General features: G+C 43.2%; 3 protein-coding genes across 5 annotated transcripts; all 3 read right to left on the bottom strand.

The window, feature by feature from the left end:
* Positions 1 to 11,304: 11,304 nt before the first annotated feature.
* MFSD12 (major facilitator superfamily domain containing 12) lies at positions 11,305 to 49,873 on the bottom strand. 2 transcript variants are annotated; one of them, XM_032216044.1, is made up of 11 exons: positions 49,333 to 49,873; positions 27,489 to 27,699; positions 24,650 to 24,782; positions 23,732 to 23,929; positions 20,957 to 21,049; positions 18,942 to 19,034; positions 18,277 to 18,447; positions 16,396 to 16,490; positions 14,491 to 14,621; positions 12,866 to 12,907; positions 11,305 to 11,722 (listed from the first exon to the last, which is right to left on the bottom strand). In XM_032216044.1, exons 1-11 carry the CDS (start codon positions 49,514 to 49,516, stop codon positions 11,634 to 11,636), a joined length of 1,440 nt encoding a protein of 479 aa, XP_032071935.1. In that variant the 5' UTR covers positions 49,517 to 49,873; the 3' UTR covers positions 11,305 to 11,633. The 2 variants fall into 2 exon arrangements, with proteins under 2 accessions (XP_032071935.1, XP_032072722.1); XM_032216831.1 differs by lacking the exon at positions 12,866 to 12,907.
* Positions 49,874 to 75,826: 25,953 nt separating this feature from the next.
* DOHH (deoxyhypusine hydroxylase) lies at positions 75,827 to 86,374 on the bottom strand. Of its 2 annotated transcripts, none has more exons than XM_032217996.1 (5): positions 86,007 to 86,374; positions 82,948 to 83,280; positions 82,127 to 82,203; positions 81,227 to 81,464; positions 75,827 to 77,899 (listed from the first exon to the last, which is right to left on the bottom strand). In XM_032217996.1, the coding sequence occupies exons 2-5, from the start codon at positions 83,219 to 83,221 to the stop codon at positions 77,583 to 77,585; spliced, it is 906 nt and encodes a 301-aa protein (XP_032073887.1). In that variant the 5' UTR covers positions 83,222 to 83,280; positions 86,007 to 86,374; the 3' UTR covers positions 75,827 to 77,582. The 2 variants fall into 2 exon arrangements, with proteins under 2 accessions (XP_032073887.1, XP_032074703.1); XM_032218812.1 differs by lacking the exon at positions 86,007 to 86,374 and adding an exon at positions 85,407 to 85,444.
* An 8,042-nt stretch (positions 86,375 to 94,416) lies between these two features.
* On the bottom strand, positions 94,417 to 221,856 carry UNC13A (unc-13 homolog A). The gene is made up of 44 exons (XM_032214197.1): positions 221,823 to 221,856; positions 221,529 to 221,558; positions 218,282 to 218,381; positions 214,417 to 214,534; positions 211,726 to 211,849; positions 204,541 to 204,632; positions 202,299 to 202,335; positions 198,590 to 198,625; positions 193,903 to 194,113; positions 184,422 to 185,180; positions 181,179 to 181,272; positions 176,713 to 176,756; positions 174,184 to 174,262; positions 168,762 to 168,767; positions 168,381 to 168,452; positions 166,438 to 166,657; positions 163,898 to 164,125; positions 161,847 to 161,988; positions 159,603 to 159,772; positions 158,853 to 158,968; positions 157,014 to 157,177; positions 154,884 to 155,034; positions 142,001 to 142,069; positions 139,764 to 139,853; positions 138,607 to 138,741; positions 135,789 to 135,922; positions 135,556 to 135,641; positions 134,568 to 134,694; positions 132,014 to 132,110; positions 131,394 to 131,537; positions 129,943 to 130,026; positions 127,263 to 127,340; positions 126,019 to 126,107; positions 124,720 to 124,872; positions 123,506 to 123,629; positions 117,698 to 117,703; positions 114,234 to 114,272; positions 111,974 to 112,003; positions 106,945 to 107,001; positions 105,966 to 106,046; positions 103,732 to 103,879; positions 98,677 to 98,769; positions 97,570 to 97,729; positions 94,417 to 95,222 (listed from the first exon to the last, which is right to left on the bottom strand). The coding sequence occupies exons 1-44, from the start codon at positions 221,854 to 221,856 to the stop codon at positions 94,931 to 94,933; spliced, it is 5,343 nt and encodes a 1,780-aa protein (XP_032070088.1). The 3' UTR covers positions 94,417 to 94,930.
* Positions 221,857 to 288,358: the final 66,502 nt, after the last annotated feature.

Here is a 288,358-nt window from a genome sequence, read left to right on the forward strand (position 1 = left end):
TCTCCTTGATTAGTTTCCACCCATTGCTTCTTGTCCTACACTCAGGTGCTTTGGAGAATAGTTTGACTTCCTCTTCTTTGTGGCAACCTCTGAGATATTGGAACTCTGCTATCATGTCTCCCCTAGTCCTCCTTTTCATTAAACTAGACATACCCAGTTCCTGCAACCATTCTTCATGTTTTAGCCTCCAGTCCCCTAATCATTTTTGTTGCTCTTCTCTGCACTCTTTCTAGAGTCCCCACATCTTCTTTACATGGTGGCGACGAAAACTGAATGCAGTATTCCAAGTGTGGCCTTACAAGGCATTATAAAGTGGGATCCTAGCTGTGCAAGCAGTTACTACAAGTAGTCCTCAACTTGCAACTGAGACTGGAATCATGATTGCATATCATGCCGGTCTTTAAGCAGATCATGGGATGACTTCCCCTCACCCAATTTTACAACTGCCATTTTTGTGGCAGTTGTTAAGTGAACCCATTGTCTTCAATGGATGTCATTTTGCCGGGAACTGGAAGTAAATGGTTTCCAGGATAAAAAAAAAAATAATTGAAAATTGTAGTCATGTGATTGTGGGACGCTGCAAAGGATTTTAAATGTGGGTCTGTTGCTGAACATCAAAAATGTGATCACATAACTGTGGAACTTGGAATTGGTATCGTAAAATGCTTTTTTTTGAGGTCCATTGTGATTTTGAATTACGTGTAGTCCTCACCTTACAACAGTTCATTTAGTTACAACATTACTCAAAAAAGTGACTCAAAAAACAGTGTTTTTCACACTTAGAACCATTGCAACATCCCCAGGGTCACGTGATCAAAATCCAGATGCTTGGCAACTGACTCACATTGATGACGGTTGCAGAATCCCCTTTTGTGACCTGCTGAAAAGCCAAGTCAATGGGGAAGCCAGTTTCACTTAACAACCGTGTGACTAACTGAACAACTGCAGCAGCTCACTTAAACAACCATGACAAGAAATGTCGTAAAATGAGGCAAAAATCACTTAACAAATATCTCAGCATCAGAAATATTGGGCTCAATTATGGTCGTAAATCGAGGATTACCTGTAATTGTAATATGATACATTTCTTCCCCAATGCCGGTTCCAGATGAGTTTCAGGTCAAGCAAATTAGCCTTTCTACTTTCTCAAAATTAGGAATCTTTCCTGATTAGCTCTGTGCCCTCTGGTAGGCTAGACTAGGCTGAACATGTTGTGGTTTGCTTGGCTCAGCGTTATATAAAAAAGCAGATAGCTTATATAAAAAAGCAGATAGCAACTTAGCATGTTGTGGAACTGTAGAAAGCCACAATTCACAATGGACTATTCATTTGAGTGTACGGTAGTAAATTTTGCAAACAGAGTAGTGTTTGTTAACCAGATTTCAGATTAAGCTGTTGTTTGATTCCATTTTCTACTTCTTCAGTTATCAATGAAACTGAAATTCACCTATCAATTTAACTTGGGTAGCTTCTGTAGAATGGCACTATACAGAATCGGAAGGGAGGAAGGGAAGGAGGAAGGAAGGGTTACAAATAATCCCTGCCATTTTGTTCAAATACAGGTCATCCCCGGGTTACGAGCAGCCCCTTAGTGAATGTTCAAAGTTACGTGATGAGTATCCCCTAGTGTTTGCAAACAAGTCCCTAAACTACGAATTTTGGCAGTGGTTTGCCCTTACAAATAACCATAGAGGCTCTGTAGTATTTGTCACGAATGTTGCTGGCCCAAGTGGAGCTTCCTAGGGCCAGATCTGCCCCTCTGATGCTCTGTTCGGGCCCCTGGGGACCTCCCCTGGACTGTTGCAGGCTGAAATGGAGCTGGGGTGGATCCAGCCCTCCAATGCACTGTTCAGACCTCTGCGGGCCTCACCTGGCTCTCGGAAACTCCATTTCAGCCTGCAATGGTCCGTGGGAGGCCCATGAAGGACCAAACTGAGCGTTGGAGGGCTGGATCCTCCCCCCTGGAAACTCCAACTCCTGTTCCATCACTAACCGCCCTCCCCATGGCCTGCCCCACCCTGAAATGCCTAGTGTGCATTTAACAAGCCTCACATTTGATTAGCAAATGCGTGGGCGAAAGGAGGGAGTGATCCTGTTCAAGGAATGAGATTCACTCCCACAAATCCTCGGGTTACAAATGGAATGGGCAGGCTCCATTACATTCGTAACTTGAGAAGTACTTATATAACTACAGTATTAAAGGGGTCTAACATCAAAGTATCTAGCATCAATATGTCTCAGATCAGAATATGCTTGATTAAAAAAGTAAATGGTCCGCCTTTTATGCATTAAGGGGCGAAAGAAAGCAGAAGCCTTGCATTTCTGATTCCTGCTCTGCTTTAATTCTTGACTCTTTTTGGATTTAATTGGTTCAAATCAGTTCGAATGGTTTTAACGTTGAACTGGGAAATCACAAGCGTTACAAGTGGCCCAAACTCAGCATCTTTCTAAAGAACGCAACAGCTCCTGATTTCCACACATATACCACCACCTTTATGCCTCTGCGTGCATGCGTTTGAGAATACCACAAATGCACAAATGGATTAGGGGCTATTCTGTGGTTTGGTTTATATTGCAATAGCACTTACACTTATACGCCGCTTCACAGTGCTTCTACAGCCCTCTCTAAGCGGTTTACAGAGTCAGCCTATTGTCCCCAACAATCTGGGTCCTCATTTTACCGACTTCAGAAGGATGGAAGGCTGAGTCAACCTTGAGCCCGTCAGGATCAAACACCAGGCTGAGGGCAGAGTTAGCCTGCAGTACATTCTAACCACTGCGCCAGCTATATACAGTTCACTCAGTTATTGAATTTATCAAATGCCTGGGTTTGTACAATGCATGAACTTACACATTGCTGCATCTCCTCCCACTTATGACTGTATGACTGCAGCTTTGTTGCTTGTATCCTTACAATTTATATTGTTTCCTAGGATGATTTGATTGTTTACTTGTACCCTATGATTATCACTAAGTGTTGTACCTTGTGATTTGTAACAAATGTATCTTTTCTTTTATGTACAGTAAGAGCATAGGCACCAAAGACAAATTCCTTGTGTGTCCAATCACACTTGGGCAATTTCTATTCTATTCTATTCTATTCTATTCTATTCTATTCTATTCCTCTGCTTTGCGCCAGGCTAACAACAAATGGATGTCAAGCAGCTTCACAATGCAGTGGCTTGATGATAGTGCATCTTGGTCTCCCTATATACCACTGGTAGAATTCCCCTAGTTTCCAGGTGGAATCCACAAGGCTGGTGGTCATTTATAAAGATCTTCAAGTCTCCTGATCTGAATATCCCAAATTCTCCTAATCCCATTAACAACTATCTTGTCCCATAAACTCTGGTACTCTTTGTCTCTTTTTTTTGCTAGGCACTGGTATCTTCAAAGATCACAAAAACAGCTCTCAGTCACTGCCCCCTCTAATACTGTCAGCCTTGTGAGGTAATCCAGACTAGAAGTACCAGCCTAAAGCTCTAACTTTATTGTATTACGGATGAAAGTGAATATATGTGTCCCAGGATAATGTTGTAATCTGGGTCGGTCACCGGGACCAGAGGTTTAATCTTCTGGGCTTTCAGATTCATGCTAGAGCCCATCCTCAGGAAGCTTCTCTCTAGCAGAGCGTGTGCTTTGGGCTATTCTGTATGTGGTATTTACATGGTGCCTGTTGTGTGTGGCCTTTTAGATGTTGGTTGAGATTTTGATGGCTGGCTATTAAATCATTGGCTGTTGTTTCTTTGTGTTGCCACCTCGTAAGTACTTGAAACACTGGTGGTAAGTCAATGAATTCCTATGAACTTACCAGGGGCCCATTTTTCCTAGGCTTCAATCATTCCCCTGGCTGTTTTTGTGCCTGCTCGTCCAACAATCTTAGTAGCTGCAAAATTGAGGGTATGTCCTGATTCATTGCAGTGTGATGCTGCCAATAATTTGAGTCTCCTCGTCTGGCTGCTTACTTGTATTTTTGCAATTTATTGTATTACTTTAACAGAATCTTACATGCCTCAAAGTACATCTTCCCCCCCCTTTTCTCTGGGAAACTAGGGAGGGTCTCTTCTGATATTTTTTGCCTTACCTCCATTGTTTCTGAGGGTTGAGCAATGTTATCTAACATTGCTTAGTCTGAGGTTCTTCTGTTTCCCAAAGTCATGGCACAGATGACTGAACCGCCCTCCCCAAACCCTTACAGCTCCTTCCTTCCTTTTTAAGGAAGGCTGTTAAAATAAATTATTCCTCCACGCCTTGGGGGTTGAGAAACTGCAATAGTTCTTCTGTGGATTTTTTTTTCTTTAGCTAGTGATGATTGTTCTTGATTTTAGATGGTTTATTAGATTCTTATTGTATTTAGATTTTCATCCCTTAATTACTCTGTAAGTAACTCAAGGCAGTGAAGGTTTCTAATACTCCTTTCTCCTCCTATTTTCCCAACAACAACCCTGTGAGGTAGGTTGGGCTGAGAGAGAGTGACTGGCTGAACATCATCCAGCTGGCGTTCATGCCTAAGGCAGAACTAGAATTCAATCTCCTGGTTTCTAGCCTCGCGTCTTAGCCATTAGACCAGTGATAGCTAACCTTTCCCAGACTGAGTGCCCAAAGCACCCATGAATCCCCAAAATGCAATGTGTGTGTGCCCCCCCTGGCATGTGCCCCCCCTGCATGTGTGTGCGGCAGGGGTGGGTTGCTGCCAGTGTTACTGCCAGTTCGCAACTCAAGCACAATGTGTGACTACGTGAAAGATGTGCGTTGCGTAGGTGTGCTCTCTTTAATGTCAATTGTTCTGCGCGCATGCACAGGACAATCTACAGTGAACCGCGCATGTGCAGTCACTAAAATCCAAAATGGCGGTGGCCAAGTGGCAGCGAGGGAACCGGTTCAGGGGCATGGCAGTCCTGAGTTGCTGCCAATTCCGCGACCCAGGTCTAAATTCCACTACCGGTTGAGCTGAACTGGGCCAAACTGGCAGCAACTCACCTCTGGCACGTGGCCCCCATGCTCACCCCCCCCCATGGATGTTCATGCGCCCCCACGCGCCTCATCCCCACGCATGTGCAGCAGAGACCCAAAGACCAGCTGGCCAGCAGGAGGCGCACACGCATGCGCGGTAGAGATGAACTGGGGCGACAGCTCGCGTGTCCGCAGAGAGGGCGCTGCATGCCACTCCTGGCCTGCGTGCCATACGTTCACCACCATGGCATTAGACCAAACTGGCACTGACGCATTAGATCCACAGAAAGCAACCGTAATACTGGAGCAAAATCCCAGGGCATCCTGAGCAGTGTTTTTCAACCTCAGTAACTTTAAGAAGGATGGACTTCAATTCCCAGAATTCCTCAGTCAACATGAAGTCCACCCATCTTAAAATGGCTGAGGTGGGCCATAGGTTGGAGACACACCATGCCTGGTGGTCTGTGTCTGAAGTCCAAAGCTCTGAAAGGGGTTTGATTGCTTTGCCTTGGTCTTCACGTTGCTAATCTGCTATTACAAAGGGCATCTCTGTTTCTATAGTTGCTGGTTGTCCTCTTTGGTTTACTTTCATTTGTTATGGAATGTTGTTAAGGGCAATACAATCCTGCTCCGTTTTGAGAGAGGAGGTGACATCAACGTATGTACTACAAAACCTCTTGTATCTATAACCTTTAACTGGGGAAACAGTGCATCAAAAGCAACATTTTTGAACCAAGATACCTCAGATAGGCTGTCTTGCAGAATGCATCCAAAATCCAGGGCCCACAGATATTTTTTTTTCATTTTCATAACCTATAATCGCTTGTATACTATTACATAACCAACATCATATTGTATTATTAAATGTTTACATCAATTCATCTTACCAACAACTCCCAAAAACCAATTATTGACTCTTCTGCTCTCCATACACCATATTTGTACTTAACAGTACAATACAATAGCAGAGTTGGAAGGGACCTTGGAGGTCTTCTAGTCCAACCCCCTGCCTAGGCAGGAAACCCTATACTGTTTCAGCAAATGGCTATCCAACAAAGACTTCCAGTGTTGGGGCATTCACAACTTCTGGAGGCAACTTTATCCATCACTTTCTTCTCCCTCTCTCCTCCCCCTCCCTGCCTTCTTTCTTTCCTCTGTCATCCTTCCCTTCTAAACTTACCCTTCCTCTCTCCCCTTCCTCTCTCCTTCTCCTTCTCTGATTTTGTGCTGTGGCCATGTGATCTGTATTTTCAGCTGTTCTGGGACAGTTTACAAGCCAGTCTTGCAATCCCTTGTTCCGCCCCCCCACACCCCATCCAGCAATGGCCACTTATCTGCCTGTTGGGAAACAAAGAGAAATTGTGGGGAGGAATAGGGAATAACAGGGAGGAAGGAGACCCTGCATACCCTTTCTGGTTGACATTGCTCCTCAGTAATCTCTCAGACCTATGCCGCCCCCCACACTCCATTACACACACACACACACACACACCTGTCACATACTCCCAAGCAGGCCTTTCCCAACTCCCATGACATCTTTTGCCCGCACCCTTCCTGTCCACCATGGCATGGAGCCATGGTGGCACCGTGGTTAGACTGCAGTACTGCAGGCTACTTCTCACTGACTGCAGTTCGGCAGTTCGATTCTCAATGGCTCAAGGTTGACTCAGCCTTCCATCCTTCCAAGGTCGGTAAACTGAGGACCCCGATTGCTGGGGGCAATTGTGCTGACTCTGTAAACCGCTTAGAGAGGGCTGTAAAAGCACTGTGAAGCGGTATATAAGTTTAAGTGCTATTAGTATCTATCGTAGCCCATTTGACCCCCCCACATACCCTTTCTGATTGTGACAACCAGCTGCCCACAACCCTACCCTACCTGCACTTCACCTGTCATGCACTCCTCTTGATCCACAGCACCTCTCACTCTCCCTGGCATATCCTTCCCAACCTGAAACTGCCATACCTCCGGTCACTTCATCCCCGACCTGGCAGAGGGAGGGTAGGAAATAATGACAGAATGACAGGGTGGGAGTGTATTAGACAACTGAAGGCAGCATACATAATGTTTTCTATTCCTGTTTTCCTCACTACAATCCTGTGAGGTGGGTTGGGCTGAGAGGGAGCAACTGGCCTCAAATCACCATGCTAGCTTTGATGTCTAAGGGAGAACTTGCAATAGCTATAGCACCTAGACTTACTGTATTTTTCGGAGTACAAGACGCACCGAAGTGTAAGACACACCAAGATTTTGAAGAGGCAAATTTTTAAAAACCTTTTTTGCACTCTGCAAAAACTCCCCAAACGGGCAAAAAAAGGGCATGTAATACAATACAATACAATAGCAGAGTTGGAAGGGACCTTGAAGGCCTTCCTGTCCAACCCCCTGCCTAGGCAGGAAACCCTATACCATTTCAGACAAATGGCTATCCAACATCTTCTAAAAGACTTCCAGTATTGGGGCATTCACAACTTCTGGAGGCAAGCTGTTCCACTGATTAATTGTTCTGTCAGGAAATTTCTTCTCAGTTCTAAGTTGCTTCTCTCCTTGTTTAGTTTCCACCCATTGCTTCTTATCCTACCCTCAGGTGCCTTGGAGAATAGTTTGACTTCCTCTTCTTTGTAGCAACCCCTGAGATATTGGAAGACTGCTATCATGTCTCCCCTGGTCCTTCTTTTCATTAAACTAGACATACCCAGTTCCTGCAACTGTTCTTCAAATGTTTTAGTCTCCAATCCCCTAATCATCTTTGTTGCTCTTCTCTGCACTCTTTCTAGAGTCTCCACATATTTTCTACATCATGGCGACCAAAACTGAATGCAGTATTCCGGGGCAAAAATGAGCAAAAAATGGCCTAGTTTTTGCTCATTTTTGCCCTCCCCCGGCCCCCAGGAGCACTCTGGAAGCCTCCTAAAGGCTATGCACAGCCATTTTTGCAAAGGGGGTGGGGTTTCAGGAGGCCAAAAATGCTGTATTCAGTGTATAAGATGCACCCAGATTTTCACCCTCTTTTTTGAGGGGAAAAGGTGCGTCTTATACTCCGAAAAATATGATATATACTGCTTCATAGTGCTTTACAGCCCTTTCTAAGCAGTTTTACAGGGTCAGCCTGTTGCCCCCAACAATCTGGGTCCTCATTTTACCTCAGAAGGATGGAAGGCTGAGTCAGAGAGTGAGATTTGAACTGCCAAATTGTAGGCAGCCGGCAGTCGGAAGTAGCCTGCAGTACTGCACTCTAACCACTGCGCGACGGTGGCTCATATAAAGAGCAACTGCATTATGGTTTTGGCCGGAGACTGGGGGTGGGGTGGGGTTTGCACACATTGGTTGCACATTAGGAGCCCTAGTGGTACAGGGGTTAAAATACACTATTGCAGACAAACTCTATCCACAGTCTGGAGCTCAATCCTGATGGGACTACCAAGAGTTGCCTGAGCAATTCTGCATATATAGCAATAGCATTTAGGCTTATATACTGCTTTACAGTGCTTTACAGCCCTCTCTAAACTGTTTGCAGAATCAGCCTGTTGCCCCCAACAATCTGGGTTCTCATTTTACCTCAGAAGGATGGGAGGCTGAGTCAACCTTAAGCCTGGTGAAATTCAAACTGCCAAATTATAGGCAGCCGGCAGCCAGCAGCAGCCCGCAGTACTGCATTCTAACCACTGTGCCACTGTGGCTTCTTCAGGCCTCTAAGCCAGCCGTGACCCGACAAATGCGCGAACGACAAAAGCGCGCCGTCAAAACTGTGGCGCTAAAACCGCGGCGTCAAAAGTGTGCCGATAACAGCACGCCGACAACAGCGCACCGACAGAAGCGCGATTTAAGTTAAGGTAAGGTTTAGGGTTAGGGTTAGGTTTAGGGTTAGGTTTAGGGTTAGGGTTACAGCGCGCTTCTGTCGGCGCGCTGTTGTCGGCGCGCTTCAGCGCTCATTCGTCGGCGCGGTTTTGTCGGCGCGGTTTTGTCACCGCGGTTTAGTCGGGCGCGCTTTTGTTGTTCACGCATTTGTGGTGGAACCTAAGCCAGCACCTCAAACTGGCTCTCCCTTCATTACTTATTAACATTTTTTCCCCCTTTTGTACAGTTGTTAGTTGCGCAAAGTAATCCAACCAACATCCCAAACTATTTCCTTTTGTTTTTTGTCAACTGTCATTTCCTTGATCTTAGCTGTTCTGATGAGGAAGTGACATCTTGTGGAGGCATCCTGCGACTCGCCCACATTTCCGTTCGTGTCTCCTGATTTCTTGGAAAAAAGCACCACACCCGCCAGTAAGTTAACCAGTGGCGCCAAAGTTTAGTTAAACCAACCTTATGTTCCTTCCTTCCCTTTTTAATAATCTTCATCTTCAATCCTTTCAAATAATCATTTAGGTGAGATGAGCAGTGTAGAAATTTGATAATCAATGTCTTAAAACCTGATTTCAGTTTTTACTTTGTCCCTGCTCACAAAATTCTTAGAAGGTTTAACAAGTCTCTTTTGTAAATCCAATATAGGAAAGTTGTCCAGCTGCCTCTTTTGCTGTTATTTGTACATCCTTTTAATTATTAAGAAATCAGTCATTTTCAGTTGTATATCAGGTGTAGCGTCTTTTTTCATATCATTCTTGTAGCCTTTGGTTTTAAAATCCATTTTCAGTTCTGTGTTGCTTTGTAAAACTTGTTCTCTCTTCCATAACATCTTGCAAACACTGTGTATCATGGCAGACACTTTTTAAAATTAATTTGGGTCCATTGTTCAAAAATATCCCTCAATATTTTCAATATTAAGGTGTTTTGCTTCATTTTATATTAATAAGTAAAAATTGAGTGCTTTTCTCCTTTAATTGCACTTTAATCTCTACTTCCTCTGGTTCCCTCTAGTGTCCAGTTTTCAAAGTTCTATCTTTTTCCCCCCTAAGAATTCAAAACAGAAGCATTTTCCCATAGGAAGAATTCTTATAATTAATCCCCAAATCTTATTTTAAATCCATTAGTTAGTCCATTTGTAACTTTTGAAAATCAAAGTTCTGATCACCCTTTTTCTGTTTATTCCAAAATAATGTTTTTTAAAAAAAATCCTTACACTTGTATTTAAAAAATTCGCCTGGTGCTCTAAAACTTGTTGGTCCACTGTTACTAATAGCTGAGAAGCAGTTAACAAACTCTTTCAAAAGCGATTAGAAAAGGAAGTGTGCAAACCCAGCATCCTTAGAAAAGATGTCAACTGTGGTTTGAGTGAAGATGGCTAAGTTCAGGGGTGGGATTTTGCTAATTTTACATTTGGTTTGCCAAACCGGTAGTTGCAAGGACCAGCAGGCCCCACCTGTCTGCAAGGAGTATAAACCCTTCCATTCCCCCACATTCAGTCAGAGCGGAAGAAGCTTCTTGTATGAGAAGCGAAACGTCTTCAAAGAAAAACCAGAAAGTCCAGTTGCCTTTTAAAAAGCACCTTTGGGACAACCATGACCTGGATGACTGAGGCTCTCCATTATAAATAACCAAGGACTTTTGGCTTGTGCCTATAAACCATTGATATGAGCAAAGCACCCTCTCAGTAAGGGAATTATAGCATTGGAAGACGCTCAAAGATCATCTTGATCAGGCCTTTGCAATTTGAAGGAAAACTAGTTAAACTCCTCTTAAGAAGTGGCTGTCTAGCTCTTACGATCAGGACAACTTTCCTTCAGAAGTTCAGCATAACATCTGGCTGCAGTGCAACAGATCAGTCCCCAAACTGGACAATATTCATCTGTGTCCGGTTTGGGGACAAGAAGAGAAGGAAAGGGGCGAGGTATGCCGGTGTTAGTGATTCAAGCACCGACAAATAAACCACAATATGTTTGTTATGGGTGAAGATGGCAGTAATGATCAAGATACAGAATTCAGGGTTTTACCTTTCCACCCAGACAAACCAGCCTTTTTGAGAGTAATCTTCCTCTAAATCAGGGACGCGGTGGCTCAGTGGCTAAGATGCTGAGCTTGTTGATCAGAAAGGTCGATAGTTCGGCGAGTCAAATCCCTAGTGCCGCGTAACAGAGTGAGCTCCCGTTACTTGTCCCAGCTTCTGCCAATCTAGCAGTTCGAAAACACGTAAAAATGCAAGTAAAAAAATAGGAACCACCTTTGGTGGGAAGGTAACAGCTTAGTCATGCTGGCCACATGACCACAGAGACATCTTTGGATAGCGCTGGCTCTCTTGAAAACGGAGATGAGCACTGCTCCCTAGAATTGGGAACGACTAGCACATATGTGTGACATATGTAGCACATGTTTACCTCTAAATCAGTATCTATCCCCTCCCCCTGTATTTTACAGATCAATATTTAGCAAAGTAAAAACATAACTAGAACTTTTTTTTACTTAAGATAGTTTAATTATTTCTTAAATAAAAAACCCCACATTTATTTATTTTTACTTTTTAAATACAAATAGGTAGAAAAAGGGAATGGATTAGGTGGTGGAAGATCTTGCTTTATTGCTAGTACTCCACTAGCTGCACAAGGGACCAACTGGGGGAATGAAGTGGTCAAAGGAAAGAATCTTCCCATAAAGGGTCAAGGAAGATTTGTGCAAAATATGCTGGGATTGTCCATGTTGGGTCCAGAGAGCAAATAAGGGGCAAATCCAAGCTGGATGAAACAGTTCTTTGGATTTCCATTCTGTTGCAACTCCATCCTGTCCAAGCTTTCCTCCTTCAGATGCCTCAATTCACCACAGCCAGTGATTCTCCTTCCTCCAAATACTGGGAGTTGCTTGGCTTCACCCCTGTTAATCCTGAAATCGCAACATTATCTGTAGGAGAAATGCAATTCATTAGCCAGAATTTTTCCACATGCCCTCCCCCGCTTTAAAAAAAAAGTACAGTCAGTCCTCGACCTACGACCACAATTGAACCTAAAATTTCTGTGGCCAAGTGAGAGAGTTAAGTCAATTTTGCCCCGTTTTACCACCTTTCTTGCCACAGTTGTTAAGTGAATCAGTGCAGTTGTTAAGTTAGTCACACAGTTGTTAAGTGAATCTGGCTTTCCCATTGACTTGGCTTCTTGGAAAGTGATCACATGACCCCGAGATACTGTAACCATCATAAATCTGAGTCAGTCGACAAGGGTGTGAACGTTGGCATGGCCATGGTGGCGCCGTGGTTAGAATGCAGTACTGCAGGCTTCTTCTGCTGAACTGCCGGCTGCCAGCAGTTTGGTTTGACTCAGCCTTTTGAGGTCAGTAAAATGAGGACCCAGATTGTTGGGGGCAAGGTGTTGACATTGTAAACCGCTTAGAGAGGTCTGTTAAGCACTGTGAAGAGGTATATAGCACTTGCGAGTGAAGCGAGCAAGCACAAAGTGTGTGCTGAGCAAACCAGTAGGATCCCACCCCTGACCAGTGACGTGCGGTGAGGTTTATGGCTGGTGAGGCACTGACACGGGTTTCAAATTTGTTTAGACTTGTGGACTTCAACTCCCAGAATTCCACAGCCAGGCATGCTCAGTTCCGATTTAAAGCGACAGCATTTGTTTTTCTCCTTTGCGAAAAAGTTTTACTTCATTCTTTTTCTTCTCCCTCCCCCTCCTTCCTCCCTCTCTCCCCCCTCTCTCAAACAGACACACGCACACAGAAAAGTTGGATCCCTCTCTCTCTCACTCACTTTCAAACAAACACAACACAGAAGTTGGATTGGATATATTTTCCAATGGCTTGAAAGCAGCTCCTCTGCCATATCCCCCCCCCCGCCAAAAAAAATTCCTCTGCTCCTTCCAATCCAAGCCTTTGATTGCAGGTGGAGCCACGTTGCCTTTTCAAACTTGTAATAAGTGAAGTTGGGCTTATATACTTTTATCCAGCTGTGTGTGTGTGTGTGTGTGTGTTTGAAAAGGCAATGTGGCTCTGCATGCAATCAAACTTTTTGAATTCCTCCCCCTCCCTCCGACCCACACGTACCTTTTCCAGCTGTTTCAGAGAGGATTTCAACTCTGCTCTTGCCTGCCATCATGAAAAGAAAAAAAAATGTAAAAGGAAAAATCCATGAACTGAGGTCAGGCTGAGCTAGTTGCTGCCAGAGCCTCTAAAAAAACGCCCTCTACAGGAGGCAGGAGAACGACGTGTCTCATCTACGTCAGGAATTTTTCAGCTTTTAACACTTGCTTAGCTCTGCTTGAGTGATCATAAAGTCAGACCAGATGATCACTCTGCTTGAGTGATCATAAAGTCAGACCGTTCTCCTGCATTTAACCACTGAGCCAAGGTGGCGCAGTGGTTAAATGCAGCACTGCAGGCTACTTCAGCTGACTGCAGTTCAGCAGTTCGGCTGTTCAAATCCCACCAGGCTCAAGGTTGACTCAGCCTTCCATCCTTCCAAGGTGGGTAAAATGAGGACCCGGATTGTTGTTGGGGGCAATATGCTGACTCTGTAAACCGCTTAGAGAGGGCTGAAAGCCCTATGAAGCGGTATATAAGTCTAACTATTGCTATTGCTATTGCTCCTGCTGCCTCCTGTAGAGGGCACTTTTTTAGAGGCTTTTTTAAACAGTTAAGCACTAAGCAGAGTCATCCATGGTGATTCTGGCAGCAACTAGCTCAGCCTTTTTCCTTTCACATTTTTTTTCTTTTCATGATGACAGTGGTGAGGCTCTGCCTCTCCTGACTGCACATCCCTGCCCGTGATAGATGACGTTGTAGACCTCCCTCTCTGTTCAATTTTGACATAGATGGCCTCTTTGACCCCGATTTCAAACCAGCAGTCCTTTCTGTCCAAAACATGGACTTTGTCTTCAAAAAAGTGGCATGTGTCTTTTAAATGCAGGTGGACTGCTGAATCTAGTCCTAATGGGTTTATTCTCCTATATTGTGCCATGCACTTATGGAGTGGTTGTTTTGTTTCTCCACCATCCAGTCAGAACTGAAGAAGCTTCTTGGATGAGAAGCGAAACGTCTTCAAAGAAAAACCAGAAAGTCCAGTTGCCTCTTGAAAAAAGCACCTTTGGGGCAACCATGACCTGGAATTCTCCCCAGATAATTGGGGTTCTAAGTCATGGTTCCACCACAAAACCGCGGAGTACAAAATCGCGCTCGACGAAAGCGCGCATTTGACGTCATCACAGCGCGACGAAAACATCGCGCTGTGATCGAAAAATGTAAAAATAAAGCGAAAACCTTACCCTAACCCCCCCAAACCTAACCCTAAACTTAACCCTAAACCTAACCCTTAACCTAACCCTAAATCTAACCCTAAACCTAACCATTAACGTAACACTAAACCTAACGCTAACCCTTAACCTAACACTAAACGTAACCCTAACGCTTTAAACCTAACCCTAACCCTTAACCTAACCCTAACCCTTACCTCTATGTGAATCGGCTTGCTTTAATTTTAATTTTATTTCAATTTTTAATTTTTTTCATCGCGCTGTGATGACGTCACATGCGCGCTTTCATCGAGCGCGCTTTTGTCCTCCGCGGTTTTGACGGGTCACGCTAAGTCATAGGGCTATCTGTAGTTACAGCTGCACTTCTCTGCTTCCCTCTCCCACCACCCTAATTTGCCCATCGCAGCAAATCCTACTTACGGAAGCGGATGCTGATTGGCCAGATCATGATGGTGGCTAGGAACAGGGCAGCCACGATTGCCATGCCTCCAGTAACCGAGACCATTACCCAGTGGTAGAAAGTCACACAGCCGTTGCAACAGAGCTGAGTCCTGGATTTTGTGAAGGGTGGGGATGGAGACGAGAACAGAGAAAAAGAAACGCAACATGAAGATAAGTATTAGCTTGTGTAGACTGCTCTTACACATGGAAGCTCTCTCTTCAGAACCCATGGCTTAAGCAAAGCTGGCAATCCCACCGGAGATCATAAAAACAGTGTAGGATCAAAACAAACAAACAAAAATTGGATGGAGCAATGTTTCTCATTAGTGCCATTTCAAGAGTCTTGCGGAGCCTACTACCAATGCCGTTCCTCAATCACTGTACACTTTATGGTAGACTGCTTTGGTACATGGAGGATTCCCCTCAGCTATGATCTCTCTAACGCTCCCTCTTGAAATTCCCATTTCCAAAAGATCTCAGTCCAGATATTTTAAAGTTAGGAGGTTCCACAAGATATGCCTGTATTTTTCAGAGTATAAGACGCACCAAGATTTCGAAGAGGCAAATTAAAAAAAAACGTTTTCCACTCTGCAGACCTCCCAAAAATGGACCCATTTTTTTTGTCAAAAAAGGGGCATGAATAACCTTTAAGAGGCTTATAGAGTGCTCCTGCGGGATGGGGGGGGGGGGCTAAAAACAAGCAAAAAATGGCCCGTTTTTCACTCATTTTTGCTCTCCTGAGGCCCCAGGAGCACTCTGGAAGCCTCCTAAAGGCAATGCACAGCCATTTTTGAAAGGGGGCGGGGTTTCAAGAGGCCAAAAATACTGTATTCAGTGTATAAGATGCACCCAGATTTTCACCCTCTTTTTTGAGGGAAAAAGATGCGTCTTAAACTCCGAAAAATACAGCAATATGGTTTGTGAGCATAACGTAGGCAGTAATGTAATATGAAAACTGAACTACGGTTTGAGCAATCATAGTTTCCACTTGTAATATACCTGTACAGGGTCCATATACCAGTATTTAAGGTTTGTCTTAATGCATAAAACTTAAATCATAATGGTTTGCAACTGAACTGGACAGCCTAGTGGATACTATAGTACAGCCAATTATGGTTTATTAAATAAATTGTGGTTAAGTAAATCCTGGTTTAACGCTAGTATGTAATGGATAATACATGATGAGTCCAGCATCATTCAAATGGGCGTTTAAAAAGCCCAACCACCCCACTTGGCGTGTTCTGACAAGCAGAAACTGTTATGTATTGAATGTATATACTGTATTTTTCAGAGTATAAGACTCACCTTTTTCCCTCAAAAAAGAGAGTGAAAATCTGGTGCATCATACACTGAATACAGCATTTTTGGCTTCCCGAAACCCTGCTCCCTTTGCAAAAATGGCTGTGCATAGCCTTTAGGAGGCTTCCAGAGTGCTGCTGAGGGCAAAAATGAGTGAAAAATGGGCCGATCTTTGCTCATTTTTGCCCCCCCCTTGCCCCCAGGAGTTCTCTAAAATACTCCTGAAGGCTATGCATGTCGTTTCTTTGACAAAAAAAACGTTCACCGTCTCTTCGGAATGGTTTAGGTCCGATTGGACCACCCAGCGGCAAAAGTGTTGGCTGCGGTCTCGGAGCATCGAGACCCCACGTCCATATTGTTGCGACGTTGGCTCCTCCCTCAGTTCTATCTTGAGTCAATAAATGCCGTTGTATCTATGGCGGTCTGCTTCTTGCCTGCTAAATCCCACTACACAATAGAAACATTTCTCCCAAAAGTACCCTCCATTTTCTCTGCTCTTTGAGTCACTGATGTACCAAAGAGGCCTGCTCACCAACCTTCTTTTCACCCCCATGGCTGTCTCACTGTGGCCCACCCTTCACTTACGGGCATGGATGCAGGTCCTGGATAATCATCACCGACAATCCATTGGCGACTTTATCAGTGAAGCTCATGGCCCCGTAGACGAATGCGCCGCTGTGCTATCGGAGAAAATGAGCCACAGATGTATCAGGACCACTGTTGAGTGGCTGCCAGGTCTCACCCTGGACAGAAAGCAAAACTTTGAAACAAAAAGAAGAGGCAAACCACAAGATAGCTCTACAGGATAGTACAGGAGTGTCAAACTCAATTTCATTGAGGGCTGCATCAGGGTTGTGTTTGATCTCGGGGGTGGGTGGGTGGTGGTCATGGCCAGCATGATGTCACCCATGTCAGGGGCGCCTGTGGTAGCCCAAGCGCTCTGTCAGCAAAAATGAGGCCTGGGACGGCTGTGCGTGGCCCTCCTGAGCTCTGTTTTTGGTGGGAGAGGGCTGTAGCAGGCCGTCGCAGCTGAAAATGGGGCCTGGAATGGCTGCGTGTTGCCCTCCCAAGCTCTGTTTTTGCTAGCAGAAGCACAGTGGGACGGTCCTTTACTGTTTCTAGGGCGGCCCTGCGGGCCGGATCTAAGCACCCCGCGGGCCAGATTCAGCCCATGGGCCTTGAGTTCGACAGCTCTGGTATAGTACCATTCTGAGGCTTGCATTCTTTTTTTTTCTCTTTTCTCTTTCTTCCCCCCCCCCCCCCCCCCACAACACTTGTGGTAGATCTTTGCTTACAGTAATGTTTCTCATTCTCGGCAGCTTTAAGGCGTGTGGACTTCAACTCCCAGAATTCCTCAGCCAGCATTCCTCAGGGAATTCTGGGAGTTGAAGTCCACACGCCTTAAAGCTCCTGAGGATGAGAAACACAGGTGTACAACATGGCAATAAACCATTTATTTCTAAGCCTCTCTGAAAGCACCTTCTGTCCTTCATATTCCCCATAAAAACAAATAAACGAGTGGCCTTACGTGCTTCTAAAAATGAACAGTTATATTATGACACCCTAAGACTCCTTTTAGTCCCTGTAACATTAGTCAAGACGTGGGAATTGTGCAAAAATGCTGCAAATGATATACAGCCCACGAGCCCCACCTAATTCAAGATGGTGACCACCATGGTGGGAATTCAAGTCCTGCCTCCTTGTCAGGCGCATAAAAAGGGGCGTGGCTTTGATCATGTCATTATGGCTGCCATCTTGAATCGCTCGCCTCTCAGGATAGCCTTGGCCACATCTTTGGCGTTGTTCCCTGGAAGATACCATATTTTTCAGAGTATAAGACGCACCAAGGTTTTGAAGAGGCAAATTGGGGGGGAAAAAAAGTTTTTGCACTCTACAAACCTCCCAAAAACGGCCCGTTTGTCGTGAAAACGGGGCCGTTATTTTTTTCTTCAAAAAAGGGCATGAATAGCCTTTAGGAGGCTTGTAGAGTGCTCCTGGGGGGTGGGGCAAAAATGAGCAAAAACTGGCCCGTTTTTGGTCCAAAAAAGGGCATTGATAGTCTTTAGGAGGCTTATTATCCTGGGGGCTGGGGGGAAATTGAGCAAAATTTGCTCATTTCTGCCCTCCCCAGCCACCAGGAGCTCTCTGAAAGTCTTCTAAAAGCTATGCACGGCCATTTTAATGAAGGGGGCGGGATTTCGGGAGGCAAAAAATGCTGTATTCAGTGTATAAGATGCACCCAGATTTTCAGCCTCTTTTTTGAGAGAAAAAGATGCATCTTATACTCCAAAAATATGGTATCTTTGGAGCTCCCAAGGAATCACACTCTTTTTTATGATTCAGAAATCCCACATTGCTTCTTTAAGAAATGTTTTCCCCCCTGCTTTTTATTAAGGGTTAGCACTGAATTTGTACCCAGTTCCTAAAGCAGGACTGACTCCATCTTTTACACAAAGTGCTTCATACCGTGTGGGGCCCGATGAGATCAGCTGTCATGGAGAGGGAAGTTACCAGGATGGTGGCTGATCCGGTCCCAAGCAGGACAGCAGCCCCGTAAACCTCTATGCCGAGTTTCTCAGCTATGGCCACCCAAGAGGCGAAGGCCAAGATAATCAGCAGTCCCAGGAAGTAGGTGAGCTAACATGAGAAAAGAAATTATTTTCACTTCCAAAAAATGGATACATTAATCACTGCTACACAAAATATTCATTCAACACCTATGGAAGTTCTCAGTCATCCAGCTTATGGTTGTCCCATAAGGTAAAGGTTCCCCTCACACATATGTGCTAGTTGTTCCCGACTCTAGGGGGCGGTGCTCATCTCCATTTCAAAGCCAAAGAGCCAGCACTATCCGAAGACGTCTCCGTGGTCATGTGGCCGGCATGACTAAATGCCAAAGGCGCATGGAACGCTGTTACCTTCCCACCAAAGGTGGTTCCTATTTTTCTACTTGCATTTTTAATGTGCTTTCGAACTGCTGGGTTGGCAGAAGCTGGGACAAGTAAGGGGAGCTCACTCCGTTACGCGTGCACGGGAGTCAGTGAAGCAGTAGTTGCAAGGATAACTGGCAGGAAAGCCAAATTTTCCTTTAGGGCTGCAAACACTGAAAAAGAAAGGCTGGGAGTACTCACATTTCTGCCAATCCGTTTGTTCACAGTTTTCATCAAGAAGGAGGAGAGGAAGCCACTAATATACATCACCAGGGGGATTGTGGCAATGTATCTCTGTAAAAAGGTTGAGAGAGAAGGGAATAAAACCATTTAGGCCCATGATGGCGAACCCATGGCATGCATGCCACAGGTGGCACGTACAGCCCTCTCTGTGGGCACGCGAGCCGTCACCCCAGCTCAACTCCACCGCACATGTGCATGCGTTTCCCGCCAGCCAGCTGATTTTTGAGTCTGCCATTCAAGCGGGAGACGGATACATATGCGGGGGGGGGGGTGCAGGGGAGTGCGGAGGAGATGCAGTGTGCCCCCCCCCCTGCACCTCATTTGTGGTCCAGGTGGTTTCAGGGAGGTTGCTAGGCTCAAAATGGGGTGCAGGGAGATGTCGCGTGCATGCGCAGGGGGTGTCGTGCATGCGTTACATTATGGGTGTGGGCACGCACGCTTTCAAGGACAAAAAGGTTAGCCACCACTGCTTTAGGCTCTTCCTTCGGGGAAGAAGACAAGAAAACAAATGCAGCCTATTGTTAATTAAATCCTCCCCCAACAGTGGTGGGTTTTGCAGAGGACAAGGGCAGGAATAGATTTCAGGTAGTCCTTGACTTATGACCATAACTGAGCTCAGAATTAGGGTGGTAAGTGAGAGCCATTATTAAACAGGTCACATTGTGACGGTGCCCAATTTAGTAACCTTTAGTGTGGTGGCCATTAAGCAAAGCACTGTGATCATTAAGCAAATGCAGCAGTTTTTAAATGTTAGCCAATGCCGGGTTTTTACCAGAAATTGGAAGTAAACGTCAGTTTCTGACCAAAGAAAATGCCATAAATCGTGGTCACATGGCCACAGGACACTGCAAACAGTCCTAAATGTTGGCCAGTTGCCAAGCAGCCAAAATGTGATCACATGACCATGGGGTGTGTGTTCGTTGGACCTTTGAAAACTGGTCGTTAAGCAGCTCCAGGGAGATTTGTTGGAATGTGAAGCAGTAGCTAAGCAACCAGTCGTAAGGGGAGGACTACTTATAATTACAAAGCTCAGATAGAATTGAGACACTACAGGCTCAAATTTCTAATCAGCCCCAAAGTTTTAGAGCAATGTTGCTCAACCTCGGCAACTTTAAGTGTGGACTTCCTGGGGAATTCTGGGAACTGAAGTCCACACATCTTAAAGTTGCCTACATTGAGAGCACTACTTTAGAAGATCATTTCTAGCCAATTAAAACAACCCTGTGAATTAGGATAAGCCTCAAGAGAAGTTCAAAAAGAGACATTAAGGTTACATCTATGTAAAGCTGCAGCGATCTGTTGCCCTTCTAAATATTACTAATACTTTCTGTTTAAGTCAAATCACACACGGCTTAAAAGTGTGTAAGAATGCTGAAATCTCAGCTTTCGTATGGAAACATTCAAAATCTCAAAGGCAGGCTAGGAAAATCTCACCAAATTAAGTACTATTTGGGGAAGAGAATTCCAGACTACCGCATGAAGCTGAATAAATGATAGCAATAGCATAACCGCTTCGTAGTGCTTTTACAGCCCTCTCTAAGCGGTTTACAGAGTTAACCTACTGCCCTGCCCCCAACAATCTGGGTCCTCATTTTACCCACCTTGGGAGGATGGACGGCTGAGTCAACCTTGAGCCGGTGAGATTTGAACTGCTGAACTGCAGCTAGCAGTCAGCTGAAGTAGCCTGCAGTACTGCACTCTAACCACTGCGCCACCTTGGCTCTGATGTCCAATACCTTCTCAAAATAGACCCTTGTATACAGTAATTTCTTAATAATACTATACTACAGTTCTAATGCTGCAAAATAATTGGAGACCCAAGCTGCCTCCCCCAAGAAGCACCTGAAGACTACAGACTACTTCACTTCTCCATCTCTGAAGCACAGCAGATGACAAAAAGTTAATCTAAATCTTACTAACTAGAATCTAGACAATATAAACCAAACTTCCCCCTTCCCAAAGATCATACTTACCTTTGGAAGCAACAGCGAGTTGGTGAGGTACATTGCAATGTATGTCTGAGATAGGTTGACAATGAGACGGGTGAACATGTACAGCATCGCCACCTGGAGGCAAGAAAATGGTATTACATAGGCACATTAGTTTATTGTCATTGCACAACGTACAACGAAATTAATGTATACATCTTCAGTGTACATTATAACTATAAAAATAAAAGCACAAACACACACCCTTCACAGGCTATATAATTGGAATTGGAAACCTCTGATATTGCATTAATATTGCACTATACCATAGAATTCCACACAGTTACTGCTCTGGGATAGAAGATGTTTTTCAGCCTATTTGTACTCGTTTTTATTATCCTGTACCGTTTGCCAGATGGTAATAGTTCAAAAAAAAAAGGTGTCCAGGATGAGATGGATCTATTTTGAATTTTCTTAACACATTGGGAGCTATAAAGCTCTTCCAAGGAGGGGAGAGGGCAACCAATGATCCTCTGGGCAATAACATTAACCCTCTGGAGTGCCATGCCATCTGCCACTGTGCAATTGGCAAACCATACACAGGTGCAGTAAGTTAAAATATTCTCTATGGTGTAGCGGTAGAAGGTCACTAGCAGTTTTTCATTCAGTTGTTGTTTCCTGAGAAGTCTCAGGTAGACATACCGAAGTGCACTGACAATGCTACCTAATTTGGGTAATGGCATGTCTGCAAAAAATCAACCAACCTCAGAGAGCTCCAAGGACCTCTGACTTAGTATCATAGAATCACAGTCAAGTTTGAGAAACACTGCTGGCTGGGGAATTCTGGGAGTTGAAGTCCACACATCTCAAAGTTGCCAAGGCTGTTCTAGAATATGTGTAGTTCAGAGGCCATGTTCTGCCTCGGACGTTGTAGGCTTGCCTGGGGCATGTAGTTAACTCCATGCTTAGGAATCTCTTTCAGATCAAGTTTATTATCAGGCATTCTTAATAGCAAAACTTACAGTTCAGTGTTAAGATACTTCTGACTTTCCATAATCTATCCCAACATGTGGTGTAAAAAGATGATGATTTTACTCCCATGCTGAGTGGAGATACACACTACTATTCCGGTTCACAAAGGCATTCAAACTGACCGGCTATAAACTTTGTACGTGGGCAAATGTCCCAGTAGCCAATCAGAAACATAGATGTGATCACATGTTATAGAACTACATTTCCTATAAGGCAGTCTCTGCCTACATTTCCCATGAGGTAGTTTCTTAAAGGAGACAGTTCTTAATTCCTACACTAGCTATATACTGCTGGGGCAGCACAGGCCATGATAAAGAATTGCTTTTAAAAGGTGATGGGCTGCTTCTGAGAATGATGGAGAACTTTTACTCATTTGCTTGGCTTTAATCGACTTGGAAAAGAAAAGGGATAATGGTAGAAATTTGGACTAGCCGAGACAGAGAGATAAAGACAACACAACGATTTCTCTGCTCGCATGGTTTCCTTTTGGGGTTTAAAATTACATCTAATGTATAATTACATTATAATTACATCTAATGTATAAAGCCAACCAATTAAGGAAGATGACATTCTAGGGGAAGTAGAGTAGAGGGGGATGATGGAAGGAAGATAGAAAGTTGGAGGGTGGTAGAAGAAAGAGGCGTATGGAGAGCAGAAGAGCTATAATGGGTTCCTATTTTGGGGGGCATTGTTGACAAGAGGAACTGATGTAATTATTATTTAATACTATATGATATGGGCTATGTATAGTATACATGTGAGTGTGTGTTATGAAAAGAAAATAAAATATTTTAAAAGATTAAAGGAAGATGACATTCTGAGGGATTCCAGATTCCAGAAATGCTGATCTTTGACTTGGCATTTATTTACATTTTGTCAAAAACACCAAGCCCATCTTCTCCAATGTATGCCTGCCATCATCCCTCTACAGGAGGGGTCTCCACACTTGGCAACTTTAAGACTTGTGGAGTTCAACTCCCAGAATTCCTCAGCAAGCCATGCTGGCTAGGGAATTCTGGGAGCTAAAGTCCACAAGTCTTAAAATTGTCAGATTTGGAGCATGGGCCAATAGCTGTTCTAGCCACAAATGATAAAGTGCATAGGGTAGCATTTTTCAATCTTAGCAACTTTAAGATAGGTGGGCTTCAACTCCCAGAAATATCCTACTATTCTGGGAGTTGAAGTCCACCCATCTTAAAGTAGCTAAGGTTGAAAAACACCAGTACAATGAATTTATCAAATGTTGTTGGAGGGGACCACAAGGAAAGAATGCTTTGGGCCTTTTAGATATTTGCAGGACAAGCCTTCGCAAATTCCTTGATCCTGGAAAAAGAATCTATATATGTAAAAATGGCTCTGTGTGTGTGTGTGTGTGTGTGTGTGTGTGTGTGTGTGTTCCAGCATAACTCTGGAACACCTTGAGCAATTTCAACCCAGCTTGGTACATAGATGACTTACTCTCTGGAGAAAAATACTGTGGGGGTGAGACACCCCTAACACCCCTTGGTGTGTGTGTTCTGTTAAAATGCAGCCTGTTGTGCCTTTATATGGCCTGTACTGTACTACTGTAAAATTGCTTCTACTGTACAGTGCAGTAAAGTTGCCATGTAACGGCCTCACAGTACTCCATAAGGGGGCTCCTTCTGGTACGGGGGGAAATCCAACATTAGAAATTACGTTTGGCCCACACATTTTCCCCCTATAAATAAATACCTGGGCAATGTCAGGCTATCAGCTAGTGAACTATAATGGTGAGAGAAGGTGTGGTCTTCTTCCTTCCAGACTCACCTGGTAAAAAGCAGGTTCCAGAAACCAGTGTTTCCAAAGCACGATGGAACGAATGGGCTGTTTTTGCTCCAGAGGTAATAGGGGACTATGCTCATCTGGATCAGGCAATCTGGAAACTGTCCGCGTCTTTTCTTTAGTCCCAAGATGGAAGAGGAGCGAAAAAATGGAACCACATCCTACCACAACCAGGGACAGGTTCTAGAGTGGGGAACAGAGGCAAAATAAAAGAGAAAGGTTAGGACTGCAAGACTAAATCTTGGAAGTAGATCAGGAGTGGTATTCACTTACCTTCTGAACCAGTTCGCAAATGTGAGCGCCCGTGCCTCCTCCGCACATGCACTCAGCCTTCCGCGCATGCACTTTTGGCAAAAAAGGGGCCTAAGTGGCAGTGGTAAAATCTAAAATTTTTTTGCTACTGGTTCTGTGAGCGTGGCTTAGTGGTGGGGTGATATGACTGTCAAAAGACAGAAACTCACTTTAACAATATCCTGCTGGAGCAGGGTTGGACTAGATGACCTCCAGCTCCCTTCCAGCCCTGGATTATCCTCTGAAGCTGCATCTAGTGCCAGGTTTGTAGTCCTTCCTTCCTTCCTTCCTTCCTTCCTTCTTTCTTTCTCCCTTCTTTTTTTAGCATGCTGCAAATGCGAACCGGCCCGAACTGATAGCATTTCACCCCTGCTAAAATGGGATGCCATAGAACCCGGGCGAGTGAGCAGGGCCACCTGTGATTTCCGTTACCGGTTTGGGTGAATTGTTGCAAACCGCTAGAATGCCACTTCTGAAGTGGATCTTTTGTGAAGAGGAACGGAAAAAGGAACTCGCCCACGATTTTCAATGACTCAAGCAGCAAACCACTGACAGAACAAGGAACAGAGGTCCAGTCTTGCACCTCCTCTCTGCCACTTGCCAAATACCCACCCGAAAGACAGGAATGTCGTGGCGCCCGAGGTGCTGGGTGAGTTTCTTTGTCTCTGTGGGATCGACCTGGAAGTGCAGGAGGAACCATGCAACTCCATACACCGTGATATTGGCCATGACAGTGAAGGCATACCTGAAAACAGGAAGAAGACCAGGCGGAGTTTATTAAGCATAGAGTACAACTGGAAAAAGAGGATTGCTTCATATCAGTGCCCATCTAGTACCAGGCCCCACCCTGGAAATTCAAGTTTCCCACCATCTGGGCATAGAAGCTCTGGGGATGATCCTCCAAGGAAAAAACTGCCAGTTGCGCAATTTGGCTTGCAAAAAATGTCATTTGCTGGGTTCCTGCTTTTACCCAGCCAGCAGATTCACTCCATTGAGCCGTGGTGGTGCAGTGGTTAGAGTGCAGTACTGCAGGCTACTTCTGCTGGTCACCGGCTGCCTGCAGTTTGGCAGTTCGAATCTCACCAGGCTCAAGTTTGATTCAGCTTTCCATCCTTCCAAGGTGGGTAAAATGAGGACCCAGATTGTTGGGGGAAATAGGCTGACTCTATAAACCGCTTAGAGACGGCTGTAAAGCACTGTGAAGCGGTATATAAGTCTAAGGGCTATTGCTATTTTGACTTTCTTTTTTTTCAATTAAGGAACTCAAAAGAAAGACTCATTTAGGACATTTCACAATCACTCCTACAGTCCTCAAGTAATGACTACTTGTTTAATAACTATCTGAAATTATGATGGTACTGAAAAATGTGATTAATGACCAGCTCTTAAAACCACTGCAGCATCTGAGTGGTCACGTCATTGGGGCCCCAGGTGTTTGGCAAGTGGCTCGCACTTATGACACTTGTAGCGTCCTCCAACAGAAGGCAACGGAGGTTGCAAGTCACAGTATTCAATGTTAATTTTAATTTATTAAAAATTAATTACTGTATTTTTCAGAATATAAGACGCACTGGAGTATAAGATGCACCAAAATTTTGAAGAAGCAGATTTTTAGAAAAAGTTTCTGCCCTCCCCGGCCCCCAGGAACAATCTGCAGGCCTCCCTCTGCACACCCCATTTTCTGTGAAGCCTGCAAAGTGCTTCTGGGGGCCAGGGAGGGCAAAAACATGACGCGTGGGGGCTCAGTCTTCCTAAAGGGTAAGGCTTTTATCGATCTCAAATCCGCTTTTCTCTACCCCCTCCCAGGGTAGGGCAGGACTAAACATCTCTCTCTGTGCTTTATTTTTTTCCCCCTTTTCCTCAGACTGGCGGAAACGCGGAGCTGCTTGGCCCAAGGAGCGGCAGTCGGCTTGCTTCTTCTCTTCAGTGAGGAGGGGAAGACATGCGGGGCTGCTGAACGGCCTCTGCTGCGCTCGACCGGGACCGGCCCATTGGGCAAGGAGGGGTGGGGATCCCTTTCATTTGGATTAAAGGTTCCTCGCGGTGGTTCCTGAGCGGCGAAAGGGAAGCCCAAAGAAAATGATCCGGCAAGACTGCCTCCTTGAACAAGCCCTCTTCGCAACCTCGCTTCTTTAGTCTCGGGGCAAAAGCAGGTGCCAGGCTCCAGGGAGACTCCTGACCCGGCCCTCCCGCATTCCGAAGTTTTCTTTCCATCCCGTGCTTCTTCCACTAGCCAAGATCCCGACGATGCCAATAACTTTTTCCGGAGAGAAAGTGCAGTGCAGATCTAGCGTCCTGAGAAAAGTCTTCGTGGAGAGGAGATTGGTCCTCTTCCCTTCCTCCACCCCGCCCTCAATCCACCCGAATCTCTCATGCAGTGCTTTTTGCTATTGCTGCTTTTGCGCCCAGCTACCGTATCTCTTTGCTGCATAACAGATCCAAGCGGATTGGGGGGGGGGGGTGGAGGAAGGGAAGAGTACCAATCTCCTCTCTACAAAGCCTTTTTTGGGGACGCTAGATTAGGAAGTTAAAAACACGGAATGAGGTACAATCAAGCTTGATTTAAAGCCTTTGGCTCCTAAGATCGCCGCGCTGCCACCCAAAATGATTTCTGCTGCCTGGAACCACCCGAGAAGGGGCAGGTGAAGCGGGCGCTGGCCGGTGAAGAAAAGCTGGCTGAGGAATTCTGGGAGTTGAAGTCCACAAGTCTTAAAGTTGCCAAGGTTGGAGACCCCGGGTCCAGGATGACTTCATGTTTAAGGCAGAACTAGAACTAGAACTCACAGTGCCTTGGTTTCTAGCCCGGTGCCTTAACCACTAGACCAAACTGTTGTTCACACATCGGCAACGCTCTTGGGCATTCTGCACTGTGCTCACTACTCGACAGGGAATTTCTTGGTGTGGATGTCAGTGAGATGGGCCACAGCAAGCCAGACATGTTGGCCAAATGGGTTCCACCACAAAACCGTGGTTGACTAAAGTGCGCTCGACGAAACCGTGTACCTGACGTCATCACAGTGCGACGAAAAAAGCACGCTGTGAGCGGTAAAGCTAAAATTAACGCGTAAACCTAAACCTAACCCCCCCAAACCTAACCCTTAACCTAACCCTAAACCTAACCCTTAACCTAACCCTAAACCTAACGCTAAATCTAACGCTAACCCTTAACCTAACCCTAAACCTAACCCTAACGCTTAACGTAACCCTAAACCTAACCCTAACCCTTAACCTAACCCTAACCCTAACCCTTACCTTTACGTGAATCAGCTTGCTTTAAAAGCGCTTTTTAAAGCGCCCTTTTTTCTCCGCGGTCGTTGTTGTCGCGCTGCTGATGACGTCAGCGACGCGCTTTAATCAGGTGCGCTTTAGTGGACCGCGGTTTTGTCGTGCCACGGGCCAAATGGTGCCCACAAGGCTTGAGAGGATGATCCGCTTTCCTGTCAGATCTTACCTGAAAGCTGTGAGCTCTACCTTCTCATGGTCGGTAGTGACCAACTCTGGTATGAGCGAGAGGTGAGAGATTTGGGTGGCTGCCCAGCCAAACTGGAAGATGATAATAAATGGGATGAAGTAGATGAGCGCAGCCCACTCGGGTGTGTTCTCCGTGCAGCCGATGCATGGGCTGAAGATGAAGGGGAAGGAGAGCAGAACACAGATGGTCCCTGTGTAGAGAGAGGTCAAAGCACAAATTTGAGTCTATGGCGATTTCTCAATCATTCAGGCCATGGTTTTGTCCCAAAGGTGCTTTTTCCCAAAAAGCAACTGGACTTTCTCGGGTTTTTTTCCCCCTTTGAAAACATTTCACTTCTCATCTAAGGAGCTTCTTCAGTTCTCTTAGAACTGCTTTTCAGTTAGAACTGAAGAAGCTTCTTGGGTGAGAAGTGAAATGTTTTCAAAGGGAAAAAAAACCCAAGGAAGTCCAATTGTCTTGGAAAAAGCACCTTTGGGGCAAGCTTGGAAGAGGCAATCGGGGATTGTAATAGTTGAGAGAAACAACAAAGTTTTTGCTTCATCAAATCACAACATGAGGCCTGCTGGACTGGAATAATAATGTTGTTGTTGCCGTCCTCAACCAGATTTTTAGAGTAAGAAAAATATAAGACTGGTGGGAAGCATGGAAGATTACAGAAGGCAGGAAGCAGCATCACCTGTACCTCACATATAACATTTCATTAGTGAGGCTATTTAAAAGAAAGATTAAGTGCTTTAAGGAGTCTCTTGTCCAAATGTTCCTGATTTATTGTTATCTGATTCTTGGGAGTTCTCTGCGTGAAGCATTGGGAAATAGGACCAGGAAGACTGAGGTTCAAATCCACCCATGGAAACTCACTGGGTGATTTAGGGCCAATCATACCTCAGAGAATTTTTATGAGAATCTAAGCCAAGGAGGAATTATTATATACGCCACTTTGGGTTCCTTGAGGAAAAGTATCCTCTAAAACAGGGGTGTCAAACTCAATTTCATTGAGGGCCACACCAGGGTTGTGCTTGACCTCGCGGGTGAGGGATGGCCAGGGTGGGCGTGGCCAGCTCGATGTCACTCGTGTTGGGGGCGCCTGTGGCACAGACCAAGCACTCTGCCAGCAAAAACAAGCTCCTGAGCTCCATTTTCGGCTGCCACAGCCTCTTGCAACCCTCTACCAGCGAAAATGGAGCTTGGGAGGGCAGCACATGGTCCTCCCAAACTCCATTTTCACTGGCAGAAGTACTGCAGGCCACTGTTTCGCTATTTCCAGATCTAAGTACCCTGAGGGCTGGATCCAGTCCCCAAATCTTGAGTTTGACATCCCTGCTCTAAAACAAACTCATAAAATATGCTTTTCCATGACTTGTCTGGGACATCTATACAATACAATACAATACAATAGCAGAGTTGGAAGGGACCTTGGAGGTCTTCTAGTCCAACCCCCTGCCTAGGCAGGAAACCCTATACCATTTCAGACAAATGGCTATCCAACATCTTCTTAAAGACTTCCAGAGTTGGGGCATTCATAACCTCTGGAGGCAAGCGGTTCCACTGATTAAATGTTCTAACTGCCAGGAAATTTCTCCTCAGTTCTAAGTTGCTTCTCTCCTTGATTAGTTTTCACCCATTGCTTCTTGTTCTGCCCTCAGGTGCTTTGGAGAATAGTTTGACTCTCTCTTCATTGTGGCAACCCCTGAGATATTGGAACTCTGCTATCATGTTTCCCCTAGTCCTTCTTTTCATCAGACTAGACATACCCAGTTCCTGCAACCGTTCTTCATATGTTTTAGCCTCCAGTCCCCTAATCATCTTTGTTGATTTCTCTGCACTCTTTCTAGAGTCTCCACATCTTTTCTACATCGTGGCAACCAAAACTGAATGCAGTATTCCAAGTGTGGCCTTACCAAGGGGTATTAACACTTCACGTGATCTTGATCTGTTTTATCCCTCAAAAAGTTCGACAATTCCATTATTCTTCCTGTTATAACCTCACATAAATTTATGGCCTTTGCTAACTACAACTGTGCTCCTGCCCAGCTGAACTTAAGCAAAGACACGCAAAACCATTAAACTTTTATTACGATTACAAACATCTCCGATTAAGCACAGTGGCATGAAATTAAGGGGACCATAGTTCTGAAAAAATTACATCGTGGATGGACCTAAAATATTAATTGTTCCATTAATTTCTACACCTAACAATGGTTTGTACGGGACAAAGGAAGTAAGAGAGCTACCGGAGAGCAAGTCTTCCAGAAAAAGCATAATAATCACACATGGAATCAGATTGAAGATGTAAAAAGGAGCATTTGAATGGAATCTTTGAATTTTAGAATAGTGTTTTTTCCAATTTTGGCAACTTGACAATGTGTAGAGGCCACCAGGCGTGTGATTTCAACTTTTTCGATCAGTATAGGAAATAACTTTTGAGACAGATGACTATCCGATCTATGCTTAAATACATCCAATAAGGGGACCGATCACATAAATTATCTGTTTTTATTTTTAAGGTGGGTATCTTCCCCTAATGTTTAATGGAATCCTCCTCCTTACAACTATCCATCATATGCCGCTCAAAGATCTTTTCTTTAAACCAGCATTTCTCAACCTCACCAACTTTAAGATGTATGGATTTCAACTCTCAGGATTCCAGAATTCTCCAGTCCTCTAACTCCGTAGTTTGAAGTCCATATATCTTTAAGTTGCTGAGGTTGAGAAACACTGCTCTAAACTTAAAAGGATCACATGTTTTTACTTCTTTGAACATTCATTCATTCCTCAGTAAAGTCCGCAAACCACCCACTGTCTTTTTGCAGCTACAATGGAGCCAGTTTGGTATAGCGGTTAAGGTGCTGACCTAGAAACCAGAAAACTGTGAGTTCTGGTCTCATCCTAGCATGAGTGATTTGGTGCCAATCATGTAGTCTCGCCTTAGGCATTAAAGCAAGCCGAGTGAGCTTGGGACAGGTCAATTCAGTTCACGGGATTGTGGTGGGGAAAATAGGGGAAGGAAGCAGAATTAGGCATGTTCGCTCCCTTGAATTACTTATAAAATAATAAGCGGGGATAAAAACTGAATACATACACATTCACACTACCCACTTGTCTCTAAAATCACCCAACTATTCCTTATGTTTTTACTTATACACTCATTAAGCAACCAAGTGGATATTCTGTCCAATAAGAGTTGGAAGGGACCTTGGAAGTCTTCTAGTCCAACCCCCTGCTTAGGCAGGAAACCTTACATCACTTCAGACAAATGGTTATGCAATAATTTCTTTAAAACTTCCAGTGTTGGAGCATTCACAACTTCTGGAGGCAAGTTGTTCCACTGATTAATTGTTCTGTCAGGAAATTTCTCCTCAGTTCTAAGTTGCTTCTCTCCTTGATTAGTTTCCACCCATTGCTTCTTGTTCTACCCTCAGGTGCCTTGGAGAATAGTTTGACTCCCTCTTCTTTGTGGCAACCCCTGAGATATTGGAAGACTGCTATCATGTCTCCCCTAGTCCTTCTTTCTATTAAACTAGACATACCCAGTTCCTGCAACCGTTCTTCATATGTTTTAGCCTCCAGTCCCCTAATCATCTTTGTTGCTCTTCTCTGCACTCTTTTTAGAGTCTCCGCATCTTCTTTACATCGTGGCAACCAAAACTGAATGCAGTATTCCAAGTGTGGCCTTACCAAGGCATTGTAAAGTGGTCTTAACACTTCACATGATCTTGATTCTATCCCTCTGTTTATGCAGCCTAGAACTATGTTGGCTTTTTTGGCAGCTGCTGCACACGGCTGGCTCCTATTTAAATGGTTGTCCACTAGGATTCCAAGATCCCTCTCACAGTTACTACCATTGAACTCTCTTCTTGCTCAGTTCTGACCTATTTGCTGAGTAGTCTGTTTATTCTCCTGCAAGGTTTGTTTCCTTTTCTATAGTTTCAAGCAGGATTCTGCCCATATAATCTCAGGCATGCTTAACAAACTAATTCCCTGAAGATTTTTTGCACCCTTTCTTGCTAGATTTGCACAGGAGAACGATCAGAGATTTTTTCTAATTGGCCATGCTCAGATAAGGTTTTTATAGGAACCTTCAAGTTGCACCACCACTCCATAAGCAAACCATCCTTATTCCACACTGTTTCTCCTGTTACATCTGGGAAATATGGGAGGGGTGTACCTCTACAACCTTACTGTGGGGTTCAATGTTCTCATAGTACTTATGAATTACTTCCCATTAGTTTTTCATTTTGACACTTATATACTGTTAGCATGTGGAACATCATTCCACCTGAGATTAGACTAGCTATGATCCTGCTGGCCCTTTTTAAGGCCCTGAAAACTTGGTTTGCGGCCTTGGCTGTGTGATGAAACCTGCCTCTTGTTGATGTTTTTTTTTATGATGGTCAACTGATATGCATATTTTTAATCTATTTTATTGGAAGTCACATATGTGAGATGAGTAGCCTTTTAAATCTAAAAAATCCATTTCAATTCCAATTTTTTTTCCTTTGCCAATTTGATAATCATTCCTTCCATTCCTTCACCAAAATCTCTAATTGAAATATTAAAAGAGTAGAGGAACCACACCAGATCTTCTGACCCTTTGCTACATACCTCATTCCAATCTCACCTGGGCCAAATCAGTTGGTGGCATTTATTTATTTATTCATCTAGCTATATATACTGCTAAAAGTCTCATGTCTGTAACCTTCACTAGGGTGAAATGGTATATTTCAGGGTAACAATTTTTCAACCAATCTACCTCAAATGCATTAACTTGCAAAACGTGTCCAAAATCTGGGACCCATCACTTCTGTAGGATTGAAAGTTGGCAAAATTGTAGCTGTTTCAATGTCACCACACCATCTGACTACACTTCCCAGAAATCTGTAGGTTGTGTAGCATAAAGTAATATGGGAGGGGTGTATCTCTGCCCTTTTTCTTGCTTTCCCCTGGTCCCTGTGCCCAATCAACTGGCAGGCGAGTGGCGACTGGATGCTTTGGAACTAACACTGAAATCTGAAATCTCTAAAGATTGGTAGGCAGTGAGAAAATGATCAGGGAGCAGCTCAACTACCAGCTGGCCAGGTAGGGCTGCCTCAGGGGTGGGAGTTGATGGTCAATGAATGAACCCATGGATCATACCAGGATTTGAGCAGGGAGGCAATGTTTCCCCAGTTTGCAGCTTTCTTTGTTCCCCTCACCTTCCAGTTGAGTGGCAAGCAGTTCCACAGGTCAGGCAAGGAGGAGAATGAATGATTTCCAGTGCTACTAGCCAACCTCTCAAAAGCAACATCAATGGGGAAGCTGAGAGTAAATCTTAAGTTTTTTCCTCTCCTACTGCTTTTTTTTTTTTGGCCTGCCTGTGGTCATTTCATTTCTGTTTAGGTAAGGAAATATTTAGGAAAGGATGACTCAATAGGTCACGGGTTGCCTAGTACAATATATTACTAAATCTCTTGTTTTTGTCTGCTTGTAGCCTTAAAATTGGGTGAAATGTTGCATCACAAGGCTTTCCTCTTTGAGGGAGAAGGGCAGTTTAGAAATAGGAAAACTAAATAAATAAAAAAATAGTAATTCTTGAACCAAGGTGCCCCAAATGGGCCCACTTACAAAATGCACCTCAAATCTGGGATCCGTAACTCCTCTGGGATTGAAATTTAGCAAAGTTGTGATTCTTCAATGCTGCCACAGTCCGATTTGATCACGTGATCATCATTTCCAACACTCCCAAACATGCTGGACTTTGCTTTTTCCTTGAAAACGTTTCGCTTCTTATCCAAGAAGTTTCTTCAGTTCTTGGATGAGAAGGTAACGTCTTCAAGGGAAAAAACAAAATCCAGTTCCCTTTTGAAAAAACACCTTTGGGACAACCAACCATGACCTGGATGACTGAGAATCTCCACAGACCTTTCCAGCACTCCCTTCGGCTTCCCACAAGGAAAGTCATTGGGGAAGCCAGTGGAAGTTGCAAGTTTTAGGGGTTTTTTTTAGTTTACTTTATTTTCATCGCACCTCGTACAACAAAATTAAATGCCATCTTCAGTGTGCATTATAACTATAAAAATAAAACAAAAACACACATCCTATACAATTGAAATTGAAAACCTCTGATATTGCATTAATACTGCACTATACAGTAGAATTCCATATAGTTACTGCTCTGGGATAGAAGCTGTTTTTCAGCCTATTTGTCCTTGTTTTATCATCCTGTACCGTCTGCCAGATGGTAATAGTTCAAAAAAAGGGTGCCCAGGATGAGATGGATCATTAAGAATGTTTTGAACTTTCTTAAGGCAGCAGGAGCTATAAAGCTCTTCCAAAGAGGGCAGAGGGCAACCAATGATCCTCTGGGCTATGACGTTAACCCTTTGGAGTGCTGTCCTATCTGCCACTGTGCAATTGGCAAACCATACACTGGTGCAGTAAGTTAAAATACTATCTGTGGTGTAGCAGTAGAAGATCAACAGCAGTTTTTCATTCAGCTGTTGTTTCCTGAGAAGTCTCAGGTAGTATAATCTCCGCTGGGCCCTTTCCAGGCCAGCAGGCAGGTCAAAGGCTGCTGCCAGGTGGGGGAAGGACTTGGAGAGGAAAGCAATTACCTGAGCAACTTGCAACCTTCCCTGCCAGCTTGTTCACTGGATTTCCAGGAAAGCGGGCAGGGAAACTGCAGATGGTGACCGAGTCTGCAACTGGTTGTATGTGTGTATCGGTCACCAAGTAGTCAGATTGTAATTACTGACACAGTCGGTGATGCTGACACAGCCGAAACGCTTGAGGACAGGTTGTAACCGTGACAAAAATTCTGGTCACTGCACCGCTGCAGTCATGTGATTGTGTAAGCTACCCACAAGCAAAGCCAATGCGGAAGCTGGCAGGAAGTTGGAACTCATTGTTCTTGCTTTTTGGCTGCAAGGGTGACCATTCTCTTGATCTCTTTAGGTAAATAAACAATGAGCCAATGGGTCAAGGAATGTCTACTTAAATATATATTAGCTATTAGCAACCCGGAACATTCTTCCAATAGAATACCAACATACTTGATTTAAACTAGCCTAATCTGTTCCCTTAGGGGTGCGGTGGCTCAGTGGCTAAGACACTGAGCTTATCGATCAGAGGTTCAGTGATTCGAATCCCTAGCACCGCGTAACAGAGTGAGCTCCCATTACTTGTCCCAGCTTCTGCCAACCTAGCAGTTCGAAAACACGTAAAAAATGCAAGTAGAAAAATAGGGATCACTTTGGTGGGAGGGTAACAGTGCTCCCTGAGCCTTTGACATTTAGTCATGCTGACCACATGACCACGGAGAAGTCTTTGGACAGTGTTGGCTTTTTGGCTTAGAAACGGAGATGAGCACGCCCTCCTAGAGTCGAGAACGACTAGCACATATGTGCGAGGGGAATCTTTACCTTTTAATCTGTTCCCATTTCAATGCATTACATATACTGTATTAAGCAGTGTCCTGATGCTTCCTGTTTAATCTTAATACACAAAAAGCAGTTTCTTCTAACCTGGCTCTCTCCAGCATCTTGGGACTCCAAGAAGGGCCTTGGAGCTGGATACTGGAAACCGCGACACTACTGTATGTTTGAAGGGCACCAAACAAAGCCAATGCATGCTGATATGGCACAGTGGTTTGACGAAATGGACTAGGATCTGGGATGCCCAGTTCAAATCCCCACTCAGTCACACCTTCTCATAGTGACTTGTGACAGTCACTTTCTAAGGGCCAACCTACCTCACAAGGTTGTTGTTGGGGACGTACAGATAGTCCTTGGCTTATGACCATAATTGAGCCCAAATTTTTTGTTGCTCAGCAACAGTTGTTGAGTTTTGCCCCACTTTACGACCTTTCTTGCCACAGTTGTTAATTGCATCACTGCAGTTGTTAAGTTAGTAACAATGATCTGTTAAGTGAATCTGACTTTGGCTTGTCAGAAGGTCACAAAAGGTTATAAAATGACCCTGGGGACACTACAACCATCATAAATATAATGCCAGTTGCCAAGCGTCTGAATTTTGATCATGTGACCATGCTGCAAAGGGTCGTAAGTTTGAAAAACGGTCATAAGTCATTTTCTGCAGTGCTGTTGTAATTGCAAACAATCACTAAACAATCTGTTGTAATGGAGGACTAAGGGTAGTCGCCTTGCCTATCTGGCAGAAAAACAGAATATACCGTATTTTTCAGAGTATAAGACGCACCAAGATTTTGAAGAGGTAAATTTTAAAAAAGCTTTTGCACTCTGCAGGCCTCCCAAACCATCTGCATGCCTCATTTTTTGTGAAAAACAGGGCCTGCAAAGAGTGTGAGAGGCCTGCAAAGTGCTCCTGGTGCTGGGGGGCAAAAAACGAACAAAAATGGCCAAAAACAGGGCATGCATAGCTTTTAGGAGGCTTGTAGAGTGCTCCTGGGGGCTGGGGGCAAAAACAAGGGGGAAACGGCCCATTTATCGCTTGTTTTTGCCCTCCCCAGCCCCCAGGAGCACTCTACAGGCCTCCCAAAGACTCTGCATGGCTATTTGTTGAAGGGGGCAGGGTTTCTGGAGGCAAAAAATGCTGTATTCAATGTATAAGACACACCCAGACTTTCAGGTGCGTCTTATACTCTGAAAAATATGGCAAATTGCAATGGAGAGCCAATAATAGAAAATGGCTGTCCAGCACAATTAGATCCCATGCAAAATTAGCATCCCTAATCACATTTATTCAACTCTCATAATCCGAATTAAGTTCACAACTCACAAATAGATCCTTTTAATTTGCAAGATCCCAGAGGGGGTGGAGCCTAAGCAGGGCCATTGGGCCCCACCGTTTCTGCAATTGCCTTGGCAGTCGAACTCAGGCTACCTGATGTAACCAGCCACAGCCAAAAAAATGGCTCCACCCCCGGCCCCCGAGACAGATGGCAAGTTCAACTTCCTCAAAAGTCAGCAGGGCCTGCAGTTTCAGCCCTGTCATCTGATCAGGAGGACTAAAAAAAGCTCAAACATCTGTTTGGCCATCTTCTTCTCCTGAAGACGACTTTATAATGCCTTGCTAAGGCCACACGTGGAATACGGCATTCGGTTTTTGGTCGCCACAATGTAAAAAAAGATGTGGAGACTCTAGAAAGAGTGCAGAGAAGAGCAACAAAGATGATTAGGGGACTGGAGGCTAAAACATATGAAGAACGGTTGCAGGAACTGGGTATGTCTAGTTTAATGAAAGAAGGACTAGGAGTGACATGATAGCAGTCTTCCAATATCTCAGGGGCTGCCACAAAGAAGAGGGAGTCAAACTATTCTCCAAGGCACCTGAGGACAGAACAAGAAGCAATGGGTGGAAACTAATCAAGGAGAGAAGCAACTTAGAACTGAGGAGAAATTTCCTGACAGTGAGAACAATTAATAAATGGAACAGCTTGCCTCCAGAAGTTGTGAATGCTCCAACACTGGAAGTTTTAAAGATGTTGGATAACCATTTGTCCGAAATGGTGTAGTGTTTCCTGCCTAAGCAGGGGGGTGGACTTGAAGTGCTGCACACTGCTGGCTCATATTTAAATGGTTGTCCACTAGGACTCCAAGATCCCTCTCACAGTTACTACTATTAGGCAAGGTACCACCTATACTGTACCTGTGCATTTTGCTTTTCTTGCCTAAATGTAGAACTTTTAATTTTTTCACCATTGAATTTCATGTTGTTAGAGCTGGTGGGTTGAGCTGGTGCTGGCACAAGGAATTGCTGGAAAATACAATTCAAGCTTGGAAGCCTTAATAGAAACTCCTCACACCTGTGGTGTGTCTGTCTGTGTGTGTGTGTGTGTCTGTGTGCCTGAATGGGACAGGCAGACACAATCACAGGTTTTTGTGAGACCAAACTAGCCCAGGTGTAGTGGCTAGAAGAAGTCAAGTCAGGCCAAAGCTTTTGGTCTTGAAAAAATCAAACTTTGCCCTGTTTACAAATGCTGGCAATAGTGTAATTTCAGATGGCATGCAAACAAACACTCTAAAACTCAGTAGAGCAGGATGGAGGAGCTACACACTGTGTGACTGGCACAGTAACACCATGCCTCCCCTCCCCTCTGGTGGCCCCTAACTTAGTGTGCTTCAAGGACAAAGGCTGGTTTTTTAGCATCTGCTTAAAGGTATCACAGGGCTACAGAGAATTGTCAAAATTATGAAACCAGGTTCTTTGGTGTCCTCTGAGCTTGTTGTTTTCTTGAAGAGGTTTCATTGCCCAAACTAGGTAACATCAACAATGCACTTCAACCACTTCAACCCTGAGCTACAAATATTCTCCTTTGTTTGGTACTTATGAGACTATCTTCGGCCATGCTGGTTGAAGCCCCCGTTTCCAGAGCTAATAAACATAATGCAACCAATAAATTACAGTCAGTCTCACTGGAATCAGCATAAACATGTCCTCCGTTTTCTGGAGTTAATTGAATTGAATTGAATTTATTGCACTTATATGCCGCCCTTTTCCCCGAAGGGGACTCAGAGCGGCTCACAATCCAAGTCAAGGAAGGGATACAGATAAGGGATAAAAGACAAACAAAACAATACACAATTTAAAGCACACAACAACCATAACATTCGAGGAGGGGGGCAAAGCTCTTTAGCCCCAGGCCTGTCAGAACAGCCAGGTTTTAAGGGCTTTGCGGAAGGCCTGGAGGGTGGTGAGGGTTCGAATCTCCACGGGGAGCTCGTTCCAGAGTGTCGGAGCAGCCACAGAGAAGGCTCTCCTCCGGGTAGTAGCCAGCCGGCATTGGCAATTCGGAATTCGGAGGAGGCCTAATTGTGGGATCTAATTGGTCTATTGGAGGTAATTGGCAGCTCATTTAAGCTCATTTTCCTCCACTCTCCCACTAGTACCCTGATGGCGAACCACAGGTGACATGCAGAGCCCTATCTGCGAGCACACCAGCCATTGCCCAGCCCCGCTTCACCATGCATGTGTGCACACCTCCATCCGCCACTGGTCTTCAGGTCTCTGCCGCACATGTGCAGGAGGTGGCATGGGCGCATGTGTGTGTGTGTGTGTGGTACTTGCAACCCCTCGGCCCATTTTGGGCCTGGAAAGCTTCCTGCACCCAACTTGGAAGCAAAAAATGGGCAATGGGGAAGCAGGGTGCATTGCACGGGAAGGATTGGGGGAGCATGAGGGGGGTTGCGCACACGTGTGTGGAGTGGGTCCCACATAGGAGCCCACGTGCATGCACAGAGGGGCAGGGCATGTTCGGGGGTGTGTGCCTTGCATTATGGGTGCAGGCACGCAACAACAAAAGGGTTAGTCATCACTACACTAGTAGAATCACCAAATTATTCTGAAGTCAACGTTTTTTTGGAAGAGGAAGCATAACCTTCTTAGAATTGCATTTTGTTTAGCCGATGAGCCTGCCCACAGTGTTCTGATTTTTAATTATTAAAAAAAGGAACTAGCTTCTGAGAGAAACAAAGAATGAATTCCCCCAAACCACACATTCATTTTCACAGCCATCATCACATTCTTTTAATGCACCTCTCCTCTGTGTTACAAGCCCACAGGTCTTAAAGTTGCCAAGGTTGGAGACCCCTGTATTAGATAATAACCGCCCGCTTCGCCAGCCAGCCTGGCTAATACCTGTACAGACATAAGGCCAACATACCTCAAGGCAATTATAATTTTTCCTTGCACTCTCTCTCCTTGCTGGAACTTTTCAAGCTTGCTTCCATTTTTTAAAAACTTATCTCTATTTCTACCACTAGTATTGTTGAGAAATGTAAGGTCTGCAGCTACGCCAGAAAAACCAGATGCACAGGTACAAGGTAGGTGATACCTGACTTAGCAACAGTACTTGCAGATCTGGCAACCAAAAGTTAAGCATGAGCTAGCAATGTGCAGCTGATGCCAAAAGGGCTGATCCCATTTTGAACTGCATCAATAGAAACGCAGTTCATGAGAAGTGACAGCACCACTCGGTGCTGTTTTTTTGGGTCGGACTACACCTGGAATCCCTGTGCCCAACTCAGATGACCACAATGGAAGGAAGATATGGGGAGGAAACTGGCGACAGGGCAGAGAGGAAGATGGTAAGGAGCTAGAGGCTAAATCTATGAAGAGAGATCAAAGGAACTTGGTATGTTTGCTTCAAGAAGAGAGGCTAAAGGAGACCTGAGGCAGCCTTCCAATACATGAAAGGCTGTCCCAGGGAAGAAAGTGGGAGGGGGAATTATAGAGAGTGTGGGGATATGTAGCCATAACAACATTCTTTCTCAGAAAGTCAAGGTAAAAGGCCCTGCAGCTGTGATGAGGTGACTGGGAGGCATCTATCAGTTTCGGACGGTGCATGATTGGCCATGTGATGGACATGTGGGTGCGGGACCGGGGCTTGGTTTTCATTTGGGTGGGGAAAACCTGGAAACTTTCAGATGGTTCCACCACAAAACCGCGGTCCACTAAAGCGTGTGTCCACTAAAGCGCCGGGTGACAAAACCGCGCCGTCAAAACCGCGCGACAAACAGTGCACCGACAGAAGCGCACTGTAACATAACCCTAAAACTAACCCTAAACCTAACCCTAAACCCTAACTAAACCTAAACCTAAACCTAACCCTAAACCTAACCCTAAACCTTACCTTAAGTTAAATCGCGCTTCTGTCGGCGCGCTGTATCGGCGCGCTGTTGCTCGCGTGCTTTTGACATCGTGGTTTTAGCACCGCGGTGTTGTCGGCGCGCTTTTGACTTTCGCGGTTATGTCGTGCCACGCTTTCAGATTTGGGTTTCCCAGATGTGCCAGTATGACATCTCTAATAAAATGGAACTTTGAGGAAACGGAAGCCTTTGATTCTTTATTGTAGAGGGCGTTACTTGGAAACCTGACATGTGACTTGTCCACAGTGACCCGACGGCCCCAGGGTGGACTTTGGAAGATGATGCCGCATTCGAAAGAAAACAAACAGGAAGGGAAAAGGCTCTCTGAGGGACAGCGGTCAGTCATTCAGTCCCACTGTGACCTTACTTTTTTATCAAACAGCCAGGCTCAGGAATCCACCCACAATGGAAACAGGGGCCAAAACACAGATACAAAGATCCTGAACTCATTTGGAAAAATCGGGACGTCACAATTTAGGAAGAGCCACAATAGCTGAAGGAAAGGAAGCCGGGTGTGGGTGGGTGTGGGTGGAGGGGGTGTCCCTGATTCACCTTCACAAGAACAGTGAGTGGACTTCCACTATCGCCAAGTGTGTTTTGGGGTTGGGGATTTTTTGCGCCAGAAATGTCAATGACATTTGAGCAATTCTACTGAAGGAGAAAGCAGAACTGAATACTGGGGAATATGAGGTCTAAGCTTGCATAAATATTGTAGCTCTGGAGGACAGAGGACTGAATTAAGGAAGCTACGGATAAATAAATGGCAGTTGAGATAAAATACAGAGGAAATGACAGCAAGGGCAGTTTGTATTTCGTTAATAAGGCTCCATTTCCCAATTGATCAACCTGAGGAATATTTTCTCGTCTTCCTGGAACTTGCACACTTTTTAAAGCCCTTGCTGGAAATATCTTTCCCAGAAGATCTAACCAGGCTTTTCACACAAGTCCATGAATAAATTCACATGCCAAACTCCTTCCCCAAAAGGAAACTTTCAAATGTGTTGGTCATCAGTTCCCAGAAACCTCTATGTCAGAGGTGTCAAACTCATGGCCCGTGGGTCGGATGCGTCACGGGCTGGCCACCCCCCTTAGCGAGGAGGTAAAAGTCGTGATACATGACAATGATGTGACGAGATGCAAGTTTGACACCCCTGCTTTATGTGGATGAGAATTTGGGAAATTGAATCCAATCCTTTTCTGGGGTTGTGGGGTGTGTTTTTTTTTTTTTGTTTGCAAAGAAATGTGAATACAGGTAGTCCTTGTAATGGAGACTGCACATTACATCGTAACCCGAGAATTCATTGGAGTGAATCACGTAAAACGAACATGAAAGTCCTCCCCTTCGCCCACGCATTTGCTAATCTAATGTGCCAGGTTGTTAAGTACACAGGAGGTATCTCAGGGTGAGGAAGGTTATTGTTGTTAGTCACAAAGTCGTGACCCCATGGACACTGCTCCTCCTTCCTGTCCTCTGCTCACGCTGACTGCTTCGATCCAGGCCACCTCATCTCTGTCGTCCCTTCTTCTTCTGCCCTCAATCTTCCCCAGCTCAGGCTCTTCTCCAGTGAGCCCTTCCGTCTCCTTAGGGGCCAAAGTGTTTGAGTTTTCAACTTCAGGATCTGGCCTTCTAAAGAGCTAGTCCGGGTGATCTCCTCTAGGACTGACCCTTTTGACGCCCTGCAGTCAAGGGACTCGCAGGAGTCTTCTCCAGCACGGTAGTTCTCAGTTTTCCAGCAGGGAAAGGTTATAGAGGACCTTCGTGATGGAACAGGATAACTGCTTAACACTACCCAAGGCCTCCCCTGACCCACTGAGATACCTCAAAAGCTTCCCCCAATTGCTTCCTCTTCCTATCCTGCCGCACAGGGTCTCCACAGGCACTGGGCCTCTGGAGACTCACTTATCTTGTGAAGATCTAGCGATCTGTCTCCTCTCCAGGCTCTCTATTGCAGTTTTGCCTGCTCCAGGCGCTCCAAAAACAGAGCAGTGAGAGCAGAGCGGGACGAGCACACCATGCTCGGCTTCTCTGACTCACCAAAGCTGCCTCCCCCAAGGGCTTCCAAAAAGTGTTTGCATGCAGTGAAATCACATTGCTTCAAGCCTCAAGATCATCTAGTCCAAATCCAGGATCCACTAGAGAAGGCTGGCTGGGGAATTCTGGGAGTTGAAGTCTACAAGTCTTTTAAGTTGCCAAAGTTGGATGTTCCTGCAATTGAGTGTCCTTATTTCTCTGACAGAGTAATTATTGACCATGCTATGTTATTATACGCTGGGCTTGAAAATTCTGGGAGTTAAAAGTCCACAGATTTTTAAGTTGTTAAGGTTGAGAAACATTGGAATACGGGTAGTCCTTGCAACTTTAAAGTTATGACAAGTTAAAAGTTATGGCAATCCCCCTAAAATGGTACTTTTGACCTGATTTTTTAAAGGCACTTGACAACCAGCTCACCTTTAGAATTATCTGCAGTGTCCCACAGTGATGAGACCACAACTTTCAACAATTTTTTTGCCAGTTTTGGTATTTACTTCTAATTTCTGGGGAAAAATACTCATTGGATAAAATAGACTTGTTTAACAACCATAGCATTTGGTTGTAACATCAGGAATTGTCACATGGTGACCCACTTAACGATTGTCATGACATACAACCATAATTCTGGACTCAATTACAATAGTAAGTCAAGGATTACCAGCATACACTCCATCATCTCTGGACAGAATAGCTATTGACCATGTAGAATTGAGAATTGGATGAGTCTGTCGATCAGAAGGTCGGCAGTTCAGCGGTTTGAATTGCTAGCATCACGTAATGGAGTGAGCTCCCATTACTTGTCCCAGCTTCTTCCAACCTATCAGTTCGAAAGCATGTAAAAATGCAAGCAGAAAAATGGGGAGCACTTTGGTGGGAAGTTAACAGCGTTCCGTGCGCCTTCGGCATTTAGTCATGCCGGCCACATGACCACGGAGACGTCTTCAGACAGCGCTGGCTCTTCGGCTTTGAAACGGAGATGAGCACCGCCCTCTAGAATCAGGAATGATTAGCACATATGTGCGAGGGGAACCTTTACCTATGCAAAATTCAGAGAATTGAAGTCCACAAAGGTTAAAGTCACTGAGGTTGAGAAACACAGGTGAAGAAGTTATTCCTGATGTCTAGAATGACTCCCTTTCCTTGGGGTTTTAAAACCCCTGGTTCAGATCCTGCCCTCAGGGGCAACAAATTAAACCTACTGTCTTCCATAAGACACTTTAAATATGCAAATATTGCTATCTACAATCTCCTCTCTGTCAACTTTTCTGTAGGCTAAACATAGACCTTTCAGTATCTTTGTATCTCTCCTCTGAAGATACTCCAACTTGTCAAGGTTCCCTTTGAACTGTGGTGCTCACAACAGGACCAATCTGAATAAAAGAACCAAATTATAAAATTGAAAAAAGAAGAGAGCAGAAAACTTGTAACTCACACTTCTTCTTTGTACGAAGAGACAAAGAAGAATGCATAAACACAAAAGGTTTTTCCTAGTAGCTACATTCACAGTTGTTAACTACTTTTAACTTTGGCTACAGGTTTTGTATGCATCGCACAAACCCAATCTGTTAACCTTGGTGAAGGGTTTTGTGTGTGTGTCCCGCAAACCCAGCTTGTTTGACTAGTTTTTGTCATTTAAAAGTAAACAAAAGCAAACCGGAAAATGGATTAATTCAATATGCAGGATAGGTATATGATTGGATTACAGCCATACAGGGCAGAATTAAGGTCAACTAATGTTGGGTTTTCCCCCCTTACCAGAGGAAGCCCCCTTGTGGAGTACAGTGAAGCTGTTACCATGGCAACTCCACAGCACTGTACAGTAGAATCCATTTTATGGTAGTATGGTAGAAGCCATTTTAAGGCACAACAGGCTGTATCTTAATAGAACACACTCACACACCCTCGGTTAGGGGTGTCTTACTCCCAAAGTATTTGTTTCCAAAGAGTAAGTAATCTGTGTATCACGTTTGGTTGAAATTGCTCTAGCCGTTCCAGAGTTATGCTGGAAAATACATACACACAGAACCATATATATGTGTGTGTGTGTGTGTACGTACGAGGGAGGAAGAGAGAGAGAGAGGGAGAGAGAGATGTATAAATAATTCAAAGAACAAATACACACAGTACTCCTTCTTCCTCCTATTTTCCCTACAACAATACTGTGAAGTGAGCTGTACTGAGAAAAAGTCATTGGCCCAAAGTCAGCTGGGCGGCTTTCATGCCTAAAGCGGGACTAGAGAACTCATAGTTTCCTGGTTTCTAGGCCAGGACCTTAACTACCACACCAAACTGGCTGTCTTGGCCTTCTTCCTCACAACAACGTTGCACTCTTGTGTAAGGATGGTGGGAGGAAAATAATCCCGAGGAATGAATATCAGACTCCTTGGCTCAGTCTGGCAAAATTCTGTTTATGCTGCTCTGGAAGGGATTTGGGAATGAGCAGAACGGAAAGAGGACAGCAACTCATGTATTTATTTATTCGATTTCTATAGCCAAGCAAAAAGACACCTTTGCCAAATCTTTGCTTTGCTGACTCACCGGGGGGGGGGGGGGGCCTTCAAGATCAAGCTTGTTTTGTGTCACATACAGGAATTAGGAACAAGGCAATTGGGATTCTAGATTCTGGCATGTGACTGAAGGGAAACAGAAATGAGTAACAGGGTGATAAACTCAGTCATGTGTTTACTGAGATGGAGGATCAGATATTCTTCTCCTGCATTGTCCACCCTCTTACCTCAAATCTAACAAAAGAACAATGGCCCTTCTTTATAAAGTTACCAGGGAATCCTCATATTAACCACCCAAATTAAAGTAGTAATGTGCACTTATTTTAAGCTCAAGCATGCTCTGTACATGCAAAGTGTTTTCTAACGCTGGCTGCAGAAGGCAACGGACAGCATCCGCTTCAGAAGAATGAAACATTAGTCTTGCATATAATCCGTCAGCGAGCAAAATACCTTTTCTACTAAACAGGGCATCCCTCCATAGCAACGGCAAAGGATAAATTACGATGAGGATAAATTACGATGAGGATAAATTACGATGAGGATAAATTACGATGAGGATAAATTACAATGAAACTAATTAAGATCAAATTAAGTTAAACTATTAAAAACATTCGTCAGTTTTGCATGTAAGCATTTTGGCTCCTCTGGGCACACAATGAGTTTCTTTCCCATCAAACCAGGAAGCTGTTTTTTAAAAAAAGATTGCTTTATGAATTCCAGCGTTTTTGCTCTGCCTGGGGGAAAAAAATACTCATCAAGATTCTATTCAAATTATAATCTCCAAGAGTCTCATAAGCATATGAGCCTACATTCAGTGCAATGCAGGTAGCCCTCGCCTTGAGCCCAAAATGTCTATTACTTAAGAGAGAGAAATGAATTTTGCTCCATTTTACGACCTTTCTTGCCATAGTTGCTAAGTGAATCCTTGCAGTGGATAACTGAGTTCCCGGTTGTTAAGTGAATATGGCTCCCGCCCTGTTGACTTTGCTTGTGAGGAGGTTGCAAAAGAGGATTATGTGACCTCGAGACACAGCAACCATCATAACTATGAACCAGTTGCCAGGTGTGTCTGAATTTTGGTCACATAATCATGGGGATGCTTCAAAGGTCGGAACTGTGAAAAATGGTTGCAAGTCACTTTTTTCAGTGCTGCTGTAGCTTCGGTGGTCATTAAATGAATTGTTTGTAAGTCGAGGACCATCTATGGTTGCCAAAACAGAATTTATGTACCGGTAGCTCCTAGGAATCAATCCCAACTTGATGGCACAAATCATCAGTAACAATCAGAGGTGGGAAAAAGAAGATGCTATTATCTGACTAGGGCAGAGGTATAGAACAGGGGTTTCAAACTTGCGATCCATGAGCCAGATGTGTTACGCCTTGGCCATGCCCACCCCCATTTTAGCAAAGGAGGAAAAAGTTGTGATATGTCACGTGACAACAATGTGAAACCGCATGTTTGACACCCCTGGTATAGAATGTTAATCTCTTATTTAGATGAGAGTTCCAAATTAACACCTGTTTTAAATTATCATATTTTTTGGAGTATAAGACGACCGGAGTATAAGACGCACCAAGATTTTAAAGAGGCAAATTTAAAAAAAAAGGGTTTTACAGTCTGCAGACCTTGCAAAAACAGGCCCACTTTTTGACAAAAACACGGAATGCATAGCCTTTAGGAGGCTTATGGAGTGCTCCTGGGGGCTGGGGGAGGGGCAAAATGAGCAAAAAAGGGCCCATTTTCCGCTCATTTTTGCTCTCCCCAGCCCCCCAGGAGCACTCTGGAAGCCTCCTAAAGGCTATGCATGGCCATTTTTGCAAAGGGAACGAGGTTTTGGGAAACCAAAAATGCTGTATTCGGTGTATAAGATGCACCCAGATTTTCACCCTCTTTTTTGAGGGAAAAAGGTGCATCTTATACTCTGAAAAATACGGTACTTCAGATGTATATGTACTGGGTCTCATTCCAAAGCACTATGTTAGATACTGTGTGGACCACTTTGTACAATTTATGTTGTTGTTTTTTGTCAAGCATATAAGATAGCAGATAAAAGTAAAACGATAAATGATTTCGAATACATGAAAAGGATATGAATAAAAACCCATCCCTTACAGACCTCTTAGGAATGGGGTGAGGTCAACAGTAGACAGTCTAAAGTTAAAGTTTTAACGTTGAGATTTGCATTTACTAGGCTCTGAGCACATTGTATGGGACTGGTTTGCCATTCTTGCGTTGAGTCTTGCCTGGCTACGAGCCACACCTTGATCAAAACGTATTGCAATCGTTGGGGAATTCCAATTCAATCCAAAGCAATGGAAGGGGAACATACCATTTCTAAAATTTGCAAGGTTGGAGCCATTCTACTAAAGCACCCTGACTGCAGGCTCACATTTGACAAAAGCCAGCCTTGTTCCAAACAAAGCATGATTCATTAATGGAAGCCACCCAAACTCATCATCTCTGCTCGCCCCAGCAGTTCTAGCCGGAGGTCATGTTCCGTCCCCTTCTGTTAACAATGTCACCCTGTGGAATCAGGCATTGTAATTTACAGCACTTACCCTGTGGAGCTCCATCTCTCCAGAGATCTGGATGGCTTCCACCTCGTTAGCCTTTTTTGCAAGGCTCTCAAACCTGGCTATTTTCCTCCAAACTTTTGGACTGGAAGGTTCGTGTGAACTCTCTAACACAGGAGTCACCAACCTTTCAGGCCTCAGGGACCATTAAATTCATAATTTTAAATCCCACGGATCACTAATATGATTTTAAAAAAGATAAGTGCTATTTAGTGCAATATAAAAATTGCAAATACTTTTTCTGCGGACCCCCAAAATTTCTCGCAGACCACCAGTGGTCCATGGACCACCAGTTGGTGACTGCTGCTCTAACTCATTTATTGTGAAGCCGAGGACCTTCTGTTGGCAACCTCAGATGTTATTATTTGGTCTGTTCTAACTGTTGGCTTTAATTGTGCAGGGCAGCTAGAGTCCTGCTGTGAGAGGGACAGCCATATAAATAATTTAAATGCATAAAGAAGGCAATACTATCCTAAATGCTCAACAGTCCAAGGAAACTAAGCCATTTTTTATCTCTACATTTGGAGAGTGCTCTGTTCTAACAGATAAGCAAGAGATCATTTTAGAACATCCTTGAATGTAGAGATCAGCTGACCCTGCAAACACATGAGCAAAGTATAACGTAACAGTAGTAACCAGCTTTCCTCTGCTGGTGCCCTCCCATAAAAGGTAAATGTAAAGATTCCCCTTGCACATATGTACTAGTCGTTTCCGACTCTAGGGGGTGGTGCTCATCTCCATTTCAAAGCCAAAGAGCCAGCGCTGTCCAAAGACGTCTCCGGGTCACGTGGCCGGCATGACTAAACGCCGATGGCGCACGGAACGCTGTTACCTTCCCACCAAAGGTGCTCCCTATTTTTCTACTTGCATTTTTTACGTGCTTTCGAACTGCTAGGTTGGCAGAAGCTGGGACAAGTAACAGGAACTCATTCTGTAACACAGCACTAGGGATTCGAACTGCCAAACTGCCGATCTTTCTGATTGACAAGCTTCCACCCTCCCCTAGCAAGTCGCAATCAAGGATAGACTCTACCTGAACAGGGAGATTGCTCTTAGTTGGCATTAGAAGATTGGAAGATAACAGAGTTGAATAGGACCTTGGAGGTCTTCCAGTCCAACCCTCTACTCAAAAGCAGGAAACCCTATAACAGAGGTCCCAAACTGGCAACTTTAAGACTTGTGGACCTACCCAGCCCTAGCTGGCTGGAGAATTCTGGGAGTTGAAGTCCACAAGTCTTAAAGTTGCCAAGTTTGGGAACCCTGCCTATATCATCTTGAAGATCCATGACTTTGCCTAGTGTGCTTTTAAAAATCATTTTAGCCAAATGACCCCACAACATGGCAGCGAAATGAACTGTGTCACGGAGAAAGCAGGCTTTTGCTCTATTCTATATTAAAGACTAATGGGTATACTCTCCAAATGGTGCCTCCAAGGCAGCACATTGTCCAGGAAGCCAAGCAATTGGAGTGTCTTGACCATCTGCATGCCACCAGTTGCCCAGAATTAAAGCCCAGCATTCTGATAAACCCCCATTTTACTCCTAAGCCTGAGTTCCCTCTGTAATCATGTAATCAACAGAACATTCATACTTAGAATTAACAATTACAAGAAAACAGACTAGGGATGAACAGTGAGAATTGTTGCAAACCTTTTGCTTGAGCTCAAGCAACATCCAACTGGACTCTTGCCATGATGTTGAAATACATGAATCTCCAGCAACATCAGCACGAGGCTCCATTTATTGGGAGACGATTCAGATCGCTATTAACGCGTGTTTCTCAACCCCCCAATTTGAAGACGTGTGAATTCCCCAGCCAGCTTCTTCAAATGCCAAAACCGGGTTGTTACACGCCCTACTCGTTCGCTTCACACTAGTTAGCCCATGCTGGAAAATAAGTATCACTCGATCTGATCCGGCGAAGCTACTTCATCGATCCTTAGGCTACTCTCTCCTCATTCCTGTTTATCAGCTTCCTCTTTCCAAACAGCTTACTCCAACTTAGCGTCACCTTTTAAAATTCCGGTCCCGCCTGCATCTAACCGGGGCAAAGCCCGACCAGTGTTATTTATTATTTATTCATTTAATTTATTTATTAGCCCGACTTACCAGCCAGATGCCACGATTTCCTCCGCCCGTAGCGCCCACACCCGCCGGCTTGGTCCGCCTCGTAGCCCACCAGGGGCGTGCAGATGCCATCGGCCACCTGCCCCGCCAGCAGCAGCGCCCCCGCATGTTGGGTGCTATAGCCCAGCACCGAATGGAAGTAAACCAGCAAGTAGGTGAACCACATCGAGGCGCACAAGTCGTTCAGGAAATGACCCACCGATAACTCAGCCGGTCGCGAAGGGACAACGGCGGCGGGGCGTCCATCCTGCCGGGGAGGCGAGGGCGAGACGCGGCTCACAGCGCCGGGGCCTGGAGCCCGATGGCCCCAGCTGTGCGTAAAAGCGCACCGGCAGGCGCATCAGCTGGAGCGCGGTTGGAAAGCGTCCAGGTTCCGGCCGGGCGGGAAAACCAAGAGAATCGTAGCTCCTGAGGGGAAAAGCCCAGCCATGCGACCGCAGACCCGCTTTTATCGGCCCCGGGGAAGCCCCCCCGGGTTGGTGGCCGGCGACGTAACCACTTAGGCTGTACCGCGGCGTCCTCCATTGGCTCCGCCCGGGGCAGATAGGCGCGCCTCCTCCAACGGCCTCGCGGATGGAGCCAATGGAAAGCTGCGCTGCGAAGACGCCGCGCCTCCAAGGTGGGACTCGGTTTTAGGCAGCAGCCGGCTTGTCCTTCGCTCCGCCTTTCGGGTTGGGGAACTTCTCCGGTAAAAGCAAACCGGCTCCTGGATTCAAATCCGAGACTACACTAAGGCAGAAGCTTGTCCAGCCCAAGGGTAAAACACTGAGCAATGTGGTAGATGCAGTACAATGCAATGAACCAGATCTGCGCATTGGGGAAACAAAACAACCACTTCATAAACGCATGGCACAACATAGGAGAACAAACCCATCTGGGTTTTAGGGCAAAACCCGCTCTTTGAAGACAGCAAAGTCCACATTTTGGACAGAAAAAAAAAGTGTTGGTTTGAAAGGGGGGTAAAAGACCATCTGTGTCAAAATTGAACAGAAAGGGAGGGATACAACATCACCTATCTTCAGTCTACAACACAGTCCTTTTAGCAGTTCCCAAAAGCTTCACACTCATTTGCACCACTCAGGTGACCCTGAGATAAACCTCCAGGTGGCCTTAATGATTCACTAAAAGAATGCATATGACCAGCTGTCTGCAAGAAGTATAAATCCTTCCATGTCCACCATCTAGTCAAAGCTGAAGAAGCTTCTTGGATGAGAAGCAGAATGTCTTCAAAGAAAACAGAAAGTCTCTTGAAAAAGCACCTTTGGGACAACCATGACCTGGTTGAGAGACTCTCCGTAGACATTTCCCAGATGAATTGCATCAAGGGGGACTCCGATTCGTCATCAACCGTTCAGTCATATCCAACCCTTGGCTGTGGCTCATCATTCCACACTCCGATTCCAGGAGCTGAATTCCAGGGGTCTCGTTCTTTGAACTTGAGTTGCCAGCTTCTCCAAAGAAAGCAAGTTTGCCTGTGCTTTTGCTAGTCACAGTTTTGGCCCATTTTATGTTCTATTTGTGTGTTTTTAATTTGCACAGATTCCCAAGATTTTCAGCTTTTTGTTCTGACAGAGACCCCAGGCTCCCACTCCCAGCATGCCATAGAGATGGATTCTGGAGGTTGTAGTTCCATGACATCCGGAGTATCTGAGACCCCCATGGCCTTAAGGTAGATAGGTAGGAACTTACGATCACAATCAAGCTCAACATTTCAGTTGCTAAGTGAAACATTTGTTAAGGGAGTTTTGCCCCATTTTACGACTTTTCTTGCCACAGTTGTTAAGTGACTCACTGCTGTTGTTCAGTGAGTAACACAATTGTTAAGTGAATCTGGTTTCCCCATTGGCTGCTTGTCAGAAGTTGCAAAAGGGCATCACATGACCTCAGGACATTGCACGAGTCATAAATATGAGTCAGTTGCTAAGTATCTGAATTTGACCATGGGATCATGGGGATGCATTTATAGTCATAAATGTGGGGAAATGGTAATAAGTCACTTTGTTCAATGCCGTTGTGACTTTGAATGGTTACTAAATGAACTGCTGTAAGTGAAGGACTACCTATAGAGTCCTCATTTGCCCCCTATCCAAAATGGACTTGCTGTGAAACACATACAAGTACAGATCCCATTGAAAAGTTGGTAACATTCTCAAATGGCTCTCTAAATAAAGTCTTTTAAAACCGTTTTCTCTCCAGGCCCCTTTCTACTTTAAAAATTACTCAGTTCCCTCCTCCCCCCCCTGAGTTTTTGTTATATTTGTAGATATTTACCAGACTGCATTAAAAATTATCAGCAGTTGCACAAGAGCACATCCCATTCTCATAGGGCCTCCACACCAGGGATGAAATCCAGCAGGTTTTGAGAGGTTCTGGAAAACCAGTAGCGGAAATTTTGAGTAGTTCGGAGAACCGGCAAATGCCACCTCTAGCTGGCAAAATCTGAGATTTTGCAGTAATTCCCCCAGGAGTGGGATGGGAATGGAGATTTTGCAGTATCCTTCCCCTGCCATCCACAAGCCACACCCACAGAAAGTAGTAAAAAATTGAATTTCACCACTGCTCCACAGCCTCCAAAAATCGTGCAGGAATGCAATGTGCTTTCAAAAATAGCTGTTGATGGATGTTGGTGAATGCTGCCGCCCAAAAGGTTGTGATGTGTCAGCTTTGATGTGTGTCATAAGTTTACCATCACTGAACTAGGCAGACCAATTACCATTCTGAACATTCTCAGAAGTGCTTCCTTTGGTATCAGTTGCAACAAAAACCCCTCAAAATATTGGCATGTAACTCAGATATCTTATTGTTTGACTCCGTGCATCTTACTGAAGTTGGTTCTGCTCCACTTTAGGTTCAGTGAAATCTAAGACAGGATCACACAGGTCTTATTTCCAGAGTGTGGAACGCGTGAAGCCCTTGAAGTCAATGCTGTGCATCTCATGATGCTTCGGCGTCAGTGAGTTGTTTCCACAACGCTTCCACTGACACTTTTAACTTGGCTTGTAACCTTAGCCCTTTGTGCAAGTTTGCTAGGGAAGATGGGGATTTAAAAGCCTTTGCATCTTGTCCCAAGTGCCTCTTCTATGTTTCCCATCAGCAGGGATATGACACTGTAGAAAGTAGTAGTCCTTTTAAAAAACGTTTCAAGGTTCTAGTCCTTAGGAACTTACTGGAAATAAGTTGCATCCAGTTCCGTATGAACATGTATACCTGTCTTGCACGATGGCTTCCAATGCTTAAAGATGCAGATTGCAGTAAAGAGAGCAGAAAATTCTGATTTTGGGTTGCCCTTTTCACTTCAGAGGAGACATGATAGCAGTCTTCCAATATTTGAAGGGCTGCTACAGAGAGGAGGGTCAAGCTATTCTCCAAAGCACCCAAAGGCCAGACAAGGAATAATGGATGGAAACTGATCCAGGAGAGATTCAACCTAGAAATAAGGAGAAATTTCTGACAGTGAGAACAATCAACCAACGGAATAGAAGTTGCCTTTGGAGGTTGTGGGAGCTTCATCACTGGAGGCTTTCAAGAAGAGATTGGACTGCCATCTGTCAGAAATGGTGTAAGGTCTCCTGCTTGGGCAGGGGGTTGGACGTCTAGATGACCAGGTCCCTTCAAACTGTGTTAATTTGTTAAAGTCCAGATTTTTGCAGCCTGTTCTGTATTAGATAACTTTCTTGCATTGCAAATAATACAGTAAACGAAATGTGATTTACTGTACTTATTTGAAACTAATTATGTTGTGTGAATCTATTCCGTGTGATATGTTCTACAAAGCAGTTGAGTTTATTTAATACATCATGGCTGACATTATTGCCATGGGCATACAAAAGAAGGAAGGAAGAGGAAGGAAGGAAGGAAGGAAAGGAAGGAAGGAAGGAAGGAAGAGAAAAAAGTAAAATTGCACCCACATGGTTTCTGGTTTCTGCCAGATGCAGGTAGTTCTTGACTTGCAACTGTAATTGAGCCCAGGATTACGACCATAACCAGTCATTAAGCAGGTCATCATGTCATAGACCTAATTTTACAACTTATTTTTGGTGGCCGTTAAGCAATTGCCTGCAATAGGTATTTTCTCTTGGAAACCCGAAATAGATGCTGGCAAAAAAGTTGCAAATTGTCATCTCATGACCTTGGGATCTTCTTCATTGAAGCACAGTGTGTATTTCAGGTGTTTGTGACATCTCAGCAAAACGGTTGCTTTATCCCCGCACCCTTTTGGACACGGCAGAGAGGCAGGTTTTTATTCACAAGCTCAACCTGAAACATTTCTCAACACGGGCCTCTTTACCACAACGGTCTATCTCTAACTTTCGAAAAGATCCAGAGAACTTTTTACCATCTCCCATGAAAAACAACAACAACAACAACAATGAATAATGCAAAAGCTGAGCAACCTAGGAGAAACAAACAGAAATGGAGGACTGCAAGGAAGCAATTAGTTCGGACGGCTTCTGCAGAAGACAGTTTAATGAAGTTATTTATGTGTTCATTCATCCGTTCTTTCTTATGGCGATGTAAATTTAGATGGCTTGCTCTTATCTTAGGCCTGGATACTAAACAATCAACCCTGTTTAGCCTGAATGGGAGAGCATAGTGGCAGCTCAGAGAATAGCAGTTAGCGCAATAGCAGTTAGATTTATATACCGCTTCATAGGGCTTTCAGCCTCTCTAAGCGGTTTACAGAGTCAGCATATTGCCCCCACAGTCTGGGTCCTCATTTTACCCACCTCAGAAGGATGGAAGGCTGAGTCAACCCTGAGCCGGTGAGATTTGAACCGCCGAACTGCAGCTAACAGCCAGCTGAAGTGGCTGCAGTACTGCACTCTAACCACTGCGCCACCTTGGCTCTAGAGAACAAGTACAGCAACCAGAAAAAAGGAAATTGCAATCACTTTTTGCATTATTGCCAAGAGAACAACGTGGACATGTATACAGGTCAGGGGCGTGCAGTCAGGGGAGGCAGGGGAGGCAGAGTCTCACCACTGTCATCATGAAAAGAAAAGAAAATGTAAAAGGAAAAAGGCAAGAGCTGAGGTCAGGCTGAGCTAGTTGCTACCAGAGTCACCATGGATGACTTGCTTAGTCCTTGACTGCTTAAAAAAGCCTCTAAAAAGTGCCCTCTAGAGGAGGAAGCAGGAGAACGATGTGCCTCATAGTCTATCATCGTGGCACGACAAAACCGCGGTCCACTAAAGCGCGCCCGATTAAAGCGCGTACCTGACGTCATCAGCAGCATGACAACAGCGACCGCGGAGAAAAAGGGCGCTTTAAAAGCACTTTGAAAGCAAGCCGATTCACGTTAAGGTAAGGGTTAGGGTTAGGGTTAGGTTAAGGATTAGGGTTAGGGTTAGGTTAAGCGTTAGGGTTAGGTTTAGGGTTAGGTTAAGGGTTAGCGTTAGGTTTAGCGTTAGGTTAAGGGTTAGGTTTAGGGTTAGGTTTAGGGTTAGGTTTCGGGGGGTAGGTTTAGGTTTAGGGGTGAATTTTAGCTTTACCGCTCACAGCGTGCTTTTTTCGTCGCGCTGTGATGAGTCAGGTACGCGGTTTCGGCAAGCGGCTTTAGTCGATCGCGGTTTTGTGATGGAACCGTCTGACTTTAGGTGTTTTATGATCACTCGAGCAGAGTTAAGCAAGGGTTAAAAGCCTAAAAAATTCCTGACGTAGGGATGCACATCGCTCCTGCTCCTCTGTAGAGGGCGCTTTTTTACAGGCTTTTTTTAAACAGTTAAGCAGAATCACCATGGTGACTCTGGCAGCAACTAGCTCATCCTGACCTCAGCTTTCCCTTTTTTCCTTTACATTTTTCTTTTCATGTTGGCAGGCAAGAGCAGAGTTGAAATCCTCTTTGAAACAGCTGGAAAAGGTACGGTGGGTCGGAGGGAGGGGGCGGCATCGGTGAAAATCCTCCTTTGAAACAGCTGGAAAAGGTACGTGTGGGTCGGAGGAGGAGGGGAGGAATTCAAACTTCATCCTCCTGGTGCAACTTTGTGTGTGTGTATGTGTGTTTGTGTTTTTGTGTGTGTGTGTTGAGAAGGGGGAAGGGAGGGGGAGAGGGAGGAAGGAGGGGAAGGGAAAAGAAAAGAAAGAAGGAAACTTATTTAGCAAAGGAGAAAAACAAATGCTGTTGCTTTAATCGGAACTCAGCATGCCTGGCTGTGGAATTCTGGGAGTTGAAGTCCACAAGTCTAAACAAATTGCTGCCTCACCAGCCATAAACCTCACTGCACGTCACTGATGCAGGTAGTCCTTGATTTACCGCCACAAAACTGAATTTGCTAAATGAAACATTTGTTAAGTGAGTTTTGACCCATTTTACAGCTTTTGTTGCCCCAGTTGATAAGTGAATCACTGCAGTTAATAAGTTAGTGACTCGGTTGTTAAGTGAATCTGGCGTCTCCACTGACTTTGCTTGTCAGAAGTCGCAAAAGGGGACCAGATACTGCAACGGTCGTAATATGAGTCAGTTTCCAAGCACCTGAATTTTGATCACATGACCATGGGGATGGTGCAATGGTCGTAAGTGTGAAAAATGGTCATAAGTCACTTTTTCAGTGCTGTACTTTGAAGAGTCACTAAATGAACTGTTGTAAGTCGAGGACTACCTGTTTGCTTATTCACCACCCTGGCAAATGTCCGTCGCTATTGTGAGCTAGCTTTGCTTTGATCTAATTGTGAGGGGTCATTAAGCAGTGATGCTGGTGATTAAAATAAAAACAGCTGAATCTGGAAATTCTTGTCCTGGCCTTTAGATAATTTTGAATTCAGTCATTTTGCAATGGTGGCTGATCCTCTTTTCCCTTAGAGATCTTTCACATGCTGTTATGATCTCCTACATCCTGATTTCTGAACCCTCCTCTTCTGGGTCCATTGCTGTGTTTTCGTAGACATTTTCCTCAGCGCTGTAGGGAGAAGAGAGAAAAACAAACACTTATGGAGCTGAGATGGTTCATTTAGCACAGTGGTCTCCAACCTTGGCAACTTTAAGACTTGTGGACTTCGAGAATCGAGGCTTCCTGGGGGCGTGGCCTGTTGCCGAGGAGGGCTCCACCGAGCTCCTCAGAGATCTGGTCTGTATATCTAAATAAGATCATAGATAGCACCCCTTTTTGGCTAAGAAGGGGCAGGGAGGATAGCTCCGTAGACTAGGGTCTATTCGTAAGCCACAGCCTTTTTTTTTGGCTGTGGAAGAGATTAGATCCAGCCGAAGCGGAGCTTTTATCTCCGGCCAGTTCTTCTCAGCTGCCTTTTTTTTTTTGGCAGCCCCAGACAGGCTAGCCCCCCCCAGGACAAAACAAAGTTTTCTCAAGCTAGATTTGATACGGGAGGGTACCACCCCTGTGAGATTTATGCTTTTATTACTATCTTAAATACCAGCACCATTCGTCTTAAAGACTTCTTTGTTTAAATAGATTTCAAAATGGCGATTTCTCTCCGTGGATGATTACTGGATGTACTTAGCCGGGTTTATCTTCCTGCAGACCGCTCCTTAACAAAATAAACTCTTTTTCTTTGGAAATAGAGGGGAGCGAAGCGCCGCTTACTTGTTTATTTATTATGGCACCCAGATCAAGAAGCGTCTTGCTACAAATGTGTCTAAAGAATTTAAAGAAACACAGCCTTTGTCTCCTACGCCCTCTACTGGAGAAGTTTTAACACAGGAATATCTCTTTAAAATATTTATACCTTTAAGCAAGAATTAAGGAATTTGTATTGCAACTTTATGATGATCTAAAATCTAAAGTTAATCAAATGAAGGTGAATACGTTTGCAGCCGTGTCTGCTCTGTCAGATTACTCTGCTGAAATAGAGAACAAATTGGAAAGTCTGGAGAAGGCTAATTTTAACTTGACTACCAATATTCAAATTTTACAAGAAAAATTAGAAATAACGAAGAACAGCTTATGATGCTAAATTTTGATAGGAAGGCATTTTCAATAAGAGTCAGAGGATTCCGTGAAAAGGAGCAAGAGAATTTGAAACAGACCTTTGCTGAAGCCTTCAGCCATGCGCTGGGAAGCCCGGGACTTAACTTTGATGGGCAGATTCGGAAAATCTATCGCCAGAACTCATTGATAGCGGAACAGCGACAGCTCCCGAGGGACATAATTATACATTTCTCTACAAAGAATCTAGAAACGCGATTGTGCAAAAGTTTCATAATAACAGTCTCCGAGTTGATGACCAGGACGTGATTGTCTTCAAAGATATACCTTTTCAGATGTTGAAAGCAAGAAGGACTACACTTTTTAACTAAAGAGCTTAGAGTCAACAGATTCGATACAGATGGGAGGCCCCTGCCGGCATCACGGTTACATTTGAGAATCAAAGATTTCGTCTTAACTCTGTTTCGGAGGCTCAAGATTTCTATTGTAGGATTCTGAAGGCGGGACTTCCTGACGCGCTTGGAAGAGAGGAGACAAGCGGAAGGAGAAAGCAAACGGCTGGCCATGCGGCTGCAAGATGGAGGGGGTAGCCCCTCCCTCGGAGAAGCGGAAGAACGCAGATCGAGAATTTAGATACTTCAAAAGACTTCCTAAAGTTGAGGACTGAATGGGGGTTTGAGACTCTCTCCGGTAGAAAAAGTGGACTAATTTTTATCAGAAGGGAAGGCTGGGTGAAACTACTTTGAGCTAGATTCTAAAGTAACGTTAGCATAAATTTGATAGTGGTTAAAAGAATGCGGAATGATTTATGTTGTTTAAACTTTGTTAGATGGGACTATTTTAAAATAGAAGGTTAACTGACTCTTGCTGAAAGTATTATTTGAATATGATCCATGCTATTTAACTTTTATTTGAAGGGAAAGTTGGTTGTAATAGTTCTGAGTTATTTTTCAAATAAACGCTAGTATAAATTTGATAGTGGTAAATATTAGACAAGCAAGAGATGAGGGTAAAATGCATGTGGAATGAACTACGTTATTTGAGGTAAATATCAGACAAGCAAGGGAAGAGGACAAAATTTACGTTGTTTAAAGCTTATTAGAACAGGAAGCCGCTTGGGATTATCTTAAGATAACTGTAAAAAGAATGCGGAATGATTTATGTTGTTTAAACTTTGTTAGAAGCGACTACCTTAAAATAGAAGGTTAACTGATTCTTGCTGAAAGTATTATTGGAATATGTGGAATGATTCATGCTACAAATCGCTCTGAGTTATATCTTAAACAAATGGTAGTATAAATTTGATAGTGGTAAATATCAGACAAGTGGGGGATGAGGGTAAAATACATGTGGAATGAACTAAGTTATTTAAATCCTATTAGAAGGGGAAGTCGGTTGGAATTATCTTAAGATAGAAATTGATTCCTGTGTAAGGTATCTGATCTACGCTGCTTAACCTTACTAAGAAGGGGAAATCTGGTTAGATTATTTTGAATTATTGTTTGAAAAAGGGGTAAAGAAAGATCATTTACGTGTTTAAATTTTACTAGAAGGGAAAGTTTGATTACTTGTCTGTAAAGTTATATTTGAATATATGGCATGAACCACGCTGCTTAAATCTTATTGGAAGGGATCATGAGGTTTAGGAAGGGAACGGAGAGCCTACAGAAGGTCGGGGTAAATAGCAAAGAAGTAAGAGATGAGAATAAAACATAGATAGAATGATTTATACTACTTAAGCATAGATAAAGATGGGGGCTGAGATCACACACAAAGAGTGGTTTCTTTTTTTCTTTTTTTTCTCTTTCTCTTTTCTTTTTTTCCTTTTTTTTTCTTTCTCTGCTTTTCTTTTTTTTTTTTTGATATATTACTTTTATTTTTAATCCATATGTATACAAGATATTTTAGATAGAAGGTAGTGCCAGGTGTGGGCCCTGGGAAGTCGGAGGATTAGGGATGGGGATTGTGGGGGGGGGTGGGGGGGTGTTAACATAGTCTTAACAAGAACAAGAATGTATTTATATACGGTGGTTCTTTTTTTTTTAATATTATTATTATTTTTTTTTCCTTGGTTCATTTTACTTTTATCAGATCAAACAACACTCGAATAAAGGCATACACCAAGGAGGGAGGTAGAGGGAAGGAAGAGGGAGGAGTAAGGAAGGAGTAAGGGGAATGTAGGAGTAAGGGGAATGTTAAAGGAGGGAGTCTGGGAGCAAGGGGAGAAGGAGGTTTGAGGGGAAAGGGAAGTAGGAGGGGAGTTAGAGGGAGAAAGGAAAGTTGGAGGGGGTATGGGGTGTATGGAGGAGCAAGGGTTAGGTGGGTTGTGAATGATGAGATGTGTTTCCTTTTTACTTGTTCGTTTTATTCCCTTTTTTTTTTTTTTTTTTTTTCTTTTTTTTTCTTATAGTAAATACCCTGTAATAATGATTGCAAATGGAATGTGAAAATTGAATAAAATATTTTGTAACAAGACTTGTGGACTTCAACTCCCAGAGTTCCTCAGCCAGCAAAGACCATTGATTTAGCAAATTTACTGTGAACTGCAAAGAGGGAGTGTTGGAACAGTTGGCCATGAAGGGATGGACCTTGTGGCCCAACAGTGATGCTGGTCCTCGACTTATGATCACAATTAGAATCAAAACTTCCACTTCCAAGTAAGACAGTTGTCACGTGAGTCATGCCCAATTTTATTTATTTTTTTGTTACGGTTAAGCAAATCATCCCAGTTGTTAAGTGAATCACACAGTTGTTAAATGAATCCAGCTTCTTGCATTGACTTTGCTTGTTAAAGCCAGCTGAGAAGCTTGCAACTGGCAATCACATGATTCCTGGATGTTACCAACTGTTGTAAATCCATGCCTGTTGCCAAGCGCCAAAATTTTGATTACGTGACAATAAGGGCCATTCCAATAGTTGTAAGTGTGAGGACTTGTCATAAGTCACTTTTTTAGTGCCATTGTAACTTTTCACTAAATAAATGGTTGTAGATAAAGGATTACCGTGCATGACCATGATTGGGTGGGAGTAACATGAATAACCATGCTGACTAGCTCCATCCCTAGATACCCAGGACATAAAATGCTTTTTAAAAATCTATTGAAGCAGTAATATTTACCTGCACTTGATCTCTATATTCTCCATCTCCCATGTCATCCTTTCTGCAAAATGGAACAATGTTAATGAACAAATTAGGGAGGGAAGGAAGGATGAAAAAACAGGCTAGAGCCCCGTTCCACCACAAAATCGCGGAGGACAAAATCGCGCTTGACGAAAGCGCGCATTTGACGTCATCACAGCGCGACGAAAACATCGCGCTGTGATCGAAAAATGTAAAAATAAAGCGAAAACCTTACCCTAACCCCCCAAAACCTAACCCTAAACCTAACCCTAAACCTAACCCTTAACCTAACCCTAAATCTAACCCTAAACGTAACCCTTAACCTAACGCTAAACCTAACGCTAACCCTTAACCTAACGCTAAACGTAACCCTAACGCTCTAAACCTAACCCTAACCCTTAACCTAACCCTAAACCTAACCCTTACCTTTATGTGAATCGGCTTGCTTTAATTTTAATTTTATTTAAATTTTTAATTTTTTCGTCGCGCTGTGATGACGTCACATGCGCGCTTTCGTCGAGCGCGATTTTGTCCTCGCGTTTTTGACGGGTCACGAGAGCCCTACCCCTCAAAATATACGACCCACATTACGCCACTCCTTAAACACACAAAGAGATACAATCACACCATCACGATAGAAACTGGTGACCTTCATCCGTACAATGTCTCAACTTGATTAGCTGTAACTTTGATTAGAGATGGATGGGAGCTTTTGAGCCGCTTAGATTTGTTTTGTAAATTTAGCCTCTTTGATTACCGTATCTTGTTGGGCAAATATTTTGGGCAAATCTGCAAAATGGGTAATTATGCAACTGAGAATGGCGATTATGTGAAAATGTGGAGCAGATCAGGAATCCATCTTAATGTGCCTTCTGGCGATTTTTGGTTTGTCAGATGAAACAGGTCAGGCTTCGGTCATACACGCTGAGAGGGAGGACCAAGAAGGGAACTAATCTTGTAATCCAGAAAGCTTCATTATGGACTGTAGCTTTCTGGCTCCAAGCTGGGAAATCTAACCCAAGACTCTGGCTGTGACACTGCAATTATAAGCCTTATCCCTTTTTACATGCCTCCCACACACACAACACATGTAAACAAGAGGTGGAGTATAATCAAGTTGTTGTAACTCCTGTCTTAGCTTTTTGATGTACACCCCTCTCCATGGGTGGAAGGTGGATGGATTCAGCTCAGCTGCAGCATTGATGGGCACAGCATTAGAAGTACTGAAGGACCTGGTTGGGGGGGACAGATCTTTTAAAGCCTCAGTGACGCAGTGGTTAGAGTGCAGTACTGCAGGTTACTTCTGCTGACTGCCGGCTGCCTGCAATTTGACACTTCAAATCTCACCAGGCTCAAGGTTGCCTCAGCCTTCCATCCTTCCGAGGTGGGTAAAATGAGGACCCAGATTGTTGGGGGAAATAGGCTGACTCTGTAAAACCACTTAGAGAGGGCTGTAAACAGGGGTGGGATTCTACTGGTTCGTATCGGTTCGGGTGAACCGGTAGCTCCAACGATCAGCTGGGAGCAAACCAGTTCATCCTGACAATCAGATGGGCTCACCCGCCCGCCCGCGCTATTTTCCTACCTTTATCTTTTCAGCAGATTCGTGCGGCGGAGCAGATTGCGGCGCAATCAGCTGTGTTACTCCTCTGAAGAACACGGAATTGAAGATTTTTTCAAACTGTGCATGTGCGTGCAGGCACAGGTGCGCGCAAATCACGCAATCACCAAACGTTGTTAAACCAGGAGGAACTCACCATTGGCTGTAAAGCACTGTGAAGCGACATATAAGTCTAAATGCTACTGCTATTGCTAGAGAAGGTCTATCAATGTGTTTGCTAAGAGCTGATGCTAATTTGAAGGCACATAATCAGTCAATCAGTGGTTGTTCCAGTTCTGTGTTATGTGAGACCTTAAAACCTAAAGAAACCAGAACATACTTTTTGGAGAAAAATATCCGATTGATGAGGTTTGCCACGAACATCACAAACAAGAAGACCATAACAGCCGTTAATCCCACCAGCCAGGGTTGCAAAGCCGTTGAGCCATTGGTTGTTTCTTTCACAAGGCCTGTCAGTGGATACAATAAAGATCTGAATTACCCTTTACAGTCTGATTATTCCATCACACCCCCTTTTGTGAGCTTTTGCAATAATTGAGGGCTCCCAAATCCAGCCTGCAAAGATATATGATCAGTAGATGGCAACAAAGAGGGTTTGATCTCATGGCTGCTACCTATGCTCCCCAGAGAGTTGCAGCCCAGTTGTGGTAGACCTAAGTTTGACCAAGGGCTTAGTGCTGGATGCTGTAACGTAACAACGATTAACCACCATGGTTCATGTATAGAGTGCATGTCTTACTTCGAACGGGAGAAGGTACTACAGACAGACTGAACTGCCAATCGCTTTGCTGATTCTGCTGCTCTTTCTCAAATTAAGATAATGCAACTGATAAATCTATAGATCCCTCCCTGGTTTTCTGGAGAGTAACAGGAAAAGAGGGGAGAAATAACTTCAGTCTTGCAAGATTCTGTTAACGTAACCCTGTAATAAAAAGAGTTAATTTGACCTGATACAACTATACATATAAAAATAGTTCCCAGGTAAACCAACAACAAAGTTTAACAAAGTTTGGTGTTTCAGGCCAAATTAGTTGCAAACAGACATAGAAGAAATATTCTGAGCCTGGTCTGCAGGGGAAGAAGCAATTATTGTTGTGTGAGAAGCCCACCCCCTCCTAGAATGAATATTAAAAAAAGGCAGATTATTATTTCCCAAAGGGAGAAATGGAAAAACATGGTTTTTTTAAAGAGGCAGAAAGCAACCTCCACTTTCCTTAATAGCCCCAGCAGATACTGGGGCCAGCTTTTACAAATGCAGATTTAGTAATCCATCCAAGACAGGATATATTGAAACAAAGGCAGAATGGTAGGATTAAGCAGCCATCACTCCAGATCCAACACAAGACAAAGCCATTAAGCCACAATAGGAATTATTGCATCACCCTCAGAGCAGTCCAAACTCAACCAAACGTAGCTCAGACAAACACTTAGGTTTGTACTTTGCCTATAGAGCCAGCTATGACCCCTACATAACCCACATCGCCCCATGGGAGTCTGACCACAGCCAATAGAATACATGTTCTTGCACAGGAACAGGAAGCTCAGTGCAAAGCCCAAGCGAAGGTATAACACCACCCACACCCACTCACCCTCAATTCCATGTGGTCACCTTGCCCAGAATGTACGTGGTTCCGCTTCATTATTAAATCATCTTTCCAATCAGCCTCCATAATTCCAGTGTCTTTTCTCCCTGCTTGGAACTGAACCAGATGGATATTTCTTCCAACAGTTGTAACATATTTATCAGTATAGCTCTTTACAGCATTGGACTTTCCTTTCACCACCAGATACATCCACAGCTGAGCGTTCTTTCAGCTTTGACCCAGCCGCTTCACTCTTTCTGGCGCTACTAGTACTAGCCCTTTACTCTTTCCCAATAGCATATTGAACAGTGACGTGCAGTGAGGTTTATGGCTGGTGAGGCAGTCCTCTCCCCCGACACCCCATTGACTAAAGCATTTTATTTCGCCCGCCTGAGCCTAAAATACTTTCTTTTGCCCGCCTGTGCTCGTGGCAGAGCTCGGGTGGACTGCCGCGAGCACAGGCGGGCGAAAGAAAGTGACTTTCTTTCACCCGCCTGAGCTCGCGGCAGCCCGCCCAAGCTCTGCCGGGAGCACAGGCAGGCGAAAGAGACTTCTTTCGCCTGCCTGTGCTCGCCTCGCAGCAGAGTTCAGGCGGGCTGCACGAGCTCAGGCGGACGAAAGAAAGTGCTTTAGTCAGTGGGGTGTCGCGGGAGAGGAGATAATGCCTGAGCACTGCATTTATTAAAGAAAAAAAGAAAAAAAGGAATTTGAAGGAAAAGAGGGAGTGTGGGCATCAGAAACGGAGAGAGGAGGAAGCGTGAGCGCGACGCTGAAGCTTTAAACAGAATGACAGAGTTGAAGCCTCTAAAAAATGCACCCTCTACTATGAGGCAGGGGAACTGCGTGCCTCACCTACCTCAGGATTTTTTAGGCTTTTAACCCTCGCTTAACTCTGCTCGAGCGCCTAAAAAAGTCAGACTAGATGAGGCATGCAGTTCTCCTGCCTCGTAGTAGAGGCGTTTTTTTAGAGGCTTTTTAAAACAGGCGGTCATTCACGGTGTGGCAGCAGCTAGCTAGCCTAACCCTCAGCACTCGCCTTTTCCCGTTTACATTTTTTTTTCCTTTTCATGATTGACAGTGGTGAGGCTGTGGCTCCCCTGTCTACCCCTGACTGCACATCACTGATATTGAATTGAATTGAATTTATTGCATTTATATGCCGCCCTTTTCCCCGAAGGGGACTCAGGGCGGCTCACAATCCAAGTCAGGAAGGGGTACAGATAAGGGATAAAAAAGACAAACAGAACAATACACAATTTAAAAGCACACAACAACCATACCATTCGAGGGGGGGGGGCAAAAGCTCTTTAGCCCCAGGCCTGTCTGAACAGCCAGGTTTTAAGGCTTTGCGGAAGGCGTGGAGGGTGGTGAGGGTTCGAATCTCCACGGGGAGCTCGTTCCAGAGGGTCGGAGCAGCCACAGAGAAGGCTCTCCTCCGGGTAGTCGCCAGTCCGGCATTGGCCGGCGGGTGGAATTCGGAGGAGGCCTAATCTGTGGGATCTGATCGGTCTATTGGAGGTAATTGGCAGCAGGCAGTCTCTCAAGTACCCAGGTCCAATACCATAAAGGGCTTATAAGTGACGACTAGCGCCTTGAAGCGTATCCGAAGACCAATAGGCAGCCAGTGCAGCTCGCGGAGGATAGGTGTACGTGGGTGAACCGAGGTGCACCCACGATCGCTCGCGCGGCTGCATTCTGGACAAGCTGAAGTCTCCGAATGCTCTTCAAGGGCTGCCCCATGTAGGAGCACGTTGCAGTAGTATTGGACATCTTCCAACCTGAGGGGCTCCTCTTCTGGTGTCATATCTTTTTGTCTTTTGGTACTGTCCATGGGGTTTTCATGGCAAAGATACTGGAGTGGGTTGCCACTTCCTTCTCCTGTGGATCATGTTTTGTCAGAGCTCTCCCTGTCCATCTTGGGTGGCACTACACGGCATAGCTTCATTGAGCTACGCAGGCCTCTTCGTCACAACAAGACAGTGATCCATGAAGGGACAGTATTCAACTAGCGGGAATAATATATTTCTTGTTTTTCATTTTTTAATGGACATTATTTTTTTTAATGTCTTTGTCCAATTGGCTTTTGTTTTTGGAAACATTCTTTTTTTGTTTTGTTTTGGAGTTTTAACTTTTTGAATAAAATAAAAGTTTTTTGGGGGGAAATAATAGAGTCAGTACTTTTATTTATTTATATTTCCTATTTCTAAACCTCCCTTCTCCTTCATAGTTGTATTCTAATATTCTAGTAAACTAGGATTCCTTGTTGTGCTTCTTGCCTGGACTACCTCAAAGGGCTAACACAAATGGCACACAAGAAATAATTGTGTACTCCTTTGACCCTATTCTTCTCTTTTTCTGGTAATCTAATGATCACCTCAAGCTTTTTAGGCCAGAGATCTGTTCTTTTAAATTCATCTTTATTTAATTTAATTTACAGATTGTGAAGGGAATATAAAATCAAATTAATTAAATTATCTAGGAACTTGGATATAGACAAATTTCATCTTTGTTGTACATAGTTATTATATTTAATAATGTTATGTTTAATTTAATAATTTAAAAACTTACTGGATGGAAGTTATCTTTTGAATTCCTGTAATATTGTCATTTTTTTGCAGTTCAACATTTCTATTGGCATGTCAACCAATTTGGCATTCTATGAAAGTAATCAAATCCCTTCTGATTTTCAAAGAATTTCCAGCTGTGTAAAAACTGCCAACTTATAAGCTCTAAGAAGTCATTTAGGTTTTTTTAAAATATTTAAGGCCAGTTTTGAATCTAATATAATAGCTTGAGTTGTATCTTTTCCTGATATTTTCATATTAAAAATCACTCTAAAACAACAGCTTTATTAGACAACTACATACAATAATACCCGGTCATTTCAGGAAGCCAATGAGAGGGTATTATGACTATCCTTAGCTGATGAATTTGTTTTCCTTGAATTGGATGGAATTCCCTGTTTGATAACTGCAATTAAATATATGATTTCTTTTAAAATTTGGATATCTGTTTGTGTTTAATCCAAAATTACATTTTTGAGGAAATGCATGCCACTCAGAGCTAGCTGAGATAGCTTCTGACAACCTAGGCTTCTAAGACCCGAATAAAAATTAATATAAGTATTACATAAGGTTCCTGACACAAATGGGCCTTACATAAAGGTAAAGATTCCCCTCGCACACATGTGCTAGTTATTCCCGATTCTAGGGGGTGGTGCTCATCTCCATTTCAAAGCCGAAGAGCCAGCGCTGTCTGAAGACATCTCCATGGTCATGTGGCCGGCATGACTAAACACCGAAGGCGCACAGAACGCTGTTACCTTCCCACCAAAGGTGGCCCCTATTTTTCTACTTGCATTTTTCATGTGCTTTCGAACTGCTAGGTTGGCAGAAGCTCACTCCGTTACGTGGCGTGACCCGTCAAAACCGCGGAGGACAAAATCGTGATCGACGAAAGCGCGCATGTGACGTCATCACAGCGCGATGAAAAAAATTAAAAATTGAAATAAATTAAAATTAAAGCAAGCCGATTCACATAAAGGTAAGGGTTAGGTTTAGGTTTAGGGTTAGGGTTAGGTTAAGGGTTAGGGTTAGGGTTAGAGCGTTAGCGTTACATTTAGCGTTAGGTTAAGGGTTAGCGTTAGGTTTAGCGTTACGTTAACGGTTAGGTTTAGGGTTAGATTTAGGGTTAGGTTAAGGGTTAGGTTTAGCGTTAGGTTTAGGGTTAGGTTTGGGGGGGTTAGGGTAAGGTTTTTGCTTTATTTTTACATTTTTCGATCACAGCGCGATGTTTTCGTCGCGCTGTGATGACGTCAAATGCGCGCTTTCGTCGAGCGCAATTTTGTCCTCCGCGGTTTTGTGGTGGAACCGTTACGTGGTGCTAGGGATTTGAACTGCCAAACTTTCTGATTGACAAGCTCAGCGTCTTAGCCACTAAGCCATCCCTTGGGTCTTACATAGCTGCCCCCAAATCCTTCCCAGCATGGCCCTCAGATTTCCCCACCCAATTTTGTTCCATACCTTGTCCATGCGAAAAGGGAGCGAAGACAACTCCTACAAACACAGTCAAGTAGAAAAACAAGTTCATTGTCGTGGGTTTTTCAGCCTGGAAGCCTTGTGTCACAATTGCCTGGGCACCTTCGTTGCTACTAGAAGGAGGGATGGGTTATTTCCCTTGCAAACCTGGAGTATGGACTTGGAACCAGAGGGCACTTGATAATGGCTCCTCATTAGGGCTTTATAAAACTGATACCAAGCTGCTGTGCCTTGATATGAGGAAAATGTATAACTACTTAGATCAATGGAAAGGCGGGCGACACCCTGAGGACGGCAGAACAACCAGAGTGGCTTAAACCTCAGGAGACAAATGAGAAAAAACAACAGGGGTGTCAGAGATAAAAAATATGCTGATTGAGACATCAAGGGCATTTTTTTATTGGGAGGGAGGGAAGTAGAGAGAGGCAATGGAGGGTGTTAAAGATAAAATATACTGCCCGAGTCATCAAGAATAATTGTTATTGTAAAGGGAGGGAGGGAGAGAGGGAGGGGAGAGAGAGGAGGGACAAACAATGGGGGTGGGAGGTTAGAGATAAAATATGCTGACTCAGCATTAATTGTTATTGTAACAAAAGGAAGGGAGGGAGGGAGGAATACAATACAATACAATACAATACAATACAATAGCAGAGTTGGAAGGGACCTTGGAGGTCTTCTAGTCCAACCCCCTGCCTAGGCAGGAAACCCTATACCGTTCCAGACAAATGGCTGTCCAACATCTTCTTAAAGACTTCCAGTGTTGGCGCATTCACAATTTCTGGAGGCAAGCTGTTCCACTGATTAATTGTTCTAACTGTCAGGAAATTTCTCCTCAGTTCTAAGTTGCTTCTCTCCTTGATTAGTTTCCACCCATTGCTTCTTGTTCTACCCCCAGGTGCCTTGGAGAATAGCTTGACTCCCTCTTCTTTGTGGCAACCCCTCAGATATTGGAAGACTGCTATCATGTCTCCCCTAGTCCTTCTTTTCATTAAACTAGACATACCCAGTTCCTGCAACTATTCTTCATACGTATGTTTTAACCTCGTCATTAATCATCTTTGTTGCCCTTTTCTGCACTCTTTCTAGAGTCTCCACATCTTTTCTACATCATGGTGACCGAAACTGGATGCCGTATTCCAAGTGTGGCCTTACCAAGGTATTATAAAGTGGTATTAACACTTCACGTGATCTTGATTCTATCCCTCTGTTTATGCAGCCTAGAACTGTGTTGGCTTTTTTGGCAGCTGCCGCACATTGCTGGCTCATATTTAAATGGTTGTCCACTAGGACTAGGAATAGGCAGTGAGGGTGTCAGAGAAAAAATATGCTAATTGAGCCATCAATTATTATTATTGGGAGAAAGAAAGGAAGGGAGGAGGGACAACGGGCAGGGGTGGGTTTCTGCCGGCATTACTGCCAGTTTGGTGCGCAAAAAAAAAAGGAAAACAAATTACATTTTTTTCAGTGAAAATTGTTCTGCGCATTTGCAAAACCGAAAATCAAGATGGTGCCACCTTAGGAGAACCGGTTCAGGGGCATGGCAGGTCTGGGTCGCTGCTGGTTCCAGGCCACCAGATTACTACCGGTTTGGTCCTAACAGTTTTATCTGAACCGGTAGAAACCCATCTCTGACAACAGGGGAGTGAAAAATAAAATATGCTAATTGGGCCATCAAGGAAAAATTTTTATTGTAAAGGAAAGAAAGAAAGAAAGGAGGGAGGGAGGGACAGTGTATTAAGGCTTCCCATCAGTGGTGGGATTCAGCCAGTTTGCACCACTTTGGGAGAGTCGGTTGTTAACTTTCTGAGTGTTTTGTCAAACTGGTTGTTGGAAGAAATCATTAGGGCAGAGAACCGGTTGTTAAATTACTTGAATCCCACCACTACTTCCCGCGAAAAACCAAATCACATCTCTCTTGCAGAGGGCAATTCATTAATATCAGGAGAAATGACAAAATTCTTGGAACATATAAGCATGTCAAAGGGTAAATCAAAGAAGAGTATCATTTTATTAGAGGGAAAGAAGCTGAAATTTCTTTTCTTAATGGTGTGCAGGCTAGGATCACCCAAGTACTGGGCAGAATCAAACCGTGTCATGCTGGTGTCTGTGTGTGTTTGTGTGTAGAGATTAAGAATTCCAAATTGTAGCCTGAGAGGACCAAGAAAGAATCCTCCTTTAAAATGCAACAAGCAATTAATCAAATTTTGCTTTGCTGTATCTATTCGCACGTGGTTTGTTTCAACCATATGGCTGTTAGCATGGAAAATGCTGGACAACCATCCCTCCATATTTTCCCACATGACAAGACTACAGAGGAAAATCAAAAGGACATTGAAAAAATACTGGGGTTGGGGAATCATGAAATAAAAAAAATCCTCTGGAAACATTGTTAGAATGCGATGGGAGGGAGACACAGGATGTGGGCCCTGAGCTTCTATGCAAGCACAGCCTTATTTCCTAGACAGGATAATCCAAAGCAAGCAGCTTTCTAGGAAGGAAGTGAAGAGGCGACGGAACCAGTTTCCAGAACTTGTGCATTATCTTGGAAAGAGATGGAAAAAAATAAGCTTACCACACATCTGTCTGCTGTTTGCTGTTCCTTCCTTCCTTCCTTCCTTCCTTCCTTCCTTCCTTCCTTCCTTCCTTCCTTCCTTCCATCCATCCATCCATCCATCCATCCATCCATCCATCCATCCATCCATCCATCCATCCCATATGATGCCTTGCTGATCCAGAAGTAGGGTCATCCATTGCAACTGGTTTTTGGTTTTGGCAAACTGAGAACCAGTTTGGTGTAGTTCTTTAAAATCCAACATATTTATGCTATTCCAAGCAATGGGAGCCAGATTACTTAAACCAGTATGTCAGACTCAAGGCCCGGGGGCCAGATCTGGTCTGCAAGATGCTTAGATCACTTTCTCTCAGCCCTAGGAAGGAAGTAACAGCAAAGCACTTCTGAGAAACCTTGCCAAGAAACTTTCCCCATCGTTTTCATATTTACTTTTGTGTTGTGGCCCAGCAGGAGCTGTTGGAGCTGCAAACAGACTCCGACAGCGAGGGGCCCTATGAGTCAGCTCTGGAAGATGTGGAGGACCCTGGACAGAGTTCCAACTCCGAGCAGGGGCCAGAGAGGCTGGTTGGCCACCAGGAGGCGCCTGAGGCATGGAGCAGCGGTGAAAGCCAAAGGGAGTGTGCCCCTGACGTCAGGCCTTGGAGCAATGGGGAGGAGACAAGGGAGTTGGTCCTGGACGCCAGGCAACGGCGGGCAGATAGACGCAGAGAACAACTACGCAGATACAGAAGATAATTGGATCCATGTGGTTGTAATTAGGCTCCTCTCAAGAGAGTATATAAGGAGAGACTTTGGGAGGAGACTGTTCGCAGGATTCAACTTAATTACCAACACTGGAGAAGCTCTTGTGTATATTTCTTATCTTGGCAGTCTGGATTGCTGCCAAGGTCTGTGAATAAATTATCTAATCTTGTCTTGGAGTGCCTTGGTGTACGGAGAGGGGGGCCAGAACACTTTTATATTTTATTGTACTTTATAACCCAATAAAAATATTAAACCAGTTATCAACTGTCCAGGATTTTGGTTTTAAGATGAGTGGCCATGCAGATATTTTAGATATATTAGCTTCTTTTTACATTTAAAAAGAACCCGGAGAACAAAGAAAATTGAAAAATATAAAACTGAACTTGAAAAACAAGACGTTCAGAGTCAAACAGAAGAACGCAAAACAGTTCCTCATTACAGTGAAATCTGACAGCTGCAGAAAAATGTGATGAAAATATAATTTGCATGAAATGTTTGTAGTTCTGAAATTCTGAAAGATAGCAAGAAAATCCAATGAATGCAGAAGATGAACAGGAGAAAATGCCTTTATTTTTTTCCTTGTTTTGGCATCCTTTTTCCCCAGAGAGGATCAACCAGAGAGAATGCAGAGATTGACAAGTGGATTTGCTACAGTTGTATTTGACCTGTGATGTTTTTCAACTCTAGAGGAGACAAGGAAGGAAGATTCAAATCTAACGGAGAAACTAAGCTAATGGGGTCAAAAGACAGACTGAATGAGCTTGGCAGTTCTTGATTCTTTAAAATCCAAGTTGAGCATTAGGATGCTATTTCAAGCAACATGGGCCAGATTACAATATATCCTAAACCATGTTTCCCAATCTCAGGCAACTTTTAGATGTGTGGACTTCAACACCCAGATTTCCCCAATCTTGCTTGGGAAATTACTGTCCTAACTACTTCAGGCTACTTCAGCTGACTGCTAGCTGCAGTTTGGCAGTTCAAATCTCACTGGCTCAAGGTTGACTTAGGCTTCCATCCTTCCGAGGTGGGTAAAATGTGGACCCAGATAGTTGGGGGCAATAGGCTGACTTTGTAAACCGCTTAGAGAGGGCTGTAAAAGCACTGTAAAGCGGTATATAAGTCTAAGTGCTATTGCTATTACTATTTTAGACTACACCTCTCAAACTTCCAGAGTTCCATTCCAACTTCCCCTTCATCTCTCAAGCTCCACCCCTTAGACCCCTCACTCTGTTCCAGACCCCCCTTCTCAGTCCCAAACAAAAACAGCAATTATCCTTTAGAACAAACTGTCCCTAATTCTATTTTTTGTTTCTTTCATCACCTTTCTGCTGATGGGACAGCAAATCCAATTTCCTTTTACCTCACTTGTTAGAAAAACAAAATACCAAGGACAGATCAAAGAGTGCAGTTAATTAATTACTTGCACGTAGGCAGAAGTGGGCATGGTCAGTGACATCATTAGATTGGAAAAGAATGAGTTTTGTTGCGCACACTTAATTTTGCCACATTTTTCTGCGAAAATACAAAGAGCCAGTTTAGTGTAATGGTTAAAATACGAAGCTAGAATACAGGAGACTGGGAGTTCTAGTCCTGCCTTAGGCATGAAAGCTGGCTGGGTGACATTGGGCCAATTACTCTCTCTTTCAGCCCAATCAACAACACATGGTTGTTGGCTTCGAGGGGAGGAGCTGCCGCCGTCGGGAGCTCAAAAAAGCTCCTGCCAGGACTCTGGTTCGTATATCTTATAAGATCTATAGATATCTCCCCTTTCTGGCAGAAAGGGGCAGAGAGGGGGTCAGTCGTTAGGATCTCTTTGTAATTCATAGCTTTTTTTTTGCTGTGAATGGAGAAGAGATTCAACATTAGCTGAGCCTTTACTCCGGCCAGTTTTCCGCGCTGCCTTTTTTGCAGCCTAGGCAGATTGCCTCCCCCCCCAGGACAAAGCTAAGCTATTTAAAAGCCAATCCGGGCGGGGACCATTCCCGAGGAATTTCTTCTATTACTATTTAAAATACCAGCTTCAATTTCGCAAAAGGCTCCCTTTCTTTTTTAGCTGCGTCACAAGATGGCGATCTCGTAGCTTTTGTGTTTGATGTGACGTACCTAGTAAGCCCTACCCTCCTGAAGGCTTCTCCGTACTAATTGCTAAAAGATTAACTGAGGGGAGCACAGACTTTGATTTTTGGCTCGCTTGATTGCTTGTCTTTTATTTTTATTCTGGAATGGCTCCCAAACCTAAACAGAAGCGCTTCCTTAATAACATATCTCCAAAAACTGCTATGAAGCCGCTACCCTTGTCTCCTACACCCTCCACGGGAGATTTGCTAACACAAGAATTCCTCCTCAAAACGCTTAATGATTTCAGACAGGAGATTAATCAACTGATATCGGATTTATGTGATCAATTTGATGCTAAAATTGCTCAGGCAAAGCAGGATATGATCGGAGTAATGACAGTTATGACAGATTATATTGCTGAAACAGAGGACAAATTGGAACTTTTGGAAGAAACTAACCTTAATCTGATATCAAAAATCCAAACGTTAGAACAGGAAATTGAATCTGCCCAAAAAGAACTTGTCATGATAAATTATAACAAGGCTGCCTTTGCCATACGAGTTAGAGGACTGCGTGAAAACCAACAGGAGAATTTGAAACAGACATTCTTTGAGGCTTTCAGTCGCTTGGTGGGAAGTCCGGGACTTAACTTTGATTGGCAGATTCAAAGAATTTACCGCCAGAATTCCTGGGTAGCAAAACAGCGACAGCTTCCGAGGGACATAATAATATACTTTACTACAAGGGAATCTAGAAATGAGATAATACAGAGGCTTTACGGAAAGAGGTTGATAATTGATGGGGAGGACTTGATTTTTTTTAAAGAGATACCATTTCAAATATTAAGAACAAGAAGACAGTACGCTTTCTTAACCGAAGAACTCAGAAATTCTCAGATTCCATACAAATGGGAAGTCCCAGCTGGTATTACAGTTACATTTGGCAATCAAAAACACCGCATTAACTCCGTCTGTGAAGCCCGAAAATTTTACTACGAGACCCTGAAGGCGGGACTTCCTGATTCATCCGGATCTGGGGAGAGGCAAGGAGAAGGAGAAGACAAACAGCGAGACACGTGGCTACAAGGTGGAGGGTGTTGTTTTTCTCTTCCGGAAGGGCAGAAGACTAAAGAATAAAGACTAAGCGATGTTTTTAAAGTTTTATGATTTCTGTCTGGGATAAAATGGAAAAGTGGCATATCGATGATGAGACATGGAGACTGAAAGAAGCGTTGCTGATTGTGGACATATATTGTACAGAAGTTTTGTCTGAACTCTAACTCAAATTGTGCATGAACTATTTTCTTAGGCGAGGAGAGCGGAAATTGTGATCTTTTTGAGTTGCGGTTTGGGACGAACGGAGTTGGGAGGTGCGTGGGAGAGGGAAGGGCAGCGAAAGTTTAATTAGATTACCTGGGGCTAGAACGCAAGCTGATGTTTGTTTGAGTTGCTATATCAATATAAAGTTAAGAAAGACTGGTCGGAGAATCTTCAGGAAAGTGGAGTAAACATGGGAGGAGCAATGAATGTGGATAAAATATGTATGTGGATATGGATAAAGGCAGGGTGGAAGGTAAAAAATTTATATGTGGAGGTGGGTAAGGATAGAAAGGGAGGTGTTGGAAATGAAAAATGAAAGAAGTATTTGAGTTTAATGGTGTTATAGAAAGGTTTGGATATTTGGATAAAAAAGAGATAAATTAAAGGTCTGAATAGATAGACAAAGCAAGGAGACTTTTAGTTGGGGAATTCTAATTGATCAACTTACCTGGCTCTAATACAGTTTGATACCCTGCAAGTAGCAAAATAATCGAAATTTGGAATGAGTCACATTGTTTAAGATTTACAGATAATGGGAAGCTGTGTTAACGTAGTGGGTTTATTGACCCTTTTTGTTTCTTTCTTCTTTTTGTGTGTGAGTGTGGGTGTTGTTTATTTCTTATTTTCTACTATTTTTCCTTTTTCTTTTTGGCTTTACTTTTATTTTATTTTTTTAATTTTAAAGTTAGCTGGCCTTATTATACTCAAATGCTTGTTAAAGAATTATGCCGGGCATGGGACCTGCGAAGCCGTAAGGGGGTTAGGGAGGGGGGATTATAGGGGGGGAGGGGGGAGGGTGGAATTACAGTTTCAATCCTTAGAACAATAAGAATTCACTTGTGTACTGCGGCTCGTTTTTCTTTTTTTTTTCTTTTTTTCTTTTTCTACTTTTATTGTAAAAAACAAATTGAATTGTATGGATACACCAAAGTGAGGAGAAGAGGGAAAGAGAAGGGAGAAGTAAAGAGGGAGTGAGAGGGAATGTATGGAGGGTGAAATGGAGGGAGGGGGAGATGTCTGAGGGGGTAGGGAAGTAGAAGAGGGGAATGCTGGAGGGGTGAAAGGAAAGTTGGAGGGGGAGAAGAGAGGGTGTATGGGGGAATGAAGTGTTATGTGGGGTTTTTTTTTTTTCCTTTTTTCTTTTTTTTTTATGCACAGTATATAAGTGATTGTATAAAATGAAAATGAAAATGAAATAAAAGATATATATGAATGAACAACACATGGTTGTTGTTGTGGGGAAAATAGGAGGAGGAGGAAGTATTATGTAGTGTTTGATTGCCTTGAGTTATTTATAAAAGTAATAGATGTGGGTCTAGCCCCTCAATGCACAGATACAGGGACAATCATATGAAGTTTTTAAAACCAGCAGTTTCCCACCCAATCTCAGTAGCAGAAGTTCAGACTGTTCAGGGCACCACCAATATGGGAACTGGGTTGTGGCAAGGGGATTAAAAGTCAAGACGGTGGCTTTGATCATATTGAAATCAGCCCTCTTGAATTTCTCTCTCTCATCCACACACAGATGGTTACACACATCGTTTTGTCTTATTTTATTTTCCCCACTGTGGTCAATACATATCTGTACAATAAGGAAAAAGAGGACTTAGATGAGTTTATCACCTAAATTATAGGCTACAAAACAACTCTGGATGGCTTTTCAAATTTAAAACAATAAATACAAAACAACTCTAAAAGGAAAATGAAAGGCTGGTCCATTGAAGGGAGGCAAAAACATCCCTCCAATTTCCCCAAATCTTCCATAGTCCATTCATCCCACTCAAGGCCAGCAGAGTGTCATTTAGTTTATCTCCTTCTTTGAAGAGTTTTATCAGCTCATGTCATGGAGCTAAAGGATGCATTTTCCATGCCCTGGAGGAAATCCACTGTGTTCCCATTAGTTTGATCTTGAAGATCTAATCTACTTAACTGAAAGCACTGGGTTTCTTCTGCCAATGGGGCACATCCCAATTTTGACTATATGCAGCAAAATGCACATTGCCAAAGGTTAGTGTCTGCGTGTCAAACTAAGGAGTAAAACCAGTAAAACTAGTGTAATTCAGCTCAAGAATTAGATGCCTCTGTGTATGTGTGTGGAATTAGCCCATTTAAAGAATATAGGATTTTTATCTTTGCTTAGTAAAAATAAATTCAAAGCCCACTAAACTGGTAAATTAACTCATGGCTCCAAATGAATGCCTGAGGAAATAAAATCAGATGCAGGGAAACCCCTTCCCAGCTTGTAACTGTAAGTGAAACTTCCATCCCCACAGGAACTGAGTTTAAGAAAAATAGTTCAAACATGGATCTTAATTCCCTGAAGCTTTGCCCAACACCCAAGTAGACCTCAGGAGAAAATATTTTATCTTTTGCAATGGAACAGAAAAGCCTTGTTCTAAATTTGAAAGTTCAGTTTCTAACCTAGCGTCTTATTCTTTGCGATAGTGATCAATCCAGTAAGCATTACTGCAATGCACTCTACATGGGGCTACCTTTGAAGAGCATTCAGAAGCTTCAGCTGGTGCAGAACATAGCAGTACAGATAGTAAAGGGTGATGCTTGTTTGGCACATGTAACATCGCTATTGGTGAGCTGCATTGCTTGCCAATATGATTCTGGTGCTGGTTGTCACCTTTAAAGCCCTTCATAGTTTGGGACCATATTGAGGGACAATCCCTCCACGGTTGTTTCTACTTGTTTATTTCCACAATCACTGGATCACCAGAACTAATCAGTGGAACTAAGGAGAAAGTTCCTGGCAGAACAATTGTGTAACAACTTGCCTGTTGTTGGTGCTCCATTGCTGGTGGTTTTCAAGAAAAAAAATTGACAACTATTCGTCCAACATGGATTAAGGACTCTGCCTAGGACAGGGGGTTGGACTAGAAGATCTCCAAGGTCGCTTCCAACCATATGATTCTATAATTCACCTGAGACAGAATTGGGCTTTGCCTGTCTTGGTGCTTTACAAGTCGTGCAGGGTTAGCTCATATGGTGAGGAAGAGCTCTTTTAAGGGTAGCTAATAAAAATGGCAACTACTTTTCACAAGAAAAGGGTGTTTTTCCCCCCCCTGCAAAGCATTTCTATTATCAATATAATTCTAAGTCCTTGATAACAGCTGTGTTTCCCCTTCCACCAAACAGAACCAAAGAAAAAAATAAATTAATGACAGAGGCTTGAAGGTTTCGTCCACATGGTCTCCTTCCGGCACTCTTATGGAAACCACAGAGAACAAATGACACTGAAATGGCCAATAAAAGTGTGGGAGGCCAGCTGAGAGAAGTCCTGCTTCTTCAGCTGAAGGCCTTCAGTTTGCTCAGACTGTCAGCATACTGGAAATCAGTGCTGTTCTCATAATCGTACATGTCCAGCGCCACCTCGCAGCTCTCCCGGACGACCCGCTCTTCATCCTTGGCAAACTCCTCCAGGGTGGTCAGGCAGGACTTCTTAGCAATGGAACCCAAAGCCTCGGCACACTCGTGGCGCACCATGGCATTCTCTGCCACATTCTCCAAGGATGCTGTCAGCTGTGGAATGCTGGCCTCCTGCTGCATCTGGCCCAGCACATAGGCAATCTCATGGCGGAAGAGGGCACTGCCACACTGGAGGCCTGGGGAAAGAGAAAAGTGACCGGACTAAGAAGAGAGAAGAGAACCTGCTTGGTAGCGTAAATGTAGTGGAATCTGAGACTAGAATGCAGGATGAGGGGGGGCTGTTTCCAAGGGAGCCAAGAGGCAGATCACACCATGTGCATCTGATGGTTATGCAGCCTGTGCTTGAGCCTGGCAAGATTAAAGTCAGGCCCAAGGAACCAAGAAGGCTTAATTGCTGAGCAGTTTCTTTATTGCTTTATTAGTTTTAATACTATTTTAATTATTTATTTGCAGCCTTTCGTTTAGTGACTGTTCAAAGTTACAATGGCACTGAAAAAAAGCGATTTATGACCATTTTTCACATAGAAGCTCGTTGCAGCATCCCCAGGGACACATGATCAAAATTTGGACTCTTGGCAACTGGCTCATATTTATGACGGTTACAGTCTCCCGGCGTCACATGATCACTTTTTGTGACAAGCAAAATCAATGGGGAAGCCAGGTTCACTTTACAATCGTGTTACTAACAACTGCAGTGATTCGCTTAACAACTGTGGCAAGAAAAGTCATAAAATGGGGCAAAACTCATTTAACAACTGTATTGCTTAGCAATAGAAATTTTAGGCTCCATTGTGGTCGTAAGTCGAGGATTACCTGTATCAGGTAAATACTGTGAAAGTTTTAGGCATGATCCCTTCCGGGCATCTTTCTGCAAACCAAGGACCCACTGCTGATCTGCCTTTTAGCACCCTGGGAAAGAGCTCCTGCATTCATTCCACCACAATGGCTCAGGATTGGCTGTCCTGATGGTAGTGACTCAGGGATACATGAAAAGTATTCAAGTGGTCCTTTTGAGGCAGACTCCTGGGTGCATAAAACCAGTGATTTGGGAAATGTTCTTTCCTTGGAGGAGGAGGTGCTTCCTCCCTCAGAAATCAAATCCACCTCTCCAACTAGGGAGAGGCAGGATCCCCACAACTTCCATTTCAATACCTGGGGATGGATGCTCTTCAGTGGAGATGTCAAACCCAAGACCCACTAAATCTAAACATTCTCTGCTAACAAATGATGGCACACTGTTGGTTTTTAATTCCAAAGGTCACACCGGTATAAATATCTATCTAAGGAGGAGGCAGGCCTTACACATACAACTCTCTTTAGCTATTTCTCAACTCTCCCATAGAAGGGTTATGGGCCAATTACACTGAACTTGAAGACCCGCGTCTGAGCCATGAATGGCGTACTGAGGAAAGCTTGGAGTCTGACCAGGTTCAGTCGGTGAGTCATATAGTCTTTTTCCAAGAACCAGAAAGGGCTATAGGGAGCCAAGTCTGCTGAGTGGGACTATCCCCATGGACAGGTGATAGGGTCAAGGTGGATTTTTGAGGATATTGGACGTAAGTGAGATTCCAAATAAAGAACCAGATGTAGACTTCCATATAGCTAAACCTCTGCATGTTTACTCAGAATTAGGACCTATTGAGGCCTTACTCCAGATAACGGCAGGAAAGAAAACTGGGCTGCTTAAAATAGCTGCTACATAGAACAAACAGGCTTCTTAAGAGTTGTACCTTGTCCCCTGCCACAAAAAGGTTTAAAAAAAATCATTTGAGCAGACATGTATCAGTCTGCACAGCAAATGTGCTTTAAGAGAAGATGCATTTAGCTTCAAAAATTCCTGAAATTTGTCATAATTTACAAATGACATTACCGTTATACATCAAACTATAATGATTTTTTACTAGCATTAATTTCCTCAGTCATTATTTACAATTCAAATAAAATGGGTGAGGGGGAATAAATATGGTTGGCTGCTCCTGTTAGCACATCCTTTAGACAATTTCCCCCTCTTATGATTTAAGGCATCTTCCTAACATCACCCAGCCATTTTTGGGAAGATAAAAAAATCCATCCTCACTGTTATTTTGATATTATATTGCATCTTTGACTCTAAAAGTTGATCTTGTGAACTATTAATACCGCTTTATAATGCCTTGGTAAGGCCACACTTGGAATATTGCATTGTTTTGGTTCACCACTATGTAAAAAGATGTGGAGACTCTAGAAAGAGTGCAGAGAAGAGCAACAAAGTTGATTAGGGGACTGAAGGCTAAAAGATATAAAGAACATTTGCTGGAATGTCTAGTTTAATGAAAAGAAGGACTAGGGGTGACATGATAGCAGGGTTCCAAGATCTCAGGGGCTGCCACAAAGAAGAGGGAGTCAAAACTATTCTCCAAAGCACTTGAGGGTAGGACAAGAAGCAATGGGTGGAAACTAATCAAGGAGAGAAGCAACTTAGAACTGAGGAGAAATTTCCTAACAGTGAGAACAATTAATCAGTGGAACAACTTACCTCCAGAAGCTGTGGATGCTCCAATACTGGAAGTTTTAAAGAAGATGTTGGATAACCATTTGTTTGAAATGGTACTATAGGGTATCCTACCTAAGCAGGGGGTTGGACTAGAAGATCTCCCTTCCAACTTTGTTATTCTATTCCTATCCTATCCTGAAGAAATGCCCTAAGAAAGTGGTTTTTAAACTTTTCCTTCTTTAGCCAAAGCCACTTATCAGACTGTCCTTTTTACCCAACTCACTTAAAACACTTTTAAAGGGAATGGTTCTCAACTTGTGGTCCGCGGGCCCCTGGGAGTCACAATGTTGTGACAGGGGGTCCGCAACGGCTTGACGAAATATTATGATTTGAATCTTGAATTAAGTTTTGGTAGTGTGTGGCCATGGTCTATGACCACAAAAGATGTTTAAAGGGAGTCTATGGTGAAGAAAAGGTTGAGAACCACTGCTTTAAGAAAATGTAAATAAATGCAGCACTGCAGGCTACTGCTAGATCAGCAGTTCAGCGGTTCAAATCTCACCGGCTCAGGGTTGACTCAGCCTTCCATCCTTCCGAGGTGGGTAAAATGAGGACCCAGATTGTTGGTGGCAATATGCTGACTCTCTGTAAACCGCTTAGAGAGGGCTGAAAGCCCTATGAAGCGGTATATAAGTCTACTGCTATTACTATTGCTATTCTTGTTGTGATTGGGTAGTGGGTTCATGTGTCATCACCCAAAGAAAAAGTCACTTTTACCCAGTTCTAGGTAATTTACCCAGGTTTGGGATGCACTGCCCTAAGAGCAGCACATTAGATACATAAAGAATCTCCATCTAAAGTAGCAATTTCAGAAAACAGCCCAGTGCAATTGGGTGTGTCCAGCATTTGATTAATTCATGATGCATTCTGGAAAATGGATTTTATGCTCCCCTCTTCCAAAGAAAATCACAGCCCGGGAAAATTTTCTGCCCCAGATTCTTGAGCCAGGAGAAGAAAGTCAGCTGCTTACCATCAGCAAGTGCCAGAACAGCAGCTTCTCCTCCAATGTTCCGTAATGCAAACATAGCTTGATAGCGCTCAAAGAGCGGTTGTGACTCATCCAGCAAGGTGAGCCTCAGCTTCCCCACGTCTTTCTCCTCCGCGGGAGGTGCTGGATCCACAGAGTGGTAAGGGTTGACGGCAGAGTTTGCCTTGTGCTCCTGAAACCATTCCAGCCTCTTCACAGCCAGCTGACATGTTTCTGCTACCTACACAGGAGAACAAATGGACATGAGAAGATAGTTTTTGCCATGGTTCAGAAGTCTTCAAGGAAAGAGAAGGACTAGGGTGCTAATGGTAAAGGAGTTGCAAGCTGGTGGTCAATGCTTTCAAATTAAAATTCAATTGGCTTTACAACTTTCCCCTAAATGTAGGATTAAAAAGTATTAATAAATAATACTCTTGAAAATAAGCAGCTTTGGGACAACCATGACGTAGATGAGACTGAGAATCTCCATAGACAATCCTGGACAAGGTGTTTATTATGAGTCAACAACACCAACATCATAAATTAAAAAGTGTTATGTTTCAAAATGTTTTATTATTCTACTTTGGAACCACATCACATTTTTTAATTCGGCAATTTTGAAGGAGTTATTGGGGTGATGCAATGGTTCAGCAGTAAAAGCAGGGGTGTCAAACTTATGATGCGTGGGCTGCCTGCGTCACATGCTGCCCTGCCCCCACCTGGTTTTGCAAAAGGGGGGGGGAAGTCCCGAAACATCATGTGACGACGCAGTCACGACACAAGTTTGACACCCCTGGGTTAAAGATATTGGGCTTGTCGGCTGGAAAGCCAAGACCCGAGAGTTATACGACAGGTTGAGCATTCGTTGACGGAGCTATTGATTATCCCCACTCCCATATTTACCTCAACAACAGGATCTTCAGAATATTGTTTCAATATATCAAGTACTTTTGGATTTCCAATGGCACCAAGAGCTTCACCTATGGAAAACAAAAAAAGTAGGCGAATGAACACAAGTCAGTGACGCGAGAATCCGTTGACATCTACAATCAATACAAAGATAACCACAGTAACAAATCTCTTGAATCCTTCAATCAACTGGTACTCAAAAGGTTGCTAAATTTAAAAAAAACACAAAATATAATCAGAATAATTATATTCAAACCAATACAGCATAACATAAAGGTACAATCTACCAAGATTGGTCATTGAAACAAATTTATTTCAAGTACTGAAGGAAAGGAACAGAATGCAGATGTGTGGAAAAACCATTTACCCATACTAGCCAACAGGAATTATTGTATGCCCTTTTTCCTAAGAAGAGAGGTACCATATTTTTCGGACTATAAAATGCTCCAGTGTATAAGACGCACCAAGATTTCAAAGAGATAAATCAGGAAAAAAAGTTTTTGTCCTCTCTGGCCCCCAGGAGCACTCTACAGGCTTCAGCAGGGCTTGGGGAAGGGAAACATGTCCGTTTTTCACCAATCTCATTTCAGTTGACACCATTCTTGACAAACAATTGCCTTTCTAAGTTTTTTTTTTTTTTGTTAGTTACAGCTGTTCTGAAGTGATCCAGTCTTTAGGACCGAATGATGGGAAGAAACTGAAACCTGCAGAGGATTTCCTTCACTGGCTTCATGCAGACCAGTTTTCCTAACCAGGTGCCATCCTGAATATCAATCATCTTCGAGCTAGCCACCAAATAGTTCCCTGCTTCTCACCTGCTTCATGTCGCACCATGGGTTCCTGACATGTGTTCTGGAGCACATCAATGAGGACTGGGATGGCCCTCTCGTCCTGCATCTGACCAAGGCAGTATGCCAGCTCATGCTTCAGGAGAGCCGAGTCATCTTCAAAGGCTCGGCTGATCCACTCAATGGCAGCTGGACCCCCCAAATTACGTAAGGTGAAAAGGGCGCGGAAGCGTGCCTTCAAGGATTGTTTGGGGTTCACCAGAATCTGGCCGATCAATTCAACTTCTTTCTCTTTCACCATTGTTTACTGTTTTACTGGTCTGAAGAGACAGGGGTGCTGACTTTAAAAATCTGGAGGACCTAAATAGAGAAAAAAAATATGAAAATGTCTAAACAAATGTCACCTTGGAAGCAAATTTGACCTTGCATGTTTTTTAAAATGGAAAAGAACAGCATTGCCATTTTTAAAATTCATATACTACCCAATAAAACAAATTAGTAGCATAAGAAATCCACTACAAATCAGGACAATGTGCATATGTACATGATCAATCGGGAGCAATAATTGTATATAGATGCTAAATATAGAAAAATGCATGCAGAAACCCATTTTCCTCATGCCATTTGTCAATCTTTCTTATCTTCTCCAAATTAACAAATTAAAAATATTGATATTACATGCAAATTCATACATGCTGCTTAATCTTTTCTCTTAAGACTAAGAAATTTGCCCTCGGGCTTCTCAATAGTGCCTTGTTGTTGTTGAGAAACCCACAAAATTTGCTTCCAATTTTAGACTGTGTGATACAATCAAAAGCATATACTGGAACATTAACGTAATTTGCCAAAATGATTATATTTGAGAAAAATGGAGTGAACAATTGCATGTCGGAAATAAAGGCTGAAAAACAGGAAGAAACAGATGAGTTTGTGTACCTAGGTAGAATATTTACCAAAATGGGAAAGAGCATGGAGACATTTTAAGACACTTGAATGCCGATAGGAAAGTCGTTGGGCTGTATGTGGATCATTCCAGGGAATGAATGTTGGAAGAAAAACAAAAGGTAAACTGCTTAAGGTAACCGCTCCAAACGTGACTGCAGAAAATGACTTCTGCAACAGAGTGGTCAATGCCTGGAATGCACTACCTGACTATGGTTTGTTCCCCAAACCTCCATAACTTTAACCTTAGACTGTCTACTGTCGATCTTACCCCATTCCTAAGAGGTCTGTAAGGGGCATGCATAAGCGCATCAACTTGCCTACTGTACCTGCCCTGATGTTTCTTTTTATTCATATCCATTTCGTGTTTATACATATATATGCTGTCTAAATACATGCTTGATGAAATAAACAAATAAATAAAATTAAAAATAAATAGCTGTATGTAAAAATGTGTGTTTGTGGCCAGTGTGGTACATAAAGATGAGAACTGAGTAGGCCAGATGAAACAAGTAAATATAAGAGCCGCATGTCTGTAGAGATTCCCACTCATCCAGGTCATAGTTGTCCCAAAGGTGCTTTTTCAGGACTTTCTTGTTTTTTTTCTTTGAAGACATTTCATTTCTCATCCAAGAAGCTTCTTCACCTTTGACAGGATAGTGGGGAATGGAAGGATTTCTATTCCTTGCAGACAGCTGGTTAAAAAAAACCTCCAAGTGCTTCAACACCCTCTAAAAGGATGCAAATGATCAGCTGTCGGCAAGGAGTATAAATCCTTCCATTCCTCACTATCCTGTCAGAGCTGAAAAAGCTTCTTGGATGAGAAGAGAAACAGCTTCAAAGAAAAAACAATAAAGTCCAGTTGCCTCCTGGAAAAAGCACCTGTGGGACAACCAGGACCTGGATGACTGAGAATCTCTACAGACTTTTAGTTATACAATTTGGGATGAACTCCCTTTGAATGGTGTGGGAGTAGGAATGGATTTGCAGAGAAAAAAAAATTGCAGACTACAGGAACCATTTGCACCACTCAGGTGACCCTGAAGACACAGATAAAACTCTGTAGGAAGTTATCACCCAGCCCACTCCCAGAAAAATGAAATATCCTAGGAAATATTGAAAAGACAGAATATTTCTCTGGATGTGAAAAGAAAGAAACATGTTTTAAAAGACAGAATAGCTCCCTGTAGCTTCCTGCCCATCCCCACTTTGTCAATGGGCCATTAAGAAGGCCAAGCTATTCCACTTTACATAATAAAGAGTTCTCCACTTCAGCTCCAGGGGGATGGGATTAAGACATGATATATTGGCCCTTTACCCAACTTCCCACACGGCATCTGAGAACTCAACCAAACCTGGATTCAAAACGCAGCCTAGAGAGTAGCCCCCTGCATGGCCCCATGAGAGCCTGACAACCAATCAGAATACATTTCTTACACAGGAACAGGAAACAGAGAGGTGGGGCTGAACAGGTTATAAAAAGCCTAGCAAGCCCCTCCTCAGTTCTTCTCTTCTTCTCCACCAACATTGAAGCATGTGATCACCTTTTCTGTTCAGGACTCAAGCCATGTGGCCCTGTCCAACCATAAACCATCTTTCCAAGCAGCCTCCATGTCTCCAGTGTCTTTTTCCCCACTTGGAGCCGAACCCAGAAGGACATTTCTTTCATCACCTCCAAGGGCTTCAATGACCCTCTAAAAGGATGCCAATGACCAGCTGTCTGCAAGGAATATAAATCCTCCCATTCCCCACCATCCAATCAGAGCTGAAGAAGCTTCTTGGATGGGAAGCAAAATGTCTGCAGAAGAAAAACCAGAAAGTCCAGTCGCCTCATGAAAAAGAGCACCTTTGGGATAAGAGCCGGATGTAGTAAAATCCAATTAAATGGGTACTAAATGAATGTAAACTGAATACAAACACAGGAAAGAATTGCGACGGATGGTCTGGTCAACCAAATGCAGTGAAAAGTTGGGCAGAGTGTCAGGGGAAAACTGAGAAAGTTGGATAAATTGTAGAAAGAACATTCCAGAACAGGTAATATTCGGTTCTTTCATTAGTCCCCCTCAGCGAAGTAAGCTCCCCTGCCCCCCCTTCTGTTTCCATAGCAACACGGAACCGCAAGGCCTCCCCTTTATCCTACTCACCGGACCCTCACACGCGTTCTTCAGCAGCGCATGCGCACTCACCTTCGAGGGCGGGCTAAGGGACGGACGGAACCAAACGCAAACAGGAAGAGGAGACGCGAAGGAAAGCTGCTCCTTTCCTCCGTGGTGTGTATACTTTCGTTCTTGTTAAATATAGTGGAAGAAAAGAGAATGTTTTTTTCCAAAAGTAGCTGCTTCAAATGAAATACAGTATTCATATTTTCTTAAACACCCCCCCCCCAGCGAAGTCAACGAGTCCGATGTGAATGGAGCAAAGAGAGCGCCATGCGCATTGGCACCAAAAAAGAAAAAAAAAATGACTCCTCTGCCAATTCATAGGCTGATCGAAGGACGATAGATCTATAGTTTACAAACTCACCCACGGCTTTTTCATTTGGGGATCGATTTTGAAATCCCCCCCCCCCCCATTTAACTCTACCTTCTTGATGTGTGAACTTCAACTCTCAGGATTTCCTAGCCAGCATATTTGGGCTATTCTTTAAAGTTGCCATAGTTGAGAGAAGCAACCTGGAATGGAGAAACTTCCTGACAGTAAGGACAATTAATCAGTGGAACACTTGCCTTCAGAAGTTTTCGGTGCTCCAACACTGGAGGTTTTTAAGAAGAGACGGGACAATCACTTGTCTGAAATGGTATAGATGGATGGATGGATGGATAGATAGAGAGATAGAGAGATAGAGGTAGATATAGATAGATAGATAGATAGAGAGAGAGAGAGAGAGAGAGAGAGAGAGAGAGAGATAGATAGAGAGATAGAGAGATAGAGAGATGATAGATAGATAGATAGAGATAGATAGAGATAGATAGATATATGATAGATAGATATATGATAGATATAGATAGATAGACAGACATAGACAGAGGGGTCTCCTGCTTGAGCAGGGGGCTGGACTAGAAGACCTCCAAGACCCCTTCAAGCTCTATTCTGATTGAGAATCAGTGCCATGGGATTGACATTTGCTCCCTTTTGTGTATTCATACACTCCTAGTGGCCATATAAATTGTCCAATCTTGGCAAATGTTAAGATTTGTGGATTTCAATTTCCAGAATTGAAGTCCCCTCCATGCTGGTTTAGTGGCTAAGATGCTGAGCTTGTTGATCAGAAAGATCAGCAGTTCGGCGGTTTGAATGGATGAGCTCCTGTTACTTGTCCCAGCTTCTGCCAACCTAGCAGTTTGAAAGCATGTAAAAATGCAAGTTGAACTCTTCCACAGTCATTACTTATATTCATATCAAATGTCAAAGATTCCTACAATTAGCACGAAAGCTAATTGTAACCAATTGACACCCTTTCTACAAGATGTAATGTAAGATGATGGGGTTTTTTGTGTTGTTTGTTTAATAAAAATAAAAATTTCTTGCAAAAAAAAATGCAAGTAGAAAAATAGGAACCACATTTGATGGGAAGGTAACAGCGTTCCATGCACCTTCGGCATTTAGTCATGCTGGCCACATGACCACGGAGACGTCTTCAGGTAGTGCTTGCTTTTCGGCTTTGAAACGGAGATGAGCACCGCCCTCTAGAGTCGGGAATGACTAGCACATACGTACAAAGGGAAACTTTACCTTTATCATGCTGGGGAATTCTGGGAGTTGAAGTCCATATTTGCCAAGATCAGACACCCTGGTTTATATGGTTGCTAGTCCTACACAAAGAGAGCAAATATCAATGTCCCATTGCAGTGTTTCTGAACCTTGGCAACTTTAGAATTAACATCCTTGATATAGATTCCTTCATGACAATCTGTCTCCAGCCTGCTCCCTCAGATCTTCCAACAATATATCACTATTTTCCTTGCTGTTGCTCATCCTCTTCTTTTTCCTTGCTCCTTTCCAGCATTAGAGCCCTCTGTAAGAGTCGAGTCTTTTGCACAATGTGTCTGAAAGTAAGATAATTTCAGCTTGGTTGCTTTGCTTTCTTGGCCATCCATGGAATTCTCAGGAGTTATGAGCATCAATGATTTTCCTATCTTGGTTCATTTACTTTGATATGGTGTCCCCTGGAAATACTTTCGCTTGCATGCTTCTGATTTTGTAGGTATAGACTTAGCATTTGATCATCTTTTCCAAGAGTATCACAATACTGCTTGTAAAAACGTTAACTATCTTGGACAACGTTGGCCTGCTGATTCTCTGAGACTCAAGGATACTAATACATTATAGAAACCTCGAGGGTAGAGGGGCTATTTAACCAGTTTCAACCCTTAGGAAAGTAAGGATGTTACCCCTGTATCTCAAATCTGCTTTTCCAAAAGGCAACATGATTTTCTTGCTCCCCCCCCCCCCCCTGAAAATGTTTCGCTTTTCATCCACGAAGCTTCTTCGGTGAAGACGTTCTTCACTGAAGAAACTTCTTGGATGAGAAGCAAAAACATTTTCAAGGAAAAAGAAACCCCAAGAAAATCCAGTTGCCTTTTGGAAAACCACATTTGGGACAACATGACCCATGATCTGGATGATTGAGAATCTCCGTAGATGTGATTATGTACACCAATGTTCCCTCTAATTTTTTTTCAGTGTGAGCGGAAAAGTATAGTGTTTGAGCGGCACATTTTCATGCCTGAGCACCTAGGTGAATTTTTTCACATATGTCACCTAAGACAACAACAAAATCAGTATTATTTGAAACTCAAAGTTATGTTTATTCAAGGTACCCGCTTAATTAAAAGTGTTATATAATATCAGTATCACTTAACAACGCTCCTGCTTAGCAACCAAAATGTTGGCTCAGACAGTCTGGCATTTGAAGCACGCAAGTCTTAAAGCTGTTGTTACAAGACCCTTGCACCCCTAACCCTTTAGGGAAAAAACCTCCAGAGGTCTTCAAACGTGACAGCTTTAAGACTTGTGGACTTCAACTCCCAGAATTCCTCCGAGGGGAATTATATATTTGGACTGTTTCATAGTTACATTAGAGAACTACATTGTTAGAACTTAGCACAAAAGATACCTTTTATCTGAAAATCCAAATAGAGTAAACCTGCTACTATCCCAGAGCACTAATTTCATTTGTCCCAATCTGTTTTACGAGTCTGTATTAAAATAGATAGAAATATTTTCACTAAATTTTGTAGATCTATATTTCAGGAACCTATCAGAAGTTAGGGCAAGATAAAAGTGGAAGAATGAATTTTGTTGCAGGTCATGGGGATTTTTTCAGCATCTTAAAAGTGGAGCGCATGTGCATTGAACTAGCAATACCCATTTAATAACAAAAGGAAATGGCTGAATTAAATTTGGTAAAGTTGCAAGCGAGCTGTAAAAAGCTTGTGGTTTTTAAAATCATAGAATCAGAAGGGATACTGGAGGTCTTCTAGTCCAGCCCCTTGTCCAAGGCAGGAGTCTTTATATCATCTGAGACAAATGGCCGTCCAGTCTTTTGAAAACCTGCAGCAAATGAATTAAGATTCCATTGATTTTAATTATTCTTACTGTCAGATTTCTCCTTATTTCCATCTTGAGTCTCCTGACAAGTTTCCATTGCTTCTTGTCCTGTCCTCAGGTGCTATTGCTGCCACCTCTTCCTCCTCCTCCTCCTCCTCCTCCAAGAGCACCAACACATTTGCTGCCCAGCGCTGCGGCTGAGGTGAAGCCGCCGAAGCTCCCGCTGGTGCCCCCGCAGCGTTGGGCGGAAATCCGGCAGTGCTGTTGGAGGAGGAGGAGGCGAACCAGCCGGCCACCGCCGGCCACCGCCAGCCCCGCCGCTCTTCCCGCCCCCTTCCCAGCCCCACAGTCCAGCGGTCGCAGCAGAAGCAGCCCCGGGTCTCCGCTGCCGCTCCCCGCATTTTCTGGACGGGGATCCCTTGGAGAGGGGATTCCTTCCTGCGAGACCCTGTCCAGAAAATGCGGGGAGCAGCAGCGGAAACCCGGAGCAGTTTCTGCTGCGACCACTGGACTGTGGGGCTGAGAAGGGGGCGGGAAGAGCAGCGGGGCTGGCGGTGGGCGGTGGTGGCAGGCTGGTTCGCCTCCTCCTCCTCCAACAGGCAACAGCACTGCCGGATTCAGTTGCAGCCGCCTGCAAAGGACTTCCACACGTTTCCTTAAGAAATCTCTGCGCGGCAGATAAAAACTGCTGCGTGGGATTTTCTTGCAACGTGCGTGGCCGCGCACGCGCGCACCTTAGAGGGAACAGTGATGTACACCACCTTAGCTATAGAAGGTCATGGCACTCAGTGCAGGGTTATAGGTAATCCCTGATTTATGACCATAATTGAGCCCAGAATTACATTGTAGAAAGCAATGTTGGTTCTGGACCCCTTAATGTTCTCAAGCAGTGGTTCTCAACCTTTCCTTCAGGAAGATCCTTAGAATCTTAGCTTAGAAACAAGGTCAGGTGAAGTATCAGTGCCGCTTTATAAAACCCTAGTAAGACCACACCTGGAATAGTGCAACTATGATCACTATACTACAAAAAAAGAGGTTGAGACTTTGGAAAAAGTTGAGAGAAGAGCGACTAAGATGATCAAAGACCTGGAGACAAAACTATATGAAAAACGGTTACAAGATTTGGGTTTGGCTAGTCTAAAGGAAAAGAGGACTAGGGACATGATAGCAATATTCTAGTATTTCAGGGGATGCCACAAAGAAGAGTGGGTCAGATTGCCTTTAGAAATCGTGGGTGCTCCATCACTGGAGGTTTTTAAGAAGAGACTGGACAGTCCCTTATCTGAAATGGTATAAGTTCTCCTGCTTGAGTAGGGGGCTGGACTAGAAGACCTCCAAGGTCCCTTCTAGGTTTATTCTATTAAACTTAAACTATTGTGTTTCTGTGAAAGTATTTCAGAGGTGGTATTCAGCAGGTTCTGACCAGTTTTGGGGAACCAGTAGTGGAAATTTTGAGTAGTTCAGAGAACTGGTAAATACCACCTCTGACTGGCCCCACCCCCATCTATTCTCTGCCTCCCGAGTCCCAGCTGATCGGGAGGAAATGGGGATTCTGTTTCCCCTGGAGTGGAGAGGGAATGGAGATTTTACAGTATCCTTCCCCTGCCATGCCTACCAAGCCATGCCATGCCCACAGAACTTCAAAAAAAATTAATCCCATCACTGGAATAGTTGTTCTTTGTAACTTTCTAATCTAATGTCTGCAGGGTATTGCATGTAGAGAGGGTGGGGTTCACTTAAACGATTAGTATGTTAGGATATTGGCTCACTCTGCACTGAAGTAGTTATAGATGTTCTTCATCTGGAATCGCATTATGCAGATTTCGGTGAAAAATATTGATCGTACTTTACTGCAAAGGGAGAGAACTAGTTATAAGCAGAAATGATGAAAATAACAACCATGGGATTTGTTTTTGTTTTTTTAATGTCAGTTAATAAAATATTTGTATAGAGCCCCAAAATTTCAAAATAGTGCAAAACATCTCACTATCATGCATCCATTGTTGGTAAAACCATTGCTCAATCCACTTCAGGTATGTATGTACAGAACAGACAACATGAAAACATATTCCAACATGTGTGCTACACAAACAGAATTAACTTCATTTTATTGTTTGGGGATTTAAAATTTATTGTGATCCATTTTGTTGTTCGTTTCAACTACATGCCAAAGAGAAAAAATTGAAGGAGGAACCAGTTTGGGGGGGAAGATGGAGGGAGATGCCTACCCTTGGCTTCTTGTCATCTCACTGTGCTGGATAGGGACGGTGCCAGATTTGTTTGTGCCAAAGTGTGCTGGAGACAGAAATGGAAATTTTTGCTTTACCTCCCCTGCAGTCTTAAGAGGATTTCAAGACAAGGCTTTTATTGTGCGATTGTCCTGCCTTGTTCACAGAATTTTGCAGAAGATCCAGACAACTTTTCATTTGTAACCTACACATTTTCCTGCTGTTGGTGCCATCTTGCCCCAGAAAAAAATCTGTTAAGGAGGGAAGAGATGAAATCACCTTGCCACAGGTTTTGATTTGCTAGCCACAATAGCTGTCTGCCTGGATGCAACTGTTGCCTAAAGCTTCCCCCCACCACCACCTTTTTATTTTTTTCCCAAATGCGATTTATATAAGTCTGGTGGATTGTGCATATGTCTGTGTGTAAACATTCAACTCAAAATCCTGATACTTTGGTCCCAAGCAATTCATAAAAAAATTAAACATTTTTGAAAAAGAGGAGGGACAAATGGGGGTGGGAGAAGAGAGAGTTCTGATTAATAGAGGGAGGAGTTAAGCTTGGAAGTAGGTTTGTGCAGTGTTTGGAAGAGGTGACTATGCATTTTCCAGCGAGGGGATGTATCAGGTTTAGGTGGACATCACTGTCTTTCTTTCTGGGCATTCTTCAATGTTTTCCTCTACATGTCCAAAAATGCCTTGGAAATCTTTCAATCTCCAGATGTCGGGGAGATCAAAGATCATAGGTGGAATACCTACATTACATGCAGAAGTTCCCGTTCTTGATTTCTGCTTTTAACAGGATCCCATTGGAGGTGGAGGGGAGGAATGAGCTGCCAATCAGGTGCAAATAGTTAAGGGCAGAATGAAAAAAAATAATCTGCCTGATGTAAGGCACCTTTCTAGGAAGCCAAGATAGTTATCAGCTTGATCTAACTGGTTCAGAGCTGCCCAACCAGTGAGAGTTGATCCCGTATCAGATAGCAAACAAGGAATGAGAATAACGAGTTGTATTTCAGTGGCAGAGGAGCAAACTGGGATGGGGTGGGGGCAGATAAGCAAGGAACTGGCAAATGACACCAACTGATGGGCTGGGTGATCAGTTCAATCCATATATCTGTAAAGTCATAGAAGCATATGGACAGAACTGGCCAAGCTGTTACGATTGATGCAGCTTTCAGAAAGAGAGCCCTTCTGCAGATGTGACATCAATGAGGAGATTTAGGACAGTCATGATGATCATTTAACTTTTCCAAAAGTTGGGCCATCCTCAGCAATCCCATAAACAACTGCTCTCTTCAGAACATTGCTCCTTTGGACCTCATGCTCCTCCCACCCCATATATCTCCTCCCTTTAATGTTCAGCCTTTGTCTCTCTCCTGGAACCTCTCAAACCTTGAATTCTTTCCAAAATTACATACTGTAATCCCGCACCTACAACGCCCTATTATCTTCTTACTGGTAGTGGAACAAATACTGCAGTGACACTCCACGTTCACATACCTCTCCCTCATTCCCTCTACATTCACAAGAATAAACCAGCTTAGTTTAGGTGTGTTATCTGAATAGAGCCAGGAATTATGACACACTGGAAAAAGAGCCAGGGCCAAACCCATTGATCAAATGCTTCTTTCCTTGAGTAAAATAAAATTGCTTGAATTAGCACAGATGCGCCATGCTGTTGTTACCAAGTGTGCAGAAAGGTTGCCTACAAAATTTCCCCTGGCTGAATTTTTCCACGTACCCATGCATTCTGAAATACCTGGTTTTATTTCCAGATTGGGCATTTACGACTGTCCATTTTTTCACTTCTAAGATACTTAACGTTCTTATTACAATTTTCAGTCTTGAAACTGTCCCCTGTTCTCCCATGCATTACTTTTGTATGTTCGTGTGTAAACAAACGCCACAAAAAGAAGTGAATCATGAGATAATTGTGACGGTAGCAAGAGTGCAGTGTGATGTTTTGCCAATGCTCACAGCCGATGTTCACGAACATTGATAAAACCTCACCCAGTATTGTGATGCAACCAAGATTTGAAGGTGGGGTAGAGTTTCAATGCATATACATTGCATGTACAAATAGTAACTCAAGGGTTTGAAATGTGTGCATGAGACGGGGGGGGGGGGGGAATGACACAATGGAACTGTAAGACTGTAGCAAAGTGCATGCTTCACTTCTGGAATTAAATCCAGAACTTCTTAATGGAAAGGAACTTCTTAAAGGGAAATGAAATGGGGAAAAAAGTCCTAAAATAACAGAACAGAAAAAAGGAAGCCATAGCCCTTCAGATGATGGACTACATTCCTAACATTATCTGATTGCTGGGCTTCCTTGAAGGCCACAGCAATAAAAGAGTTTCATGCTGATCCCAAGGTGGTGAAATGCCTAGCTGCCATTCTCTAGCTTTGCCTCAGTGAGCTGATAACTTGGTGCTAGAATTGCAGGGAAGATTCGGATGTTATTTCTTTAGCTCTGCTGAAATAGGGTGAAGACAAAGAAAGCTACCTTTCCCAGTATTACATATTTGTAACTTATCCTTATTTCCACTTGGCACAGGGATTTCGATTTTATTTAGAGTCGGCTGCTAGTTCAATCCCCAGCATTTTCAGTTCACAAATTAGGCAGCATATAGTGGGAAATATTCTTCCACCACTGAGACCTCAGAGCAATGTTTCTCAGCCTTGGCAACTTATGATGGGTCAACTTCAACTCCCAGAATTCCCCAGCCAAGCATGCTGACTGGGGAATTCTGGGAGTTGAAGTCCAGTCATTTTACTGATACTAAGATTGAAAAACATCTGCCTTAGATAGCAGCTGCCAATCCACGCTGGAAATACTGGGTTGGTTGACAAACACCTTGATTAAATGGAAGGCAGCTTCTGATGTTTATCAGACAAAAATGTGCCAGGAAAGAGGGGATGGCGGGAGCTTATGCCAAAATGTAGTCAGCAGCATCTTTGATTTTTGTTAGAATCCTTTTCAGGGACAAACTCTTCGCTCTCTCACCTCTCTCTGCTTCATGGGGGAATTTTGGCAATGCACATGTATTTGAAAAGGTGTGCGCGACGTGTGATCCTTGGCAGCGGGAGCAAACCTCCCAAATGAAAGAGGTGAGGAGCAGGAAGGGCCAGGGTGAAGGGGCAGAAGAAAGGACAGCTCTGAAAACTCTATGGCTTTGACATGGCTGTATAAAAGAGGGAAGGGACCAGGAAGAGAAGGGAAGGCAATTCTAGCAGACTGTGGAAAGGGAACAAGTGGGAGGGGGAAGTCAGGGGGAGGCAGATTGGTCTTAGCTGCTGCTGCCCTCCTCGGCTGAGCGCGTATCTGACTTCAATTTGACAAACTCCTTGGCCACCTCGTCATTGTTTCTCTGCGAGAGGATGCGCAGCACCGTGAGGCCCGTGTCATCCATGTGAATGCGCCGGCCCAGCGGCAGCCAGCAGGCACAGCTGCCCCGCTGCACGATGTCCTTCAGCTGCAGGATGGCGATGCCCACCGTTCGGTCTTCCCGTGCAAAGCAGTAGTCTTTGACGCAGACTTGCAGCTCGTAGCACTCTGGGCCTGTCTCAGTGCCGAGGGTGCTGGAGGTGGAGGAGGAGGAGAGGAAAAGCAGGAAACAATAAGGTTTCAATTTGCAACCGAAAATTCTTGCCTCCATCTTATGAAAAGGACATAGGTTGAAATCTATAGAGGCCACATTAGCTCAGGGTCCTCCTTGGCACACTATGCTGATCCATGTTTTGCTCTCATTTTCACAGCTAGTTTCCAAACTGTTACTCATAAATTATGACCAGAGGAAACTTTTCTCTGCCTGCCTCTCTGTGTCCTCCTCCCTTGCTGGGCTTTTCAGAATGGACACTTTTGATTCTTACATGTATTGACTCAGTGATACTGTTGATGCAGATTGTTAGCTGATGAAATGTCTCAGATTGACTGTGATACACCACTAGGTAATGCATCAAGGTACTTGATTCTCAATCCGTGCTGTATTTACAACCAGCACTTGCAATGCAACTTTCCACAGGATGGATGCAAGCTGCAATGTTGCCTCTTGCAATTTCATTTAGCAATAGCAGTAGCACTTATATACCGCTTCATAGTGCTTTTACAGCCCTCTCTAAGAGGTTTATAGAATCAGCCTATTGGCCCCAACAATCTGGGTCCTCGTTTTACCCACCTCGGAAGGATGGAAGGCTGAGTCAACCTTGAGCCTGTTGAGATTCGATCTGCCAAACTGCTGGCAGCCGGTGATCAGCAGAAGTAGCCTGCAGTACTGCACTCTAACCACTGCACCACCATGGCTCTTTTCCTATGGCACATGTGCCAGAGGTGGCACGCAGAGCCCTCTCTGTGATGAAGCGTGTCATCCCCAGCTGCACTTCTGGTTTCCAGCCAGCTGCTCTTTTCCATGCTCTCTTCCGGAGCATGGAAAACAGCCAAAAAACCAAGCGGTTTTTCATGCTGTTTTCCAGGTTGTTTTTCGTGCTGTTTTCAGGCTATTTTGGGGTGTTTTTGGCTTGTTTTTGGGGCCTGAAAAACTACCTAGAAAATGGCCCAAAAAACAGGTATGCACATACTGGCCAGCTGGTCTTCGGGTTTCTGGTGCTCCGGCACACACACATGCAATGTGCCTGTACGGGCCTTCCAGTTTGGGCACCCAGTGCCGAAAAGGTTCGCCATCGCTGCCTTAGACCAAGGCTGCAAATGCATCTTCTTCACAAAGCCTAGAATTGTGCTCCCACCCCCCTACTTTCCTTTAGTGTACAGGTGCGTCTTTTCTGCTCAAAATGATGCATTTTCGTTTTACAACTGCACGTTCTGGAGAACCAGGTTTCGATGGTAGTTTCACATCAGCAGCTTGTGATTGCACCTGCCATATATAGAGTTTGGCCCATAGCACATACAGGTAGTCCTCAAGTTACCTTTAGTGACCGTTCAAAGTTACAAGGGCCCTTTTAAAAAATGACTTACAACCAGTCCTCCTGCTTATTGTCATCTCAGCGTTCCCACGGTCATATGATCAAAATTCAGGCACTTAGCAAGGCAACTGCATGTATTTTACGGTGGTTGCAGCAGGGTTCTCGGGGCCTTGCAATAGCCGTTTGTGATATTCCCAGCCAGCTTCCAACAAGCAAAGTCAATGGGTGGAAGCTGGATTTGCTGAACCACTGCATGTGTCACTTAATAATTACAGTAATTTGTTAACAAATGTGGCAAAAGTAGTAAAATCAGGCATGGCTCACTTATCAACCATGTTGCTTAACAATGGAAATTATGGTCACAGTTGTGACTAAGTCAAGGAATATCTATTCTTTTACAGTACACCTTTAGTAACAATAGCACTTAGACTTATATACTGCTTCACAGTGCTTTACAGCCCTTTCTAAGAGGTTTACAGAGTCAGCCTATTGCCCCCAACAATCTGGGTACTCACTTTACCGACCTCTGAAGGATGGAAGGCTGAGTCAACCTTGAGCCTGGTGAGATTCAAACTGCCAAATTACAGGCAGCTGGCAGTCAGCAGAAGTAGCCTGCAGTACCGCACTCTAACCACTGCGCCACCATGACTCAATACTCCACATGACTATATAATGCTTCAATTTGAAGTAGAAGCCTTCCCAGTAGATATGTGATCTTGGGAAGGTGATGCAAGTGCTTTAATGAGACAATGACAACGCACCTCTTCCAATCCAATTCAAGGCATCGCACTGTCCTAATAGTCCACTTTGCTCTTTCCTAGCATCAGAACTACAGTCATTAATTGCAGGAGAATGCAATTACTTTACTGGATCATTCTCCCCCCCCCCTTTTTTTTTTTAAAAATCAAGTTCCTTTTCTTGCCAATAGAATTCTCAGGCCAGGACAAATTTTGCAGAGAAAAAAAACGGTGTTGCCTCTATTCAAGACAGGGAAATCAGAAACACTCACAACTGGATGCTCTCATTGTATTTGGGGGACCAGCTGTTGTTCTTGGACTTAGTAGCAAATTTCCTTTTCTTGTCACTGAGATGTGGCCCAATGATGTTGACTTCAATGAAAGGCCGGAAGATGCCCGATGTCTGCCACTTGAGATCATTGGCAGCCACCACTAAGGCAGAAAAGAGAGAGAGGAGAAAGGACTGTGGCTTGACTTCACCTCAAAGGAAATCATGTGGCATTTATTAGAGCAGAAGAATATGGAACTGGCAATCTGTAATAGTCTGGATTTCCTAAACTACAATTGGTTATGCGTCTAATACCTTGACATTTGTTAATTCAACTGTTTTTAGAGCGTTACATATTGCCTAAATCCTAAATAGTGCACGCCACTTGCATTATTCAAAAAGCTTCATATATATCTATATATACATCTTTATAACAGCTCTATCTGATAAACCAATTGCTCTCATGCTCACTTAAGACATATATATATTTCTCCATTTGCCTTTGTTTTTTTCCATATCTACACAAAAAAACGTTCATAAAGACAAATGTGCGTTTTTGGATGCAGTCACAGGCAAAATAGAGATTGCAAGCACGAAGGGAGCAGAAGAACAAAATGGCTAGTCACATATCATTTTGACTCTGGATGGTATATATTTCTAAACCCCAGCCCCAAGTAGAAATGAGTCCTGCAGTATTAACCAATTGAATAATCTAGATTGCTAATGAATCAACACAGGACTGTAATATGCTGCCTTCCCTAATAACTAATAACAAATGCATACAGACTTGACAAACTGTGGTTCTATGTATTTCTAGTGTAGCTAAAAGTCATAGTTTATGGCGTCTTTTCCGACTTGCCATCATCTACTGTATATGTGAACATTTCAATATTTTCCATTTTTTAATCCACCCCAACCTGAAGACTCTGGGCAGTGGGGATAAAAGTAAAATGTCAGAATAATAATAAGCCAGCAGATGTGACTCCCAAAAGTGAAAAGAAAGGTAGAATAAGATTTAGTGGCTTCCCAGAATGCATTGGATCTAGAAGCCCCAGGTAGTGTGGATTTCTGCCACTTTGGGATATGCCTTTGTCTGGTGATCATCACTGACCTTTGACCGTTACTTTGTGTTCGCTGGTTCCAGGATGGGTGAAAAACTCGACATGGACAGAGACTTCTCCCACGGGGTCATCTACTCCAGAGCCTTCATGGCAAAAGGAGGAGGGCAAGAGGTCCCAAAGTGGCCAGACAAGAAGAGAGCAGAGGAGATCACCATTAGTCTTTGTCAGACCAGGTGCCCTGTCCATCAATACCATGCAGGGATTCAGGGCTGCTGATTTCCTTGGACTGGTTCTCCTTTAGAGGCACCGCTGGCTTTGAGTCTCTTAACAATGAGCCCTTCCCTCTACTAGACTGGTTAAGGCTTTCCCTCTCACAATTTTTTTTTTTAAAAATGCCACAATAATATCCCAAAATCTACTTTGTTGATCTATCTGTTTATTTCTTCCTAGCATTTTACTGCAAGTGTAGGGTCTTCTGGTTTTTTTTCCAGATCAACACAGTGATGATACTGAACATTAGCTGTGGCAGAAATTGATCACCTGACTTATCACCCAAGCCTGATATTATAGGCTGAGAGAGCGTCAGTAACTCAGTGTCATGACTGCTGCTTTCGTGATTAAGGTAATCTCTGGTTTCCATCCATCCATCCATCCATCCATCCATCCTCCCACCCTCCAGTCAGCCCACCAGCCAGCCTGCCAACCAGCCAACCAACCAACCAACCAACCAACCAGTCAACCAACCAACCAGTCAACCAACCAACCAACCAACCAGTCAACCAACCAACCAACCAACCAGTCAACTAGTCAACCAACCAACCAACCAGTCAACCAACCAACCAACCAACAAACCAACAAACCAACAAACCAACAAACCTCGAGCATTAAGGACCCCATAGTTCAACTTTGAGCTACAAATATTCTTTTCTCTGTCTGTCTGTCTTCCTCCCTGCCTGAGTATCTATCTATCTATCTATCTATCTATCTATCTATCTATCTATCTATCTATCTATCTATCTAATTTATCTCTCTCCCTCTCTTCTTCTCTCTCTCCCCCAACTCCCCTCTCTCCATCGTTATATACTATATTTGGCCCCAAATCTTAGAAGAGACTGGTTTGCTTCTGGGCCATGAACCAAACAACAGCATCAACCTTACTTTAACATCAGTCTGCAGGACTTTCCCCTTTGCAGTTGTTCTACCCCTATCCCGCAGCTCCACCCCCAGACCCAAGAAGCAGGAGATCAGTTCCTTGTTCAAACAGGCTTCCTCCACAAAGGAGTTTCACATGCAGCAAAGGCCAAAAGGGAAGGCAGGAAGGGTGGGTGGGAAGAGTCAGTCTGCACAGGTGCACAGGGCCAGCAGTCTGGTTAGATAGCGCGGGCAAGGTCTCAGTCCAAGATGGGAGCAGCAGTGTCAGAGGGGAGGGGAAAAGGAAGAACTGGTGGCAGCAGGGCAGCCACGGAATTGGGAAAAAGGGAGAACAGAGAGGGTTTCTGCAGGTTTCCCAGGGGTCAGACCCTCAGGAAAGGGGGCTAAGGCTGCGGATCTCAGAGCGAGGGAGAAACAAGATATTTCATCTCCCCTTCCATCAGGAAGTTCCTAACCATAACCAAAATGATTTGCTGTGTGTATGTGTGTGTGAGAACAGGAACACACAATCTGGTTTTAAGCTCAACTCAAGAGTCAGAAAACTCTATCCTATAAAGCTCATTGAGAACTGCAAGATAGGAGACAGGGCAATAATCCTGTGCTATGATTTGTCCTTAGATATGTAGAGATAAAGGGCTTCTGTGCATGGAGATTCTCTTTGCTAATGAATGTAGCTAATGTAGGCCTTAGCTTGCATGCTATGCACAGCTCTCACTACTCTTAAGTCTTCACCTATTTCAAGACTGCTGGCAGATATCTCGCCTTTGTCTTTTGTTCTCTGACTAAAGACTTTTAAGTGTTGGGAGTTTACTGTAGTAGGGTCACAGTTCTGACCCCCTTCTCTGTCCAGTAATGAATGCCGAGACAAGTTTAACTGGAATGTCACAGCACTTTATTAGCAAGAAACCAAAACCTCGGTGGCTGAAAGCCAAGCATAACAAACAGATAAGAACCTTGGCAGCAACTCAGACTTTGACAGATAATAGCTTCTCCAGCATTAGGAATGACGTTGAATCCTGCAAAACCAGGCTCCTCCCAGTCTCTCTTTAAATACTCTCTTGAGAGGAGCCTAATTACAATCACCTGGGTCCAATTATCTTTGGTAACTGCGTAGCTGCTCTCTACATCGATCTGCCCCGCGTTGCCAGGCATCCAGGAACAACTCCCTTGGCTCCTCCCCACTGCTCCAATGCATGACGTCTGGCTCACACTCCCTTGTCTCCTCCCCACTGATCCAAGGCTCAGGCGCCTCCTGGTGGCTAACCAGCCTCTCTGGCCCCTGCTCGGAGTCGGAACCCTGTCCAGGGTCCTCCACATCCTCCAGAGCCAACTCATAGGGCCCCTTGCTGTCGGAGTCTGGTGGCAGCTCCAACGGCTCCTGCTGGGCCACAACAGGTCACTATCCTTTTTTTTTTCATTTGTAACGGCCTTTTTTATTTGTAATGGTGCCTCTTTCATTAGCAATGCTCTTTTTTGCATTTGTAATTTTAGTTTGTATTGTGTTTCTTTTATTGGACTTGACTACAGGCATTGGCAGAATAGGGAGATTACTTTAAACCCGGTCCTTAAAGTTGGTCTAAATACACTTTGCACAATGATAGAAATCGTGAAAGGAAGACGAGGGGCAAAAAATAGACAGTCTTTGGTAATTGCCTAGATCCGCAGCTTTTGCCCCCTGCATGCTTCAGATCTTTAAAAACCCATGCCTTTCGTTGCCAATAAAAGGTTTTTAAAAAAACCGCATACATACAAACCACCACCACCCCAATCCCAATTCCTATATCACATGCTCAGACTCACTGGATCCACAAGGCTTAAAACCAACAGGTCATTTCCATGTGCTAAAGGCAAGCAGGGGGATGGGCAAACTGGTGGTGCAAACCCCCATGGCATCAAATCAATGTCCCCTTCCTCACCCCACCCTCCTCCTCCTCCCCCACCACCCGCGATGTGCTTGCAGACGGGTATCATTCTGATGCATTTGGTGCACTTGCAAAAAGAGGCTCAGCCTGAGGGTACCAGCACTTGGAACAGGGCTAGTTCAGAACATCCCTTGCTGGAAGAGAAAAGGAACATGGTTTTGGATTTGGCTGCAAGGCTGCCCCCCGCCCTCCATTTCTCTTCCAGACCTCCGCCGGGATGGCATCCTGTGCTTCTGATTAGCCTTAACCAGTGTGGTGGGATGAGTGGTGCATTTGAAGATGGGAAGGAGTGTCAGGACAATGGTATGACACGTACCCTTCTCAGGATAGGTTTCTTCACTAAGAGTAAATCTAATCCCTTTTCCACCATGGACTAGTAATGGCAAAAGGAAGGAAGGGAGGGAGGGAGAGAGGGAGGGAGGAAGGAAGGAAATGATACAATATTGGAAGGAAAAGGAGAAGGAAGGAGATGATGGTGGTTGGAAGAACAAGGACAAAAATGCGCAGGAAACAAGAGAAGGTTGGAAGGGAGGAATGAAAATGGGCAGATGGTGGAGAGAAAAAGAAAAGAAAGATCTGCTTTAGAAGGCAGCTGGAGAAGCAAAAGGTAGGTTAGGGCAAATGCCAACTTGAATGCTAGAGAAGAAGGCAGAAAAAGGCTAAACCGGAGTTATTTAGTTATTGTACTAAATTCATTAGCCACTTCAATCTCCAAAGCAACTTTAGGCTAAACCAAATTTTCTGAACTTTGGCAATTTTAAGACTCCCCAGGCTGGCTGGAGAATTGTGGGAGTTGAGGTCCACATGTCTTAAAGTTACCGAGGTTCAAAAATATTGGGCTGAGCTAATGTCCAAGATGCTGAATCCTGTGACAGCCCTATTAAAAAAAAAAACATATCTTTCGGAAGATGAGCCAAAGTTTCCCATTTCTCCCCTGAAGCAGCAGTCAGCAATCATCTTCTGCATAGGCCAGAGGCCATGCTGTCACCACTGCCACTATTATGGGGGGATGTACCACAGCACCAAGGCAGCTAATGAAGCCATTGCCAAAATGTTGGTCTGAGAGGTAATGAGAGTTGTCTCCTTCTCTCTCATGGACAGGGTGAATATATTTCTTTTTAGGACCATGGGCTGGATGATTTTGGGGTGGCAGGTCACAGCAGCACAAGGGCCGTAGGCAGCCAACTTCTGCCCTGAACGGATGTTTGCATTTCCTGCAGAAGCAAATCAGGTGCCTCCTAGCAGCACATGGAGCCTGAAGCCAGCAGCCCCCTCATCTTGGCTGTCCAAAAGATTTAGGAATAGTTTCTGAAATAGCCTAATAAGTGGATATCAGAGGTGGTATTTAGCCAGTTCGGACTGGTGTACCGGCAGCGTAAATTTTGAGTAGTTCGGAGAACTGGCAAAATATCACCTCTGGTTAGCCACACCCTCCCACCCCCATCATTCCCTGCCCTATATTCTCTTGATTTTTAGCTCAGCTGATTCACATGGCAGAGGAGATTGCCACACCTCAGCCGAGCTAAACAACAGCTCAGCTCACCAGCGCTGACACCGATGGAAGTCTTTGAGTGTTGTGCATGTGCGCAGAGCGTGCATTAAGTGCACACGAAGTGCGTGTGCATGCGCAAAAGGGTCCCTCATAGAACCGGTAGGAAAAGATTTGAATCCCACTGCTGGTGGATATGAATAGGCTTGCCTGCCCATTAGAATATACGGTGCAGAGTCTGCTTCAAAACAATAGCAGAAGCCTTCATGGGAAGCTCCTAAGCAAATCTATGAAGGTAACTCCCTTTTCTTAATGTTTTCTCATTCAGAAGAGTGAGAGGCACTCAGGTGGACTGCTTCGGACTGTGGAGGCCCCATTTAGCCACCTAAAGAACCCAAGAAGGACTCTTGAAGATCAAAGGACCCCAAAGAGGTCTTTAGTCTCTTTGAAAAAGTTGGAAGCCTTAAGCAATTCCTATCCACCTAACCCCCCTCCCCCACAGTTTCTTAGCAAGTGTGCACGGACCCCTCTGGGCAGCTTACCCTGAGTGGACTGGGTCTGGACGAAGGTTTTGATGAGCAAGTCTGTGGCTTGTGTGTAGAGCGAGAGGGCGTAGCGCAGGGATTGCAGATCTGGGCTTTTCTCCAAGAAGGTTTTTTTAAGACCAACTCCTCCTGCATGGAAGTATTGCTGATGGGGACAAAAAGAGGGATGGGAAAAGCAGGAAATCCATTTTAAGTACCCACCCTGTACTTTCAAGACTCTCAACCACTGGTTATACTTGGACAGGAGACGGGGGGGGGGGAATGCTTTTGAAAGTGGGGCTTCCATTTTCACAGTTCTCCTTTCATATGTCTGTAGTCATAGTGGCTTGTTTAGTTAACAGATTTTTTTTATTATTTTTTCCCTTCTACAACACTTTATAGTCATTATATCAACATTGTTATGTCATCATACCTGTACATGTATATAATATTTCGCTTCTATATTTACATACCTTTATACACAGTTCTATATATATTTATATATATTGTTCTTTGGCTTAATTAATTTTATTCTTGTTTTGCAGCCATTTGTACCAATTGTTCCAAATTTCATAATATTCCGACTCTTCTTTATCTTTTAATTTCAGTGTTAATTTGTCCATCTCTGCACAATCCAAAGTTTTTTTTTATCACTAATTCCTCTGAGGAGGTATTATTTTGTTTCCAGCATTGGGCAAATGTTATTCTAGCTGTAGTTAGCAGATATTTCTCTGTATATTTCCCTTTGATTATTCCCAGCAGAAAGATTTCAGGTTTGTATTTTATCTGTTCTCCTGTAATTTCTTACACCCATTTCCAAATTTTTATCCAATATTTTTGTGTTTCCGAGCAGATAGTCATATTGGCTTGTAATGGTGTCATTACAGGTAATCCTGAACATACAGCCATTTGTTTAGTGACCGTTCAAAGTTACAACAGCACCGAAAAAATGATTTATGACCATTTATCACACTTACGACCATTGTGGCACCTCCATGGTCTCCTGATTAAAATTAGAATGGCAACTGGCATATATTTATGACAGTTTCAGTACCCCCGGGATCATGTTATCTTCTTTAATGAACTTCTGACAAGCAAAGTCAATGGTGAAGCCAGATTCACTTAACGACCATGTTACTAACTTAAGAACTGCAGTGATTCACTTAACAACTATGGTTAAAAAAGTTGTAAAATGAAGCAAAACTCACAACAACTGTCTTCTTAAGCTACAGAAATGTTGGGCTCAATTGCAAGTTGTAAGTCGAGGACTATCTGTACTGAATCAGCACTTTCCTGGTTTGCATAAAGCACTATAGTATATAAATAAATAAAACTGGCTGGATTTAGGCAATGCCCAGTGTTACCTACAAGTTAACCATAGTTAAATCTTATTTAGACCTGTGTAAATTTAACGGTAAGTTCTTCAATTCTTCTCTAGCCATGATACCAGTTTACCTCATTTCCATTCATTTCAATTATGGTCAACATCTATGAAAGGACTGGGTGTCACTGACATTATCCTACTTTATAGTCCCAGGAAGAGCAAAGATTGGATCTAAGGTGGCGGTTTCCTCAAGGCCATTCAAATAAGCAGCAGTTTGAACCCAGAACTTTCCAATGGTCTATATACTATACTAGCTGGATAGCTGTGCTTCGCTACGAAACTATGTGATCAGGCTTGATAAAGGCAACTGGCAGTTGGAACAGAGTTCTTTTCAGGTGGGGAAGGGGAGTAGAATGTCTAAACTCCCAGCCCGCAGGCCAGATGAATTCATGCGCTGGCAATGCCCATGTAAGGCAACTGGAGTTGGAACAGAGTTCCGTTCAGGTGGGGAGGGGGAGTAGAATGTCTAATTCTTTAGCATCGACGCATGTCGATGTATAAGAAATAAATACTAATGATGTTCATTTCAAAAAATCCTTTCTTAGGGAGCACCTAGAAGCCAAGAGGAACATGCGTGCCGAATTTCAAGTTTGTAGGCTTTACAGTTCTGGAGATTTCATGATGAGTGAATGGTATTTGGCTTTTATATATATAGATTGATTCTAAAATGACAAATACTGAAAAATGGGAATTCCAATTAAACCCATATGTCCCCACTGAAATTCAGCTTGTTCTCAGAATCTGAAACAGTCTTTCTCAAGTTTAGGAACTTTAACTGCCAGAATTTCCCAGCTTGTTCCCAAGCTTGAATAACCCTGATTTAGAATTTAGCTAGGATGAAGGGTGAGGAGAATGTAGAATTATTTACCTTGATGGTATCCAGAGCAAGTTCCACCACAGCACACTGTTTGGGCGTCAAACTCTTAGCTTCCTCACGTACCATGTGATCCTGGCAGGAAGAAATCATGATGTGTAATAACTCTCTGCACAAAATACCCATAACGTCTGTTTTCTATACATCTCTAACCATGAGCCACTCTATATATTCATTCTGAGGCTGCATTTGGAAACCTAGACCTTCAAGAAGGGCATTTGGGTGATTTGAATGGGAAAGGAAGAGTGATCAGGTTGTAAGGGGTCACAAACCTTAAAACAACATTTTGATCTACTGGGTTGGTTGACCTCATGCACTGTCTCACAGTCTGTAGTGTATAGACTGGTGTTTCTTAACCTTGGCAGCTTTAAGATGGGTGGATAGTTGGGTTCTTATCATTTCTATGATGTAATTGTCCTCTTTCAATATGCTAGTAGGACAGAAGCTGGTCTTCTGTCTAACCGATTCTGACTTTGCTAAGGAACAACATAGGGCAGTGATGGCTAACCTTTTTGTTGTCACAAGCGCATGTGTGCATGCAATAGCGTGGCCGCACCCATAATGCAATGCATGCATGACCCCACCGTGTGTGCCCCACTCCCCATGCATGACTCCTGTACTCTTTCATGCATGCGCCCCACCCCACCCCTCACTTATTTTTTGCTTCCAGGTTAGTGCAGGCAGCTTTCCAGGCCCAAAATGGGGCACAGAGGCCACCCCTGCGTGAGCCTGCAAAATGCAATGCGGGCACCCCCGCGCAGGTACCCCTGCACATGCATCTCCTGCATGTCCTCCACCTCCATGCATGCACGGCACAGACCTGAAGATCAGCTGGCCGGCGGGAGGCGTGCACGCATGCGCAGTGGAGCTGGCTGGGGCGACGACTGGCATGCCCGCAGAGAGAGTTCTGTGGGCCACCCGTGTTTGCCATCACAGACATAGGGCACTGCTAATCTTTCCTTGCATTGCTTACCTTCAGTTTTGAAAGCTGCCCTAATTCCTTGGCTGCATTGAAGATCATCTGTGTACCCTGAAGAGCAGGAGGAATGAAAAGAAGAAAGGATATATAATAAAGAGGAGTAGGAGACAATTGCATGCCCACTAATATCACATGGAAGTAGAGATATGTGTTCATAATTCAGGATAAGAAAATCAAGGCTATTCAGGAGGGCTTGTTTTCTCAAAAATTTGCAGGAATGCCATTATAATATATTGTATAGTTGATTTATTATGCCACACATGGAATTTATATTATGGCTTCTTAGGTAAAGGACTGTTGAGTCAATTACAGTGTTGATAAGTTGTGTAACCAAAGGATTTAATGGTCATGATAATTTGGTTTACTGGTGGCAAATTTTTAGATTTTTTCTGATTAGATAGTCGCTTTGTCTCTGAATAATCTACTTTCATTTCTAAGAAGAATATTATTTATTTGTAAACCTAACAAAGATAATTAGATATGTAAATACATACCTTCCAATTTTCAGAAAACCTGTTGTTCCTTTTATTAGGTCTTCATAGTCTTTAAAGAACATTTTAAATGAAAATGCAGATTCCTTAACATAACATTTCCTGACTTAATATTATTCACAATTTTTACCTGAGTGGAAAAAAAAGAAACCTCTGAACCTCTCTTTCTGAATTAAAATGTCTTTGATTTTAATCTTATGACATCGAACCAGAGTTCCTGTTCATGATCTAAAACATGGTGCCCTTATTTTCTTCCACAAAATGTAAGAAAATACTGTTGGACTACATAAAAAAGATATGGTGGATGTGGTTAATTAGCCAAGGACATTTGTGAACATTATTTAACCCAACTACATGGCACCTCCCAGATTTATTAGATCTACATTTCAAAACTTCCGAGCTAATATTCCTCTAGCTACCAATCTTGGAAAGTCCATCTAGAAGCTGCATGGGAGGGAAGCATGGTTTATCTTCTGCTATTGACCTTATTCAGTACCTAGACAGCACCCCATAAAGTGTAATGTCAGCAGATATCGTGATTACTGCAGAATTCTCCTCTCTCTCTCTCTCCCCCCCACTCTCTCTCTCTCTCTCTCACACACACACACACACACACCATGCAGTGCATCCTGATACCATCCACCCAAGGGTTCTTAAACCACATAAATGTGAAATTATTGACATTCTAAAAAAGATCTCTAATGAGTCCCTCACATTCAGCTCATTGGAAGTTATCCAATGTGGCCCCAATGTTTAAACAGGGAAATGGAAGAAATCATTGGCTGATCAACTTAATGCTTGTGATGGGTAAACTGGTATAAATGAGGATGAAAGAAAAAAATCACTACCCTAAGCCCACAGAGGAACAAATTGCATGGATTCTACAATTCTATTCCACCAATTTTCTTAGGAAGTATCAACAGCAATGTGGATTAAGGGGACAGCCCTGGCCCCCAGCAATCCCTACTACACATGATTCAGTAATGGAATCATTCTGATATGATAGGAACAAGTTCTGATCTTTTCTAACATGATTATGACAAAATCTTTAGGGTTTTTCTTCTTCTTTGTAAACCATTTACTGGCTACATGCACAATTCAAAGTAATGAGCTCCATAATCAATAGAAAAGTATAGAATAGTCCTGGCTCCTACCACTTGAATAAATTTCCAAGAGAGATCCTGAACCTTAAATAACATAAATGACATCCTCCTCCTCCATACATATTCAATTCCTGACAGTTGCAACATTACTGATAACGCCGTACATATGAAGGCAGCCTGTTTCCACTGGTGGAATATGCATACGTTCTGCTGTAAATCACAAAATGCCTAGTAGAGAGAGAGGGCTTTTGAATAGCCATAATTTATAAATCCAACTTTCCCAATAAGAGACTCTCAATACTGCATCTTGTGGCTACCCAGACTGTTTTTTGAATCATTGCCAACCACAACAAAATCCAGCTCATGTCCCTTCATTATTTCAGAAACACCCCCCCCCCAGTCTCTGGAGCAGGAGGGGGCAACTGACAGACCCCTTGCAGCAACCAATCCACTATGAGGTTCCAAAGCACCCCTGAAATGGACAGGACCAAATATTTTGACGTCCGGCATTTCTATGTGTTAGTGATGGGGGCATTAAAGGACAATCTAGGGCAGTGATGGCTAACCTTTTCCCCATCGTGCGGGGGGAGCGCAGGGAGGGGGTTGTGCGCGGGTGTGCCCACACCCACAATTCTATGCGTGCAACCTCCCCTGCGCATGCGCGTGCAACCCCCCTGCTCGCATTTGTGTGCAACCCCATTCCCGAACTTCCAGGTTGCGAATAGGGCAGTTTTTTGCCCTCCGGAGCCTTCGGGAGGCTTTCCTGAAGCCTCTGGAGGGCGAAAAATGGCCCAACGCGCAAACTGAAAGTCCATTTGCATGTTGGATTGTTTTTTGCGAGGGCGAAAAACGACCCCAAATGAAGGCCAAAGTCAGCTGGAGCTAACAGGGCAAAGCTGGAGCTAACAGGGCAATGGCCTAACAAATGGCTCCGCGTGCCACCTATGGCATCTGTGGCATTAAAGCCAGAGAGCTCATATTTAGACTAAAGTTGAAAAGTCTTTCTCTCTCTCTCTCTCTTTTTTTTTTGGGCACAAATTAACTTTGGGTTTTCACTGCTCTGGTGTCATAGTATTATTGGTTACACTACTTCTGAGATCAAATTAAACGTATTGGAGATAAAAGGATGCCTTCTGGAGTCTTCTGTTGCCCATTCTTTTAGGTTCATCCAAACAATTATGCAAACACAAACAATATTATTCTATTTGGCCAACAAACAAGCCTTAGACTGACCCCAAGCATCTGTGTTTCTCCCTATCTAAAAATTGTGATCATTTCACCCTCAAAATGGGCCAATTTTGGCTGCTTTCTAACTTGTGAAAGTTTTTCTGAAGGTTTCCTACTTTTAGCTTGAATCTTATCCTTCTTTTGCTTCTTTGAAGATTAGAGGTTTTGCTGAAAGGAAATGAAACCAAATCTCTTTGAACAATGAATTCTGCACCTGGTCCCAAGCTGAGATGATTGAGATTACAGCACTACTCAGGATTTTTACCTCATAAAAGCCAACCTCATAAGAAGATCCTATGATACTGCAAGTAGGCACATTTCTTCCAAATAGCTCGAATAAAATTCAGCAGCACTCAATTTCCGTTTTTAAGAAAAACAGAACAAGAGGTAAATATTTCTGCTTGGTTTAAGTCAGTGTTTCTCAACCTTGGCAACTTGAAGATGTCCGGACTTCAACTCCCAGAATTCCCCAGCCAGCATTTGCTGGCTGGGGAATTCTGGGAGTTGAAGTCCGGACATCTTCAAGTTGCCAAGGTTGAGAAACACTGGTTTAAGTCCTCTTTTTTAAAAAACTGTGCCATAAAATCTCTCCACTAAAGCTGGAAGAAATTACTATGTTTGATGTATCAACCTTGGTAAAACTTCAGCAATACCAGTAGATTCCTTGCATCCCTGAGGCTGATTTTTTTTTAAACGTAGCCTCAGTTGCAGAAGCTTGTTCTGCCTGCTTTGTATCTCTGATTGAAGGAATAATAAGAATAAGAACAATAACAACAAAATAAATTCAGATTATTTTTCTCTTGGATAGGGGGAGCTACAGTATTAGTTTCCCTTCAGTGTGAGCCTTTTCAGAGGATTGGGGCTATATCCATGTGTGCCACAATTCTATTAACACAACTTTGCTTACACTCTTTCTCTAGGTATTTACTGCATATACGTATAAACACTACAGGAAAGGACTCTTGACACAACCAGGCTATATATTCCTCCCTGTAGTTATATAAAGAGGAAACCCTAACAATCAACGGAATAATGTTTTATGCAACCCAGCCAGCAGCACCATGTGAAAGCTCCTAACATCCTTTGACAACATCAGACCAACTCCTGGTGTGAATGGGGCCAACTTGAAAGAGTAAGGCGGTTGGAGTTGTATATGTTTTGGTCTTTGGAACAAAATGGTGCTTTAAACTCATAATGGTTTAAAGAACCCATTTGATCCGTTATCTCTTGACATTAGTTTGCCACTATTGTCTGAATATGAATAGGAGGTTTTAAAGAAAGAATTTGAATTAGTAATAATCTGACTTTCTGAAAAGATCAGATTAAAATTTGAATTTGGACCCATTCTACCTCACAGTCCCCCATAAAATGATTTTTTAAAAAAATCCATTACATTCCACATGGGTAGACTGCTTTCATTTGGATCTATTAATCCTTCTTTTTTCCATTTGTTTCACAGACACCCAATATAATCAATCATTTTATCATCCATCCGTCCATCCATCCACTTTACAGTTTATTCCTCTTATATTTCAAGTTGCCATTTTTATGGTGGTTGCTATGCAAGTCGTTATGTATTAACCTCTACCCCAGCTTTGGTCAATTGAAGCCTTCATATTATGTGTTTATTCTCAAGGAAAGGAGATATTGCTTTTTTTCTCCCAACTATGCACAAGGAATCTTTTCAACTGATGATCAAGATGCAAACATTTTATATAGCAACACTGAGAGCCCCCCCATATTCTTGAAAAGTCTCATTTGCTTGTAACAGATTCCTGCCCCATCTACTCAATCATTTCCCCACATATTTGGTTTTACATCATCATTCCCTCTTAGGCCCTATGGTTTGGATGTCTTCTGCAGCCCTCCAACCCAACCCAACCCCCCCTTGCCCTCCCGCAACCCACTCACATGCAGACAATCAAGCAAGCAAGCTGAGCAAAAGATTTCAGAAGGAAAATATTAAACAATTACTTGGGATTTTGGTTGGAAACAGAGACTAACAAACACACGAGGTTTTAAAAGAGCAGCCAGTTCCAGGTAGCAAATTCTGGTAAGAAAGAAGGACAAGAGAGACAAATGGACAAAGGATTCAAATGACCACAAGAAAGAAAGACCAGGAGGTGGGAGATCTTTACGGGGAGGATAGGCAAGAAAACAAAATAGATGAAGCAGACTAAGAATTAAATGTAGAATCCTTACTTCAGTGTGACTGGGGAGCTTCACCCTAGTCTGTGGAAAGAACAGTACTATTGGTATGATTGCAGCATCTAGAAAACCCATGATAGCAATACAACAACACCTTCTCTTCCCCACAACCACGCTGACATCAGATGTCATCTCCTCAATGACCACGATGGCTGGGACAATAGAGTTACTGACACACCTGGACAATATCAGATCTGGAGGAAAGCTTCTTTTATAGTAAATTTCATGACCACTTTATGGAAGATTGATCTGCATTGCTATTTTGAATGGGTGGAACAGAAATCAAGAAAAATTAAACCAGAGTTGCGAGAATTTTCATGACATATCTGCCAAAACGACTCTTTTGTTTGAATTTAACGATAAACTTTAGATCTGATTTCCCACAGATTAATTATTATGAATTCATGGGGATACTTTTGGAATTCCTCTCCTCCTTGATGGTTTTCATAGTCTTTATTCATGATCCAAAATGGATCATTGATAGTCCATTGTTCTAAATTTTAAAAATTTCCATCTCTGTAGGAGTCTTCTGTTAATTTCCTAATTGTCTGCTAAACTTCTCCTTTTGGATATTTAACCCAGACCAGTCAGAATTTGGGTAGTATCTCCCATTAAAATTATGATAAGAACTAATTCAGTTTTTGGAATATAAGCAGGCTTAAGACTCATGTATCAACTTTATATATAACATGCTTAAATCTCTGCCCTAGGAAATCATCTAATTTAGGGCCAAATTATGACAATGTCAAAACAGATTTAAATCCTCACAGATTTAAATAAGTGACAATTAATAGGAAGCAAATGATGTCTTCAATAAACACCATTGATTCGATCTTTGTTTTCTGAGTCAAGATCAGAACAGCAAATATATGGATCTTATTCACATCACAACTCTTTGCTTTGAACATCTGGTTATAAATAAGGGAACCTCCAGCCTCTTAATTCCTCTGAGGAAAGAAGGGTGGATCTTGATAGAGCTGTGCATGCTTCAGCAGTGATTGACAATTCGTTCACATACAGCATACTCTTAATTAATTAATACCCTCAATAAGCATAAATCAATTTACAGAAGAAAAATCAATGAATCCATTTACACAATGGTGATAGCAAATGCATAAAAAATCCAACAAAATTAAAAATACCACCAGAAATTTGAATTTTGGGAATGAATTTATTGGGAATGAATCTTATCTATCATCTATCTATCTATCTATCTATCTATCTATCTATCTATCTATCTATCTATCTATCAATCATCTCAGCCCTGGCAACTTTAAGATATGTGGACTTCAACTCTCAATCAATCCAGCATGGTTGGCTGGGGAATTCTGGGAATTTAAGTTCACTCATTTTAAAGTTACTAAGGGTGAGAAACAGTTTATCTGTGGTATTTAGTACATTTAGTTGGGAGGAAGACCTACTGAACCCACCAAGGCTTATTTCTCAGCAGAGCCAAGTTTTCATTTTATATACTCTGTGCATAATGTACATACAGCACTCATATTATGCTCTTCTTTTATCAGGCAATCTTTCCAACATGGACTGATCTAGAATGATGTGGAAAAGTTGTCCCATTAAAAATTTCCACAGGCCTGTCTTTTGTTCCATGGACAGCACTGGTTAAAATTGATAGGTGAGTGGCTGGAATGCAAGACAAACTGATCCGATCTGTTTACCAGAGATGTATGGAGGTACATATCGTGCATAACAGTGGCATCTCCAAGTTAGCTGCTACCTCCATCCCTGTTATCTCTCCTCTATCAAATTAAGAGGATAAGGAACCTTGAGGTAACAATTTTGGAGTTCTACTTCCCTTGGCATTACAGATTGACTATCTGTAACACATATCACATTATGCAAGCTGCTGCTGTACAGTATAGACACAGATAAAGGTCCTCTAGAACAGGGCTCTCCAACCTTGGCAACTTTAAGCCTGGAGGACTTCAACTCCCAGAATTCTGGGAGTTGAAGTCCTCCAGGCTTAAAGTTGCCAAGGTTGGAAAATCCTGCTCTAGAAGACAAAATCCATGGTACTACACTAAACAGCCCCTCCCCAGACAATCAAATCAAAGACACACAACAGTATATATCTTTACAACATAAACTATGAAACACCAATGGTCAACCCTTACTGATGTCAAAACCGCAACTGATTCCTTAAACATTTCAGCTGAACCGGTGAGTCGGTGATAGAAGTTAATGTCAGTTGGGCCTTTTGCTACAGACAGACAAAAGAGTGAGAATGGCTCATTACCTTCTCAGTTCCCTTGCCATGCTTTCTTAAGAGGGTTCCCTGTAGAAACAATATCACAAATTGATCAATATGGAAGAAGAGGAGAAACATGTCTAGATAGGGGTATCAGAAGGAAAAAGGAGTCAGGGAAGGAAGGGGAGATATTCAAGCTCCATTACCCTGGGATTATCTCTAGAGAACAGCATCATCAGAAGATATAGGCTAAACTTGGCACTGAGTCTGCATTTTGCCCCCAAGGAATCACTTCTCATTTGAACAGCATCCCAGATTGGTCAGAAATAAATATAGGTCACAAGAATTGACTGATGACACCCAGCCCTAGAGAAAATATTCTTGCTTGCATAGCTGGACTACTGCAATGCCCTCAACAGAAACCTGCTTTGGAAGACTACCCATACATTACAGTTAGTTTGAAATAGGGGAGCCTTCTTATTGATGAATGGAGTCATGTAATGCCATTGTGATCAACCACGCAGTGTGGTCAACAGAATTCTAGTCGAAATATTGGTTTTGAGCTATAAAGCCCTTGGCCCCTGGATATCTGCAAGTAGAGTCAACCCATCTGCTTTGCATTTCATAGCTTTTAAGAGTTTGGAGGCAGGGGGCAAAAATATTGTTTCTTATTTATGGCACCTTGAGGACATGTTAGCACCTGATTTTCCAAAACCTAATGATAAATGAGCTCTTCAAAAGAAAATGTGAGCAATGATAGATTTGTGCCCTTGGATATTCCAATACTGTTGTGTTCATATATACTGTTTGGGTTTGGATTTCATATTGCTTTTATTATTTTATTATGTTACCATATTAACATTAGCTAACTGGATCCCTCTTCCTTTTTTCTTCCAAATTCTACAACTGTTAGAATTATCAAAATTCTGCCCCATCATCATATAGCCGTGTATAATATGAATGAAGCTGTCATGCCTTTACTAGTTCTGTTCACACAATATGCTTAAAATGGCAACCTAGTAGATATCTTCAAATGTGTTAATCTTGGTTAGTTAGTTAGTTTTAATGTTGGCTTGGTCTTGGTATGTATCTGTCATATATACTATTAAGCCTAGCCTACCTGATAGTTCATCTATTGTATGAATTCAGAAAATGCATTTATTTAATGATCAAATACTGTATTCTATATAAAGGTAAAATGCAAGTTATTTATGTTTATTTGCCAATTCCACTTACCAAATCCATTGGTAATATGTAAAATTGCTTATCGGGTAAACCATTGTGATAATGGTTATCTTTCAATGATTGACCTCTGTTTACACTGAAGATTATGATTAAGATTAAGACCTTGGCCGCTAAATCAGATCAAAGACCAACCTTACTCAATAGTCTCTTTTACTAGAGACCAACCAGTTCATTTTGAGAAAACCAATAGTTACAGATGGAAGCAATCATATTGGTCTTCAGATGGGTGATATAAGGGTATTATACTTGCAGATGTAATTCGAGATGTTTCCAAAGATCTTTTGGCCAAATATAAAAACTAGGTTTCAGAGCAAATGACGTAGCAAAGATGGGATGGAAAAAAAACTAACCAACTTCTGGCTTCTTGGTGCTACTATATTGTTGCTCCTGCCACAATCAATTGTCTTCCTAAACTAATTGCCACCACTTTGCAAACCCAGAAGTCCAGTAGGGGTGGAGGAGGAAAGTGGCAATCCGCATTTATTTCCAATAAGCACATGGATCAAAGGAGCTGGAATACTATTTGTAAGAGATGAGAAAGGGCTACTGAGAAACAGCATACTGATTCAGGTGAGTTAAAAACCTGGCATCTACACTGCACAAACTATTAAATAGTTTTTTTGTGTGTTTTAGATGTTTGGTTAATGTTAGTGTGTCAGTGTATTGATTTAGTGTTTTGTGTGATCCTGGAAAATGGTTTAGTTTAGAAATTGTGTTAAGCATTTTTGTGTGAACATAACTTCTGTCTGTATACCTTCTCACTCCTTCCATCAGAATTTCAGAGAAAGCACAGAGATTTAGCGGGATTTGGAACTTTTTGTGGGAAGTGTTGCGATGTTCTTTAGCAGGACAGATCTATAGAAATCTATAATCTAAAAGTTTGTCTAGGTATTTCCTTAGATACAACTGAATTAAAATTGTTTCATCTGATGTCCTCTTGATATATTTAGTAATAATCTACTTTAATATTTGCTATCTTGGCTAGGGAATGGTAGGAATTATAATGCAACATACCTGCAGACCACCTGGCTAGAGAAGGTTGAATTTACAGAATTATAGCTAAGGAAGGGATGGGCACCTTAAATGCTTCATGTAGGATCTGTTAAAGGAAATTAGAAGGTCAGGGCATTGAGAAGGGACAATGCTTTTGTCTATCCCTTTGGGAAATAATGTGAAATCACTGAAATGATACAGTCTTCAAAGGAGGATGGGATTAAACCTTAACTCTAACCAACTGTAATATACCCAGGTTAGTATTAAAAACTGTGCAAATGTGACCTCTTGACCAGGAAGGCCTGGCAATATGAGTGGATCCATGTACTAAAATGTGTTTAGGTGTTTGGGGGGGTGTTATTTGATGACAGTGTGTGCACTTTGTTGATATGTCCCCTCAGCCTATGTGCCTTGGAAGAGTTAGTAGCTAAGATCCCAAAACATAAAACAGACTTAACTAACTTAATGTCTACTAGATGCATGCTATTTAGAGATGGGCTGCATGTTGGCTGGGAATGCTGGGCACTGCACAGCCACCAACTCCAGAGGAAATCAGGTTGGGGATGGTACGTCTCAAATATTAACTCTGAAGAGCTTGCATGACATAAAGTGTGGTAGACATGTCCTCTTTTCATGACATGCCCCTACTCTAGGGCCATAGCAGAGTAATGTATCTGTAGCAAGGTGCCCACCACAGACTATTTGAGATCTGTTGTCTTCTTCATCCAAGGTTCCCCCAAGTCTTTATCTTCCCATACGCGAAGAACATTTTCAACAGACAAGTTGTTCCTTCACAACTCCAAAGAAGGTAAGAGGAAGGGAGACTGAATTTGAAGAATGCACTTCTCAAAAATGGACTTCCTCACCCTTCCTGTGAAAGTCTCACAGGCAGACTTGAACGCCTGGTTCTGGTTACTCAATGGCAAGAGCCAACCTTCCCTCCTCCCATCTTCCCAGGAAACAAACCTCATTATAGCTTCTGACAGTGAGGGACAGACTTTCCACCACAACGTCATAGCTGGCACGAAGCAGCTCAGCAACAAGGGGGAAGAGGGCACAGAACAAGAAAAGGCAAAGGCACTGGGAAGGGGCAGGAGCAGATAGATAAGGCACGGGGACAAGGTAGGCAGCCACCACAGAACAACAGAAAAACCAGCTCAAATTACTTTGGGTAGGAAAGATACTAGACGCAAGGCACATGGACAGGGCGGGGGGGGGGGGGAGAGAGAAGAGAGAGACAAATATGAGAGACAGGGGTGACCTGCCGTACTTACAATCATCTGCCAAGGTGAGAGGAGCGGAGCAATTAGAAAGAATAACCATGAGTAGGCCATCATCTTCATATCCATTGTGTCCCCACCCAACTTATTCTTACCCCCACCGCTTCCCACAAATACAACAGCCCCTCCTAAAACACAACCAGAGAACTGATGGGGACATCCCTGTACAATACAGAAGGGTTGTCCCATCAGAGAATATCACAGATATGAAGAACGACTGGCAGCTGTAGAAAAACCACGTTGATTTAAGTCAGTTGAGTTAAGCTTGAAGTTCCACACCTCCGTTAATTCAATGACACAATTCATCAGCTTAAGGGCAGGGACTCAACTTTCATGCTTATTTTAAATTAGGGTGGCATTTTTAGAAAGACCATTTGAAAGCAGACATGGATATTGAAAAGTATGTCCTCACCTGAGGATCTCCTGGGGAAAATCAACCAGTTAGAGGAGGGGCATGATGGGACTTGGCCAGTCAATGCACAACTAAATTCTTGGCTTGTAAAATTTTATTACTGAGTATTCATCAACTCAGCTTTAGAAAGAAATTGATGAAGCGAATTTTTTTCTCTGCATTTACAAGAAGGTTGAGTTGTTTTTCATGTATTTGTAGAGATGCAACAAAAATATATTCTTTAGCAAAGTCCATCTTAGGTGCAAAGAAACTTTCAGTGAAAGTGAAATGAGAAGAATGCAAAGGAGGAATGAGATGAGTCACATCTAGCTTTCATTCCTTCCTTTTCTAATCTCTCACCTTCCAGCTGTTTTGGATTATACTTTCCAGGCTCTCTTTCATCACATCACAACACAACATATCCCAAAACTCAGTCTGGCTGAGGATGAAGAAGTTGTTGAATGTTGAATGTTGATTTTATTTATATGCCGCCCTTTCCCCCCCGAAGGGGACTCAGGGCGGCTCACAACTCAACCAGGGAAGGGGGATACAAACAGAAAATTAAAACGACACAAAAACAATACATAATTTAAAATACACAACAGTCATACCAATTCGAGACGGGGGCAATAGTTCTTTAGCCCCAGGCCTGTCTGAACAGCCAGGTTTTAAGGGCTTTGCGGAAGGCCTGGAGGGTGGTGAGGGTCCGAATCTCCACGGGGAGTTCGTTCCAGAGGGTCGGAGCAGCCACAGAGAAGGCTCTCCTCCGGGTAGTCACCAGTCGACACTGGCCGGCGGATGGAATTCGGAGGAGGCCTAATCTGTGGGATCTAATCGGTCTAGTGGAGGTAATTGGCAGCAGGCGGTCCATTGTTATGGACCGTTATGGTCCATTGCAATATCAGACTAAGGAAAATTATTCTGTTCCAAGAAACAGTTCTCCTATTCTTTGCTTCCCAAATCACCTACACCCACCCACTCAATTTGCAATTAGAAAGATTGAAGGATTCTAAGGAAGCTGAAACATAAAGAGTGTTCTGCCTGGGCTGAAGGGAAAAAAACCAACAACCCCCACCCAAGTATTTCCCCTTTAGTAATCCTGGCCCCATTCTTCTCTCAATTATATCCTTTCAACAGGAAAGTTAAGATTCTCAAAATTTGGAAATTTAACTTATGCCCTGATTTTCCCTTAATTGCCAATCTCAGAATTTCTCAAAACCTTGCACACGGAAACATACACACCAAGCCTCTAGAAGTTGACTTTGCTTAAGACAGTGTTTCTTAACTACAGTGGCTTGAAGATGTGTAGATTTCAACCCCCAGAATTTCCCATGTTGGCTAAGGATTTCTGGGAGCTGAAATTCACACGTCTCCATGTTGCTAAGTTTGAGAAGCATTGAACTAGGACCGTGATGGCGAACTTATGGCACGTGTGCCACAGGTGACACGCAGAGCCATATTTGCTGGCACACCAGCTGTCAGCTCTGGCGTGTGCCAGCCAGCTGATGTTTTGCCCTTCCGGAGGGCCGGGGGAGGCCGTTTCCCCCCTCCCCAGGCTTCAGGAAAGCCTCTGGAGGCTGGGGAGTGCGAAAAATGGCCCCAATGGGCCAGTGGTGGGTTTCAAATTTTTTTAGAACTCTTCTGTAGGTGTGGCCTGCTTTGTGGGAGTGGCTTGCCAGCCATGTGACCGGGTGGGAGTGGCTTGGCAGTCATGTGACTGGGTGGGAGTGGCTTGGCAGTCATGTGACTGGGTGGGCATGGCCAACTTGTAAAATGTGGTGAAACTCACTTAACAACGCTCTTGCTTAGCAACCAAAATGTTGACTCAGAAACTCTGGCATTTGAAGCACGTAAGTCTTAAAGCTGCCAAGTTACAAGACCCTTGCACCCCTAACCTTTAGCAAAAAAAACCCCAGGGGTGTTCAAACCTGAGAGCTTTAAGACTTGTGGACTTCAACTCCCGAATTCCTCCTCTCACTCTTCATCTTGATGATGTGCGGATGGGCAGGGGGAGGGAGCTGGAACCGGTTCTAAATGGCACTGTAGATTTGTGGAACCTTTTCTATAGAAGAGGTTAGAACTGGCAGGAAGCCACCCCTGCAATGGGACAACCGAACGTTCCTGAACTTCCAGTTGGCCCTCCCCAGGCTTCATAGAAGCCTCCAGAGGCTGGGCGGGGGGTTGTGTGGCATGCAAGGTGGGATCATGTGCACATGGGTGGGGGAGGATTGAATTGGTGTGGGCATGCATGCATGTGCAATAGCGCACGCGTGCAATTTTGACAAGCTGTAAGAAAAAGGTTCGCCATCACTGAACTAGGAGAAGAATCATGCCTAAAGCAACCCAGTTCTGATGGAGTCTAGGTAATGGACCACAAGATAAATTAGGTTAAATAAATAGGAAGTAAAGCAATCATATTCTTTACTGAATATTCCAGCAGTGTCTGCAATCACCTTGGATCAAAGGCAGGACGGGATAGCGCTGTCTTTGTTTGCTTCCCCAAAACAAGGAAAATTGGGGCTCATCAGCTCTCATCAGCTCAGTTGCTGACAGGTCCTGCAAGAATATCCCTGCACTCTCTGAAGTTCAGGTAGTCCTCGACTTACACCATTTGTTTAATGATTGTTTGAAGTTAACAATGGCATTGAAAAAAGTATAGAATAGAATAACAGAGTTGGAAGGGACCTTGGAGGTCTTCTAGTCCAACCTCCTGCTTAGCCAGGAAATCCTACAGCACTTCAGACAAATGGTTATCCAATCTCTTCTTTAAAACTTCCAGTGTTGGAGCATTCACAACTTCTGGAGGCAAGTCCTTCCATTGATTAATTGTTCTAACTCGCAGGAAATTTATTCTTAGTTCTAAGTTGCTTCTCTCCTTGATTAGTGTCCACCCATTGCTTCTTGTCCTGCCCTCAGGTGCCTTGGAGAATAGTTTGACTCCCTCTTCTTTGGGGCAGCCCCCGAGATATTGAAACACTGCTATCATGTCTCCCCTAGTCCTTCTTTTCATTAAACTAGACATACCCAGTTCCTGCAACCGTTCTTCATATGTTTTAGTCTCCAATCCCCTAATCATCTTTGTTGCTCTTCTCTGCACTCTTTCTAGAATCTCCACATCTTTTCTACATCATGGTGACCAAAACTGAATGCAGTATTCCAAGTGTGGCCTTACCAAGGCATTATAAAGTGGTATTAACACTTCACGTGATCTTGATTCTGTCCCTCTTTTTATGCAGCCTAGAACTGTGTTGGCTTTTTTGGCAGCTGCCAAAATGACTTACAACCGGTCCTCATGACTGTCACAATCCTCCTGCAGTCACACTGTTAAAATTCGGGTGCTTGGCAACCAACGTGTGTATGATGGTTGCAGCAACCCAAAGACAGGGGATTGCCATTTGAGATCTTCCCAGCCAGTTTCTGAGAAGCAAAGTCAATGAGGAAAGTTGGATTTGCTTAACAACCATGTGGTTTGCTTAACAACCATGTGGTTTGCTTAACAACCATGTGGTTTGCTTAACAACCATGTGGTTTGCTTAACAACCATGTGGTTTGCTTAACAACCAGGGCAAAAAGTTTGTAAAATCAGGTGCACCTCGTTTAACAATGGCATCACTTAGCAACAGAGGTTCTGGTGTTCATAATGGCCATAACCTTAACCTATGTAGTTTTAATGTTTTAATTATTTTTGTTTTATAACTTGTAAGCTGCCCAGATTCAGCTTATGGGAGAGAAGTACGACATAACATTTAATCAAATAAATAAGTCGAGGACTACCTGTATCTATTTGTTTTCAGAGCCTGAACAGTCCACTTTTTCAAATCTTTCCGTTTCGGTTCAGAGGATTTTTTGTTTTTTTGCGATTTCCAAAAAAACGCCCTTCTTGAGAACTCCCCCCTCAGCCTTATCCACTGGGGTCTTCACTAGAATGTTCATAGCTATAAACCACTGTTTATATACTCCAGGAGGAAGACTACCATGTGTAAGTAATTTTTCTGCTTTCACATCCTCTTTGTCCCATTTCTGCATCGCTTGTCTCCAAGTGTTTCCTAAATTGGAACTCCAGAGGGTTCCTCTTTTCTAAAGAGCTTCGCTCTTCTAAAGAAAAGGGGGAGTGTGCCCATGTGTTCTTAGATTGGAGATGAAGCCTCTCTGAATCCCAATCTCTCACTGAAACGTGTACTTGCATATTAGTGAAAAATAAGCTAGTCTTTGATCCAGAAATCCTGGTTTTCTATAGAGTTATTTGTTTAATTTGAAGAGAGGAACATTTAGTCACGCCAGCTACCATCTGCAGTGTAAAAAAACAACAATCCAGAAACTTATCTGTTCGTTTTGAAAATGATGTATCTGATGCAACTGTAGCTTCCACGCTGATATTTGGGGTTTATTCTTTTCCTGAGTTAGGCTAGCTGTATGAAACCTTGGTTATCCAACTATGACATGGGGAGACTGTAAGCAAGCCATTAGAACTACTCCTAAAATCTCTTTCCAGTTCAGTCAGTTTAGATCCCATCCTAGCCCTTTAAAACAGGAGCTCAGAGAATTGGTTGAAAGCAGCTTCAAACAGGCCTACTGCAGCAATTTAGGGGCAGAATGGCCTCCTAAAATTAGAAAAATTGAGAAAAGTCTGGGACATCCTAACACTTCCTGTGATTGATTCACAGAAATGGTTACATATAGCTCAGAAGAACCATAGAGTCAACACTGCACACAAATGTAAATCATGTGCTCAAGACAGAATCCGTATTTCCAAAGGATCATACACTGTATGTCCTATCTTCATCACCTATCAAGCGTAGAAGAGAATCACCCATAATGGAGATCTATCTATTTATAGAAGCTCCCCTGGCATTTCAAACCTCGTTTCCCAGGTTCAGAATTGCATGGAGAACTTCCACAGATCTTGGCCCCTGCTGTAGAAAGTCCCCTCTAAATAAAGTAGGGGAAGGAGAACAGTATCCAAAGGAAGACAGAGCAATGCTCATCTCTGCACTCTCCATTCTTATATTTTAGGAGATGAGTTAGGTCTAAAGAAAAGTATAACATCTTATTCCATTTTACTCTAGTTCCATTTATCTTCCATAGAAGAGGCCATACAAGAATCCTGAGCCCCTCTCACAAAGTTTGACTTTTGACCTTTGCAGAAATAGAGCCAAGCTTTTAGAGACATCATAAAAGTTACAGCATTTTGTTCATGTGAAATAAACATCTGAACAACGAGGTCCCAAAATGTACCCATTTTAAATCCAAGTTGAGAATCTTATTTGAAGTATATGGCCAGCGGATATTTTTGACAGAATACCAAGTCACTTTTAAGCTGGCCCCTTACACAAAATGTCTAGTTTTCCACATTTCCATTATATTGGTTGCAGGGATCAGAAAGAGGATCATCCCTTATTAGCAGGACTCACCGTCTGGTCCGTTAGTGGAGGAAGTACAATTGTCTTCTCCATTGTATTCATGACAAGCTTCCAGAGTTCCTTCAGCACTCGTTTCAGGACAGTCTTCTCGCAAATTTTGGCAAAGAGAGTCAAGCTAGGATGAAAAAAGGTTAATGCAACAAAGAAGAGGATGAGCATTTTTAAGGATAACAGCTAAACAAATGTGACAGTCCCCAATACTTTGGGCCTGGAATAGGATGTACAAATTTGGGCCCAAGTATCATATGTGCTGCTTGGAGAGGGGTGGTCAAGAAAATGCCTATTTATGTGCATGCATTGACATGGATAAAATTTCCCCAAGCGTCTTCTCAATCCTAGAAATCACATGGCAGTTGAGATTGCTAGGATGGGAGTTGAAGCCCCCCATGTCCCCTTCTCTACTGATTTAGACTGCAAAGTCCAAGCAGTCATAGATGGCAGCATAGATTTTTATTTTGCAGGTATGGAAACTTTTGCCTGTCAGGGTTCCAATTAATAGAGCCTTTGCAAGCAAAAACTCCGAGACAGGTAGATTCCTCAAAGAATAGCTTTATTGGAAATATCATGCTGACACATATCTGGTGAAAACGGACTCTGAAAGGCCCTTGGTTTTCATCTACTGTATTTTTCGGAGTATAAGACACACCTTTTTCTGCCCAAAAGGAGGGTGGAAATCTGGGTGCGTCTTATACACTGAAAACAGCATTTTTGGCCTCCCGAAACCCCGCCCCGCGCATCTAGTTTTTCGCAAAAATGGACACGCAGTGGTTGTAAGTCAAGGTTTACCTGTACAAAGCCCAGACCACAAAAAAAGGCTCCTATCATTGCTGGACCAAATCCCACTATGGAGGTGCTTTTAAGTTTCTTTTAATTGACTTTTCTCCCTGCATAGATAATTACAAACATAACCTGCCTAGGAAACCAACACTGAGTAAGCATCTAACCTTCAAAAATTATACTCAGCCGCCATTTTATACATTAACAACTTGTCTGAGTAAAAATCCTTCTGACTGTTACTAAAAGACTAATAGAGAGTTAATCATTATTTTTAATAAAGGTCAGGAATCTGAATAATGAAGGAAAAAAATACACAGGATCAAAAGTAATTGAAACCATTTTTAAAAATGAAATAGAAATGCAACAAATAAATACTTGAAACTTGGTAGCTAAGATTTCTACCTTACACCCCCTGGGTCTGCACTCACTTGCTATCCAGGAGGTCCATAATAGGCTGCAAGACGTTGTCAGCATCTTGAGCCACGCTGCTGCAGGCACTGGCAGGCACGTTCCCGGTGCCTTTCACTTGGCTCAGGATGTCTCCCATCTGCTTCACACAGTCCTCTATATGGGGCTGAAAACTGGAGAGAAACAGAAGGGCTCACCTGATGTTCTACTGAAGGAGAGACAAGAGCAGCCTTCCTTAACCTGGCACCGTGCTCAGATGTTCTCTTGAATTTGAATTTGAATTTTGAATTTACTTTATTTGTATGCCGCCCTTTTCCCTGAAGGGACTCAGGGCGGCTCACAATTCAAGGGAAGGGAAAAAAAAAATACAGAACATAAAGACCATACACAGCTAAAAAACACAACAATCATACCATTCAGAGTGGGGCTGCAAGTCTTTAGCCCCAGGCCTGTCGGAACAGCCAGGTTTTAAGGGCTATGCGGAAGGCCTGGAGGGTGGTGAGGGTACGAATCTCCACGGGGAGTTCGTTCCACAGGATCGGAGCAGCCACAGAGAAGGCCCTCCTCCGGGTAGTCGCCAGTCGACACTGGGTGGCTGATGGAATTCGGAGGAGGCCTAGTCTGTGGGATCTTATTGGTCTAGTGGAGGTAATTGGCAGTAGGCGGTCTCTCAAGTACCCAGATCCAATACCATGAAGGGCTTTGTAGGTGACAACTAGCACCTTGAAGCGAATCCGGAGACCAACAGGCAGCCAGTGCAGCTCGCGGAGGATAGGTGTTACGTGGGTGAATCGAGGCGCACCCACGATTGCTCGCGTGGCTGCATTCTGGACAAGCTGAAGTCGCCGAATACTCTTCAAGGGCAGCCCCATGTAGAACACGTTGCAGTACTCCAGCCTAGAGGTCACAAGGGCACAAGTGACTGTTGTGAGAGCCTCCCGGTTCAGGTAGGGATGCAACTGGTGCACCAGGCGAACCTGGGCAAATGCCCCCCTGGTCACAGCTGACAAATGGTGTTCAAAAGTCAGCTGTGGGTCCAGGAGGACTCCCAAGTTGCGGACCCTATATGAGGGGCGTACTATTTGGCAACTCCCATAATTTCTGGCTGGGAACTCTAGGCTCAATAGAGCTGGAAGATGCAAAATTGAGGAAGGCTGGGCCAGAAGTCTTGAACTAATGTCATAAGCCTTGTGCTTTCATTGGTTAATGGGCCAATAACCAGTTTGCCATCCCCAGCACATTGTATACATCCAATATCAAGTGTTCTGCAGGGAAATGACCTCAAGTTAACATCCCATTGTCTTCCAAACTAGTCCTACCTGGTTGCAAATACTCGGCTTAGTTCATCCAAGACATTGTTGAGTTTCACCTGAAGTTCCTTGAGGATATCACTGGCTTCTGTGTCCAACTGAGAGGACAGAAAATAACAATAATTGTGAGCAAAAACCAAAACCACACTGCTTAAATAATAGGAACCAGTTTCCAGAATTTATCTCAAACTAGCTGATAACCCAGCGCTGCCTGGGTATTTATTTACCCAACCCTGCTTCCATGAACGTTGCCGCAATTTCCAAATTTGGATTTTCCCTCTTACCAGAGAGACCCCCCCTTGTGGAGTACAGTGAAGCCATTACCATGGCAACTCTGCAGTGCTGTACAGTAGAAGCCATTTTACGGCAGTATGGTAGAAACTGTTTTAAGGCACAACAGGCTATATCTTGTCTTACCCCCACTGTATTTGTTTTCAGAGAGTAAGTAATCTGTGTACCAAGTTTGGTTGAAATTGCTTGAGGCGTTCCAGAGTATGCTGGAAGATTCACACACACACAGCCATATATGTGTGTGTGTGTGTATGTGTGTGTTGTGTGTGTATGTGTATGTGTATGTGTATATGTATATGTATATGTATATATAGATGGAGTAGTATGCATGCATGTACATTTGTATGTATTTGTATTTGCTTAGTTATTTATTTACAGGGGCTTAAATGCTCCACCCCCAGTCTAAAGAGACACCAATGTAAGTCTGTTATACTATATTTAGCTGACAAAGGCAAAAAAAAAAATCAGTTTAGGGATTGGCTAAATTGATATGATGTCACAGAATGTTTGGCTGTTCAGAGTATTAATGATATTGTCAATTTGGCTTGAATTAAACCAATTTCAAACTGATTCAAAATTTGTACTTTAAAATACCTTTTGCCAATTAAAAGGGAAAAAAAGGCTTCTCATGAATTTTCCACCTGCTACCAGTTTGAGAAGCCCCTCTCTCTCCCAAAAGGAAATCAAAGAATCCAGAATTGATTTAGGGATCAAAAATCTTTTGAATTCATAGTTTCGGGCATGTCAGGCTGGGCATCAACACCTACCTTAATAAAATAAAAGAATAGTCTTTCCCTTATTGATGAGAAATCAAATCTACCCTCCAATGGATGAGTGGAGAAAAGACCTTGTAGAACAGCAGAGATGATGCCTGCAAGAAGTAACTAAGACCTCACATGTCTCTCTGTGCCTGTCTGGTTCACTTCCAACCCAGTTGTCTAAGATAGTTGAAAAATGCAAACCTCTTTCCCTCCCATAGCTTCAAACATCTTCTCTAGCTGGACACGTAACTGCTGTATGTTGTTCATCAGGATACAGGGCTGGAACAGAAGAATCACATATAGACAAACACATTTCAAGGCTGTTCTATCTCTGATCAACACACATATAAACACTGGGGTCGACATGGACATCAATTGTGATATGAAATGAAGCAACTCTTGCCCTGGAGGAACAGGACCAGATTCAGGTTAGATTTCTGGAGGAACTTCAGAAATGGTAAGAATGATCAAGCAATGGTGAAATGGTGTGTTCCCTTTGCTGAAGGGCTCCATACTGAGGCTGACATCTGACAAATTGACATGAGCCTAAAGTGGTTTAAACTGACATGAGCTTAAAGTTTTCCATTGTCATCTTCCAACTGTTTGGCAAACTCCCCAGTTTAATGTACAACTCTGGAATTTCCTTGTATTATACAGTCGTGGTGGCACAGTGCAGTATTGTAGGCTACTTCTGCTGACTGCCGGCTCCCAGAGTTCGGCAGTTCAAATCCCACCAGGCTCAAGGTTGACTCAGGTTTCCATCGTTCCAAGGTGGGTAAAAGGGGGACCCTGATTGTTGGGGGCAACAGGCTGACTCTGTAAACCGCTCAAAGAGGGCTGCAAAGCACTGTAAAGTGGTATATAAGTCTGAAGTGCTATTGCTCTCTGACTTTAGCAGATTCTGCACCAAAGAGAAGCTTGGAGTAGATTACATGTGAGGTCCTCCCAATTCTGTGATTCTAGGGTCTTCCAGTTTCAGGCAGGGCAATGTTGCTTAACTCATTTTTTTATTAAACCAATATTGTTGGTCCATCCTCCTCAGTTCTATTAAACCGATATTAAGGGAGACTGCAAGGTAAAGCTCTGAAATAAAAGCAATCTCTCTGAAGTTCTCCAGATGCATCAGACTTCCAGCAAAGAAAACTAGAAAAACAATAAAGAGAATATGTGTAGCTCAGGGTTGAAATGAAGGATCCAGGTGCTCTCTGAGCTTGGTTGTTTTCTTGCAGATGGTTCATTACCCCAACTAGGTAACATCATCAGTTACCTGGTTTGGGTAATAAAACATCTGCAAGAAAATTACCAAGCTCAGAGAGCAACAAGGACCCCTCAGAGCTGGAAAAGCCAAGTATCCCTATTGATGTTCACCGCCTATACAACTTCTGTGAAAACAGAAGAAGGGTCTTGAAGGCTATCTTAATCCATTCCCTATTTGCTGCAGGGATCTCACAGCACCCATATCCCTGTTTCCTGCCTTTGTTTAAATATTTCCAAGGAACAATTCATTTTCTAAGGCAATCTGTTTAGTTTCCCAACAGCTTTTGCTCTGCAAAAAAACTTCTCCATAACTTTTACCCAGCATCTACTTCTGTGCAATTTCTATACATTGCTCAAGGATGATGATTCCCATATTTAGGAACATTCACAAATGGACATGCAGAACAGAGGTGGTATTCAGCCAGTTCTGGAGAACTGGTAGCGGAAATATTGAGTAGTTCAGAGAACCAGCAAATAGGCCGCCCACGCCCCTGCTGCCTCCCAGGGTCCCAGCTGATCTTCTTTTGTTGCCCTGAACAGGAGAACGGAGCTGAAAGCAGGCTAGTGGGGTGGGGAGGGAATGGGGATTTTTCCAGTATCCTTTCCCTGCCTGCCATGGCCACCAAGCCACTCCCACAGAACTGGTAGTAAAAAGTTTTGAATCCCACCACTGATGCAGAACCTCGAATATTTGAAAGCTACCAAGAGATGTCTCCAGTCATGAAGCTAAACCTACAAAACTCCTTCAACTGTGAGTCACAAGCTTTGGTTTCCAAACTGTCTAGTGTTTGGTTTCTAGACCCTCTAGTCTAGAATGTCGTGTTTCCTGTTCACCTCCCTCTAATCACAGTACAGTTTTGTCAACATCCTCCTTACGATGCAGCATCCAGAACTGAGTGTAGCATTCTACTTCACCATAGAATGCAATGGTTGTTATTTTTTGTGATTTGAATACTACGTTTCTGTTCTGAGATGATACTGTGCTCACTTTCTAACACATACAGCAGTGATAGCTAACCTTTTTCTAAAGGTGTGCCAAAATTGTGTGTATGTGCGTGCCCACCCACCTGCGCATGTGTGCATAATCCCCTACCTATCCGCGCGTGCACAATTCCCCTGTCCATGCACGTGCGCGCCTCCCACTGGGGAGGAGGGAGGAGTTTTTAAAGTCCCCGGGCTCCGGAGGCTTTTCTGAAGCCTGGGGAGAGCGAAAATGGCTTTCCCTGGCCCTCCGAAAGGCCGAAAATCAGCTGGCCAGCACACACATGTGTTCCAGAGTTGCGGGCTGCCATACTGGCAACTATGGAGCCTATGAACCATAGGTTTGCCATCACGGACATGCAGGATATGAAAATAGAATCCATTTCAATGTAGGTAATTTATGACATCATCTTATAGCTGAAGAGATGTTTCTGGTACTGACAGGGGTCCTGCCAAAGGTATGCACCACTTCCTTTACAACAGTGAAATTGGTGGCATGTAAACTTAGTAAATAAATAAAAATAAATTTTCCACCCCCTCCCCATCCTGGAGCCCACTGGGCTCCTTGGGATCCCTGGTTCTGCAGGAAGATTTTAAAAGAAAAGGCATGTCAGAAACTGAAGGCATGAATGCAAGACATCACCACTTTTTCCTTCTCCTTGGCGCAGTAGGAAGCAAAGCCTTTAGAGATGATCTCAGCATACTGCAGCAGGACATTGCTGATGGTCTGAAAAGCAAAGTAAAGTCAATAAGAAAGACAAGGAGAATTTGAGCAGACATTGTGATCAAATTGTGATTTACTGGATTATAACAGGGCCTTCCACAATCTGATGCCCTTTGCATGTGCTGGATCATAATTTTTAGCATTCTTCAGCTAGCAAGTCCTGGCTTGGTAGATGGATGGTCTACATCAGGGCTGTCAAACTCCCGGCCCGGGGCCAGATGTGTCATGCTCTGGCCACGCCCATGCCTGGTTTAGCAAAGGGGGGAAAAGTCCACATAACGTCACGTGATGCCACCTGTGAGTTTGACACTCCTGGTCTACATAGTCAGTATCTCCTTTTCAATAATAGTTATACAAATACTTCCAGGCAGACCTTAAAAATAGGAATTGAGGATAAGGGTACTCTCAGAGCAGGGGTGGGTTCCTGCCAGTTCTAACTCTTCTATAAAAGAGGTTCCACAAATCTACAGTGCTGTTTAGAACTGGTTCCAGCTCCCTCCCCCTGCCCGTCCACACCACGCTTGCCCTGCCCGCCGCTCACCGATTGGCTGGCTCACCAATCGCCCCACCCGCCTCTAAGAGTCCTATCTAAACCTTAAAGTTCTCTTGGGGGGCTGGGGAGGGCAGAAATGAACAAAAAATGGGCTGGTTTTGTTGCTCAATTTTGCCACCATCAGCTGTCAGGAGCACTCTATACGCCTCCTAAATGCTATGCATGCCCTCCCTTTTTTGACAAAAACCAGCCCCATTTTTGCAAAAAATGAGCCCCTTTTTGCTCTTTCTTGGGGGGGGGTCACCCCCCAGGAGCACTCTATAAGCTTCCTAAAGATTATTCATGCTCTCTTTTTGAAAAAAAAATGCGTGTTTTTGCGAAAAATGGGCTGTTTTGGGGAGGTCTGCAGAGTGCAAAATCTTTTTTAAAAAATTTGCCTCGTCAAAATTTTGGTGCATCTTACACTTCGAAAAATATGGTATATAGAAGATGATTTTAACATCTGGTAACAGTTCTGTCTACCATGGACATTGAATGATATTTCTGTGTCATACCCAAGATCTACCTAAATCAGCCTACTGTTCCATTCCCCAGACACACTCTTCATCCCGCTTTAGCTAGCAGCTAGGAGGACGTCTTCATAACACTCTTGAGTCAAACAGAAATTGTCCTTCTATAGCTGTGGAAACCTTCTATAAAAAGATGGAACAATAGCATCAAGTCCGAAAATATTTTGATCTGCCTAGCAACTGCTTTCAGTTCAGAAAGTTTCCTTGGCTGGTCAACGTCTCTAAGAGTTGTTCCTCGATATCATTTCAAAAGCAGAAATTATAAGCACACGGCAGTAGTGACCATAGCAGGAGGAACTGCTCCTTACCTTGGCAAACCTGCGCATGTAATGGCCTACAATCTGTGGATCAGGGCACTCCAACTTCTTGATAATTTCAAAGCTTTGGTTGAGCTGGGAGAAGACATCAACCACAGAGCAGGAGAAAAGGGCATGCTCTGAGGTTTGTTGGAACTGGGAAAAGACCCAAGAAGATTGAATGAGAAGCTAACTTCTTTGAGAGGGAAAATAGGAAATTACTGTTAAAACATTTATCTTGCTAAACCCATTCTTGCCAATTCTGACAGTGAATTACTGAAATTCAAAAAAAGACTTTTTTCTAGTCTTATCCAGAGATGGCAAGAACCAAACTTGAGAACGCTTTGTTCTCAAAACTCATGTTCCGTGATTGAAGTGAAAGATGGAATTCTGGTGAATTAACAGAATATTCATAAGATAATTCATAAGATATTTTGCAAAGTTGTGCAGATAAATGTTTGACATGCTAATTGCTATGCGACCCTGGCTCTTTCTAAAATATGTCTCCGTCAAAAGTTGCCACAAAGAGCTGTGTTCCAACAGAATTCAGTTCTGAGGTTGTTTTTTTTAAAAAAACTATTATAATTACAGTGCTGATGAAACCAGATGCAAATCTTCAGCCTGATATCTACCCCATCTTTCTTGTCCCGTTCCAATGCTCCATGCAAGAAATCTCGTGACACTTCCTCATTCTCATCCAGCCACTGGATAACAAAAGGTTCAAACCACCTAGAGAAACACATGAAAAATGGTGTAAGGTTGAAATCGAAGAAAATCTATCTTGGCCAACTCCAGAGAATTTGAAATAGGGATGGGTAAGAGTTTTGTTCAGTTTTTCATCAGAACCTACCAAGCTCTAAAATTTTCATTAAAAACAGGATGAAAAGAATTTAGTTTTTTATTTAATGAATGAGGGAAAAGTGAAAAGAAAAGTACATCTTTTTGAAGTTTCCCCTCTTACAAGTTCTAGCTTTAGAAGTGTAAAATCGCTTAGTGCAGTTTCTAAAGAAATCTAAAGAAACTGGCATTAATTTTCTAAAAACTGAAAATTTTCTCCTAAAATATTAGTTAGAAGGGGCCATTGAGACCATGGGATCTAACCCCCTGCTTAATGCAGAAATTCGAATGAATGCATCCTGAGAATTGGCTGCTCAAGCTTCTGCTTGATCACAAGTGTTCTGTCTGACCAAAAAAACATTCTTCTGAAGCTCAATGCATGGTGGGAGATAAACAGAATCAAATAAACAATTTGAATAATTTGAAATGGGGCCATTCAATGGCTTGCTCTGGAGAAATGGGTAGGACCTGGAAAAGGCCTTTCCCAAAAACTTTTTGTTGCCATGTGCCAAAAGTGTGCGTGTGCACACCCATAATGCAATGTGTGCAGAACACCCCCATGTGCAATATCCCCTGCATGCCCCATCCCCTCTGCGCATGTATGCGCTTCTGCGCAGCCACCCGTCACGTTCTCCCCACCCCCGTTTTGAGTCTAGCAGCCTCCCTGAAGCCTCCTGGGACCCAAAATGGGCTGTGGGGGGGGGACGTCGCCCGAACCCCGTGCATGCGCGTGCGTCTCCTGCATGCATCCTGCCCTCTGTACATGCGCGGCAGAAACCCAAAAATCACCCGGCCAACAGGAGGTGCGGCTGGCTGGGGCGACGGTGCCACCTGTGACACACGTGCCATAGGTTTGCCATCACGGGCCTATTCTATACGGCCTCTCCTGAAGGCTGCCCTTAGATCCTTACAAGTACAGTTCCTACCCTTAAGCAGTTGCCAAGCAAGAACTGATTTTTAAGAATTCTCCATGGTTATACCTTATACAGGTAGTCCTTGACTTACAACGTTTCATTTAGTGACCGTTCAGAGTTACAACAGCATTGGAAAAAGTGACTTAAGGCCATTTTTCATACTTACAGCCATTGTAGCATCCCTGAGATCATCCCATCAAAATTCGGACACTTGGCACCTGGCTCATATTTATGATAGTTGCAGTGTCCTGGGATCAATTTGGTTGTGCTATCATTATTACATATGACCTATTACTTGCTATTTATATGTAAACTGTGAGCTTATGCACAGGAGACAAATTCCTTGTCTGTCTGATCACACTTGGAGAATAAAGAATTCTATTTTATTCTATTCTTCTTCTATTCTATTCATGTGATCATCTTTTACATCTTCTGACAAGCAAAGTCAATGGGGACGCCAGATTCACTTAACGACTGTGTCACTAACTTAACAACTGCAGTGATTCACTTAACAACTGTGGCAAGAAAGGGCATAAAATGGAGCATAATTCACTTAACAAATGTCATACTTAACAATAGAAATTTTGGGCTCAATTGTGATTGTAAGTTGAGTATAACCTGTATTAGTTATACTTTCTAATTCTACCCTTTTTGTGAAATGTGGTGTTTTGATTCTTTTGTGGCAGGACATAAAGTGAGATTTGGACATGAGAATGAGATGATACAGGGTTGGACTAGACAACCCCCAGGGTCCCTTTCAACTCTGCTATCATATTGCATTGTAAAGTAAAAACATTTTCTGAGTCTTGTAGAAGAACAGGAACCTTAAATGTCAAACCTCAAAATTCACACCTGCTGTATCTTAAGCTAAAGTTCAGCCAACTGCAAGTTCTCTAGAGGAAAAGCTTTTCTGCCTAGTAACAGCAGCCTAAATTAAGTGACCAATTAACACTGGCATAGCATATTTCCGTGTTTTACTGTTTTTGAGAAACTTATGAGTGTGCTTCTCCGCAAGGAGGTTGTTCAGATGTTCATATGGCTGTCTTGCCTATCTTGATCTGAACTTTGGTACCAAATAAAACCACTTCCCTTGATCTCAAAGTCTGAGTCCCTTATTTCCTGCAACACTTTTAGTGTATCTTTTATCTTGAATAATGCTTGTATGGGTTCTGCTCAACACTACAAAAGTCAACTCAATATTCTTTTGGAATGATAGCGTACTTTGAAATTTTCTGAGCTTGCCAAACTTTAAATATCTTCTTGGAGGTAGATATTTAGAGTTTTTTTATTAGTATTTGTAGGCCGCCCTTTTCCCTGAGGGGACTCAGGGCGGCTCACATAAAGTTTAAAGTTTGGCAAGCTCAGAAAATTTCAAAGTCGGCTTATGGTAAGTAAGGTCAAGGTTTAAGCATGAGGAAACCACAAAGGGACTTACGCAGGGTATTCAGGAACTCGGCTGGTGAAAGAAGGAAGATCTGTGACATATTCATTGTACAGCCATTTCACCTTAAAGTGCAAGTTCATATAGTCGGCACTCTTGCATAGCCGGTGTTTGTCATGCTCTACATAGTAGTGGAAGAGAAGAAGAGAATGAAAGAGAAAGAAGTAAAAAGGGATGGGAGCGCACAATTCTCCTACAGGCTACCAGGATCTGATTACTGAATTAGCCAAGCAGAATTATCTCCAGAGGTAAAACAAGATCCAAAAGCAAATTGTGGGAAACCATAGAAGAAATGTGGGGGTGGATGGGAAGTGCACATAGCTATGAGCGAGGACGGAAATGATACAAGGGTATAAACCTGTGAATGAATTGGAAGGTGGATGGTGTGCTGCCCCAGCAGTATATAGCTAGTGTAGGAATTAAGAAACTACCTCATGGGAAATGCAGGCAGAGACTGCCTTACGGGAAATGTAGTTCCATGGCATGCGATCACATCTCTGTTTCTGATTGGCCACCGGGGCATCTTGCCCACATGCAAAGTTTATAGCTGGGCAGTTCAATTGCTTTTGTGAACTGGAATAGTAGCTTTCTATATCTCCACTCAGCATGGGGATAAAATCATCATCTTTTTACACTACGTGATGGGACAGATCATGGAAGGTCAGAAGAATCTTAACACTGAACTGTAAGTTGTGTTATTAAGGATGCCTGATAATAAACGTGGTCTGAAAGAGATTCCTAAACGTGGAGTTAACTGGCTGCCCGAGTAGAACCTCATTGCCCGGAGCAGAACAGATGGTCTCTTCTGAAAATGTTTTAATGTGCATTTAACCTGGGTATAGGGTTTGGCATAATCCCAGTTTGTCCAGAAAGACCAGAAGCTCAACAGAACATGGAGGGAAGGAGGCAGAAGACACATGAGAATGTTTTAATAAGAATGAGTAGTGCAGCCTCTTCTTAAGACTTCAAGAAGAGGGCTCACCTTCCATTGCATACTTCATGTCCTGAGCGAAAAGGTTCCACATAACCTCTGCACTGATCTTTCCAACATTCAGCTCTTGAGGGAATCTGTTAAGAATTCAAAGGCAGAAATTCACTTTCATGTCAACATGAAAAATTCACTAAGGTACCATACCTGAATCCCACTAAAGACCGTGCATTAATGATTCGTGCATTTTCTTTCCCCTCTTTTGAGCACTCTCGGTATGTACTCACTGGTTGAGGCAGGGTGTGTATGAGTTCTTATCTTCCTCAATGATTGATACTATCAAGGTTATAAGTTTGGACCAAAAGTCTAGATTCTTGATGCTGGGACCCTGTTCCTCTGGTGGCACTTCACTCTTCTTGGACTAGGATGATTGGGTGGGAAGGAAGAATGAGGAAAAAAAATACACATTAGTTTGACCAACTCATCCTGTAGAAACCAGAAGATCAAGGAGAGATGAGAATTGAGTAGGTCAGTGATGGCGAACCTTTTCAGCACCGAGTGCTGAAACGGGAGCGTGCATGTGGGAATGTCAGAAACTGGAAGAGTAGCTCCCTGGTGAGTGCACATTGGAGCGATGGAAACCGGAAGAGCAGCTCCCCAGTGCACATGCACATCAGAGTTGGGTTTCAAATCACGGCACTACCGGTTTGCTCATGCTCACATGTCCAGGCGGGTGGGTGGAGCCTTCCACCGCCGCCACTACCGGTTCGGCCAATCAGGGCTGAATCAGCCCACCTCTGATGCACATGCCAGGAAGCTGAACTTCCTGTTTTTGGCACGCACACATGCACCAGCCACCTAGTCTTCCAGTTTCTGACATGCACGTGTGCATGAAGACCAGCTGCTGGCAGGCATGCATGCACTGGAACCCAGAAGAGCAATGGGCAACAGCTGGCGTGCCCGGAACAATGGCTCTGCATGCCACTTCTGGCACATGTGCCAAAGGTACACCATCACAGGAGTAGGGCATCATTAGATTAGAGGCCTTCCTCAAAGTGATGCTTTTCATCACTTCTCCAGTCCTTTTATTTCCCAGTCAACATTTTTATTTATTGTAATCTGTCAAATAGAAATGAAAACAGGAATAATATAAAAATATAATGACAGGGACGATAGGCACATTAGTGCACTTATGCATACCGCCTCTATGGACCTCTTAAGAATGAAATGAGGTCCATGGAAGTCAACATGTGACTAAAATTGTGAAAATTTGTAGCTGAGACAACTGACTCAGGTAGAGCATTCCAGACTTTGACAACTCTATTAAAAATATTGTATTTTCTACAGTCAGGTTTAGAATGATTTACCGTATTTTTTGGAGTATAAAACACTCCGAAGTATAAGACGCACCTAGCTTTTGGGGAGGAAAACAAGGCGGGGGGAATCTGCCTCTGCCTTCCAGCAATTTTCCTTCTTGCAGCAAACAGTAAACAGCAAACAGCACAGACAATATATACTGTTTGTGGTATTACATTTCAGACTAGTACAGATGCTGTTAAAATTGATGTGGTTTCTGGAAGTAAACATTCTCTGCTATTGCTTCTTGTCCTGCCCTCAGGTGCTTTGGAGAATATTTTGACTCCCTCTTCTTTGTGGCAACCCCTGAGATATTGGAACACAGCTATCATGTCTCACCTAGTCCTTCTTTTCATTAAAGTAGACATACCGAGTTCCTGCAACGGTTCCTTATATGTTTTAGCCTCCTGTCCCCTAATCCTCTTTGTTGCTCTTCTCTGCACTCTTTCTAGAGTCTCCACATCTTTTTTACATCATGGTGACCAAAACGGAACGCAGTATTCCAAGTGTGACCTTACCAAGGCATTATAAAGTGGTATTAACACTTCACGTGATCTTGATTCTATCCCTCTGTTTATGCAGCCTAGAACTGTGTTGGCTTTTTTGGCAGCTGCTGCACACTGCTGGCTCACATTTAAATGGTAATACACTAGGACTCCAAGATCCCTCTCACACTTACTACCATTGAGCAAGGTACCACTTATACCAGTGATGGTGAACCTTTTTCGCCTCGGGTGCCAAAAGCACGAGCATGCCTGCTATTGTGCGTGCTTGTGTGTCCAACCCCATAACTCAATGCCCCTGCACCGTGCCCCCTGCGCATGCATGCAAGCATCCCCTGCTGCCCCACGCATGCGCATACTGCTTTCTAGGACCCTAGGGAGGGTGAAAACGGCCCCCCCTGCCCCTCCCAGAGGTCAGAAATGGCCCGTTTCCCGACTTCTGGTTTGCGTGTTGGGCAGTTTTTTGCCCTCCGGAGGCTGCAGGAGGCTTTTGAAAAATGGCTGAAAATGAAGGCTGAAATCAGCTGGCCAGCGCACACATGCACGCTGTAGCTGATAGGGCCCTAAGAAATGGCTCTGGGTGCCACCTGTGGCATGCGTGCCATAGGTTCACCATCATGGACCTATACTGTACCTGTGCATTTCATTTTTCTTGCCTTAATGTAGAACCTTACTCTCTTCACCATTGAATTTCATTTTGTTAGATAGTGCCCAATGTTCAAGTTTGTCAAGATCCTTCCGTCTCTTAAGCCTGTCTTCTGGAGTGTTGGCTATTCCTGCCAGCCTGGTGTCATCTGCAAATTTGATGAGTTCCCCATTTATCCCCTCATCCAAATCATTGATGAAGGGGTTGAAGAGTACTGGGCCTAAAACAGAGCCTTGGGGTACAGATATATGGTAGGTATTCCAAACAGTTGAACTCTTTAAGATTGGTCTAGCATAGATTTTATAAGATCTAGTTAGCAATACAATGTTTCCAGAAAAGAAGCTTTGTAGAAATAAGTTGTCAACTCTTAGTGCTTTTTTTAGCAACACTGTTACAGTGAATCTTGAAGCGTAGATCGTCAGAGATAAGGACACCTAGGTCCTTAACAAAGTGAGGGTCATCTGCTATATCAATATCACCTACCTTGTACTTGACATTCTGATTATGTTTATCAATATGTAAGACAGAGCATTTATTAATCAAAATTTGAAGTTGCCAACATGGCCAAAGGCATCTATGATAAAGTGCCAACCCACTTACAGGATCAGTTTGGTATTCACGACTATAAAGTTCATGGCAGTTGTTGAAGATGTATTCATAAGTTGAGTTGAGGCAGGCCTTCACACAATCCTTTACCACCTGACTGGCTCGTGGTGGACTCTGGAGCTCTTGGACCTGCACAAAACAGTGATAAGAAAGGGTGCCAGTTATTAGAATTAATTAATATAATAGGGATGCGGTGGCTCAGTGGCTAAGACGCTGGGCTTGTCAATCAGAAAGGTCAGCAGTTCAGTGGTTCGAATCCCTAATGCTGCGTGATGGAGTGAGCGCCCGTTACTTGTCCCAGCTTCTGCCAACCTAGCAGTTCAAAAGCATGTAAAAAATGCAAGTAGAAAAATAGGAACCACCTTTGGTGGGAAGGTAACAGTGTTCCGTGGGCCTTTGGTGTTTAGTCATGCTGGCCACATGACCACGGAGATCTCTTTGGATAGTGCTGGCTCTTCAGCTTTGAAATGGAGATGAGCACCGCCCCCTAGAGTCGGGAACAACTAGCACATATGTGCGAGGGGAACCTTTACCTTTAATTAATATAGTGCCTACTTGAAGAAGCATCAGACTAAAAGAGGCATAAAGGATGATTGGAAAATATGTCTTAAAATGAGAAACTGAGGAAACTGGTTATGTTTAGCCCGGAGACAAAAACATGTGAGGGGGATATGAAATATCTGGAGGAGTATCACCTGGAAACAAACCAAGACCTGTAAACTTTCAACTCAGTGTGCAGGACACACAATATAGAAAAGCAAATTTCACTTTAATGTGAAAACAAGCTTTTTAGAATTAAGAACAGGTTGGCAAGGAAGAGCTTCTCTAGGGAGGTGGTAGGTTCCCTTTCATTGGATTTTTAAAACAGAAAGTGAACCATCCTATTATTTTAATTACCAAGAACATCTCTTGACCCAACAGGCATATTCTTACAAAGCTTTTATTTTTCTGAATCGCTTTCTGGATTGAGCCCAGAGTCAGAGACGTTTGAATTTGGTTGGGCTATTTCTGGAGCTTTGGAACAATGGAACGGGCTATGCTTGCACAACTCTAAACCAGATTAAATCACACAATAAGTAGTATCAGAAATTAAGGAAGCACAAAATGATATTGGCTTCCATCTTTCCAGGATGGAAGAACTGGAGATTTACCTTCATCCGGAAGAACGTGATGCTGGTCAAGAGGTCCACTGTTGATTTAAGGTCCTGCAGTCTTTCAGGACTGCTGGCAGGGAAATTATTCTGAGAAATAAGAGAAAATGCAGCCATCATTTGATATGTCTTCGTTCATCTGAGAACCTAAACTCCATACCACTGCCTTTAATCTGCTTGTACACCTCTTTTTGGACCACTTTCTGGCAATACTATTGTTCTTAATAATCCTGTATATAGCAACAGAAAATAAGGATGGGAAAGACATTTGGTTCTCACTCTCAGGGAAATTTCTAGTGCTGGTGGTGGCTGAATTGGTGGTAATAAAAACTCCCCCCCCCCAAATCAATAGTGAGCTTCATTCACTACTAAATCGATGAGATCTTCCCCATCCCCATGCATGTGAAATGCTTAAAATGCTATTGTAAAAAAAACCTGAATTGACCCTGAATAGCAACATCTGTCAGGATTCTTTCATTTCTTCCTCTTCTCAGGTTGTTTTGGGCTTGATTTTAGTTTTTTTTAAAAAATTTCACATTTATTATTTTTTATAAACAACTCAAGATGGCAAATATACCTAATACCCCCTTCCTCCCTTTATTTTTCCCACAATAACAATCCAATGAAGTGGGGCTGAGAAAATAACTGGCCCAGAGTCACCCAGCTGGCTTTCACACTTAAAGAGGAACTAGAACTCACAGTCCCCTGGTTTCTAGCCTAGTGCTTTAACCACTAGAAATAAACTTGCTCTCTTGCCTTGTTGCTCTGTGAATGGAACTGGGTTATCTTTTTCAAGGTCATTTCTACAAATGCCCTGTACAGCATGGATTATCTTTCAGTCCACATCTCTCTGATAGTTTTTGCCTGCCACACCAGACTGGGCATTCCATCAATGAAGCGGTATGACTTTGTGGGTTCTAGGACAGTGTTGGCGAACCTTTTCAGCAGTACGTGCCGAAACAGGAGTGTGTGTGCGCGTCACAAAACTGGAAGAGCAGCCGCCCGGTGCGCATGCACGTACCAGGAAGATGATCTTCTGGTTTCTAGCGTGCCACCTGGTCTTCTGGTCTCTGGCATGCATGTGCATGTGAAGACCAGCTGGCATGTGCCAGAAACTGGAGGAACAGCTGGCCAGTGCATATGCCCGTGCAGGGAAGATGATCTTCCGGTTTCCAGCAGATGTATGCGCATTGGCCAGCTGGTCTTCGTGCACGCAGAAATGGGAAGACCGGGTGGCCGGTGCACATGTGCGCTCCAGAAACCAGAAGATCATTTCCCCAGCACCCGCATGCGTGCCAGGCAGCTGCTCTTCTGGTTTTCGGCATTCCCACATGCGTGAAGACCAGCTGGCTGACACGCTGGAGCCCAGAAGAGCAATGGGGGATGGCTCACGTGGCTGGAGAGATGGTTCTGTGTGCCACTTCTGGCACACGTGCCATAAGTTTGCCATCACGGTTCTAGGAAGTGTGCCTCCTCTATCATAGACCCTATTTTGAGGAACAACTTTCCCTCTCAGATATGGACAGCTTTGACTTCTGGAAGGCCACGAAGACCTGGTGATTCCCCCAAGCACTGAGGCCAGGAAGTTAGCAGAATACAGAATAGCAGAGTTCTGAGGTGTATGTAGGCCTGCTTTTTAGATTGTTATTGAGATTTGAGTGGGGCACTTCAACTAGATTTTTCTTTACTGAAATTGTGACTTTGGTTTTGATTTATCTTTCTACATCACCCAGAGTGCCTTTGGAGATAGGTAACCATATAAACATGTTGAATGAATGAATAAATGAACGAATGAACGAACTAGAAAACTGGGAGCAAGTTTAATGTTTAGATAGTGTGCTTCTTGTTACCTACATAAACAAAAGAGGAGTAAAAACTTGCTTCTTTTCATACAATGACAAATGAAAATTCAAGAAACCAGCCTTTGATTACCTCAAAGAATCTGCCTGTTTCAGAGGTGGTATCCAGCAGGTTCTGACCAGTTCTGGACAGCCGGTAGCAGAAATTTTGAGTAGTTTGGAGAACCAGTAAATACCACCTCTGGCTGGCCCCGCCCCCTCTATTCTCTGCCTCCCAAGTCTCAGCTGATCAGGAGAGAATGGGGATTTTGCAGTAACCTTCCCCTGCCACGCCTACCAAGCCACACCCACCAAGCCACACCTACAGAACTAGAAGTAAAAAAATTTGAATCCCACCATTGGCCCATTTCTCCGTTCTAAGCAAATGCTCCTACTTACCCGATACATTGAGAGATCGATCCTCAGGGAATTGTGTAGCTGGTCCAGCAGTTTGACAAACCGTTCTTTCTGCAAAATGAGAGAGCCCCCAAAGCAGGTCAATGAAGTTAAAATAGTGAGACCTTGAACCCCCTCCCACCGTGCCCCACCGTTGGTCTTGAACTTGGTTCAGGCTTGTTAATATAATCAAAGATTAAGAAATCATTCTTGAACTTTAGGGCAGGGAATTGGTTAAGTGATGCAAAGCTAAAAGACACCTACAAATGATCTTATTTGGCCTATTTTCTTTTGGACATTAGTTGGAAGAATCCTACCACCACCACCCATTTCCCTCCAATTTACCCTTACCATCTTCTTTTTTTGTGAGGAGCACGCCAGATTTGAGGCACAATTACAGTTTTGTTGCAGACTTACAGAGAAAGAGTAAGACGTCCACATTTTGGAGTAAATGGCAATCCACTGGCAATTCCAGTTCTCTCTTTATGGAATCCTGGTTTAGCTGCTTATGCCTTGATCCAAAAAAATTGGACCAGTGAACTTGGCAAAACCTATGCATTTGGCCCTCTTTTATCGGGGAACAATCCCACTTGACTATCTAACCTTAAGGATGCTGTTGTTGTAAGGGCCCACTGCTACAGTAATAAGCTCCAGAACTTTGTTCTGGTTTTTTGCAGAGAGAGAAAAAAAAGGAAAACCAGATTTGATTCTCTAATCCAGGGATGGGCAACCCGTAGACCCAAATTTTCTTCTTTGCTGATAGGTGGAACCCTGGGGAAGATCACCTACTCTGGTGGTCCCAACTTCCTATACCTGACTAGGATTGATTCAACCTATTGGGGTGTATCGAGCAAGATTTCTTGATTAAGATGCTTCTGCCATCATTACTACCACAGTTCCCAAAGATTCTTGAGCAAAGCAGAGGAGACAAGGGACTTAGCATTGGTGCGACATTGCATGCAAAGAGCAAAACAGTCCTTTAGAAAATAACCACCCCTCAGGGCACCCCAGTCTTCCCCCAATCCAATCACACAGGCTAACTCCCATCCTTTTAACTGCATCTCCCTGCCCTTCCATCTCTGGCTTTCCGAGGCCTAGTCCCAGCTGATGCTGTATTTCTTAATAACACTGGGCATGCGCAGCCACGCACGGTATGAAACGTTTGCCAAATTGCCAGGCTGATGTCAAACAAACTCCCTCCTGGCTTCCGGGCTACAATCACATTTGCTGTTCTTTTTAACATGGCTCAGTGATATTAAGAAACCAGACCCATGCCTGCCATTAAGACTCAAGTGGAGAAAAAGTATATGTTAGGATTGTGCTGTACATGTAGATTGCTGTCAGTTTGTGTATCAGGGATCTTTGTCGATGGAATGTCAGGCACCTACTCTCTCTCTTTTTTTTTTTACCCAATTCTTCAGTGTAACTTCTGTGATAATTTATCTATTTTATTTTTGTTTATTTTATTTATTTATTTCATCAAGCGTATTAAATAACATATATAAAGTATAAACATGATTTTGAACACGTGAAATGGATACAAATAAAACAGAACATTAGGACAGGGATGGTAGGCACGCTGGTGCGCTTATGCACGCCCCTTACAGACCTCTTAGGAATGGGGTGAGGTCCACAGTAGACAGTCTAAGATTAAAATTATGGGGGTTTGGGGAAGAAACCACTGAGACAGGTAGTGCATTCCAGGCATTGACCACTCTGTTGCAGAAGTCGTATTTTCTGCAATCGAGTTTGGAGCGGTTTACCTTAAGTTTGTATCTATTATGTGCTTGTGTATTGTTGTGGTTGGAGCTGAAGTAGTCATTGACAGGTAGGACATTGTAGCAGACAATTTTATGTACTACTCTGAGGTCAGACCAAAGGCGGCGTGGTTCTAAGTTGTCTAAGCCCAAAATTTCAAGCCTGGTGGCATAAGGTATCCTGTTGTGAGCAGAGGAGTGGAGGACTCTTCTTGTGAATTATCTCTGGATTTGCTCGATTGTATTAATGTCCGACATGCAGTGCGGGTTCTAGACAGATGAGCTGTATTCAAGAATTGGTCTAGCAAATATTTTGTATGCTCTGGTTAGCAGTACAATATTACCAGAGAAGAAACTACGCAAGATTAGGTTAACAACTCTTAATGCCTTTTTGGCAATATTGTTATAGTGGGCTCTGTCACTTAGATCAGTGGTCTCCAACCTTGGCAACTTTAAGACCTGTGGACTTCAACTCCCAGAGTTCCTCAGCCAGCAAAGTTGAAGTCCACAAGTCTTAAAGTTGCCAAGGTTGGAGACCACTGACTTAGATCATTAGATATGAGTACTCCAAGGTCTTTGACAGTGAGGGTCATCATTCTTTCTATGACTAAGAATGGCACATCTAGGGAAACAACCTATATTTTCCTTTATTCAAGTCTTCCTCCTCAATTTTGCCATTGCCTCTGTTGTGTCTTTTAGGTTTGATTTTCTCAGGACTGGAACTTATTCTCTTATCCTTGACCCTATGTTAGGATAGCATCGATTCACTTCTATGGGAGAAAAGAAACTCCAACAACACAGGAGTACATTTGACAGCACGATGGTAGCGGAAGGAAGTGTGGTAACCCATGATCTAGGAAAAAATAAATCCAGTGGCCCTCCTGAAGTTACAATTGCATAGAAGTGAATAGGCATTGTTCACCATTTAACCCCTGGTTTATATAACTCCACCATCTGAAGTCCCATAAGGGATGAACTGAAAGTGCATTTCATGTTTATGTGGGTTTTAAGTTCTCAGTGGCCTTGATTGCCTGACAAGCAAAAAGGCAGAATATAAACTGTGAAAACAAATAATATATGTTCTCTGTGTTGATGAAATAACAAGGGCAGATTGAGTGGTAGGAGGTTTTATAGCAAAAGCTTCTCCCTAGAGTTACATCAATTTACCATCATGCATATATTCTACAAGCTGTTCTATGTTAAATGTATGAAAATGTGCTTCCTTTGTTTGATTTATAATGCTCCTTAGCTACAATTTGATTTTAGTTTTGATTTGAATAATGGTTTGTTATATCTTTAGCTTTGTCTGGTCATTGGTGGGGCTTTCACTCCATCTATGTTACTCTTGTTATTTGATAAAATGTTGTAGGGAAAGCAATTTTGATGGAACGGTGGATTTTACTGCATAAATGTTATTTTTAGGTATGTTTCTCTACTACAGATTTGTTTTCTTATTATTCAATAATGCATATTGATAAGCTATTGGGGGAGGGAAAACTTAAATGAAAAAATTCGGGTAGTCCTCACTTAACCACCACGAAAGAATTTTGAAAAGTCTTTGTGGTCATTAAATGGATCATCATGTGATCTAATGTGATTTTATGACCAATTTTTACAAAAATTGTAACATGAGCCGCTGCAGTCATTACATGAATTATGTGGTTATCACATGAATTCATTCTCTCAAATGGAGATATTTTTTTTAAAATCAGAAAGTGGCAGAAACACTGCAAATCATGTTCATGCGAGTGTTGAATGCTGCAACTGGTCGTAAGTGCAAACTGGTTGTGAAGCACCCAAAATGCAATCACATAACTATGGGTGTGGTATGGCACTTGTAACTTTAAGGATCAGACATAAATAAATTTTGGGGAGTTGGTTACAATGAACAGAATGGAATGGAATGGAATATTCTTTACTGGCCAAGTGTGATTAGACACACAAGGAATTAGTCTCTGGAGCATAAGCTCTCAGTGTACATACAAACAACAAAGTAATATAATCAGAGGATACTAATTGAAGAAAGTAGTAGGGAAGATGAGATGGATAATAGCAATACAGCCCTATTACATGGGCAAATATCCTTAGATATAAGACAGTGCTATGGGAATGACCATACTTTTCGGAGTATAAGATGCACTTTTCCCCCCTAAAAGAGGGTGGAAATCAGAGGTGGGTTCCTACCAGTTCGCACCTATTCGGTAGAACCGATTTGTCAAATCTACCGAACCGGTTAGAAGAGGTTCCACCAGTGGACCCGGAAAGCAGGCCACACCTACAGAAGAGGTTCCAAACATTTTTGAAACCCACCACTGCCACACACACACACACACACACACACACACACACACACACACACACACACACAGAGAGACAGAGAGACAGACTGACACAGAGAGAGAGAGAAAGAGAAAGAAAGAAAAAAGAAAGAAAAAGAGTGAGAGAGAGATGAAAGAAAAAAAGAAAAAAGGGACAGAGACAAAAGGAAAGAAAGAAAGAAAGAAAGAAAGAAAGAAAGAAAGAAAGAAAGAAAACATATGGGTGGCAAGCCACTCCCACCAGGCCACATGGCTGGCAAGCCACTCCCACAAAGGAGGCCACACCCACAGAGTAGGTTCCAAAAATTTTTGAAACCCACCACTGGTGGAAATGTTGATGCGTCTAATACACTGAATACAACCATTTTTGGCCTCCCAAAACCCTGCCCTGCGAATCCCGTTTTTGCCAAAACCAGGCCCTATTTATTTTTTATTTTTATTTTTTGCAAAAATGGGGTGTGCAAAGGGTTTGTGAGGCCTGCAGAGTGCTCCTGGAGGTCAGGAAGGGCAACATCTATTTTTTTTTTCTTGTTTTCCTCTTCGAAATCTTATACTCCAGTGCATCTTATAGTCCCAGAAATACAGTAGGTGTTCAACAGAGCTATGGCACAAAGGAGAAAACTACCTTTGTGTTTAGTTGTTTTGCCATGCAATGCCTTGTAATGGTGTCCAGAGGGGAGGAGTTGAAACAGTTTATGTTCAGGATGTGAGGGGTCTGTAGATATTTTCTCAGCCTCCTTTCTGACCCATGCAATACGCAAATCCTCAATGGAAGGCAGGATGGTTGCAATTGTTTTTTCTGCAGGTATAACTATCCATTGAAGTCTGTACCTGTTTTGTTTGGTTGCTGTGCCAAACTAGACAGTTATAGAAGTAGAATGTTGAATGATCGTAAAGCAACCAGTTGTTAAGTGAGGACTATCTTTACAATAGCTGCATGATAAGTCATTTTATGCAATGTAATGTTTGATTTGATGCATAAACATACAGTGGAAAATCAGTACAGCAGTAGAGAAAAATAATCTTGATTCAACGGCAAGGCTTTCTGGCACAGTTTAAAATAACTTGTGGGTGAGTGGAAAAATTGCACCCGGATTTATTTTATGTGTCATTCTATTTATAAAAAATGATGAGGCTTAAATGTAATTGTATCTGCAATTGACTGATGGCAAATTTGTCAATGCCTATGGTGCTCAAATGATGCTCCAGTTGTTTTGGGACTGCATCCAAGGTGCCTATTACTTTGGTACTACCCTTTGCCATAGTCATTCTATTTCTATTTGTAGGTCTTTGTATTTTGTTATCTTCTCCTGTTCTTTCTCTTCTATTCTGCTGTCTCCAGGCACTGCCACATTATATTATTATTATTATTATTATTATTATTATTATTATACTACAATTGTATCACAGCGGCCAGTTGTTTCGCCAGATTTGGCATTGGTTACTAGTTGGGCCCCACTCAGGGGCCTAGGACGTCGTAACGTATTTTCGTAATATGCGTGCAGATCCAAGCAGTGTGGCTTTTTGCATTTGAAGAATGCAAATTATTATTATTATTATTATTATTATTATTATTATTATTATTATTATCATCATCATCATCATCATCATTATTTTCTATTCATTAAATATGAAGCTCAGCCTATAATAATAATAATAATAATAATAATAATAATAAATATTATTATCATCGCATCATTATCATTATTATTTCCAACTGCCCTTTTAAGGCAAAGATTTGAGAAGAAATTAAAATAAAAAGCATTTTAAAAGCTTCTCAGAGTTTACCTTCTTTCATTGGTTAAGAAACTGGCTGAGTTCAGCCTCTTAAATGAATGTGTTCCTTGCTAGGCCTTTTGCTAGAAAATATGGAGTAGCCAATGTCAACAGAAGGAGGGACATCTGCAGAGGGGTCAAAAAAGTCAAGATGGCAGCCCTGCCCATGGAGTTGCAAAAAAGCCCCATTTTTACATGCATGACAGCCGCCATCATCATCAGTATTTTTGAATTCCCTGCAGCAGGACACCAATCCCTGACCCACCAATCGATCATTTCCCATGGTAGCATTTCAATGCCTTTGGGAAACTCCTCCTTGGATCGAATAATTAAGGAATTTTAAGGGGACCAAACTTGCTTTCAAAAAAACCTGACATAGTATCTTTACTTCATGTATGATTGTTGTTGTTTTTTTACTGTCGTAAAGGATGTCTTTTGTGCATAGTGATGGACTTGTGTGTGTGTGTGTGTCTGTTACAATCTCCATTTAAAAATATAAAGCTACCTTCCTAAAGTCTTCTAACTAGTCCGCTATACTTGCTTCACAGCTCTTCCAAAATCCTTTCTCCCCCTAACACCCCAACCTCATCCCAACCTAGTCTCTGCAATCATGCATTTCTGTCTCTTCCCTTCCAGGACGTTGTTCCCACTCCCTCCAGCCCCTTCCTCCCCTCCCTCTCTCCCTCCCATCCTCCCCCTCCCCTGTCCTGCCTCTTCCTCTAGCCCTAAGGCACAAGAGACAACGAGAAGCGATCCTTGCAAAAAAAAGAGCACAGATGCGCATCCGGCAAACATAGGCTCCGTAGCACGCCTTAGCACCGGCCACGGCACACAGAGGGTTAAAGCGACACAGTCTGGTTTTTTGGGGGGGAGGGAAACACCCAATTTTTAGGCTCTCTGAGAGGAAAAAAAGAAGAAAGAAACAAGATTTGTACACAACCTAACATTTGCTTTATCAAAACAATACGACTTTTTGCAGCGGTGACTCAAGACACATAAACGGAAAGAGGCTCACACAGACCTTAACCAGAGGACAAAACTGGCTATGTGAAGAAGCACATCCAGAGGCTTGTTAAGACACATCTCGGTCAGGATGAGAAGAGGTTGGGTCTCCCCGCCCCACCCCAAAACGTGTGAACTTTGTTGCTTGGGCCGATTAGCCCACAATAGTCTCACATTCGGTGATGGAAACTGTTGATTTAGAACAGGGGTCACCAAACGTGGCAACTTTAAGACTTGTGGGCTTTATCTTCCAGAATTGCCCTGCCAGCATGGCTAGCTGAGGAATTCTGGGAGTTGACATCCTCAAGTTTTAAAGCTGCCCAATTTGGAGACTCCTAATTTAAGGGAACATGATGAGGTCAGACGAAGCCATGAAGCTAGATGTCACAGGCTTCGAACGGTGTGTGAACAAACCTCTGTTAGCTGACTTTTTAAAAGTGCACAAGAGAGAGAGAGAGAAGATGCATTTTAGAGACGCTTTAGAAAAGGTAAAAAACATAATGGCATTTGTCATCTGAAAGAGACCACAGCTCAAGGTCACTTCCCCCAGGGCAAACATGTAAGGACCTCACTGGATGGATCCACCCCAACACACAAACACACACAAACACACACCAGAAACTACAAGTAGAGGGCCTAGTTGGGTTCCTAATCTTCTGAAGCAGGACTTCAGATGCAGAGTAGAAATCTGCACCCCTTTTGATGGAAGGTTTGCTCCCACTTGCTCCGTTTTATACGGTTTTCTGGTTTTCAGATTACATCAAAGCTAATTAAAGCATTAATTAGCCCCAAGGTGGCACAGTGGTTAGAGTGTGGTACTACAGGCTACTTCTGCTGATTGCCGGCTGACTGCAATTTAGCAGATGGAATCCCTCCAGGTTCAAGGTTGACTCAGCCTTTCATCCTTCTGAGATTGGTAGAATGAGGGCCCAGATTGTTGGGGGCAATAGGCTGACTCTGTAAACTGCTTAGAGAGGGCTGTAAAGCACTGTGAAGCGGTATATAAGTCTAGGTGCTATTGCTATGATGCTGTGTATCGGTAAACAGAGAATAAGTGCTGGAGATGACATGAGCTTGACTTTACCAGGCAACTGATGCCTCTTCTGATTGGCAGATGCTTCCTGAAAGCTCAGGCAAAGAGATGTCTTTGCAAAGATTTAGGAAATGTGAAATCACCTAAGCCTCATGACCCAGTGGGTTAATAGAGAGGCAGCCATCTCGTCCAAGGCTCCAGCAAACATTTTGTATGTGTTTGTATTGCTTTGCTCGCATTATGCAGTTGTGAGTCCATAATGTTCCATTGAAAGAGCAGTAAGGAAACTCAACAAGAAGAGCAAAGAGCTGAGTGGACCAGCTCCATCCTGTAGTGGCCTTCTAAAGCAGCCTCCAGTCTGTAGTGGAAGCTGCTCCATTACCCACACTGCAGCCATTCCATTTAGTTTCAGCGTAGGAGGGGAGAGGCCTGGCCTTCAACAGAACATTCCAGTGTTGTTTTGCTTCCAACGGGTTCTTTCTGGATCCCCTTGGATTCATGCCTCTGAATGTGGATCCTCAAGAAACCACAACAGAATGCCCAAATAAATGCCTCATCCTTGTTGTGGTTGGCTTGATAAACAGCCAAGGATTGGAGAAAGAGATGGAGAAGCCAAGCAAGTCTGCTTCGTGGGGACTGTCACCAGCTTCCAGATTATGAATCCACTGAGAACCAGAAGCAGAAGGCCCTACCTCCAGTTTTCACAGAGAGTTTCTTCTCCCACTAGTTTGCTTTCCTGGAGAAGCCAAACACCATTTGTTCCACTACACCTGCCTAACTGAATAGGGAGTGAGGCAGGTGAAGAGGTGCAGAGAGATCTAGAAGTATGATTTGGGGGCTTTCCTTTTTAAAGCAGAGATGGGTCACTTGAGAGTTGGAGGCACCCCCCAGCATCCCATCTGCTTAACTGAGATTTAGGGGGCATTTTATAGAGGGGAATGGGAAGACAGGGGCTCCAGGGGAGGAAATGCTCCCCTGCCCACTTTTAAAACCTGCCTAAGATCCTGCAGTCAAGCAGAAGAAGGGTGGAAGATTTTCAGCCTTAGCCCTTCCCATGGCATCATCCCCTGATCTTTGTTAATAAAAAAAAAAAGACAACCCCCCACTTTCAAAAATTATATTGGCAGCCATGATGGTACAATCAAATCTCTGCCTGTTTGTGATCTGTTTGTGATGTGTATTTTTTAACCTTTTCACTGGGAAATGCCATTCCTGCCATGTTTCCCTGAAAATAAGACAGGGCACTTATTTTCTTTTGGGCCCTGAAGTAAGCACTTGGCTTTATTTTTGGGGAGGTCTTATTATTTTTGAGGTGCAGGAGGCTGCGAGTATAGTTACCTCATGGCTGCTGCTATGTTGCAATATTTTCAGGGAGGGCTTATTCTAGTGCATGCGTATTATCCAGGGAGGTCTTATTTTCAGGGAAACAGGGTATTCAATATTGGAACTTTTTTGGACAAATCTTTGCTTTTCTATGAGAGACAGACGATAGCAAAGGCAGGATCCTTCAAGGTTTAATTCTCCAGTCCATGACTCCACAACATTTTCCTCTACCAAACCAGGTCCTGGAGGCCCTTCATTTATTATGTGGCTATTGACTAGTCTTTATAATACTTCCAGACATCACTATTTTAGGGAGTAGTTACCCACAGAAACCAACCTATGGGGAGGTAAACGTGAGTGGGGAAAACCTGGAAGCTTTCAGATTCGTGTTAATACGAGGGTTCCAAGTAACACCCCCAATAAAAGAAGACCTTTCCTTTTATTAGAGTTGTCATATTGGCACATCTGGGAAAATCTGAAAGCTTCCAGGTTTTCCCCACCCAAGTGAAAGTTCAAGTCCCTGCCCAGCACCCACATGCCAGTCACAGGCCCAATCAGGCACCGTCCCAACGGGAGATGCCTCCCAGTCACACCACTCCAGGCACAGGGCAAAATGTCCTTGACTCTCTCAGAAAGGAATGTTATTTAGACTATCTATCTCCCACACTCCATGTGATTCCCCCTCCCATTTCCCCACAGCAGAGAAATGTGGCAAGCCGGAAGGCCCAATGCAAAAGATGGCTTCCAGGCCTGACATATGGTACGAGTTGCTCTGAGGGAAGTGATCTCCAAAAATGGCCTTGCTTTTTAAAACATTTTAATTTGGGGGCCCCCAAATCAGCCGCATCTCTTTCAGACAACATCCTGTCACCATTTGAAAGCCTTCCTGGTTTAGTAGTTGGTTTGTACAACTGTATATAAAGAGGATTCTCAGGACTCTGCAGACCACTACTCTTAAAAAACAACAACAGTAAAGTCTTCTGCATTCTTAAACCATCTCTCAAACCCCAAGTTTTCATTGTGAGAATACAAAGTACGAATGGTTGCAAACCCCTACTGTTATCCTCTAGAAGTTATGATTATATCTTTCATAATATTATGCTTCCCCCCCCCCCATCATGGAACACAAGATGGCATGCAGAGAGATGTCTAGGCAATCTAACAACCGTCCTTCAGTGGAGTTCAGATATGCTTAGCTGCAGCTAGGTGACTCCTAACCCTGCTGGCTTAAGAGCTTTCCAAAGGAGACCAAAGGTTGATGATGTAGGCCAGGACTGCTTCTTAGGGCTCCATCCAGGAGTTTCTGGAAAGTTTAACACCTGACATTTCTAGAGCGATTGATGTTTTGCCTTTCCAGTTTATGTGTTTAATGGGCTGTGAGAATAACCTCGAAGAAGAATTAAGCCAGATAAGAACAATCTGAGTCTAGATAAACTTAGGAATGGGAATGGAGAAAGTGTCCCAGGATTTACCTTCACAACTTTATTTATTTGTTTAATTTATATGCCACCCATCTCACTGCCCAGGATGGCATGGGAGGTGCATAATTGCATTCTCGCTAGGATAAAGACGGAGAGGGTGGCACATTAAGAGTTGCAAGAATCTGTTAGTGTAGCCCTAAAGGTGGTTTTAGTATTCATACGTTGGAGTCCAGGTCTGGTCTGTCTTGAAGGGCTGACATCGATCTTGCAACTCTGAGTAAGTTCTTCCTCATTTTTTTTTCAAAGTTACTCTCACAACCCATTACAATGTTATGCCCTGGAATATGCTGGTGGCCTTCCATCCATGTACAGTTGTAACCAGGACTGGCATGGTTAGTGTTCTGAGGTCAGAGAAACTGGGCTAGCTGTAGAAGAGATCCAAGTTCGGATTTTGTTCTCATCCCCAAAGCTTCCTAATATTCAGCAACTCTAGTGACTTTACAGCCCAGCCTGCCTTTCAGGATTTCTTATAGGGATAATATGGGAGAAGGAGGCACATGTACTACTTTTTGCTTCTTGGACAGCGAGTTAAATAAACTGGAAAGAAAGGGAGGAGAGGGGAGGGGAGGAGGGGAGGGGAGAGGAAAGGGGAAAGGAGGGGGAGAGGAAGGGGGAGGGGAGAGAGGAGGGGAGGCAAAAGGAGAGGAGAGAGGAGAAGAGAAGTGTGGGGATGAAAGAGGGGATGGGAAAGGGAAGGGGAGAGGAGGGGAGAGTGGAGGAGAGGGGGAAGGGGAGGAGAGGGGGAGTGGAGATGAAAGGAGAGGAAATGGGAGGGAGAGAGTAAAGGTTAGAGAGGTGAGGAGAGAAAGTTTAATGGAAATGGGAGGGAGGGACGAAGGAGAGGGGGGAGGGGAAATGAAAGGAGGGGAGAGGAAATGGGAGGGAGAGAGTAAAGGTTAGGGAGGTGAGGAGAGAAAGTTTAATGGAAATGGGAGGGAGGGAGGGATGAAGGAGGAGGGGAGGGGAGATGAAAGGAGAGGAGAGGGGAGAGGAAATGAGAGGGAGAGAGTAAAGGTTAGAGAGGAGAGGAGAGAAAGTTTAATGGAAATGGGAGGGAGGGACTAAGGAGAGGGGGGAGGGGAGATGAAAGGAGAGGAGAGGGGAGAGGAAATGGGAGGGAGGGAGTAAAGGTTAGAGAGGAGAGGAGAGAAAGTTTAATGGAAATGGGAGGGAGGGAGGGACGAAGGAGGAGGGGAGGGGAGATGAAAGGAGAGGAGAGGGGAGAGGAAATGGGAGGGAGGGAGTAAAGGTTAGAGAGGAGAAGAGAGAAAGTTTAATGGAAATGGGAGGGAGGGAGGGACGAAGGAGGAGGGGAGGGGAGATGAAAGGAGAGGGGAGAGGAAATGGGAGGGAGTAAAGGTTAGAGAGAAGAGGAGAGAAGGTTTAATGGAAATGGGAGGAAGGGACTAAGGAGAGGGGAGAGGAGAAGGGAGAGGAGGGGAGAGGGGAGGGAAGAAGAGAGGGGAGGGGAGGTAGAGGAAATGGGGTGGGAGGAAGTAAAGATTAGAGAGGATGGAAGGTTTAATGGAAAAGGGAGAGAGAGAAGAAGGAAAGAGAAGTAGAGAAGGAAAGAAAGAAGGAAGGAAGGAGGGACGGAAGGAAGGAGGGACGGAAGGAGGGACGGAAGGAGGGACGGACGGAAGGAAGGAAGGAAGGAAGGAAGGAAGGAAGGAAGGAAGGAAGGAAGGAAGGAAAGCTGCCCTAATTATTTGGAAGTCTAGAACCATTAAACCAGGGAGCTTTGACCTGGTTTCAGGTTGTGACCACTGCTATGGGAGGGCTCTAGGAAAAAGGCACCATAGGATTGGCTATATTTTCCCAATAATCCCTCCCCTGCAAATTGTTTTCACTTTTAAACCCAGCCCTGTTTGAGTTTGTTCTTGCTCACATTGAACCCTAGTTTACCAACCTCTGTCTTGACTTATGTAGGTTGGGCAAACATGTTCTCTCTTTCTATTGGAGAGATATGTGCAGCATAAATGCCACCACCAACCCCTGGGACATCAAATGATTCCCTAGGAAATCATTTGATAAGGCTGTGACACAACATTTCTTCTGGGGTTGAGTGCGTGGCTGCACACAAAGAATCAGGTGTCCTTTTTCACCAGGCTGCTCCCTCTGTCATCATGCACCCCCCCAGGAAAAAAGCAAAGAGTAAAAGTAAGAAATGAGTGTTCTACGCACCATCGGACTTACCCCGAAATTGGAAGCGGCAAAACGGTCAGAGGCAGAGACATTGGTGGAGGCAGTGGTATGTGCATAATAAGCATTAATGTTGGCCAATAAAGTACTCATTACAGCAGGCACCCCTGGGCACATGTATTTTGAGGAAAGACAGGCAAAGTGCCTGCAGCATGGAAACACAGAGAAAAAGGAAACTTCAGGTCGTCTCTAAGCCGGAGGGAGGAACAGTTTGGGGTTGGTGGATGCAAATGGCATTTTAAGGAAATTTTGAGTTCACTGTTACAGACTTTTGGGTTCACGGTCACAAATAATTATCACTGTGCATTTAACTCTTTGAGGTAAGCAAGCCAGGTCAGGAAACAGATATTGCAAATATGGTATATTTTTATTATTATTATCTTTATCTATATATATGAAAATGGCTGTGTGTGTTTGTTTCGGCATAACTCTGGAACGCCTCGAGCAATTTCAACCAAACTTGGAACACAGGTGACTTACTCTCTGGAAAAAAAATACTGTGGGGGTAAGATCCCCTAGCACCCCTCGGGGTGTATGTTCTGTTAAGATACAGCCTGTTGTGCCTTCAAATGGCTTCTACTCTACTGCTGTAAAATGGCTTCTACTGTACAGTGCAGTGGAGTTGCCATGGTAACAGCTTCACAGCACTCCACAAGGAGGCTCTCTCTGATAAGGGGGAAAATCCAACATTAGAAATTACATTAATGAAATTCCGGACATTTCCCCCCCTATAAATAAATACCCGGGCAACACCGGGTTATCAGCTAGTAATATATAAAAACATAATCTTGGAAGCCGATCATTTTTTCCCTTTCCTCCCCATTGTACCAAAGGGAATTAAGATGCAGTCACATATCTTTCTAATGTGCCTTTCCAGGCCTGGGCTTAATTTATACTTCACTAACTGCCACATTCTTTCTCCAAAATAACCTCTGTAGTTCTCTGCACTGGACTTACAACCACTACTGGCATTGCTTTCTTTATATCTTTCTACTGTTTCTTAACTCACAATTTTTGATCTGCAAGATCCCTGTAGAACAGGGATGGGCAACTATGGCGCCTTTACAAGCTGCGGACTTCAACTCCCAGAATTCCTGAGCCAGCATGGCTCAAGAATTTTGGGAGTTGAAGTTCTCAGGTGATAAAGGGTAGAAGGACATCCAGTAAATTGCAACCTGAGATTCTTTAATTAATGACTCTACATATGTTTGGTCACCATGCCCAAGTAATGATTCTCTATATGCAAGAATTTTATCAACATTTTTTAAACAGAAAAGATGCAGAAGCCCTGCCTTTGAATCTCTGAAATTTTGAAGTTCTGAGATCCAAGATAAATACCGTATTTTTCAGAGTATAAGACGCACCTTTTTTCCTCAAAAAAGAGGCTGAAAATCTGGCTGCGTCTTATACATCGAATACAGCATTTTTGTTGCCTCCCAAAGCCCCGCCCTTCACCAAAATGGCTGTGCATACCCTTATAGAGGCTTTCAGAGAGCTCCTGGGGGCTGGGGAGGGCAGAAATGAGCAAAAAATGGTCTGTTTTTTGTCCCCCCCCAGCCCCCAGCAGCACTCTATAAGCCTCCATAAGGCTATGCATGCAATTTTTTTAACAAAAAACAGGCCTGTTTTCATGAAAAATGGACCATTTTTTGCTCTTTTTGCCCCCCTGACTCCCCAGGAGCACTCTGTAAACACCCCCCTCCGGGCTACTCATGCCATTTATTTGAAAAAAAAATGGGCCATTTTGGGGAGGTTTGCAGAGTGCGAAAACTTTTTTTTCCCTTTCAGAAAGCTCTTTAGTTAGAGTGATTAATGGGAATTACATTGATCAAGTGCTGTGCCAGCAGAAACAAGTCTTTGGTGCTGCAGGTTGTCAGCAATTTCCTTCTCCAGCACATGGATAAATACACCTGGAAACATCTACCTACCTACCTACCTACCTACCTAATCTCTCTCCCTACCTACCTACTGTATTTCTCTCTCCCTCTCTCTCCCTCTATCTATCTACCTACCTACCTTTTTTTTCAATTTGCCTCTTCAAAACCTTGGTGCATCTTATACTCGAGTGCGTCTTATACTCCAAAAAATACGGTATATAGTCTGTCCTGAATTACAGATACTCACGTCATAGCCTGATAGATGGACTCCACTCCGTATCTCATAGCAAACTCATCCACAATCTCCTGGGCAGTTTCATCAAAATATACTTTCCAAGCATCGTCTCCTTTTGCATCTGGGATTTTGACGACACCATTGTTTTGGATATCCGTCACAAAATGGAATAGGTTCTAAAAGCCATTTAGAGAAGGAATTAAATTAAATCAGAAGACTCCCATGACTGAGGAGGTTGAGAAAGGGGAGTGGTTTGCATCAGTGGTGGGTTTCCATTTTTTTACTACCAGTTCGCTTTTGCGGGCGCATGATGCTTCTGCGCATACACAGAGTTACTGGGTGGGTGCGGAGCCTCCCACCGCCGCCACTACCAGTTTGCCCGATCCGGGCTGAACCGGGAGCAACCCACCTCTGGTTTGTATTGAGGTCAACAGACTGTTGCTATTATTTTTTGTTGTTGTTCAATTTTTTTAATTAATTTATCAAAATATTAAATATAAAGAAAAATGAAAATAAAGGTAAAGTAGGGAAGGAAAAAGGGAAGAGAAAATGTGTAGGATAAAAGGGGGGAAAGAAAGAATAGCATTGACCTCCAACTCTTTTTAGCACTGTAGAATAAGTTAATAATATATGGGCATATTTTTTACTTTTGTGTAATACTGTAATACATAGTAGCCACTTCTATAACAACTAACCTATCTAACCAGCAAAACCCACCCAAAGTCAAAGTTCCTTTTTTTTCACCTCAAGCATAAAGTCCAGAAGTGGTTTCCAAGTAGAAACAAAGTTAGCTGTATTCTTTTATTTGATTAACACAGTCATTTGGCCATCTTTGCTAATTCCATCAGTTTTTTCCAGTCACTCATACATTGTGGGAATTAAAGTATTAACTTTAACTAACGTTGATATTATCTTGAGAAAAACTCAGCAAAACCATTGCGCCTAGATAGGCATCATATCCATAAGTACACTTACTTTCCTTAGGAACAGAAATCATGTTTTATGGAATGAGATAGTGTTGTTGTTTTTTTTAGCAAACACTTTTCAGGCTCTTTGGCAACTACTTCAAGTGGAACTTTAGAAGTTATTGGTGCTCCATCATTGGAAGCTTTTACGAAAAGATTGATAGCCATTGGTCTAGAATAGTATATGGTCTCCTGCTTGACCAGGAGATTGGACTAGAACAAGGGTCTCCAATGTCTGGGCTGTATTCCATTCGGAACCTGGCTCCACTTATGTGAGCAGTGGCCACTCGCACTGGCAATCCTACTTGTGTGAGTGGTAAACGCTCTCACAAATGGAACTGGTGCATTCACACATGCCCACCTATTCCTCATACAGATCCCCCCCTCGTGTTAGGCCACAAAGCTGGAACGTTAGGACCTCCAAGATCCTTTCCTAACAGCTTTCCTGTGATCCTCTGAGGAGGTAGGTCGCTTGACTGTCTGTGGGGAGTCTGTGGCAGTTCAAATCTCACCAGGCTCAAGGTTGACTCAGCCTTCCATCCTTCTGAGGTGGGTAAAATGAAGACCCAAATTGTTGGGGGCAATAGGCTGACTGTGTAAACTGCTTAGAGGGGGCTGTAAAGCACTGTGAAGCAGTATATAAGTCTAAGTGCTATTGCTGTTGCTATTCAATTTCTATAGCTGCCCATTTCAGCCCAGTTGACTCTTATATTGTGGTCTCATGAACTATTATCACTCTGGGAACGAACCATTACACTTTGGCCCAGTTCTATAGCAGGATGAGATGGCTCCCTGCACTTCCCAGTGTATTTGCATATAGGGCTGGGACCCGTGCACCATACCACAAAAAGCAACTCTCTGAATTGCTATGTGCCTTTTCACTCACTTCATGAAGACAGGTGTACTGCACATGGTAAGGTGCCACTTTCTCCTCTCCTTTGATCTCCACACTAATGTGCAATCGGATAGCTCCGGATACAGCTGACTTATCTGTTCGCTTATCTGAAACAAATTAGGGATGAGGAGAGAGGATTGGTGTTACAGTTATTTATAAGATTGATGAGGGAAAGGGGGTGTTTATTGAAGTCTATATGAATATCCCAGAATAAGCAAGAATATAAAGAGTATAATGAGAAACCAGCTAGTTAAGACAACACAACCTGATGCCTCTAAAAGGCCTATAAAAGAAATAACAGCAATAGTCCCCGCCCCCCGTCCCTTGTAGATTTTAAGAGCAGTCAAACTGTTTCAAGCATTTATCCAGACTTAACTTTAGTTCCATCTTTGTCAAAGCAAATGATTCACTCCAACATTCTTCAGACTCAGAATTGTGAATTGTGAATTTTCTTACTGATCTGCTAGAGCTGATAAGTGTATGTGTGTGTGTGTGGGGGGGGTGTTAAACTGCAAGACTGGACTCCTTGAGATTTTTATCTGGGAAGTCAATGGCCAACTACCAGATCTAGATTTTGTATGTCAGACTGAACATATTGTTAGTATAGAGACAATGAATACATCCAGGTCTCTTTTCTGAAGAAATGGCCTGCTTTCTTAGGACTTACGGATGCTTATGACTCATTGAGATGGAAAGCTGCCCATAAATACGTGTCCCTCTTGAGGCTGGATGACGGCTTACCCAGATTGTACCAGACATCCATTTCTCCACTCAGTGTCCGCACTTCAATGATCGTCTGACCCAGGAAGTCATCAGATTCCCTCTTGAAGCGCTGTTTTACCCTAGACTTGATGTCATCGTCTTCGTCCCATACCCGAACCTTAATTCGATCGGAGGAGTTATGACACTCACTGATCGTGGAGGAAGTTGGGAAAAGAGGTGAAGTAATAAATAAAAGCTGTCATTATGAGACCAGACATAGCTACTGAGGGAAGGGCAAGTGATTCAGTGACTCCTAGAACCTACAGGAGACCTTGTAATTACTAAGCCCATTGCACATTTCCTTGCAAGATCTCTCTATCCTCAACATTAATTATATCCCTGCCACCCTCCCTCCCTCCATTTATTTTCATTTCTAACTCTGCATATTTTAGTATTTTAATCAGTGTTTCCTTTAATTAAAAATCCACTTACATTATGGAATTATGTACATTATGAACTTACATTATTCATTAATTATCCAGGCAAATTATTAATTTCTAACTGTAAGTAGAATTTTTAATTAATCTTTAATTTCGGGGAAAACGGAGTAACTGAGGGGATACTCTGAGAGGATACTCTGGAGATCCACCAGCAGAGATGAAAAGGGTACTACTACAATTATCAATTATTCCTGTACTCTGTGGGCAGTGAGCCTTACACAAGCCTTCATTAAAGTAACTGGGAAGAGGGGGAAAAAAATAAAAGCTCAAATTCTGGGAGTAGAAGGGAAATCTTCTTTCAATCTTCTCCCTTGAGAAAATTTGGGAATGTTTCTCTGCCACAGATATATAAAGCAATACCTAAACTGTCCATAATGTCTTGATACACAGGAATGACTCTTTCCAACAGCTGTTATTGCTAACTAAACGTGTTTCAATTCCAGAAATAAGGCTGCAATCTCACATTCTTGGAAAAGCAGCTTTTTTAATTTCTGGGAGCCAAAAGAGTCCTGACCCTACTTCTAAAATAATCTGGATTCTGAATATTTGGTGCCTGCAGGCTACAATAAATATATCTGACGTGTGGAAGAATGAAGGCTGTAATAGCAATTAGCTTGTAATTTCTGTTTCCTGCCTCAAAATCATGGGGCATGTTTCGTGGTTAGGAAGGGGACAAGAAAGATTTTGGCATTGAAATTTATCCTCTAGCTGCAAGAATATGGTCCACTGGGATCAAATAAAAGATTTAGCTTGGAAGTGTAGAAGTCAGAGCTAAGCAATTCTCGGGTATCCATCTTGTGGGGAAAATCAGATAGGAATCATAACCAGATAAACTAACTCTAGTTTACTATGTCTATGGAGAGTCTCAATCATTCAGGTCACGGTTGTCCCAAAGGTGCTTTTTCCCAAAAGGCAACTGGGCTTTCTTGGGTTTTTTTCTTTGAAAACATTTTGCTTCTCATCCAAGAAGCTTCTTCTGTTCTAACTGACTGGTGGGGGATGGATTTTATTGTAAAGCTACATTGACAGAATCTAGGTAAAGGTTCCCCTCGCACATATGTGCCAGTCGTTCCCAACTCCTGGGGGCAATGCTAATCTCCGTTTCAAAGCCGAAGAGCCAGCGCTGTCCGAAGATGTCGCTGTGGTCATGTGACCGGTATGACTAAACGCCAAAGGTGCAGGGAATGCTGTTACTTTCCCACCAAAGGTGGTCCCTACTTTTCTACTTGCATTTTTACATGCTTTCGAACTGCTAGGTTGGCAGAAGCTGGGGCAAGTAATGGGAGCTCACTCCATTACGAGGCGCTAAGGATTCGAACCGCTGAATTGCCGACCTTTCTGATCGACCAGCTCAGCATCTTAGCCACTGAGCTATGGCGTCCCTTCGACAGAATCTTACAAGTCTTAAAAAAGAATCCTTCCCCCCATCTTCTTTCACCCTAAGAAATTAGGGATGGGTGTCTTCTTAGCTTCTTCCTCCACCCACTATCCAGTTGTGGGCTATGCTCTCTCTTATCTGACCATTCCCTTGACAGCGTCTCTTCCCTGTCTCTCAAAGTCTTTCCAACCTACCATTGCATCAGAACAATGTTTGGAATGGAAAGTAGAACATTGCTGAACATCTTGTATCTCTTTAGTCGCATCCTGATGCTGCTAAAGGATATCAGATCCAACTAATGCAGGCTCTTAGCCTGCTGGTGTGAATTTGTGTGTTAGTTAAGGAGGCAGTGTAGCACTCCTACCCAAATGCTTTAGAGAGACAGATGCTTTAGGATTCACTTACAAGTGGAAGTTTTCCTCCCAGACGGGGTTCAAATTTCCATAAATGGTTTTTGTTCTCTTTTTGGTCTTTCCAACCTGGACGGTTACATAGGGGTCACTGGAGCCCGTTTTATCCTTCGCCTGCAGGCCTTGCGCACAAACCACTACAAATACATAAGCCACACGCAAGTACCATGTTGATTAGATGGAAGGATAGACATATACCAAAACACACACACACACACACAACAACAACAACAACAACAAAGGCAACACACGAACAAAGAAAACAAATGAAAAAAGTTAGGTTTAGATAATAGGCATAAAAAGAGCTTTAACATTAATTTTTCTTTTCTAGGTTGATTAGAATAAAAACAAAGCAATTTGCCTATTTGTGTATGAAATGTTTTTTTTAATGTATGCCTTAAGATCCAGCTTTTTTTTTTTAAATGTACAGTATGCCTCCAGATCCAGCAAGTCCCTGCAGTATTCTTGGCAAGATTTCAAAAGTGAGTTCCCATTGCCTGCCTCACAGGACCGAATCTCTATCCTAAAGTCATTTAGCTGGCTTCATGCAAAAGGTGGAACTAGAACTCACAATCTCCGGGTTTCTAGCCTTCTGCCTTAACCATACTGGCTCTTGTATGAAAGATGGCTAGCCCTAATTTATTGGTTTGATTCATGCACTACCTTTCAGATTAAACTGAGTGTCAAGAACGTCAGGCAGCTAATTTTAAGATTAGTAGATGGAAATTTAGGATTAGGTAATGTAACTGAATTATTAATAGTGTGTTAAAGTATATTGTGAATTTAAAATACTAAGGATTAGAAATTGTGGGGATTTTGAGATATACTCCCCAGATTGATTAAATATTGTTAATATTTGGTGTTATTAGTAATACTACACATTTGGAATATTGAAGTTATTGGGGAATAATGAGTAATTTTTAAAATATTAAAAAATAGTAATTTAATAGAGGATAACAAATACATGGCGTAAAGAAATGTTATCTATGTTTGAATGAATTAATAGAAAAAATTATAAAGGATTATGAAAAGAGAATAGTATTGTTGACGTTGGAAGATTAGGATTATATATTTGTATTATTATTGTCAACCTTGTTCAAAAAAGATTTGACCCAGTCAATACACTCTCCACAAAATATGTATGGAATTATTATACTAAAAAATAAAAACATATAATAATAAAAAAAGAACTTCAGGCAGCTGAAGCATTATTGAGCACTAAAATCACATCTAAATCATTCTAAAATCACAGATCTCTTCCATCCCAAAATGTGAACAGGGAAAAACAGCTTTATATGATTTTATGTCTTGACCCTCCTCAACCTGCACCAAAATCAATTACCGGTAATATATGGATTTCTCCACAGTCCATAATTGTCTCCAGAGATGGGGAAACACTTTACTCAAATTGATTTCAAACCTACAAATTAATTCAAGGACAATGGTCCTTTAGTAGTCTCCTTTTTTAAAAATTGTCTCCTTTCTTTCTTTTCTTTTCTTTTTTTGGCATTTTGTAATACACTTTTATGAAAACCCAACAAAAAGCATACAAAAAAAGTTGATGGGGAAGAAAGAAAGTGCTCACCTAAATTCAAATACTAGTGAGAGGGAAATCTACACAAGGGTAGTATAAAAGAGAACATTACTTGTATAGATGAATACATTAAAAGTGCGCCAAATAATGTTTAGAAAATAACACATTAGAAGGCATGCACTTCAAAAACTGAGGAAAATAAAGAGAACATCACATAGATGTGGAAACGGGGGCCAAAAAAAGGTTGGAAGAATGAGAGTGAGAGCAAAACAAAACTTAATAGACTGCTTTGCTCTTACATATACTCCTGCATAGAATAAATCCAGAATATTTGTGGGTATGGGGTTATCTGCATATTTTTGGTCATGTTTGTGTAGTGTATATTGGAGATGGTGACCCTTTGACAGCTGTATGCAACGAAATTTTATTTTAATGTATGCCAATGAGTGTACATTTAAAGTGACAATAAAGTTGTACTAAGTTCTAAGTTCAGAAAGTTATTGGAATGATACCTGTGATGCTGATCTTGGCAGACCATTTTGAAGTGCCATCCAAAACACTCTGCTTGACTGCCTTCATCTGCTGGGTATGGGTGGTCTTGGAGACCGCAAAGATCTCCTGGATCAACTCGAAGATTTCTGGTTTATTCCGCTCCCGGATCTTCATACGGTCTTTCAGCACCATAATAATATTCTGTGTGCGATCTTCTGCCCCATGTTTAGAACTTTTCTCTGCTGCCCCTGTGCACCAGAAGAAATATAATATTGATAATCTCACATGCACCAGAAGAAATATAGTATTGGTAATCTCACATGCAATAATTGTGGTGACTATCATTATTGTTTATTATCTCTGTTGATAACAACACAGGTAGGCAAACTGTAAGACTCTAACTGGACTCCGAGAATTTCTCACTACTGGCCCCGCCTGCTAGGTGCTGAAGTTCAGATCATTGGAAATATCATAAGTTGTCTATCTGTATATGAGGAATCCCATTTCTTTGATTCATTTTGATAATGAATTGTATCATTTAACAAGAGGAAAAATAAATAACTGCATGCAGCAACTAAATAACTATGTAATGTATTTCAATTTGATTTTAATTTGAGGATTTCATCTCAGACTCTATTAGTGCTTTACAAATAGCTCCGTCTTCTCTTTCCTTATGGTGATTGTTATATGCCATCAAATTTGTGTTGCCTTTTAGTGACTACGCAGATGGATTTTCTCCATGACGATCTGTCTGTAACCTGGTTCTTCAAGTCTTCCCATAGTACACCCATCACCATTGTAACCATGTCTATCTAGCTTCCTATTGGTTATCCTTGTCCCTTTCCTTCCATCTTTCCCAACATTCAAACCTTCTCTGGAGAGCTGGATATTTACGTACTGTATGTCCGAAGTAGAATAAATTGAGCGTAGTCAGTGAGAATTCTGGGTTGATTTGTTTGATGATCCATTTGTTTATTTCCTTGGCTGTTTTCTGTATTCTCAGATATTTTTCCCCCAACACCAAGGTGTCAATATTCTTTCTATCCTGTTTCTTTTTAGGTCCAACTTTCATTTCTCTGTTGTGTCAAGTGAATATCATTATCTACCCTATTCTGATCTTTGTAAGTATAGACACATTGTAGCACCTGGATACCTCTTCCAAGTCAATCGTGGCATATTTCTTACCACTTGTTCTTTTACTCCTGATGGTTGATCCTAAGTGGTGGGAGCTATCTATCTCTTCAATATCTTCACTATTAGTACTAAGACTGGTTGGTGTGCCTATGGTCATTAATTTGGCCTTCTTTACATTTTAGCCCTATTTTTTCATTGGGTTCCTTGACTTACTAGAACTTGCTAGATTATTAGAACTTACTGGTTACTAGTACTTACGGATCCTTTTGTCAGGCCTGCAGCCATATTTCTTTTGGATCTTTGGCCTGCCACACTTTCTATTATGCCTTTTTCTATTGTGGGAAAATGGGAGGGGGGATTGTAAGGAGTCACAGACTATGTAGCCAAAACAAAATTCCTTCTAGAAAGCCAAGGTCATCCTTTGTCTCTGCATCTCTGCACCTGACCGGAATTGGATGGGTTGAACTACCAGCATGGCAGTGGGAGATTGGACCATGTGATGGATTTGTAGCTGTGGGGCAAGATGTTGAACTTTCAACTAGGTGGGAAAAACCTGGAAGCTTTCAGATTCGGGTTTTCCCAGGTGTGCCAACATGGCTCTCTTAATAAATGGAACTTTGAGCAATACTTTGCCTTGGATTCTGATATATTTTTGAATCCTATTTGGAACCCTGACACCTTTGCATTTTTGATGCAAAATATTACCATCAGCTGCTGTCAAATTGTGGTGCTGGAGAAGACTCTTCAGAGTCCCTTGGACTGCAAGGAGATCAAATCAGTCAACCCTAAAGGAATCCTGACTTCTTTGGAAGGACAGATACTGAAGCTGAAGTTCAGATACTTTGGACACTAAATAAGAAGAGAGAACTCATTGGAAAAGATCCTGATGTTGGGAAAGACTAAAGGTAGAAGGAGACCAGGATAGCAGAGCATGAGATGGTTAGATAGTGTCATCGACACAATGAACATGAATTTGGGCAGACTCCGGGAGACAGGGGAGGACAGTGGAATCTGACATGCTAGAGCCATGGTGGTGCAGTGGTTAGAATGCAGTACTGCAGGCTACTTCTGCTGACTGCCTGTTGCCAGCAGTTCAGCAATTGAAATCTCCCCAGCTCAAGGTTGACTCATCCTTCCATCCTTCCGAGATGAGTAAAAGGAAGACCCAGATTGTTGGGGGCAATAGGCTGACTCTGTAAAACTGCTTAGAGAGGGCTGTGAAGCACCATGAAATGGTACATAAGTCTAAGTACTATTGTTATTGTACTGTAAAGAGTTGGATATGACTTAGTAGTGACCGAACAACAACAATAAATTACCATCAGTATAGCATACGTTACTGGTATTTCTTCCCCCAATTTTGGTTTCAAACAACACCCTTCTCCTCCTGTCCCCATGCAAAACCACCATGCAAGGGGATCCTCACTTTGCAAGCAGTCGGCATTGAGCAGGTCTTGGCACTTTTCATGGCATTTCACTCCACACTCGGTACACCGCATTCCTTGGCGTGCAATGCCCCAGAGCAGGCCCTCACACTCATAACAATAGGTGGGAGTGGTGGCAGTCCACACCTCAAAATTATGGGGGGTTGTGCAAGAGATGGGATAGATTAAGGCTTGGAGGGTTTTCTTGTAAACATGGTTTTTCTGTGGGGGAAAAATAGTGAGAATACTGGTTGGAACAAGAAAGGCAAATGACTTAGCTATCACTGTTTCTTGTCAATGGTGGCTAAATATGATGGGCCTTTCCGTGCTTGCCCTGGCAACATCCTTTTTGCTGCTTGTCCCCAGCCCATGAATGAGGCAGACTTCATTCATCCTTAGAGGTTCTAGTGTGAAATTAACATTTCCTCCCTTTTCTGGCCGGTTCAAGAGTCAAACTCTTGACTTCAAGATTTGGCTATATTAAGGGGTGGGCTGCTGGGGGTTTGCACAGGTTCAGGCGATTCTCCAGCGAAGATTCTGCACAATTCGGCAAACCCCCAAATCCCACTCCTGGCCACTCCCACCCCTCCCTTCCCCACCCCTTCCAGGAGTCTCCACATTCATCATGGCAGGTAAGTGCAGGGCCCTCAGGGAGGCTCGGGGAAGGGGGGAAACGGGCCAACCAGAGGTTCCAGAAATCCAGAAACAGGCCTGTTTCCGGCTTCCGGAGAGCCTCTGGAGCATGGGGGGAGCAGTTTTCGCCCACCCAGAGGCTCAAGGAAAGCCCCCTGAGTCTGGGGAGAGCGATAAATGCTTTCCCCCCCACCTGCCGTGGTGCAGGAGTCGGACTAGGCCACTCCCACCATGGTCATGGCCAGCCAGCAATGGGGCAGCAAACCGTTGCTACAATTTTTGAAGCCCACCCTTGGCGATATCACTCTTATCTTTTCAATTCAACAGTAGGGAACATATTCTAGCAAGAGCCCTCTGTTACAACCATACTTCCTTGACACATGTTTTATGATCAGAAATATAGACTAGGCAAGTTTTTTTCTCTTAGGGTCAAGCTTCTCTCAGACTGATCTTTTGGGGACCATTTGCTAATAGTGGGCAGAGCACTGTATACACAACAGGGGCAACTGGCTGACATCAATCCTCTTGCTTTCTGACACTCTCTTTCCCCACTGCTTGAGATTTCCTTTACTTTTCTTATCCCAAAGTCCACCCAATAGGTCAGTAAGGCAGCTGCTTCATCTCCTGCCCTGGTTCTGTTTGACTTCAGTGGATAATTGTGCTTTCTTTGTGGAATGATTCATATGATGGAAAAAGCAATGTTGTCTGGAATTGAAGCAAGGTCCCTCCCTATTATAACTTAAAGGTAAAGGTTCCCCTTGCACATATGTGCTAGTCATTTACAACTCTAGGGGGTGGTGCTCATCTCCGTTTCAAAGCTGAAGAACCAGCGCTGTCCGAAGACATTTCCATGGCCATGTGGCTGGCATGACTAAATGCCAAAGGCGCACAGAATGCTGTTTACCTTCCCACCAAAAGTGGTCCCTATTTTTCTACTTGCATTTTTACATGCTTTTGAACTGCTAGGTTGGCGGAAGCTGGGACAAGTAATGAAAGCTTACTCCGTAGCGCAGCACTAGGGATTCGAACTGCCGAACTACCGACCTTTCTGATCGACAAGCTCAACGTCTTAGCCACTGAGCCACACATCCCTGATATTATAACTTAGGAGGAGTCTAATATGTATTCACCCGGGACTTTTAATGTTTTGCATTACAGGTTTAATGTTTATTGTTTGATGTTTTATATTTCTTGTTTCTAACACAATTTTATTGTACTTCTATAAGCCAACCAGAGCTGTTAAGCAAATGCTCGGGATATCCATTTCCTAAATGTTCTAAGTAAATAATTAAAAGGCAGTTGTAACACTTACTAGCTCTTCATTGTTTAAAGTGCTTGATGCAAGTGCTGACGTAATACCAGCTTTCCTGGACTGGACTAAGGACTGTGGGAAGAAACATAAAGAATAATTAAATCAAAGTAATACAGACTGTACACATTCTTTTTCATGAATGATCCAGATGTATCTTCATAGCTGCTATTTGCTTTAGAGGCAAATAGAATGTTTGTAAACAAACCCCTACATTTTATATATTTTTTAAAAGTCTTAGGGGTCAAAAATTCATAACAAATTTTGAATCCAAACTAACAAACTAGAAGAAGACAAACTAGCAGTCATCCCTAAATTTTAGTAGAAGTGGAAATTGAGAATGCATTTACAAAGAATAAATATTGAAAAAGGAATAATACTCACCATCGCCTGTAAAGTATTGGAGGATGGAAAAGCACAAGGAGAGGAAAGAAGTTAATATGATGCAAAAAATAATGATCAGACTTTCTTCCAGACCTTCCCCATGATAAGCAAAATGGCACAATATCCTTTAAAGATTTGGGGGGGCTCCTAATTCTTTTCCTATTTCAGAAATAGGGGGCCAGTAGTTCTGGCTTGTATGCCTAAGGAATTCCTAATGGTTTATCTCTCATTGACTTCAACTAATGGAGTTCAATGAAATGGTGTGACTTGGAATTCAAAAACAGCCTTAAATCCACAAGCTTCCATTCCATTCCAATATCTATTAAAATCCATTTTCTCCAATCTTGGGTTCTCCAAAGGTGGTGAGACTTCAGAAGTTGCAACACATTTGAAGGTCATCGTGTTGAGGAGAACCCTATGAGTTTTTAACTTGGTTTTAGACTTCCTGTCCATATTCCCACTTAATCCTACCCTACCTTCTCCAGTCAGCACTCTTTCACTGTGTCCCTTAGTGACTTGGTGGCAAAACAATTCCTACAAACTCATCAAATCCCCGGAGGATAAATAAATAATGCCTATTATGCCATAATACATTACTTCATGTCAAAAGTATACTGTCCATAATACATAAGACTATCTATAAGCCATTGGTTGTTCAAAGTGCTGTTCCAACCCACACGCCGAAGTTTGGTACTTGTAAATAAGACACTGACTTCAGCATCCTCCCTCCCTTTATTGCAAAAGACACAAAAGAAGCTGCATTATCGAAGAGAAGGAGCAGAAGCCCAGGCAGAAGACAGACAAAGGAAGGACAATAAAATCCAGATGTTGCAAGCAGGAAGTTAGTAAGAGACAGGCAAGCAAAGGTGCAGGGGTGAAGGGAATCAAACCTGTAGGTGATGGCGATTTATATCATACCAGAACTTAGCTTTCAAGGATTCCTTTAACTTTTAAGTAAAAACCTACTTGAAACTATTTTTTTTTCATATGTTTTTTCTATAAAACTATCATTCCTGAACTTTGTATTGTGACTTGTGAAGCATCCCATCTAGGCTTTCTAGTACCTTTGAGAGGCCTCAGAAGATAACAAGTCTTGGGAACTGTAGTTCTGCTTAGGATGTGGAATTAGGAATTCTATCAGGCTTTCTGTTTATACCTAGACATAATTCCAAGGTTCCTTGATGACATTTGATCACTCTGTTCATTCTCCAACTAAGAAGCTTTGGTGCCTGAAGAACTTTCGAGCTCTTCACAATCACATATGTAAATTTAGTATAAATATAAAGCAATAATTTCCAGAAAAGGAAGTTGCTCAAGAAAACATTAGGAAGGCCTGGATGTCCCAGATCGACATTCCAAGGACTTTTTCCCACCGAATTAATCACTCTAATAATAGTTTTTATCAACTTCTTGATGAAAACTTTCAGGATTTGCAAATTTGGGACATAGAAATTTTAATATGCTGTACCCAAGACTGTAGCCCCCAGAATTTCTTGAGTGCAGAAGTTAGCAAAGGGAAGCAACTAGGCAGAAAGATTTTAGGTGCCGCACTGTATACAAATTTGTTCACACATTTTAGAAAGGAGTGATATCACAAAGCTTCCCACAAGGGACCACCAAAATTGAACTTTCAAGGAAGAAACTGAGAATGATGTTAGGAAATCTCTAGGCACATTTCATGATCTCCAACTATTTAATAGGTCTCTTTGTTAGAGTTGGGTTAGTTAGCAAAGCTAAAAGAAAGACAATGAAGTTATTGTCTTTATATATATATAATATATATATATATATATTAAAATTGGGTCTATTTCTAGTATATCAAATATTGCCTATGTCATTTCTCCCAGTATCCTTCAGATATTTTGGATTACAATTCAAATCATCCTTGCCTGGGAATGATGAGAGTTGTAGTCCAAACAGTTGGGGGATCACATGATGGAAAGTTGACCTGAGTTTCTTGTTGTTCTCCGGGCTGAAACTGAGGAATTGCTTAACACTGTCCCACAAGGCAAGCTGTGTCACTGCATGTTCTCCATTCAGAATTAACTACCTCCAGACTGGTTGCTGGTTTCTCTTGGTCTCCTTTCCTGAGGAATCAGGAAACACATACAGGGTTTCCTGCTTTAATAGCACAATGTTGAGCAACAATATTAATCTGAGCTTTGTTAGTTTTGGTTTTCTGAATATGCTCTTTTTCTAGCTACCCAGCTTGCCAAACACGACAAACCCTCTGTAATTGAAGCAATAATTCCTTTATTAGGAGTGCCAGCAGCCCTGGCAAAAAGTTTCTCTTTCAGGCAGGGAGATGAATAGGCTGTCACACCCATTCATCTCGGCCCCCTGTCTTTTATCCCCAGAGCTAAGGTGGGGCTTTGCTAGCAGCGATGGCTCCTTCTTCACAAGGATTGGCCCACAGGTTTCCACTGCTCTCCTCTCCTCTGCCTTCTGTGCATCAGGCACTGGGCACAACTATTCCTCCTCTTCCTCATCAGCCACCTCCAGACTGAGGTCTGTTGACTCTCCATCTGAGGGCTGACAGACGGCCCAGGCTCCACCACTGTCTGTCTGTCTGTCTGTCTGTCTGTCTGTCTGTCTCTCTCTCTCTCTCTCTATCTGCCAGCTCCATTCCCTCTTCCCCCTCAGAGCTCTCAGGTTGCCTTGATGCTGACCCTGACTCCCACGCCTCCTCCTCCTCCTCTGATTCGGTTGCTGGAGAAGCTGGCGGCCGACAGGCCACAACAACTGAGTAAAGCACATGGTGATCATATGGCAGAGGACATTATTATCCTCTCTTCTTTCTGGAGATGCTGGGAGCCTAACCTAGTTCATTTATCTACCACTGAAGTATGGTTGCTTTTGGCTAACAAATATATCTTCCTAATATTCTCTACTCTAAAATCTTAGTCCTGCCAAGGCAGTTTACCTGAAGAATCTCCTCCAAAGGTAAGTTCTCACTGAACTATGCCTTCTCCAAAAGGCTGATGGTTAGGGAATCTATCAATAAGGGAAGCATACAAGGAAAAGTGCAAGAAATGCAGTGGGTTCAAAACATGTTGAAGGGTAGACCTCACACAGGGAAGGGTTGTATCTTGGGAATAGTGAGGTTTGGGAGTGTGGTTTTAGGAGGAAGGAGGCAAAACTGGGAAATTAAAATGCAGGAAGACATTTGGTGTTCCATGTTGGATAAGGATGTTGTTAAATCAGGCATTTGCAACTGATGGTTATTGGGATCCTGGGTTCAGGGGAAGAGGAATCCTGGGTGGATGGGTGGGTTTCTCCCTTTCACCTCGTTCTCACCAGATCGCTGATCACTAGCGGAAGAGATTTACGTCCAGCCTTAATGTCGGGCATGCTGTTAATGCAGCGCAGAAACTTTACTGCGGCTCCCCTGAGAGAGAATGCACCCACAACAGCATCAGCAAGCAGAAGATGGAAGAGAAATAAAACAAGCTTTATTAGCGAAGCGAAGCAGAGGCAACTGAATAAGATGCGGCGCACACTGGAGCCAGAGTAATGGAGGATGTGATCTTTCCTTCCCTGCCAATCCTGTTTTCAGGTGTTGCTATGAGCTACATTTTAGGGCAGAAAGGGGATCATCACAAAAATTGTGGTAACAATCATTATTTACTTGTTTTCTTCTAGGCCTCTGGATTTTGAAAGAATTAAAAATTATTCTTCATTATAATTTGAGAACTGGTGCAATGCAGTTGCTAGAGACACATTTCTACGGCAAGATTGTAGAAGAGATCTCGCTGTGGCCAACTCGCCATGGCAACTCGCCGCGGGACAATTCACCGCCGCACAAGAGTTACACTAATATTGAAGAAATAGTGGAATAGAATCATTAAAGAAAGGATACCAAAGGAGGGACAAAATGAAATGTGAATGACAAACATTAAAATATTTTTAAATTATTTTAAATAATGAAATTGAATTGTTGAATTGTCCCGCAATGAGTTCGCCATGGCGATTTGGCTGCAATGAGTTGTCCCATTCCACCATGAGAGGCAGCATCTGGTTGTTTTAATCTAACTGGGAAATTAAGCAGGGTTGGACCTGGCTTGTACTTGGATGGGAGACTTCCGAAAATCCAAGAGCAGTAGCCTTGATACGAAGCAAAAAAAAAACAACCCAAAATAAAAAGCCAATAAAATTTTTGTATTGCCACAATATGACTGTGCCTATGAAGCAGCCAATCTGGATTTGAAGAAACCTCAATCAATCGCAGCAAATTTAAAATATGTGGACTTTAAGATACGTTAATACCTATGAAATATCTGTTAATATTTATTAAGTATCTGTTAATAATTATTAAATAAGTCTCCATGCTGGCTAGGGAAATTCTAAGAGTTGATCTACTTATCATAATGTTGCCAAGGTTAAGAAACATTGTCTATATTGAATTATTGTATTCCAAATAGGATTTAGCCAAAGGCTATGTTGCTGCTGCTAGATTCAACTTTGAAGCAGTGGGTGCCCTTGGGATTACAGTCTTACTCGTCCAAATACTTTCTTGATTCCAACCCAAAATCTCACAAAGGCTTTAGAAACAGGGGTGGGCTTCTGAGGCTTCGCAGGGGTTCGGGAGAACCTCTAGCTAAGATTCTGTGCAGTTTGGAGAACCTCCAAAGCCCACTCCTGGCTGGCCCCGCCCTGCCAACCCCTCCCCTCCCAGGAGTTCCCACATGGCCCATTTTGGATGCAGGTAAGTGCAGGGTGTGCACAGAGTCTTGGGGAAGGCAAAAAATGAGAGGAAGTTCGGTTAAAAAAAACGGGCCTCCAGAGTCTGGGGAGTCCATTTTTGCCCTCCTGGAGGCTCGAAGAAAGCCTCTGGAGCCCCGGGAGGGCAAAAACATCACCTTCTGCCATGGTGCAGGAGGCCAACTAGGCCACACCCACCATGGCCAGGCCCACCCAGCAACCAGGCAGATAACCCCTTGCTAAAATGTTTGAAGCCCAGCCCTGTTTAGAGGGCACCAGGCTTGGGATGGCTGATACGTGGTATTTTTTATTTTGCAAATGAGTATGTGCATCCATCTCTCTATATAAAGTGAGAGATCTTACCAATATAGTCAACCCCTGTCTTCCTTCCCATCGCTCCCCTCTCTCAACATGGGAAGCAGGACCCCAATGAGATCAAACAGTCAAAAGAGGCTACTTAAGACAATTACGGTTTCAGGAGAATTAGCACCAGGGCATTTTTTTTTTCTCAATTCACTGCCTCAGCCAAGGAGTACACCAGATCTCAAATTACAAAATACTGAATTCAAAGACTTCAGTCTATGAGGTCACATTCATCCTTCCATTAGCTGGCTCCAGAGACACATTCAGTGGAATTCCTGCTGTTCCAGAGCAGATAAAGCCAGTAGCTGCTGGAGAGAAAGAAAAGAGAAAAGAAAGATGTTAGAAGAAGAAACCTCACCAAATCGCTAACTAGGGGTATGGGTTTTCTTTTGCGAATGTCAGGCATACTATCAATTATGATCAACCCGCCACCAGGCCTGGAGAAGAGACAAAAACAGTCAGATCATACAAGAGGACAGGTGAAGGAAGGGTGGAGGAAATCTGAAACAAGGTTAGGATAGGGAAGCAGAGAAGGGAGAGGAAGGGGAGGAATCAAAAGATGAGGCAGGGGAAGTATTTGGATAGGCACATGCACAAGGCTGAGCATTGCCCTGGAGGTCTCTAGGTTTATTCTGTACTTGGAAGAGGATGGGGTGGGGGGAGAGAATTCGGATATTGTCCTTTGTCAGATGAGGGACTTCCTTATGGGAGTGTGGTAATACAAGGGCTGATTTTAAAGACCCTTAAGCATAGAGGGCAACATCATTTTCCAAGGCCCAACATCTCTTTCTTTTTTACGTCTTGACAAACCAAAATTCAAAAGAGTACAAAACCTTGTACCAGTTGCCAAAGACAGGAGAATGGTGCCCTTTTCCGAAATAACTTTGGGCTGTCATGGGTCTACTGTAAAAAAAATATTGACTTGCAAGTATCGAGCAGTAAGAATAGGAGGAATCTCAATTCAAATCCTTCTGTTCCAAAGTAAAAATCATGATGTCATCTTTCAGAGAAGTTGTTTCCCCATTTTGGAGGCCAGGTCTGGACTGGCACATATACTGTAGATACTTTAGTAGTTACACATTTGATGGTGAATGCCACAGTTGAACGAGATGTGAATCTATTCTTTTGAGTGTGTGTGTGTGTGTGTGTGTGTGTGCATACATATACTGGTCTTTTCCCATGTAAGATTGAGATTGTCTTGGCAACGTTTCGGCGAGGTCTCACTCGCCATCCTTAGGCAACGTTGCCAAGACAATCTCAATCTTACACGGGAAAAGACCTCAATACAACAAGACCAGCATACCTAGACCTGTGAAAATCTGTGTGTGTGTGTGTGTGTGTGTGTGTGTGTGTACGTACACATCTACGCACAGACTGTATTGATATCCCATATACAAAGCTTCCTATGATCCTGAATTTGGAGGGGTTTGTTTGGGGTTGAGGGCTGTAAGGATCAAGTCTGGGACATCAAATTGGGCAAATTTTATCAGCAGGAATAAAAAGAGATTGCCTTCCCTTCCCATGTGTCAGAACATAAGAACAGCAGGATAATCAGACCAAGGGCTGTCTAGTCTAGTGTCCTGATTCAAATAATGGACAACAATCAGATACTTCCTGCGTGGTCCCAGGTTCTCTGGCTGGAGTTTCTCCAAGCATTTCTTCATCTGGAGGTTTATGATTCAACAGGATAATTATTTGTGCATGATTTGGTCCAAGGGCCTTTTGAAAACAGCTTTAAGTCTGGTAGACCCTCAAATAATTGGCTACCAATCACTGGCCATTACTGTCTGTGATTGGTAGACCCTCAAATTATTGATGGATTATTTGAAAAAGGAATTCTATTGTCTATTTATTGTCAAACAAATTGACAATATCATTAGTCATGGGAGAAGGAAAAAATATTCCTTTTCTATACCCTGCATAGTTTAATACATATTCATAATACTACGTGCCTAATTTAATCATATTCTTTTAATTAGAGGTTAATTTTTAATTTCTTTTCAATGTTTAAAATGCATTGTGCCCAAGTTGAAAAAACCAGGAAATTAAATTAAATTTTACTGCTCAGGATTTTGAACAATTACAGTTTTGTTTTTTTGTTTTTTTAAATCTGTCTTCTGCTATTGAAATCCTGCCATTTTAACTTCAGAAGGAAAATGCAAAAGTCTTGCTAAATGTAGGGCCATAAATTGTACTAAATGCTTTCACATTTGTCAAATTCTGCCAAGAACTAACTGTTATTGAGTGCCATCTGTTAGATCTAATGTGATTTTTAACTGCTGGATGTCAATTCTTGTAATAAGTACTGAGCATTACAGTAATGTCATCTATGAAATACTGTCAAATAAGGAGATCTGCATACTCGATCTGATTAAATGGAAGCCATTCAAAACAAACCGTCTGTCAAAAAACAATTGTTATGTTCTGCAAGATTACTTTTTACAGCTATCTGCCATCTGAATGTGCAGATGAGACGTGGTTGCTGATGGCTTTGTGGGAGAGGACATTTTTTCCCTCTTTAATAATACAAAAGATCCATTAATCCTTCTTGTCTCCATCAGTAGTGAATCAGGGAGGAAGTGCATAAATATGGGAAGGGGAATTGAGTGGCTGCTTCTCAACATGGAAGTAAAGTCATGGAAGATAGAATCATAGAGTTGAGAGGGACCTTGGAGGTCTTCTAATCCAACCCCCTGCTTATACCTTCCTAGACAAATGGTTGTCTAATCTCATCTTGAAAACTTCTAGCAATGTTCTTTAGTACCTACTTGGATGGGGGAAATGTTGGGAACAACCTGAAATTAGAACAGAACCTCCAAAAATGGCAATCTACAAGTCATCCGAAGAATATTTCCATTTCACCCCCTTCTCCAGGACTGGAACTCACCCGCCTTTAAACCAGAGGGATTTTGATTCGCCTTCGCCTCGAGCCTGAAAAACAGAAAATGATGAATTTAGCTGAGACTCTGCTGTGACTTGTTGCAACCAAATATTCTGGACTACGAGTCTTTTTTTTTTTTTTGGTGAACCAATGTGTTCTTGTTGTTAAGGTTCCAAGTAATACATCCTGTTCAATAAGAACTTTGAGGCAAACTAGTTCCTCAAAGAACATTTTTATTAGGACATATCAAATTGGCAAACTCCTGGTGGAAAAGCTCTAAGTTGGCACTGTTCCCCCCCCCAATTAAAAGTAACATTCATTCACTTCCCCCCAGAGTCTCAGTCACATGTTCCAATCAGCATAAAAGCCAGTTGCTAGCAATAAACTTTGGCTATAATATACATCTGGAAAAATGGCAAGAATTATGGGAAAGGAATAGGAAAATAACATTGGCAATACCGCATAAAGAAAACTTACATAAAATGTTTTATAGGTGACATCTCCCACCTGCGAGACTAGCCAAAATGTTTAGCACCAAATTGTTGGAAATGTGATTATGAATCAGGCACGTACTACCATATATGGTGGTTGTGCCAAAAAACAAAAGAATATTGGCGGAATATTCAAAGGTGGCTGATAGAGATAACCGAAGAGAAAATAGAATTCAAACCAGAACTATTTCTTTTGGGAATCATAAATGACAAACATAACTAGAGGGTAATCTACTTAATAATACACATTATTATGGCAGAAAGAATGGTCTTTGCCCAAAACTGGAAAAACAGGGAAATTCCACAAGAGGAATTAATTAGGAAAATTTTGATGTGCTAAAATGGATAAATTGACATGGGAATTAAAGAACAAAGACGAATCAGAATATTATAAGATCTTGGATAAATTTTATCAATAGTTGGAACAAAAAAGGAAAGACCCAAAATAAGCAATGACTAAGGTTTATAGAATGGAGATTATAATTATGTATGAAATCAAAACAGTGAAAATGTATAAGGCAAGAACAAAGCAACATGATTAGAAATACAATATCTTTATATTTGGAAATACTGAATAGACCAATTGTAAATAAGCATGGTGGTTATAATATTTAACTTTATAATCTAGTGTTGTGACTCAGCAGAAGTCTCCTGTGAGTCTTTTCGGGATGCAAGATTAACAATGCAGCTGGGGCTCGTTAGTGGTGATAAAAGGACGGATGGTGCCACACCCTGGTTGCAGGAGTCAACGTTCATTCGTTCATTCAACGTTCATTGATCATCGGTCGTGGTTTATTTGAGAGACACTTGGAGAAGTGATTGGCTTTCTGTAACCCTGATTCAAGGAGACACTTGGAGAAGTGCATTACTTTGTAAGAGTTTTGTTTGGTATTCTGTTATCTCGTTAGAGACTTTATTTATGTTTATTTTTGGGCTCGCAGCCAGTCTGAGCCGAGAACTGATAAAGTGAGTTCCTTTTACGTTTGTCTGCCTGTCGTCTGTTAACGAGCGGAGAAGGGGGGACAGAACAATCTAGTATGTATGGCAAAGACATTGCCAGGATGGTTACACTGTGCCCAATGTTTTAATGTGTTTTAATGTTTAAAAAACATTTTATTTAAAAAAAGCATAAAGGCCAGTTGCTAGATGAGCTCAATCTCCAGCCTAGAAACACCTGCACGAACGTCCTTGATTCCCAGGAATTTTATTTAGGCTACAACACCCCAGCTAATCTCTACAATACCCTTTGCTCCAGGCTGGGTCAGCTCTGAAGCAGTGAGAAAAGAAACCTCCCTAGAAGCTACAAAAAAGAAAATGGACATAGTTCAACCAACTTTAGGATTGACAGTTATTGCTATCAGTAGTAGTACCCTGTTTCTCCGAAAATAAGACAGGGTCTTATTTTCTTTTGACTCTCGAAATAAGTTCTTGGCCTTATTATTATTTTTTACATGCAGGAGGCAGTGAGCGTGGTCACCTTATGGCTGCTGCTGTGTTGCAATAGTTTAAGGAGGGCTTATTTTCAGGAGAGGGTATATTTTAGCGCATACTCTCAAAAGTCCGATTGGGCTTATTATCCGGGAGGTCTTATTTTCAGGGAAACAGGGTAGTAGTAGTAGTAGCAGCAGCAGTAGTAATTTGGATCAAAATGCTCCATCTGGTAGCACTCTTTGTAATAAATATAATAAATATGGCATGTACAGGTTGAAGCATAATCTTCATAATGCAGATTTATTCCCAGTTATGGGAATCATATACATATAACTAAGGCCATATTGAAGCTGCAAATCTACACATAATATCTGAGAGTGAGTCCTATTCAACACAATGGCATGTATTTTGGAGGAGATATGCTAGTAAATATATGATTTGCATACCTAATTTTATGCATCATTGGCTTTCAGAAAAGAGAGATTTTCTTTTACTGTTCTTTTATTTTATTCTCTTAATCCAATATCTCTCAGTTCTGTTAAACTAAAAGAATTTCTAAAATTAATTTTGGAATTAATTAACTATTTGGAATTAATTAATTAATTGGATTTCCAGTTCTTCACTTCCTCTACCTCAGTGCTTCTCAACCTCCGCAACTTTAAGATGTGTGGACTTCAACTCCCAGAATTCCCCAGCCAATTGACAACATCCATACATCTTAAAATTCCAGAGGTAAAGAACACTGTTCTACATAGTGGTGGCGCAGTGGTTAGAATGCAGTACTGCAAACTATTTCTGCTGACTGCTGGCTGCACTTCAGAAGTTCAATTCTCACTGGCTCAAGGTTGACTCAGTCTTCCATCCTTCCGACTCCGAGGTGGGTAAAATGAGGACCCAGATTTTTGGGGGCAATAGGCTGACTCTGTAAACCGCTTAGAGAGGGCTGTAAAAGCACTGTGAAGGGGTATAAAAGTCTTATTGCTATTGCTATTGTCATTCACGATATTATGTATGGACATTGATAAAACTGCAATGATATATAGATGGATTATAATATATTTTTCCATGAAGAGTCTTTTTGTGCGATGTTTTACTGAAGTATGCAAGATCCCCCTGAGACTCTGAAAACACACTAAAACAATCGCGACTGAAGCATAAATCTAATTAAATTTGAAGCCCATTATTAATATACACCATACAGAAAGAATCATGCTATCAGGCATCCATGTAGCTTTTTGCATTACTGATCACTGGGTTTCTTTTGATATTGATAATGTCAGAGGTGGGTTCCTACTAGTTCGCACCTATTCGGTAGAACCGGTTCGTCAAATCTACTGAACTGGTTAGAAGAGGTTCCACCAGTGGACCCGGAAAGCAGGCCACACCTACAGAAGAGGTTCCAAAATTTTTTGAAACCCACCACTGGTCCTTGGATATGATTATTCTACACTATCATGCTCATATTTATAAAACTCAGTGCCTATGTGAAAGGTAAGGATGACTACTGCGTTTGTGGTGCAATCAGAACATTGTGTGTGTTGAAGTTGTTTTAATGCAAACCAAAGATGCCTTTTAAAAAACAAGTTGACATCATATTCTTATGCATGCCAGTGCTGTGTGTGAGGTAATTTAAGGTGGTTCTGACAAGTGTCGTCGGCATCTTCATATCCGGTCACATGGGCGGCAAGCCACTCCCATCCGGTCACATGGGCAGCAAGCCACTCCCACAAAGGAGGCCACACCCACAGAGTAGGTTCGAACAATTTTTGAAACCCACCACTGGATAATGTGTGCCTGAAATAAAAATGAACTGAAGCAAACTGCTACTACAGTATTTGTTGTCTATAAGAATCTGAAGATTTAAAAAGTAATTATGCTGGAGGATTCTTAATTTACCTGTTCTGTTTTAAAAACAAAACCAGACAATTCAAAATGGCAAAAGGCATAGAGAACTTTAGAAAAAACAACAATTGAAATAGGTTTTATCTGAAGAATATTCAATAGGAAGAGTAAAATGATGGAGTTTTTTTTACAATTCCTTTTTCACTAGAAATAATGACCAGGATGGAGAGTAGTATATGTAGGCCTGGACTTAAACCAAAATTGGGACCAGAATTTCTGTTGCTAAGCAAGGTGGTTGCTAAGTGATTTGTGCCCAATTTTATGACCTTTGTGCCACAGTTGTTAAGCAAATGATTGTAGTTACTAAACAAATCATTGGTCATTAAGTGAATCTGGCTTCCTCATTGTCTTTGCTTGTTGGCTGAGAAAGTTGCAATGAACTCAGGCCGCTGCAACTGTCATTAATACATGCCGGTTGCCAAGTACTCAGGTCTTGAGCACATGACTGTGGAGATGCTACAACGGTTGTAAGAAGGAGGATTAGTTGTAAGTGACCTTTTAAATGACATTGCAACTTTGAATGCTTTCTAAATGAATGGTTGTAAGTCAAGGACTATCTGTATCAAAAACTCTTATCCGCATATCAAACAAATCACGTTTCCCAAAGATGACCCACGTATTTCCAATGATTTCAGAAGGGATACCTGCCTCTTGGAGTTGAATGCAGACTTTATTGAATGCCCGTAACCAGTTGGCTTTTGCTCGTGCTTTGGGGTCCACCACTTCAACTTCCTCCTTCACCCTGTAACCAGAATGAAGAGGTCAAGTGCAAAATCCAGCATCTGACCTTTGGCTGAGAATTTACAGGAAACGGCTCTATCAAACTGCTTTCTGTTAAATAATTTCACCCTGTTTTTGTTTTTTTTAGTAACCATGTCATGAAATAACTTCAGGCTGTATTTAAGAACCCAAAGAATGTTGTTAAAGGGAGGTCAACCAGCAGAAAGGTGTTCCCCTCTAAATCAGTATCTTCAAAGTGGGCAACATTGAACGCCCCCCGCCCCCCCAAGAATTGATGTAACTATTCAAAGGGCCAATAAGTGTCTGGGGATCAGTAGACGGTTGGAAAATTATGGAAATGGTTGAAATGATGGATAATTAGAGTCTATTAATCTTTGGGGGTCTCTTTAGAGCTAGTCCTGAAGCCCCTAGCCCGGAAGATGAGGTAAAAGTTCCCCTTGCGCATATGTGCTAGCCGTTCCCGACTCTAGGGGGCGCTGCTCATCTCTGTTTCAAAGCCAAAGAGCCAGCACTGTCTGAAGACATCTCCGGGGTCATGTGGCCGGTATGACTAAACGCCGAAGGCGCACGGACCGCTGTTCCCACCAAAGGTGGTTCCTATTTTTCTTTTACTTGTATTTGTACGTGCTTTTGAACTACTAGGTTGGCAGAAGCTGGGACAAGTAACAGGAGCTCACTCAGTTATATAGCGCTAGGGATTCGAACCGCTGAACTGCCGACCTTTCTGATCAACAAGCTCAGTGTCTTAGCCACTGAGCCACCATGTTCCTTTTGAAGATGAAGATGAAACAATTTCAGTAATAAAAATATATCTTATATTTTTCCTATTTTAAATGTTGCCTACTTTCATGAAGTCAATACTATTCACAGTACTATTGTTTAAAGTAAAATTTATTAAATTATTCTCATGTAATAAAAATTTGGGGACTGTGATAAACAATCTGAAATTTCATGAAGGAGTCAAAGAGCTAAAAAGCTTAGGGACTGCGATCTAACTGTTAGATTCAGATTCTGGATCCACCCAAGGATCCACGGATAAAAAGCAGACTTCAATGTTCTCTGTCCACTTTTAATTATGAAATTAACTTATTTTGAGTCTAAAGTTATAGTTGAAACACATCTGCAGAGTTCCTGGTTGGAGAAGGTTTAAAAGGGCTATGCAATGTTTCAGAATGAATTTTAAAAAAATTAGTTGCATCTTGAAGTTTTTAGAAGTAGATCCATGTTTTGGCAAGTTTTATGCTACAGATTATGTTAGGGTAGATAAATGTAGGCTACTGCCAAATTCATAGATCATAGGACATCACATTACTGTGTTAATCCCAGCATCACTTACTCCTGACACTTAGCAACTGAATGGTAACTGGATTTAAGGATCTACAATTTTATTTGTCATATTGTCCCCAATATATTGTATGTAGTTCCAGTGAACTATGGAAAATTTAAATAGCACTCCCCATCCAGGATTTAAATTGAGGTAAGCAATAAACTGGCCAATTTATGGATCATAAGGAATTACTTTGGTTGGTAAAAACCAAAATATTCTGATGAACTCCAAATCTCTTTAAACCAGCAGTTCTCAACCTGTGGGTTGGGACCTCTTTGGGGGTCGAATGACCCTTTCACAGGGGTCACCTAAGACTATCGGAAAACACATATTTTTGATGGTCTTAGGAACTGAGACACCAATTTGATGGTTGGGGGTCACCACAACATAAGGAACTGTATTAAAGGGTCGCGGCATTGGGAAGGTTGAGAACCACTGGTTTAAACTGGGTTAATCAAATGCCAAATGTGGTTTAGTTTAAGGAAGGATAACTTGATGCACACCAGGCCAAAACTTCCTACCTTCACATATCCATGGATGGGGTCTGAGATAGCCATTACTAACCAAGAGAATGATCTTGAAGTCATAGTGGACAACGCGTTGAAGACATCAACTTAGCTTGCAATAGCAGTGAAAAGGAGAAATTGCATGCTAAAATGGCCAGTACATTAATACTCTTGAGCAAATCTCAAATATGTCCCAACAGTGTCTGGGAAAGGGTAAAGGTGTCAGTCAGAACTATGCCAAAGATGCATATATACAAATAATCAGGCTTGGCCCCACCTTGATTTCACTCAGGATGATCAAAACTGAGTTCTTTTTAAGATCATTTATTGCATACACTGATTGTTCGCCGCTGAATATTTTGCTGAGATATATTAGGGTTTGTCTATTACTTACATTTTAATTGATTTATCTCTACTGTGGAGGTTTTATGTATATATTATTGAGTACTTACCACGGGTGCTTTCTGAATTATTTACTATGGAAATTTTATTTAACACTGTCAATCATCAGGAATCCTATGGGATTCAGTAATACAAATGAATGAATGAATCAATCAATTAAAACTATTTAAACTAGTAGCCATCACCACATCTTGTGACAGTAATTTAATTATAAACTGGGGAAATAATTTGGGGTACAGAGAGGAGATCATCTAAATCTCCACCTACCTACCATGGTGGGATGACCCCTGTTGCTAAATTTTTGAGAAAGATGACAACGGAGACAGAACATAAAATGACATTGTGTGAGTGGGATGGAAGAAGTGTATGGGTAGGGCATTCCCCTACTCCTTTTAAAACCCTGGGACTAGCTTTATTTTCATTTTAATCTCCCACAGTTCCACAGTATGATTCTATGCCAGGGACACTGTGGGTGATTAAAACATGTTTCTGGCTCCCTGAGGCTGAATGTAACATGGGGGATGTATATTCCTGTTGCAAAGGGACCAGTGGTGGGATTCATTTTTTTTTTTTACTACGGGTTCTGTGGGCATGGCTTGGTGGGTGTGGGTGTGGCAGGGGAAGGTTACTGCAAAATCCCCATTCCCTCCCGATCAGCTGGGACTCAGGAAGCACAGAATAGATGGGGGCGGGGCCAGCCAGAGGTGGTATTTACAGGTTCTCCGAATTACTCAAAGTTTCTGCTACCGGTTCTCCAGAACTGGTCAGAACCTGCTTGATACCACCTCTGAAAGGGACCCACGAAGAGCGATGGTTCTCTCAGGCTCAAAGCTGCCCCACAGCAGGATCGAGACTGGCCTAGGCAGACAAGGCAGCTCTGACTTTTACCAATTCCAACGATAAAGAATCTCTTACTTCTCTTCTGTCTTGGGGGGCTCTTCTTGGGGGGTCTCCTCCACAATCGGGATCTCTTCTGCTGGTTTTTCCTCCTGCAAGACAATTGGAACCTCGTCCACCTTCTCCTCTTTCTGGACCTGCTGTTGCAACCTCGGGGGCACCTGCTGCTGTTGCTGCTGCTGCTGTGGTGGCTGCTTCTGCTGCGCGGGGGGCATCTGGGGCTGTTGGGGTGGCTGCTTCTGCTGCCCCTGAGGAGGCATTTTTTGCTGCAAGGGCTGCTGCTGCCTCTGTTGCACTGACGGCATCTGTTGTTGGGCCTGTTGCAGTGGTTTCTGTGGTGGAGGCTGGGCTTGGACCTGTTGGGGCGGCTTCTGCTGGAGCTGGGGCTGTTGGGCCTGCTGGGGTGGCTTCTGCTGGGTTAGAGCAAATTGTATGGGTGGCTGGGCCTGTGGGGCCTTCGGCTGGGGTTCTTGTTGCTGCAGAGAAGCCTCCTTGGGGTAAGATTCCTGGTCGGCGTCAGGCGCCTTGTCCTCGGGATAGTACTCTTCGTTCTCACTGTTCTCTTCGTTGAACTCATCCTCCTCCAGGTAGAAGTCATCCTCTTCTTCATCCCAGTGCGGGGAGTCCTTGTGATAGCTCACGGAGCTGTGGCAAGAGTGGTAGGAGTCTCCGTCCCGCTCATCCAGGCTGACGTCATCGGGGTCAAATTCGTCACTCAGCTGCGAACTACCCTGGCTCAGCTCATCCGAGGAGGCGTAGCGGCTGCTCCCAGTGGGGCTGTAGGGATGGGAAGGGGTTGAGGAGGGGGTTGCAGAGACAGAGGCAGAAGCCGAAGAGAAAAAAAAGGGGGGGTTATAAATGAGCTTAAAGAGAACATGGTGGAGTTAGCTCACTAGAGCCAATCCTCACATTTATTTCTCTACAAGTCCACATAGCACAACTATTGAGCATCTCTGTGTCTCTCTCTTCCACACACCTCCAAAAATAATAATGATGGATTGAAATTTACACCTTCTACTGGCCTTCCTAACATCCCGAAGACTCTGAATGGTTCTAAGCAAGAGGGTAACCAACATTACAGGGGTGCACCCTTGCTCCGATTACATTTCCAAATGTCCCGTTCTGACATTTCCAAAGAAGTCCCATTCTGGGCCTCATTTCAGTAATCTCTCCTAAAGAGTTATGGAACTATAATCTCATCAGGGGGTTGTGATTACTTTTAGATCTGGGCAGTTCATTTCATTGGGAAGCAACATTATTAGAAGGCATCTGCTTCCATGAGCTGCTGCTCAGTAACAGGACAGATTAGGGATCATGTGTATTCCATTAGGCATTAAATATATGCAAATGCTTATATTTAGAGCGCTCTATAGTTCAGCCCAACATAAAGTTTAGGAATTTGCAATTGTATGTAACTCCCTTACATGCAATTGCATGTAATCCACTTCTAGCTATTAACAGAATAAAGTACATGCTTTTGCCATCGGTTCCAACTCTGGCCATACCATTGTGCTGATGATATTCAGTGCCAGGGGATGAAGGAAAGTTGATAGTGTTTAGTCCTCAAGGCTATGACTGACAGCCAGCAACAGCCAGGCCGCGCCTGATTGGCTATGCCTCGTTCTTCCTCGGCTCACTTCAGATAGCGTCTTAGTCCACCACTCTCCTACCAGTTACTCCTACTCACTGAACCATGATCAAACTGGCTAGTCCTTCATCGGAGTCATTCCCCCATGTACGAACTGGAGAACAATTTGCATCAGTTAGCCTGACTATTTTGACAATGCCTGGAGTCCATTTTCTGCCAGTTTCACAGATTCAGCCAAGCCACCAGCAGCAATCAGTCACAAAAAGAGACAGCAGCCATAGACGCAGAAACATAGAACAATAAACACCAGCCTGCCCCTTCAATGATTCAGGGTTTCTTTTTTTTAGGGACATCACAGTTATAGATAGCACTGGATGATAAAGCCAAATAAAGTTTATACCTGCTGCTGGTATAATAGGAGAGAGAAAATAGGTAAGAATAGGGAAACAGTACACACCTTTCTAATCAGTAGTCCATACATGAGCATTTATACATGCATACATACACAGAGGCCCTCTGTGACAGAATTATCAGACAGCCCTTGACCTACAACCATATTTGAGCTCAGAATTATGGTCATATGTGGCTGTGGTCATTAAGCAGGTCACCATGTGACCGTACCCTATTTCATAATCTTTTTTTGTGGTGGTTGTTAAGCTATCCATTCTGCAATGGGCGTTTTTGGCCAGAAACCACTGAAAATAATGGTCACATTGTGTGGACCACAATTCCCAGAATTCCCCAGCCAGCAACTGCTGGCTGGAGAATTCTGGGAGTTGAAGTCCACAGAGCTTAAAGTTGCCAAGGTTTGAGGAATTTAATTTTGTTGTACGGGGTGCAATGACAATAAAGTAAACTAACTAAAAACACTGAACTTAGAGGCAACATACCAGGTATAATATTGGATATGAGCGAACTAAAATATTTGTCCCCCACTTATTGTTTGTATTTGTAGCTGACAAACTGGGGTACTCTAGAACCATGCTTTAATGTCCAAATAGGTCAATGCATGGCAAATACATTTATATGTATTTATGAAAGAAAATACCAAGAAGCCCCACTCTATTTCCAATATAAACTCCCTTCCCCTCCAGGAAAGGAGTGTTTAATGCTAATATGAGGGCTGGGCTGCTACAGGTTCGCCCGGGTTCGGGAGAACCCATAGCTAACATTATGGCTGGTTCGGAGAACCTCCAAATCCCACTCCTGGCTGGCCCCTGTCCACAACACCTCACCCCTCCCAGGAGTCTCCACATGGCCAGTTTTGGATGCTAGGTAAGTGCAGGGCCCGCATAAAGGCATTGGGGGGGGGAAACGGGTCTTGCAGAAGACCTCTGGATCCCAGGGGAGGCAGTTTTCACCCTCCTGGAGGCTCAAGGAAAGCCTTAGGAACCTGAGGAAGGCAAAAATGCCCCACCCCACCCCATGGTGCAGGAGGCAAACTAGGCCACGACCATCATGGCCACGGCCACCTAGCAACTGAGCAGAGAACCAGTTGCTGAAATTTTTGAAGCCCACCCCTAGCTAATAACTTTATTCATCCCCCTGCGCCCCCCTCCCCCCAAGGTTTGCACTCGTATTCATCATTACCAAAAGGAAGTCCAATTATCATTATGGAAGAATACAGGTAGTCCTTGACTTCCAACCACAATTTTTTTGCCACAGTTGTGAAGCAAATTATTCCAGTTGTTCAGTGAATCCTTCTCCCTCCCCCTCCAATTGACTTTGCTTGTCAGAAACTGGTTGGGAAGGTCAGAAATAGTGGGATGCTGCAACTGTCATAAATACATGCAAGTTGGTAACGGCTTAAATTTTGATCAGGAAAACACGAGGATGCTAAAATGATCATAAGTGTGAGGATGTAAGTCACTGTTTTCAGGGCTAGTGCAACTTCAAATAGTCCCTAAGCAAATGGTTGCAATTCAAGGACTGCCTGTACGAAAGGGACATCGATGTGTTTTATGGAAATGGATTGGTTGTGGTTCCACTTCTGTGATATTCCTGCTCTTGTGTGCAAGGCTAAAATAAAATTTTGGTTTCATTCTTCCGAATAAACATGCATGTACACACACACATAGATTGTCCCTCTCAATCAAATGCATTCATGATGTATCTAAATGAAGTGGATGGGCCCTAAGGCAGTGGTAGGGTGTGTACCCCTTCAGACAACCTTGATCATTCCCACCTGCTGAAAAACAATCCAGATACCTGCATACAGATTGCTAGCATTTCAAGGATAAAAGAATCAAACTGACACTCTGGAATGACACTCATACAAGGTTTGCACTTGTCTTCTAGAAATCTATGGAGACTCTCAATCATCCAGGTCATGGTTGTCCCAAAGGTGCTTTTCAAAAGACAACTGGACTTTCTTCAGTCTTGTAAAGAAAGACTGATGTTTTCCAAAAGGAACTCCTCTCTTCCCCTGACAGAGTTAGGTGTACTCTTCACACATTCTCCAAATATAGAGTAGCAAACGACAGAAGAAGAAGAAAAACAATATAAGGATCAGAGAGGGGACACAGAAAGAATAGAGGGACGGCTGGATTCACTGTAGGGACAGGTAGCTTTAAATCCCAGAAGCTACATTACAGCAGACTGATCAGACTGTCTCTGAGCAAGCACAGAGGCTTACGGGAAGCACATGCAGACAAGATATGGGACATACCTGGATTAGACCGAAACCACATTTCCAGCATTGGCAATGGGGGAGGGACAAAGGAAGGCAGACTCACAGAAGAATGTGAGTGCCCATTTATTCAACTTTTGGCCTGGTGAGGAAGGCATCTAGTCTCAATGGTTTGGTTGCAATTTCAAAGTCTTCGATGGAGGCAGTGCAGCCTGATGAACCTGCACTTCTGTTTTTCAATTTCTGGATGTTATCCAATGAAGGGGTGCAGACCAGGGGTGGGTTCCTGCCAGTTCTAACCTCTTCTAAAGAAGAGGTTCCACAAATCTACAGTGCCGTTTAGAACCGGTTCCAGCTCCCTCCCCCCGCCCGTCTGCACATCATCAAGATGAAGAGCGAGAGGCGGAATTCTGGGAGTTGAAGTCCACAAGTCTTAAAGTTGTCAAGTTTGAACACCCCTGGGTTTTTTTTCCCTAAAGGGTTAAGGGTGCAAGGGTCTTGTAACTTGACAGCTGTAAGATTTGCACACTTCAATGCCAGAGTTTCTGAGCCAACATTTTGGTTGCTAAGCAAGAGTGTTTTTAAGTGAGTATCACCACATTTTACAAGTTGGCCATGCCCACCCAGTCACATGGCCGGTAAGCCACTCCCACAAAGCAGGCCACACCTACAGAAGAGGTTCTAAAAAAATTTGAAACCCACCACTGGTGCAGACATAGCTTGCACCATGTTCAGCTCCTCTGCATATTTCCCTCTTCTTTGCAGTCAATAGCAAAACACTGCAAGGTAGTTGGGAATCAATCAGAGTTTAGAATTAGGATGTCCAGCTCGAGCAGGGGGTTGTACTAGAAGACCTCCAAGGTCCCTTCCAATTCTGATATTCTGATGAAGGTCTGGGAGAACGCCTGTGAACATTCCTGGATGATCACAACCCCTGGACCAGAATCATGGCTAGTGCCACACTTGAAAACCAGAAAGGCACCTTGCCAAGATGGGAACCTCCAATCAAGTTTTGGTAATGCTTGCCAGGCTGGCTCTCTCATCTATGACTAACATAAAAGGTAAAGGTTCCCCTCATACATATGTGCTAGTCGTTCCCCACTCTAGGTGCTCATCTCCATTTCAAAGCCGAAGAGCCAGCGCTGTCCGAAAACGTCTCCGTGGTCATGTGGCCGGCATGATTAAATGCCAAAGGGGCACGGAATGCTGCTACCTTTCCACCAAAGGTGGTTTCTATCTTTTCTACTTGCATTTTTACATGCTTTCGAACTGCTAGGTTGGCAGAAGCTGGGACAAGTAACGGGAGCTCACTCTGTTAAGCAGTGTTAGGGATTCGAACTGCCAAACTGCTGACCTTTCTGATTGACAAGCTCAGCATCTTAGTCACTGAGCTACCACGTCCCATTAGTTCTCACAATATGCTAAGGCAATTGATGTGTTTTCCCTAAACATGGAATTTACAGGCTTTCCATCTCCATTTTGGCCTACTTAAAACACATTGTGTAAACTCGGTGTACCTGCTGATTTCAGAAGTCACACAGCAATGGAAAATGGAGGTGGTGTTGAGAGGGGATCCACTCAGATAGATCTTCAGATTCTGGCTTTGTATCTGAAGCTTTGATCAGGGAGGGCAAACCGGTCACGGAAGACAGCAGTTTCAGACTAACTCACCATCCCTAGTAAGCAGGCAGTTACCCATGGTTGCTGGGAGTAATAAGAGCTGTATCCAAGTGGATTGGAGAAAGGGAAAATCTGCACCAGACGGCTTCATTTTTAAAGCAGAGGACATTGCATAGAATCATCTCTTTTGGATCTTGCTTAGCCCTGCTTTACGTTACAATTGCCTGCTAGGAAAAATCTTCCCACAGGCGTTACAAAGTGTGTCTGTGTGTGCGTACGCTGGTGCATGCGGGCATGTGTGCATTTCACCGATAACTAGTTAAGGGAAGTTCAACCCTAGCAAAATCTTGATTTCAAATTCAATCTTGTTTGGGGAAAGAAAAAAATATTGCAGGGGGTGGAATGGGAAGAGGAAAGGAGTCGTAGCAGCCACTGCTGGATAGATGCTGATGGCCTAATCCAGTTTGCAAAAACCAAGGATCACGACGTGACTCTGCAAAAGGCACACAGCGGAAAAACAAGAGAAAGACCCACCTATCAGATAGGTCTAGGGAGCGCCTGCTCTCGAGCGAGGGCTGGCGGCTCGTGCGCCTGCTTGACCCGGAAGCAGACTCAGCGTCACTGTGCCCGTTTGCGGCAGACTCTACACTACCATAGCGTCTGCCAGGGAGGGGAAGAGGAAAAGGGTCAGCATATAAAATGGCAGAGAGAAAAGACACCCCCCCCCCACATCTCCTGTCCTGGGAATTTGAAAGGGAGCAGAAGGAGAGAGAGAAAAAAAACACAAATTTGCTAGCTAAGAACTAAGAGACAAGGAGGTGGGTTTCTATCTGAGACCTGTTTTTTGTTCAGATAGAATATATCCAGGCCAACCTCTGCAGCTCAGGGCACTCCACTTAGGCTGCATCGTAGCTCTCATCATTCAGAGCCAGTTTGGTAACAATGGTGTGGAATAATTGGAGTTTGCTTGAAGAATGATGGCCTGGAACTATTCAAAGGGTAGACCTGGCATTGGGGAAAAGAGAAGGCTATTCTGAAATACAGAAAACAAAGTTGAACTGGGATGGTTGCAAGTCATTCCCCGCCGCCACCACCATCCCCAGCAACCAACCATGATTTTCTCAAAGAAGTAAAATTATTATGGAAGGTTAGCTGCCAAGAGAGTGGCCCTGTGATTCTCAAAGGACACGAAAAATCACATTGACAGCATTGTTAAAAACGTGACCCGTCAAAACCGCGGTCCACTAAAGCGCGCCCGATCAAAGCGCGTACGTGACGTCATCAGCAGCGCGACAAATAAAATTAAAAATAAATTAAATTAAAATTAAAATTAAATTAAAGCAAGCCGATTCACATAAAGGTAAGGGTTAGGTTTAGGGTTAGGGTTAGGTTAAGGGTTAGGGTTAGGTTTAGGGTTACGTTAAGCGTTAGGGTTAGGTTTAGGGTTAGGGTTAGGTTAAGGGTTAGGGTTAGGGTTAGGTTTAGGGTTACGTTAAGCGTTAGGGTTAGGTTTAGGTTTAGGGTTAGGGTTAGGGTTAGGGTTAGGTTAAGGGTTAGGGTTAGGGTTAGGTTTAGGGTTACGTTAAGCGTTAGGGTTAGGGTTAGGGTTAGGTTAAGGGTTAGCGTTAGGTTTAGCGTTAGGTTAAGGGTTAGGTTTAGGGTTAGGTTTAGGGTTAGGTTAAGGGTTAGCGTTAGGTTTAGCGTTAGGTTAAGGGTTAGGTTTAGGGTTAGGTTTAGGGTTAGGTTAAGGGTTAGGCTTAGGGTTAGGTTTAGGGTTAGGTTTGGGGGGGTTAGGGTAAGGTTTTCACGTTAATTTTAAATTTACCGCTCACAGCGTGCCGTTTTCATCGCGCTGTGATGATGTCACGTACGCGCTTTCGTCGAGCGCGCTTTAGTCTACCACGGATTTGTGGTGGAACCGTTAAAAATGCTAGGCTACGATGAATGATTAATGGCCAACAGAAAATTTGGGGAATGGAATGGAGTTCTTTATTTAAGCCTATGATTTGATTACTCTTATGCAAAGAAGCAATTAGGAGACCTGCTGTGTACCCCCCCATCCCCCCCCACCCCCGGCAGTTGAGGCCAATGTTTTTACTTGGAGTGCTATCAGGATTTCTAATCCCCAGGCTAGCCACCACACGCCTCTACCATTCTGGATCCGTGTCAAGTTTTAAATTCTTCCTCCCTCACTTTCTATATATACCCAGAAGGTCTTTGGCAAGATTCTCCCCCATACGTTCCAATGGGCTTGAGCTAAAAACCAAGCTGGGGGAAAGGAAATAGCGAAGGATATTAAAGCCAATTGAGCTGCAGGGAAAAAGGGCTGCTTGTTAACTATCGTTCAGAATTTGGCTCGGGATCCATTGCAATGTTTCAGCTCTTGAACCTTGCCAGTAACGAATGGAGCAGATTCTGTCGATTATTTGGCCCTCGCTCCATTCTAAATATGACCCCAGTTCAAAAGGAGCTGTCGAAAGGCCTGGAGAGGTTGAGGCAGTGACAGATACAAATGGAACTTCCGTACTCTGCTATATACCTCTGAGTAACCAGAGGCAGAGATCAAGAGCGTAGAAACTACTTTTGTACTGTATGTTTGTTGCAGGTAGTCCTTAACTTACAACCATTTGTTTAGCGATCATTCGAAGTTACAATGGCGCTGAAAAAGGTGGTATTCAGCCAGTTCTGACAGTTCTGGAGAACCGGTAGCGGAAATTTTGAGAGTGGGGAGGGAATGGGGATTTCGCAGTATCCTTCCCTTGCCACACCCACAAAGCCACGCCCACAGAACAGGTAGTAAAAAAAATCCGAATCCAACCACTGCCACACTTATATCCATTGCAGTGTCCCTGTGGTCACCTAATTGTAATTCGGGTACTTGGCAACTGGGAGGTATTTAGGATGATCCCCCTTCGTAACCTTTCCGATTGGCTTCTGACAAGCAAAGTCAGTAAGAAGTCCAATTTGGGGGGGGGGGGGGAGTTTGCAGGGCGTGATCACGTGATGTCTCATTTAATGATCGTGGCTAAAAAGATTGTAAAACTGGGTGCAGTCGTGCGACGGCAAATTTTCCAGTCCCAATTGTGGTTGTAAATTGAGGATTACCTGTATGAACACATGTTTAAGTTTAAGTTTAAGTTTTATTTTATTTATATGCCGCCCTATTCCCTAAAAGGGACTCAGGGTGGTGAACAACTTAAATGGGAAGGGGAAACATACAAGTACAAAATACACATATTAAAATGACCAACAACCACACCTGTCGAGAGGGGAGGGGAGCTCATCAACCCCAGGCCTGCCGACACAGCCAGGTTTTAACGGCTTTTCGGAAAGCAGGGAGAGAGGTGAGGGTCCGAATCTCCGCAGGGAGTTCGTTCCAAAGGGCCGGAGCTGCAACAGAGAAGGCCCTCCCCCGGGTCGTAGCCAGATGGCATTGGCTGGTGGATGGAACCTGGAGGAGGCCGGCCCTGTGCGATCTAATGGGTCTTTGGGAGGTAATTGGCAGGTAATTGGGTATACTGTGTTTGAGACAGAAGGTTGGAGTTGTTGCTTTATGTCTACCATGACATATCATGCTCTTTCCCCATTTTATAACCTTCTAGGGGGAGGACAAGAAACCCTTCCCTACTTTTCCCAACAGTTCCAGGCTGCATCCACTCTACCTGATTGGCCGATGGTTAGAATAGTCCATCTCATAACCCTGCATAGAATCTGTATAGGAGTCTCGGGATACTCGCTGTTGATGGCGTATGGGGTACTGGTGGACGGAGGCATTGGGCTGGGAGGTTGTATAGTAAGGGGGTGGGATGCTGTTGCTGGTCTCACTGCGATAGTCACTGTCTCGATCATCCACGGTGCTGTCAGGGTCGTCATCTGTAAAAAGGGACCCAATATCATGATATAAAACAACAAAGTGTTCATTATTAAAATGGGATATGTGAACATTCTTGACGTGCGAGGGACATGGGAGCACAGTATGTGAACATTTGTGGGTGTTGGCAAGCATCTGAATTTAAAAATTTAGAAGGTCCACATGCATAAGTGTCAAAAGGATGCAGCGTTCTGACGTGATAGAGAATAACAGAAAAGGGTCTCCACTGGAGAACAGAAAAAAAATGGTGGTTTCCAGAGGACAGGGATACTTGAAAACTGAAAAGAAGTGGAGAACACAGAGAGATGAACGGACAAATAGAGCATGAAGACACCTCACAAGCTGGTTGAAGGAATTTAGAAACAATATAAGGACCTCCCCAAGCTGGTACCCATCAGATCTAATGGATTTTAACTCCCACAATGTTCGGCTTGGATGGGCATTCTGGGAGTTGAAATCCAAACTACAATACGTTCAGAGAACGTGATCTTGGGGAAAGAAAAGAAAGAAAAGAAAGTCATGTGGTTGTTTAAAATAGGTGGGGCAGGAAGCTGTTTACACAGGTCACGGTATGGCATGGATTTCCTTGCAGAGCTGTTAAGTAGGATGGAGTGGAGAGAGAAAGAAAGGGCATGGGGAATGTACACTGGGGGTGCAGGTTGGAGGCTGAATGTTTCCTTGGCATGCAAACCTACTTCCTCATTCAGATGTTGGTTCTTGACCTTGCTACATCTGTAAGCAAGCCAGGACATGATGCACTGCATAATTATCCATAGTTCCTCACTACTTTTTCCCTCACTGCTGGCTGATTTCTCAATTTCCTAAAAATGATCCTGATCACCGTTGAGTGATCCTTCTTTTTAAGATCTAAATCAGGGGTGTCCAACCTTGGCAACTTTAAGACTTACAGAATTCAGCTTGCAGAACTCCCCAGCCAGCGCAAGAGTTGAAGCCCACAAATCTTCAAGTTGCCAAGGATGGACACCCCTGCTCTAAACCAACAATCCAATTAAAGCTTATGTATATTACAACCGAACCCTTAGCTTTTTTCTTTCCAAAGAAAGTTTATGTTAGTGCAGAAAAAACTGCCTTCCTTGGCATTTTGGGGCAGCCCTTGTGAAAATGTTTTCATTAATTAACTTGCCTCCACTCTCAGTGGTTGGATTATATGCCCTGAGTGATATTGTTCTGCAGCCAAATTAATTGGCTATTAGATCTGAGTGCGCCTTCCATGCCCTACGTGATTCCTGATTGGAAGGGATTAGCTTCCAAATTGGTCCAAGGAGAATAATATGCAAGCTAAAAGAGTGTCAAGTATACATATTATTAAAATAAAAAATAATTGCTCTCCCAAAGTCCCATATGGTCCTTAAAGGGAAAACTAATTAAGATATCAACTTGGCCATGCTCAATAAAACAATATAAATTGGAATTGAAGTGGACAGGAACATAACTCTGCCTCAGGAATCAAGTCATTTCCTTTTCAATCTAAGTGCCAACTCACTGGTTGGATTCACAAATGGACTGAACAAAATTCCTGTCATATTATTTATTTGTATCCCATCTTTAATATTTTTACAAATAACTCCAGGCAGTGAGCATATCCAGGATAAAGGTAAAGGTAAAGGTTTCCCTCAAAACATATGTGCTAGTCATTCCCAACTCTAGGGGGCAGTGCACATCTCAGTTTCAAAGCCGAAGAGCCAGCGCTGTCCGAAGACCTTTCTGTGGTCATGTGGTCGGCATGACTAAACGCCAAAGGTGCACAGAGCGCTGTTTACCTTCCCACCAAAGTGGAGCCTATTTTTCTACTTGCATTTTTTACATGCTTTGGAACTGCTAGGTTGGCAGAAGCTGGGACAAGTAACGGGAGCTCACTCTGTTACGCGGCGCTAGGGATTCAAACTGCTGAACTGCCAACCTTTCTGATCGACAAGCTCAGCGTCTTAGCCACTGAGCCACCACATACCTAAATATCCAATATGTGTACCTTCGTTCTATTTTCCTCACAACAACCCTGTGAGGTGAGTGGGGCTGAGAGAGAGTGACTGGCCCAAGGTCACCCAGCTGGCTTTCACGGCTATATACCCCCTCCGCAATAAACATGACTGGAAAAAAAAAAGCTAAGTTTCCATGATCTACTTGGCTACAATGGTCCAGAGGTGGGTTCCTACCAGTTCGCACCTATTCGGTAGAACCGGTTCGTCAAATCTACCGAACCGGTTAGAAGAGGTTCCACCAGTGGACCCGGAAAGCAGGTCACACCTACAGAAGAGGTTCCCAAATTTTTTGAAACCCACCACTTGTCCTTGGATATGATTATTCTACACTATCATGCTCATATTTATAAAACTCAGTGCCTCTGTGAAAGGTAAGGATGACTACTGCGTTTGTGGTGCAATCAGAACATTGTGTGTGTTGAAGTTGTTTTAACGCAAACCAAAGATGCCTTTTAAAAAACAAGTTTACATCATATTCTTATGCATGCCAGTGCTGTGTGTGAGGTAATTTAAGGTGGTTCTGACAAGTGTCGTCGGCATCTTCTTATCCGGTCACATGGGCGGCAAGCCACTCCCATCCGGTCACATGGGCAGCAAGCCACTCCCACAAAGGAGGCCACACCCACAGAGTAGGTTCGAACAATTTTTGAAGCCCACCACTGCAATGGTCCCAAGCTTGTTTTAGCTTAGTCTGCTGTGTGGTACAATAGCTCAACCACCAGCTGACCATATAACACTCTGAGCCTGGTTCCTGAGTTAATTTATTTTCTAGGTTCATATGATACAGTGAACTATAAAATTATCAAGCAGACTCAGTATACATGACGACCTAAGCCACAAATAAAAGTAACATTATGGAGTCCTTGGTACTCTCTGAGTTTGCTATTTGTGCTTGTAGATGTTTCATTACCTAGTTTTCTCCTTGGGAGTTCCTTGATTAGTTAAAACTAACACTAATCAATATGCTGTGTGGACATACCTCATACATTTTTGTCGTGCATTATGTGAATATAACTGTGTATCTGAAAGAGGGAGTTTGGTCCATGACCGTATATTTTAATAAAAAAAATTTTTTTTTAAAGTTTTTAAAATTTTTTCCATAACCACTCTTACATCATTAATCTTACAGTGTGTCATATTTTCATAAATTTATCTGAAAGAAATACTGCTGCTTGGCTGGCATTGTCAGAATCACTAAGCATCTACACAAAACAATTTATTTTTCGGTGGAGGCTATTGACACAATTTGTTAAGGGCTGGTTCACACAATTGTACCCACCCTTTTGATGCCCGGCATTTAATGAATGGCTGGACTATTCTTCTATTAAAACATGGTGTGAGAGTCTGCAGGAACATTTTATCTGTGGTCATCCCTTGACATTACAAAGCATCTCTTAAACAATGAGCAACCTCAAAATAAGGAAAAGTACTGAGTTCCTCAAAATAAGGAAAAGTACTGAGTTGCAATACAGTTAAGGTCTTTGAGATTACATTTGCACATCAAGATAGACTCAGTTAGATTAATGCAGCAAATGGATTAACGTCATAAATTAGTCAATTAAATAATTTGAAAAACATTGGCTAAAGCCAATTCTGGTTTCTAGGCATCAATAGTTTTAGCTACAGACAATGTCCCAGAGGAGGAATGATTTAGGTCTATTAATGTCAGTCAGAACTGACTGTCAGAAAGTCCCCAGTTCAAATTTAATCACCGCATTGAATTCACTAAGCAACTTTTAAGTGTGTACTTCTCCAGTTCGCTATCTTTATCTGGAGTCTAGTAAGTAATACCAAAGGCTTCTGGAGGATAGAATTTTAAGTCTCAAGAGCCTGTCATAAGTGGCATGTGAGGTTATTCCAGTGGTGGGATTCAAATAATTTAACAACCGGTTCTCTGCCCTAATGACCAGCAAGGTAGGTGGGGCTTGGTGGTCATGTGACTGGGTGGGCGTGGCCAACTCAACATCACTCACGTTGATGGGCGCTTCACCTTAGCTGTTACAATCTAATAAGGGTTAACCAGAGAGGCAGTTTCTGTAAGCAGGGCAATAAAGATTAGGCTAGAAACAACACCAGAATGTTTCCTTCCTGCCTTCCTTATAGGATTAGCCCTGTAAAGTGGAAAAAACCAAAATGAGATTTCTTCCAACAACCGGTTCTCTGAACTGCTTAGAAAGTTACCAACCGGTTCTCCCGAATAGGTGCGAACTGGCTGAATCCCACCACTGGGTTATCTAGCTTTAAAGGTATATATTGTAATTTGAATATCTGCTAACTATATAAAATAATTGTTATCATTATTGCTCCTGCTTGCTACCTGAAAATACCTGCTTCATCTCTTGACCTCCAGATGAAAAGGTGGGCCATGTTAGATTTGACTCATACCTCCTCCCTCTGGAGTAGTAGAAGTAATAGGAAAATATTTAAGAATGCCACAGAGTGAAGTGGGAGGGTACAGGATCAGAATCGCATACTTACTTTGTTGATCTCCCCAGCCAAAATAATTCCAGTTGCCTACAAAATAAAAGCCGAGAAGACATGTCCCTTTAAGAGACAGGCCAATTCTAAATACTGTATACTTAGTAATTCTAACCCTAGAGGGAAGAGGAGGTTGTAGGGAAAGGAAGGTGTAAATTCTACATCCGGATGAACTGTGGAAGCTAACAAGCATATAAAAGCAGGCAGGGACAATCTGCAGCTTGGGGTGGGGTGTTGACCCCCAGTTTTTGCAACCCTTTGAAATTGCACTACCACATTCTTTTAGCAAATAGCTAAATAGCAAATACTGTAGCTGAGAACTACAATTATCAGGAACTAGGTTTTTTTTTTTTTGCTTAAAGTGGTGAGATTAGCAGATTGAAGACTTTGATTTACTAATCTTAAAAGCTTGATTCACCACTAGATTGGGGTGGAACAGAGAAAAAAAAGTATGCAAGCTTTTAAGATTAATAAATCACAATCTTCAATCTACTAATCTTACCACATTAACCAAAATGTTTCCATGCCTCAGTTTTGGTGATGTCACCTTATCTATTTTTTTGCCTACTGTATATCTTCTTAGCCACATTTTTTTTAAAGAGCACTGGGATGTGGTCTACTCTTAATAGACTGGAAAAGCCTTTCTACATTATTCTTCTGTAGTGTTTCTCAACCTTGGCAACTTTATACTGTGTCAGCCAGCATGATGGTTGGGGAATTCTGGGAATTGATGTCCACCCAGTTTAAAGTTGCCAAGGTTCAGAAATAGTGTTCTAGTCTTAGAAGTACACTGCTTTTGAACATGGAGGTTCCTGTACCCCAGTATTTCTCAGCCTTAGCAACTTTAAGAGGTACTGGCTGAGAATTTTGGGAATTGAAGTCCACACCTCTTAAAGTTGCCAAGATTGAAAAACACTGTCTTAAACTTTAATAGCACCAACCTCTCCAAAATTATTCCATTCATTTTTCTCCAAAAATGAATTGAATCTGGGGTGGGAAAACATTGGAATTAAGGGGTCTGCTTGGTTCTTTAGCAGGATTTAAAACCTGCCAGACAGATCCCAAAAAGGCATTTACAATACTTAGCATTGCAGAACACAATATCTTTGAGCATATTTTGAATCTAGGAATTTGCAGCATATCTATTACATGTTTTCAGAAGATATAACTATAATCTACAGATATAACAGATTCTGACTATTTCTCACTCACCTCTGCCTTCAGGGTATATTATTCGCCCTCCTAAGAACTCTGGTAAGAAATGCATGTAATGCACAGTTGTAAGAGATGAAGAGAGCTAGTAGTTTGAGAAAGCTTTAAAACAAAATAGGTAAAGGTAAAGATTCCCCTTGCACATATGTGCTAGTCGTTCCCGACTCTAGGGGGCAATGCTCATCTCTGTTTCACAGCTGAAGAGCCAGCACTGTCCGAAGATGTCTCCATGGTCATGTGGCTGGCATACTAAATACCAAAGGTGCACGGAACGCTGTTACCTTCCCACCAAAGGTGGTTCCTATTTTTCTACTTGCATTTTTACATGCTTTCAAACTGCTAGTTTGGCAGAAGCTGGGACAAGTAACGGGAGCTCACTCCGTTATGTGGCACTAGGGATTCGAATCACTGAACTGCTGACCTTTCTGATCGAGAAGCTCAGCATCTTAGCCACTGAGCCACTACGTTCCCTCATAAAACAAAATAGAGCATACAAATAGAAGAGGAAGCAGAGCATTTACAGGATGGGCAGAAAAAAAAAACCCAAGATGGGATTTGTAACCAGCAGCATTGGCAGAGGTGGTCAGCAAGGTATAAGAACCTCTCTTTCCAATGTACTTCAAAAGGATGGGACTCCTTATCCTAATCTTTGTCTGTTTACTGGAATTTCTCACCCCATTTCATTGGAGAGGCAGGAATCCTTGCGATATGCCTGAAAGCATTGCACTATTTATGCCTGATTAAGCTAACATTTTAACTAATTATAAATAGAATAGAATAGAATTCTTTATTGGCCAAGTGTGATTGGACACACAAGGTATTTGTCTTTGGTGCATAAAGTAGAGCTATGGACATTTCTCAAGAAGGTAAAGGTGTGTGCTTCTTTAGAAACACATTTTGTTGTTCTTACGTGCCTCAGTGATGTCATTGAAAAAAAAAATCCCTGACTGAGTGGATCTGAGTTTGTTGCATGGAAGATGTAACAGAAATGAAATTACACCCTACTTACAAAAAAGTGAAGAAGGAATAAATTGTGGGATTCAGGCACTGAGGAGTAAGATTTTGGGGAGCAGCTTATTCAGTATTAATAATAGAAGCAAGTTGGCTCCTTAGTCTGATCAATAGGGGCTGAGTTCGCATGTGTTTATATAGTATGGATAGTAAATCTTTCAACAGCTATTAATCATAACATATAATGGAGCCTCAATATACAAGAGCAGTTCACCTGTCCTGATTAAGTGCTGAGAATTAGCAAGAATTGTTGGCCTTTAGTACCCATGGTCTAGAACATAATTCTTGATATTTTGCTGACAACTATGGCTGGAATCTTTGGGTTAGCAATAGCAATAGCAATAGCAGTTAGACTTATATACCGCTTCATAGGGCTTTCAGCCCTCTCTAAGCGGTTTACAGAGTCAGCATATCGCCCCCACAGTCTGGGTCCTCATTTTACCCACCTCGGAAGGATGGAAGGCTGAGTCAACCCTGAGCCGGTGAGATTTGAACAGCCGAACTGCAGATAACAGTCAGCTGAAGTGGCTGCAGTACAGCACTCTAACCACTGCGCCACCTCGGTTCTATATAGCCAATCCTAACTGGACCAAGAAAGAACCAATCAAAGTTCTCACCAACTTGCACCAATTTGAAATTAACTCAACTGAAAGCCAGAATATCTGGCTATATCGCTCTCTGCTGAGATGTGTGTAGTCTGTATCTACACTGCCTGTGAATAGACAACCCACAGTTGTCAAGTGAAAGGAAGTAGGTTTGCTAGAAATTTGGACACTAAACCCTGAAATTCAATGCTGTCCAACTGGTTGTGAAAACCTGCGCCAATATGTTACCAGAAAGATTAATCTGTTTCCACCCTGCCTGTGGGTTTCCCATGAGGGTATCTTGCTATCAACTGTCAGACGCTTGTTTGATGAGCTTTTTACATTTGATCTAGCAGAGTTCTTCTATAGTCTAGCCTGGTTCACACTGGCTGTCCTTATATTCTAGAGTTCTATTGTAATAGTTCAAAGGTTCAATTAGAAATCTTCCGTAACTAGGATAATTAGGCTATTTTCCAGGATGGAGTTAAATGGGCTGTTTTTCTTTAAATGGCCTCTGGAAATCCCTTTTACCTTTCTGCCCCCAGCACCTGCCCTCTAGCCCATGCACCCATTGCCCAACAGATCTTTTGAGACTTATAAGGGTAGGAAGACATAAGGGAAGAAATGGTTTTAGGAAGACACAGAGGGAAGGGATAGGAAGAAAGGATGAAGCTTTCATTGACCAAACTGTAAACAGCTCTGTCTTGGGCCAAACCCTCATTAATCTTGGAATGAAACATTGGTTTCCAAAGACTCCAGCCAAAAAGGAGGAGGGGGGGGGGAATCCACCTTGCTTGGAAAAGTGTGAAGGGAACACTTCATGTGCCAACCCTACTTTGCAGCAGAAATTAGGAAAATGCAATCATATATGCCCAAACTCCCCAAATCAAAGAAACACTTACAGCACTGTGAGCCGGGGACTGGAAGCGGCTTCTCCTGCTTCTCCCAGGGTGAAGAGGGAGAGAAAGAAAACACAAAGATTAGGACCGGTCTCAGAAGAACTGACATCCTTTTTCTCAAAGCACTCTGATTTGGGAGCTTCAGAGCAAGAGCTGAAACCGGGCGGTAGATGGGGGAAGATGGAGAGGAAAATAGTTAAATGAAAAGTGCTTCATATGGAATGAGAATTTTTGACAATGGGAGCCAAGGGACTTAGTTCTATTTTGGATTTCACCGGGAACAGCCCACGCCTAGTGCAACTGGTACACAATATGAAGTTGTGCAAAGGCCTTCCTAGCCACAACTTCCACCTGTTCTTTGAGCAGGAATCATGAATCCAGGAGGACCCATAGATCAGTGTTCTGACCCCCCTCTTCCCACATCAACACACACTCCGATCCAGAGATAGGTTACGGCATTTAATTAACAGACAGATGGGTCCTTGGCAGCAAACCAGCACAGACAAGCTTGGGCAGCAATAAACACAGATAAGGCTTGGCAGCAATCCAGCCTGCCAAGCTCACAATAATGTCCTCCGACATTCAATCCTGCGTAGACTTCTGCAAAGAGGAGCGTGTGCACAAGGAGTCTTTTTATAGTCTGGAGAGGAGCCTAACGACCATCAGCTGAGTGCAATTACCTCCTGTAACTGCGCAACTGTTCCTGACGCCTAGTAGCTCTTCGATGGTGTGCATCCAGGAACAACTCACTGCTGGCGTCCGGCTCACTCTCCCTTGTCTCCTCCCCACTGGTTCAAGGCTCAGGTGCCTCCGGGTGGCCAACCAGTCTCTCTGCGCCCTGCTAGTAGTCGGAACCCAGTCCGGGGTCCTCCACATCCTCCAGGGCTGACTTATTGAGCCCCTCGCTGTCGGAGTCTGGTGGCAGCTCCAATGGCTCCTGCTAGGCCACAACAGATCAGTATTGGCGAACTGATGGCACATGTGCCAGAAGTAGCATGCAGAGCCATTTCTCCGGGCACGCCAGCCGTCGCCTATTGCTTTTCCGGGTTCCGGCATGCACATATGCACTGACCAGCTGGTCCTGGCACCAGAAAGCAGAAGACCAGGTGACCAGTGCAAATGCCGGAAACCAGAAGCTCAGCTTCCTGGCGCACGTATGTGCCCGGCACACGTGCATGCTGGGGAGCTGCTCTTCTGGTTTCTGGCGCTCCCCTGCACACGCACGCTCACGTTTCGGCATTCAGTGCCGAAAAGGTTCACCAACACTGCCCTAGATTGTGCAGGAGGGTCTGTTTTGGGCAGTGCAGCCCCATCCAGCACCAGAGATGGTATTACTTCTAGAAACCGAGGTCCCTAAAACCCAAAACTACTGAGTCTTGCCATGGTTCAGCTGAAGCCTGTTGTTCCCCATCCAGACAGTCTTCACATGCTGAGATCGGACATCCACAGCATCACTTAATTCTCCAGGAGCAGAAATACACAGTTAGATCCCCATGGCATCACCAAGGGCCTCATGTCGATGTTATATAGGAGAGGAGAGAGCACCTATCTGTGTGGCACCCCATATAAGTAGTCCTCCAACCAACCCCAATTAAGACCAGAATTTCTGTTGCTAAATAAGAGAGTTATTAAATGAGGCACACCAAATTTGATAACACCAAATTTGATAATTTTTTTGCTGTGGTTGTTAAGTGAATCACTGCAGTGGTGAAATGAATCACGCCGTCCTTAAGTGAATCCTGTTTAACACCCCCCCCCTGACTTTGCTTGCTAAAAGCTGACTGGGAAGGTTATACACCGCAATCCCGTGACACCAGGATGCTGCAACCGTCATAAATGCAAGCCAGTTGCCAAGCATCTGAATTTCAGTCACATGACTTGGGGGATGCAGCAAAGGTCGTAAGTGTGAGGATCAGACATAAGACATTTTTTTCAGTGCTGTTGTAACTTTGAACGGTCACTAAATGAATGTTGTAAGTCGAGGACTACCTGTCATGGGGGCGGGATCTCTCTCCTCCAATCACCACCAATTGGGACCAATCCTGCAGGGAGGAGGTGAGCGAGCACAACGCCCACAATCCTGGGAATCGATCCAGAAGGATACCATTTTATGTTCTTAGGAGGGGAAAGAAATGTTTGCATGCACCAATCGGATTCAGGCAGAAATTAAAGTGTGAGGAGTTTTGGAGGCAGAAATAGAACAGCTGATGCATTTTTTTTCAAATTCTCAAATATGCCCATCCACACATTCACACATACTTACATCATCTTGGTCTCGCATAGCATTCAGCCGCTCCAGCTCCTTGACCCAATAGCGAGCCTCTTCTTCAGGAATATCTGCAAGAAGGGGGAAAAAGTGGGATATTTTTCAGGTTAATGGAAAAAGCAAAATCAAGTGGCCCAGGGTTTTTTGGTGGGTTTTTTTGACCCACCTAGTATTCTTAGTGGACAACCAGCTAAATATGAGCCAGCAGTGTGCAGCAGCAGCCAAAAAAGCTAATGCAATCCTAAATTGCATTAACAGAGATATACAATCAAGATCAATTGAGGTACTAATACCACTTTATAAAGCCTGAATAAGACCACACCTAGAGTACTGCATCCAGTTTTGGTCAACACACTATAAAAAAAGATGTTGAGACTCTGGAAAAAGTACAGAGAAGAGCAACCAGGATGATTAGGGGACTGGAGGCTAAAACATATGAAGAACAGTTTCAGGAACTGGGCATGGCTAGTCTAGTGAAGAAAAGGACCAGGGGAGACTTGATAGCAGTTTTCCAATATTGGAGGGGCTGCCACAGAGAGGAGGGGAGGGTCAAGCTATTTTCCAAAGCACCTTTTATTTATTTTTTTATTTATTGGAAATTTATATGCCGCCCTTTTCCCTGAGGGGACTCAGGGCGGCTTACAACAGTAAAGGGAAGGGAGTGCAAGACAAGACTTAAAAAGAAAAGAATCGTGATTAAAAAAAAAAAAAAAAAAAAAATTGATCATAAAAACACAAGGAGGCCAGACAAGGAATAATGGATGGAAACTGACCAAGGAGAGATTCAACCTAGAAACAAGGAGGAACTTTATGACAATGAGAACAATCAACCCATGAACAGAAGTTGCCTTCAAAAGTTGTGGGAGCTTCATCACTTGAGACTTTCAAGAAGAGATTGGACTGCCATTTGTCAGAAATGGTGTAGGATCTCCTGCTTGAGCGGGGGGTTGGATTAGATGACCACTAAGGTCCCTTCCAACTCTGTTAATCTGTTATATCTGTTACTAGGCCACATTTGGGAAATCACATTTTTAAACATATTCCCATTAGTGATGTTTATGGGGAGAGGTAAAAAAAAAAAAAAAGACAAGATGGCGACTGAGCCTAGGATGAGCAAAGACACCATCTTGATTTTTTTAAAATCCAGCCTGCAAATGATCTTGAGAAAAAAAGATAACCAACTGGATTTGTATATCTTGAGAGTCAGTATTATACCCGCAACCTTTTACTGCTGGTTGTAAACATTTTGCATTTGGAGAATGCCCTGTGGGTGTTTTCTAAAATGGCTGCTGAGGAGAAAAGGCCTAGTCACAAAATGGCCGCTAGGCAGAATATCATTAATTACAAAGAACAAAGTGACCAGGATGTTGCCTGTTTCCCCCTGTTAAGTTGGAAGAAAAATCCAGGTCCAGTTCAAGCCGGGAATAAACTGGAGGCTGATTGGAGAGAAAGATTCTGTTTATTGGTCAGCTGTACCAGAACTGCATGCTTGTGTGTGTTGGTTCTGTTCACCAATAAACAGAATCTTTCTTTCCAATCAGCCTCCATTTTATTCCCAGCTTGGAACTGGACCTGGATTTTTCTTCCAACAGTTACAACTCCTGCCTTGGGAGGATGCCACTTCTACCTGTCTCATCCCGTCAGGCATAGGATTCAAATCCCATCAAATTAATTTGGGAATCAGATTTGGGAGAAATAAATGGTAATGATTGGGAAAATATTTGGAATAGAAGAGTATATAAGAATATATCAGTTAGAGTTAAGGAAAATGGATATAAAGTGATATGGAGGTGGTACCTAACACCCAGGGACGTGCAGTCACTAGAGGCAAGGGAGGCGGGGCCTCACCAGTCTCCTCAGGGAAAGGAAAGGATTTTAAATAATTTTCTTAAAATAATTAAAGCCAGGGTAGTTGCTACCAGATTTCAAGTCACAGTGGCTTGGTGTCAGTATTAACTAGGAGGAGGCCAGAGAACTAGGGGCCTCTTTTGCATAAGGAATTTTTCGCCTTTTAAGAGTTAAGCAAGGTTTAACAAGCGAAGAATTTCTTATGCAAATGAGGCATGTATTCTCTCGCCTCCTGTAGAGGGCATTTTTAGAGGCTTTTTAGAGTTCTCTGGGAGCGACTAGCTCAGTCTGACTTCAGAGCTCTGGCTTTTCAAGAGGGGAGGGCAGGGCAGGGAGAAGCAGAGTTGAAATCATCTCGGAAACATCTGGAAAAGGTGCGTGTGGGGAGGGGGGAGGAATTCAAAAAGTTTGATCGGAAGGCAGTAGGGGAAGGGCGGGTATGGCAGAGGAGCTGCTTTCAAGCCTTTGGAAAATATATCCAATCCAACTTCTGTGTTTGTGTTTGAGAGTGAGTGAATGAGAGAGGGATTGAAGTTCTCTGTGTGCGTGTGTCTGTTTGAGAGAGGGGGAAGGGAGGGAGAGAGGGAGGAAGGAGGGGGAGGGAGAAGAAAAAGAATGGGAAAACTTATTTTGCAAAGGGGGAAAATGCTGTCACTTTAAATTGGAACTGAGCATGCCTGGCTGTGGAATTCTGGGAGTTGAAGTCCACAAGTCTAAAAAGTGCCTCATCAGGGCTAAAGCTGACCGCACGTCACTGCTAACACCACATAAATTAAATCAAATAGATGGTAAATATACAAATATTTGTTGTAGTTGCAAGAAAGAGGTTGGAACATATGTGGAGGGATTGTGACAGTGCACAAAAAATATGGGACATGTTGGGAGAGAGAGCTGACGTCATGACGATATGACGTGCCATCTTGGAGCGCCAAGATCACAGTCGATATTTCTGCCACTGGGCGGTCCTTTTGGACCTAAACCATCCCGAAGATATGGTGATAGAGAAGAGTACGTCCTGCTGATCTCAGGGACACCACAAAGTCTCTGATTGATCCAGGAGAAGCTCTTTTTCCTGATGACAGAAACCCAGCCCTGAAGCTGCTGAAGTTGGGACAACTCCAGAACAGAAATAAAATGGAAGAGAATAGTGTGTCGGATTGGTAAGAAATTTTATTATTAGAAAAGAAACTATCCAAAGAAAATTAAAAATAAATTAAAATTGAAGACAAAAGAAAACAAGCGGCGAAATTAAGCTACATTAAACTTAGTGTGTTACCCTTTTTTTAAAAAAATTCTTTTTATGAATGAAGTTCTGCAAATGTTTCCTATTTTTTAAATTGCAAGGTTTAGTTTTTCTTCTACTTTTTATTTTTTACTTTTTCTCTATATACTTGTGGATTAAAAATTTCTTGTTTTTCTACAGTGTTTGATTTTTTTTCATTAAGATTTTTTCTCCACAAGTCTGCTATTTAAACAGGGCTGTAATAGCAGGGAGAAAAAAAAAGTAATACTGCCACTTTAAGGCTGGAGGCTTGGAATCATTTCTTTCCTTTCTTTGATCATTGGAGCTACACTTCAAAGCTTTTCAGTTTGTTTATTGAGAGTGATAGTGGAAAGAGCACAGTTTGTTTATACAGCTGCTCTTTCGGAGTTTCTGCAGTGAAGGCAAAGTTTTGACTTGGAAGATTATAATGAACTTGTTTGGAATACAATAAAAGTCTGGAATGATATAGTGGCAGTGTTTATAAATTGGAAGGATGGTGCAACATGAAAAAGAAACATTAATATTGCAAATGATTACGTTTAAAATTCAAAAAATATTAGTAATGACAGAGAAAATTGAGATGAGAATGGATGACACAGAACAAAGAACAACAAAAAGAGATGGAAAAATTGAGAATATTTATCAAAAGAAGAAAGTTGAGGACAGAGTTTCAAAAATTGAAGGAAAAAAGAAACAAAGAGATAAGAAAATTGTGGATACTGACAGCATACTCAGCGTGGTTGGAAACAGTAAGAGTGGACTATGGAAAGGCGAGATAGGTGGACTGGAACTCTATCTCACACCTCAAAGTACAGAAGAAGAAAAAAGAGAGAATTTGATGGAAGAAAAATCTTGACTGAAACATCGGTGATAACCAAAGATAAGTTGATGAAAGGAACAGATGGAGAGTTTCGAGTGCTCATAAGATATACAATGAGCAACAAGCTGTGAAAAGAAGTCCATAAAAGACCCACTAAGAAAACAACCAGAATATTAATTCCACAAATGACACGAGATATAAAACTGCACTACTACTGGAAAGTTACAGGTTGATGTAGTGAAAGTTTATAATAAAAATTAAGTCAAACTTAGTTAAACTTAGAATATCATATATAGTCATATAAATGAGTAATAATGATAACAATACATATATAGGTACTAGTTTGAGGATATGAAATTTTATACATGCAAGTGAGGTCTATGACGCAAAAGTATTTATTAAATATAATCAATTTTTATTTAGAATTTGTTAGAAAGATGAAATGATATTGAATGGACTGCTATTATATAGTTTTACCTCCAATTTAGGATATTTCATACAAAAGGATGTGAAAGCAATTTATAGTCAAATGAATGTTTAATAATTATAATAATTTTTATATAATATACTGGATGATGATATCAGAATTTGTTTGAAATGAGTTGATAATGGGTGATCTTACATACATTTGAAAGTGAGGACTATGGAAGTAATGCATAAAAACTTTACAACCAAACAACATGCTGTACGTGATTGAAGAAGGTTCTATGTGTTATTTGTTGTATGTCTTTGTCTGATCAAAAAAGGAAAATATTCTTTTCTTTTTTTCTTTTTTCTTTAAACAGGAAAGGATATATAAAGATTTTTGGGTTTGTGGAAATACCACCCTAAGGAAATAGAAATTAAGAGCTGGAAGAGACATCTGCAGCAATAGAAAAAGAAAGGAAGAGAGGAAAAGGAGGGAAGGAAGAGAGAAGGAGAGGAGAGGAAGATGGAAGGGGGAAGGAGAGAAGGAGAGATGGTTGGAAGGGGAAGAGATAGAGAGAAGTAGGGGAGAGGTAAAGGAAGAAGGAAGGGAAAGGAGAGGAGGAAAGAAGAAAGTAGAGAAGGGAGAGAGGGAGAGAAAGGAAGAGAGAAGAAGAGGAGGGAAGGAAGATAGTGAGGAGGAGAGGAAGATGGAAAGGAGAAGGAGGGAAGGTAGGAATACAATAATACAATAATACAATAACAGAGTTGGAAGGGACCTTGGAGGTCTTCTAGTCCAACCCCCTGCCTAGGCAGGAAACCCTATACTGTTCCAGACAAATGGCTATCCAACATCTTCTTAAAGTCTTCCAGTGTTGGGGCATTCACAACCTCTGGAGGCAAGTTGTTCCACTGATTAATTGTTGTAACTGTCTGGAAATTTCTCCTCAGTTGTAAGTTGCTTCTTTCCTTGATTAGTTTCCACCCATTGCTTCTTGTTCTACCCTCAGGTGCCTTGGAGAATAGTTGGACTCCCTCTTCTTTTGTGGCAACCCCTGAGATATTGGAACACAGCTATCATGTCTCCCCTAGTCCTTCTTTCTATTAAACTAGACATACCCAGTTCTTGCAACCGTTCTTCATATGTCTTAGCCTCCGGTCCTCTAATCATCTTTGTTGCTCTTCTCTGCACTCTTTCTAGAGTGTCCACATCTTTTCTACATCGTGGTGACCAAAACTGAATGCAGTATTCAAGTGTAGCCTTACCAAGGCAATATAAAGTGGTATTAACACTTCACGTGATCTTGATTCTATCCCTCTGTTTATGCAGCCTAGAACTGTGTTGGCTTTTTTGGCAGCTGCTGCACACTGCTGGCTCATATTTAAATGGTTGTCCACTAGGACTCCAAGATCCCTTTCACAGTTACTACTGTTGAGCAAGGTACCACCTATACCGTACCTGTGCATTTTGTTTTTCTTGCCTAAATGTTGAACCTTCCTCTTTTCACCATTGAATTTCATTTTATTAGATAGTGCCCATTAGATAGTGTCAAGATCCTTCTGTATCTTTAGCCTGTCTTCTGGAGTGTTGGCTATTCCTGCCAGCTTGGTATCATCTGCAAATTTGATGAGTTCCCCATTTATTCCCTCATCCAAATCATTGATGAAGATGTTGAAGATTACTGGGCCCAAAACAGAGCCTTGGGGTACTCCACCGAATACTTCCCTCCATGAAGATGCAGTTCCATTGAGCACTACATGTTGAGTGTGGTTGGTCAGCCAGTTACGAATCCATCTGGTGGTGATGCTGTCTCACCCACATTCTTCTACTTTATCTAGTAGTAGGTTATGGGCTACCTTATCAAATGCCTTACTGAAGTCCAAGTAAACTATATCGAAGGCATTCCTCTGGTCCACTAATTTTGTCACATTATCAAAGAATGCAATAAGATTCGTCTGGGATGATCTGTTTTTGACAAACCCATGTTGGCTTTTGGCTATTACTTTGTTTGCTTCTAGGTGTTCGCTAGTAGAAGCAAACAAAGTAATAGCCAAAAGCCAACATGGGTTTGTCAAAAACAGATCATGCCAGACTAATCTTATTGCATTCTTTGATAATATGACAAAATTAGTGGACCAGAGGAATGCTGTCGATATAGATCAGGAAGGGGAAGAGGAAGAGAGGAGGAGGGGAGAGGTAAGGGAAGAAGGAAGGGAAAAGAGGAAGGAAGTAGAGAAGGGAGGGAGGGAAGGAGAAGAATATGGTGTCAAAATAGGCAAGGGATGATAAATAAAACAACTCGAATGGAATATTACACTGCTATAAATGATATGATAAATGTATTGGAATTATGAATGTAAAAAGGAAAATTAGTGGAATTATGCATAATTGAAAATAGTGATATACAAATATATAAATGGTTGGTAATTTTTTTTCTTTCACATGGGGATTATATAAAGGTATACTGTTATCAAATAGACAATCAAGAATGTAAGGGAATTATGATTTATTGGAAAAAAACAATACTAATTGTTATTGAACATATACTGTACAATGAAAGTGAGGTATTTAGTTATACTAGATGAAAAATCTGTGATGGTAAATGTTATTTGAGAATATGGATGTTAAAACACCTGTAACCAAACGACACGCTGTATGTGATGATGCTTTTTTTTGTCTTTTTTTTTGTTTTTTTATTGTGTGTATGTGTTGTCTGTTTAATAAAAATAAAAATTTATATTAATTTAAAAAAATCTTATTCTTTGTATGGTGGGAAAAAATGCATTCTCACACACCAAAGACCCCCATTCTTGCAACATAACCTACCGAGTGGGAGTTCAAAGCGGGTGTCCAAGAGGATACGGTGGAAAGTGGGGTCTTTGGTCCCAGAGATCTCATTATCTGTCATGATGACGTGAGAATCAAGAGTTAGCCACTCTCCTGGGCCATCCTAGGGGAAAAACAAGGAAAGGGAGAAATTGTGCTCTGATCATTCTAATCTTGCATCTTCTTATTCAACGTTCTTGCTATGTTTCTGGGAAGAGTACAGTAGCATCTTCTTTTCTTTTTTCCCCTTTAACCATAGTCGGCCTATCAAATAAATACTGGCAATAACACGAAACCATCATGTCTCCAAAACACAGATACCCTCTCCTTCCTAATATCCTAGCACAGAGATGGTAAACTTTTTGTTGTTGGGTGCCAAAAATGTGAGCGTGCATGCCAGCACCCATAATGCAAAGCGCCTCCCACATGCACATACGTGCACACACATACCACGCTTCCCCCCCACGTGCAGCGCACTGCTCGCCTCCAAGATGAGCTTGGTATTTCCTCTTGAAGGGGGCAGTGGAAGCTGTTCTCATCCTCCCCGTGCTCCAGGAAAGCCTCTGGAGCCTGGGGAAAGCGAAAACAGCCTCCCCTGGCTACCCAGAGGCCCTCTGGAAGCTGGAAACAGATAGTTTCTGAACTTCCACTAGGCCCATTAGGTCCGTTTTTCTCCCTCGCCAGGCTCTGAAAACTTTCCTGAAGCCCGGAGAGGGTGAAAATGGCCTCCCCTGGCCAGGGGTGGGTTCCTGCCAGTTCTAACCTCTTCTATAGAAGAGGTTCCACAAATCTACAGTGCCATTTAGAACAGGGACATGCAGTCAGGGGAGGCAGGGGAGGCAGGGCCTCACCAGTGTCATGAGGAAAAGAAAAGAATTTTTAAAATAATTAAAAAGGCTAAGGTAGTTGCTGCCAGACTCCAGAGTCACAGTGACTCTGAGTCTGCTTAGTGCTAACTGTAGGGGGAGGCAAAAGAACTATGGGCCTCCTTTGCATAAGGAATTTTTCGCCTTTTAACCCTTGCTCAGAGTTAAGCAAGGGTTAAAAGGCGAAAAATTCCGTATGCAAAGGAGGCACATGATTCTCCTGCCTCCAGATCTGGGAGCAGCAAATCATGCCTTGCCTAAGTAAGTTGCTTTTTTATTTAATTTTTTACATTTTCATCATGGCGGGCGGACAAGAGGAGAGTTGAAATCCACAGCTGGAAAAGGTATGTGGATCAGACGGAGGGAGGGGGGGATTAAATATTATTGTAATTTAATTTGTAATGTTTTATTGTGAGGAATTTGTGTTTGTGTGTGTGTGTGTGTGTGAGAGAGAGAGAGAGAGAGAGTGTGTTTCTTTCTTCACAGCGGTGGGGTCGGAGGAGGCGGAGGGCGAGGTGGCGGAGCACAGCAGCGGCAGGGACGTTCTCGCCGCTGTGTCCAACAGGCCAGGCATCTCGCGTTTATGTCCGCCATAAACGCGAGACGCCTGGCCTGTTGGACACAGCGGTGGCGGGCTGGTGCTTGCTTTCTTTTTCCAGGCCCCTCGCACCCGTGTCCAGCCTGCTGGAGCTCGCCGCACCGGGAGAGGAATGGGCTGGGTGGGCTGGCTGGCTGGGGAGGGGGGAATCATGGCCGTTCAGGCCCCGGCGGCAGGACTTTAAAGTGGCGGCAGGGCCCCGGTGGCAGGGCTTTAAAGTCCCTGCGCCGTCCACCATATGACGGATGGTGCTGGGACTTTAAAGCCCTGCCGCCAGGGCCCTGCCGCCATTTTAAAGCCCTGCCGCCACGTCCCAGGTGGCAGGGCTTTAAAGTGGCGGCAGGGCCCTGGCCGCAGGGCTTTAAAGTCCCAGTGCCATGTCCACCATAGAGCAGGTCCCGGTCCCGCTCTATGGCGGATGTGGTGCCAGGGCTTCGGCGGGGCTTTCGCGCTTGCCTCACTGGCCATGAAGCTCACCGCACGTCACTGGTTTAGAACCGGTTCCAGCTCCCTCCCCCCACCCGTCCGCACATCATCAAGATGAAGAGCGAGAGGAGGAATTCTTGGAGTTGAAGTCCACAAGTCTTAAAGCTGTCAAGTTTGAACACCCCTGGAGTTTTTTTTCCTAAAGGGTTAGGGGGGCAAGGGTCTTGTAACTTGACAGCTTTAAGACTTGCATGCTTCAAATGCCAGAGTTTCAAATACCAAGCCACTCCCACAAAGCAGGCCACACCTACAGAAGAGGTTCTAAAAAATTTGGAAACCCACCAACTGCCCCTGGCCCTCCGGAAGCCCGAAAATTAGCTGGCTGGAGCACAGATAGGTTCGCCATCACTGGCCTAGCAATTGCAAAAAAAGACAAAAAAGAAAAAGAAAAGAAAGGGGAAGGGAAGGGAAGGGGAAGGAAGAAAGGAAGGAAGGAGGGAGGAAGGGAGAACTATCCAATTGTCTTTGTTTCTTCAACAAATGCTTTTATCTTTCCTAAAGACCTGGATCAGATGGGGCATCTCTGTTCTGTTGGCAATACCCTTTCCAAGTTGAGGATAAAAAGAAAGCCAGAAGATTCTATTAGAAGGCACAAGCTTGAGGAAGCCTGGGCAGGAAGAAAGGTCTTCACTACCATTGTATTGTTAACTTTTCTATAAAACCCAAACACCTTCTGTTGGGGAGGGGGTCAATTCTCCTCAAAGAGCAAGGATATCTTCAGAGATGTGGCTGTATACGCACCTCGTTTGATTGGCGGATTGTGCTTAAGGGTATCCAAACCGTGCCCACCATGGTGTCCCAGATAAGACCTTTGTTCCACACTTCCACTGTCAACCCGAGGTCTAGTCGATTAATCTCACTGCAGGAGAGAGATACATCTGTTATCCTGGGCTAGAGAGCAATCTTCCCCAGAGCTGTTATCTATTCACTCCAGAGGTGGGTTCCTACCAGTTCGCACCTATTCAGTAGAACCGGTTCGTCAAATCTACCGAACCGGTTAGAAGAGGTTCCATCAGTGGACCCGGAAAGCAGGCCACACCTACAGAAGAGGTTCCAAAAATTTTTGAAACCCACCACTGGTCCTTGGATATGATTATTCTACACTATCATGCTCATATTTATAAAACTCAGTGCCTCTGTGAAAGGTAAGGATGACTACTGCGTTTGTGGTGCAATCAGAACATTGTGTGTGTTGAAGTTGTTTTAACGCAAACCAAAGATGCCTTTTAAAAAACAAGTTTACATCCTATTCTTATGCATGCCAGTGCTGTGTGTGAGGTAATTTAAGGTGGTTCTGACAAGTGTCATCGGCATCTTCATATCCGGTCACATGGGCGGCAAGCCACTCCCATCCGGTCACATGGGCAGCAAGCCACTCCCAAAAAGGAGACCACACCCACAGAGTAGGTTCGAACAATTTTTGAAGCCCACCACTGATTCACTCCATTTCCCCCATATCTCCCACCCTGATTCTAATGCAGGTGTTCCCAAACTCTTCAGCTGATCAGCCCCCTCATGCGAATTTCAGGTTGTTCACCAACCCCCAAAATGTACGATATGAAAATAACTTAATAAATACATCTTTAACAAATAGTTAATCATCATCATATTGACCCCCTTGGCTAGTCCCAATGACCTTTGGGGTGGTGGTGGTGTCAATTTTGACCTCTTTGGAGAACCCTGGTCAAACTACTAGAACAAGCACCTCCTTAACCAAAAGTGTCATCCGATAATAATTAAAGAAAGAACTGAAATTCAAAATGATGAACTTGGCTCTTAATATTCACAGAACATCGCTTTGGATTCAGTTCCCAAAAGTTGCTCAGAAGTGCACATCAGCACAAATGCGGCACTGCTCTTTAATAGATACAGCCGTATCTTTTCCCTAGATTGCATGGCTAGCCTTTACAGCTGCTATGTCAGGCCTGGAAGCCATCTTTTACATTTGGGCCTTCAGGCCTGCCACATTTTCTACTGTGGGAAAATGGGACGGGGGATTATATAGAGCAGTGTTTCTCAACCTTGGCAACTTGAAGATGTCCGGACTTCAACTCCCAGAATTCCCCAGCCAGCGAATGCCAAGGTTGGGAAACACTGATATAGAGTGTGGGTGATATGTAGTCAAAACAACATTATTTCTCAGAAAGTCAAGGCTGTCTTGCCCTGCAGCTGTGATGAGGTGACTGGGAGACATCTCCAGTTTTGGATGGTGTCATGTGATGGACATGTGGGTGCTGGGCAGGGACTTGAACTTTGTTTTGGGTGTGGAAAACCTGGACACTTTCAGATTCGGGCCTTCCCAGGCCAATGTGACCAATATTGTGCCAATATTGTGCCAATATGACATCTCTAATAAAACGGACCTTTGAGGAAATTCAAGCCTCGGAGTCTTCTTTCATTGGGGGTGTTACTTGGAACCCTGACATGATATTTGGTTCCAAGAAAAGATGAGGCTGTTTTGAAGATTTGCAGCAAAATGGTGCCCTGAACCTCCCAGCCTCCCTTTTCAAAAGTAAAGCCAAAGGATTGCATGGCCTTATTAGCCCTCCATATTTTGGACACCCAGATTACTGGAGGAATTACTGATCCTGCTGGTAGCTTCTGAGATTGGTGAGATTGATTGAATCTTGGGAATAGGGCTTTCTCAAGAGCACCTATGAAATTGAGGTATGTTGTCTTGCTAGAACAGAATAACAGAGTTGGAAGAGACCTCGGAGGTCTTCTTCTCCATCTCCTTCCACAAGCAGGAGGCCGAAATTGTGCATGAGAGCTTTTATTACAAGCACAGCTTAAAAAATAGGTATTATTGCCTTGGCTGTGCACAAATTGAAATCTTAAAATGGAGGGTTTTATCATATTATTAGTTTATTATTATGTGGTTAATCTTTGGGGAGATTCACAATCTTTGGGGCTGGTTGGTAGCTCAACAGCTCGAGTCCTAACCAAGGGCCTAGGAACTATTAAGGTAATGTCGGAGGATATAAGCTGTTCCAAGTAGGGTGGAATTTTTTAGAGTCAGAATGTTCAAGTCAGGTAAATTTAGAATTTTCAAATAGCGAGGTAGCCCTTTAGGTATTGCTCCAAGGGCTCCAATTACAATTGGGACAACACATGATTTCTTTTTCCACAGTCGCTCAACCTCAATTTGCAAGTCCCGGTATTTTGTGATTTTTTTTTCTTGCTGTTTATCTTCAATTCGTGCATCACCAGGTATGAACCATACTTTTTTCTTTTCAATTATTGTTATGTCAGGTGTGTTGTAGGCCAAGTGCCTGTCAGTCTGGATTCTGAAGTCCCACAAGATCCTGACTTTCTCATTTTCTAAAACCTTCTCAACCTGATGGTGCCAGTGGTTTTTGCTGTACTCAAATCCAAATTTTGGCACAATTTCCAGTGAATAATCTTAGCAATGCAGTCATGGCATTGTAGGTAGTCAGTTTGTAAAAAATTGTTATTGTTATTGTTATTGTTGTTATTGTTGTTGTTGTTGTTATTGTTATTGTTATTATACAATTGTATCACAGCGGCCAGTTGTTTCGCCGGATTTGGCATTGGTTACTAGTCGGGGCCCACCCAGGGGCCTAGGACGTCGTAATGTATTTTCGTAATATGCGTGCAGATCCAAGCAGTGCGGCTTTTTGCATTTGACTGATGGTGATTTTGTCAATTTTTAACTGTTTTAAATGTAATTCCAGTGCTTTTGGAATAGCACCCAGTGTGCCAATTACCACTGGAATTACCACTGCTGGTTTGTGCCATAGTCGTTGAATTTCGATTTTTAAGTCCTGGTATTTTGCGATTTTTTCATGTTCCTTCTCGGCGACCCTACTATCACCTGGTATTGCGATGTCTATGATTGTGACCTTATTTTTTTCAACCAGTGTGATGTCTGGTGTATTATGCGCCAGTATTTTGTCCATTTGTATACGGAAATCTCACAAGATCTTGACCATCTGATTTTCGGTGAGTTTTTCAGGCTGATGTTCCCACCAGTATGTTGCTGTTTTAATATTATAATTTTTGCACAAATTCCAATGGATCATTTGTGCTACTGAATTGTGCCGCAATTTATAATCAGTCTGCGCGATTTTTTTACAGCAGCTGAGTATGTTGTTGTTGTTGTTATTGTTATTATTGTTGTTGTTATTGTTATTGTTGATATTGTTGTTATTGTTATTGTTGATATTGTTGTTATTGTTGTTATTGTTGTTATTGTTATTGTTGTTATCATTTATCTTCAAAAGCTTTGCCCCATTGTGGCTGATTTTTTTTAAAATAATTTGATTAGGTAAATAGTGTCCTTTGGCACACCTTGGTTCCATTTTCAATTCATTTAACACCAGGCCCACCAGTACAACATTTCTAGTACCAGATCCGATTAGCCTAAATTAAAGTGGATTTAATCCTAGATTCATTTCACTATGCATTTTAAATGTGCAAGCATCCAATACAACTGAATGTTGTAATAAAGTTGAACACTACGCGTCTCCAAACCAGTCCTGTAAATGGCATGCATTACTGGCCTACACAGCAATTTCACATCACTGTCAGGCTTTATCCACCACCAAGATTTAGGAAGGTGAAAACATTTCCCATCCCAACTTACAACATGAAATCTTGTTCCCAGCAGGGAAGGTTCCCTCGCACTGCAATTGTCGTGCTCTTTACATTCTGAACTTTGAGGGTCACGTATGTGTTGAATTTTTCTACCAGGGAGAAAGCAAAACATAGAGAATATAAATGGGTGTCACAATTAGCAGCATTGGAGGAAAGTACATGGAAAATTTTGGGCTAGCACACTTTATCAGAAGATTACATTGTCCCCATGCAACATCTGTTTTTTAAAATGCTTATGGATTCTGAGTACCTCCTCTCTGTTACTCTCCACTTTTCCCTTTAAATCACAGCACTTTAAAACATACTTCCTGGAATGGCCAACTTGATGTTTAATGTGAAGACAACAAGGCAGGGATCACAACAACAAACAAGAGCACTTCTTCACTCATGTTCTTCAGGGACTGCTACCGAGATACCTGGGCATGGAATCAATATTTAATAATGATTTTGACAGCTTTATGACTATATTTAATCCAAACTAGGTATATGTTTTGTTCAAACAATAATCCCAATTAGAGGCATCTATCTTTCTCCTTTTCAGTCCTTGCCTTCTTTCGTGTAACTCCTCTGCACGACCCAGGTGTTATTCCAATTTTTTTCATAGTTATTTGTTTTCTAAATCGTATAATTGTGTAGTTCTTTAGCACAATTTAACAAATAAAAATGCAGTACTGAAAAACACACTTCCCTACTTAGTTTTTGCTCACCTCACTAGTCTGTACTGCAGTGGTGGGTTCCGGATCCCGTTCCAACCGGCCCTCTGGAGCACCGTACCGGAACGGTATCTGGTGCTCCGGGTAGGCTCCGGTATGCCCGTACCGGGGCATACCGCCTGCTGCAACTCACCACTGCTGTGCTGCATAGAATTCAAATTAGCTATGTGTTGCTGGTTCTGTCACCAATGAGTAGTTGTCATCACCTTCTCAACAAAGGTATTCTCAAGGCTGTATTTCCCCCCCTCCCCCCATTATTTTTATTACTCGGGGTTTGTGTGTGCCAGTTTTCCTTCACCCAATTGGCTGTCTCCAATTGGGTGCTGCCAGCCATAGCTACTCTGTGCCAAGCTTGCCATTTCCTCACAGTAGTCATCATTGGGAGAGAACAAAACTCAGAAGATACTCACTGGCAGTAATTCTCTCTTGCTCCACCCTTCTTTTACCCCTGCAGAAGTTATGCTATTCTGTGCTTGAACAGCTGGGCTATTTAGCACTTCTTCAAAAGAGCACTAGACCCCTGTTTAGCAACATTGTCTGTAATGTTGTGGGAATGAATATTGTCCTTGCCACCTTTTAGCTGCGCAACTTGGCAGGTGGCTAAATCAGCCATTCCAAGCTCCCACCGACACTTGTTCAGCTTCAAGAAATTAAGGGTTGATCTCCTACCAGCACATCATGCTCCATAAAAAGAGCCTCTAAGCCAAAGGAATCCACCAATTGCATTCTTTAATTGGTCTTATTTTAATAATTAAGGCTAGCACTGTTTCTCCATCTTGTTATTCAGACAAATTAGGTCTTGGCTGTCATCCTATCAAATTGTATGCAAGTATATTTTTCGGCTGATTCTTGTACATTGACATAACTGCAGAACACACCGAGATTACATGTTAATGTCCTGATCATCCATTTCTTATCCCCAGGAGTGCTCAGAAGCCACATTTCTCACAACATCTCAGTAATAATTCCTTGACTTTTCAAGGGCTGACTGGCTGATTGTGTTTAATCTGGTTAATCTGGGTTTGCTCCCAAATCCAAGGTAAGACCTGCCTTCTAAAAGTTTTGTTTTCTTTCTCTAACCATTTTAGCTATTTCTTCTCAATATTAGAGATATTCTCCCACCTGTTTTACTGTTCTTTGGCTGACAGTTCATGTCATTAAGTAGGTCATCCAGAAATAAGATTCCCTGAGGACAGTTAACAAAGGGGCCCACAATTGAAGGGATTATTACTGAGGTGTTGCTAGAACTGTGACTCCTGGGCTCTTTTGAGGATAAGAAATGTGTGGGCAGGACATTAATATGTAGCCTGGTCATGTTCTGAAGTTATTTCAGTGCATAAGAATGGTGGAATTAAATGAAGGGCAACACACTGTTAATGTTTAAACTTCAGTTCTGCAGCAATCTGCACATCCGCAGACAATTAATGGTCTTAAACACATGCCTGTACTGAAACTAGCAATTGTTTCAGAGAAATGTCAAAAAATTCGTGATCATTCAAACACCTCCTACTTCTCCCACATTTAACAATGCCGTGTTTAGATGAATGCTTTGTGCACCACGAATGCCACATGGTATTCATTTGCCATTACATTTTGAAGAAATTCTGCATGATGTTGTGCGATATATCAATGAGATTATAGGATCATTTCTATCCTATGCACTGCCCTGAGATTATATTGATTATAGGGGAATTCTAACTACAGGTAGTCCTTAACATACCACCATTTGATTAGTGACCATTTGAAATTATAATGGAACTGAAAGGAGTTTACTCATGACCAGTCTTCACAAATATGACTATGACAGCATCCCTACAATCATGTGATCAAAATTTGGGCACTTGGCAACAGGCAAGTATTTACAATGGTTGCAGCATCCCAGGGTCATGTGATGGCCATTTGCAACCTTCCCAGCCAGCTTCTGACAAGCAAAGTCAATGCAGGAAGCTGGGTTCGCTTAATAACCGCTTGATTCACTTAACAATTGCAGTGATTTGCCTAACTAACCATAGCAAGAAAGGCTCACTTAACAATTGCCTTAGCATTGGAAATTCTGGTCCCTGTTGTGGGTGTAAGTCAAGGACTTCTTGTATAAGAAACACATTGCATAATTAACAGAGTAACGGAATAAGAGAATTGGAAGGGACCTTGGAGGTCTTCTAGTCCAACCCCCTGCTCAAACAGAAAACTCTATACCATTTAAAAAAAAATGGTGGTCCAGTCTCCTCTTAAAAACCTCCAGAGTTGGAGCACCGACAACTTCTGGAGGCAAGTCATTCTGATGATTAATTGTTCTAACTATTAGGAAATTTCTCTTTAGTTCTAAGTTGGATCTCTCCTTAATTAGTTTCCATCCATTGCTTCTTGTTCTGCCTTCAGAGACTTTGTGGCAACCACTTAGTTATTGGATATTAAATATTTTATGGTTTGGACCAGTGGGACACTAGGAAGAAACTTTACTTGAAATCCCAGGTTTGTCTTATTTCCCCACAGAAAAAAGAGAGAGAAAAGGTGGGAACTCACCTTGTGGGCCATCAAACTTGGCTTTTTTGACTGGAAAAGTAAAGAGAAAAGAAAGCAGTTAGTGCTCGGCCCAAAATGAATAAAATCTGCACAGCCTGATTTGCATAACCTCTTAAACTGTTCCATGGTTAGGTCTAGGACATCATGCAGGCCAGGCCATGAATTCCATTGTGGTTAAAAAGAATTGCATTAGCCATAGTTCCTAACCACAGCTTGTTGTTAGCTGTGTGTCATCTGAAACCAGACTAATGTCTACTTTAAACAGCCATTTAGAGACAGGAGGGAGAACTGTACCCATAGAGTGATTCTGGTCCTCCAACAGCAGCATTGTTGTTCCCCAAGAGGTTGTGTGTATGTGTGTTAAAATCTGCAAGATTTTGCAAGGCATTGAAATAGATGTTTCAATCATCACACCGTCCCTGCCATTTTTCAGATTTTGACACTCCCTCCCCCAGATGTACCTGCTGCTGCTCCTCTTCATTTCCCCACATGCTCCAGATATGAGGAGGGTTATTTTTGAAAACTGCAGGAAGCATTATTGGATGGCGTTCAGGCTTTCTTCAACAGTTTTTAAATATGCAAATATATATTTAAAAAGTACGAGCAAACCCACTATGACAAGTATGGAACTTCTCTTAATATCACAAATCTCGAAGTTTTGCAGTATCACATCTCGAAAATTAAACTTTCACCTGGAGAGGAAACAGGCCATAGCTATTCCTAATAAATATAACAAAGACTCCAGTGTCAGGGTTCTGACAGATGCCCTAATTAACTCATGAGCCTCAAGCCAAGTTTCAAAAGAAATCCAGTTATTTATTCGGAGCAACATGTCAGCACATACCAGAGTGAAGTCAGCTCTGCCCCACATAAGGTACGGCTCAACTATGACCCTGTTTCCCACTCCTCCTCCCAGGGTGTGTCATAAATCACATTCTCCAACGAAAGCACTTTCGTGGGCTATAGAAAACACGCCTCTCAGGCTGGCTCTGGTAACATGAGATCCAATCTTGAGAAAGATATGAGTGGAATGTGTTTCTGATTGTGGCTGCCTAGTTGCTATGTCAGTTCACCCCCCTCCTGCCTATGGCAAGTCGAGAGTAAGCCAGGAATGCTTTGTGAGTTGACATCCAGCGTAGAAGATATTTTTTCAACTTTTCCAGCTGTACTTGTGATTGTAAAGGTAAAAGATAAATGTTGCCTCTATCAAATTGTGTCTGACTCTAGGGGGTGGTATTCATTTGTTTCTTAGCCAAGGGCCAGTGTTATCCAAAGACATTTCCATGGTCATGTGACCAGCATGACTATATGCTGAGGCGCACCCAACGCTGTTACCTTCCTACTGAAGTGGTACCTATTTATCTACATGCATTTGCTTGTTTCAGACTGCTAAATGGGCAGGAGCTGGGGGAGGTAAGAGGAGCACACACCATTGCGTGTTGCTTGGGTCTTGAACCTGGGCGGTCAGCTTTCCAGCTGACAAGCTCAATGCCTTTAACCACTGAATCAACATGTCCCCTCCCTCCACTTGGACTATAGCTCCCACATCCCAAATAGTTATATCCATCAGGCTGGGCTGGCTGAACCTTGTATTCCCAGCACATCTAGGAAGCACCAGATGGGAGAAGTCTGGTTTTAGAAGAACTCCATCACTCTTCTTATTATTATTTGCAAATCATATTTCCGGTGTGGCCAGAAAATTGGACTAAATCCATTTTCCACGCTCCTGGAACACCATTAACCTACTTCTGAGCCATGAATGACATTGTTTGCAGCATTGTGATGAAGCCTGAGGCAAATAATAAGGAGGGGGGAAGGCGTATAGTTCCTCACTTGCCCTCAATTGCTGAACTCCCACACCCTTGAATGACTCAGGATCAGTACAAAACCATCATCTCTCTCTTATATAGTTTTGCATAGGCCATTTATAGGTTTCTCCAACAGTCTCTGCACTTTTTCTAGTTCTGGAGTTCATATGTTGGAAACCCTTCCCCTTTTATTATTTTTAATATTTTATATATGTTTTTGTCTGCCTGTAAGCCGCCCAGAGTCCCAATGGAGTGGGCGGCATACAAATATCAATAAATTCAAATTCAAATTCAAAATTCCCCTATCACATGATTATATAAATGACCACATTTTGGGCACTTGGTACCCGGCTACCTTTTTACAACCAGTTGCAGCATTCTATGGTCACATGCTTATAATTTACTTTTTTTGCCAGTTTCTGGCCATCAAAAAACACCCGTAGGTATGAATTAACTCACTTTACAACTGCCATGTTCACTTTACAATTATGGCGTTCCTTTAATAACCGCTGCAAAAAATTTGAGTTATTCAGGTGCAGTGGTGGGATTCAGCCAATTCGCACCTATTCGGGAGAACCGGTTGTTAACTTTCTAATCAGTTCGAAGAATCGGTTGTTGGAAGAAATCTCATTTTGTTTTTTCCACTTTACAGGGCTAATCCTGTAAGGAAGGCAGGAAGGAAACATTCTGGTGTTGTTTCTAGCCTAATCTTTATTGCCCTGATTATAGAAACTGCCTCTCAGTTAATCCTTATTACATTGTCACAGCTAAGGCAAAGCGCCCATCGATGTGAGTGATATTGAGTTGGCCACATCCACGTGGTCACATGACCACTGAGCCACGCTTACCCAGGCATAGAACCGGTTGTTAAATTATATGAATCCCACCACTGGTCAGGTGGCTACCTCGACTTACAATCATCAGGACTTCCAATAGAAATTCCAGGCTTACAGTGAAGGCCACCTGTAATATAAATGCTGATATGCAACTCAGAGCCATTCCTCACTTGTGCCTAACTGTGACTGAAACACATCTTGGCTCCCTTTTTATTGTTGTGCTGGGTCCTCATAAGATCATCTTCTTCCACTTCTCAGCCCTAGAGAGGCTGCCCTTAAAGAGCAAAAGTTATTCCTATATCCCAAAAGCCATTAGATGGCTGGCACGGTCAGGTGACTCCTAGGGTAACCTCTATTGGTTGCTTTAGGCTGGGCTGGGCATGCTCCCTTCCCTTTATTTCCCCACATAGAGTGTGCTTGCTGACCATTTTGGCTTTGGCCATGTGGAGGGTTTGTCTCTCTTTTTGGCAGAGATTTGGATCAGCAGGTGAAGGGGGGGGGACAGTGATGAAGTGATGAAGTGGGAGACAGCAAGTCAACAACTCTCTTTGACTGCTGTATTATCAGTGGTGAGATTCAATTTTTTTTTACTACTGGTTCTGTGGGCGTTGTTTGTTGGGCATGGCCTGGTGGGCGTGGCAGGGGAAGGATACTGCAAAATCCCCATTCCCTCCCCCACCCCATTAATTTGCTTTCCAGCTTCCTTTTCCTGTGCAGGGCAACAAAAGAAGACCCAGCCAATCAGCTGGGAGGCAGCAATAGATTGACTCTGTTAATCTATCTATTCCTGCCTGCTTGTGGGAAAGTGAGGAAAATAGAGTGAAGAGGTTGATAACGATTCTTAATGTAGCTTACAAATAAAGGCAGCAATATTTGTAAGATATCATGCCCTTGATAGGATAACCTCAGCCCTTCAAGATTGGATAGGCGAAGAAGAGTCACAGGAAGGGCTCTAGGAGTGCTACTTATAACCGTATTTTTCAGAGTATAAGACGCACCAGAGTATAAGACGCAACAAGATTTTGAAGAGGCAAATTAAAAAAAGGTTTTGCACTCTGCAGACCTCCCAAAAACGGCCCGGTTTTTGTCAAAAAAAAAAAAAGGCATGCATAGCCTTGTAGAGGCTTATAGAGTGCTTGTAGAGTGCTCTTGGGGGCTGGGGTGGGCAAAATCAAGCATAAAACTGCACATTTTTCATGAAAACGGGCCCATTTTTGTCAAAGAAGGGCATGTATTGCATAGCCTTTAGGAGGCTTCCAGAGTGCTCCTGGGAGCTGTGGGGGGCAAGAAAGAGCAAAAAATGGCCCATTTTCCACTCATTTGTGCCCTCCCCAGCCCCCAGGAGCACTCTGGAAGCCTCCTAAAGGCTATGCACGGCCATTTTTACAAAGGGAGTGAGGTTTCAGGAGGCCAAAAATGCTGTATTCAGTGTATAAGACACACCCAGATTTTCACCCTCTTTTTTGAGGGAAAAAGGTGTGTCTTATACTCTGAAAAATACAGTAATTGTTGGGTGCAGTTATAAATCCAGGCTGTCATCCTTTTAAAGACAGCATAGAGAAGGCAGACTTCCTCACACTTTCTCCTTTCCCCAGGCTAAGCAATAACTTCACTTTTCCCACTTCCTTCTCAACACCAGAAACTTTTCAAAGAGGTGTCACAGTGAGGGCACCACAATTTGTTCGGACCTAGGCTTGCGGCAGTGGTGGGTTTCAAATTTTTTTAGAACCTCTTCTGTAGGTGTGGCCTGCTTTATGGGAGTGGCTTTCTGGCCATGTTACCAGGTAGGAGTGGCTTGCCAGCCATGTCATTGAGTGGGAGTGGCTTGGCAATTACAAGACCCTTGCTCCCCTAACCCTTTAGGGGGAAAAACCCAGGGATGTTCAAACTTGACAGCTTTAAGACTTTAAGGTTTAGATAGGACTCTTAGAGGTGGGCAGGGCGATTGGTGAGCTAGCCAATCAGTGAGCAGCGGGCGGGGCAAGCGTGGTGCGGACGGGCAGGGGAGGGAGCTGGAACCGGTTCTAAATGGCACGGTAGATTTGTGGAACCTCTTCTATAGAAGAGGTTAGAACTGGCAGGAACCCACCCCTGGCTTGTGGAGAAATCATAAATCACAATCTTAGTCTCAAAAAAACCCTCTTTTATTTATACGGCTGTAAATTATGGTCACTAACAGTCCGCAAGCTTTCACAAACAGACTGTGATGGTTCCGACAGATGTCTGCTCGAGTTGCCACAGTCTTTCAGGGGAATGTTGATAAACACCCACCTTATCTCCCTGGGAATGCTGCCAGAAACCTAATCACCAAATGCAGAGCATGGCCAAACTTAGCACAGAGGCAAACAGAATTTTTCAAAGCTTGAACCAACCAGATGAACTAATTGCTTCCTGCAAAAGCTCATGTCCCATTCGCTCCTCTTTTATGTCTTATGGGAGCAGAGGTGGGTTCCTACCAGTTCGCACCAGTTGGGTAGAACCGGTTCGTCAAATCTACCGAACCGGTTAGAAGAGGTTCCACCAGAAAGCAGGCCACACCTACAGAAGAGGTTCCAAAATGTTTTGAAACCCACCACTGACACACACACACACACACACACACAGACACACAGAGAGAGAAAGAGATAGAGAAAGGAAGGAAGGAAGAAAGAAATAAAGAAAAAAAAGAAAAAAGAAAGAAAAAGTGAGAGAGATGAAAGAAAAAAAGGAAAAAGGGACAGAGAGACAAAAGGAAGGAAAGAGAGAGAGAGAGAGAGAGAGAAAGAAAGAAAACACATGGCCTGCAAGCCACTCCCACCAGGTCACATGGCTGGCAAGCCACTCCCACAAAGGAGGCCACACCCACAGAGTAGGTTCGAAAAATTTTTGAAACCCACCATTGTATGGGAGGGCCAATCATCTCCAAGTCTTATTCCCAAGTCGAGCCTATTTCTTAATTCTTCTTGCCTTCTGGCAGCTCTGCGCATGCGCACACTAGAACAGGCTCCTACTGTTCTTCTGCCTTACTGATGTCAGACTCCGGAGGCTCTGGAGTCAGCAAATAACTACTAGATGGCCTTGGTTCCCCCTCTGCCTTTGACGCAGAGCCCTCATCAGAGCCTTCCTCAGACTCCAGGACTGGCCCATGTTCCTCCCCAGCTTCCTCACTGTCTGAATCTGCTGGCTGCTCTGCTGGTGGGCCACAACACAATTTACCCTTATTTAGTTTTCAAGGATTGATGACACTTTAATTGGCTGTGAGGAAGGACCAACAGGCAAGTTGTCACTAACAACAATAATAGCAGTAGACTTATATACCGCTTCATAGGGCTTTCAGCCCTCTCTAAGCGGTTTACAGAGAGTCAGCATATTGCCCCCAACAATCTGGGTCCTCATTTTACCCACCTCGGAAGGATGGAAGGCTGAGTCAACCCTGAGCCGGTGAGATTTGAACCGCTGAACTGCTGATCTAGCAGTAGCCTGCAGTGCTGCATTTAACCACTGCGCCACCTTGGCTCTAAGACAAAAATTAGTCTTCAGCTTACACTTACATTTAGCCACCATTCAAAGTTACAGTAGCATTGTGAAAAGTGATTTATGACTGGTCCTCATACTTATGACCATCGCAGCAGCCTCACAGTCATGAGATCACTATTCAGGGCTTGGCAACCGGCATGTATTTATGATAGTTGCTGTATCCCAGGGTCATACAATTGCCATCTGCCACCTTCACAGCCAGCTTCCGACAAGCAAAGTCAATGGAGGAAGCCTGATTTGCTTAATGATTGCATGATTCACTTAACAACGGAAACAAATTACTTAATCAGGGCAACAAAAGATCATAAGATCAGGCGTGGCTCACTTAACAACCACTTTGCATAGCAACAGAAATCCTGGTCCCAATTGTGCTTGTAAGTTGAGAACGACCTGGGGAAGATTAGGAATTTTTGCATTCAATAGAAAAAGTCTGTGAACAGGGTTATGTTGAAATTCCACAGAAAGCAAAAATAAAAGAAATAATAATAACTAAGCTTAGCATATTCTTAAGTATTCAAGAACTTTTCTACACAGTGAAAGTTTACAGCCTATTTCCACATTTCATTTCATTTCATTTCTTTAATTTCTATAGTCACCCATCAGATCATGAAGCTGAAACTCAAATACTTTAGCCACCTACCATATTTTTCAGAGTATAAGACACACCAAAATTTTGAAGAGGCAAATTTTTAAAAAAAGTTTTTACTCCGCAGACCTACCAAAAACGGCCCATTTTTTTGTGAAAAAACGGCCCATTTTTTGTCACTTAGAGAGGGCTGTAAAGCAGTGTGAAGTGGTATATAAGTGTAAGTGCTATTGCTATTAGTTGGAAAAGACCCCTGATATTTGGAAAGATGGAAGGCAAAAGGAGAAGGGGATGGTCAGCAGAGGCGGAGAAGATTAGATAGCATCATCAGCGCAATGAACATAAATTTGGGCATCTCTGGGAACCAGTGGAGGACGGGGGAGCCTGGAATGCTACAGTCCATGCTGTTGCAAATAGTCGGGCACAACTTAGCGACTAAACATCAACAACAGAAATAACCACCCATCTCAGTCAATGATTCTGGGCAGCCTGCAATTCAATTTTATGATTCCCACCCCCCTCACTTTCGTTCCATTGTGATTCTTGGAGGCTGCCTGGACAAGTCCCTGCAATTTTCTTGGCAAGGTTTTCAAAAGTGGTTTGCCCTGGCCTCTTTTTCTAAATCTTAAATTCCTGTTTCATTTTGAAAATACATTGTTTCCTGTCTTGGCACTAGGAATTCTGGAAAATTCAAACAGCTGCACGTTATTTTATAATCCCTGAGCTGGCCTGATTAAGCTATTGTGCTCATATGAATTGGAGATGCATTCCATTTTGGTTATATATTTCCCAGCATCGTTGCTTTGACGGTACCTATATGTATCAGACCCATTCAAAAAATGTTAATATTTCTTCATAGGTTTACTTGAGATTTCCACCAACAATCCTTCCATGAATACAAATGCAAAACAGACTGATCCAACATTCAAGGACATCTGCAGAGGTTAGTCAAAAAAAAATCAAGAAGTCAGTTGTGACTGCATATAACCACTCTTACCCATAGATTTTTTTTTACACTTTTGGCCAATATGTACTTCAAACAGAGGTTAAGAAAATAGTGATATTAATATATAGTATCAAATACTTTACAAAAGTTGTACGTGCACACCTGAAAATTCATAAAACAAGGTACACAAGCCATTTTGAAGCACTCATATCCACAGAGCTATTTTATGTTAAACTGTGTTTGTACAAGATGCTAAAGTTTTTTGTTAATCTCCTTTCACGTGAGAATTTAGAATAAAATAGAATGAATTAGAATAGAAATAGAAATAGAAATAGAAATAGAAATAGAAATAGAAATAGAAATAGAAATAGAAATAGAAATAGAAATAGAATAGAATTCTTTATTGGCCAAGTGTGATTGGCCACACAAGGAATTTGTCTTTGGTGCATAAGCTCTCAGTATACATAAAAGAAAAGATACCTTCGTCATGAATCATAAGGTACAACACTTAATGATAGTCATAGGATACAAATAAGCAATCAAATCATACTAGGAAACAATCAATATAAATCGTAGGGATACAAGCAACAAAGTTACAGTGATGCAGTCATAAATGGGAGGAGATGGGTGATAGGAACAATGAAAAGATTAATAGTAATAGTAATGCAGACTTAGTAAATAGATTGACAGTACTGAGGGAATTATTTGTTTAGCAGAGTGATGGCATTTAGAAAAAGTGTTCTTGTCTAGTTGTTCTAGTGTGCAGTGTTCTATTGTGTCATTTTGAGGATAGTTGTTGATTGATTTTTACAAGATGCAGTTTCACTGGCTTTAATTTGAAGGGAGAGAGGGTGGAGTCGGGCTTAATGCTGTATTTAGGTTAAATATGTTGTATGAATGCAGCCAGGATTATAAAGGAGAATGGTGAATGCCATTGGTTCTGCTTTAGAACAAAGCTGCAAATGCAAACATCCAAAATTGGAGCGAAATAATCAGGTAAATCCCATATAGTCTTCTAAATTCCTGCCAGCTGATAAATCTATACCTTGGCAGCATACAGGTTGAGAATGTAAAGCATTTTGTATCCAGAAAGCAGAAGAATGTCCCCCAATATTCTTTTTCTATTCCTGATCCTTCCTGGGATGTGGAAGCAAATGAAAAAAAGCACACCGTGCCAGGTGCAGAGAAAAATCAGCAGCCACCTACAGAACAGGTGCTCTGTCTCTCCTGCTGTCTCTGTTGATGAGACATTTTCTTGTGTACAGGATGATCCTGGGGAAGAAATAGAACCAGACCTTCCTCTTTTCTCTAGCTTTACAAACAGGGATCTGGGGATGGGGGATTGTGCCCCTTGGGGGAGAGCTGCTACTGAATTACCAGATAGTTTTTCCATAGCAAAAATACAGGTAGTCCTCGGCTTAAACGCATTGGTTTAGTGACCGCTTGAAGTTACAAAGGCACTGAAAAAGTGATTTGTGACCGGTCTTCATATTTATGATCGTTGCAGCATCCCCACAGTCACGTGATCAAAATTGGGGTGCTTGGAAACTGTATATCTGATAGCATCCTGGGGTCATGGGATTCCCCTTTGCAGTGGCACGACAAAACCGCGCTCGACTAAAGCGCACCCGATTAAACCGCGTCGCTGACGTCATGAACAGGGCGACAACAGCGAGCGCGGAGAAAGAAGGGCGCTTTAAATAGCGCTTTGAAAGTTAGGTTTAGGGTTAGTTTTAGGATTAGGATTAGGGGGGTTAGGTTTAGGTTTAGGGGTTAATTTTAGGTTTAGCGTTTACAGCGTGCTTCTGTCTCCGCGCTGTTGTCGCTCTGTGATGACGTCAGCTACGCGGTTTCATCAAGCACAGTTTCGTCGAACGCGGTTTTGTGGTGGAACCCCCCTTTGCAACCTTCCCAGCTGGCTTCCAACAAGCAAATTTAAAGAGGACTGGAGGAAGCAAATTCGCTTGATTCACTGACAAACAGCAGCGATTCACATAACAATCCTATAAAAAATGCCGTAAAATTGGGCACCGCTTATTTAATCGTCTGGCTCAGCAACAGGAATTCTGGTCCCAATTGTTGTTGAGGACTTCCTGCTTGCATGAGCCTTGGTGGCACAGTGATTAGAGTGCAATACTGCAGGCTACTTCTGCTGATCACCGGCTGCCAGCAGTTTGGCAGATCGGATCTCACCAGGCTCAAGGTTGACTCAGCCTTCCATCCTTCCGAGGTGGGTGATATGAGGACCCAGATTGATGGGGGCAATGGGCTGAGTCTCTAAACCGCTTAGAGTGGGCTGTAAAGCACTGTGAAGCGGTACATAAGTCTAAGTGCTATTGCTATTTCAGCAGTGGTGGGATTCAGCCAGTTCGCACCTATTTGGGAGAACCAGTTGGTAACTTTCTAAGCAGTTCGGAGAACCGGTTGTTGGAAGAAACCTCCTTTCCACTTTACAGGGCTAATCCTGTAAGGAAGGCAGGAAGGAAACATTCTGGTGTTGTTTCTAGTCTAATCTTTATTGCCCTGCTTACAAAAACTGCCTCTCCGGTTAACCCTTATTACATTATAACAGCTAAGGCGAAACGCCCATCGACCTGAGTGACATTGAGTTGGCCACACCCACCCAGTCACATGACCACTGAGCCCCACCTACCCAGATAGTCATCAGGACAGAGAACCGGTTGTTAAATTATTGGAATCCCACCACTGTATTTCAGGAAGAGTTCAATAAAGCTTTCAGATCCTTGGCATCTTTTGCCTGCTTCTCTGGTCATAATGTGCATGACTTTATTGGTCAAATAGTTAAAAAGATAAAAGTGCAACCCCTGATGTTACTATATCAATGGCTGCTTTTCTGTAAATGTGAGCTGATTGCCTAGTGCCTGGAATTTGATCGTGTGATCAGAGGAGAAAGTAACATACAGTCTGCAGAACCAGGTACCTGGTTTGGGGGTGGGCTAGCTTTGAATGGTTGCTAAGCAACCAGTCATAAGTCAAGGGTTACCTGTAGTAAAAAACCAGTTTATATCCCCCAGTCTCTGTGATGGACCATGATTTCTGTCTTCTCTAACAAGAAGAATCACCGGCTACTATATACAAGTCCTGCTCTATTGGTATCATATAGTTCCTTCTTGTTGTATGTACCTCTTGTGAAACAGAGCCTCAATCCATTTACAGTGGTACCTTGGTACTTAACTGCTTTGAAACTCATTGAATTTGGTATTCAATGCATTTTGATGCAAAAAAAATTGTCCTGGTACTGTTGAAAGAAATGTCCTTCTGGGTTCGGCTCCAATTGGGGAAAAAGACACTGGAGACATGGAGGCTGCTTGGAAAGATGGTTTTAATGGTGGACAGGACCACATGGCTTGAGCTCCTGAACAGAAAAGGTGATCACATGCTTCAATGTTGGTGGAGAAAAGAGAAGGGCCGACTGAGATGCTGAGTCCCTGGTTTTATGCCCTCTCTGGCCTTTGATCTTGAGCTTGTATTCTGATTGGTTGTCAGACTCCCATGGGGCCATGCAGGGGCAACTCTCTAGGCTGCGTTTTGAATCCAGGTTTGGTTGAGTTCTCAGATGCCATGTGGTGAATTGGGTAAAGGGCCAATATTATCATGCCTTAATCCCATTCCCCTGGAGCTGAAGGGGAGAACTCTTTATTATGTAAAGTAGACTAGCTTGGCCTTCTTAATAGCCCATTGACAAAGTGGGGATGGGCAGGAAGCTACAGGGAGCTATTCTGTTTTTTAAAACATGTTTTTTCCTTTTCACATCCAGAGAAATATTTTGCCTTCTCAATATTTCCTAGGATATTTCATTTTTCTGGGAGAGGGCTGGGTGATAACTTCCTACAGTACTTAGAATAGAAAAACAGAGTTGGAAGAGGCCTTGTAGGTCATCCAGTCCAATCCCCTGCTCAAGCAAGAGGCCCTACACCATTTCTGACAGATGGCAGTCCAGTCTCTTCTTGAAAACCTGCAGTGATGAAGCTCTCACAGCTTCTGAAGGCAACCTAGAACTAAGGAGAAATTGCCTGTTAGTTAGAACAATAAACCTTTTAGTTCCAACTAAGGCAATTTCTCTTTAGTTCTAGGTTGATTCTCTCCTTGATTAATTTCTAGCCATTGTTTCTTCTGGTGCTTTTGAAAATAGATTGACCCCCCTCTTCTTTGTGGCAGCCCCTGAGATATTAGAATATTGTTATCCTGTTTCCCCTGATCCTTCTTTTCATTAAACTAGACATACCCAGTTCCTGCAACCATTCTTCATATATTTAGCCTTTAATCCCCTAATCATCCTTGTTGCTCTTTTCTGCACTCTTTCCAAAGTCTCAACATCTTTTTTTTTATATAGTTTGGTGACCAAAACTGGCTGCAGTATTCTAGGTGTGGTCTTACTAGGGCTTTATAGAGTGGTATTCGTACCTCAAGTGATCCTGATTGAATTCTTCTGTTAATGCAATTTAGGATTGCATTGGCTTTTACTCATTGTTTGTTTGACACTCAATACGCTAGCTGGAACTTGTCGGTGTTGGCTGCCTTGTGACTTATTACATTATTCCTTATGGGGAAAATGTGTTTGGTACTCATCATTTTTGGTACTCATCACGCTTCCCGGAACCAATTAATGCTGAGTACTGAAGTACCACTGTATAATCAGCGGCTCCCAAGGTCTATTTCAGGAAACTAATAATTCCTCAGATTTCAAATACTCCTTGAATAAATGCTTGGAAGTGATCTTCCTTTTCCATAACAGATCCAGCACCTTACCAAACCTGGGATAATCCTGGATCCTTTTGGGGGGAAAAAACAAAATACATATTTTCTTTTACAATGCCCTTTGAAAATGTAGTTGTCTATAGCAGAAGTGCACAGACTCCGGACTTCAGGAAACAAGGGACTCACCAAAGTTAGGCCAAAATTACTGCTGGTTGTAATTTTGATGTGTTAGAACAGAAACATTAGTACGTCCAAGAAAAACTGTTGATTACATTTAAATTTAAATGACTTTGTTTAAACACAATTTACATCACATGGTCTTCTGGCTTTTCTACTGAGTACTTAATATAAACCCCAAAACCGTGTTTTGTTAATTCAAAGGGGTGAAAGTTGCTTTTTGCTTGGATCCAGACAATGGTGGGATCCTACCGGTTCGGACAAACTGGTAGTGGTTTAACGGCCTGGGTCGCTGGAATGGCAGCGACCAAGGCATGCCACATGCCCAAACTGTTTCTCCGGGTGGCACCATGTTCTTTTTCAGTTCTGCACATGCACAGAACAATTTTCATTTCATTTCATTTATTAAATTTATAGGCCGCCCAATCTCAGAGGATTCCGGGCAGCTTATAATGAAAGAAGAAAAATAAGTAAAAAAAATAGTTTAAAATACACAACACACATACGTTCTAATTGGGGCTGGACCTTAACACTAAGGTCAACAGCCCCAGGCCTGCCGGAACAGCCAGGTTTTAACGGCTTTCCTGAAGGCCATGAGAGTGGGTAAGATCCGGACCTCTGGGGGTAGCTGATTCCACAGGGTCAGAGCAGCCACAGAGAAGGCTCTCCTCCGGGGGCCCACCAGCCGACACTGACCGGCTGACGGTATCCGAAGGAGGCCCACCCTGTGGGATCTTATCAGCTGTTGGGAGGTGTATGGCAGTAGGTGGTCTCGCAGATAGGCTGGACTTAAGCCATGTAGGGCTTTAAAGGTAATAACCAACACCTTGAATTGCGTCCGGAGACCAATTTGCAGCCAGTGCAGCTCGCGGAGGACAGGTATAATATGGGTGTATCTCGGTATACTCAATATCGCTTGCACGGCTGCATTCTGGACTAGCTGTAGTCTCCGAACGCTTTTCAAGGGTAGCCCCAATTTTAATTGTACTGCGCATGCACACACTAAGCTTGCACACAAGCGAACCAGCAGTAGTGCCTGCCTGAACCCACCTCTGGATCCAGACCAATGTTTCTCAATCTCAGCAACTTTACAATGTGTGGACTTCAACTCCCAGAATTCCCTAGCCAACATTCCTCCGGAATTCAATTCTGGAAATTAAAGTACCTGGATCTTAAAAGTTGCTGAGCTTCAAAATGCTGATATAGAAGTTTGCTTCTGCAGCCTGGTCATTTGAAGTGGTATGATAGTCAAACAAGGGAGATCCAGATTGAAATTCTCAGAGCTGCTATTATTATTTTCTTTTTAGGCAAAAAATAATATCCCTTAAAAACTTTACAGGATAAAATAAAAGGCAGAAGGAGAGCTATTCATGCCTTCTCATAGATCCTTGGAATAAAGATGAAGTAGATTTTTTTAAAAGTATTCCAAATAACTTTCTTCCATGTAGCTTGTCTGCCAAATTCTACCTCCTTCCTTTCACATTTATTATTCTATTTTTAATCTTTCACTTGCTTTTTTGCATTGCAGATTATACGTGCAGACAAATACACACATATGCGCATTTACTAAATGCACTGAAAAACCAAGGCAATGCATGTTATTTCCTTTTTTACATTTTTATGAACCTGTATAAAACTGCACAATACTTTGCACTAGAAATGAGCTCTGGGCTTTAAGAATTGTCATTCTAACCCATTTAATTCGAGAAACAGCCAGCCAAAGAACGAGTGTAAAGTGTGTTGCATTAGACACAATGTTGGATTTAAACCAGAAAATGTGGTGTCCAAATTCGTACCATCCACGTGGGGGGCGGGGGGGGGGATAAATCTCATCAAGGGATCTTTGACCTGGCTCCCTCAAGTTTTTCTACAGTGTGCAAGGCTGTGCTTTTCATGTGGAACTTCTCCAAGAAGTCATGGTTAGGAGAATTGTGGGTTTATGCACCATGGAACTAGGTTGATATTCCATTGGGCCTTTGTCTTGTTCTTCTCATTGCGTTCTTTGCCAACGAAACATATACAAGGGAGAGAAAAGCTGGGCCAGATGCGCGTTTTCAACTGCTTGCTACTTTTAAATGCACCGTTAGGAAGGGGTAATGGCCTAATTTCCAAAATGTAGCAGGCTCTTTGTAAAAGGATCATCTCCTCCTCCTCCTCCTCCTCCTCCTCCTCCTCCTCCTCCTCCTCCTCCTCCTCCTCCTCCTGCTACAGCTGGCACACCATTATCCAGGTCTACAATTAACAGCTCTCCACAATGTCTGACTGGCAAGCAATACATCAGTTTGGGCTCAGCACCGAAAATAGCAACTCGCTGGGAAGGCGTGATTGCAGAGACTCAGGGAAAGCTGCAGCCCCCACTCCCCCTCATCCTCCCAACGCAAGGCGCTCCGGAGGTTGATTCCCCAGCAATAGTAGCGCAAAATCTGCCACCCAAGGAGAATCACGCTTGTACCTGGGAACGACAAGGATCTGCTGCTGTGGCTCAGAAGCTTCCTCAGTGGGAACACGAGGCTGTTTATCCTGGTGGCCAGCTCTGTAAACCATATTTTGGAGAGGAACTGAAATTTAAGCCTGTGTGGACCCCGGGTCATGGCCAGTTCACAAAGCACCAGTCTGAGGACCCCCTGCAGCTTAGCTCTATGGGGCACCCAGTTACTCTGTAGAAACATATGTCCTATAGGGGGAAAGAGCCGAGGTGATGCAGTGGTTAGGGTGCAGTACTGCAGGCCACTTCAGCTGACTGTTATCTGCAGTTCAGTGGTTCAAATCTCACCGGCTCAAGGTTGACTCAGCCTTCCATCCTTCCGAGGTGGGTGAAATGAGGACCCAGACTGTGGGGGCGATATGCTGACTCTGTAAACCGCTTAGAGAGGGCTGAAAACCCTATGAAGCGGTATATAAGTCTAACTGCTATTGCTATTGCTAAATTGCTGTTTCCAAGGCTGGCTTGGAGGGCAGCTATCCTGAGACTCCTCTTTTTTTTTTTTTGTTTAGTTTTTTTAAATAGAATAGAATAGAATAACAGAGTTGGAAGGCAGCTTGGAGGTCTTCTCGTCCAACCTCCTGCTCAGGTAGGAAACCCTACACCACTCCATCCTTCCGAGGTGGGTGAAATGAGGACCCGGATTGTTGTTGGAGGCAATATGCTGACTCTGTAAACCACTTAGAGAGGGCTGAAAGCCCTATGAAGCGGTATATAAGTCTAACTGCTATTGCTATTGCTACTTCAGACAAATGGCTATCCAACATCTTAAAAACTTCCAGTGTTGGAGCATTCACAACTTCTGGATGCAAATTGTTCCACTGATTACCATATTTTTCGGAGTATAAGATATACCAAGGTTTTGAAGAGGCAATTTTAAAGAAAATTGCATGCATAGCCTTATGGAGGCTTATAGAGTGCTGTTGGGGGTTGGGGGGCAAAAATGGCCCATTTTTTGCTAATTTCTGCCCTCCGCAGCCCCCATGAACTCTCTGAAAGCTTCCATAAGGGTATGCAGGGCCATTTTGGTAAAGGGGGTGAGGCTTCGGGAGGCAAAAAAAATGCTGTCTTTGGTGTATAAGACGCACCCAGATTTTCAGCCTCTTTTTTGAGGGAAAAAGGTGCATCTTACACTCCAAGAAATATGGTAATTGTTCTAACAGTCAGGAAATTTCTCCTTAGTTCTAAGCTGCTTCTCTCCTTGATTAGTTTCCACCCATTACTTCTTGTCCTGCCTTCAGGTCCTTTGGAGAATAGCTTGACTCCCTCTTCTTTGTAGCAGCCCCTGAGATATTGGAACACTGCTATCATATCACCCCCAGTCCTTCTTTTCATTAAACTAGACATACCCTGTTCCCAGTTTAAATGCACCTTTATTACTGTTTTTTTTTTAGAAATAATTCAAGGCAGCGAGCATACCTAATATTCCTTCTTCCTCCTATTTTCTCTGAGTTGGGTCAGGCTGAGAGTGACCCAAATCCACCCAGCCAGTTTTCATGCCTAAATTGGGACTAGAACTCATCACCTCCTGGTTTCTAGGCTACCACTTTAACCGCCTCATCAAACTGTCTCTTCATTTGCTTCCTGTCCTGGTTTGTTGTCTGAAATAGCCTCATCGGTCTGCCCAATCCAAGACATCCGCAAATCACAGAAGCAGCCATTGTTCAGTATTTCCTTCTTCCTTTTTTGATATATTTATATTTTATATACAATTGTCTTGTTTGAAACTTTTCAATAAGCTCCGTGGGAAAGAATAGCCCCCTGATTGACAGCTAAGACAATTGCATACAATCATTAGAATCTTAGCTTCAAAGTCCAAGGCCAGTAGTATTTTTTTAAGTCAAGTTTTTATTTATCTATATATAAATATTTTGAAGACATATTGTCCAGGCACTTCGTTTTACAAAAGAAAGAAAGAAAAACCAGATATACTGATAGTGATAATGATAATACATGCAATAATTATAGCAATATTTATAATTAGGTTAACTTATTTATAATCATATTAATTGTAAAAGCATACTTATAGCTATAGAAAACATTCATATTTTACATACATATAACAATAGTCTTTCATCCTCTAATTTCTACCTCTCATCTCTAACCATTGATAAAACCTATTCCATGTTGAATAGTACTCTGTATCTCCTTTATCTTTTATTTTCAATGTCAATCTATCCATCTCTGCACAGTCCAATATTTTTCAGATATAATCTGGTGGGGTGTTCTCATTTTTCCAGAATTGTGCAAATACAATTCTTACTTCTGTCAATACATGAAGCATTAAGTATATAGTCCCTTTATCATAACTTTCTGGTATTAAATCTAAGGTAAAAGGTAAAGATTCCCCGTGCACATAAGTGCTAGTCGTTCCCAACTCAAGGGGGCGGTGCTCATCTCCATTTCAAAGCCGAAGAGCCAGCGCTGCCCGAAGGCGTCTCCGTGGTCATGTGGCCGGCATGACTAAATGCTGAAAGTGCACGGAACACTGTTATCTTCTCACCAAAGGTGGTTCCTATTTTTCTACTTGCATTTTTTACATGTTTTCGAACTGTTAGGTTGGCAGAAGCTGGGACAAGTAACAGGACTCACTCTGTTATGCAGCACTGGGGATTTGAACTGTCGAACTGCCGACCTTTCTGATCAACAAGCTCAGTGTCTTAACCCCTGAGCCACCGTGTCCCTTTCTGGCTTTAAATCTATATGCTGCTTAATCATCTTTTCCAGCCATGCTTTCTTACATGTCCACCCCACACGATAATAAGTACCAGTGGTGGGTTCCAGATCCTGTTCCAACTGGTACAGTTGGAATGGGCCCAGCGGCGTCCACATGGATGCGCGCAGAGCACGTACACACATGTGCAGTGCATGCATTTTAGCATCTCCACGAGCCTCCACGACGCTCCAGCTGCTCAGTGGAGCATCGTGCAGGTACTGTACAAGCCATGCGCCTGCGCAGAAGCGCCAAAGACTTAAAAGACCGGTAAGGAGCTCAGGCAGGTGGGGCCTCTGGAACACCGTACCAGAACGGTATCCAGTGCTCTGGGGAGGCTCCTGTATGCCCGTACCAGGGCGTACCGCCTGCAACCCATCACTGCTGGGGTCTGATTACATTTCCAACATTTGGCCAGTAGTAATTTAAGGAAAAGAAATATGCATGAGCTTCTCCCAACTTCCAGCTCTCCAGACGTTTTGGACTCTAACCCCTAGAATCCCAGACCATTGGTCTGGTTGGTGACCAGTTGATTGGTGGCATAGTCTGAGGAGTTAAAATCCATACATCTCAAAGTTGCCAAGGTTGGAAAACCCTCCTCTAGCTGGATTCATCTTAAGAAGGGAGGCAACTTCTTTGTCTAAAATGCAATTATTTGGATACACATGGTAGCACGTCCTTTGCTGGAAATCTGCACATCATCCTTCACCGACTAAAACTTGGATGAAGCTTAGGAGAAGCTCTGCCAACAGTTGCTGCCAAATTAAATAGGACAAAAAGTGGGAATTCATTGTGAGAAGCAATTCTTCAACTACGTTAAAATGTATTTCAGAGAGGACTGCAGCCCCCAGCACCTCACTCAAAATCCAAGCAGGCTTCGTCCTTCTCAGTCTTGTATACCCTATCTCACTGTAATCTCTCTTTCTATTTCTCTCTTTGTGTCTCTTTCTGTCTCTCTCTGTGTGTCTCTCTGTCTGTCTCCGTCTCACTCTCTCTCTCTTTCACCCCCCATGCCCCCATGATTATCTTTCTCTATCTTTCATCTATATCCATCTGTCCATCTGTCCATCTATCCATTTATCCATCTATCCATCTATCCATCCATCATCTATCCATCCATCCATCCATCCATCTTTCTATCATATTTCTATACCAGTTATCCCATTTAATTGACTCTGGTTGGTTTGCAAAGAACACCATAAAATAATATAAAAACATGACTAAAAAGCACACTTAAAAAACAAACTTAAAAAACAAGATTAAAAGTAAAAAGTAAAAAAAAATCAAAGTTGAAAAATTAACAAGGCTAAAAGATTAAGAGCTCTCTTTAATTAAGAGGTCTTGGATCACAAGCAGAGAATTATTTTTTCACCATCAGCTAATATCCATTGGAAATGCCAGAAGCGGAACCCATGAATCCTATGCCAATCAATCGTGCCAGGCTGAAGGGATGCCAAACTTGATATTAAAGCATAGACCTCTACATTGTCACATACAATTTCATGGAATTGGGCCCATTTTCAATTTTTTTTGCCTCACCGGAGAGAAATATTTGATGTTCTGTGAGTTTTGTATATGGTCCATATGAAAAATATATTGAGCCCTTTCCAACCCTAATTTAAACAGGCTGTAGATTCATACAACATTTAAGAATGAACTGCATTAGCAAAACTGAATTCCTATGTTCACACAATTCGTGCTCACATTAACTACATTATAGCTTAATATGATGGACCAGTAATTTGTCCAATGCACGGCCTCTGCATCCAGCATCAGAAATTATCCAACCCCATACAGTATTAGCCTAACCCAGTGATGGCTAACCTTTTTGTTGTTGGGTGCCAAAAATGCAAGGGAGCGTGCACGATAGTGCAAAACGTGCTCCCACAAATGAACTTCCAGTTGGGCCTGTTTTTCACCCTCTCCAGGCTCCAGAGCCTTTCCTGAAGCCCGAGGAGGGCGAAAACGCCCCCCCGGGCTCTCCAGAAGGCCAAAAATCAGCTGGCCGATGCGCGCACGCACGCTGGAGCTGACAGCTTGCGTGCCAGCAGATATGGCTCTGCGTGCCAGCTATGGCACGTGTGCCATAGGTTTGCCATCACGGGCCTAACCTAACCTAGTTTGTTGTGTAAACATAGTTAACAGATGCATTCACACAACGTGCTTTAACTACTAACTGATTTAACCCATTTTCTGACTTTGCATACTATCGACATCCATGAATTATCCAAATGCCTTGCACGACATGCTAAGGTACAAAGGCAAACCCAAGTGAACATTAACCAAGTGTAGTTTGGCGCATTGGATGAACCCAACTGGGGTGTTGGTCTAGGAGCTATGCTGAGAAGGAGGGAAGCTAATTATTGGTGTGATAATAAAAGGGGGGCATGATAGCAATAGCAATAGCAGTTAGACTTATATACCGCTTCATAGGGCTTTCAGCCCTCTCTAAGCAGTTTACAGAGTCAGCATATCGCCCCCAACAATCCGGGTCCTCATTTTACCCACCTCGGAAGGATGGAAGGCTGAGTCAACCTTGAGCCGGTGAGATTAGAACCGCTGAACTGCAGATAACAGTCAGCTGAAGTGGCCTGCAGTACTGCACCCTAACCACTGTGCCACCTCGGCTCTGATGAGGTCGCATATTTATGACCCAATTGCACAAATAATTGGCACAAATTATATAATTCCCGTTGTTTGCACTACAGCATGATTCACCTGGCATCCCTTGCCACCTGGCAGATGTCCATCAAGCGGGTAGGAATAAGGCACGTTTTTATTAGGGGTTGAAAAAGAGTTGCTTATACTTTAGTGCTCTGTGTGTGTGTGTGTGTGTGTGTGTGTGTGTGTGTTGATCTATCAGATTTATATAGCTGCCCATCTCATGTATGTGACCGGGCGACGTATACTAAACAAACTAACGTAAATAATGTTTAATGATTATTTAAAACAATTAAAACATAAGTAAGACCATGGGAGAACGCATTAAAGTCTTACACAACATAGCCATCTCATGGACTGTTTCCTATATTCAGACTCTTGGCCAAGTAATTTCTTCCTTAACTTCATTAAATTTGCTTTTTTTAAAAAAAATCAAGTAGCTGCCTGAAGAGCAGCTGTGTCTTTACGCAGGCAGCCAATTGAGACTCGCACCATCCTCCTCTACGGACAGCTGTTTTGGGATGGTACCCATCAAAGCCCTATCAAAGTGATTAGTAGCATTCAGTTTAAACTGCTAGATACCAGAAGATTGAGTGGGAGGTGTGAGCCATTGCCTTCTTTTTTTAGGAAATCAGATGAACGATCCATCAGGCCCAGACTTCTGATAGACAGCGGTGCCTCCAAATCTCAACTGGGTATCTTTTCTACCCTTAAAGGACTCCTTCCCAAAACTTTGCCTTCATTATTCCAAACTGCTTATCAGAAAATCTTATCAGGCTTCAAGGGCGGGTCATAAATCCCTCATTTCAGCACCATTGTAACTTCAAACAGTTGCTGAACAAACAGTCGTAACACAAGGACTACCTGTATTATAAAAACAGCTATTAAATGAATGATCTTTATTTAATTTCAACTAACTACCATTGGCAGTTCCAACAAAAATGTGTATAGTCAAGGCTATGGTTTTCCCAGTTGCAATGTATGGCTGTGAAAGTTGGACCATAAGAAAGACCGAGAGCCAAAGAATTGAGGCGTTTGAACGATGGTGCTGGAGAAGACTCCTGCGAGTCCCTTGGACTGCAAGGTGATCAAACCGGTCAGTCCTAGAGGAGATCAACCCTGACTGCTCTTTAGAAGGCCAGATCCTGGAGAGGAAACTCAAATACTCTGACCATCAAATGAGAAGGAAGGACTCACTGGAGAAGAGCCTAATACTGGGAAAGATTGAGGGCAAAAGAAGAAGGGGACGACAGAGAATGAGGTGGCTGGATGGAATTACTGAAGCAGTCGTCGTGAGCTTAAATGGACTCCAGGGGATGGTAGAGGTCACGACTTTGCAACTAACAACAACAACCATTGGTAATTTCATCAAGTTTCATCCTAATAGGAATTCCTGGGAGACTTTCAAACATATTTTAGTATATGAGGCAATCTTTAAGTCAATTTAAAAGTCCCTCATGATGGGTAATGGGATTGTGTGTGTCACTACCCAAAGAAAGCTTGCTTTTATCCAATTTGGGGTAATTTACCCAAGTTTGGGAAACACTTTCTTAGAGTCTATTAAGCTTTAACTATATCAGAAGTGGGTTTCTGCCTATTCAGCAAATTATCAACAGACTTTTCATTCATGTTGGCATTGCTGTGAATGAAAGAGTGTGCTATGGATTTAATTTGGTCCACATTGTTGTATAGTGTCATATGCATAGAATCTAGGGGCAAGGTGTGTTCCAGTCCACATGCAGAGTGCTTGAAATTGTTACACATTGATCTGCCATAAATCCCATTAGATTCAATGAGATTAATCTCTAAGTAGATATCTCTGGTGGTATGGTGCATTAAGTATGAAGAGAACAAGGCTTAAATCCACATTGACTTTGGGACAATCACTACTTCCATCTTGTAGAGTGGCCCTCGTGGGGAGTATACTTGGAGAACAAAATATTATATTTGAACTCCTGGAGGGAAAATGGGATAGAATTATGATGATCATTATTGTTGTTATCATTAGCATTATTATGATAATCATCAATTAATACTAAAGTCAGGATAGGGAAAATATAACCCACAAGTCTCCTCTTGCCTCATCACCCTATCTATGAGGGTGCAAAGAACCAAGAACAACACACTGCTTGCCCAAAGGTAGGAATCTTGCCAGACTAAAGCACACTAGCCATGGAGAATCCCTTCTCGGCCTTTTTATTCAAACTCAGTGCTATTTTGCCTCTTATCTCCCTGAGAAAGTGCCCCTCCCTCAGAGGTGGGATTCACTTACCTTCCCTACTGGCTAGCTTCGCTCGCACATGCCACATCTGTGCATGTGCAGTGCTCGCACATTATGTTGGGGCATGTGGGCGGAGCATTCCACAGCCACCGCTACTGGTTCACCCGAACCGGAGAGAATTGGCTGAATACCACCTCTGCCCTCTCTCCTGCATTCCAGTGCAGATTCTGCCACACTAATTCAACTAGCTAGATTTGAGAAGAACGGAAATTCCAACAATATATTGCAAGTCAGATGCCCCACAGTTCAGCTGTGTTATCATACTTTGATAGACCAGCTTAAAACCTAGAAGACAAATTAAGCCAAAGCTTAGTTAGAGATAACTTTTGTTACCCTGCCTTACAGGGGTGAAATTGCCCAATTTCTGACAGGTTCCGGAGAACCGGTAGTGGAAATTTTGAGTAGTTCGGAGAATCAGCAAATACCACCTCTGGGTGACCCCAGAGTGGGGAGGGAATGGAGATTTTGCAGTATCCTTCCCATGCCAGACCCACCAAGCCATGCCCACAGAACCTGTTCTGACCCCCCCCTCCGTACGGTGAGGCACGCCGACACAAGATTGCTGCTAGACAATTTATTCACAGTAAAAAAAAAATTTAAATTTTTAAAAAAGATTTTATTGGTAAAAAGAAAATACAACATCCATAACTTGTAAAAAACAAGACAACTACATTTCGAGATATTCCCATACTATCAAATCATTATAAACATCAAAGGTTAGGTATCTTATTCCTTCCCTCCCTCTTCTCTTCCCTCATTTCTTCTTTTCCCTACCCTTTTCTTCCCTCCCCCCCTTACTTCCTTCTCCCCTGCCTTCCCTCCTTTCTTTTCTCCTTTCCTTCCCCCTCCTTTCCCTCCCTCGGTCCCCCCCTCCTTCTCACATACCTTTCCTCCTTCCCTTCCTCTTTCCCTCCTCCTTCCTTTTCTCTTAATCTCCCTCCTTTCCTCCCTCCTTCCTTCCTTCCTTTCAACTCTCCTTCTCTCTTTCTTTCCCTCCCTCTTTCCCTCTTTACTACCCTCTCCTCCTCCCTCCCTTATTCACAGTAAATTAACACACCGACAAGTCTTTGATAGCAACCCAAGCTGCCACAGATAAGAAATACACACGAGAGCTTCTCCAGTTTTAGTATATTAGCTGTGTCCTGCAAACAGCCTCCTCCCAAAGTCTCTTCTTATATACTCACTTGGGAGGAGCCTAATCACAACCACCTGGCCCCAATTATCTTCTGTATCTCCGTAGTTACTGTCAGCGCTTTTCTGCCCGTCTTTGCCTGGCGTCGGGGACTAACTCCCTTAGTTCCTCCCCACTGCTCCAGGGCCTGACGTCAGGGACTAACTCCTTTTGGCTTTCACTGCTGCTCCATGCCTCAGGCGCCTCCTGGTGGCCAACCAACCTCTCTGGTCCCTGCTCGGAGTCGGAACCCTGTCCAGGGTCCTCCACATCTTCCAGAGCCGACTCATAGTGTCCCTCGCTATTGGAGTCTGTTTGCAGCTCCAACGGCTCCTGCTGGGCCACAACAGAACCGGTAGTAAAAAATGAATTTCACCACTGCCTGCCTTAGTGTATTTGTGAATCCAGCCCAGTAAACCAATTTATGGCTCCGTTTCTTGAGCAAATCTAGAAAATAGGTTAATCGAAATCACCAAATTAATCATATTGTGCAAGCTCAGACACTTTGTAGAAGCTCTGGGGAAAAAAGCTAACATGTTTAGGACAGCAATTCTAGCATCTCAGATGGCATTGTAATGAAATTTTAAAAAAAAAATGAGAATCTATTTGGGTCAGAAAGCAGGACTGTCAGGAAGAATTTGTGGTTGGGGGCAGCTGGAAAGTCTGTGTCAACTAATGCCACAGCAAGTCCATTTATTGCCATGACTGTATTACAAGGCCTGATTAAATGCATTTTTATTTCAATGATGCTTGTGGTTTCAGATGGCTCTGAGGAGCTTTATAGTAATTGCTTAGGAGAAGCTGGACTAAGGAAGAATATTAGCATAGTGGTCTCTAACAAAAGACCCCATCGATCCTGGAAGATTATTGGAAGGGGGCAAAGCATTTATACAGCAGCAGTGGCTTGAGGAGGCTGATAATCCAACACCCGCCCACCCCAAAATCAAGTCTGTAGCAGATTTTAAGCTTCTTGGGTGAGTTTAAGGTTGTGGAGTGCAGTGGTTAAGATGCAGATTGCAGAACTGGGGCTAGGATTATTCAATCCTCACTCAACTTTAGGAACCAGTTGACAGAAATGTGCAAAACAGGCCAAGGCAGGGGTGAAATCCAGCAGGTTTTGACAGGTTCTGGAGAACCGGTAGCGGAAATTTTGAGTTGTTTGGAGAACTAGCAAATGCCACCTCTGGCTGGCCCAGAGTGGTGTGGGAATGGAGATTTTAGCAATAGCAATAGCAGTTAGACTTATATACCACTTCATAGGGCTTTCAGCCCTCTCTAAGCGGTTTACAGAGTCAGCATATCGCCCCCACAGTCTGGGTCCTCATTTTACCCACCTCGGAAGGATGGAAGGCTGAGTCAACCTTGAGCCGGTGAGATTAGAACCGCTGAACTGCAGATAACAGTCAGCTGAAGTGGCCTGCAGTACTGCACCCTAACCACTGTGCCACCTATTTTGAAATATCCTTCCCCCTGGAGTGGGGAGGGAATGGGGATTTTGCAGTATCCTTCCCCTGCCACACCCACCAAGCCACAACCACAGAACCGGTAGTAAAAAGAAATGGAATTTCACCACTGGGCCAAGGGACATGCGTAGAGGTGAACTAGAACATCTCCCTCAACCTCTGCCCTTGTGGTTGAGATGATCAACGTAAACTGGCCTAAACTAGGACTGGCCATGCTGGTTTTCCCTTTCAAATGAATATTGTGATCTAGCTTCCTTGGGAAACTCATTTTATGATACCGGCCAAACAAATGACAATCCCAGCGTTTGCCCTCAAGGGAAACCACGGTTTTAAAGGGACACTTCTTAAAGCCTCAGCTTTTCCTTAGTCTCAGCAGTGATGGACGTGGGCCTCTTCTTTAATGCCAGGCATGGCAATTTGCAATGCATTGATGTGCATATGAAGCTCCTGTTATTTCACGCATTCATTTTAAACTGTTGGGAACAGATCTCAAGAACAGCTGCGTTCTTCTACAGTAATGTCTCTTTATAGCACAGAAAAGATATCATCTTCTCTTCTTTCTTTCTTGTTTTTTTGCCTCAAAGGATGTGATGGAGGCTTCTTTAAATCCTTCAGCATCATCCAATGACTCTTACAAGTATAATCTTTATTATCATTGCACTTAAATACAACGAAATTGGTTTGACTGATGCAAGAGGGGAGACATTAATGAGCACGTTCGAGGATATTGCTAAGACCTGCATTGTCCAACTGGCTATCCAAACTAAGACAAGTGGGGCTATAAACAGATATGGTAGCAACAGGTTTCAAAGGCTTTGAATGGAATATGGGGTTCTTAATAGCAAAATGTTGTTTGTGACTCTGTTCTTGAAGACATCTTGGTAGTTTAATGCAGTTACTACTATTGAGAGATTTTGGAGTCCTAGTGGACAGCCATTTAAATATGAGTCAGCAGTGTGCAGCAGCTGCCAAAAAAAACCAACATCATCCTTGGTTGCATAAACAGAGGGATAAATCAAGATCATGTGATTGCTCATACCAGTTTACAATGCCTTGGTAAGGCCACACCTGGAATACTACATCCAGTTTTGGTCACCACAATATAAAAAAGGATGTTGAGACTGGAAAGAATGCAGAGAAGAGCATCAAAGATGATTAGAGGGCTAGAGGCTAAAACATATAAAGAATGATTGCAGGAATTGGATATGTCCAGTTTAATGAAAAGAAGAACTATGGGTTATATGATACCAGGGTTCCAATATCTCAGGGTCTGCCACAAAGAGGAGGAGGGTCAATCTATTCTCCAAAGCAACTGAGGGTAGAATAAGCAGCAATGGGTGGAAACTAATCAAGGAGAGAAGCAACTTAGAACTGAGAAGAAATTTCCTGACAGTTAGAACAATTAATCAGTGGAACAACTTGCCTCCAGATCAGTGATTGGTTCCTGCCAGTTTGGACTGGTTCGACCAAACTGGTAGTGGTTTGGCAGCCTGGGTCGCTGGAACCAGCAGTGACCCAGGCCTGCCATGCCCCTGAGTCAGTTCCCCGCCGGAGCCAGCAGCGCCGCCATCTTGTTTTTCACTTCTGCGCATGCGCAGAACAATTTTAATTGTACTGTGCATGCGTATGCAGCGTGCATCAAGCGCACACAAGAGTGAGCCGGCAGTAGTGCCTGCCGGAACCCACTCCTGCTCCAGATGTTGTGGGTGCTCCAACACTGGAGGTTTTTAAGGAGAGATTGATCAGCCATTTGTCTGAAATGGTATAGGATTTCCTGACTGAGCAGGAGGCTGGACTAGAAGATCTCCAAGGTCCCTTCCAACTCTATTATTCTGTTATTTCAAGTGGGACTATTTGGCCATAATTTTGACTGGTCCAGTGAAGGGCATGCACATCTTGCCATTAAAAAAAGAAACCTCTGGCTTTCTTTGGTTTGAGGGAGTCCTTGGTGCTCTCTGAGCTTGGTAGTTTTCTCGCAGACATCTCATTACCCAAACAGTTTGGATAATGAAACATCTGCAAGAAAACAACCAAGCTCAGAGAGCACCAAGGACTCCCTCATTTCAACCGTGAGCTACAAATGTTCTCCTTTATTGGTTTCTCTGGTTTGGGATCCAGTTCAAAGTGCTAGCTCTTACATCCAATATACAATAGCAGAGTTGGAAGGGACCTTGGAGGTCTTCTAGTCTAGTGGTCTTCAAGCTTGGCAACTTTAAGACCTGTGGACTTCAACTCCCAGAGTTCCTCAGCCAGCTGGCTGAGGAACTCTGGGAGTTGAAGTCCACAGGTCTTAAAGTTGCCAAGCTTGGAGACCACTGTTCTAATCCAACCCCCTTCCTAGGCAGGAAACCCTATACCATTTCAGCAAATGGCTATCTAACATCTTCTTAAAGACTTCCAGTGTTGGGGCATTCAAAACGTCTGGAGGCAAGCTGTTCCACTGATTAATTGTTCTCACTGTCAGGAAATTTCTCCTCAGTTCTAAGTTGCTTCTCTCCTTGATTAGTTTCCACCCATTGCTTCTTGTTCTACCCCCAGGTGCCTTGGAGAATAGCTTGACTCCCTCTTCTTTGTGGCAACCCCTGAGATATTGGAACACTGCTATCATGTCTCCCCTAGTCCTTCTTTTCATTAATCTAGACATACCCAGTTCCTGCAACTGTTCTTCATATGTTTTAATCTCCAGTCCCGAAATAGCAAGGGAGCCAACTATTAAGGGAGTATTTATTCCCATATCAACCTACCTGTGCTTTGAGATCTTCTGTGAAAGCTCTCCTCCAGTTGTCTCTTTTAATTGTATACATTTAACTATGAAGTACCAGTTGCCTTCCTTCTAAGCAAATTGCCACTTGCAAGAGTGCTAACACTTAATATTTTTCGTGGGGGGGGGGGGAGTCTCCAACATTAATATCAAACCACACAGTGGACAAGCCACAATGTAAAGTTTCTCCATCATTTTATTTACAAGCCCGAGAAATCTATCTGCTGATTTGCTACTTAGCAACACAGTAGAGAGGTCTCATTCCCTGGCCAACATTTAAGAGGCAAATGAAATCAGCTTTATGTTATGATTTACCATTGAGGAAATATGTACATGCCTCTTAAGTCTAAGACATCCTAACTCTGAAATTAAACACGGTCATAAAACTAAGTGAGCTTCAATAGATTAGCAAAGAGCAATGATTAGAGAGCCACTTTGGTCTAATAGTTAAGGCACCAGGCTAGAAACCAGGAGACCGTGAGTTCTAGTCCTGATTTAGGCATGAAAGTTGGCTGAATGACTTTGGGCCAATCACTTTCTGTCAGCCCAACCCACCTCACAGGGTTGTTGTTGTGGTTGTTGTAGGGTATATAGGGAAAGGAATGAGTATTCGATGTTTGCCACCTTGATTTATTTATGAACAATACTACAGGTGGCATATAAATAAATAAAGAAGACATTTGTTGTAGCAACAATAAGATCTGCATTTTTAAAAGAGTTAACAGTCCTTACTCAAGTAATAATTCCAGGAAAGTAAAAAAAAATACCCTGTTTCCCTGAAAAGAAGATCTCCCCGGAGGTAGCGCAGTGGTTAGGGTGCAGTACTACAGGCCACTTCAGCTGACTGTTATCTGCAGTTCAGCGGTTCTAATCTCACCGGCTCAAGGTTGACTCAGCCTTCCATCCTTCCGAGGTGGGTGAAATGAGGACCCAGACTGTGGGGGCGATATGCTGACTCTGTAAACCGCTTAGAGAGGGCTGAAAGCCCTATAAAGCGGTATATAAGTCTAACTGCCATTGCTATTGCTATAATGAGCCCAATCGGGCTTTTGAGCACATGTGCTAAAATAAGCCCTCCCCCTGAAAATAAGCCCTCCTCGAAAATATTGCAGCACAGCAGGAGCCATGAGGGGGCCACACTTGCCACCTCCTGCACCTCAAAACTAATATGACTGCCCCCAAAATAAGGCCAAGCACTTATTTGGGGGGGGGTTTCAAAAGAAAATAAGACCCTGTCTTATTTTCAGGGAAATACGGTACATGCAGAAATGACCTCAAAAGAATGGAAAGAAAATGTGCAATACAGTGTTACATTCTCTGTCAAAAATCCAGACTATGGAGAAATGAAGACCACTGCTCTATGTTCTTCCTCCAGAAATGCATGTTGCTGCTTTTGTTCCTGCCCAATTCCATCTACCCTACCCAGCCCTTCCCCATGCTTTCGTGGCTTAAAACAGTGTTATTCAACCTTACATGTTGGTCCATCAACTATCTGGTAGTAGTGATGGACGATGAGGATCACAATAAAAAAGATATCTGCCACGAGAATAAAGAAGGCTAAAAAGAAAAATTGTAGGTGAGATTTCAAAACTGCATTATATCAGGCACCCTATTGCAGACGTGAATATATCTAAAACAAATTGAAGGGTTGGGAGTTTTTCAAGGAAAGGTGGGGTTACAATTATTTTAATAAATGGATCAATTTTTGAAAATTAAGCCAAAAAAAAAAACCCTCTTCCAAGTAGTCTTTTCTGCTTGTTTGTAGCATTTTCTCTTTAAGATTTCAGATTTAAAAGGAGGAGAAGGAAAAGGATAGTATGGGAATACTGTATCTAAATCCTTCAAAACGAGCCAAAATGGAGTCACCATTTTCCCAATAGCTGTGCTTCTTTCCCCATCACTGATAGAGCTGCTGGCTTTCTGGAAAGAGTCCTCCACCACGCGTTCATTCATAAATTGTTCCCAGAAAGCGCCTGTCGCCAGAGGCTGCTGACACACCTAACCTCATCTGACAGCTCTGATTTATAGATTTTTGCAACTGTGATGCACGCTAAGGAGCTGGAACCTTGCTGCGCATGCTTGGCCCCACATATCTTACAAACCTAGACCCTGCCCCACCAAACTTCACAAAAAGCAATTTTCTTCAACCTCTACGTTTCGCCCTGCGGTTCACCACCTTTCCAATGTGATCCAAAGCCGTTCTGTGTCTAATATACAGAGCCCTTGTTGGCTGAAAATCAGGACCAAGCATGGCAAAAGTCAAATGGTGAGGAAAGTCAAGAAGAGGGGGTTCACCCCATCTCATTTCTGCAGACGAAGAGCTTAGCTTTGGGGTTCACAAGACAAAAGAGAAGGAGCTGGTTTGTATTATTTTGAGAAAGAATCCAGAATCTGAGCTTGTGGGGTTCTTTAAATCAGGGGTCTCCAACCTTGGCAACTTTAAGACTCGTGGACTTCAACACCCAGAATTCCTCAGCCACCTTTGCTGCAATATTTGCTAATTGAAACGATGCCTATTTTAACACATTGTGCTATACTTAACCATAGCTTACTGAATAAATGACAATGGGCTAAATTCAGGTAACACACTAAGCTTTGCTGGCTGAGGAATTCTGGTAGTTGAAGTCCACAAGTCTTAAAGTTGTCAAGGTTGGGGACCCCTGCTTTAAATGACCCCAATTACCCACAAAACAGATTTTTCTGCAAGGAAGTAAATGAGGGGGTAGGGGAAGAAAGGAGGGAGCCGTTTGAAGCTTGAAACAGCAATGGCTCCCTTGTGCCCATTGTTTTTGTACAGAATAACAGAGTTGGAAGGGACCTTGGAGGTCTTTTAGTCCAACCCCTTCTGCTCAAACAGCAGACCCTCCCCCATTCCAGACAAATAGCCCATCTCTTCTTAAAAGTGATGGAGCAGCACCCACAACATCTGGAGGCAAGATTGAATGTCCTTACTGACCTCTTAGTTATCATTTCATTGATGGTTCGTGCTATGGTTTGGTTGCCCCGTGTGATTCCTTTTAACATCCACAAACCTTCTCTAACAGGCCCACTTTTGTGAATGAAGACAGGCTTGGGAATTGAGAGGAGCCAGCGTTGTTTCCCTCCAGTGCTTTGAAGGGATCAGCTAATGAAGATATTGTTGTCAAGGTAGCAGGATTTTTGCATCCTCCTTTTTTTTAGAATTTAAACACACACACACACACACTTACAAAGCAAATGTTTAACATGGCGCTAAACCTTTTGCCCAAAGGGAAAGACTTGGTTAAACTGCCAAACAGCAGATCATATTCTTTGCTTATGAAATGGTTAGTATTTAACCCAGTACTAACCATGCTGGGAATTAAACTGGGCCTTTTTGATGCTTGCTGGTCTCTCTGTAATTCCTAGCATGTTATCAATGGCTGAGTTAGCACAACATGCTATTCCCAAAGTAATACATTGTATTCTGGTTTCACGTTATAGCCTGCTTTTTACAGCATGCTGTGAGAATGATTGGGTTCCCGCACTCCAGTCGAGTGTGTTGTGTAAAGCTAGCGGATATACACCTTCCAAATTCTAGCTCTAAATGAATTCTGCCTCCCTTATTTTGGAAATTGCAGCCTAAAAATTGTTTTTCCAGTTAAGACCAGACACCATCAAGTTTTGTTTTCCAAAGACAACCCACTATTTTCAAGATGCCCACAAATGGGGCATGAAGCTGTCACCACCCTCTGCTTTTCGTCCCCAGAGTGAGGCTTACGTTGTAGATGGAATGTGAATCAAGGCAGGGAAGCGGGTTCAAATCTGTGCTCAGCTCTGAACCCTGCAGAGTGACCTTGGCTCAACTATTTATCTACCATGCAGGACTGTTGTGGGGGATCACAAGGACGGACAATAAAAGAGGTGGCGCAGTGGTTAGGGTGCAGTACTGCAGCCACTTCAGCTGACTGCTAGTTCTGCAGCTCGGCGGTTCAAATCTCACCGGCTCAGGGTTGACTCAGCCTTCCATCCTTCCGAGATGGGTAAAATGAGAGCCCAGATTGTGGGGGCAATATGCCGACTCTGTAAACCGCTTAGAGAGGGCTGAAAGCCCTATGAAGCGGTATATAAGTCTAACTGCTATTGCTAAATCAACCTGATTTTGAGAAATAGACAGCTTCTGTTATGAGGATTCTATTTGGATTTAAGAAATAAGATCCCTTAAAGAGCAGGTCCATCTTCTATGAGGTTTTCCTTTTTATATGTGACTGCTATCATGTCTAACCTTAATAGAAAATTCCATACAAGAGCTTCTTGGGACCAGATCCAAATATCAGTCCTAACCATCATTCTTTCCCCAAGCCTAGCTAGCCAGAAAGGGTTTCTAGGTGCATAGTCAGCTCCTGTTTATGTGCAGCATTTGGCCATCAGGTGGTATACTGCACCTGCTATGGAGGATCCACACAAGAACCTTGGCTAATAACCCTCTCCTGCATTTAGGCTTTCCCTAAACAACTGCCCATCATAACAGCATGTAGCAAATAATGTTCTAGCTCAAACAACATGAAATAATAATACAGAATATTAGCATGCTGTGCCTATTACATCTTTCATCCAAGAGGGTCTTGGAAAAGGAAGAAGGACTTTTAAAACTTCATTTTTGGGGGACTGAGATTCAAAGAGCTGAAGAGCAAAGGGTGGCATAGAGAAAAGATAAGCCGAGACTGGTCATTTTTTCATCATCATCACCATCCTCTCCCTTTGGAAAAATCAAGAAGTGCAAAGCCACACTTCTCTGCTAACAGGAGGTGGGAGGTTGTAAAATCAATTCAGCATCTCAATTAGCCCAGAAGAGAGATATATGGGGGAGGGGGGGATTGCCATGTTCCATCAGCCCAGCCAACATCTAAGCACCATGTGAAACCAAATGATGACATTGTTAAGGTGGCATGAGCTGGCCCCATCAAAGGTTGAACACACACACACACACTGACATAGGGAAAGCCTGAAATCCATCAACCTGCACCACACCCCAAAATGCTGGATTGAATGAGCACCTATTGGAGGAAAAAGGAGAGAGGAGCCTTTGCTTCAAAAGGGAAGTTTGGACACCTCTTTGCTAAGATGAGAGCATCGGGAATCTGAGAAAGAAGACATTCCATCCCTCCCCATCCCATCTCAGCATCATGGACATTCCTTCACTGTCCCATGCCTTGGTATTTCCACTGAGGCTACTTCAGAAATGGCCACCTCCCCATCGGCTCGTCGACAGCTGTATATTTCTGCCTGTCTCCTGTTCTTCACAAAAAGGACATCCTCAAATCTCAAAAAAACCAAAAAACCCGTGTATGGGATGGAAGTCAGGTTGCCTTACCTCCAACGCAAAGCAAAGACATGGCATAGGCGCTCTCCCTCTCCCTCTCCCTCTCTCTCTTTCAAGGCGGCTGTTCTAAAGCAGATTCGGCTTTTACAGCCCGGGGAGCTGCTTGGAAAAGGAAGGGTGTGTTGCGTTGTTGCGAAATGGCATCCTTCTCCGAAGGGCCGCCGACTGCTGCTCCTCCTTCTCGTGCCTTAGTGAGAGCCAGCCATTTTGCTTCAGCACCACGGCCCGTGGATAGCTCCCGACGTCAGGATGATGAAAAAAACCCCCACAGAGCGTGGGGCGGGGGAGAGGGGGGGGGAAGGCGGGGGCTGCCGGATCGGCTGAGCGTTTGCATCTTCAAGACGCAAACTCTCTCTGTCGACGGTTGGAGGGGCAACCTCCAAAGCCTCAGTTCTCTTAAGGGAGCTTTCCAAAACGATCCTCTTTTGCATTTCAAGCCGGATGGAGGATTTTTTTCCCAGTTTTCCGATCCCCGAGTGGAATTGATAAGGTTGGACTCCACGCCACTGTTCCCGGTTTTTAAATGTTGTTCCTGCCACTGGCGTTTCGTTCTGCCTTCCCTTTTCCTTCAGTGAGAATGATGCATGCACAGAAAGGGATGAAATGCTGGATCAAGAGGAGGGAGAAGGAGATTACTTCATAATGACAAATTGGTTTGATGCTTCCCCCTCCCCCCCTTGTACAATATTTCATGAATGACCTGGAGACACACACAAAAAAGCAATCGATCGATCCACCTATCCTTCCCCCAGTCACATCGTGGTTGTTGTTGTTATTTTTGTAGTGTTTAATTCATGTGCACAAACAGGTGGGGGAAGAGAGAAGCCAAAAACCTAAAAGTTAGAGGACTTGCTACTTGCATTAAATCAAGAAAGTTTATCAATAAACTCATAGGATGCAGGAGAACATGGCAAAATCTCTCAGCATTGTTGCTGTTGTTAGTTGCGAAGTCGTGTCCAACCCATTGTGACTCCATGGACAACATTCCTCCAGGCCTTCCTGTCTTTTACCATCCCCCGGAGTTCATTTAAGCTCAGGCCTACTGCTTTGGTGACTCCATCCAGCCACCTCATTCTCTGTCATCCCTTTCTTCTTTTGCCCTCAATCGTTCCCAGCATGAGACTCTTCTCCAGTGAGTCCTTCCTTCTCATCAGGTGGCCAAAGAATTTGAGTTTCCTCTTCAGGATCTGGCCTTCTATAGAGCCGTCAGGGTTGATCTTCTCTAGGACTGACCGATTTGATCGCAGGTGTCTTCTCCAGCACAATAGTTCAAAGGCCTCAATTCTTTGGCGCTCAGCCTTTCTTATGGTCCAACTTTCACAGCCATCCATTGCAACCACAGTCTCGACTATACGCATTTTTGTTGGCAGGGTGATGTCTCTTCTTTTTAGTATGCTGTCTCGATTTTCCATAGCTTTCCTCCCCAGGAGCAAGCGTCTTTTAATTCCTTGGCTGCCGTCCCCATCTGCGGTGATCTTGGAGCCCAGGAAAATAAAATCTATCACTACCTCCATTTCTTTTCCATCGATTTGCCAGGAATTGAGAGTGGAAGAATGGATGGATGGCCTAATCCTTAAACCCAACACCTTGGAAGACAATGCATTTTGCAAGTTCTTGTATCACTGAATTTCTTTCCAGTGGTTTCACAATGCTGATAGTCCAGCGTTGGTGTACAGGTAGTCCTCGGCTTACGACCATTCATTTAGCAACCATACAAAGTTACATCAGCATTGAAAAAAATAATATATAACTGGTCCTTGCACTTACAACCATCACACCATCCCAATGATTGGGTCAAAGTTTGAGCACTTGGCAACCAGCATGTATTTTCCCCAGTTGCAATGCCCAAGGGTCATGTGGTTGCCATTTGTGACCTTCCCAGACAGCTTCCATCAAGTAAAATCAATGGGGAAAGATGGGCTCACTTAATGACCATGTGATTCACTTAACTGCAATGATCTGCTTAACAACCATATCAAAAAAATGTTATAAAATTGGGTGGGACTCATTGCACAGCTGCCTTGCTTAACAACAGAAATTTGGATCCCTAATTTTAAGCATAAGATTAAGATTAGGAATAATCTAAACTGCTTAAAGTTAGTGTAACAGGAAGAAGCTGAGTTTAATGCAGAGATGTTATTAACTTCTTTTTTTATTTCCTTTGTCTTAATATATTTTAGACTGTATTTGTTAAAAACCTATACCATGTACGGGCTCTGGGAAGTCGGGGGGAGAGGGAAGTGGGGTGTTAGGGGGGAGGGGGGAGGGGGGATATATAGTATGTGTTAGATTTTAAAGTAACACGACTGCACTTGTATACTGTTGCTCTTTAATCTCACTGTAAAAATAGGACAAGCTGAATATATTAATAGATAGTAGAAATACACCGAAAGGAGGAGTAGAGGGATAGAAGAAAGAGGGGTAGAGAGGGTGGGAGAGAGGATGGGAAGGAGGGTGAGAAGGAAGGGAGGGAGTGTACTGGGAGAGAGGAGTGGTAGAGGGCGAGGGGAAGTAGGGTAGAGGGGAATGTTGGAGGGAAGATGGAAAGTTGGAGGGGGGCGAAAGAGGTACATTGGGTTTCTATTTTGGGGGGTATTGTTGACAAGAGGAATGGCTGTCTTTATTGTTTAATGTTATATGACCCCGGTTATGCACAGTATATATGTGACTGTACGAAATGAAAATGGAAAATAAAAACACATTTAAACAAAAAAAAGAAAAAAAGAAAAAAAAAGAAATTTGGATCCCAATTGTGTTGTAAATCGAGGATTACCTGTACCTTTGGCTGCAGTTTTCCAACGTGGTGCCCCCTGGAAGCTTGTCAGACCACAATACAAATAATTACTAGCTAATTCCAATTCTTTGATCCACTCAGTGAATAAGTTAAAGGACATCAAGGATGAAAAAAATATTACTTGCCCACTGGAAAAATCCAACAGCGTCAAACTGTATCAAATCTCTTTAGTTCTAGGTTTATGGAGATTCTCAGTCATCCTGGTCTAGAAGAACCTAGAACCTTTAGTTATAGGTTCTTTTCTCCTTGATTAATTGCCATCCATTGTTTCTTGTTTTGCCTTCTGGTGATTAGGAAAATAGATTGACACCCCCCTTTTCTTTGTGGCAAAGAAGAGAGGGGTCAACCTATTTTACAAAGCGTGACCCGTCAAAACCACGCTCGACTAAACCGCGCCCGACTAAACCGCGTCGCTGACGTCATCAACAGGGCGACAACAGCCAGCGCGGAGAAAGAAGGGTGCTTTAAATAGCGCTTTGAAAGCAAGCCGATTCAACTTAAGGTAAGGGTTAGCTTTAGGGTTAGCTTTAGGGTTAGCTTTAGGGTTAGGTTAAGGGTTAGGTTTAGGTTTAGGGTTAGGTTAAGGGTTAGGGTTAGGTTTAGGGTTAGGTTAAGGGTTAGGATTAGGATTAGGTTTAGGTTTAGGTTTAGGTTTAGGTTTAGGTTAAGGGTTAGGTTTAGGGTTAGGTTTAGGGTTAGGTTAAGGGTTAGGTTTAGGGGGGTTAGGTTTAGGTTTAGGGGTTAATTTTAGGTTTAGGGTTTACAGCGTGCTTCTGTCTCCGCGCTGTTGTCGCCCTGTTGATGACGTCAGCGACGCGGTTTAGTCGGGCGCGGTTTAGTCGAGCATGGTTTTGTCGGTGAACCTTTACAAAGTACCAGAAGGCAAGGCAAGAAACAATGGATGGAAACTAATCAAGGAAGGAAGAACCTAGAACTAAGGAGAAACTTCCAACAGTGAGAACAATTAACCAGTGGAACAGCTTGACTTCAGAAGTTGTGGATGCTCCATCACTGGAGGCTTTTAAGAAGAGACTGGACAATCACTTGTCTGAAATGGTATAAGGCAGAAATGGGTTGCTGCTGATTTCGCCCAGTTTAGCCGAACCGGTAGTTGAACCAGTGCTGGTCAGAAAATTCGCCGGCATTTATTTTTTTTAAATTTTCTCATTCACTTTAATGCAAGGGAATTTACTATAAATATTAAACGTACTTTCTAAGGGAAAGAGAAGTTAGAAGAAATTATTGTGAGTGAGTGTAATATTATTTAATTTCTTTAATTATAAGGTGGTAATGGGTGGGTGAGAATGTTTTACAGTTCATTGCACAGCCATTTCTTCAACAGTCTGCATCTCTTCCTTGTGCTGCATTAAGTCCCAGGAGAAAATATCTGGCGGAAACGCCCCCCCCCCCCTCCCAATTGGGCTTTTACCTGAGGAGGTGGGAGTTCTGTCCTTAGAAGTGGTTGGAGAATTTCTCAGAACAGAACAGAATAACAGAGTTGGAAGGGATCTTGGAGGTCTTCTAGTCCAACCCCCTATTCAAGCAGGAGACCCTTTACCATATCAAACAAATTATTGTCCAATTTTCAAAATCTCCAGTGTTGGAGCACCCTTAACATCTGAAGGAGATTGCCTGGAAATATACTGGAATTTTTCATGGCCACTGTCAAAGAACCCATAAATCCACCTCTAAAGATCCAAGGAAACATAAACTGAAATTTGAAAGGGACATCTATAACAATAGAAAAAGAAAGGGAGAGAGGAGGAGAGAACAAGAGGAAGACAGGGGAAAGAAGAAAGAGGTAAGGAGAGGAAGATGGAAGGGAGAGAAAGAGAAGGAGAGAGGGTAGGAAGGGGAAGAGGAAGAGTAGGAGTTGGAGAAAGGTAAGGGAAGAAGGAAGGGGAAGGAAAAGAAGAAGGAAGGAAGGAAGTAGAGAAGGGAGGGAAGGAGAAAAGAAAGAGAAAATAAGGTAGTGTTACAACAGGCGGAAGGGATGGTAAATAAAGCAATCCAAACTGCATATTATAACCTATTAAATGAAATAACAAATGTATAAGAATGACAAATGTAAAGAAGAATAACAATTATATGAATATATACTTAAAATGGTATGTAAGAGAATAAAACATTGTCATTGTCAATTTTAATTGGGTTTGGGATATTCTATTTAATTTTTTTTAAACTTTTGTATTATGTGTTTCTTTTAATGTTGTACGCCACCCTGAGTCCTTGGAAGAAGGGCGGCATATAAATCTAATAAACCTAAACCTAAACCTAAAAAACAAAAAAAATATCGGGGGGGGGGGAGTTCTTGTTTTGAAGATGTAACTTAATGTATCATAATGCTCTACTAAGTGAGACTTATTGAGTCTTCATTAGCTTCCTTCCTGACTGTAACTTACTAACTGAAATATTCTGCCCAAATATTAGAATCAAGCCAGAAGGCAACATGTAATCTATGCTGGCTAGGGAACGCTGGTATTTGAAGTCTAACCCATCCTAAACTTGCCAAAGTTGAGAAACTTAGGATTGTGGAATGACAGGAAAAATCTTCTGATTGACCTGCGCCTGATTGGACAATCCAAAACAGAAAATAGGAATAAATGGGCAAGAAAGGATCTGTTTGGGGCTCAGGAGCTGGGCATATTGGTTGGCAACCTTTGTAAAGTAGAATTATAAAGAGAAGAAACAAATGGGCTTTGATGAGCTCCAGGGGAATCTTCCCAGCCTCCCTGAAAAGGACACTAAATGGCAAATTTAAAGCCTGTCAGCGAGGGTGAATGATACTCAAATGCAGAAGGAGTTGATTCTCCATTCAGAGGAATCATCTGCCCAATCTCTCTACCCCAAAATTTGGTGGTTTAAAAAGGCATGTGTATCCATCTATAACTTAAGATAAAGGTAAAGTTTCCCCTCGCACACATGTGCTACTCATTCCCGACTCTAGGGGGTGGTGCTCATCTCCGTTTCAAAGCCAGTGCTGTTCAAAGACGTCTCCATGGTCATGTGGCCGGCATGACTAAATGCCAAGGGCACACAGAGCACTGTTACCTTCCCACCAAAGGTGGTCCCTATTTTTCTACTTGCATTTTTACGGGCTTTCGAACTGCTAGGTTGGCAGAAGCTGGGACATGTAATGGGGAGCTCACTCCACTATGTGGTGCTACGGATTCAAACCTCAGCATCTTAGCCATTGAGCCGCCATGTCCCTTGATCCATAACTTAAAATGTCCTAAACAGAAGAATCATAAACAGATTTGCAAAGCAGGGCCCAACAGATTGAATCCCCCATGGAAAGGAATGAGACGTTTATAAAATGGGTATCATTTCAAGTCTTTGTTGGAATTGGGATTCTTTTCGTCCCATCATCTGAAACTGATCAGTTGTTAAACTTTGAGAGTCCCCTGAAATGGCCATGCCTAAAGGTCCCAGGTAGGTAGCTGGCTGGTAGGTGGCCGGGAATTCTGGGAGTTGAAGTCCATACATCTTAAGGTTACCAAGTTTGGAAAACACTGCACTAAAAAGTGCTGGGCATAGACAGATGCCTCCGTGAAAGCCACATCACTTATCTCTTCTGCACTAAAGCCAAAATGCCTATGGCACTGAGTGACTGGAAGAGAAGAGGTGGGTCTCTAACATACCAGTAAAAGCGGAATACGTATCATCCCTAACTTTATCTGTAACCTCAGCATCAGTGAACTGTGCGATGGTAAAAAAAAAAAATATGTCACGAAAAAAGGGAGGATTCAGGCCTGGGTCAGGGATGTATTGTTGCTGGCATTACTGCACATTTGCCCATAAATGCAATAAAAATTGCTCTGCGCATGCGCAGAAGCAAAAAAACCAAGATGGCGGCACTTATGGCACTGCTGGGAGAAACGTTTCAGAGGTGTGACAGGACAGATACAAACTCAAGGTAAACCACTCCAAACTCGATTGCAGAAAATACGACTTCAGCAACAGAGAGGTCAATCCCTGGAATGCTCTACATGACCCACTGGTTTCTTCCCCAAACCCCCATAACTTTAACCTTAGACTGTCTACTGTGGACCTCACCCCATTCCTAAGAGGTCTATAAGCGCCGTGCATAAGCGCACCAATGTGCCTACTACCATCCCTGTCCTAACAACCTCCTTTATTCGTCTCCATTTCATATATTCATAATCTTGTATGTACTTATCTCTATTATCTTATACATGCTTGACAAAATGAATGAATAAATAAAGAAATGTCCAATCTGGTGGCCCTATTAGGATGGGCAGATATCACTGGATTGGGCAGTCCTGCAAATCACAAAGTCCCATGCCACAGCTGGCTTTAAAGGTGACAGCCAACACCTGTGCCCAGAAGCCTATTAGAACCCAAGGCAGCTCACTTAGCAACCGTGTTATATAGGCATATCATGGTGGACACGATGCTACAGGTAGAACATAGAATGGCTCAATAGTAGTAACTGTGAGAGGGGTCTTGGAATCCTAGTGGACAATCCCTTAAATATGAGCCAACCATGTGTAGCAGCTGCCATAAAAAGCCAACACAATTCTAGGCTGCATTTAACAGAGAACATGCGAAGTGTTAATACCACTTTATAATGCCTTGGTAAGGCCACACTTGGAATACTACATCCAGTGTTGATCATGTAAAAAGATGTGGAGACTCTAGAAAGAGTGCAGAGAAGAGCAACCAAGATGACTGGGGGACTGGAGGCTGAAACATATGAAGAACGATTGCTGGAATTGGGTATGTCTAGTTTAATGAAAAGAAGGACTAGGGGAGACATGATAGCAGTCTTCCAATATCAGGGATTGCCCACAAAGAAGAGGGAGTCAACCTATTCCCCAAAGCAGTGGATGGAAACTAATCAAGGAGAGAAGCTACCTAGAGCTAAGTTGAAATTTCCTGACAATTAGAACAATTAATCAGCGGAAAAAATTACCTCCAGAAGTTGTGAATGCTCCAACACTGGAGATTTTTAAGAAGAGATTGGACAACTATTTGTTTGAAATGGTAAAGGGCTGTGATGGAGAACTTATGGCACATGTGCCACAGGTGGCATGCAGAGCCTTCTCTGGCGACACACCAGCTGTCGCCCCAGCCCATCTCCGCTGCACATGTGTGAGCGCCTCTCACTGGCCAGCTGGTCTTCGGGTCTCTGCTGTGCATGCACGGGGGACTCTTGCATTGTATTCTGGGGGTGTGCACCAGTGGTGGGTTTCAAATTTTTTTAGAACCTCTTCTGTAGGTGTGGCCTGCTTTGTGGGAGTGGCTTGCCAGCCATGTGGCCAGGTGGGAGTGGCTTGGCAGTCATGTGACTGGGTGGGCATGGCCAACTCGTAAAATGCCTCCTCCAGTCATGTTGGCTCAGAAACTCTGGCATTTCAAGCACGCATGTCTTAAAGCTGTCACGTTACAAGACCCTTGCACCCCTAACCCTTTAGAAAAAAAACCCCAGGGTTGTTCAAACTTGACAGCTTTAAGACTTAAAAGTTTAGATAGGACTCTTAGAGGCGGGCGGGGTGATTGGTGAGCCAGCCAATCAGTGAGCAGTGGGCGGGGCAAGCGTGGTGCAGACAGGAGAGGGGAGGAAGCTGAAACCAGTTCTAAATGGCATGATAGATTTGTGGAACCTTTTCTATAGAAGAGGTTAGGTGTGGCAGGAACCCACCCCTGGTGCGTGCACATGCTTTGGGCCCTTGGCACCAAAAAGGTTAGCCATCACTGGTATAGGAGGGTTTCCTGCCTGAGCAGGGGGCTGGACTAGAACACTTCCAAAGCCAGGCTGAGGCACCTTGGGTCAGAGGGATTGAAACGGACACTATTCAGCCGGTTTGCCGAACTCCACCAAAAAATAGCTACCGGTTCTGCTGAATCAGCTGAATCCCACCTGGATGTAACCACGAAAAGATGGTCCTTCAAATATCCTGGTCCTAAGCCAAGCCAGAGTTTTAAAGGTAACAACCAGCACCAGCATCTTGAATTGGACCTGGAAGCAAATTGGCAGCCAGTGCAACTACCGCAGGAGAGGTAACACTTTTGCACATCTAGGCCTGCAAAAACTATGCGGGTCACTTTATTTTGAACCAACCGAAGCTTCCGGGGGCTCTTCACAACAGGCTAAAATGTCTGAGGAAAATAGTAAAATCATTCTGCAAAATATTTGACAGCTCATCATTATTATTTTCTGAATGTGCAATAGTGCTAATCTAATCTGCTAGATTTCCACCCCGCGTGGCGTTCTAATAAACCAGGGGTGAAAATCAACTTACCTTCACTACCGGTTTGCAAATGGAAGCGCATGCGCCACCCCGTGCATCGCAGGACCTTCCGCGCATGCATAGAGCATCAAAAAATGGAACGTGATATCGTCCAGGCGGGTGGGCCACTACCGCTACTGGTTCACCTGAACCAGATAGAACCGGTTGAATTGCACCATTGTTAAACCCACATCTGAAAAGAGAGGAAGACCCACACTTACAGGTTTCTCACTTTGTCTGTGGGTTTCTTCTGTGTGACAAGCCTCAAATAGCTTTAAAGTTTGAGGAGACAGAGAGGAAGCAACCTGGTGTTCTGCAAACAAATAATGGATGGAATTGCGGTCTTCCGACTTCTGAGATTTCCCAGGAACATTTGGCTGGTCGCTGTTAGAGGCATAACCCTGGACTAAGGAGGAACCTTTGATCTGAGCACAGCATGTTCTGTTGTGGGGCAGCTCCTCCTAATGGGGAGCAGAAAACATTGCAACAATAAAATATGGTTTATCTAGTACAGGGGCCGGCAACCTTAAACACTCAAAAAGCCACAAAGGTCCTAACCAGAAGCCCCACGTTCAATTCTGGAGCTGATCGGAAGTCTGGTTCCCCCACCATAAAGTCTTCTAGCATGGTATCCTTTTTCCTCTGCCTGTCCTAACAGAAAACCCTATCAATTGTGGAGCCGACTGGCAACAGGAGGCCGCAGCAGAGGGATGAAAGAGCCACATGCGGCTCCGGAGCCACGGATTGCCAACCCCTGATCTAGTCAAACAATAATAAATAATATCTTGAGTTTAGTTCCGCACTCAATGAATACCTAAACTCAAAGGAACGTGAAGGGAATACCACCATCCTTTTTGAGGAGTTTTTTTCCCCGTAATTTCCTAATCTAATTGGTGTTCAAGCTCAATAACAAAATTGATGATAAACCATCAAGTCAGTGCTGATGCAGAGGCAATCTACCTTTGAATATGAAACTAAGGGGTCAAACTGCAGACGCTCCACATTTGGTGAATTATTTGGCCACTTGGTAAAGCCTCTATCCCGGACCTGTCATCCTGACGATAAAGAGGATAATACCGTGTTTCCCCGAAAATAAGACAGAGTCTTATTTTCTTTTTACCCACAAAATATGGCTTGGGCCTTATGAGGGGAGGGTTTATTGTTTTGGGTTTGCTGGGCAGCTGCTCTCTTCCAAGCGGGTTCCCAAAGGGCTGAGCACAGCCTTATGGGTGAATGGCGCAGCAGCACAACACAGCAGCCATGAAGCAACCACGCTTACAAGCAGCCACCCAGCAAACCCCCTTTCCAGCTGGACACAGCGCCATTCACTGACCTAGGGATATTGCCAAGCCGCATGAATGCCTGTTCGCCGCTGCCCAGCTCCTGCGGCTTGGTGCCTTCGAAATGCCAGTGAAAGGCGCTCTGCATGGCTGGAGAGGGGGGTTGTGCGAGTCGCTGTTCCGCTCCCGCTCGCACGCCTCCCAGCCTCACAATGCGTGGCCCAGCTCTCATTACAGGTCCAGGGCACCTCCGCTGCCGCTGCCATCCCAACCTGGCTTTTTCCGTAGCTTCCAAACCAAATCTTCTAGCAGTGGCCACTCTGGGCGTATGCTCTATGGTTGTATACTCTGCCAGCAGCTGGCCCACAACCATAGAGCGTACGCCCAGAGTGGCCACTGCTGGAAGACTCGGTTTGGAAGCCGCCAAAAAAGCCATGCGGTGGTGGCGGCAGCAGAGGTGCCCTAGCTCTGCAGAAAGAGCTGGGCCAGGGCATTGTGAGGCTAGGAGGCGAGAGCAGAACAGCCATTCACGTAACCCCCCTCTCCAGCCGTGCAGAGTGCCTTTCACTGGCATTTCGAAGGCGCCAAGCTGCGGGAGCCGGGCAGCAGCGAACATGTGCTCACGCGGCTTAGCAATACCCCTAGGTCAGTGAATGGCGCTGTGCCAGGCTGGAAAGGGGGTTTGCCGGGTGGCTGCTCATGAGCGTGGTCGCTTCATGGCTGCTGTGCTGTGCTGCTGTGATAGTGCAACACAGCCATTCACCCATGAGGCTGTGCCTGGCTCTTTGGGAGCCCGCTTGCAAGAGAACAGCTGCCCGGCAACCCCCCTCTTCAGCTGGGCACAGCGCTGCTCACCAACCTAGCGGTATCCCGAAGGTGCCAAGTAACGTGATCACCTTTACCTCCCCCCTGGTTCCTGCAGCTTGGCACCTTCGGGATACCGCTAGGTTGGTGAGCAGCGCTCTGCCTGGCCGGAGGTGGGGGGTTGTCCAGGAGGGTTATTTCTGGGGGAGGGTTTATATTTTTGCCCACCAGAAAAATGTGGCATGGCCTTATTATCAGGACATGTCGTATTTTTGGGAAAACGGTAATTTTAACCGAGAATGGATCTATCACAAGTTTTAAAAGCGGACTTGGGAAGTGAAACTACCATATTGAGAAGTAGTTTAGATTAGTATCTGATTCTGGGAAGACAGGACAGAACTGGGCTGTTGTTCTCTGCGATTTCTCCGCGGGTCGCCCATGAGGCCAATGATGAGGGAAGACACGGACACAAGTTTCCTCGGGATGAGACGACCCAGAGCAAAGTCTGGGGCCTCTTTATTGAGTATACACAAAGAAAGGTGGAGTTGCAAGGTCTATGTAGGCCAATCATGGTTATACAAGTCTATGGTATAATAAATCATCTACTGCCACACAAGCCTCTAACACTACAAAATGCTCAAAGTCAGCAAGTTGTGTTAATGACCTTATATGGAAATAATCGTTACTGCTGTTGTGGTCCCGCATATGTGTTCCAGCATGCCTATGCATGCCTGCACTTATGCTACAACAGTTCTCAATCCTAAATGAACTCCAGAGGATGGTAGAGGACAGGAAGGCCTGGAGGAATGTTGTCCATAGGGTCGCGATGGGTCAGACACAACTTCGCAACTAACAACAAAAACATTTCAATCCCAGTTAGTTGGCATTTGGCTGATGGGTATGAATTGTTGCCATTACAGAAACTTGGTGGGATGAAACCCACAAATGGAACATACAGTTAGAAGGGTTTAAATTATTTAAAAGAAATAGACCAAATAAAAGAGGAGGTGGAGTTGCACTATATATAAGAAATAACTACACCTCTACAGAAATAGAGCAGAACAATGATGAGAACTATCTTGAATGCATTTGGGTCAATATTAAAGGTTGGGGGGGAAATGACATTGCCATAGGTCTATACTACAGGCCACCCAACCAAGCAGAAGAAGTAGATAAACTTTTTGCTAGTCAGCTAACTAAGGTATGTAGGAAGCATACCACAATAGTAATGGGGGATTTTAATTACCTGACATCAACTGGGAAACAAACTCTGCACCAAGTGGAAGATCCAACAGATTTCTAACGAACCTAGCAGACAACTTTGTTTCCCAAAAAGTAGAGAAGGGAACAAGGGGATCAGCCATATTGTACTTAATTCTCACTAACAGAGAGGAAATGATAGAAGATGTTGAAGCCACAGGAACCCTGCGGGCAAGTGACCATGCAATATTGGAATTCAACATTATGCAAACACAAGTAATAGAACGAAGGCAAACTAGAGTCTTGGACTTTAAGAGAGCTAATTTCAATAAACTTAGAGAGAGCTTGGGAAGAATTCCATAAATGAGAATCCTCAAGGGGAAAACAACTCAAGAAGCTTGGGAAATTTTGAAAAATGAGATTATAAAAGTCCAGGCTAGCACAATACCAATAAAGAAGAAAAAAAAACAGTTCCCAAAAGAAACCAGCATGACTGCATAAAGAACTCTCTGACAAATTGAAAGACAAAAAAGATAAGTATAAAAAGTGAAAAAGGGGGACATAACTAAGGCAGAATATCAGCAAATAGCCTGAGCCTGTAAAGATGAAGTGAGGAAAGCTAAGGCTCACAATGAAGAAAGGCTTGCCACAAAAGTAAAAAATAACAAAAAAGCTTCTTCCAACATGTTAAAAACAAGAAAAAAGTTAAGGAAACAATTGGTCCATTGCTGGGAGAAAGTGGCAAGAAGGTGACAAGCAACAGGGGGAAAGCAGAACTATTTAACTCATTTTTTGCATCTGTCTTTACACAAAGGGAAAAAACAGTCCAATCTATCAAAAATATCAACACAAAAATCAGATTAGAAACACAAGTTGGAATAGGGAAGAAAATTGTAAGTGAGCACTTGTCTACCCTAGACGAGTTTAAATCACCAGGACCGGATGGATTGCACCCCAGGGTTCTGAAGGAACTGGCAGACGAGATCTCAGAACTACTGAACTATATCTTTCAGAGATCCTGGAGCACCGGGGAACTGCCAGAGGATTGGAAAAGAGCTGATATGGTTCGCATCTTCAAAAAAGGGGGGAAAATAGATCCAGGAAACTATAGACCTATCAGCCTGACATCAATACCAGGGAAGCTTCTGGAAAAGATAATCAAGCAACGAATTAGCGAACACCTAGAAGTAAACAAAGTAATAGCCAAAAGCCAACATGGGTTTGTCAATAACAGATCATGCCAGACTAATCTTATTGCATTCTTTGACAAAGTGACAAAATTAGTGGATCAGAGGAATGCCGTCGATATAATTTACTTGGACTTCAGTAAGGGATTTGAAAAAGTAGACCATAACCTACTACTAGATAAAGTAGAAAAATGTGTGTTAGACAGCATCATCACCAGATGGATTCGTAACTGGCTGACCAACCACACTCAACGTGTAGTCCTCAATGGAACTGCATCTTCATGGAGGGAACTATGCAGTGGAGTACCCCAAGGCTCTGTTTTAGGCCCAGTACTCTTCAACCTCTTCATCAATGATTTAGATGAGGGGATAAATGGGAACTCATCAAATTTGCAGATGACACCAAGATAGCAGGAATAGCCAACACTCCAGAAGACAGGCTAAAGATACAGAAGGATCTTGACAAACTTGAACATTGGGCACTATCTAATAAAATGAAATTCAATGGTGAAAAGACTAAAGTTCTACATTTAGGCAAGAAAAACGAAATGCACAGGTACAGTATAGGTGATACCTTGCTCAATGGTAGTAACTGTGAGAGGGATCTTGGAGTCCTAGTGGACAACCATTTAAATAGGAGCCAGCCGTGTGCAGCAGCTGCCAAAAAAGCCAACCAGTTCTAGGCTGCATAAACAGAGGGATAGAATCAAGATCACATGAAGTGTTAAATACCCATTTATAATGCCTTGGTAAGGCCACACTTGGAATACTGCATTTGGTTTTGGTCGCCACGATGTAGAAAAGATGTGGAGACTCTAGAAAGAGTGCAGAGAAGAGCAACAAAGATGACCAGGGGTCTGGAGGTTAAAACATATGAAGAACGGTTGCAGGAACTGGGTATGTCTAGTTTAATGAAAAGAAGGACTAGGAGAGACATGATAGCAGTCTTCCAATATCTCAGGGGCTGCCACAAAGAGGAGGGAGGCAAGCTATTCTCCAAGGCACCTGAAGATAGAACAAGAAGCAATGGGTGGAAACTAATCAAGGAGAGAAGCAACTTAGAACTGAGGAGAAATTTCCTGACAGAATAATTAATCGGTGGAACAGCTTGCCTCCAGAAGTTGTGAATGCCCCAACACTGGAAGTCTTTAAGAAGATGTTGGATAGCCACCTGTCTGAAATGGTATAGGGTTTCCTGCCTAGGCAGGGGGTTGGACTAGAAGACCTCCAAGGTCCCTTCCAACTCTGCTATTGTATTGTATTAATTCTTAGTTCAAGTAGTCCTAGATTTACAACAGTTTATTTAGTGACTGTTCAGAGTTACAGCGGCAATGAAAAAAGCGACTTAGGATCATTTTTCACAGTTAAGACCTCTGCAGCATTCCCCATCATCACAAGCAAAGTCAAGGAAGAAGCCAGATTAACTTAATGACCAGGTTACTAACTTATCAAACGCAGGGACGCACTTAACAACGGTGCCAAGAAAAGGTCGTAAAATCGGGCAAAACTCACATCGCAAATGTCTCACTTACCAACAGAAAATTTGGGCTCAGTTGTGGCTTTTAAGTTGAGGACTACCTGTTATGCTGAGATCCTTATCCGGCGGTGCAGCCAAGCATTTTTTCTTACAGTTTAGGAAATGAGGGGCTTTGCATGTCTGCCCAGAAGAGCCTCATCTCTGTGGTTTTGCTCTGCCTTCTCTGCACCAATCTTGGTACAAGAGGTTTTCCTCCCTCCAGTTAGGTGGGAGGTGGCAACCCCTCCTTGCCAGCGTTCATCCAACTGCACTGTTATTTTCCAGTCCTTTGTAATTGTACATAACCACTCGGTCCTTTCAATCCTTTAGCTCCAGTTTGAACGTATCAGTTCTTCTGTGTGCACAAGCCTTTTGGATCTGGTTTTAAGGAAACCCCAGCAGCATATTAAATATAACACAGTTCTAGGCTTCATAAACAGAGGGAGAGACTCAAGATCACGTGAAGTGTTAATACCACTTTATAAGACCTTGGTAAGGCCACACTTGGAATACTGCATCCAATTTTGGTCACCACGTTGTAGAAAAGATGTGGAGACTCTAGAAAGAGTGAAGAAGAGCAACAAATATGGACTGGAGGTAAAACATATGAAGAACAGTTGCCACACTTGGAATACGGCATCCAGTTTTGGTCGCCATGATGTAAAAAAGATGTGGAGACTCTAGAAAGAGTGCAGAGAAGAGCAACAAAGATGATTAGGGGACTGGAGACTAAAACATATGAAGAACGGTTGCAGGAACTGGGTATGTCTAGTTTAATGAAAAGAAGGACTAAGGGAGACATGATAGCAGTCTTCCAATATCTCAGGGGCTGCCACAAAGAAGAGGGAGTGAAGCTATTCTCCAAAGCACTTGAGGGCAGAACAAGAAGCAATGGGTGGAAACTAATCAAGGAGAGAAGCAATTTAGAACTGAGGAGAAATTTCCGGACAGTTAGAACAATTAATCCGTGGAACAGCTTGTCTCCAGAAGTTGTGAAAGCTCCAACACTGGAAGTCTTTAAGAAGATGTTGGATAGCCATTTGTCTGGAACGGTATAGTTTCATGCCTAGGCAGGGGGCTGAACTAGAAGACCTCCAAGATCCCTTCCAACTCTGTTATTCTGTATTCTGTAACTTGGTGACCTCCAGGTGATTACATAACAGCCTCATCTGAGTTCCCATGGCCACGTTCAAGAGATAGGATTCATACTATTCCACTGCAGATTCTCATGAAGGTAAAGGTAAAGGCTCCCCTTGCACATAAGTGCTAGTTGTTCCCGACTCTAGAGGGCGGTTCTCATCTCCGTTTCAAAGCCGAAGAGCCAGCGCTGTACGAAGATGTCTCTGTGGTCATGTGGCTGGCACGACTAAATGCCGGAGGCACACGGAAAGCTGTTACCTTCCCACCAAAGGTGGTTCCTATTTATCTACTTGCATTTTTAACATGCTTTTGAACTGCTAGGTTGGCAGAAGCTGGGACAAGTAATGCGAGCTCACTCCATTACGTGGCACTAGGGATTCGAACCGTTGAACATCCAAACTTTCTGATCGACAAGCTCAGCGTCTCAGCCACTGAGCCATTACCTTATCTACAGGTAGTCCTCACTTAACAACTGTTCTCTTAGCGACCATTTGAAGTTACAATGGGCCCTCTCAAAGCTACTTACACCCAGTACTGGAATTCTGATAGCATGATACTGCCCCCTCATGGTCACATGACCGCATTTTAGAAGGTGGGCAACCAACTCACGTTTACGGCTTGTTGTATTGTTCTGTAATCACAAGACTGTAATTTAAAAAAAACCATTGTCCGTTTTCAGCCTTTTCCAGCCCATTTCCAACAAAAAAATGCCCGAAGAAATCTATTAACTCGCTCTATGACCACAGCGTTCATTTTATGGCTGCAGTGTTCACTTTATGCCTATTCCCCAAAAAGTCATAAAATTGGATTGATTACCTGGGTGCCTTGACTTATGACCATCATGACATGTGTTGGGAATTCTGAGCTCCATTACAATTGTAAGTCAAGGACTATCTGTACTATGAATCAGGAACAGTTCTTAGGAGATAATATAAAATATATAATAATATAAAAATAAGTGAGTGCTCCAACACTAGAGGTTCTTAAGAAGAGATTGGACAAGTATTTATCTGAAACGTTATAGTGATGGCTAACCTTTTGGGTGCCGAGTGCCCAAAGCGTGTGCATGCACCCCCAAAATGCAATGCGAGAGCTCCCCCGCGCATGTGCTCTGCCCCCCTGCACCCCATTTTGCCTTCCAGGTTGATGCAGGAGGCCTTCCAGGCCCAAAATGAGATGCGGGGCACGCACACAGCTCCCCTGTGCCCCATTTTGGCATGGGGGCGCATGGACATGAACCCCCAAAGTGAAATGTTAGCGTGCATGTCCTCCACGCCCCCCCATCCATGCGCACATCCCCTGCATGCTCCGTGCCCCCACACATGCGTGCACACATCCCCCGCATCAGTGGTGGGTTCCTACCAGTAGTAGCATGGTGGCCGCTGGAACCGGCAGCGACCCAGGGCTGTCACGCCCCCTAACCAGTTCCCTCGTTGCCACCGTTGCCACCACCATCTTGCAGTGCACATGCATGCGCGAGCAAGATAACCAGCAGTAAAGCCGGGCAGAACCCACCCGCATGCTCTGCGCCCCCACACATGCATGCACATGTCCCTTGCATGCGCCCCGCCCCTCCTGCATGCACAGAAGAGACCCGATGAAGAGCTGGTCAGCGGGAGGTGCTCACACTTACGCAGTGGGGTTCGGCTGGGGCAACGGCTGACGTACCCGCTGAGAAGGCGCTGCGTGTCACCTGGGGCACATGTGCCATAGGTTCGCCGTCACAATTATAGGGTCTCCTGCTTGAGCAGGGGGTTGGACTAGAGGACCTCCAAGATCCCTTCCAACTCTGTTATTCTGTTAACACATCACCCACTGTGAAAAGAGGCATTGTTTTTCCTTTCAGTATTCATGCTGCTGCTTTTTGCTGGGAAATCCTTGTGAGATCCAGCAACCAGAATGTGTAGACCCAGTGTTTCTCAACCTTGGCAACTTGAAGATGTCCAGACTTCAACTCCCAGAATTCCCCAGCCAGCGAATGCTGGCTGGGGAATTCTGGGAGTTGAAGTCCGGACATCTTCAAGTTGCCAAGGTTGAGAAACACTGGTGTAGACTATTTAGCCATGACAAATTCACACTGCCCAGGGATGCACCATGAGGAGGCTACTACTCTACCCTGCACCCATTTAATTGCATTTCATTTAGTTTTATTCAGAATTTTATTCATTGCTCGTACTGGGCGTTTTTAAAATCATTCGCTGTTCCGGTGTTTTATATTTCGACACCCATTTTGTATGTTGCATACAAAATGCTGCATTTTTGCTACGCCGTACGGAATAAATAAATCACCCCCATCTTCCATCCGCCCCATTATGCAAGGCCGATAATCCGATAATCTAGAGGTTGTTCTTAAAGAGGTAAACAAATGATTGGTAGAGAATAGGAGTAAATAAATTAGTGCTGGCTGTATCAGTGAATGGAACCTCTCTGTTCAGGAACAGACGATCTGAAAGCCCCAATTGCCAGGCATTTGGTTATTTGTCAGAAACGAGATGTCTTTGGTGCGATTTATATATTGCAAAAAGAGGCATTTGGGGACCACATTCCACCCCCCAGCCACCCCCCTCAGCATCCATCTAAAACCACAACTCATGTGCCATCCGAAACCTACACCATACCCTCTTATTCATGTAAATATAAACAGGAGGGGGAGAGAAGGAAAGGCATATTCCACAAACCAGCTATTTGGTGTATGTTCCCTTGGTTATTACACCTCCCCAGAGACGCAACCACCGTGTCACACAGCCAGCTGAAACTTTTGGCCACCCACAAACCAAGGGAACTTTGCCTCTATCCGTTCCTTTGCGAAGTCGTGGGGGTTTTTTTTTACACCAAGGTTTTGTTTTTTAAATCTGCTCCACTATTTATTTGGGGTTTGGGTTTTTTTTAAAAAAAGGAAAATGCTCTTAAGAGAGATGATCGTTTTTTAAAAAGAAATATAGTTTGGAAGATTGGCCATTAAATTAAACTTCCTTGGAAGACCACTGGTTTCGTTATTGGTATATTTTTATTTTTGCTCTTTTTCTTTTGACCTTCCTGCGAGGGAAGGCTTGCTGGATTCAACAAAGGATGAAAAAGGACCAGATCGTCATGAATGGAGGTTTTCTCCCCAAGGATGCTGACTAAAATTATCCCGCTGTCCAAGGTGACCTCGAGACACGCTAACCCGGACCGTCATCCAGTAGAATGGAGTTCCCAAGACCCAGTGGGGCAACTGGCCAGACTGGAGAGAGCACAGTGAAATGGCAGTTGTGTTATGACATGGCAGCCAAGACTTGGTGGATGGTAAGTAGCCGGCGGCCGTCAGGTCTGGGAGGCCTCAAGGAGATTGCGTTTCCTTTGGGATTAAAGCAGTCTCCGCTGTAAAGGTTTATATCAAAGAGGAAAAAGCCTACTAACGTTTCACAATTGAAAAGAAGAATCTTATTTTTTAAAACGTGCATACATTTGGGAAGAGCGCTTGGGAGAAACAACAATAATTCTATACTAGATCCTTAGATTTTACAGCTGGGATGATGAAATGTTGTGGTGCAAAATCTAATAGACTGGATCTGTTACGTTTAGTAGCTTTAGAATAAAGTTGCAGCGTTGATTTTAGTGAGTTTCCTACATCAAAAGGTCAGATCCAACTCAGCACTGACCCTTTTTCAATTAGATTTAAAATAAGTTTATATCTGCGGACCTGCGGAATCCCCTTGAATTTCACAGAAAATTTGAACTATGTTTAGATATGGTAATTTTCATATTTGAAGTATTTCTTTCTGTATGTTTAAATCAAGGAATACTGCATATATGCTATCTTTGGACACCTATAGAGAAATTTAGTTGTTCTATCTGTTCCTTACTCTTCCCCCAAAATATTGGTATCTACCTGCATATTTATTTATCAAATTTATATAGCTTCCCATCTTGTCAAAATGACTTGGGGCAGCACGCAATAATGAGCTAAAACAAATTAAGAAACCACAGGTATATGTAAAATAGAAAATCCATATTAATAAAGATCATCTCTAACTGAAGAACACGTCTGATAAAAAAACAACTGCTTTAAAGTGAGCATTACAAATAATGTGACAGTTTACAAAGTTTCAGGACTGATTTACTGTCGTTAATTATTTATATATGTAAGTAACACGTACATACATTTATAGTTTGATAAAATTTAAAGGCTGGCATGTAATTGAATTTTTCTATGCGGCTTCTCAGAAAGAAACACATCTTTGATTCCCCCCCCCCGCCCCCCAGTTATATTTAAAACACAAAGTGGGGGAAAGGATGTCAAAATATTTGCTTGCTACCCCCATGGAAAATAAATACATGTTAAGTACCCATTCACAAAAAGTTGGAAAATAGGATAAATAATAAAATCTCCTCCATTCTATCTACAGATGAGGAAGGAGAATACGAAAGGATGCGACAGGCAAGTCGTTTAAAGGAATTTTAGACAGCCCTTGTTTCTTGCAAAATCATTGAGGGATCTTCCCACAGAAAGGGAAGAAAATTGCATGTAGAAGCAGACTTTGGCTAACTATTAAGAATTGCTTGCTAAGAATACAAACAATTCAACAATGGAGGTGGTAGGTAGGTAGGTAGGCCAGTGAGTACAGATTGTCTTCATTTGTTTATTTTATTTTTTTATTTGTTTTCGTTTGTCACTCATGTACAAGATAACAGGAATAAGAATAAACAGGAATAAGAACACAGGAAATGGGTACAAATAAATGGGGATAGTAGGAGAGGGACGTTAGGCACTGGTGGCTTATGCATGCCCCCATTGAACTCTTAGGAATGGGGTATCAACAGTAGACAGCTTAAGGTTAATGTTATGGGGGTTTGAGGATGAAACAACAGAGTCAGGTAAAGCATTCAAGGTGTTGACCACTCTGTTGCAGAAGTCGTATTTTCTGCAATCAAGTTTGGAGCGGTTTACCTTGAGTTTGTATTTATTGTGTGCTTGTGTATTATTGCGGTTGAAGCTGCAATAGTCTTCTGCTGAAATCACATGAAGACATGCTAGATAGGTTGTGTGGATGTTCTCCACACAAGGGAGTTGGAAGGGACCTTGGAGGTCTTCTAGTCCAACCTCATATGCTCAAGCAGGAGAGCTTATACAATTCCGGATGCGTATCTGTCCAATCTTTCCTTGAAAACCCCCAGTAATTTTTAGTGTGCGCATATAACAAATAAATCAATATATAATAATAAAGAGCTAGACTGGAAAACACTTTTCAAAAACCCAATGGTTGGGTTAGTAGATTGCTCCCTTGCAATATTCTCATGCTGGGTGAACTTAAGTATTATGGTTTGCAAACTAAGGCTTATGACTGAATGACAAGCCAACCTTAAAATAAGTCACGACTCTGCAGCATGTGGGATCCCAGCCATCGGCTAAGCTGGGGTTTGTTTAAGAATGATTTGTTGAAGAAGCTACAGCAGCTGGGTCTGCACATTACACTCAACTACAAACCACAGTTGTGGCGGTTCTTCCCATGGCAAACCACGTTCTTGGATGAACCCAACACTACAAGCAAGAAAAGTGGCATTGTGGTTTCATGCAACCATCCATTCAGGGTAGGGTCAGGTTTGTGTGTTTGTGTGTGTGTGTTTGTGTGTGTTTGTGCATGTTGTAACAAGTTGAAATAGTGACTGTATCTTGACTTTTTCACCATTGCTTCCTGGCATGTCTCAAGTTGGTTAAAGAGATCTGGAGGCTCTGGGAAAACTATCACAGAAACCTGCAAATTCTTTTAGAAAGTAGATTGAACATTTTAACCAGCAGCTTCCCTTTTGGATTTGTATCCTCCCCTTTTGGGGGGGGAGGGAGGGTAGATGACAATGGGTCAGTCATCTTCTCTCAGCTCTGAGAAGAAAGAGGCAAGGATAAATCTCTTCCAAATATGATGTAAGAAAATTGCATGCACATGTCCAGGCATTTGGTGTTGTGGCTCGCCAGCAGCCAGAGGAGCTGGCAGCAGAGTCGGACAGTGAGGAGTTTGGGGAGGAGCATGGGCTAGTCATGGAGGCTGGGGAGGGCTCTCGTTGGAGGCAGAGATGGAGCCGAGGCTGTCTGGCAGTGATCAGGTGCCTACAGAGCTAGAGAGCAGTGAGGCAGAGGAACAGCTGGAGCCTGTTCCCAGTGTGCACATGTGCAGAGCTGCCAAAAGAAAAGAACAACTCAGAAATCAGGGTAGACTTGGGAATAAAGTCACAGGTGGAAGGTTGTTAGGAATATAATCTAACAGTTGGGTTAGCAATATATAAATCATATAGCAATGCTATACCTGTTTCTTTAAATCATACTGTAAAATGTGATTGGTTGCTGTTTTCCTCAATCGGCCATAAGAGGGAGCCAGAATGACTGTTAGTTCTCTCTGTTTCGTTAGATGCTGGGCTGATCTGATCTGAGTGTTTTGGAAGCTGGCTGTTAGAAAGTGCCATGAGCTATTGTAAGTTTTGCAACTGTTAGCAAACTTTGAGTACCAGACTGATTATATGATACTATATGGACTATGTTATTTGGATTAACCCTTATATGATATTATATGGACTATGTTATTTGGATTAACCCTTAACTGAAAGACATTGATGACTGACTGTCTTATCCATGTATGACTTGGACTGTTAGATGGACTATGATACCTCTATTTCCACAAAAGTAAAAGCCTATTTAAACTGTAGTGTCTCTGTATGCTGGTTTGTGTGTTCTCCAACACAACTCTCAAAATGCTTCGCTGAATGTACTCGCTCTCCCAACAGGGAGCTTACCTAATAAAGGTGATTGGCTCCTCCCATAGGAAATAAAAGAGGAGTAAAAGGGCTTTTGTAGGAAACAATGTGTTTGTTCGGTTGTTAGATTCACTTCAGGAGTGTGAAGATCTGTCCGTAAATCTCAGAGACTCTGTGCCCAGTCTTTCCTTGCACTGCGCCTCATTTGGAAAATATTTACATGGCAGCTTTCCAAGATAGATAAGGTCTGTAGTCATAAATATTCCTTTGAAAGACTGTTTGCCAGGCCTTGCTGAATGTGAATGAGAGGATTTCACATTCGTTTAATAAAAGAGTTTTGTCGGGACCAGGACTCTGCCTCGTGCTTTTTGGGGAAATCTAGGTCGGAACAGTTGCCAAGAGTCGAGTCTGATTCAAACGCACTAAAAACTAAAAATAAAATACTAGAACCATTCCTATATTTTGCTCACTAAATAAGAACAGGGAAAATCTGTCACACAGAGCCACTTGTTTTTCTATGTAAAATAGCATGAGATCCTCTGACTTTTCTAAAATGAGAATAAATTTTATTTTGTTTCTTTTACTTTTCCTTCAGTTCTATACCTGGCCTTTCCAGGATAAAGGGATCAGACTGGTCCCAAACCAGTGATGCCAAGATCCTGCTTTTGAGTCAAAACTGAAACATTAAGAAACCGTTCTAGTATTGGCTTCTTAATGAACAAACCAAGCCCACCAATTTGGGGACCTAAAGTCATTTAACCTTTCTTTCTTTCTTTCTTTCTTTCTTCCTCCCTCCCTTCTTCCTTCCTTCCTTCCCCCCTCTCTCCCTTCCTTCCTTTCCCCCTCTCTGTTCCTTTCTTTCTTCCACTTCCTTCCTTCCTTCCTCTTTCTTTCTTTGTTTCTTCCTCCCTTCCTCCCTTCCTCCCTTCCTTCTTCCTTCCTTCCCCTCTCTTTCTCTCTCTCTTCCTCCCTTCCTTCCTTTCTTCCTCCCTCTCTGTTCCTTTCTTTCTTCCACTTCCTTCCTTCCTTTCTTCCTCTTTCTTTCTTTCTTTCTTTCTTTCTTTCTTTCTTCCTTCCTCTCTTCCTCCCTTCCTTCTTCCTTCCTTCCTTCCTTCCCCTCTCTTTCTCTCTCTCTTCCTTCCTTCCTTCCTCCCTCTCTGTTCCTTTCTTTCTTCCACTTCCTTCCTTCCTTTCTTCCTCTTTCTTTCTTCCTCCCTTCCTCCCTTCCTCCCTTCCTTCTTCCTTCCTTCCCCTCTCTTTCTCTCTTCCTTCCTTCCTTCCTCCCTCCCTCTCTGTTCCTTTCTTTCTTCCACTTCCTTCCTTCCTTCCTTCCTCTTTCTTTCTTTCTTTCTTTCTTTCTTCATCCCTCCCTTCCTCCCTCCCTTCTTCCTTCCTTCCTTCCTTCCTCCCTCTCTCCCTCCCTCCCTCCCTCCCTCTCTTCTTTCCTGCCTTTATTATTTTTATAAATAGCTCAAAGCAGCGAACACAATTCTTCTTCCACCTCCTATTTTCCCAACAGCCCTGTGAGGTGGGTTGGGCTGAGAGTGACAGACCCAAAGTCACTCAGACAACTTTTGTGCCTAAGTCCGGACTAGAGCTTGCAATCTCCTGGTTCCTAGCCTGGGAGAGGCCCCACGGGCATATCCAGTCCAGATATGTTATCTAAGCTCCCAGATGGATTTGGGAGTCATGACTGGGGTTCGAGGCAGGCACCATTTGTAAAACAAGAAAAGCTCTGGATCTGCTGTCCCAACCTGTTGATCTGTGGGTTTTCCAGGACTACAATTCCCAGGATACCTTGCGTGTATGGCTAATTGATGAAAGGCTAGTTACAGGCTACTTAAACCAGTGGTGGGATTTAAAAATTTTCACTACCGGTTCGGTGGGCGTGGCTAGGTGGGGGGCATGTGACTGAGTGGATGTGGCCAACTTGATGTGTTGTGGCCCAGCAGGAGCCGTTGGAGCTGCCACCAGACTCCGACAGCGAGGGGCCCTATGAGTCAGCCCTGGAGGATGTGGAGAACCCTGGACAGGGTTCTGATTCCGAGCAGGGCACAGAGAGACTGGTTGGCCACCAGGTGGCACCTGAGCCTTGGATCAGTGGGGAGGAGACAAGGGAGAGTGATCCAGAAACCAACAGTGAGTTGTTCCTGGATGCACGCCATCGAAGAGCTACTCAGTGTCAAGAACAATTACGTAATTACAGGAGGTAATTACGCTCAGCTGGTGGTCATTAGGCTCCTCTCCAGACTATAAAAAAGACTACTTGTGCCACGCCCTTCTTGCAGAAGTCAACGCTTTGACTAAAGAGAAACTAACTTGGCAGGCTGGATTGCTGCCAAGGTTTGTCTGAATTGCTGCCAAGGTTTGTCGGACTTGCTGCCAAGGTCCTTATCTGTTTGTTTACTTGGCTTTCAGCCACCGAGATTCTGGTCTTGTTATTAAAGGACATTCCATTTAAGCTTGTCTCGGCTTTCGTTACTGGACGGAGGAGGGGGGGCAGAACATTGACGTAACTCATGCCCACGCCCCACTTCCTCCCCCCCCCCCCACCTCTTTGGTTGCTTACCTTCCACAGTGGCTGGTCCAGTCCAGAAGGCAAGCTGACTGGAGTTTTCAACCGCCCCCAATCAGCCGCCACTGCTGGGAAGTGGCTGGCTGGCATAGAAGCCTCCCAGCTGTTGGCTCTTTGCATACTAACTCTCAAGCCCACTTGGACTTGCAAGGCAATGGGATGCGCATGGACAAAGAAGATGGCAGTGATGGCAGACATTTTTTCACCAACTGGAGGACTTTTCAGTGGCCTGCAGCCAGCTGCCGGCCTCTTTGAGAGCCAGTATGCAAAGAGGCAGCACAAGCAAGTGGCAAGCGGATGGGTGGGGTGAGTAACCAGTGACAGGGGGACCGGTTTGGGGGCGCGGCCAGCCGGCTATTGCTGAACTGGGCAAAATGTATGTCACCATAGGGCGAACCGGTGCGAACTGGCTGAATACTGCCTCTGACTTAGACTGTGGATCATAACTTGTGCACCAGTTGCTGAGCAGTCTGTAGAGCAGAGTTTCTCAACCTTGGCAACTTTAAGATAGGTGGACGTCAACTCCCAGAATTCCCCAGCCAGCACTGGGCTGGCTGGGGAATTCTGGGAGTTGACGTCCACCTGTCTTGAAGTCATCATGGTCAAGAAACATACTGTAGAGACAATACTCATATATACCTGCTAAATATATGTTTAGATAGGTGCTGTAATCCCCGCCTATAAAAACAAACAAAGCTAGAAATGGGAGCAGGTAGCATATTTTTTAAACTAAGTAAAATAAATAAAGCAATTAAAGAAAAAGTTCAAACTGTCTGAGAATTGGGAAAATGTCTGAAATACAGGAGAACAAAGGTCTCATTTTTGGAGTGAATTTTTGGCCTGCCAGCGGTTGTGGCAGGGGGGGAGGGGCAGTTAAAGATGGCAATGATAGCTGGGATCTTTTGGAAAGGACCAATGTTTAGATTAATGTGCTAATACAGGATAGTACTTGTACTTGTACTTGACGCCTCTTCACCCATCGTGGGTATAGGCGACTTCCATGGAAATTTGGCGCCACTGTTTTCGGTCCTGGGCTAGGGTTGTCAGGTGGTGCAGCCAGTCGCTATTATATTATTTTCGGCTAAGATTGAGTGGGCGCATGACTATATCTTCGGCTTTCCGTTTGAAGTGACGCAGAGAGGTTAGGGTTAGGGTTTCTTTCTTTTTCTTGGTCAAGGACAACTGCTTTGTCTCTGACCAAAGATTCTCTAGAAATGACTGGAAGAGACAGGACCTCTTGCATTTTCCATCTTGAAATTTCCCATAATCCCCCCTAATCATCATCATCATCATCATTGTTATATTTTAAGAAGGTACTTGATTGATACCTAGGACACTGGCAGCAACCCCTATCAACCATTAGCACCAGTCAATGATATTTATGACTGAGTTCAGTTGACTGAGTTTCATGTTTAATGAATAAAGTAGATGATGATGATGATGATGATGATGATGATGATGATGATGATGATGATAATGTACATGGATGATTTGAAGCTGTTTGGTAAAACAAAAGCTGAACTGAATTTATTAATTGAAAGCACAAAAGAAATTAGCCAAGACATTGGTATGCAGTTTGGAATTGACAAATGTGCAACAATGGCAACCAAAGAAGGCAAGGCCATAGAAGATGATGGAATAGAACTTGAGAATGAAGAAATGATAAAGGCAGTAAAACCAGAAGGCTACAAGTACTTGGGGATTTTAGAGGCCTCTGACTTAATGCATAATAAAGTCAAGGAATTAACCTCAGTCAAGTACATTCGACAAATTCGCAAGATATTAAAGTCCAAACTGAGTGGAGGAAACATCATAAAAGCCATAAATATCTGGGCTATACCTGTGATTCGATACTCTGCAGGAATAATTGACTGGACCCAGATGGAGTTGGACAATTTGGACAGAAAAACAAGAAAGCTTATGACAATGAATCATGCTTTGCACTCTAAAAGTGATGTTGACTGATTGTATCTATCAAGAGCAGAGGGTGGTCGAGGACTCCTACAAGTAAAGCAGACTGTGGAAGAAAGAAAGACACAGCTTGAATGATTACATCCAGAAAAGTGAAGAACCAATGATTAAGGAAGTAAATAAAGGAGGCCTTTTGAAGACAACTAAGTTAAAAGCTAAATACAAGAAAGAAGTAATTGAAAAGCGAGCTGAAAATTGGAAAAGCAAAGCTATGCATGGCCAATACTTGAAAAGTATTGAAGGCAAAGCTGACCAAAAACTAACTTGGAATTGGTTAAGATCAGGAGTACTGAAAAAAGAAACAGAAGGCTTTATTTTGGCAGCTCAAGAACAAGCCTTAGCCACAAACTGCATGAAGGCAAAAATTCAACATGTTACCACCAACAGCAAATGTCGCCTCTTTAATGAGAAAGATGAGACAGTCGACCACTTGATCAGTGGGTGCAGCAAAATTTCACAAACTGACTACCTACAACGCCATGACTGCATTGCTAAGATTATTCACTGGAAATTGTGCCAAAAGTTTGGATTTGAGCACAGCAAAAACCACTGGGACCATCAGGTTGAGAACGTTTTAGAAAATGAGAAAGTCAAGAACTTGTGGGACTTCAGAATCCAGACTGACAGGCACTTGGCCTACAACACACCTGACATAACAATAATTGAAAAGAAAAAAGTATGGTTCGAATTCAAGATAAACAGCAAGAAAAAAATCACAAAATAACGGGACTTGCAAATTGAGGTTGAGCGACTGTGGAAAAAGTAACCATGTGTTGTCCCGATTGTAATTGGAGCCCTTGGAGCAATATCTAAAGGGCTACCTCTCTATTTGGAAATTCTAAATTTACCTGACTTGAACATTCTGACTCTACAAAAAACCACCCTACTTGGAACAACTTATATCCTCCGATGTTACCTTAACAGTTCCTAGGCCCTTGGTTAGGACTCGAGCTGTTGAGCTACCAACCAGCCCCAAAGGCTGTGACTCTCACCAAAGATTAACCAGATGATGATGATGATGATGATGATGATGATGATGATGATGATAAGACGAAGATCCTGTAGGATCTTGAATACAGACAGATCATCATTTAGAACACAACATGCCAGATATCACAGCTGTTGAGGGCCAAAGCGTACAGTTTATTGATATCGCTGTACCAGGAGATGCCAGCATTGAAGAAAAAGAACTGGAAAAACTCACAAAATATCATGATCTGGCCATCAAAACTATACATCTATGGATGAAACATGCAACAGTTATACCCATCGTCATTGGGGCACTTGGTACCATGTCCAAGAATTTTACAAAACACATCAAGGAATTGCAGCTTCCTGCAATAACACCAGCGGAACTGCAAAAAACAGCGCTACTCGGAACATCATATATTTTAAGAAGACACTTGGTTGATAACAAGGATGCTGGCAGCAACAAGTATCAACCATTAGCAATTTGTGATGCGTTTTTTAATGTTCAGTTGACTGAGTTTCATGTTTAATGAATAAAAGAAATAATAATGGGGGGGGGGATTTTGGTCCTGCCGCTTCCAGTCATTTCTAGAGAACTTTTGGTCAGAATCAAAGCGGTTGTCCTTGACCCAGAAAAAATAAAGCAGGCCTGTCTTGGATTAGCACATTAACCTAATCATTTACTTTTAATTCTCCCCTCCTTTCACATTTGGCAGTGGAAGCAGAAACCTTGGAGGAGTCTGGGGGCACCTTTTTCCAGCTAGCATATTTTATTAAAAAGCCAGAGGCTTAGGCCTTTTAATAAAATATATTAGCCGGAAAAGATATTCCCAGACCTCCTCCGATTTTTGCCCACCACAGCTGAGTAAAACTTTCCTTCCTTCAAGAGCAGCAACATGGTGATTCTATCTTCTTGGCGGGCAGGACTGGAAATATCTATCTTCCTTCATGCAAAGTGGTTCTCCTCTACCCAGTGTCCGGATCTACTCTTGGGAGGGGCTGTGGTCCAGGAATGACAAGATGGGGATCCAGGAGTGAGAGGTTGCCAGCCCTCACGCAAGAGACCCTCGGGATTAGCCCATTCCTCGTTCTTATTGGGGAAAGTTTGGGCTTCTTTGAAAAAAATCATCTTTTGACCTTTGAGTGATAACTAAATAATAAATGGGACATTAGGGCATATGGATGCATGCTTTCTGGTAAGTTCTTACTGTCCAGATCATCAATATGTTGTTTTAATGCTCCCATTAAGGCAAAATAAACCATTATTTTCTTTGGGGAAATCTAATATTCAGGATAAACTGCCTGGCAGCTTCCCACCTCAGAAATGTACATTCCCCTAAGAGAAGGAGAGGACCCCAAAAAAAGTATTTGCAACTCTCTTTTCTATAATGACTTTTGGGGTCTGCTTTTCCCTAATTGGTGTCTCTTAGATTTTGTTAAGTTGTGCATTTTTTTAAGGTTACAAATGATAGAATCACTGATAATTAAAAGGGAGATGGTTAATCGTCCTAGACTTTCCTTTAAAACAAAGCAGGTCCTTTACTGTTATTTTTTGTTTTTCAATTGGATCTGCTCTGTTACACACCTTTGTGCATGTGATAATGTACATAGGTCCAGATCTCAGTCTTCCAGATCTCAGTCTTCTAGACATGGGTATCAAACTCAAGACCCGCTGGCCAGATCTTACCCACAAGGAGCTTAGATCTGGCCGGCAAGCCCACCCTGGAAACATTGGAGTGGCCCGTGGTGCCTCTGCCAGCGAAAATGGGCTCCCGAGCTCCGTTTCCGGCTGCGACGGCCTCCTGCAATCCTCTGCCAGTGAAAATGGAGCTCCGGAGCCCATGTTCACTGGCCGAGCACTCAGGCTGCCACAGGCGCCCCTGACATGAGTGACATTGAGCAAGCCATGCCCACTCTGGCCACACACAACCCACCCACCCCCCAAGATCAAACACAACCCTGATGCGGCCCTCAATGAAATCGAGTTTGACACACCTCTGCCTTAAGGAATCACAAAGCAGTATGATTTGGGAAGCAGATCTGCTCCTCTGTTAAGGAATGAGTCAACGTCAAGGAGGATAGGAGAAATAATATTAAACAATTTTATTTTTAGTTTTTTTTAAAAATGGAATGCAAAAAAGACGTTGAGACTCTAGAAAGAGTGCAGATAAGAGCAACCAGGATGACTAGAGGAATAGAGGCTAAAACCAGTGGTGGGTTCCAGATTCCATTCCAACTGGTGCAGTTGGAACGGCCCCGGCATCACTCACAGGGACGCGAGTGGCACATGTGTGCAGCGCGCGCATGCGTCATACTTGCCTGCAATACTTCCGCAAGCCTCCATGACGCTCCAGCTGCTCGGCGGAGCATCATGCAGATGCCATATGCGCCATGCACATGTGCAGAAGCTCCAAAGGCTTAAGGAAAGGTAAGGAGCTCGGGCGGGTGGGCGGGCCCTCCAGAGCACCGTACTGGAACAGTACCCGGTGCTCCGGGCAGGCTCCGGTACACTCGTACTGGGGCGTACCGCCTGAAACCCACCACTGGCTAAAACAAATGAAGAACAGTTACAGGAACTGGGCATAGCTAGTCTAATGAAGAGAAGGACCAGGGAAAACATGATAACAGCGTTTCAATACTTGAGGGGCTGCCACAGAGAGGAGGGGATCAAGCTATTTTCCAAGACACCCAAAGTCCAGACAAGGAATAATGGATGGAAACTGACCAAGGAGAGATTCAACCTAGAAACAAAGAGGAACTTTCTGACAGTGAGAACAATCAACCAATGGAACAGAAGTTGCCTTTGGAAGTTGCCTTCATCCCTGGAGGCTTTCAAGAAGAGACTGGGTTGCCTTCTGTCAGAAATGGTGTAGGGTGTCCTGCTTGAGCAGGGGGTTGGACTAGATGACCTACAAGGTCCCTTCCAACCCTGTTCTTCTGTTGTTGTTATTTTATTAATTGAGTTCTCAGATTTTCAGAATATAGCAGCAAAGAGCTGGAATTTTCTATCGGTATTGCTACCATCTAGCGGCTATCTGCTAGAAACGGAGATGAGCACCACCCCCTAGAGTTAGGAATGACTAGCACATATGTGCGAGGGGAACCGTGACTTTTGCCTTTAGCGGCTATCCAGATATTTGCGGCCCCAATCTGACAGAATCTAGCATTTGGGAAGCATAGGGTTAAGGTTCCCTGGGGCAGCTTCCTTGGATGTCTGAAAGGCCAAGGGAGGGGCCGGATTGAAATAAATAAAGAAAACTGGCAGTTCTACCACAGAAGCTAACAATTTGCTAGGCAAGGAAGGTTTGTGTGTTCTAATTGCCGGTCTGTTTAGATCTCAGCTCTCCGGAGAGGTCTCGATGGGTGGGCTGTGTGCCTCATGCCTCACTGGTTTGAATAGAGCCGCTGAGTCCCAGCAGGGCTGGATAACCCAACCAAATTATTGTACCCTCGGTTGGTTTTTTGAGAACATAAAATTGACTCAGCTCAAATGAATTTGCATCTGAACCAGAGGTGGGTTGCTCTTGGTTCGGCCCAGTTCGGGCAAACCAGTAGTGGAATTCAGGCCTGGGTCGTAGAACCGGCAGTGACCCAGGCCTGCCACGGCCCCAAACCGGTTCCCTTGCTGCCGCCGGGCTGCCGCCATTTTGGATTTTAGTGACTGCGCATGCGCAGTTCACTATAAATTGTTCTGTGCATGCACGAAGATCAGTTTACATTGAATAGTGCACGCACGTGCAGTGTGCGTCAGGTGTGCAGGCGAGTTGCTAAACCGGCAGCAACCTACCCCTAGTCTGAATCTCCTTAAAAATTGAAGGTATCAACGGATATGAATAGGTGGGCTGGGAGTATCATGATATCATTGTGCAAATGATGTAAGGAAGTAATTCATGTTGTTTGCCCAGTGACATCATTACTGGGAAATTATAGTGGGTTATTCCCAGTTTATTTTGTCCCCAGCCCATTCCCAGCCAATCCTTGTAACCAGTGTTTCTCAACTTTGGCAACTTTAAGAAGTGTGGACTTCAACTCCCAGAATTGCCCAGTCAGACACCAAGTTCAGCTAGGGAAAAAAAATCAATGTTTATTTATTAAAGATCAACATGATCTTGATGTTTATTTATGATAGATCAACTAAACTTAAAAGCAGTTAACAGGCACAACTGGGATAAAAGGCAAAATCAGAGAGAAAGAGTGAGAGGAAAAACAGGGAACAATTTATGTTATATATCCGTGATGGCAAATCTATGACACGCATGCCAGAGATGGCACGCAGAGCCCTGTTTTCTGGTTTAAAAAACAGGCCATTTGGGGGGCTTTGGGGAGCTGTTTTTCAAACCGTTTTCAGGCTGTTTTTCAGGCCAAAAACAAGCCAATCACCTGAAAAAGACTTGAAAATGGCCCCGAAAACCAGTCTGAAAATGGCCCGAAAAACGCTCCCAAAATGCCCCAAAAATAGGCATGCGCGCATCGGCCAGCTGGTCTTCAGGTTTCCGGCACTCCAGCGCGCACACATGCATGCGCAAGGAAGCACATTCCAGTTTGGGCACTCGGTGTCAAAAAGGTTCATCATCACTGTTATATATTGATGAGCTAATCATTCAGCAGCCACAGGGCTTTCCAGAACCACTGGAAACAATACTGTGGGAAGGAGCATGTACAGTCCCAAAGGGAGCAGCCTTTGGTTATTCCAGGTGTATACAAAAGGAGAAGAATAGAGAAGGAAAGGGGGACACCAGGTGATCCCGCCTCTATTTTGCACCATTAAAAAATTAATTCAGTAGAGAGGGATGTATTTTTCATTTTTCATTTCATTTTATTAAGATTTATAGGCCGCCCTTTTCCCTGAGAGGACTCAGGGCGGCTTACAATCACGGGGAAGGGGGTGCAATATCGAAAAACAAACAAAATGTGAACAAAAGAAAAATAATAAAACACAACTTTCATTCAACA

Source organism: Thamnophis elegans, chromosome 1 (assembly GCF_009769535.1).
Source record: "Thamnophis elegans isolate rThaEle1 chromosome 1, rThaEle1.pri, whole genome shotgun sequence".
Lineage (NCBI taxonomy): Eukaryota > Metazoa > Chordata > Lepidosauria > Squamata > Colubridae > Thamnophis > Thamnophis elegans.

Excerpts from the sequence above, each read along its gene's own strand:
- MFSD12 (XM_032216044.1), bottom strand. The coding sequence starts at position 49,516 with ATGTGGTTCACCTACTTGCTGGTTTACTTCCATTCGGTGCTGGGCTAT. Across the intron at positions 23,930-24,649 it reads ACGACATTCCTGTCTTTCGG|AACCTGTCCCTGGTTGTGGT; the intron begins GTGGGTATTTGG and ends TCCCCACTCTAG. Across the intron at positions 18,448-18,941 it reads ACAAACGGATTGGCAGAAAT|CTCACCTACTTCCTGGGACT; the intron begins GTGAGTACTCCC and ends TTCTCATGTTAG.
- DOHH (XM_032217996.1), bottom strand. The coding sequence starts at position 83,221 with ATGGTGAAAGAGAAAGAAGTTGAATTGATCGGCCAGATTCTGGTGAAC. Across the intron at positions 81,465-82,126 it reads CTGAAGATCCTGTTGTTGAG|GTAGCAGAAACATGTCAGCT; the intron begins GTAAATATGGGA and ends TCTCCTGTGTAG. Across the intron at positions 77,900-81,226 it reads TGTTCTGGCACTTGCTGATG|GCCTCCAGTGTGGCAGTGCC; the intron begins GTAAGCAGCTGA and ends CTCTTTCCCCAG.
- UNC13A (XM_032214197.1), bottom strand. The coding sequence starts at position 221,856 with ATGCTGCTGTTGGAGGACCAGAATCACTCTATGG. Across the intron at positions 135,923-138,606 it reads GTGAATACCAAACTGATCCT|TCCAAGAAGAGTGAAGTGCC; the intron begins GTAAGTGGGTTG and ends CAATCATCCTAG. Across the intron at positions 95,223-97,569 it reads TACAATGAGAGCATCCAGTT|CACCCTCGGCACTGAGACAG; the intron begins GTGAGTGTTTCT and ends CTCCACCTCCAG.